The sequence below is a fragment of the Cnephaeus nilssonii genome (assembly GCF_951640355.1).
Source record: "Cnephaeus nilssonii genome assembly, chromosome: 14".
NCBI classification, from domain to species: domain Eukaryota; kingdom Metazoa; phylum Chordata; class Mammalia; order Chiroptera; family Vespertilionidae; genus Cnephaeus; species Cnephaeus nilssonii.
The window spans coordinates 60,465,521-60,753,878 of record NC_137085.1 but is presented as its reverse complement, the minus strand read 5'-3'; the positions used below and the strand labels follow the sequence as shown (position 1 = coordinate 60,753,878).

The 288,358-nt window shown below is 42.5% G+C and overlaps 1 protein-coding gene across 2 annotated transcripts; it reads left to right on the top strand.

Annotated features, from left to right (window-relative positions):
- The first annotated feature begins 51,763 nt into the window (after positions 1-51,763).
- SLC24A2 (solute carrier family 24 member 2) lies at positions 51,764-283,536 on the top strand. 2 transcript variants are annotated; one of them, XM_079790683.1, is made up of 10 exons: positions 51,764-51,922; positions 53,848-54,927; positions 130,442-130,555; positions 187,969-188,077; positions 233,692-233,790; positions 236,168-236,286; positions 254,751-254,894; positions 263,336-263,425; positions 270,199-270,365; positions 274,508-283,536. In XM_079790683.1, the coding sequence occupies exons 2-10, from the start codon at positions 53,998-54,000 to the stop codon at positions 274,755-274,757; spliced, it is 2,022 nt and encodes a 673-aa protein (XP_079646809.1). In that variant the 5' UTR covers positions 51,764-51,922; positions 53,848-53,997; the 3' UTR covers positions 274,758-283,536. The 2 variants fall into 2 exon arrangements, with proteins under 2 accessions (XP_079646809.1, XP_079646810.1); XM_079790684.1 differs by lacking the exon at positions 233,692-233,790.
- Positions 283,537-288,358: the final 4,822 nt, after the last annotated feature.

Genomic DNA, 288,358 nt, shown 5'->3' with positions numbered 1-288,358 from the left:
ACACACACACACCAGGACTAACTGAATGAATCAATGAATGGAGCTCACAGAGATGGATGCAGGACCCTCTTATCCATGTACTCTAAGGTGGTGCACCGAGCTCAACAAGGCCAGACAGTGGACTCAGAGAGAAATTCCAATCTTGGGCCATGGGGCTTCTGAGCTACATGATTTGGGAAGCAGAAATGGGAGTACCAGAGTAACATGGCATGGTAGAACATTGGCTCCAGCCCTACCCTTGTCTTTCATGGCTTTGGGGACTATCAGGCCTTCCTCTGGTATAATGTGGCAGCTGGGCATCAAGGCTTGCTCTTGGAGCTGCATGATACAGTTAGCTATGGGCTTGAACCCCAGCAAGCAAGCAGCATTCAAGACTGAAGAAGTACTAGCCCTTCCTCTGATATGATCAGAGTGCTAGGCTCTAAGCTACGGTTGAGCAGAATTGACGGCCTTAAGCAACAGGTTATCACCAATGTCCATTAAGTTTGCAGGGGAGCAACTCGTTTTCTAGAAGGCATTCTGTGGAACAGATTTCTCCCCTTCTCTCCCTTGCTTTCCCAGCCTCCTTTGCAGCAAGGTCAGAGACGTGGGAATTAGGCTCTGCCAATCAGACATACACATGTGAGATTTTGATTTAGATGAGAGTAGGGTGAGAATACGGGAGCATGAGATCCATTTCCTGGAGAGGCTGATAACAGAGGCCCTGGTTTCTGAGAACAGCAGTTATGGTGACTCTGGGGTCCAGGGCCCAGCACCAGCAGTGCCTGTTATGGTGTCTGTGCCTAGAGGAGGCCGCCACCTAGGGGGCTGTTTCTGGGACATGCTGCAGTTTGATGTTGTTTCTGTTCTGTCCATGTGCCCTCCAAGCTGATCTGGCCCTCCTGGGAATTCTCTAAGCTACCTAATAACCTGGAATAAACCTCTCCTCTCCTTCAGCCAGCTGAAGTAGGTTCTGTTGTTTGCCACTTAGAAGTAGAGTGATCGTTGATCATCTATTTTGTCCTAGGCATTGTCCCACTTATCTCACAGAATTCTCACACAAAACCAAAAAGACAAATACGATTTGCAAGAAAATGTGGTAAGGCAATAGCATGGGATGAGGCTGACAAGATAGACAAAAAAGAGATCGCAAGGGCTCTCGTTTGTCAGCTGTTGAGTTTGGGCTTTCTCCCATAAGCATGCTATGCACACCCCAAATTGTAGGTGGAATGTACACCACGACCTGGCGGGAGCAGTTGCCATGAGGCACCAGCTCCCACAGACCTTTTCACAAGCTTCTCCTTTGTAATCCCTCATTGGCAGCTGGACATGCAAATCACCTCTCAAGTTCCCCAATAATCCCTGACTTACCTCATATCTCAGTGCTTCAGAGGAAGTGGCTAGAGATTGTTCTCTGACCTGTGATTCTTTCCTCGATGCCTTCACGAAACTCCCCACAGTCATGCAAGCTCCAATTCCCACACTGAATTTGTGATTTTCAAAATACATAGCTTTCCCCTGACTGACCTGAGACTGATACAATCAGTAAAATAACAAGTGGGATAGGCAATAACGTGAAGTAAGAATAAATCTGAAGTACACAATTCTGTTCAAAGTGGCCTAGGACAATGGAAGAAACGAGGGCCTCAGGAATCATAGGGGATTGGTCTCTAATCTCAGCTTTGATGTACAGTATATCGGCATAAGAAACATCCAAACCTGTAGCGAATTTTTACGGGTTTATTTGAGCTAAACAGACAACAATTCAGGTGAAACAAAATCCCATTGGACTGAGAAAATGCTCCAGAGAATGGTAGTTTTGCAGCTTTTATTGTGCATTAGAATCAAAGGAGGAGATGTAAGGGGGGTTATGTGAAATTCATTGGTGGTAAATTAGGGAGGTGGAAGAAAGTAAAATGGGGAAATTTCGGAGACTGGATAAATAGCAAAATGGAGAGACAGATCCTTCTTTTACATTGGTGGGTACATTTGATGTGGATAGTTATGAACATTTACAGCACATAGAGATAGTATGAGGGAAACAAGATTACAAGGAGGGATTCTGTAGTCTCCTGCTCTGGTGATGCGTGTGCCCTGAAGGGTCTGGGAAATGTCAGATTACTCTGACATGCCAAAGGTAAGTTATCTTAGATACAAAGAGACAATAGGCAAGCTCACTTGACGTAAAGATTGATCTTTATCAAGGAAGCTACAGGCCCAGGACATGTCTACCTGCCATGACTAGCTTTTAGTTAGGAATTTTTATGTTCAGACCATCCTATGTGGTTACTTTCAGTCTCTGGAGTTTGTGGGGCCCACCATGCAGGCCTCCAGAGTTTGTCAGGTTTAATATGTGGCCCCTTTTCTGCCCACAAGTAAATTAACCACTCAACGTCTCTGAGCCCCAGTTGTCTCATTGTTACATGGGCTTAATACTTACCTCATGGGCTTGGTGAGAACACAGCAGACTCGAATCTCAGGCCCTTTCCATTCTGTGATCAATGTTTAGAAATCAATATAATAAGAACATATGTTTTAACTAAGAGTTCTCATTTTTAATACTTATTTATAGGACTTTTCATGTTAAAAGTGAATTCCTTTAAAATACATAATTTTAAGTAATACGAATCTACATAAAACTGTGATTGCTCTGGATTTGCTCCCTTGAATTGGTTTTTAAAAGTATTCTGTGCTATGCTTCTTTTAAACTCCTAAAAGAAGTGTAAGTTTTCATAGGCTACGGATTTTTGAATTCTGAGAAAATAAAAATCTCACTTTTCACCTTTATAAATATTAAAACATGAACATAACATAGCTGCTAAGTATTTACATAATTGCACATCCAAGCAATAAAATGAAAGCAGAAGAGTAGAGTTCATTGAACTCACATGGAAAGGCTCATCAGTAGCTTTGAAAACAGCCCTGCCAAGTGAATGGCTCTCTCAGTGTAAGACCCAAGGATGACTCGGCATTTTGGGTCTCAGTTTCCTCATCGATTACTACAAAGAAAGCTTGATGTGGAGTCTTCCAGGTTTTATGAGTCTAGGACCAGGAATGTGTTGGGAATAAACAGCATACTCACCAACTGAAAAAGGTGGGTGATAATTAGTCTTCCCAACCTTTGAATGTGATAATTTAAAAGAATAATAACAGCACTGTGTGTGTAATAAGGCATTTCACTGAATGTTTTATATCATTATATAATTCAATCTTTAGAGTCCCTATGATGCAAAACTATTTTTGTTCCCCTTTTTCAGACGAGCACAGAGAAAAGCCATATAGCTCTCACAATGGCAGCCAGTTAAGAAGGGCAAAGGCTAAGGGAGTACCAAAGTGTGATGAAGGATATTGGCTCTGGGAGTCACATTGTGGTTTGGGCGCTATTTTTGTGATTTGGGGCTAAATTACTTAATCCCTCCAACCCTCCATTTTTGTTATCTGTCAAATGGTGAAGTACCAGTTGTACTTACCTTCAAAGATTTCTGTGAAGAGTAAGTGAAATAATTTGTTTAGTGTTCAATATGTGGTAGCTATGTTGGAGATGTTAATGATTTATATTACCTCCCAAATTGTTTCTTTTTAACAATGCTCAGTCTCCTAAGCAGACTGGCCGTTAACAATCCAAGACCATGCACCAACATTCTTAGAGAAATGTTAACCTTTTCACCGATTAGAAAGACCGATGCTACATAACTAAGCTGTTTCACACAGTATACATACTCAGAGACAAAGTCCAAAAAGTTGGCTCTTTCTGACAGACTGCTGTACATCATATTTAGAAACCTGTTTCCCATCACTCATTGCACCTGGCAATCCAGAAGGAACTTTTCGGCATGCTAATTGATGCAGTTAATGAATTGTCCCTGCATTCCAAAAGGTCAGAGGAATGCATCAGGCCTCTCTGTCGTCAATTAGAAAACAATGGCATCCTCTTCTGACCTTTCCACTACCTTACCCAGCAGAACTGAGGATGCCCATCAGGAACTAATGGTAATCCTTTCCTTATAGCACAAACATCTCGATGTCTTTGAGCTCAGCTGTTCTCATTAAGTACAGAAATGCCCAGAGAAGATAACGAATGTATTTAAATTTTTGTTAGTCTGCAGTTTGATGTAATAGTGTTTTATTTTTGGCACCCGATTGCTCAGAAAAAAAAAAAAAAAAAGGAAAAAAAATTCCTTGGTTAAGCTGCTGATTTCCTCTAAATCACTGTGCGCAGGGATGGTAGCTTGATAAAGTCATTTAGTTGCTGGGTGGTTCTAGTCAAATCATGCCAACGGCTCTTGCTGGAGTGTTTCATGTGGGATGTGATGACGCTTACTTTCTTATGGAGTTGAAATAACTGTGCATTTACCCATACTACTTTGCAAGGGATTCTTAAATTTTTATTTCATCTTTAAGGCTTTGAAATAAAAAATTATATTCAGATTTTTAGTAAAGAAAATATCACAAAGAAAATAAATACGTAAACTTTGACTGAATAAAATTAGTTGCAACTTCCTCAGATACTCCTAAATTCTGAAACATTAATACATTGGTCATCAGTCTTGGCTGCGGCATACTCGGGACATTCCCTAGGCAAGTATTATGGAAGTCCATTTGGATAGAAAAATTCATGATTGGGGCATCAATTCTATCGTACATTTACACAGTGGAATACCATGCAGTTGTAAAAAGAGGGATCTCTTACCCTTTGAGACAGCATGGAGGAACCTGGAGAGTTTTATGCTAAGCAAAATAAGCCAGTCAGAGAAAGACAAGTGTCACATGATCTCACTTACATGTGGAATCTAATGAACAAAATAAACTAAGGAAATAGATCCAGAGACATGGAAGCCTGGAACAGACTGACGAATCTCAGAGGGAAGGGAGTAGGGTGGGAAGAGATTAACCAACGAAGTTATGCTTATATGCATAACTCATGGACACAGACAATAGTGTGGTGAAGGCCTGGGTGGGGATGCGGTTGGGGGGCAGGGCATCAGTGGGGGAAGAAAGGGAACATCTGTAATACTTTCAACAATAAAGATAAATTTTTTAAAGAAAGAGAGAGAGAGAAGGATGAAATAACTTGCATAAATATACCTACTTCCTTTCCTCTTTTTTCTTTTCCTGTGTATTTTTTTTAATTTGTATGTTATTTTTTCTCTTTTCTTTCTCTTCTCTAAATCCTGAAGGCAAAGAGATTAGCTGAGAATGTAGGCTGTGCTTATCCAAAATCAGGAAAAAAAAGTTGAAATAGAAAAGCTGTTGACTTTCCAGCCAGCCAGCCAGCCGTCCATCTATTCAATAAACATATATTTGTTGAACATCTGTAAAAATGCCAGACAATATGCTAGAAATACATAAACAAACAATCCTGGGTTATTCATTAATTCAGTCCTTTATATAATAAACATTACAAACTAGCCAAGGTTCGATTCGTAAAAATGGAAAACAAATAATTAAAACATATGGTATGAGTATATAAAAATAACCATAATGCTGAGGGAGCAAAGATGTGAGGAAATAACAGCTTGTGACATGTGTCAGAGGCTGAGTGAGCAGAAAACTGAGGAAAGCCAGCTTGTGGCATGTGTCAGAGGCTGAGTTTCAGAGGCGCACAGGCCACCCCAGGACACAAGGCACAGCTGTCTGGAAGCCTCGGCTGCTACGGTGCTCAGGTGGCAGAGTATGGGATGACAGAAAGGTTATGATCTTCACAACCACACTGCCCTAGACTTACATCCCTATTGTGGCTGAACACTGATTGTCCTCTAATACCCATTTCCTCTTCTTCCTCCAAAATGCAAACTCTCAATTTAGCTGGGCACATGGTCCCCCAGAATAAGTCTGTTTTCCAGTCTCTTGCAGCTGGGTAAGACTCTGAGGTTAAATTCTGGTCAATGGTTTCAAGCAGGAGTGCTGTACATTGAATGTTTATGTTCCCCTGCCCCCAAATCATATATCAAAATCCTAATCTCCAATGTGTCTCAGGGGGTGAAGCCTTGTAAAGTCCTAAGTAAAAAGACCATTATAGATTAATTTCTAGGCTGGGTGCATTGACCCTGCCTGTCTTTTTTCAGAATAAGTAGTGCCCTTTACAGGGTAGAGCTTTACCAAGGGTAATTAGTGTCTATAGTACCACGTCTTATGAAGATCTACAGTGGGAGTAGCCTTAGAGATAACATCTAAAATGAGGTAAAGATATGTCATTTTATGGGATGAGGGAACTGAGACCCCCAAAGGTGAAGCAACTTGAACAAGTTCATGTAGTTTACAGATAAATTAGGTCAAGATTCTTTGCTTATAAAATAACTCTTTGGCCCCCTGGCCAGTTTGGCTCAGTGGATAGAGCATTGGCCTGCGGACCAAAGGGTCCCAGGTTCAATTCCAGTCAAGGGCATGTACCTTGGTGGGGGCGTGCAGGAAGCAACCAACCGATTTGTTTCTCTCACATCAATGTTTCCCTCTGTCTTTCCCTCTGTCTTCCACTCTCTCTAAAAGATCAATGGAAAAATATCCTTGGGTGAGGATTAACAACAACAATCAATCAATCAATAAATAAATATAAATAACTCTATAAAAATAATAAAATAAAATAACTCATTGCTTTATAAAATAATATACTATATTTTTCATTTTAATTGATGATTACAATATAAATTTTATAACCTGTGACCATGTTACAAAAAAACTCTATTGAATTTGTAATGCTTTGATTTGCACACAAGTCAGGAAAGTATTTATTGCAGCGGTATATAAAACCAATTTGGACACACTACTTACACTACCAGAAGTTCGGAGTCTTTTCAATGAATCAGTGTTGGGATAGATAAAATGGTTTAAACAGCCAAATTTCTTGAAGAAGTAGAAACATTTGCCTAGTGAAAAGAATATTCTTGTTAAATGTTCTGGGAGTTCTTAAAGCAATAGATGAAATCCTGATTGCTGTAATTCTTGTATTAGGTACTTTTTAATCAATTCATATTCTAAGTCACAAATGTTTGACCAGTTCCTCTGAGAGCACAATTATTTTCATCAATCTTTCTGCATACCTAATGGAAATGCTAGAGCCCCGACAGAAATCACGTCAGCCACCTCCGTGAACTAGCCTTTTGGTCAGGGGAGCACAGCTCAGACTAGGAAAGTTTAAAGGGTGCCATTCTTCAAATTTTCATTTTGCTTTTTGCTTTTATTTGAATTACTGGACTTAATTCTCCAACCCATGGGTCAGCTTTTGTATATCTTTAGAATGTATTTCTGGGTGAAAGCTGTTTCTCAATATTTGCCACCTCTTATTCCCCCATCCCTGTAAATTCTCAGAAAGTCACTGTGGAGAGAACAAGTCTCCAGTGAGTTATAGCTGATGGTGAGTAATGATATATTATATATAATACTAGAGGCCCGATGCAGGAAATTCATGCAAGGGGCCTGGCCCTCGCAGCCACAGTGGCTTGCCTCAGCCCTCCCAGCCGCAGCTTCATCCAGAAGGTCATCTGGAAGGACATCCAGAAGGTTGTTCAGCTGTCCGCTCTAATTAGCATATTACTCTTTTATTAGTATAGATACTAGAGGCCCGATGCACGAAAATTCATGCAAGAGTAGGCCTTCCTTCCCCTGGCTGCCAGCACTGGCTTCCCTCTAGCACCCGGGACCTGGGCTTCCCTCCTCTGGCCGCCCACAGGCACCCGGGACCCAGGCTGCCTTCCCTCCAGCCCCAGCTTTTGTCCAGAAGGATGTCTGGAATGACGTCTGGAAGGACATCTGGTCTAATTAGCATATTACATTTTTTATTATTTTATATATATACATATATATATTTAGAACTGTAATTTCTGTATGCTTTCTTGTGCCAAATTTTTCTCCATTGCTTTTAAGAGGACTGAGAAAAGTGTGGGGGTTGATGTGGTATTAGTCTTAAAAGCTATTGGTCACAAGGAAGAGATGTCATACTTATATCTAGACAACATATAGCCATGGATACCAAAAAACAAAAAGGTATAAAAGAACAGGAACATAAAAGTGTCAGAAGAAAAAATACAATGCTTAATAGACAAACAAAAATACTGGCCTTTGGACTAAAAATTAAAACAGCAGTGAGATACCTTTTTTCACTAATAGAAACAGCAACAACTTATACATGTATGTTCAACACTGACCAGAGCATGGTGAGGTGGACACTCTATCTCTGTTGTCATATCTTATGTTAGTTTAATATTTCTGGGAAGCTATTTAGCAGCACATATCAAGAGTCTTTAAAATATTCATACTTTATATCACTTCCGAGACAACCCCCTCCCAAAGAAAATAGAGATAATGGCAAAGATTAATGTATGACAGATTACTTTGATGTTGTTTGCAACAATAAAAAAGTATAAACACTATCAATGTGCAAAAGAATAGCTAAATGAATTATGGAACAGTCATAGGTTGAATTATTAAATAGTTATTAAACATGATGTTTCTGAAAAATTTAATAACGTGGAGAAATGATCATGATTTAACACCTTGGAGAAATACAGGCACAAGACAAATGTACTGCAGAAGAGTCCATGAGGCTGAAAGTACCTGCCACTCCCCACGCTCCATTTTGAGGAAACCAGCCTGGGCAGTTACGCCTAATGTTACCTTAGCTTGTGATAAGGTAATGGTGTCACCTCATTTGACTTGTCCAAATTTAACTCTGTGGCATCATCAGAAATAATATGAGGAAAATATCTTCTAAAACAGTGCTAGCAGTGTTACCTGCCTTTCCACTCAATAAATATTTGCTCCTAAGTGCACGTTAGATGGGAATTGTGAATTTGCTGTTCCATTTCAGTTTCAATCTCGAAGGAGCTGTTATTGTGGGGGCATCTTACCAAAATGAGTGAAATTCTAGTGTATCTATAAAGATACAATTCTATAACATTAGCCTTTGCATATGGACTGTTTATTATGCTACACTTCCCATCGGGATAGCTCTTGTAAACATCCCCTAAGATCTCTAAAACTCAGTGGGTGATTTCAGGCTTCATCTAATTAATCTTGTCAATAGCACTAGATGCATTTATCCCTGCTTCCTTTTAGAAAATTTTCACTGGACTTCAGGAAACACTATTCTCTCTTCCTCCTCCTCTTATTCACTTTATAGTCTCTTCTATTGGTTCCTTTTCTTCTCCCTTCCTTTAATCTAAAGATTGTGTATCTCAGATCTCAATATTTTAGCCTCTTCTCTAGCTATAACCAGGTACTCTCATTGGGTACCATGGCTTTAAATATCAACTGTACTCACATGATAATAATAGGACTAATGGCTTATACTCTTACTTTGTGCCCCATTCTAAGTATATTATATATACTAATCAACTCTCACAATAGCACTAAGAGATAGTTCCTATTATTGTTCCCATCTTAGAAGAAACACTGAGGCACAGAAAAATTAAATAATTTGCACAGAGTTACAGCTAGCAGGGAGTGGTGCCAGACTTGAACCCAGGCATCCCAGCTTCAGCTTGTCTGCTCTTAAGAACTATACTCCTCTACACCATACCACCTTGTCTATGATTCCCAAGTTATACCTCTACCTGCCACCTTTCCCCTAAAATCCAAGTTTTGTACATTTGACACCTTTGGTTTAAAGGTGGCATTCTTCACATTTTGGTTTAAGATTAATTTCAAATTTAATATATCCAAATTTAAATTTTTATTTCCCCCAAATCTCTTCCCCCATAGGTTCCCCTTTGAGTAAATGGTACCCCTACTACTCCAGTTGCTTGAGTCACCCTTGACTTCTCTCTTTCTTTCATTTCCCACCTTCATTTCATAAGTAAATAATATTGATTCTGCCTTCTAAATAAATCAAGAACCTGGCTGCTTTTTTCACCTTTTCTATAGCTACCACCCGACAACACATCAGCTTCCCTCGCCTGCGCTCTCGCATCGACTTTCTAATCTAAATTCTACAGAAGTTGAGATTATACTATGTCCTGAGAAAAATCAGCCCCACAGGCCATGACATAGTGATCCAAGGATCAGTGTCACAACCAATGGTAACTCAGTATAAGTAGACATTAAGAAAAGTTAAACCTCTTTAGTCAGTAAGGATACTCCAAATGTGGTGGTAGATCACCTTAATCAGCTGGTAACTTTGGGGATATAATATAAACTTGTATGCCAAGCAGTGCTGAGTTACCTCCCTGGTCCTCTGGGGCCTGTTATAGAAGTCTAGTCTTAGATGCAATGGGTCCCTGTTTATAGGCTAAGAATAAAATATCTCACTCTATCTCCCATTCCATTGCTCACTTGCCATAAATACTCCTTTAAAAAAGTAATCCTACTATAGTGCTTGCTTACCATTTAAAACAGGAAAATGTGCGTGGTAAAATGCACAAGAAAATAAGTCAAAACCTAATTAGTATTTGACTTAAGGCACTCCTCATGTGGGTTTTTATTCTGTTTTGGTTTGGTTTTTGGTTTTTGACTCTCCTTTGCAGATGATATCTTGTTTTAATAATCAAGGGGGAAATTTTAAGAACCAGGTGTAAGAGAGACTGTGGCGAGGGCATTTTCATATTCAAAACGGAGGAAATCAAGGTAATTATAAAATTACCTCATTATTTATTCACTACTATCATTTTAAAAATTCACTCATTCTTTTATACAAATACTTGAATCCTCCAAGCAAACATCTCAGAACCAGCCTCATCCTGACCTCTGCTATTTTTGGCATCTTCCTTTATTCCAAACATTGGGTGATTCCACACCTGAGGCCAACTTCTAGAATATATGACTTTATTAAAGTAAAGGAAATATCACAAAGGAACTTCTCTACAGAAAAGGGAAATTTCAATTGGATATTAAAATGATCACTGCCTCTGGAATCCATAGGCCAAAACCAATACAGTTCCTCCCTTGCCAACTACCTCTCCTTTTATCCAGAATCGGCCTAGTGGCAAGCTGCAGCCTACTTCCCAGGAAGGAATTTTTACACTAATTTCCCTTCAGAAGTCCAGGACCCCAGCCTTCACTACGGTCTAATAAGAGGGGCATTAAATCACTTCTTCCTCATCCTTAGTCTCAGGCCCTTCTAGAAAACAGCATAGTAATCTGGCCAGATGTGAAAACCCTAAAGAAAGGCCATTGCACTTTAGTAGTCAGAGAAATTTATCTCCCAAATTGCCTAAATTCTCCACTCTGAAATAAAATGTTGCCTTTACCTTTGCAAAAGATAAATGAAAATATTTTTCCTACCATAGAAAATAGCCCTTCTCCCAAGTGAATCAGAAAACAGCTGGCAGCTCTAAAATAGCAGCTCAGTCTGACTTCGAGCCATCAAGATTTCAAAAATATTGACTCAATATTTTTGGTGGGCCACAAATATGGTTCTAAATCTTCTAGAAATCTCTGTAGAGGGAAACATGATTCACTTTGAAACACAAAGATAGGATAAAAATAAACTTTCCCTGTGGCTATTAGAGAGAGAGAGAGAGAGAGAGAGAGAGAGGGAGATAACTGTGCAATGTGATGGAAATATCTTTCACAATGCTCATATAGTTAACATAGCAACAAAAGCTTTATGAGGCTAGTTTTTACAGTGAGCCTCACTCTCAATTGGAGGTGTTGTCATTCACTAGAAGCAATTTTATAGAGGGCCAATTTAAAGTGAGTTAAGAACATCACTTGCTGTCGATCTCACTTAATCCAGAAGTGGATTTTAAAAAATTCAGCCAAACGTTATTGACCCAAAGTTCATAGTCCTTTATGTATAGCTTCTAAGAGTCCAATAAATTGGTACACACACACACACACACACACACACACACACACACACCATTTTTTTACTTTAATTTGTTACTATTTCACAATGGTAAAATTTATAGCTTGAGATACTGTTTAATTCTAAATAAGTCTGGGTTGTCATGGGATATTTTCTATGCTCTGGATCTTAGAGCATGTAATGAGGTCTCATGATTTCCTCTTGCACATGCTCTCACATTCATGGTTATGGTTATGGACATTCTTTATATGTTTCTGTGAGCTCTGGATTAAATTGGAAAATATTCAAAAAAAGAAAGTATAATAACACTAGAGTGTCCTCTGAGTTGGCATTCATAACCAAATTTGCTGGAGCTAAAAATGTTAAAGGAAACCTTTGCTAGCCAGATAGTGAGCTTTTTTTGTTTGTTTTTCTTCAATAAAAAAGCTTGGGATTCTAATAAATTTTGAGATTTTCCCAAACATAAAACCTTGTTGTAAAACAACCTTAATGTCATAAGGTTGCTTATGACATTACCAAGCACAACTGAAGACGTCTTGGTTAATCAATGTGCCTTGGAAATAGTCTTGCTAGTGTGTGACTTGAAACAGAGAAAGAAATCTGAAACAGCATCTTACTCCAGCGACATCATCTACCTCCAAATTCTTCTCGTGTTTTAAAGCACGTCCTACAAGAATTGGAAACCACTCATTCTTTCCTTTCAACATGCAGCTGGATGAAACCATTGCCTTTCTCACCGCATTCCCAGCTCAGCTCTAGCCTCTGGTGCAACCTCCACTTCAAAGAGGAATTCTTCTCTCCTGAGCCCTGTTTTGCAACTTCAAAGGTCTTCGCTGTTGTCAAAATAGTGACAAGTTTCTTTGCCAAGAAAATTTTCCCATGGAGATAATCTTGATATCCTTGATATTCTGGGCACAGATGGAGCCCTTGCAGGACTTGGTAACACATCTGGTTTGCTGCTTTGATGAACAAAGACAGTCCATATGTCATCATGACTCATTGCCATCCTCATCAGCATGCATTTCGCTCAGAGACTCTGCCAACGGACTTGAAAGAAGTTTTGTCATCATCTACTTAAAATAAGTCCTCAATTTCATCAGACCCAGGGCCTTGGTTCACCTCATTTTCAAAATGATATTGTTAAGAAATGAGAGCAAAAGTGAAGTGTTTTTTACTAAATGAAAGTTTACTGGTTTTCTTGAGGACAAGTCTTGGAAGGATTGATTGAAGCAACTGAGAGAAATTTCAGCTTTTTGAGAGAGAAAAGTGTAACCCAACAAGATGGTGTTCATTCATGATTTGGCCACAGGTGAGAGTAAAATCTTTCTATTCAATACTTCCCAGTCAGCATATGGATGCTGGTAAAATCAAGCAAATGAAACAAGCTATTTTTCCACCTTCTGGAAGATAAAATTTGACATAGAAAACTAAGCTGAGGGTTTTTTTTTTAATGTATTTTCATTGATTTCAGAGAGGAAGGAAGAGAGAGAAAAACATCAATGCTGAGACAGAATCATTGATTGGCTGCCTCCTTCACTCCCCGTACTGGAGATTGAGCCTGCAACCCAGGCATGTGCCCTGACAGGAATTGAATGGTGACCTCCTGGTTCATAATTCAACTCTCAATCATGGAGTCACACTGGAAGGCAAAGCTAACTTTTGAAAACTAGAGGAAGTACTTCTGTATGCAAGGGAGAGAGAATAGATAACGCTTTAGAGAATTTGCTAAAGGCAGAAATCTGAAGACATGAACATTGCAGAAAAAATACTCTGCTCAGATTATTAGCTTAAAATTCTGAAACAAGTCAGAAGAAATCCTTTCCTTGGTGAGCTAGCATCAATAATGCAGACAAAGACAAAGCTGATACTCAAGGCAAAGAAAATGATGCAATGTGAGTTCAACTGGAAGAAACTTAAAGGAATTCACATGCCCAGAAATAAATCTGTCCTTGTCTCAAAAAGGAAGATATTGATACATGTACATTTCTAAAATGTTTCATTTTTCCAGCATGAAAAGTTGGAAAGCTTTTGGGTCAAAGTCATACTATTCAAGGCCATTCCACCTTTTCCAGCTTTTTTTACAGGCCAATAACAACCTCCTTGATCCTGACATAAACCTTCAGAATTGAATTCTACTTTTAATTTTGTTTGCATTTTTTGAAGTTTTATAGCAAGTAGTCAATTACATTTATATAAACATGAGAATGAAAGATATAATTTTATGGGCAACATTTTTCTATTTTATCTATGTGAAGGAAATTAATTTCCAGTGCAATAAATAATATTGATTGAAAAATGTTGTATATACAGGTTTACAGAGTTTTTGCCTGGAGTTGGAATATGTAGCTTTTGGAAACAGTTCAAAGAAGTCCATGACTCCAACAAGTTTTAGAATTGCTGACTTAGAGAAACAGTTGCACTAGTGATCCCTAAAGCAGGCAATAAATACTGTCTGTGAGCTGGGACTTTAATGGCTATTGGGAGGTGGTGATTTGGGGTAGTAGGAAAGTACAAGGAGTCCAGTCAGACCATCTCGCAGTTTGAGTGCATTTAGAATTAAAATCCTCATAATAGAACTGAGTTGCCTCTAAGAATGTGTACCTAATAGAAGCCCATCTCTTCTCCTATCAAGTGAGGATTTTCTTCTGAATGTAATTTGGGTTAGCTGTACTGCCAAGACAAATGGATAGTTGAAGCCCTATAGTTCCATGTCACAGAATACAATAATTTCATCTGGGAACATTTTTTAACATTTTCCTTTTTTAAAAAAAATGTATTTTTATTGATTTCAGAGAGGAAGGAAGAGAAAGATAGAAACATCAATGATGAGTCATTGATTGGCTGCCTCCTGCACGCCACCTACTGGGGATCAAGCCTGCAACCTGGGCATGTGCCCTTGACTGGAATCGAACCTGGGACCCTTCAGTCCACAGGCCAAACACTCTATCTACTCAGTCAAACTGGCAAGGGCAGGACTTTCCATTTTTTAAAAAAGGGTAAGTCTCTCTCATATCAAGGAGACTGAAATGGCAAATTTAGGAACTTTTGTGGCATTAGGAAAAAGTGCGTTCTCTGGCATGTTGAGTTTGTCCACATTGAAAGTTAACACTTGGAAACTTTTAACACTGGGATGTAAAACTGTGGCCCAGTTCAAAGGGAGGAAAGTGAAATTCAGGGAAGGGTTGAGTTTTCTATTGTAAATGCACGTTCACTGTGCACATCACTCAGGTGCTAGGTGAGCCTGCTGGTGCAAGTGGGAGAAGCATAAAGGATAAGACTTAGATGGCTTACTCGGTGCTGAGAGCTGCATGTGTGTTATTTCATTGGTGCACACTTCTTCATATATAAGCCCACAGCCATCTGATTCTACCACCTAAGCCTTTCCTACTGAGACCATTATACTTCTTGAGGCTTTCTGTTTTCAAACAACTTGGTTTTTAATGATTTGCTTATCACTTGAAGCTCTGACTCCTTTCAAACCTCTGAGCTACTCATCAGCGGGATCTTCTCCCTGAACTGTAGTCTTTGGAGTGGGATCCCAGGTGTCTCCAAGGCTGAGTTTCTGCTCCCATATCCCCCAGGGCTATGATTTGTCTTCCTCTTACCAAATAATGAGACTCTCTAGTGTCCTCTGTGACCATACCTTCCCAGCCCAATCTCCAGGTTCTACAGCTGGGCCTGACTCCCAGGGAACCACATGGGCCACCACCTTAGCATTAGCCCAATAAGACTGACTTTGGACTTCTCAACCTCAGAACTGTAAGGTAATAAGTTCGGGCTATTTTAAACCACTAAGTTTGTGGCGATTTGTTACAAGAGCAATGGGAAAATAATACATTTGTTAAGATGGCAATTCCCTAACTTATTTCTAGATTCAACAAAATCCCATCATGATTTTTTTTTATTTTTTTTTATTTTTAGAAACTGGCAAGCTGATCCTAAAATTTTGTAGAAATTCAAAGACCCTGGAATACACTGGAAATGGCTGAAAGGAATTTGGGGGGATAACAGATAGGTCCTAAAACTGGGTTTTGGTGATAGCTGCCCCACTTTATAAATGGCTAAAAATTACTGATTTGTACAGGCATTTATGTAATCTCGGGAGAACATTCTTATGAAGGATTGAGAACCAGGCCCTTACTCAGAAACATAGCCCTATTTTATAACATTGATCCTATTTTTAAAAAAAAAGAAAAAGAAAAGAAAAGGAAAAAAAAAAGGGAGGTTTTATTCTTATGAGTTAGACTGTAGGCCTCCTTTCTGGGAAAATAACCTGCTGGGATGTGTTAACTTTTTTAATTTGTTCACATATATCAGATCCTTTTATTTTCTTCATATTAACCCTTTAAGAACTTTCTATAAAAATCCACTATGGAAACATTCATTTGAAATTTCCTTTATTGTTGATGAAATATCATCTCAGTGTGTTGCTCACAGTTTAGATCGGTGCCTGCTATAGTGTGTCTTCTTAGAGTCATAACATCCCAGACATAGAAGGATAAAGTTGTTTTTTTGGTGACTTGACAGAAAATCTATCACATAAAAATATATTTCTATGTGATAGCCTACACATTGGTGAGTAAATTTTATCTTCACTCATATTCACCACTATTTTATGGCAATGCATTCTATTTTTAAGAATAAATATATTTTCCCCAGGATTGTTTTATTGATTGAAACATTCTCAAACTAGGGTCCTGAATGTCATGATAGTACAATGTCTTCAAAGTTAACATCAGCAGAGTCTCTTCATATGCACACTTAACTGAATTGAATGATTCAGCCTCAGCAAAAATAATAATTGCAGAAATGAAAATACTGCCAAATATCACTTGTGCACTTACTATTCTATACTTTACATTACCAGAGACATTTCACATGTGTGCAGATGTGTATTTGTACAGGATTTATTCTATATATACTTACTAATGGGCATTTAGAGATTTTTCAAGGATAATTGGGCCCTATACCTACTTGGTCTTTTTTTGCCTTACTCACTGACTTTAATACCTAAACCCCAAACACAGAGCAAAGGAAAGGTGAAGATGCAAGGTCACACTACCAGGAAAACTCTGACACCCCTCCCCCAGGGGTCTCTGCCCTCTCTGTGTCCCCCAGTCCCCTGGACATTACTCACACATGCAACCCCCCTGGGGATGGAGCTGTGTCTCAAGGTGTCTGCCTCGCTGACTAGAGTGTGCTTCCTTTTCATGCAGAATTTATGTTTTATATATCTTTGCATTCCCAGTGCCTCGGGCATCCTTGGCTCTCAGTAAATTTAAGCTTTGAATAGCCGAGAGTCAGAATTCAGATTATTCCAGGTCATGATTTATTGAACATCTGATGTTCAATAAATGCTCGGGTCAAGTGGGGAATGAAAGAATGAGTGGATCCACTTCTATTGACTGCAAGGAACTCAAAGTGTGTCACAATTTAAATAATTAAAAATAATATTTTGTGTTTATAAGATCTTTACATTTTTTTATCACACCTACTGCCCTTTAAGTAAAATTGTATGTGACATATTTAGAAAGTAATTTTTTAAAATAGCATTTTATAATGCTTATTATACATGATTCTGCATCTATAGTTCTAAAATATTAATAATAGCTAACTCTTGCCTGGAACCATAATAAATACTTTACATACAATACTATATATCATTTACACACAGTACTTTCTTTACATATGTTACTATACATAATATATATATATATATATATACACATTTTATATGTGTGTATATATATTGTTTATACAGTAGTCTCCCCTTATCAATAAGGGATACATTTCAAGATGCCCAGTGGATGCCTGAAATTACAGATAGTACCAAACCCTAGATGATAGATGATAGATAGATACACACGTAGATAGATAGAGATAGAGATATATATAGATATACACTGAGTGGCCAGATTATTATGATCTTTGAATACATAATAATCTGGCTACTCAGTATATATCCTATATAATAAAAGGCTAATATGCAAATTGTCCCCTCGACCAGGAGTTAGACCAGCAGGCAGGCTGGCCAACCGCCCATGTCCCCTCCCCCTGGCCAGACTGGCCAGACCCCACCCATGCACAAATTCATGCACCGGGCCTCTAATATATATATATATATATATATATATATATATATATATATACACATACATACACACACACACACACACACTGAGTGGCCATATTATTATGCATTCAGAGATCATAATAATCTGGCCACTCAGGGTATATAAAATGTTCTTTTCCATACATACACACTGACGATAAAGTTTAATTTATAAATAGGCACAGTAAGAGATTAAAAACAATAACTAATAATAAAATAGAACAATTATAACAATATACTATAATAAAAGTTATGTGAATGTGCTCTCTCTCTCTCTCTGATAACCGATCTGATCATCAGAGCAGCTACTAAGTGACTAATGGGCGGGTAGCATATACAGCATAAATAGCCTGAGCAATGAGATGGTTCACATCCCAGAAAGGATGGGGCAGGGTGGCGAGAGATTTCATTCCCCTACTCAGAATGGAAAGATAGGCAATTTAAAACGTATAAATTGTTTATTTCTGGAATTTACCACTTAATAGTTTCAGAATGCTGTTGACCACAGGTAACAAACTGTGGAAAGCCAAACCACAGATGGGGGAGGGGAGCTATTATATATATAATTTATATCATATATTTACCTACACTACTGTATGTCATTTATTCTCTACACAAATACTCCCATTTTCCCCATTTATAGATGAGGGAAGAGAAACATGGGAAAGTTAAATAACATGCGCAAGTCATTTAACATAGAGCACAATAGAGCCAAAACTTTAACCCACTTGTTTTTTTCCTCTGAGTTTTAGCATAAAAATTTCAGCAAATCTACAGATTAAATTCCTCTGTACACATGGAAAGTTGAACGCTATCAAGTTAACTTACACCTAAATTCAGAAATATCCATTTGTTCTGAATAATTTAAATAACAATGCAATGGATAATCACACAGTCTGATCCACATAAGAATTGCTGTCACAAGGGAGTTGCTGATAGTGGTCAAATCTGAACTGCAGCTTCCCATTGAAAAAGAAAAGTCCTTTGACAATCAGATTCAAAACGGAGATCAAACTCTATAGCCCATCCAAGCTTCGAGCTTCTTCCATCCAAACATTAAATGACCAAATAATTAGTAGAGACCCTGTGAACTCACCATCTATTTGTTCTGAGCAAATTAGGCCACTTGTTCACTGGTGTGAAGAACAAAAGGAATTACTCAAAATAAACTCATGGGGATTATGATGGTGTGCAAATGCTGACATGGCCTAGCAAAATATGTGCTGTGCTTGCTTTCTGTGTAAGCGCCGAGTTTTCTGACCAATGTGGATAGTTCTACTTATTAGTGGTGTATTTATTATTTTACCTTCCCTACTCTCTACAAGTAATTGAGACGAGTTACCTTAAGAGCACATATATGTAAGGTCAGTCTTTAAATATCTGAAAGAAAGACTAAGAACCAGACAGAGAAGGGAGAGATTTCTATCAGCAAGCCCTGAGAAGATAGCTTAATGCAATTGAGAGTTACATTGAGTGCTGAATTCCTTGGCAGCCAAGGCTAAAAGAGAAACATTATAAATTATGTACTTCACATTATCTGATAAAAGAATGGAGTTTATTCTTTGGAACACACAATTTTTCCTAACATTAAGTTCTAAGAGAAACTTCTCCCAAGGATATATAAGTAATGGATGATATTAAATTAACAGTTGGATGGCAGTTTTGTAAAAGATGCAGAAATGTATACTATTTCTTAACTGTCTGAATCATTCTCATTTTCTCGCATATTCATTTGCAACTGTGTAGCATTAGCCCCTTCCCAAATAATCCAAAATAACAACTGTATAATGTCAAGTAATTAAGAAAGCTATTTCTCCTTCTAAAGAATGATCTCAAAATCATATGAACAGAACCCAAGTCAGATTTGCATTTCTATTCCAGCATTCAATACAAGTGGAAATTTCTGAACAAGAAGAATTTAGGATGCTAAGAACTCCTCTAGGGCAAGATTTGGTGATTAGTGAAGTCCCAAAGGAATAAGCACATCTTCACCATAATTCTCCCAAACCATTGCACTATTTTAGACTTTGGATTTATGGAGAATAATAGTCCCTCACATTTAGGGGAGAGAGACATAAACCTTCTGATTTTTAAAATTTTATCAAAGAAAAGTTTCAAAAAACCCTACCATCTATTATTACTGCAATTTCAAAGAAAAAGGAACATAGTGACACAAAGAAAGTATGAAGGGCATAACTTCAAAATAAAGAAGTTCCCTAACTTGAATATATGATCTTTTTATTATCTATCTATCATCTATCTATCTATCTATCTATCTATCTATCTATCTATCTATCTATTTATTTTGTTAGTCCTTACCCAAGGATATTTTTCCATTGTTTTTTAGAGAAATTGGAAGGGAGGGGGAGAGACAGAGAGAGAGAGAAAAACATCCATGTGAGAGAGACACGTTGATTGGTTGCCTCCCGCATGCGCCCTGACCAGCCAGGGTTGGGGATCAAGCCTTCAACTGAGGAATGTGCCCATGACCCTTCAGAGGACCGACACTCTATCCACTGAGCCAAACCAGCTAGGACAAATATCTGAGCTTTTTAAAAACCTGGCTACATGATTCTTATTTTATTCCTTTTTGCAGCAGACTGCTGACAGCAACCACAAACCTCTTCCCCAGACTTCCTGTCACCAACATTCCAGTGCTCTCTATTGACAAAGCTTCAATGTGAGCTGTCCAGTAAAAAGAAAATACTTAAAGGACCCAGACCTGAGTTCACAAAGCCGGCCAAAAAGGGTGAATTCCTAGCTAAGAGGCAATAAATCGGTAACTGACATATGATCCAACATATCAACTCTCTTCCAAATCCCTCATCTCTGACTGTTCCCTGCAAGGCTCACGTCACCGATGCACGGTGAACGGTCCAGGTGCACTCCTGCCTCGAGGGCTCTGCCTGCCCTCTCACCTGGAATGCTTGCCCCACACCTCTTTTCAGGTCTTTGCTCAAATGCCATCCTCTCCCGACGGTGTCCCTGGCTCCCTAACACCCATATTCCCCTCCTCCGCCTTGTTTTACTCCAGAGCACTTACTGACATATACCCCAACACACACAATTTTTTCACTTATTTATCTTGCTTATTTTTAGTCTCCTCTCTAGAACATGACTTTCATAAGAATAGAGATTCTGTCTGTTTGTTCACTGTTGCATGCTCAGCAATCAGAACAGGGCCTGCCTCAGAGTAGGTACATGACAAATATTTGTTTAATTAATGGCCTTTTAAATACTCAGTTATTTATGTGCATTTAAGTCAAGAATAATTAAAATATATATGGTTTAAAAAATTAAATCACTCATTCATGCATAAACTTATGTAAGAATGTTTACTGCTTTATTTACAATAGAAAAAACTGTAAACTACCTGTCTATCGACAAGAGAAATTACGTATATTCTTATAATGGAATGTTACTCATCAATAACAATGAATTAACTACTGAGACACACAGCAACATGGATAAGTCTCAAAAAACATATTGAGCAAAAGAAGCCAGTTGCCAAACGTACATACTATATGCTTCCATTTATGCGAATTTCCCTAACTGTAAGACTAATCTATGATAACAGAAATAAGAATAGTATTTGCCTAGGGAGAAGAGGAAGGAATACAAGGGTGCTTTCTGGGGTATAGTAATGTTCTATATCTCATTTGGGGTGAAGATTACACAGAAGTATGCGCTTATCAAAACTCATCAAACACACTTAAAATTAATACATTTCATCCTATTAAATTTTACCTCAACAAAAAATTCAGTTATAATTTCAATTTAAAATACAGTCACAAAAACAATTTGTAATCCCAATTTGATGATAATCTGTTAAATAAACCAGGAAAACACTCATGACTTTCTCATTCATCAACAAGACTAAAGCAAAAACATAAGTTTTGTCTTTATGGAAGGCAAGATTTGAGTTCATTCTCCAGAAGTCAAGACACAAAAGAAAGTGGCTGAGGGTCCAGGTTAAACTCATCTGTAGCTGAACAGGGTCATAGGAAATCTAATTAAATTTCCCCAAATCGCCTTTCCTTTTCCAGTGTGGTTCTTCCAGTCCTGTTATTTCTCATGATAGCTACTGCTAGTCAAGGCTGGTTACTGGTTTAATTTTTGAAAAAGTCACAATGATAAGGATTGTAAACTATCGAAAGTGGTGACCTAGGAGAATGATAAAGTTTCCTTTCATTACTTTGTCTTATCCTCACCTGAGGATATGTTTATTGATTTTAGAAAGAGAGGAAGAGGGATAGAGAGATCAAGAGAGAGACATGGACATGAGAGAGAAACATCAATCGGTCACCTCCCACACTCGCCCCGACCAGGGATCAAACCCACAACCCTTTGGTGTATGGACAATGCTCCAAACAACTGAGCCGCCTGACCAGGGCTCCCTCCAGTACCTTTACTTTTCTTATTTTTTTAATCCTCACCCAAGGACATGCTTAGAGAGAGTTAAGGGAGAAAGAAATATAAATATAGGAGAGAAACATCGATTGGTTGCCTTCTGAATGCTCCCCAACTGGGGATCAAACCCGCAACCCAGGTATGTGCCCTGACCATGAATCGAACCAGCAACCTTTTGGTGCACAGGATGGTGCTCAACCAACTGAGCCACTCCAGTAGGGCCCTCCATTACTGAAAAAAAAAAAAAAAAAAATGCTGCATGGGCAACTACTGTTACACGAATCTGGATGACCACAGTTAGTCTCTCTGTGCACATTCAGTTTTCCTTTAAGTTCCTATGATTTTATCACTTAATTGTTTTTAATTCTATTTTGCCATTTTGAAAATGATATACTCTAATTTCTTGAAATTACTGCTAGAATAAGCTGTGCTTTATAGGGCCTGATGCAAAAACGTTCACCAATTGTAGTTAAGTTCCTAAGTTGCCTCGACTTTCTCCATTAGTATCCACCACCCAGACTTTGACCCATTCTTTAAACAGCTGGACTCATTGTTCCTCTCTTGAAGTGCATGAGCACTCCACTACACAGAATTTGTCCAGTAGTTCTACAAATAAAAACAAAAAGAAAAAGAGAATCCAGACTACATTGGCCTCCTGGCATTACTGGACAGAGTAAGAATAAAGAAAGCACTTTGCCATTATACCTACTAGAAATCATCTCTGTCTCTGAGCATGTTGCTAAAAAAACAACAACACAGAAATAGCAAAAAAGGAACTGGAAGATTAATATGGCCCTCAGGTAACTGGTGATAAAGCAAACAGGTCAGGCTTTTTAAAATTAGTAAGAAATCTGTACCTGCTTGCACCACCTTTTTGGCATAAATCAATGATGGTATCTGAATATAGGCATCCATAAACCCTTCTTTCAAAAATGAAGAAAAGATTAATTAGTTATAGGCTTGGTAATCATTTAGTGTATATGTATACCAGTGTAAACATCTTACACTAAAAACCCTGTTTACCTGCATTTAATACCGTATTTCTCAAGCTTAGAGGGCCATGGAATTTTTTTAATATATATATATATATATTTTATTGATTTCAGAGAGGAAAGGAGAGGGAAAGAGAGAGATAGAAACATCAATGATGAGAGAGAATCATTGATCGGCTGTCTCCTGCATGCCTCCCACTGGGGATCGAGCCTGCAACCCAAGCATGTGCCCTTGACTAAAATCAAACCCAGGACCCTTCACTCTGCAGACCGACGCTCTATCCACCAAGCCAAACCAGCAAGGTCACCATGGAATTTTTTTTTTAAGTATCATCTTTTAATATTCTAATGAACTGGTGTTCACTGAACTCACGTTGGAAATTTCTAGTCTACAAAACATGACTTGGTTAATCATTTTGATAGAATTAGTTACTAAGCACTTCTTTAATTCACAGCTAACCTATAACATGCTTTAAGTAGGTTTGTGTATTGAATGATTACCTTCCTCTGATATAAATTGGAATAGGTAGTAGTTTAACGTAATCCAAATGATTCCAAAGATCTAGACAGTGTGGGCTCCCTGTTGAACTTCCAAGTGGTATAGATGTTTGGAGTTATGGCTGGAATATTTTGCTCAGGAGACCAAAATTTGGGATTTCCTCTCTCTCTGCACCAACTAGATTCTGCCTCTTCTGAAGCCAGTATCCCTGACCCTGCTTTGGCATTTAATCAATGAAATGTGGGAATGACTGGATAAAGACAGTGCAGACAGGCATCAGTATGACCTAAATCTATGCCACCACTTAAAAAAAAAAAAAAAAAGGAGGTCAGCCTGGCCAGTGTGCTCAGTGGTTGAGCATCAACCTATGAACCAAAAGGTCTCCAGTTCGATTCCCAGTCAGGGCACATGCCTGGATTGTAGGCTCGATCCCCAGTGGGGAGCGTGCAGGAGGCAGCCGATCCATGTCTCTCTCTCATTGATGCTTCTATTTGTCTATACCTCTCCCTCTGTCTTTAAAAAAGCAATGAAAACATATTTTTAGAAAGGTCAAATATGCAACTGATACTGAATTGGCAATCCTGTCTTTTCTATTATTCTGGAATATTTTTAATTTGATGGCTATCATGGGCAAAAGGTTTGCTTCTAGAATTGCTAATGCTTTTAATGCATACATTCTTCTAAGTTTAGCAAGAAAGAGCAACTATAATTTGAGTGGCATAGCTTGGCCCGAAGTGGTTTCCTTATTTAAAAATCAATAACTTTTGTTTCAGAAGGAAAATAAATATTTGGCAAGTTGATGGTTTGAGATTGTTTTTTCACTGCCAGAAGTCTTTGTCCCTTTTTTCTTCTTTATTTTATGAACCACAGAACAAATTTTAAGACACTATTATATTTTCTTAATTAAAAATCATTTTTAGAATTCAGTTGGGGAAATAAAAGCCTATGAATGTAATTGAGAATCTGATGACATTGGTAGCACTGTACTTGTTCAAATTTATTTGATTTCAAATTTACATAGGAACATGCTTTAAAAATGCATGCTTAAATGAAATCAAGTTTCAACATAGCTTAGAAGTGGCTTTATTTTAATGGTCTAGCAGAGAGGAGGTATTTCAGATGGGAGGGACAGTGAGAGAGTGAGAGTGGTGGAGGAATGTTAAAAGAGGCATAAAAGAATGGACTTGATTTTTTCACTCAGACTTCTAGGTGAGAGATATGACAAGGAGATCTTGAATAGTCCTCTCCCCGGGACTAAAATATATAAAGGTACTTGAGATAACTGGTGATGAGAATTCATACATTAAGCATATGTCAACCATTCAATGTCCTCTGCTTGACTCTTTGGCCCATGGGTCAATATCAAAGTCTCCAGAGTCCCCTTAATATCCTGTTAGGAGTCTGGAGTCCACTGGGTCTGGATGGCCATCACATTGCAGAGCTGCTCAGATGAAACTTTCAAGGCCTCACTGGCCCCGAGAACAGTAAACTCCTGTAGGGTCAGTCATTTCATTCCATCCTGAGAGGTCCTAACATAGTTGGGAATTAAAGTTTCAAATAGATGATTCAGGACCCCAACTCTTAGCTGTGTCCTTGTCCTGTTTTTCCTGGTATAAGTCTTCATGAAAAGCGAAAGACAACGTCACAGATATAACTCTATAAATCTAGGGTTGTGGAAAGGTGGTTGAAGTCCACATGGAAATCGTCAAAGAGCCAGAGTTCAAGGTCTTATAGGGGTTGAAGCTGTTCGAAATGAAGGTAATTTAAAAAGGGGATAATAAAGAATTGTGGAGCCAAGGAATTGGGAGGGCCATCAACTTGGATGTTGAAATACCTTACCAACTCATAAACCAGATTAAAATAATCTAGTTCCCAGAAATTAAAAGATTTTCTGGGAATTGTGCAGATGGCAGAATCAAGAATAGGGCGGTAAGAGAGAGTGGGAACTAAAGAAAAATACTGAGTGCTTGCAACATGGCAGGCTCTCTGCTAGACGCTTTTCAACAGTGAATCGGTTCGTCTTCACAACCACCCAGAATAGGCTTATAGTGGTGGAGGCCAGTGTCAAACACATTTGTGCTCCAAACTGCACTCTCTTCCCCACTTCAAGTGGGTCATGGAAGTGACCCTGTGGGCTGTCCAGAAGGAGGGTCTGGAGAGAGAGGGTAGAGCCAGAAAGGAAGCGGCATAGAGGAACAAGAACCCTGCAAACCCTCATATCCTAGGAGTTTCAGGTACACGAAGAAAGTGTGGTCTCTAAAATGAGAGTTTTATAGAGAATGTCAGATTTCAGTTTTTGCGTAGAGACCAAAAAAAGTGAGAAAGGAGTTGAAGATGAAAAGAAAAGGTATGTAAAAGAGTGGGGGGAGAGGAGAGCAGGCAGTGTGGGGATGAGCTGGGCCTGGAGGAAAGAACTGCGGGAGGTCCATTAGCGATTCAGAGGATAATTGTTGAATTTGTTAATATCACCCCACCAGGATAGCAAATAGGATGTTGGTGTAGAACCAGGGCTTCTCTGGTCCTGAGCAGCAGACCCACCTGTCTTTTTCTTTTTTTAAAAAAAAATTATTTTTATTAATTTCAGAGAGGAAAGAATAGGGAGAGATAAAAAGATCAATGATGAGAGAGAATCATTGATTGGCTGCCTCCTGCACACCCCTACTGAGGATCAAGCCCCCAACCCAGGCATGTACCCTGACCTGGAATCGAACCATGACCTATTCATTCATAGGAAGACACTCCACCAGTGAGCCACACTGGCCAGGCTCACCTGTCTTTTTTCATTCCCTCCCTGCTCCCCCCAATTCATTGAAGCAGCTGGCACTAGGTTAACCCCCAGCATCCCCTCCCCTCCACATACCCAGCCCCTCAGGCCATATGTCCTTTTATGACACCAGTTCACTTTTTCATCTGTCCAATCTGTACACTTCAACTAAATTTTATCCCATTTTTAAAACTCATGAGAAAAACTGAAGGCAAGGATATGATATCATTTGCCCAGCCCCCATGTGAATCTAGATATGAGTCCCTTTCGTTCATGAATTTGCAGTCAGAATGCTAGGAAAACTGCCTCATTTCCTATTTTTTAAAATATTTCATTCATATTCTGCATTGTAGGGGATAAATAAAGCCATCCACCAAAGTGCCTCTACTTGTAATTGTATCATCATAGGCCCATTTGTACATAAAACATAATAACCATCATAAAAAGCAGTCATGTTTTTAAAAATTAATCCTTTGCTGTTCTCTGTCGTGAAGGGCACTGAGGACAATTAGACGGCAAAAGGACATGCACACGTGGGAAATGTACTGATGAGACTTGGTTTGCAGAGGAAAGGGCATCGGCTGACAGAAATAGTCTAGACATGTCTTATACATGGGTGATTCCAGAGTTCACAGAATCCTCTGGGAAGGATGCTTAATCCTCAATAGGAAATTTTAAGGAGATGACTTTTCCTAGCTAATAAGAGACAGGCATGAGGAATAGAAAATATCATCCTATTCCCTTGATTGTAGACAGCAATTTAATAAGCGCTTTTGGCTCGTTTTTATTATTATTATTATTATTATTATTTGGGGGGGAAATGGGGGTAAGTAGAGGAATAGGAAAACAAAGAGATACCCTAGTAAACATGCATATTGAATGTGAGTCACATTCCCATTTCAGAAATGTCAAAATACATGAAGATGTGCATCTTGGGGTCAAGGAACCATGGTAATAAAGTTAATAATGCCTTTTTAAAAATAGTATTGGTAGATATTTCTCTTCCTCTGTGGTCATTTGAATGCCCTGAATAAGAAAAAACTATTAGCATAGCTTTTCAGAGTAGCCTTAGTTTGGCATTCTCAGGAAGAAAGCACTCCTATGAACTCAGAGATTCTACCATGTTCATCCAAGTTATCCTGGGTCTAGAACAGTGATACATTGGGAAGTGGAGGCAAAGAAGCTAATTTGACTAAAATACTGAACCTGATTAGAGCCTCATATACCAATCTAGCCAAGGTGCATTGTTGGGAGTAGGTAGAGGACCATTCTTCAGTTGACCTACAGCACTCGTTTACTATAGTGGTACATGAGCATCCCTTATCGTGGCGATTTGATGACAACTTAGAAATATGAAAAAGTTAGTCCCTGTACTTCAACAAAGTGGGGTGTGGGAACAAGTGCGGAGGGAAGCCTAATCATAGAACATGTCATATATATAGACATGTTCTATATATATTGATTTTTTACAGAAAGGAATAGAGAGTTAGAAACATCGATGAGAGAGAAACATTGATCAGCTGCCTCCTGCACACCTCCTACTGGGGATGTGCCTACAACCAAGATACATGCCCTTGACTGAAATCAAACCTGGGACCTTACAGTCCACAGGCCGACGCTCTATCCACTGAGCCAAACCCGTTAGGGCAGAACATGTTTCTTGATGCCAAGAGAAAAGAGCTAGAAGTGGGAGCATACGGGGAAGAGGGAACGTTAAGAGAGAGAGAGGAGGGGAAACAAATTGTTCCCAGGACTCACTCATGGAACTAGAAGATTAATGGGGACCATACTCCAAGTTGCCCCACAAACTGCCCCAAATTCTCTCTCCCCCCTCCTGCTCGCTATTCTACCACAAGTGCATCGAGTCCCAGGAGATCTTGCCAAGTGGGGCTCCCCACTCTTGGTTACACTTGAGTACCCCATTCACTCTAGTGCTTTCCAGTCTCTATGCCTTAACTATGTTGATAGACTCCCATAGAAAGTAAGTCTCCAACTATGCCCAGAAAACTTCTTTACTTCTCTCTTTTACTGACCATCTTAAATGCTACCTTTTCCATGAAATCTTTCGTGAGCATAACTCCTTGTAATCTACCTTCTTAAATCACTTCTCTCATATTTTACGTTAGGATCATTTGTGTCCTTGTCCTATTTTTCTTGGTATAAGTTCATTCAGGGCAGAGATAATCTTCCACCCTCTGAATATACAGAACAGTCATTCAGTTACATTATGTGAGTATTTGACAGAAAGTAGTTCAATAAAAAGAATGAGAGAAATAATTTAAATAATGGTGGTAATGCAGACCTCAATGGGCACATGCCCAGAGAGAGCTTGAGATAGCAAGTCCCCCAGAACCACCCTCAGAGGGTTTCTATTTTCCCATGTGCCTCTCATGGTGAGCCTCTTACCAAGGTAAGTTTTTGGGGACAATATGGTCCCCATAAGCAAAATAACTACTTCATCTCCTGTCTAATCAAAGAAATTATCTGTTCCAGTGCAGAAGACAAAATCTAGCTGCTCTGGATTTATTATAGGGCAAGATGTGAAATGGCAACTGGGAAATTTTTACCATCCATGCAGAATTTAGACCCTATACCCCATCATAGATGAGTTCTCACTGACTCTCCCCACACACCACACTGCAAGCCTCACTCCGCTAGTTACTAGTGTGTACTTCCTGGAGTAGATATGAGCTCCTTAAACAGGCCTTCTTCCCCACCTGAGTCTTATCAGTGCCTGCCTAATAAGTAGGCACTTAATAGTTATTCATACAATTACATCTCAGGCAAAGTAAAAGGGAAGGCTCTAAAGGCTGACTTATGATTTTCTATTATTCTAAAAGATATTACAGAGACAATGAGAAAGATCTGTTAGATAATAGGATTCCTGTTATGTAATAGAATTGAATAATTGTTAATTCTCTGACTGAAAACTGTGTAAGAAATTACATGTAAAAAAAAAAAAACTATGTAAGAAAATTCTTTATTTTTAGAGAAAACACGCTGAAGTATTTCAGGGTAAAGAAACATCATGCCTGCAATTTTCTCTTAAATAATTCAGAAAAAAAAATGTGTGTGTGCATGAATATTTGTGGAATCTGTGTGAAGATATTCAGAAATTCTTGGTACTATTCTTGCAACTTTTATGTAAGTCTAAAGTTATGTAAAAAGAAAAAAACTGGTGTGTGGAGAGGAGGCTCTTTTGGGCTGGCCAAGAATTTCTGAAGTCCCCTGCCCTTCCTTGCCATAACCTCAGTAGATAACAGAGATTTTTCAACAGCTCTTGGCCAAGTACAAAGGGCACAAAAACCCAACAGCAAGGAAAACCCTACCACAGGCAGCTACAACAAACTTGGATTATGATCGCCCTGGGCTTATGTGAGGTTTCTTTCCCAACTATTTTTGGGAATCCAAGACTTCTCCAAGTAAAGGTAACCTTAGCTTTCTCAACTTCCTCCTAAGCAGAGAATTCCAGAAGCACTGAAGGGTGGTAGTAATAATAATAATGCCAATTATTATTCATTGACAACTTGCCATGTGCCAAGCTCTATGCTTGGAATTTTTTCATCCATTTTCAAAATTAATTCTCATAGAACACAAAGGACTTAAATACTATTATTTTACCCCTGTTGGTGCTGAGAAAGCCCATGTTTATAAGGGTTAATCCCAGCTAATAAGTGGTATGTTAGTTCAGGTCCTCCAAGAAGCAAATGTCAAAAGGATATTAAACATGGAAGAGATTTTACTGGAAGAAACCCTCATCAAAGGTAAAGGAAAAATAAACAGGAGTGGGAAGGGTGAGCTTCAGACAGGTCTCACTCCTGGAAGGAAAGGGAGGAGAGAGGCTTACCCCATGTAAGGGTCCCAAGGCGCTCTTTTTCTCCCATTCTTGGATTAGGGTTCTTAGGTTTTTGCATGAATCAAAGTAAGCTTATGATTTTAATGTGTTAAGAAAGTAGAATGGGACAGTACCTTTCCTCTGGCTGGGAAATATTACCTCCAATCCTGCAATGTAGTTCTTGTAAATTGCAGGGTTATTTTTAAATTCTGAGTTTGTGCTCTTATTTTCCATAAGCATATACAATTACATCATTTCAGAGATAATACAAAGTGAGCTGTAGTTCAGCAGACTACCTAATTAATGATATCTTTCTGAGCCAAGTCCTTGGTGCTACACAACATCAATCTCTAATCACAACGTCATGGAGAAGAGAATCATTCCAGCAATAATAAGGCTTTAGATCCACACATCATTACCAGAGGTCACACCCAGCATCAGGAAAAGATCAGGCATCATGGGGGAAATAGGACCAGCATCAGGCATGGACCCTAAAAGACATTATTTTATTTAATGCTTTCAGGCCTTGGTCAAGAATAAATTTTCATAAAAACTTAAAAAGATGTCCATCATCAGTTCTATATTTTATTCTAAACCAGTACTTTCTGGTCTGGCCTTTTGTAGCCCTTGAAGGGTCTACAAGTTCATACGAAGGCATAAATAACATGCCCGTCAAACACAGGTCTTATTTTTTTAGCAAAACATACTAATGTGATGATTAATAACATGAGAGTATATCTTAAAAGCATGGCTAAGCTCAAGAACTGGTAATATCATTAGGTTATTTCTCAATCCATTGACACTAAAAGTACAGCTTCCAGCATGCAACAGCTTGTGATGTTTCTCTGATTAAAAGAGACCACCATTGGGCTGGCTTTAGCTCAGTGGTTCCTTCCACTACAGAAAAGAGACCACCATGTTTCTGTGAATTTCAGCAACTGGTTGCCACAAACCATACACACCATTAGAGCCATCAGAAAACAAGCAATTCTAATTAAGGCAAAAATAGGGCAAAATCTAAATGGGCAGGACTGCGGCACACCACCCACCTGCCACAGCCCGCTGGTCAGTGGCCTGGGCTTCCCTCTTTGAGGTGATCATGGGGCTATGCCCAGGCCCCTGACCAATTGCATCACACCCACATTTGCTGGCCTGGTGCCAGTGGGTGTCATAGTGTGGTCTTGGCTGGTTGTCCGGAAGGTCGTCCAGAAGGTTGTTCAGTCTAATTAGCATATTATGCTTTTATTATTATAGATTAGGGGCCCAGTGCACAAATTCATGCACCTTGAAAGAAACTGTGGGCTGTAAGGCTGAAGTGGGCACAGGGGGGGTCTCGGCCCATCCTCCACATCCCTAACCGACTCCTCCCACCACAGTCCCCGGTCTCCTGTCTGCCGGCAGCCTCGCTCCCACCATCGCCACTCCCATGTGCCCTGCTCGCACCTGCTGATAGCGCAGAATGATTGGGGCCAGCGCCAGCAGCGGGTGCAAGTGGGACCGGCACTGTCAGCAGGTGTGAGCGGCGGCTGCTGCCCCGATTGCCCCTCAGGAGCAGTGGGGAGGTGGAGAAGCCCTCGGGAGTGATCGGGACCGGCACCGGGTGCCAGTAGCAGGTGCGAGCGCTGGGCGGGACTGCGGCACATGGGAGCAAAGAATTTTCAGTAACCACCAGAGGCTCACCCCGATGACAGTGGCTGGCACCCCGACTTAGTCTGGCACCCCTGCTCACCTGCTCCACCATCCCGCCACGGCCGACGCCCACCATGTTCCGCTCGTGCCCCCTGGTAGTCAGTGAACATCATAGCAACTGGTTGTTTGGTTGTTCGGTTGTTTGGTTTTTCTGCCATTCGGTCTATTTGCATATTGGGGTTTTATATATGTAGATATTGGGAACCTGTGCTATGGAAACAATTCCCTGTACTATTAAATATATTGAACATTATATAAAATCTCCCAGTGTTCTTGGGCCAGGCCTTCTTTAAAAGTGATCTCACATCCTCAATAGATTATTTTAGATACTTGCAAATCCACCTTTTAAAGGCAAAAAGTATCTGTAAGATACTTTTACAATCTGTAAGATAAATAGCAATATGGAATATCAGTATGTTAATTAATGAAACAAAATGAAGGAATTGTGCATTTATTTGTGTATTCTAGAAGCAAAATCTAGATTATGAATTCTATGTGAGCCGATTTCATCTTGGGGATCCAATCTGATTTAGTACCAGTCTGTCCCACCTGTTCATGAATCCTCACAGTGCAGCATAAATTGGCAGCACTAGAAGGGATACAGAAGTGTGGACAGTTAAATTGGTCTTTTTCACACGTGTATGTAAAGCTCTTCGATGTTGCAATCATCCAGAAACCATCCAGTACCGAAATTTTTTTTTCAAAAATAAGCCAAAGCTATTCAGAGAGCGTTTAAGGTTTTAAAATAACTAAAAGTACTTTTCTAGAAATATAACATCTGAGGGAAAAAAGTTTAATTATTCAGTAGAGACATCTTTGTGCAAACATGAGCCTGGGGTCTAAAATGTGCCCACATTTGCATCATACTGAAGCTGCTGCTTCTCCAAACTCTGTACATCAGATATGAAATTGTTATATTGCTGCTCATCATAAACTACTTCAAACAACTGCATTTGTTCTACAAATATTTATTAGTGCCTACAAGGGTTTGCCATTGTGCTAGATGCCAGTGTACACTATGGTGTGGCAAAAATGAGTAGAAGCCATCAAAATTTCATGCTCCCTCTCCGTGTTGAGGTATACCTAGGAAGTGGCTGCCCAACCAGGAATTCCACGTCCCAAACCCCTTATACCTTAGGTGTCACCATGTGAGTAGTTCTTGACATCAGAATATGTTTGCAAATTATGTATGTCACTTCTGGGTCAAGTAATTGATTATAAGAGGGTATTTTCTGTATCCTCTCTTTCCCCTACTGGAAGCAGAGGACTCTGATATCCTAGAGGACTGGGAGCCACAACATGGAAAAAACCTGGGTCTCTGAATAGCCATGTGGAGGGAGGCCACTCACCAACCAGGTGAGAATAAGGAGGATTTAACTATGCAAAGAGGGAAAGAAAGGCAGAAGACAACGCACATATAGGATGCTCCTACTAGGAAAGTACACATGGGAGGGATTAAAAGAGACCACCATTGGGCTGGCTTTAGCTCAGTGGTTCCTTCGACTACAGAAAAGAGACCACCATGTTTCTGTGAATTTCAGCAACTGGTTGCCACAAACCATACACACCATCAGAGCCATCAGAAAACAAGCAATTCTAATTAAGGCAAAAAAATAGGGCAAAAGCTAAATGGATAAATAATATCTGTCACAATATGTAAGTCTTTAGTATTACTTGCAATCCATTGCTCATTACATTGGCTACCATTGTTTTGTATATTTCTTTACGTTTTTATTCAGTACTAAAGGCCCGGTGCGAGGGGGGCGGCGGGGGGAGGGCGGTGCGGCCCTCAGCCCTGCCTGCGCCCTCTAGAAGTCCGGGAGCCCTCGGTGGATGTCTGCCTGCTGGCTTAGGCCCGCTTACCGCTTAGTGCTGTCGCGAAGGTGGGAGAGGCTCCTGCCACTATGTGCTCGAGCCAGCCTGGCTTTTGGCTGCTTCTTAATGCTGCCATGGAGGCAGGAGAGGCTCTAACCACCACCGCTATGCTTGCCAGCCATCAGCCCAGCTTCTAGCTGAGTGGTGCTCCCCCTTTTATTATATAGGATGATCTTATGAACTTGAAAAGATGTCATAAAGTAAAATATTGAAAAGTAGGAATACAAAGGAGCCTGATTGTTTACAAAATGTTCAAAATCTTGTAAATATGCATTAGAAAAAATTTAAATGTTTTATCTCCTTAGTTTAGAAGATATAAAATTAGTTTTTGTATGGGCTCTGGGAAGTCTATGAATCTTCTGAAACTACAGGCAAAAGTCTGTGGTTTGTACATAGATGCATTTTTCTAGGGGTACATACCACAGCAAAAATCTGATTTTATGAGACTAAGGATTAAATAGATCCGTGTCTAGAAATATTTAAAAGGGGAGGAAAAAGAGAACCAAACATTCCAAATGATTTTTAAAAAACCACCGTTCATAAAATGATGAATTTTAATCGAACTAGTAATTAGGTAAGAACGGGTTTTAGAGGAATCAGCCCAGAGCCCATCCAATGAAGTCAGGATCCTTCCCGTCATTATTTCATTAGTCTGATCAGTATGTCCTCAGAGGCCAGATTTTATCTTCCGTAACAGATTGGAAAAGGAAGAAATTAGAGTTAGAAAAATTAAGTGCCTTTTTCAGAATCTGTAGGAGAATCCCAAAGATCTCTCCATTTACTATTTTTTTCTTTAATCATCTGATTATTTTCATAAAATTGAAATGGGTGCCAAGAGAGCTCTTTGCCTCAAAATTTAGGGCTCTTCTGTGTATTACAGCCTGATGTTTGGCAGCGATTAACTTATTAGGGAAGTTCTTTCACAGTAGCCAATATCTACATTCTGCTCTACCTTGGAAAAGAACAAACATTTTTTATAATCCTCAAATTGCAGACCAATCAATCTGAGGGATAATCTCTTAGAATTCTCTGTGATATTCTTTTCACCAAATTTCAGGATCACATTTTCCAGCCACGTATTTGACATAAGCAGAAAATAGTTTTCAGACGTGACCTTTCCACCGTTATGTTTCATCTCTTTATTGAAAAATTAGATATCATTTGCAAGATCATTCTAAACAGAAGATTCATCTTTTATTCCACACTCAGGAACCTACTGCTAAATTTAGAAGGTGATGCCTAATATCTAAATGTTGACAGTACTTAATCAAATTCTGGTAGGTCAAAAAACTGTCTTTTGTCATTTTATCCAAGGCAAAATGAGCTCAAGAAGACTGATGGCTCATCATGCAGATGATGACATTGTTTTTTATTATTTACCTTGAGAAGTACAACTGCCAAACTAATTGGCAGAATCATACTTGCTGATTAGCACATTCTCTTCAAGTCTCTAAGGAAAAGCCAAATCACTACCTTGTGGTTGTTTGGTGATCATGGATCCAAACATAGGGAGCCGAATGATCAAGATATGGTTGCTTTATAAGCTCACCTAAAGTCACAGGTATGTTCTGGCAACCCGTAGCCCCAATATATGGGAGGACATTCCTCATCTCACCCTGGAGCTATAACTGGCTTCCACCACCCACAGAGTGCTAGTTGTGTATCCCAACACCCATTCTTCCCATCTTTCCTAGGAAAACAACCCTGATTTTTAGTTGGGCATATTGTCACTCAGAATTTTTAAAATTACCTTTCACTGCATGGGATGTGATGAAATGGCTTACAGCAGACCAACATTCCCACTGAGAACTATTAGCAAAGTCAAATAAAATGACAGAATAAGCAAACATGATTCATGTGTAAAGCAATTAAAGGGCTGCTATAGCAACCAGGATTAGAGGGGCCAAGATCTTGGAAAGGGGAAAACAACCGAGAGGTGAGTTGATCATTTGCAACAGCTTTTTCTCTGAGGGCGCTTGCCCATTCTGAACAAGGACAAGTGGCTGAGAACCCAAGCTTTGCACACCCAGAGGGCTGCTGGGGGCTGGCAGAGGAGCCGAAAGAGATTGTGGTGGTTTCCTGGGGCCAGAGAGTTAAAATTACAAACATCCTGGGCCAAGACAGAGCATGGTGGGGGAACAAACCACTCACCAAATATAATAGTAATCATAAATTTGCAATGAACCCATTGCAAATTTAAGTGCAAAATGAAAATGAAGTGAATATCTCAAATATGTGGAAAGATACACAGCAAACTGGTAACCTAGTACCTCTTGGGAGGGAAGTGTTTGGGAGGAGATGAGGTAAAATATTTTATTTTCCAAAGTTGGTTATTGGAAACGTTCCCAATAAGCATATTTCACTTTTGAACTTAACAGAAGAGAAAGGTGATACAGTATTTTATACACCTATTTATCTAGTCAATTCTAAAAGTTTTATCCATTTATTCCTACAGACCTCACACATTTCTTGTTAAGATTATTATATGGTTGTTTTAAAATTATTATTGTGATAAGATTCCATTGTTTGTTTTGTTTTCTAAGAAGTCACTGCTTGTATATAATAGAGATATGAATTTTGCCCTGGTTTTTCTTATAACCAGCTACTTCACTCGCCTCATCAACTGAATTAGCACTTTCTGAATAGGATGCTTTATCCTCTTGGGCATGCTGTGCATCCCTCATTCCACTTGGTTATGAATGTGTGTGGTGCTGATGAACTGTTGGAACCTATTCCACCTGTGACCATTAGAGCGGATCAGTTCTTCATGTTCTTGACATGGTTCCCATTTTTTCTATGACTGCTTGACTTAATCTTAGTCTCTTGTGTTCTTTTCTGTTTACACAGATTTTTTTTAAATCATCTTTGTAAACAGATACTGTATTAATAGATTAAATAAACTGTCTACATATATGAACTTCATCCACCAGGTGCTCACGCCCAGGCACTGAGCTCCCTCTGCCTGGATAGCCCAGCTCCCTGTAGTTGCTACTTGTTCTCCTGACACTGTGACTTGCCTGGCCACAGGGTCCTAAAGGAGGTGGGACAATGCTGGGCTGGGGTGTCCAAGACAACCTCGCCTCATACCCGGAACAATCTCTCCCCATTCAGGCCTTTATTAGGATGCATTACTCACTCAGGGCTAAATTCCTCCTTGCTGCTTCCTATGGTTCCAACCAGCAATCTTTAGAACAGAGTTTCCCAAGCTGTGAAACACCCTGGAGACAATCATCTGCCAGGTGCATAAGTTTTCAAAACCTTTAAAATTCTAAAGTTTTTGTTTCTTTTCATTCTGATACATCTCAGAGTATTTCATCTGTTCCTGTATGATATAGGAAAATTCAATAGGGTTTGTTGTTGTTGTTTTTAATTGATTGTTGATAGATTTTTATAAAACATATCCTATATAATAAAAGCCTAATATGCTAAGTGTTTGGTCGTCCAGTTGGTCATTCAACCAATCAAAGAGTAATATGCTAATGATATGCTAAGGCCACTCAACTGCTTGCTATGACGTGCACTGACCACCAGGGGGCAGATGCTCTGACCAGTAGGTTAGCTTGCTGCTGGGGTCCGGCTGATTGGGAGTGAGCGAGATGGGCCGGACACACCCTGGAGCCCTCCATGGTCCCACCCCAGCTGGCCAACCTCTCATGTCCCTCCCTGGCCTCAATCATACACCGATGGGGTCTCTCAGCCTGACCTGTGCCCTCTCACAATCCAGGCTGAGGGACCCTTCCCCCCCGAGTGCACGGGCCTCTAGTATATCTATAAAGACAGAAACCAAAAACTAGCCTACCATCCTAAGCTCCAGATAACTCATATGGACATTTTTAAATATTAGAGTAATATCCTATATAATAAAGGGGTAATGCAAATCGACCAAACGGCAGAACGACAAGTCACTGTGATGCTCACTGACCACCGGGGGCAAACACTCAATGCAGGAGCTGCCCCCTGGTGGTCAGTGCGCTCCCACGGTGGGAGTGCAGCTCAGCCAGAAGCCGGGCTGATGGTTGGCGAGTGCAGAGGCCTGCCTCCATGGCAGCACTAAGGATGTCCAATGGCTCGGCTCCCAGACTGTGAAAGGGTACAGGCCGGGCTGAGGGACACCCTCCACCCCAGTGCACGAATGTCGTGCACTGGGCCTCTAGTGTGTAATAATTAGAAAGTAAATAATAGAAGAAAAGATGAAGGGTATATTCATTCACTCATTTATTTGCAAATATATAACTAGTAGCTAGGACTGGACCAGAAGTAACACTCAGATGCTGCAGTTGGGGCTTCTCCTCAGTAAGTTCTTGGGGTCTGGATGGAAAAGCCTTACTAAATAATCTTGAAATACTCATTTCCAACATTGTATTAAAACAAAAAAAAAAAAAAAAAAAAAAAAACTTGTTCTTAGACTTGTTAATCGTTATTCTGAAGACGGGCAAAACTTTGGTTCCCTTCAGGTCAAATACTCTTTAAGTAAATGTCATCCATTTCTTTCCTGGGATATAAAGAGAGTTCCAATATCATTACTCACATGCCTTTTAAAAACACAATACATTTATGTCCCTTAAACTTAGCAGAAATACGAAAGAGCATCTGTGTAGTCTGGTAATATTGACACTGTCACGGTGGTTTTATTTCAGGCACCTTCCAGCATTATCTATATTTAACTACAAGAAATGGTGGCTATTTCTTTTAGGATCCTGAAACAAGAGCTGGAAAGAACGCCAAAAGATTACTCAGTATAACTCCCCATATATAGGGAGTCCTCGGGGACCAAAACCCAACTTTATCTACCTGAGTTTCCTAGCATTTAGTATGTGCTCTATAAATGTTCTCTGAATTGACTGAAAGTCATGACCATTGACAACTTATCCCTTAAAGATTTTTCAGGGAGATCCTCATGCTCTTTATCACGGAAAAAGGGTCCCCAGGCTCTGACTCAACAAATGAAGAATCAGTCGCAATGTTGGAACTGCTGTAAAGTAGCCCTTACACAAGGGAACTCAAAGTACTTAGCAGTATTACAGGGCAATAGTTTTGTTTAAAGGATATTCCGTCCAGAAACCACAAAGTACAAGAGGAGGTGGGGGCCTGTCTGCAGTTTGAAATGGCAGACTTCCTCCAATTGCAATTAGCATTGAAATGATTTTCATAACCATCGCTATTCAAAGATACCACCTTTGTAGTCATAGTAACCCTTTTACATGTAAATTTGGTTGCAGCTACAAGTCTACTTGAGCCATTCATTGTATTCTCCTTCCCAAACCTACCAGTTTTTTTTCCCTTTGATCTAACAGAATCTACTGTTGCACCTTCTTTCTTCTGTTAGAATCTAACATATTGATGCTCCCTAAAGGATGTTAGGAAATCTAAATAAGATATCATACGAATTACCAAGTTAGGAAAGGGTTTCCTGGATTAATAGGAAAAGGTAGCCGATGTTGCTACATTCAGATATATGGCAGGTGTCAAGTTCTTACACAAATTTCAAACCTATTGTCTTCCTTTTGTTCCTTGTTACCATAAAGTTACACCATTTTACTGACTTAAATTCCTGGAATTATAAATGGTCCCATTTCGGTTATAAGATTTGAGAATAAGGCCGTGAGATTGTTTCCTAAAGAGGACAGAATCCAAATGCTGAACAGACTTTAACGGGTTTTTTGTTTTTTGTTTTTTTCTTTCTCCTTATTTATAAAGGAAAATCTCAAATGAGAGATAAGGCATTATGAAAATTAGCATTTCCCCCGGTATTTTCTCTTTTAGGATCTGTTTTGACATCTGATTTTGTGATTACAGAAATGGGTTTTCGGATCTGTTCTATTTAGAGACAGGCATCAAATTTCACAGCAGAAATAGACCTCAGACTTTTCTAGTCCGGAGTCTTTATATTGCAGGTGAGAAACTGAGGCTGCAAAGAAATGAGAAACCTACTCAAGGTCACACATCTAGCTAATGGCTCAACTCAAGCCCCCTGATTCTTGATCTGTCTGTTATTTCCGTGGTATGTCTAGTCTTCACACCATGCTGGTGCCAAAGGATTTTGGATTTCAGGATTTTCGTTTTTGCTATGGTTTTTTTTTCAGATAATTAAATTTAAAAAATAAAATCAAACAATATTCTTTAGTCTGAATTATCCTGATCCTTAATGGATAGCATGCGTGCCCTTTCTAATTTCATGTGGTTCAGCATCCAAAGCCAGAGTGAAATTGTTACCGGAAAGGGGACCTGGCCCTTGGCAGGTCTGCCTAGCGCCAGCCCGTAGGTAGTGTGTGGCTTCTTGACTTCACGCAGGAAAAATTTCACACGTGAGTCCAGATGACTATGAGGGAACATTTATTAAAGCTGGGGATGGTACAAGAAAGGGCTCGGTATAAAAGAAGCAATAGGAGAACCTAGCTGGGCTGCCATAGTTCTCTGGGAAGTCAGAGAAAAGCGGGTCTTGGGGACAGGTTCAAGGGACTAACTAGCCTGCGATGCTCTGCGGCTGCCCATTGCTCATGGGTTGTAAATCTCATGGGATCCCTTAGAGTTTGGAAAATGCATGTCTGTGGGGGAAGAAATAGGGGAAGAAGAGGGGAAGGGAATGGCTGGGGAGGGGAGGGGTGGCCGTCTGGGTGCTCCCCAGAGGGAAAGCGCGAGGGATCCTTTGTCTTGAGGCTTTTATTTCTTTCTCACAGGCAGGAATCTTAGGGGAAGTCTCAGGGGAGGGTTTCAACAGATTACTCATCCGTTTTCTATCTGTGCTCCTTCATGGTCTTCACTGATTGGTCAGTGTCAGGGCAGGGAGTCGTCCGTCATCATAGCTGGTCCTGGTGTGGCCCACCTGGTTTTGCTGCTTTTCTGGGTCTGGAGCTGAAATACAACCGAGGCCTAGATGTTATCTCTAGGGAGGTGACCTTCTGTATCTGCTGTAAATTGCTCTGCTAGTTTGTTCAGCTATCTGTTTCAGTTCCCCTGCTCCACTTGTCCTGGCTGACTGGCCTGTCTCAAAATGAGGAAATCAAAAAGGTTTGATTTAATATTTAGGAGGAAAAAATCTTGATTTGTTCATTCATTATACTAGCATTAATTCATAGTGACATTTTTAGAAAAGGCACTTTATTGGGAAGCTAATAGAGCTGAAGCCTCAGGGATCCAACTTGGCAGGCCCCTTCCAAGGCCCTATAACTAAGTTTGCTTTGTGATGGGCCCATGAAAGTGTTTGAACTTCAGGCCACACAAAACCTGGACCTAAAAGGAAAAAAATGTCGAGCTCATAATTTGGATACACCTGAAGGCATCGGTTAACCAAAAAAAAACAAACTAATTTCTTATTCTTTTTTAATTGAGTGCTAGGTTAGTACACCAAGGGATTAAATTCATTCAGTCATGTAACAAATGTTTATTAAGAGCATCCTATGTGTCAGGCGCAGTTCTGGGGTTTGGGAATAACACAGTGACACCATACCTGGTCCTCACAGAGCATAGTACAGTGGAATTCACTATATACATCTTCATTTATAGTACATATCCTAAGTTGTATTTTTGAATAAGATGAAGTAATGTGCTTTACTTGGGAGGATTTCTTGTTAAGGGAATCGCTGAGCATTAAAGTATTAATTAATGGGTTTATGTAAACTTGGACAGTATTCTCTAGAAGAATGGCATGGGGAATGTCAGTCTCTGGCATTGTCTTGTTCATTTATTTTACTAACAACCTGAAGGTAAACCACAAGCATCCTTATTAAATGTATAGCTGAAGATGGTAAGTCAATACAATGAATGACAAAGTGAAGACTTGTCAATATTTTCCATAAAACGTAGGTGGGCTTTCATGAAAGGCTGTTCCATTATTAACAACACTATACCCGTTTGTCTGTTGTGTTGACAGGTGTCAAGAGTAATATGTTAGTATGTGTTCAATCACTGTGATAGTTTTTCAAATTAATATGTCAGCTTTAGTAATTGAAGCATTTCTTTTTTGTGAAGTTAAAGTACTGACATCTGTGTTCAAGTCTCATTTATTAAAACCAAATTTCTAGCCAGCCCTGGCCAGTGTTTCTCAGTGGTTAGAGTGTCAGCCCATGCACCAAAGGGTCCTGAGTTCAATTCTGTCAAGGGCACATTCCTGGGTTGCAGGTTCAATCCCTGGCCTCTGTCAGGAGCATGTGTTGAAGGCAACCAATCGATGTGTCTCTCTCACAGTGATGTCTCTCTCTCTTCCCCCTCTTGCTCCCATTCTCTAAAAATCAATGGGAAAAATATCCTCAGGTAAGGATTAACAAACCCACACACACAAATCTCCAAACATCTGAAAATCATTCATGTAATATACCATATCAACAGAATAAAGTACAAAAATGATGTGATCATTTAATATATGCAGAAAAAGCATTTGACAAAATCCAACACCCCTTCATGATAAAATACTCAATAAGTTAGGAATACATAAGAACTTCCTCAACCTGATGGAGGCCATCTACAAAAAAAACCAAAGCCAGCATCATACTCAATGATGAAAGATTAAATGTCTTTCCCTTGAGATCAGAACAAGACAGTTCTTGCCACTTCTTTTCAACATAAATACTGTACTGGAGGTTCAAACAGGGAAATTGGGGGGGAAATAAATAAAAGGCAACAAAATTAGTAAAACTCTCTACTTAGAAATGACATGATCTTGTATACAGGATATCTGAAGGAATCCACTTAAAAAACTATTAGAATTGATAAACAAGTTAAGCAAGGTTTCAGGATATAAGATAATATAAAAAAATAATTGTATTCAGGCCTAAATTGTCCATTATTTCTAAGGATTTTCAAGTCACTTTATTTACTTTTTCAAGAATTTGATGACGAAAAATTTTTTTCTTAATGATGATTATAAATGTTGTTTAAATTACGAGGTTTAATATGATTCCTAATCTAATAAAATATTTGTGTTTAATATTTTTACCTTTTAATAATATAATTTTTAGCCCTGGCTGGGTGGCTCAGTTGGTTGGAACATATTCCCATACACTGAAAGGTCATGGGTTTGAGTCCCTGTCAGGGCACATACCTGGGTTTAGGGTTCAACCCCCAGTTGGGGCATATAAGAGAGGCAACTAATCAATGTTTCTCTTTCCCTCTCTCTTTCTCCCTTCCTCTCTGTAAAAATCAATGAACATATCCTTGGGTGAGAATTAAAAATATAATAATACTAGAAACCAGGTGCACAGATTCATGTGCCGGTGGAGTCCCTCAGCCTGGCCTGTGCCCTCTCGCAATCTGGGACCGGCGGGGATCCAGCTGAAACTGGCAGTCCGACATCCCCTGAGGGATGTAGTAGTGCACAAAGTGACAGGCATGCCACTTCCGCTCATCCCAGCCCCACTGTGCCTGCCACCACCGCTGCTTGGTAGCGCTGCTGTGGAGGCAGGAAAGGTTTGTGCCACCCCAGTTGCGCTCACCAACCATGAGCCTGGAGTCTGGTGCCCGTTGGTCAGCTGAGCGGCGTACCCACTGTGGGAGCTCACTGACCACCAGGGGTCAGCTCCTGCATTAAGCGTCTGCCCCCTAGTGGTCAGTGCACATCATAGCGAACAGTCAATCAATCATTAGGTCGTTGGGTCGCTTAGGCTTTTATATATAGAGATAATTTTTATTTCATTTCTTTTTATACTCCCACTGATCTAAATTATTCCTATTAATTATACTTAACAGAAAATTTGAGAAACATACAAATTTAGTTGTCCTTCGTTCTAGGTATTTGTATTCAACCTTTTGTTATAAATCCTTATATTTGAAAACATTTAGATGTACATTGAAATAAGAATGGCAACACAGTAACTATAAAAGACAAATGAAAAACAAACCATTTTGGATGGCAATCACAACTATAATTCCAGGATGAAAATAAACTGGTGAGCCTCCCAAAGCACAGAACGTTTTATAAAGAATACACAATCTATCTGCACTGCTTACTGGACATTGGCCAGCTGGCTGCAGAGTTACAACTATTTCTCAGATGTTGTTATGAAAGGTGGCCATTTATCAGAGTTATTGAGATATTCTACAATATTCCCTAGGATTTGTGAATTTATTATTAATAATATTATTGTGTATGTTATAAAATTCACTTTACTGCGTATCACTGTTACTGAAATAAAATTTATCAAGTAGTATAGAAGTATTTCCGTATTTAACAACCAGTCTGGCATTAACTATCTGCCCTGTCTTGAGTCTGCATGGGCCTCTCCATATAGGGAACAAGAGAATTACCCTTAAAAAAAGGGACTATCTCCATTATAGTCTGATGTGTGCCTGGGACAGGAGACTGATAAGACAGGAAGTATTTAAGGAAAAATAGTGACTCTTCCCCATTACTTTTGCTAAGAACTTTCACCAAGACAAGGCTGGAGGCCCGTTGGTCCTCCCTGTGGATTAATCACGAGGCAGAATCACCACTGGTTATGGGGGAAGTGAAGACATCCATGGAGAGAAGACTCATCCTCCCCATCCAACTCGTGAGAGAAAGATACACGTGAATTCTCAGAGTTTCCAACAGCAAGAAATGGAGTTCAAGATAAACAAGAGGGTCCTTTCACTCTGAGTCACATGTAAAATGGTGTCCATTGCAGTTATTTATCACTGGGACTCAACAGAAGAGTAATGGAGGAATTGTTCAAATAGATTATGATCTACCTATAATAAAATATTCTGGCCCTAGCCCGTTTGGCCCAGTGGATAGAGCGTCCGCCTATGGACTAAAGGGTCTCAGGTTCAATTCTGGTCAAGGGCATGTGCCCAGGTTGTGGGCTGGATCTCCAGTAGGGGGAGTGCAGGAGGCAGCCAATCAATGATTCTCTCTCTTCATTGATGTTTCTATCTCTCTTTCCCTCTTCCTTCCTCTCTGAAATCAATACAAATATATTTTTAAAAATATTCTGTAGCCTTTTTTTAAAAAAAGTAGTCTTTCAATAAGGTAGTAGTACAAGTGCACATTTTCTTCATTTGCTTCACTGAAATCTCTCTAAGACAACAATAGGCACAGACAACAGTATAGTAATTACCAGAGGAAATGGGGGTGGGGGAGATAGAATAGGGTTAAGGGGGGGATAAATGATGATGGAAGGAGACTTGACTTTGGGTGGTGAACACACAATAAAATATACAGGTGATGTATTATAGAATTTTACACCTGAAACCTATATAATTTTATTAACCAATGTCACCCCAATAAAGTCAATAAAAAATAACAAAACAAAATCAGATAGTCAAGGGAATTCCATCTACAATGAAGCCAGGATATGGCTCTGTCCCAAACTACCAATGATAAAGATTTCCATAATGATATTTGGACAAATTAAGAGAGAAATATAATGATATTTGGGCAAATTAAGGGAGAATTCCAAAAAAGTAATACATAATATTCCTTTTACTTCACTTTCATGAATTGAATAAAACTAAGCAATTTATTTCAGCATTCAAATGTACAGCAGTACATTCCTCATCCCACAGTTGAAGCTGAAGTCAAATCTCACTTCTTTGCCAATATTTTAACTATATTTTATAGTGAAATTCTGAGCCAGAGATAGATAAAGAGAGAATGCAGCAGGAGAAGGAAGCCAGCAGGGCACCACTTTTTTGAGCCTTTAGAAGTGCTTGCCCTCTGAAGGGGCTGTCCTGATGCTGGGCCTCTTTCGCAGCCTGTCTCCTTATCTCTATATCCTTGCTGACGTGGCTCTGAGAGACAGAGGAAGCACCTAGAGGTCACTCAGGATGTCTTCGCTGGAATCAGGAAGACAGACAGGGTTTTAGACTCCAAGTCCCTTGATGAAATCAATAGACTCCTCCCTCCCGCCCTCCTCCCAGCCCTGCCTCAGCACTGCTTCCATCTTGGTATTCAGGAGCCCTGAGCTGAGCTGATATTACAAAGAGAAACTCAATTTTTCTACTTCCTGAGCATTTAAGCCTAAAAAAATTCCTGTCCCTAATGTAAAAACCACAGGCATTCATCATTTCTCATCTCCTTAATAGATGGGGGGGGGGGGGGGGAGCGAGAAGAAGAAAGAGCAATAATTTGGGTGTGTTGCTTAAATGCTGCTGCTGAAACCACTGTCAACAGCAAAGTAGCTTGTACTTTTGTCCCTGAATCCCACAGAAATTTCTTTCTGCTTTTATGATTCTCATTGAACTGGAATGGGAGTTCATAAATAAATAAAAAAATAAATAAGAGCCAAATTCAAACAAAAGGAAAACAGAGTCAACCCAAGGTTGGGGGCCTGAGGAGGACATTTTTTTAGAGAACCTAAGGGTTTTCTTTTGATATTTACACCTGTGATTTTTAAATAAGCAAAATGGGTCCTCTTAGGAAGTAGATAATTATCCTAGATTGTAAAGCAGCTGGTGGTAGAAAAAAAAAATCCACAGGAATCACCTAAACTTGTAATCCCAACAGGAAAAAATGCAACTAACTTGATTAGGCAGCAACTAAAAACTTCAGTCATATACAATGAGGATTAATAGAAAGAACTTGGCCTTTGGAGCCAGTATTGGGCACAAATGAGAGCTGCTTGATATTAGACAAGCCCCTTGACCTAACTGAGCCTCAGTTTTTTCATTTGTAATATGGGAATAATAATAGTGAGATTGAAGAGATAAAGTTAAAACTTCTAGTTCATGGTAGGTACTTAACATGTTAGTTTCCCTTTTTCCCCCCTAATCTTTTCATTCTTCTCCCAAGCATACAACAACTGCACTTTCTTCCTCCTTGAAGATAAATATGGCTATGTGATTTGCTTTAGCAAATGAAACTTGAGCAGCTTTAAAAGCAAGTATAAGATTTGCCATGCATTTTTTCTCTCTAGAAAGCAACTGCAATGTTGCAGATAGTGACCAGCTCGGGGTCAGGAGTGAGGATGACACAGCAAAATTCACAAAGGATGGGTATTGTGAGTGAGAAACAAAAACTTTTGTTGTTTTATGCCACTGTGATTTTTGAGCTCTTTGTTACTGCAGCATAACCTGCACCTTCCTATTAACTCACCAGCCTTTAAATATGGTAACTTCCTTTGCCAGTAACTCATTAATTCATTCCACAGATATGTGTTGAACAAGCACTGTGCTACATGCTGGAAAATGCATGATTCTGATTCTTGCCCTCAAAGAGCCCATGGTAAGGGGGAAAAAAGAGTGTCATTCTCGGAAATCTTTTTTTTAAAAAATCTCCTGTTGATTCTAATGATTAACAAGAGTCAAGGTTGGGACATATATCAAATCCTTCATATATGTCCTGACTGCCTGCAGAAATTGGTCACATAGAAGCTGGAGATTATAATACAAGGGTAGTAATGTGGAGGGAGAATAATAATAAAAAAAAGATGGTTAAACTGACAAAGTAAAAACTGAATCTTGTCCCTTGGTTGCCTGAAATTTAACCTGCCAGGAACTCTCTCTGACTATTTTAGTACCATGGGACTTATGAACAAAAGTCCCCGGGGTGATCAAGGGGCATCCCCTGGGCGGGGCATGGGAAGTAAAAACCAAGGGACCAGAGCCCAGAGCCCAGCCGGGTGTAGCTCAGCGGTTGAGCATCAACCCAGGAACCAAGAGGTCACCAGTTTGATTCCCGGTCAGGGCATACGCCCAGATTTCGGGCTCGATCCCCAGTGGAGGGTGTGCAGGAGGCAGCCAATCAATGATTATCTCTCATCATTGATGTTTCTATCTCTCTCTCCCTCTCCCTTCCTTTCTGAAATCAATAAAAATATATTTGAAAAAAAACAAAAACCCGAGGGACCAGAGACATGTAAGAGCTGCCTTGGGGAGATACTGGCTCTGGGCAGAAGCAGAGGGAGAGAGTGGAAATGGGGCTCACCACCTGGAGCAAGGCCCACAGTGAGTGCAGAAAAAGCACCTGGAAGGAAAAAAAGGGAGGAAGGGAGGAAGGGAGGGAGGGAGAAAGGTAATATTGGAGGGTTAGAGGGAGGGAAGGAGAGAGGAAGGGAGGAAAAAGAAAGAAGGGGAGGAGCCTCGAGTTTTTAAAAAAACGTAGTGCTCATTGGCTAGAGCCGTGGTTGGCAAACTGCGGCTCGCGAGCCACATGCGGCTCTTTGGCCCCTTGAGTGTGGCTCTTCCACAAAATACCACGGCCTGGGCAAGTCTATTTTGAAGAAGTGGCGTTAGAAGAAGTTTAAGTTTTGGCTCAGTGGATAGAGCGTCGGCCTGCGGACTGAAAGGTCCCAGGTTCGATTCTGGTCGAGGGCATGTACATTGGTTGTGGGCACATCCCCGGTAGGGGGCGTGCAGGAGGCAGCTGGTCGATGTTTCTCTCTCATCGATGTTTCTAGCTCTCTATCCCTCTCCCTTCCTCTCTGTGAAAAACCAATAAAATATATTTTTTTAAAAAAAAAAGAAGTTTAAGTTTGAAAAATTTGGCTCTCAAAAGAAATTTCAGTCGTTGTACTGTTGATATTTGGCTCTGTTGACTAATGAGTTTGCCGACCACTGCAAACTCTAGAGCAAGGCCAAGGGAGAGCCCAAAGCTGGCACCAACCAGTTTCTGTCCCTGAGAGCATTCCAGCAGGCCCTCACCTGTGTGTCAGTCAGATGCCTGCCCCCCTCGGGCAAAGCTCCAAGATCAGCAAAGCGTCTGCTCTGCACAAACTCTGAGCCTCCACGGGCACCTCTGCTGGGCCCTGAGGAGGCTGAGTGCAAAGCGAGTGCCTGGAGAGCTGTTTCTCAGGTTGTTGTCGCTTGTAGGTCTTATGGATGGGAGCCCCGTTGGTTCTCAAAGCTAGTAAGGAGGCCTTCTGCCTTTCACCCTCCAATTCCTTCCCTTCTTCCTGCCTGGAACACAGATGTAATGCCTGAAAGAGGCAACCACTTTGTGGCTGTGAGGATAAAAACCATACGTTAAGGAAGACGGATCAAAGGATTTAGGCTTTGTGATGGCATCATTGATCTATCATACAAATCCTAGAAAGTCTGCTTTCAGACTTCTTTTTACATGGGACAAACTCTTATTTGGTTGGAAACCTACAGGTGAGTTTCTATTATACGCAGCCAAGTACAAACCCTAACCAATACCACCTGCACACTGATTAGTCCTTCCACTGGACCTCATCTGGGCCTCATTCCCTTCCCATCAGTGGGGACTCTGGATATTTCTGGGCTGCATGAGGAAGTAGCTGGATAACATGTATAAAGATCCTAGGAGAACATTACATGGTTATAGGAATACTAGTGGCCCGGTGCATAAAATTTGTGCTCAGGAGAGGGGTGTTCCTCAGCCTGGCCTGCACCCTCTCCAATCTAGGACCCCTCAAAGGATGTTCTACTGCTGGTTTATAGGGATCGGGCCTAAACCGGCAGTCAGACATCCTTCTCACAATCAGGGACTGCTGGCTCCAGCCGCTCACCTGCCTGCCTGCCTGTTTGATTGCCCCTAACCACTCTGCCTGCCGGCCTGCTTGCCCCCAAATGCCCCCCCCCCCCCCGCCAGCCTGCTCACCCCCACCTGCCCCCCTACTGGCCTGCTCACTCCAAACTGCCTCCCCCCGTTGTCCTGATCATTTCCAACTGAGCCCCACTGATGGCCTGCTCACCCCCAACTGGCCCCCCTGCTGGTCTGCTTACCCCCAACGGCCCCTGCCGTCCCATCCTGACCTGATCACCCCCCCGGCGACCCAAGGTCCCAGCCCCTCCTTTTTTTTTTTTCTTTTTTTTTTTTCAGCGCCTCCTTGAGCAGAGGCCAGGGCCGGGTGGAAGCAAGTATCTAGGATTTATTTATCTTCTATAATTGAAACTTTGTAGCCTTGAGCGGAGGCCAGGGCCGGCCAGGGTGGGTGGGAAGCTTAGCTTCCTCAATCGCCGGGGCAACCCAAGCCTCCTGCTTGCTCCAGCTCCATGGCCAGCCGCCATCTTGGTTGGGTTAATTTGCATACTCACTCCTGATTGGCTGGTGGGCATGGCTTGTGGGTGTATCAGAGTGACAGTTAATTTGCATGTTTCTCGTTTATTAGTGTAGATATTTTTAAAATCTATTACAATCTTTTTCTTTTAAGCAGAACCCTATATACATAGCTTCTCTCCTCCCCACCCTACCCCTATGTAGCCAGAGACACCCGTTGCAGGAGGGAAGATTAGAATTGTTAGACCAGGAAAGCAAAGACAAAGGCAAGGTAAGGTAAAGCCTAATTGATCACCTTGAAGTCCAGTTTGTATAGAAAAGGCAGAATAAATGCATGATTATTTCTTTTTTTAAAAAAAAATTTCTAAATAATGAGTTCGTCCCCTTACCCATGACAGTAACCAATCAATTGAGTTGCTTTAGAATTATTTTGAACTTGTAGATATAATCCTATTTGATGTGTTTGCAACAATTGTAATTACCAAATTTTCGTGCTCAAATTGACCCATCCTTGCCTAATGGGCACCTATTTGAATTGGTTCTTAGTCTTTTTGACACAGTCCTAGTGGTTGATACTTTCCTTGCTTTCTGTAATTATTTTAAATTAAAATGATCTGATGTCTGGGATTTGCTTTAAAATGATGGCACGAGAAAAAGATGAAACAATTGGCCATGAGCTGATAACTGTTCAGGCTGGGTGGTGGCCCCATGGAGGTTCATTATTCTATTCTCTTACATTTGTATATGTCTGAAATATTCCAAAATAAAAACTGAAGATAAAAAATAAAATCTTCAGCTTATGAGTTCCAAGAGGACCTCGAAGTCCTAAGCAAGACAATGCCTGACTTTGATGGGAGAAAGAGATTTCTAGGGCTTTTCTTGATGTATCAAGAGTAAGTGTAGATAGAGGTCTGAGTATTGAACTGTATTCAAATTCATAAGTAGTGAGCTATCCGGATATGACCCACATTCCCCCCAGTCCCAGGAAGGCAATAAAAAATAAAAATAAAAATAAATAAATAAAGCCTGGGCTGGCTTAGCTCAGCTGTTCCTTCTTCCTGTCAAATCTTCGCTTGCCAACCACTCTTGCTTGCCAGGGTGGTTCCAGACCAGGGGCACCTTCCAGCCCTTTAAAAAACAAACAACCCCCCGCCCCCCCCCCCCCCCCAAAAAAAAAAAGAAACACCTCTAAGTGGAAAACAGTAGGAGGGTGAAGGGTAAGGAGAGTGGGGAAAAGTCCCACGGGTTTCTCGTGGGTACCTCTTGGCAGTTTTGGTGGTGGTCACAGGTGGGTAAAAGGGGGGTCCCTCATGAACTGGCTTGTTTCAGGTGCTCCCACTCTTGGGCCCATTTCTTCCCTCTAATCTCCGACAAGCCTGACTCATTTTCTCGTGGTCAAGAGGCTCTTGCTTTCCAGACAGGGCAGGAAGGAGCACTGAGCTGGGAGCCCAGATGCCAGCGTATGAGCCCTGTCTGTAACTCAAGATGCCGCTATTTTAGATCTCAGCTTCATCACCCATGAAATGACCCTTCCTTGTTCCCACCATGCGAAGCTGGGACTCCAGGAGCAGGCGGCCCTGTAGGCCTTCATGCCTTATCCTTTCCACCTTTCCACATTACATCACCTCCCAAAGAAATAGTAACTGTTGTCACTTTTTGCCAACAACTGGGGAGGAGGTGCCGGCGTAGATGACACCAAAGTTGGCAGCACGCTCAGGCTTTGGGAATCCGGTGCGACCCGACCTGTGTGATTTCTCCTCTCTGTCCTTGCTCGCCCGCAAATCCTGGCCCCGGCTCCCACTGCGGAGAAATCTCCGAAGAGACGGCTGCCGGCGTCGCCTCTGCTCCCGGGAGGCGTGGAGCCCAGCGCGCGGGAGCCGAGCGCGCCGCGGCCACGCTCCCCGCGCAGAGCCGGGAGGGAGGGGCCGGAGGGGCCGGGCCGCACCGGAGGCGGCGCGCGGGGCTCGCTGCGCTCAGTCTCCTTCCGAACGCAGCCCGGCCGGCGGGAGCGGCGGCGAGTGCGAGCCGGAGCCGGAGCCGGAGCCAGGGCCTCGGAGCAGAGAGGTGGAGGGCCGGGGAAGGGCTGGAGAAGCGGTGGGCTGGAGCGCAGACCGCGCCTGGACCCCCGCCGTGTGCGCGTCTCCCTGGCGATTCCGGTGAGTGCCCGCGACCGAGCCTCTGCCAGCCGCCAGGCTGGGTGGCTGCCTCGGTCACTGGTCGCGGTGCCCAGTCCCGGTGGTGCGCACCCCGTTGCTGCGCCGCCGCAGGCTCACAGGTGGCTCCGCGGTGGACGTGGCTGCCCCAGGCCCCGCCAGGAGTTAGCCAACTCTCTCCGCTCCGGGCGCGGCTTCCGAGCCTCCAAGGCTCCCACCTCCCTCCCTTGCTTCCGGCTTGGGGTGGGGAGCGCACCGAGGGGTGCTCCTCCCCCCCCCCCACCTTCCCCCCCTTCCCCCCCCCCCCACCTTCCCCACCATCACCACCACCACCACTAACGATTCGGGGAGATGTGGGCCAGGCGCCTCCCCAAGCTGCAGCTCAGCTCCTGGCTCGCTAATGGGACAGCCTGGCCTTTAGTTTTATTCTCCTGTTAACCCACCAGGGAAAGTTCGGGACCACACCAGGCAAAGTTGGGGCGTGGCTCGGGGCACACTTCGCCGGCGGAGGCCGCTCTCCTGGAGCGGGGCTGTGGGTTTGCAGGTCGAGCCCGCCTCTAGCTGGGGCCGACAGTGCACCCTGGGAGTGGGGTTGGTCCCTGCCGGTCGCCGGGCTCAGCGCCGCCTGCGACAGTCCCCGGAGAGCTGTGAGTCGCTCCATCGTTCCTGCTAAGAGTATGGACTAGGCATCCGCCAGCCGCCGGGGAGCTGTGACGGGCTTGGTTTATCTCAGAAAGAAGCAGCATCTCCGCCTGGTTTGACTTGTGCTCTTGCTCTGCAGACCTGAGCTCCAGCTAATCTCAGTGTTTAACTGGCGTGCGTTTAATTAGCTTATTTTACCCCTGAGATGATCTCTGAGAATGTCCTTAAAGTGAAATCTTTGATGTGGGGGACGCGGGGGGGGGGGGGGGTGAGGGGGGGAAGGGGAGACTGTTTTTAAAGAAAGTTAGAGAGAGGAACCTTCAGAATATCAGCGGCGGTGTCTGGCTGTTTTACCCAGCTCCTCTGTGGGCTAGAGCGTGAGAGCTGCTTGGATGTCTAACTGACTAGATGAGTCGGTGCTGGGGCTATTTTGGGCAGCTTTTGTGGATGGAGGTATTGCTGCAACTTGCATATTGTTGATGAACTACACATTTGGTCTCTTGAAATAGCCTTCTTGTTAAGAGTTGTTTGATTTACTAAGTTGTCTATTTCAAATACGACTCGAGAGTGGTTTTTAAAGTGAGCTTTAGCTGACAACAATGTCTAGATGTTGAGGGAAGACAATTTGTTCGTGTGGCTAGAACATTCTTTTGTAAACTTAAATTTTTCAAGGTCTAGCTTGCTGCATCTGATATAGGAGAAGCTTTTCATGAAGAATCAAATCCTGAGATCTTTGTGTGTTCAGGAAAAGATTGCTACCTCCGCCAACACGCATCCCTTTCCAAATGGCAGGTTAGATCAGAAAGGTGTGCCTGCGTCTGGAATTACATAACTGGGCTAACAGAAAAGAGGGAGCAGTTGTTGGCTGTCCAGTACATAGGTAGTTCTAAAAGAAGTGGTATCTTTGTAGCACTGGGAGGTTGTTACGTGATTTAGGGTGGGACAGATTTTCATCTAGAAAATTTTTATGCTTAACACACATCTACATAGTCTATACCTAGTATTGGATTTACCAAAATGCTTGTGTTTGTATGTACATTATTGTAAGTGCCTACTATGTGCCACATCCTGTTCTTAGTGCTTCATGTGCTTTTAACGCATCCTCAAAGCAGTCCTTGGTAGTAGGCGCTGTCATTGTCCTAGCTTTTGAAATGGGGTAACTGAGGCACAGAGGAGTTAAGTAACTCACACAGCTATAGGATAGGACTGTCTTAAATCTACAACGTTGGTTTTGTAAAAAAGACATAGTTATGATATACTTACCCTTGTTTTTTTGTTTTTTAAAGCATAAATGTCGAAAGTATTTCCTGTGAAGCATAAGAACCCCTGACTGTGGAAGTGCCGCACAAGCCACCGTTGACTCTAAAGTGAGGCAGAGTATGAAAGAGCCGTCTGGTTGAGGTTACGATTGGAACACCACCACCAGGAGACCCGGGATGGATCTGCACCAGAGCACCACCCTCACCTTCCCTGAGAAGCGGTGTCCGGAGACGTCACCTTCTGGCTGCAGGAAACATTATGCTGTCAGGAAAAAACTGAAGTTCCTTCGAATCTTAGGCCTTTTCATGGGCCTGGTCGCCATCAGCGCGGTCCCGTTTTCAATTGGCGTCTTTTCTGAGACAGAGACACGGAGCACGGGAGAGGCCAGTGGTGCAAAGGGCCCTGGGGTGGCACACGGTTACCGGCAGAGAACGCTCTTAGATTTAAATGACAAGATTCCGGATTACACGTCACAGCCACCTCTCTCTGAGGAAGGCACACCTGAGAATAGTACAGATGAGGACCAAGGGAACTATCCAAGAGACGTCTTTTCCCTCGAGGAGCGAAGAAAAGGCGCCATCCTCCTCCACGTCATTGGCATGATCTACATGTTCATAGCCTTAGCCATTGTCTGCGATGAGTTCTTTGTTCCTTCTTTGACTGTCATCACTGAAAAACTGGCCATCTCTGATGATGTTGCCGGAGCCACCTTTATGGCCGCTGGGGGCTCAGCCCCAGAACTTTTCACGTCTCTCATCGGGGTGTTCATTGCTCATAGCAATGTGGGCATAGGCACGATTGTGGGCTCAGCGGTGTTCAATATCCTCTTCGTTATTGGCATGTGTGCTCTGTTTTCCAGAGAAATCTTGAACCTGACATGGTGGCCACTCTTCCGGGATGTGTCCTTCTACATCATTGACTTGATCATGCTGATCATATTTTTCCTGGACAACATCATCATGTGGTGGGAAAGCTTGCTTCTCCTAACAGCTTACTTTGTCTATGTGATCTTCATGAAGTTCAACGTCCAGGTAGAAAGATGGGTGAAGCAAATGATAAGCCGCAATAAAGTCGTCAAGGTGGCAGCACCAGAGGCCCAAGCAAAGGTTGGTGGTGGTGGCTTGTTTATTGAATGTTCAGAATTATTATGTTTTTGAGATCTGCCATTTTTTTTAATGTGATGGTGTTTGGGGCTGCAGTGGATAATAGGTTGCTTTCTACAGTTCTCTGCTAGCCAGACTAACATGGCAGTGAGAAAAAATATGGGGAAATGTCCTTGTGACTCTTTACTAAGTTCTCAAGCTGTTTGCTTCAGAGTAAAACACTCATAAATATAGGTTACATAAGTACCCCAGAGCAGACTCAGCAAACAAAATAATCTGTCTCTTGTTTCCTGCAAGTAGGTATAATGGTTCTGTGAACAATTTAATTTTCATGGGGAAGTTCATGATGATTAAGAAAGAAAATTTGTGTCACCAAAGCTATCTCTTTAAGTCAACAGCCTGTCAACTAGCAGGACTGGTCATCAGAGTGGGTCATGTCTATTCTCGATCACACAGTAATGCTCCAGATCACTTGGTCAGGGACTGATTGGGATCCATTACAGAGAGTCACTGGCAGGCCCTGCTGTCTGCCTCTGTAGCTCGATGGCACATTTGGCACACCGTGATAACAGGCCCCCAGATATTTTCATAGTAAACTTTGAGGGGTTTCTAATGACAGTAGTGGCCGTCCTACCACTTAGCTGGTGAGCAAATTGGTAAAGAGCTTAGAAGAAATTGATCTGCAAAAATGAAAATCCTCATATTGGAATGTTGTCTCTGAATGTGATTTTAAACAGAAAACCAAAATACATATGCAGACTTCATACTAGCATCTGGGAAAATTCTCATATGTGCAAAAAACAGATGTTGAGTAGAGGGTGAGATATTTTGTTCAGCATGAAAAGAAAAAAATTATATCAATTTAGTATAACTCCTTTATGGTCAAGTTTGTGACCTATCCTTTTTTTTTTTTTTTGGTAGCAGTCATGAAATGGGAGTAGAGTGCAGAAAAACATACCAGTAATATTTCTATTTGTTATATGCAAAAGAGAACTATATTTTTTTAATATTTCACTCAGTGTATGGTTGTTTGTTAGAAACTGCAGTAAAAATAATCACTTCACACTATACATGCAAATAAGCATTCAGATGTGATACATGAGTATATATCCTTGTGGGCGTAGGACAGGGTCATTACTGAAGCCCCTTTTCCTGCTCTAATTTTATAGCCAAAGGGATGACCCCTCAAGCCCTCTCCTTGACTCTGATTGCTAGTTTGAGCAGTTTGCGTTAATAGTCTTACGTGTTTATGGCAACTAGAGTACTGAAGGAAAAGCATATATATTAGAGGCAAGGAAATGATTTGGTGTCTTATAAATATCCTTGGCACATCAAGGGTAAAATGTCTTTTTGAGAACTCAGCATTTTTTTTCCTGTTACCCCATAATGGAACTTCATTAATTTAAATACAGACTTGGCTAAAGGTTATGTTGGCGACATTCATGAAAAAGGAATTTGTAGGGCAATGCAGTAGTGTATTGAAGATTGCAGGGGGTTTTGTATTCTGATGGGGGCAGGATGCTGGTCTCATGCATTTGCGAATAACTTTTAAAATACCGTTTATAGACAGTGTTTAATCAGTCAGAAGCCATTCATTAAAGTAGCTCTAGCAGGATTTTTACCTTCTATATTAGATGACTGTCATGTCATTTTTATGGTCATTTAAAAGTCAGAAACTTAGGCTCACATTCCTTAATGGTTGTTACTCAATTCCATAATTTTGCGCTATGCTTAATAGTGCGCATATTTTAATTTGGAGATTGCAGATTTATCTAATTAAAATAGGAAGAAGATTACTACATTTATGACTATTATTCCTGTTTCTGATCCCCCCCCCCCCACAAGTGTGTTCATGTGTTATTTTCCTTTTAGCACCAAATACCTTTAATTTATTCCTTTTAATTAGTGTTATTTCTTTTGGTATTCAAAAACTAAGTCGAACTATAAATATAATGGAAACGTAATTTTTAACATAGTTATGCCTTGTTCGGTAAGCAAAATGTTTGTTTGGTGAATCAAAAATGCTAGAACACAGTTATACATTTTTAGGTAAAATGGTGCATAATGGTGTGTGATTTCCTTCAGGAAATTTTGCCTTGTCAATTTCACTTTTGAGTGAATGCTGAAAAATTTTGTTCTCAGCAGTTAGTCTTTATCAAGCACCTGATTTCAGAATCTTATGGAGATTTTGCTCCCGAGGCCTAAACATAAGGTGTCCCAAAGGCAGACGAGTCCTTGGGTGTGGCCATACAATCCTCTGATGGGCAAAGTTGATTTCTGGCTGTGCACCCCACCATTCCTACAGAAGCCAGTGCTTCTAGCATCATCAGAACACTCAAAAGGAAGATCTTAAGCCAAAATCCGGCCCTCATTGGAGTCTTCATACAGAGGAATGAGCTGTATGTAAACTTAGGAAGCAAAATACTAAGCATGCCTTCATGCATCGCCGCTGTATTATCTTATTGCACAATTATGGGGCATAGGAATTTGGGGAAGTAGAGGAAACATTTTATATATTCTTGTACAAATCATTAAAGGTTCTGGCTTAAAAATCATCAGTTCTGCTGGACTCTAGTCAGTGAAATATCTTTGGAATGACTTGCTTCATAGACAAGTTGAAAGTCTTAATTTGGTTCCATTATTGGTGATGTATGTCATGGGGCAACTGTGAAGCATGGGAAAATGTGAACTGCCATATTTTTCATAGTTAAAGTAATAGTTTATCATCTCAATTGCTCCACCCTGTGTGGTTTTTATTTGTAATTATTTATTTTAGTGATAATATTATCCTTTTTTAAAAGTTGTGTAGTGTCACAACATGGTAAAGGTACCCCAGGCTTTGACTTCCTGGAAAAAAAGGGGGGGTTTAACCCCATGCATGTAATAAGCCCTGTGATCTCAGAGAAGTCACGTAAACTCACTGAACCTCCTAATGAAAATAATAGTACCTACTTGATAAAGTTTGGAAAATTAATAAATGAAGAATGGTAAGCAGCTACTATAGTCCTTGGCAAATGTGTGTTGTTCAGTAAATATTCGTTCTCTTCCTTTGATCTTTCGTTCTTAAATGGAAAGAGAATCAGAACAAATTATTTCAAATTTGAGAATTCTGAAACATTTCTTGAAGGTTGGAATTCACCCCAGTGAATCACTGAGTTAAGCAGGCCATTGTTTAGAGGCAAATACTGTTTGTCGTATTATAATATTTATAAGCCCTAGTTCATATACAGTGAATATATATATGCAGGCCACATATTATCATAAACTCCAAGGAGACCTCCAAATGCCTTTGTTATCCTAAAATTTTATTGTGTAGAATTTTGCTTGAAATAAGTAGGCCATTAGCTGGGGTTTAGAAAGATCTATGCTAAGCAGAGATTTTTGTTTTAAGGGCATTTTTATTTATAAATGATTGAGACTCTCATCTAAAAAACTCTCTACAGCTGGTTAGGAGTAAGTCTGAGTCCTGAAGGATGCAGCGCAGTGGAGTTCCAGGGTTTTAGAAGCAGTTTGCTGCGCCTGGCTGGCTGCTGAGGTCTGTTGATCTGCTCTGGTGCTAGGCTGTCATTGGCCTAGAAAGCAGCTGTCCATGGTATTTAACTTCTTCTTAGACTTGGCACTGTAATCTGACAGCAAGTCAGCCCAGTTGTAATGAAGGGAATGGTCTAAATAAAGGTGCTTAAAGCTGATGGTTGAGAAACAGGCTACTTAGCAATTTAGGTGTGCCTTGCTTTATTCAGATTGTGTGTTCCTGAAAAGTTGTTTGTAAGCAGAATTTTTGCAATTCAAATTGTTACTAATGTTCATGGGAAAATCAGAAATGAAATGTTATACATATTTCTCATACAGTGAAGTATTTCTTATAAACCATAAATAATATTATGAATACAAATTTATAGTCCCGAGTTTGCTTATTGCACAGAATATATTATAAAACTCAACCTTTGCATCCCCTCCAAGCCTAGTAAACAAATTAGTAAAATAATTGTACAGATTCCAAGGAAGGGAAGGGAAGATCGTCCTTATAATAGGTAAAAAGATAGTATTACTTCACAAACTTGGAAACTGTCCTTCTCAAAAGAAAATGTGGGCATTAAAATTCTTAACAGACTAGATGCCTATGAATGTACTGCTTATCTAGGGGTCAGAGTGGCATCATTCTCCTTGTGTTGTTTTCCCCTACTTATATCAAAAGTAAGCCCTTCAGTTACTGTATGTGATTCAAAGAATGAACAAGGCATTTTGAGGGACCCACAAAGCCCAGTGGTCTTTAATACACTGCCCCCCCTTGCTACTCTGGTGTTACCCTTGCTACTCTGGTTTCTTCAGCAAGAGACTACCTCAACTTTGTGAATCTTCCTGACAATGTTCAGAGGAGACGTTACCCCCTAACCTCCCTTTCTCCCTTCCTCTTCTTCCTCTCTCCTTTGTCCCTTTATCTCCCATCTCCTCTTTAACCTCCCTTTCTTTACTTTCCCTTTTTTTTTTTGGTAGAATCAGATAATTTGTATTTTAACTTTAACAAGGTTGTTATGTTAAGCTGCTCTCTGGCTATTGAGGAGGCAAGTACATCTACAGTGTGGATTTGATTGGTTTTGTTTTTCATTCTTTTTCTATCAACCTTCTTTTGTTTTAGGTAAGTCCCTACTGAACAGAATATACTGGCATTTTGTTTAATTCAGTTTCATAATCCTTATCTTTTAACTGGAAAGTTTAGTTTATTTACATCACTGTGATTACTTTTACATTTAGATTACTTTCTACATGGTATTTTATACTTTGTATTTGTTCTGATCTTTCTGTTTTATTTTATAATTTTTCCTTGCCTTTTGTTTTGGATTGACTTTTTTCTATATCTTTTTTTACCATTAATAGTTTGGAATTTATATACCCTATTTCTATTTTTTAGTGTTTACCCTGAGTTTTAACATGTATATTTAGTTCAATATAATGTAATGTAAAGATCTTTATATTCCTGCTAAACAGCCTAAGATCTTAGAACATTTTAATCCAATCACCTCTCCCCATTATATAATCACTTGCATGATTTAAGTTCTATCTTGATATTTTATAGTAGTTTTATTGAGGTATAATCTTCACTTTTAAATTTACAAATTAGACATTGTCTTTATGCCATCAATGTTTTTAGACTTACCCACATTTTTACTAGCTTTCCCCTCCTCATTCCTTTTCTCATGTCAGACTATTCTCCTATGAGTTTTTTTCCTCTACCAACTTACATCCTTTATAAATTCCTTTAGCACGAATCTGTTAAGGTGAATGCTCCTGATTTTTATTGCTTATAGATGTATTTTATTTTTGTTCTTGAAAGATAGTTTTGATGGGTAGAAAATTATTTTTTCAGCCCATTTTAAAAATAATATATCACTGATTTCCAATTTTGCTGTTCAAAAGACTGCTGTTGGTGTAAGAAATCTGTCTTTTCTCTTTGACTGCTTTTAAGATTTCTTCTTTGTTTTCGGTGTTCATAATTTTCCTTATGCCAGGACAGTTGTGTTTTTTCTCACTTATTTATCCCGTTTGTGATTCATTAGACTTGTTGAATTTTAGGATTAGTATCTTTCACCAATTTTGCCTCTGCCTCTTCTTGTAATCTAGAATTCTGATTAGATATACCATCTCTACCGATGTTTTTTAACTACTCATCTTTTTCTTTTAAATCTGTGTTCCTCACTGTGGTCATCCTATCTAATAAAAGAATAATATGCAAATTGACTGTCACTCCAACACACAAGATGGCGGCCCCCATGTGGTCAAAGATGGCTGCCTCCATGTGGACACAAGATGGCCACCACAAGATGGCCATCAGGGGAGGGCAGTTGGGAGGGACCAGGCTTGCAAGGGAGGGCAGTAGTGGGCAATCAGGCCAGCAGGAGAGGGAAGTTGGGGGCGACTGGGCCTGCAGGGAAGGGCAGTTGGGGGGGGGGGACCCAGGCCTGCGGGGAGGGCAGTTAGGGGTGACCAGGCCTGCAGGGGAGGGCAGTTAGAGGCAATCAGGTTGGCAGGGGAGTGGTTAAGGGGTGATCAGGCTGGCAGGCAGAAGCAGTTAGGGGCAATCAGGAAGGCAGGCAGGTGAGCAGTTGGGAGCCAGCAGTCCTGGATTGTGAGAGGGATGCCAGATTGGAGAGGGTGCAGGCTGGGCTGAGGGACACACACCCTCATGCATGAATTTCATGCACTGGGCCTCTAGTTTCTTCATAACTGCCTTCTAGTTTCTAATTTTCTCTTCAATTTTGTCTAATCTGTTCTAAAGCTCATTGTTTAGTTTCTATGATTAATTATTATATTTCTCATTTCTAGAAGTTTTTATAGCTCTTTTTCAATCAGTCTGGTTGATTTTCATTGTTTCTTCTTCTTTCATGCCTTCTTTTATTTGTCTACCCATGTTAAATATATTTCTGTTTCGTCAATTATATTTCTAATGTCAATATCATTGCAGGTCTAGTTTTGTTATTTATTGATTCTCAATTTGTAAGGCTGCGTTCTTATTTAGTGATTCTTTTATGAAATTTTGAATGCATCCTCCTTGGAACTTTACCTGTGAGAAGTCGTTGAGGCCTGAGTTTTAAGTGTATTCATCTAGAGAGGACTGTATTTTTCTTTCCTCAAGCATCTTGGAGTACAACAAACCTGGAAACATTCTAACTTAAATGTATTACTTTTTTCTATCCAGGTAGTGTGAATTGAGTCTCTCTCTCTCTCTCTCTCTCTCTCTCTCTCTCTCTCTCTCTCTCTCTCTCTCACACACACACACACACACACACACACACACACACTAGAAATTCATAAAGGAGACTTTTTTTTCAGTGCCACTCAAAACCAACACCAAACTAGGCACATCTTGCTATCTTCCTTTGGTAGGCATTATTTTTCTTTGTTCACCTCAAAAAGTGTCATCCCTTCAGGACTTCCAGCTAATTAGGAAGGAATGTGGCTGTTTGGGCCTTATGTTTATAGCTTCTAAAACCTAGATTACAGGCAACTGTGGAATGGCAAACACCTTGAAGGCAAAGCAGTGCTTGTGATAACTTGGTGAACAGGGTTCTATTCTAAGAAATTCCTCATTCCTCATTAAAATATTTGGTTAATTTAACAACATATATAAAATATAATGTCCAGCATGTTTAGATATAAAGGTTTCCCTGAATATTTAATCCCTCATATTTCCAGAAATGTATGTTTTAGACTAGATTTATGAAAAGATAATGCATATAACAAGGAAACTGATAGGGAATTTTAATTGTATTCTTTCAGAATGTTTAACATCACCTGACCATAATAATATAGCTCCTGCCAACAACAAATTTTGAGTCAAATCAAGTCTAATAGGAAATTCTAATAGTAAGTTACACGGGTCCACTTTAAAGTTGCCTTTTAAATAACATTTTTTACCAAGTACTAATATATCTATTATACAAGATTACAAAAATACACCAGTATAAAATATAAAAAGAACATTTAAAATAATATATAATCTCTCCATTGTACCATCCAAAAGTAACCCTGCACATTTTTGCATGTAGTCTTCCAGATTTTGCTTTTTCTTACACACACACATATATACACACACACACGCGCACGCATTTCCATATATCCCTGTATATTTAAATAAATTGAAATGATATTGGATATCCAAAACTTTAAACTTATGGATAATAACATTTTAATAGTGTTTTTAACTCAGCTTATTATGAGCATTTCCTCATGTCGTTAAATGTTCTAAAATGTTATTCACTGTTTAGCGTTATCATAAGCTAGAAAGTCATTTTCATGTTATAAATTACTGTGACATATAAGTACTATAAAAATGCCTCAACTATTAGCCTTACACATGAATTGATGATTTTAGAGAAGCAGAAATTCTGAATCAGTTTATGAGTTTTTTTAAGTTTGTGCTACATTGCAACATTTTATAGGTGAAATAGCATTTCATTGTTTTAACTTGGATTTCTTTGATTAATTGGGAAATTAAGTATGGAGATTCAAATTTATCTTATGTAGATTGTCAATTTCCCATGTTTCCTTTGTGTCAACTTAAAAGTTTGCCGTGATGGCTCAGATCTCTTACAAATATGTACTGAGAGTCACTAACCTTAGCTGTCACCCTCCCCACATTTCCATGTCTAACTAAAGCCAGGAGGTTTTGCAGTTTATGTTTTAAAGGATGAATTATTCTGAAGGAGGAGGACTTGTGACGCAGTAGTTGGGAAACGAGGTTCAAGGGACTGGTTGTGTCCCACAGCATGTGACCTTGGAGGATCCTGTACCTACTAGGCCTCTGTTTTCTCATCTGAAAAATGGGAGATTTGACCTGGATGACCTGAAAGATTGCTTTCAGCTTGTCATTTCTGTCCTGAGAAGTTCTAATCCTTACTATGTCAAAGTAATAACCTAATATATTCACCTAAAACAAAAGGCCAGATTCTAACCATACTCCTATCACTGAACTCTTTTTCTAAACTGGCTTACATGGAATGTTTTCATGCAAATGATTTACTGGCTTGGCCAAGCAATCATTCTGGCTTAAGCATGCTGTGGGAGTAGCTCTTCCAGACAGACAGAACAACTTGCATGGGAGAAAGCCATTTAAAGTTTACTGCAGGCCACTGGGCCTCCTCAGCATCTGTGGCTTCGGGCAGTGAAAACCCCACTTGGCAGCTGCAGGTTCTTCCCTGGGCTGCGAGAAGAAAGGGATCTGCAAACCATGCATGTGATTAACACCAGGTCCTTCCACACCACACTCTGAATTATATATCACACCAGGAATCTGAGCATAAGGAAACAAGTGATTTTCTACGGTCCAAATTTAGTCATGTTACACTCCATTTGAACTTGGGTCGGTCTGACTCCTAAATGCATGCTTGTTCCCTCAGTGCTTCTCACTGGACAATGGGGACAACACAAACCTCCAAATTAGATTGACATTTCATGTTGGCTCTGTTAAGTCAGTGGCTTTCAAATATGTTTTTACCATGACCCCCACTAAGAAATATATTTTACATCCCAACCCAGTATATACATGCACATGCATGCACACAGATATGCACTTGTTTACATATCCGTATAAAAACAAAGTCTAATTCTTATGTCTTATATTTTCTATTCTATTAAGAAAACTAGTTTCACCCTGGCCGGGTGGCTCAGTTGGTTGGAGTGTCATCCCGTAATCTAAAAGGTGCAGGGTTTGATTCCTGCTCATGGCATATACTTAGGTTGAAGGTTGGATCCCCAGTTTAGGCATGTGCGGGAGGCAACTGAAAGATGTTTCTCTCTCTCTTTCCCTTCCTCTCTCTCTAAGAAGAAATAAAAACATGTTGCTGGGTGAGGATTAAAAAAAGAATACTAGTTTCAACCCTCTAAAGTAATTTCTTGACCCACCAATGAATTGTGACCTGAGATACATTTTTTAATATCATGTTGAGATTTCTTTTTTCTCTTCTTCCTCTTACCAGAGCTGTCCTGTAAGCCTGTGCTTGTTTATTAGTTGTTTGTCTGATCAAGGGATGAATAGGGTCAGAAACGCAGGCATTACTCTGCTGGACAAGCTGTGTGGTTTTGGGGGGGGACTGTGGCTGCCCAGGGGAAGGGGTGCCTCTTCTTCATTCAGCAGAGGTGCCCTTTGGGCTGGTGGTGGCCTTCTTCTTACCCTCCCCTTCTCCCTTTTATACCGGACTATTCAGACTTCCTCCCCAAGAGCTCACTACATCTAAGACCAGTTAGGTAGCCGGCCAGTGTCTATTTCTGCGGAGTCCTCAGATGCCAACACCTTCCAAGCCGTGTCTTGCTCTCTGGCTGTGACACAGATTGATTGCAGGGTAAGGAAGGTGCAGATCGAAGCATGATATGCTCCCTGAACCTCATCCTTGGTTCCTGATAAGCTTGTCATCAGGTGGAAAAGAAATGTAGATGAAACAGGGAGGTATGAAATCAGAGAGAAGCAGAACCTTGGCAAGAAGACCGAAGCTGCATTTCAATTACGTTGGTTTTCTTTTTATGACGGATTGGATTTGTAAACCAAGGGATGCACACACGGTTCTTGTGCTAGAAAAGCTGGTGTGTTTGGAGAGGGTCTGGGCACCAGCCATGTGAATGCCATGTCTACAGCTCTAAAGGATGCCCTTGGAGCCCTGCATTGCAGGAACCAGGCCTGAGGAGATGAGTCCCTTTCATCCCCCACACTGGCTGTCTAAGCCTGGTCCAAACACTTTGCCCAAAGTGTCCTCTCTTTATAAATGAAGGGGCTAGTTTAGCTTCAGGATATCCCCCCTCCAGCTCCAATAACTCTGTGCTTCTCTGTTAATGGGAAGGAAACAAGTGTGTGTCTGTAATTATGGACTAGGCCCGTGGTCAGCAAACTGTGGTTCGCGAGCCACATGCGGCTCTTTGGCCCCTTGAGTGTGGCTCTTCCACAAAATACCACAGCCTGGGCGAGTCTATTTTGAAGAAGTGGCATTAGAAGAAGTTTAAGTTTAAAAAATTTGGCTCTCAAAAGAAATTTCAATCGTTGTACTGTTGATATTTGGCTCTGTTGACTAATGAGTTTGCTGACCACTGGGCTAGGCAATAAAAGAGGTGGTCAGGTAATAAGGCCCGGAACTTGCCTCCTTCAGAGTTCTTTTCCAGTTAAAGGGATAGTTTCTTTGGAGGGGCTCTGAGGGCTTCTTACCCATCTGTAGGACCTTCTTGGAAAGGGCCAAGTGAGTTTCTGGTGCTCTGTAACCTGCGTTCTCTTTTACTGCTTGATGGACACTGAGCTGGGCAAGCAGGTAGAAATACAGGTTTTACCCCAAGCAGCTCTATTCCTCCCACTTAACCTGTCACCTGTTGCCCTAACCACTCACGTAGGCTGAGTCCACTTCATTTTACCTGCTACCTGATAGCAATCAAATAGATGCTGATAGGCTCTGAGCACTGGTACGTTCCAAGAACCTGTGATTTAACTTTCTAAGGAGGAGTCTGGTGGCTCAGATGTAACACAATGGAATTGTTATTTAAGCCTGGGCTAGAGTGTGACCCTCCTCGCTATGTGATCTTGGGCAAGTTACTCAACCTCTCTGGGCTTATGTTTGCTTGTTTATAAATTGAGAAAAATAATAGAATTTCCCTCATAGAGAGGCTGTGAATTTTAATGAGATTGCTCAAGACAAGTGCTTAACAGAGGATGAGCCCAGCCACCCACCCAAAGTTGCTCTACTCCTGGTCGCTTGTCCTCTGAGTCCCTTGCCTGTGCCACTAGCCCGCTCTCCCTGGTCCTGGATCTCCTCTGGCTTGTTTTTCTCCTGCCTCACTGCCTGTCTATGCCTCCCATACAGCCATAGGAAGGTACAGTTTCCCCACTAATCCCTAACTAACAGACTAATCCTCAGTGTTCGGACTTGAACCTGCTTTCCGCTGTTCTTATACAGGATGAAGAGAGAAGCAATTTCCCTATCTATGAAACTGAACCTCACTCAACCATGAAATTCCCTGGGGCCCCCTGTCACTGCCCTATAAACGTACTTACTCTTTTCTTACATACATCATCAATATTTAACCTTAGTTTGTCATGCCTCCATTCACTCGTGGTTGTGCCTTAACGTTGGTTTGCAAGCTTCTGTGTTTCCTGCCTTGGGTTCTGTCATACCCTTGACTCAGGGACTAACCAGTCCCATTTGCAGTGTTTGGTGCTTGGTTCATGGGTAAAAGGGCAAAGGGACTTCAAGATGTTGATAATGGCCCTAGCCTGTGTGGCTCAGTTGGTTGGAGCATTGTCCTGTGCACTAGAAGGTGGGGAGTTCGATTCTCAGTCAGAGCACATACCTATGTTGTGGGTTTAATCCCTGGTCGGGGTGCGTACGAGGCAACCAGTTGATGTATCTCTTTCACATCAATGTCTGTCTATCTGTCCACATTGATGTCTGTCTGTCTCTCTCTCCCCCTTCTCCCCGCTTTTCTCTCTCCCTCTCCTTTTCCCTCCCATTCTCCTTTCTTCCTCCCCTCTCTAAAATCAAATTTTTCTTTAAAAAAGATGTTGATAATGGTGGTAATGAGTGTTCACAATAAAAAGTCTGGGCCTGAATCAATCATAACATGTATGGCTTATGTATTCAAGTCAAATGGCAGGCAACACATTTCTGATTAAAGAAATAGGAGTCATTAGAAATCCTCTAATCCTCTCAGGTTGTAAGTATGGGGGTCAGGACAGCTAAGGGCTCTCCATAATAGAAGCCAGATGCCTTCCAGATGTGAACTTTGCCCATTTTGCTGCCTGGACCTTGGCACTTAGCTTTACACATCTTGGTTGTGGGCCACTCCTGCCCACCCACCTCTCTCCCTCAGTGTAGCTGCTCCCACGCCAGGCCCTGAGAACATTTGCATCCATCTTGAACAAAGCTTCGTAAGTGGAGCTACATACAGTAAATAATAATACCAGTAATGATCTACTTCGTCATTGTCTAGCGTGAACAGTCATTCGCGCACCCCTGATTAATGAGCACACTCCCGGGGTAAAGAGAACTTTTCCAAGCAATCATGCTTTGTACAAAAAATGCACAATTGATTCAAGCTCCAGTGGTTTCCAGGGCACTCAGGAAATATCCTCTCCCGCGCTTCTAGCTTGCTTCAGCTGCGCAGTCACGGGTGGCATGGTGGAGGCAGCGCTGTGGCCCTGGACAAGAGGCTGATTTATTTAAAATGGTTCAGATGTGCCAGGCTGCTCTTTTGATGCTTCCTTTGAAGGGCCATGACAAATCGGCTGTTTTCTGGGGCCTTTTATTTTAAGACCAATTAAGTGGGTAGCCACAAATAGCGCTGACCTTGAAAGTCCTAAGTGAAGGTGAGATGTGATAACAGGCTTAGGAAACATATGTTTTGGCACATTAGTGCTCTGCAAGTCACACACACTTACGGGAAATAAATAGAACAGGACAAGATAGTGCTGTGCTTCAGGAGGGAAAACGTGGATGTCCTGGAAATATCTCCACATGCTTCACTGGTGGGTAATCATAAACGGTGCTAAAAATTAATCCAGCTCTATCTCACTTCGCTGTGGCCCCGGGAACGTGGTATTGCCAGTGACGTTCAGTGCATAGTCACCTTGGATCGGCATCTCCGCTGCACGCCACCACTGAGCGATGCTTCCTTCTTCCCAGCAGCCCCAGTACGTCCTTGCCGTTCGTTATTCTTAGTAAAACAGTGCTTAGAGCACCAGACCACCATTTCAGTTCAGTTTCTTGCAAATGTGGATCACAGGACGAACCTTCTGTAGTTGAATATGTTGTTTTAAAAATATTATCAGCATGGGGCTTCCCATTAAAATGTTTAGAGTTCTAGAGTTGGGTTATAGAGGTTTAAAGAGACTTTTAACCATCTTAAAAAAATATATATTAAGTATTTTGTGATCTGCTGTGAGTTGCTTTCTTCTCCTTCTAACCTAAACCTAACTAGTCCAGAGGAGGGGTGGGGAATTGCTTGTCCAAGAATCTTATGGATTCACTGGATGGTCATTGTTACATTTTAGTTTCTACACACCTATTTAAAAACGTTTTTAGGTTCCTACTGCCTCATTAAATGCTCCAGTATCTCATGAGTTATATATGTGTTTATCTGTCCCCAATTTTCTACATCAAGAAATGGGAGCAGATGGCTTTTCCCTCATCTCGTGGGATAGTGTGATAATTAATGAGGTGATAGGAATGGATCACTATCTGAGCCCACGTTAGAATGAAACTGCAGACACTAAGTAAGAGACAGTGGCAAAGGCTGAATGAGAATATTAGGAAATAGGATTAGAATGATTTCAAACACATTTTTATCGCAGGGTTTAAGTAAATTGCCTTTACAGAAATCATTGCTCTAATGTAAATATCCTGAAAAAATATTCATGTAGTCATCGTAAGAGATTAATAGAGCACTTTCTGGTAATCTGTACTTGTATATGATTGTAATCGCACCAACATACATTTGTCTGGAAGTACTGTACCCAGATGTCCAGAACAGAACCAAGATCCAAAGCCACAAGGACTTTGGAGCAGCCAAATAGATACTAGAAGATTAATGTTCTAAATCGCAGGCACTTAATCATACAACAGCGTTTTGAGAGTCTTTATGGAACTCTGTTTACTTTTACCATGTACAAAATTCAAATAAGTTAGGTTGCCTGGTTTCTAAGCTCACAAAGAAACTAGAAGCAGCCCACATGGTGTTATGGGGAGGAGGATGGTAAACTCCTAACTCAGGGCGGATTCCTATGTGCACACTTACAGCCAGACCCGCTCTTGGCCTACTCACTGTCTTTAGGCAGATTTTTGAAAGGCTTCCTGGTTTGAGCAGATCAATTAGAAGAGGCACACACCTTCCAAGTGTAGAGAACCCAATTCGTGCAAAACATGATGAGCAGAAGACATATTTGTGCAAAGAGAAAGGTGCCATCTCCTCTGGGTAAGCAAACAGAGTGCCTCCAGGAGTCACAGCGTGGCGTGGAACACCCGTAGTCTTACACCTCTGGACAGTGCAGACATGCAAGGCATACGTTGCTGCCCTGCAGATTACATCAATAAGACAACCAAAGGCAATGAGAACCCGAACTATAAAACCACGTGTAAATATATCTGTCTGGGGTAACTGTAGGTTCCAAACAGAGTACTTTGCCTTCTCCTGGCACCCATGAGCATGAAAGTGGTAGAGTAATTAATGATGATAATATCCATAGAAATGTTGAGAAAGTCTGAATCATGTCCACTGTGCCTTGTGCTAGAGCTAATGGAGCTGTTGAGACAGAATGTAGGGTGGAAGAGGAGTGACCTACATGTTCACGTCACTGGTGCCAAGATTCAGGTGAGTGATGATGGTGGCCTGGCCAGGAAGCAGTGAGAAAGGATCAAATTCTGGACAGATCTTTAAAGTAGAGCATTAACACCATTGGCTTATACATTAGATTCAGGGTGAGAAAAAAGAGAGAGAAATCAAGAATGATACCAAGATTTTTGGCCTGAATAACTGAATGAGTGGAATTGCCATTAATTGAGATGGAGAAGACATCAAAAGGAGAATTTTTCAAGGGGAAGTTCAATTTTGGGTTTAAGTTTAAGGTTCGAAAGCAGCCGATATACCCATCAGTAGGTGAGTGGTACATTTATATAATGGAATACTACTCAGCCATAAAAAGAATGTAATCATTCCTTTTGTGATAGCATGGATGGACCTAGAGAATATTTTGTTAAGTGAAGAAAGCCAGTGATCGAAAGACAAGTACCATATGATTTCACGTATATGTGGAATCTAATGAACAAAATAAACTAACAAACAAAATAGGAACCAACTCATAGATACAGAGAACAGACTGACAGCTGTCAGAGGGTAGGGGGTTGGGGGCTGAATGAAAAAGGTAAAGGTATTAAGAAAAAACACTCGGACACAGACAACAGTATTACCAAAGGAATGGGAGTGTGGGGCGGGGTAGAAGAAGGTAAAGGGGGAATAAATGGTGACGAAGGAGATTTGACTTGGGGTGATGAACACACAATACAATATACAGATGATGTGTTGTAGAAACCTGTATAATTGTATTAACCAATGTTATCCCAATATATTTAATTGACTGAATGAATGAATTAATGAAGCAATGAGAAGGTCATTGATGACAAGACCTGTAGTGGTGGAGTGGATGGGGTGGAAACCTGGGTAAAATGGGTAAAGAAATGGGAAGATGAGAATTAGAGATATATATAAAGGGGAGCAAACAAATGTGTGCAAGTCAGCAGAAAATGTGGGATCAACAGACCTTTGTTAAGTGTGGGGGGGGGAAGGAATTATAGCACCTTTATGCAGTAATGCGAATGACACAGCAAAGTGGGAAGATTCGTTGATGATACTAGGGGAGAATTGCTGGAGCGATGTCCTTGAACAGGTGGGAAGGGGAGGAAGATCCTGGCACAAATGAAAGACTTGTCTTGGAAAAGTGCTACTTAGTAAGGGGTGAATGCAGCCCTGCGGGTAATGGGTGAATTGTCGGAGGGACTTGTGGCAGTTCTCTTTTGGTTTCTGTTTTCTCAATAAAATAGATTTCCAAAATTTTATTGAAAAATGCTTTGATGAGTAATATATTCATCTGTTGATCACACCGACATTCAACAAAATAGAGTTTTGTGGCTTAGATTGAATTCCAAAAATCTGTGTTGCTTGGGAAGCCAAAAATAGAGTGATAAACATCAACCCAACTCATTGTAAAAGACCACATTATTTTTTTGATAACAGGATGTAAGAGGGTATTTATTTATCTGAGTTCATTGGGCCTAACCGGTGGCTTTCTCACTCCTGTAGGAACCCAGTTATGCAGTTATGGTTTACGGTAGAAACATAGAAGTCAGAGAAATATAAGCTTCATTAGGGCAGGAATTTATTTTGTGCACACATGAATTCCTCATGCCTAGAAAAGTGCTTGGCAGATAATAGGGGCTCCGTAAACAATTATTGAATGAATGATTGATGCCAAACCTAGGGTAACAGGAGTATTTTTCACTTGAAAGGATGGTTATCAATAATTTTAAGTGGTGTGTTTCTGCATTCTCAATTTCAACTGACAATGTCCATACGGCTACTTTCCTCCGAACGCTTTATGCTTCGAAACTGACTGAAGAATATTGCTTATGGCTCTACAATTATGGTATAATTTCAGAGTCTTTTCATCCATAAATTCACTTTGCAGTTGAAAAGCTGGCAGAATGAAAATCTGCTCCCTGATCTTATCTGGTCCAATCTCATTATTAAGTGGTTATGGAGATCATAAAGTTTAATGGGTAAAATGCGGGGTACCATCTGTTGGTGAGTTGGACACCTACACTGAGAAACCAGATATGGCGAAACTTCAAAACAAGGCCTTTGGTATTTAAGTTATGCCAACTTGCTACCATATGGCAGGCATAGTAGAACCAGAAGTGAAAGAGAAGCATCATGCTTTGTTTTACAAGTCTAGGTGCCTGCTTGTAGTTGTCTTTGCTCTTCTTTGTAAACAGTAGGATCTCAAAATAAGCTAATTGTTCTTTATTCCCCTTTGCTCGGCAAGATGAGTGTCTTTGCATAAATCAATAGGTACATACTGATTGCTGTGCAGTCTTGACACAAAAGAGCTGTGCAAGCAGTCTCTCCCAGAAGCCCCAGCGGAAAGGTGTGCTGCAGTGTGGGGTAAGCTATTGAGTCAAGGAGAACAGATCATCTTACCTTAGTAGAGAGAGAAGATGTATTTTAGCTCCAACTGGCCTGGTTAGCAGGAATTATTGACAGATATTAATGATTAGTAGGAAGTAAAAGAACTTTCTTGAGGCATTGGATTGTGGTACCTTTAGAGGAATCGTCATTCTTATTAAGAACAAACCAAAACCTGACAAGGGTCTCCCTTCTTCTTGGGCCCCCTCATGTGCACAGTCCAATGGAAAGAACTTTCCGATGAACACTATTCCCATGGGACTTTCTAGTTCCATGGACCAACAGAAGAAACCATGCTCTCTTGTTCCTTTTTAACACAGAGAATTTATTTTCCAAATAATGTTACATTCTCTAACTTTTAGGCCTGTTTGTTTTTAATCAAAGGCACAGAAAGGGAAGGTGAGAGTTTCATATGAAATAGTCCCACTTGCAAAGTACAGTACAAGTTCATGAACCTGCCAACAGGTTATTTATCATTTATCCCTTCCCTCCTCCTTCAGAGGAGGGCTTGGGTTGTACTCATGTGGACCAGCAAATGGTAATGGGAACTGGGGCTGATGGGCCCTTCCTGTGTCTAACTTCTTTAACAATTTAGTTCAGGCCAAAAACTGGACTTATGTCTATTGGTAGGTCATAGATTATTTTCCTTCATGCTATGTAAACTAGTTCTTCCTATGACATTGAAATTACCCTACCATAGACTCAGCATGAAATCTCTTAAGTTTCCCTGTTGGTATGTCTAGATCTTTGTCAAAATCTTTACTAGGTCAAATTACAGCGGGAAGGCTGGGGAGTGTTGGGGAGAGGGGGAAAGATATCAACCAAAGGACTTGTATGCATGCATATAAGCACAACCAATGGACACAAGACACTGGGGGGGGTGGGATGAGGGCATGTGACAGGGGATAGGGGAAGCTGGGGGAAGTTTTATGGGAAGGGGGAAAGAGATATATATACTACTATATGTAATACTTTAAACAATAAAATTAAATTTAAAAAATCTTTACTAGGTTTTATGTTATTTTAAAAGACTAGGTAAAATAAACACTAGGAAATCCCATTGGCTAGTTGGGGTATTTGGGATGTTTCTTTATTTAAATCCTGAGCTTCGCCTTTCCTCAAGCTGTTTTTTAGCTATCAAAGAGATATTTCAGTTTGGCATCTATTTGCTAACCAAGAAAAAAAAAATAATAATCTAGGATTTTAAGTGAGCATTATTTTAAAGCAAAAAGAAGAGGAGAAAGTGCAGAAGGAAAAGAAGTTGCGTTAGAATTTTTTCCATCTTCTTTGCAACTAAATTATGAATCAGTGAAATTTTCTAAGTATTGGTCATTTTTTATGCAGCCATGTATTTTGTGACTATGTTAATCTTTTTAAAAAACTCTCAACTTATCAAGCATACAGTGTGCTAAATGTAGGACAGACTCCATGCCTGGCCCTGAGGGTAGAGAGATAAATGAGACAGCCTCGCCTTCAAGGAATTTATAATCTATCACCATTTGGCCAGTTGTTTCCGTTGTGAGTTGGCAAATTGAGTAGGTTGACCCTAGAGTTTTGAGGTAAGCATTTCTGTTTTTAAGGGGCTTCAGTGGAAGCCTAGAGCATGGATCCCAAGCCTTAGATTTATCCATTACTGGTACCCTCACCCACTGTCCCCCAAATCTCCCTGAAACTTTAGTATTTGCTAGAAGGACTACAGAAACATGTTCTTTTTTTGAGTGAGCAGACGCCAGACCCCTTTCAAAGAACCTAGTGTGAAATAGAACCATACAAAATCTGATGTTCTAGTTCCATAATCATCTAGGTCTCTAGTATAATCTTCAGTGTATCCCGAAAGTGAATTATTTGTGACATAAGGACATGTTTGCCCAAGCAAAGAACCCAACTGAGCCTCACCCCCACCCCCTCAAGACTTCTGACCTATGGAAAGTGCAAGATAATAGATGGTTGCTGTTTTAAACCTCAACGTCTGTGGTAATTTGTTAGACAGCAATAGAAAAGTAATATGAGCACCCATGATATGAACATTATATAAAACACTATCCAGAAATGTTGGACTATTAATAGCTAAGCTTTGAGTATTTTCGAAGCATCACCATAGAATATTTCATCCCATGATTCTCCTCTTCTTGGAGTGTCTGTGGGATTGTTTTCTTTTTCTCTGTGTTTATATAGTTTTTTAAAAAAAACTCCTCTACAGAAGGACACATCTATTTGTTTATGGATTTATAATCAAATATTTATTACTTATCAAGTACTTATCAATTACTTATCAAGTGGTATGTATGTGCCTGGCATTCAGCTGGGCAGTTGGAGGTGAAATCTGACTAAGGCCTGGCCATTGCACACCATGAGTTCACAGACATGAAAGCAGATTATTTCATACAGTTTCGATGCTCAAGTTTGAATGTTATAGCTGGTTACACAGGGCACTGGAAGCAGTTAGCATTTAGCTTGGTGAATTTGCCGTGATCAGGAGCCTGGCTCTCAGCCCAGCGGACTCATAAACCGGATTGTGATGGCCCTTTGCAAAGGGATTGTCTCCCAGAGGTGGACTTGAATTGCCCGAGCTCATTATGACTCCTGTCTATTAATACAAACCCAATTAGAGCCCATGAAAATACAATGAGGGCTACATCTCTAAAACCAAATGGAAAGCTCAAATCAGCAAATCAGTGCCTTATTATCCTCCAGTAGGCAAGTACATGGAAAACAAAATTATAATAATCAGGGTGACAATCTATTAATTTACGATGAGGAATTAAACTGTCAAGTTGACTGGTCTGACCAGCACATTGGATCTGTATAGATAACAAAATGAGAAACCAGATTATGGCATCAGGATGGACTTCAGAAGTGTTGCTTTGCCTACATGCTTGATAGACTCTCACCGCAGCAGGGATGACCTTACACTTGCTCAGCCAAGATTTTCCTCCCCTTGAGAGCCCATGGACAGGCCTGGCGAACTTCTGCTCTTTGCTTTACTTCACACCTGACCACTTGTTCACACTGCATCTCTATATCAGAGTACAATATTTCCACTTAATTACAGTCACTTTTAAGTTCTCCTTCTTTAAGGGTTACTCCCGAGTCACCTTGATTGAAATTTGGGATATTCCTATACTCTTTATTCCCACATTATAGACTGTTCCCTAGGTTTGTGTTCACAGAGGGCTAATCAATACAATATGATAAGTGCTTAAATAAAAGTGTACAGAGGGTCCTAATGGAACTTGGGGCAAAAAGAAACTAATACTTATTGGATTTCTAGTAGGGACGAGGGACTATGGAAAGCATTCTACACGAATTACTCATATAATCCATAATAACCCCATCATGTAGGAACTGGAGATTAAGGAATTTTCCATTATCACAAAGTGAGTAAGAGGCAGGACCAGTGTTTAAGCCCAAGGCTTATGTTCTTAACTGCTGTGCTCAGCTGCCTTCCCTTCATCATTTAGTCCTCACACCCACTCTGAAAGATGGAGAGGTATATCAGTCTGAGCTCAACTGCAGAAAATAGAAACCATTCTATTATTTAAAAGAGAGAGCGGGTTTTAATGTAGGAACTGGGTGCTTACAAAGTCATTGGGAGGGCTGGAGGAGCAGGCTGGGTCTCCAGGAAAGATTCCCAGGCTACACAGTAAGACTGACCTGTCTCAATCAAGAAAATGGGGAATCAAGAAGCTGCCACTGGAACTGTTGCATTCTGGGATAAGCACCCAGTGCCCTGCCTCTCAACATTATAATCCTAGTCACTAAATACTATAGGTTCTTTTTTTTTTTTTTAATCCTTCAGTGATTGCTAGGAGAAAAGGCAGAAAAATCAGAAGCATAGCCTCCACTTTGACCTGCTAAATCTAATTTGAGAATCTCTGATTAGCTATACGTAAATGATGCCTTATACCATAGCTGCAAGGGAGGCAGGAAAATGTCATTGTTAGAATTTCCAACCCCAGTAGTTCAGGAAGGCTTGCTAGACGGAAGGTGGAACAGATGCTAAGTACCAGTTCCCATGTCCCTGGGGAGGAGTCCCAGGCTGAGGTTACACAATGTGCCTAAGGTCACACAACGTGAGATAGGCTGGCCAGGCTCTAATGAATTTGTCACACTCTAAGCTTTGTGGTCATGGTCCTCACCATCACCTACCATTCCCTAACTCAGCCTAGTTGGGGAAGGAGTGTTTACAAGAACATCTTCATGGAGAAACTGGATCTTGAAGGAGTGCTCTGTGGTCATGGGAAAGCAGGGAGTGGGTCAGGGCCTGTGATGGCAGGTGGATCCTTTCTTTTACTCTGCCACTGAGAGTGTGGCTCCTTTTTCAGGATCTCTGAGGAACCAATTAGTGGCTAACCTTGATGAAATCTACATAATAGATTTCTCACCTCTATAATGTAGTTTAAATTATTAATGTCATGGAAAGGGTTAGGGTCCAGCTTTTCCCTTTTTTAGTTTTTTAAAGTGTATCTTTCTTGCATGCATGTTTAAATATATGATTTAATCAATCATTTCCACACCTTTGCTGCTAGAAAGACTACTGGTTCTCTCAAAGAAGCTTAGTGGTTGATGTAGATGGGAGATACTGGCAGACGCTGATTATTGGAGTCAAAACAGGATCGTAGGGAGCATCTCCTGCGCCTTCAGTGACAGAGAGACTTCTGGGGAGACTGACTCACTCTCCCCATCTAATCTCCTTTTAGATGCCAAAGGATGCCCATGCGGTCCTCAGTGTGGTTTTCTCACTAGTAAATACCTTTGTTGGGACAGTAGATTTGAAGGAATATTTTATTCCTTAAAGAGGTGACTGAATAGGCAAATACTAGGCCTGGTGGAAAACAATGAGGAACTATTAAAGCAAAGACGTATAAAAGGATACTTGAAATGTGAAGGTTCAGATATCATTGTTCACAATAATGTAATTTAATTCATTCCTTAAAAATAGGGGTGAAGATAACATTGTAGGAAGATGGCAGTTTAAAAACAAAGGCTGGTCTTGTGCCAGTCTGGCTGAAGCACCCAATTGCATAAGATATGGACAAACTCTGGGAGATATTAGTAGTTTAAAGACATTAATTTCCCCCCATGTTTCAGCTCTGCTCACCAGCACTTAGAACTCTCCAGAATAAGAGCTATTCTCTATTCTTAAAAGCTTTATTGATTGTCAACCCAGATAAAATTCAGGGTTTCAAAACTGCTGGGGCTTGGGAATCTGAGAAATCAGGTGAGTTGCCCTTGGGAAGCCCCAATTGAGTAGAGAGACATGGTTAGATGAGAAATGATACCGCTGTGTGTTCCTGTCCTCTCTGCCTGCTGAGTCAGGGGAACACTGGTGGTCTAGAGACATCAAAATGGGTTTTCTGTGTCTGTCTTCTCCATCTAGCCAGAGTGTGCACAGAAAAGGAGAGGATGTGATAAAAAGTAAGTATAAGTCAAATCCCACTTCTGCCACCTGATGGATCAGGGGACCCCTCCTTTGAAAGCTGTAACTTAGGGATTCTGCAATTTCCATTTATCTTGCAACTGAAATTTGTCCTCTTTTTGTCTGATATCCCATATAGAGAATTTTGAGCATAGAACAGTGGTTGGGAGCTTAGACTGGTGCCAGATTGCCTTGGTTCAAAATCTGACTTGACAGCTTATTACCTGTATGACCTTAAAGAAGTCACTTAATTTCTCTGCTCTTCAGTTTTCTCACCTATAAAATGGACATGATAATAGTCCCTACTTACAAGGATTGTTGTGAGGATTAAATTAATAGATTACGCCCTCCCCCCCCCCACACACACACATATCTTCTATAAGTGTTTGCTATTATTTATGTTAATTTGAGTCCCTTATTTCTTCTTCCCCACAACCATATGAGGAAACCATAGTTATTAAGACTATTTTACATCCGAGGAAATGGAAGCTCAGTGAGTTTGAGTTTTCCCAAGTTGACAGGGCTCCTAAGGGTCTGAGCCAGGATCTCATGACCGCACAGCCTGTATTAAATGGCATCTTCATTCACGTGATGACCACCTTGACAGACTTAACCCTTAAAGAAACAAGCATGGTTTTTATTCAGCCATAGGGAATCCTTGTCTCTTCTCATTGGGATCCAGTGGTAACCCCTCATTTTCTGGGTCAGACTTGATCTCTCCTTCACTTTATGAACCCCCATCATTGCCCCACATTTGATTTCTGCTAATACACAGTAACTCACCTTTCCAGGTTTGTATATCTGCCGAGAAAAATCCCCTGCCTTCTTATTCCTATGTTGGATCAAGTCCTCACTCTTTCTGCACCTAATTTTTCTGGTTTCTGTTCTTTCTTATTTCTTTCCTGGCAAGCAGCTAGCACTGATGTCACATAAACGAATGCTTGTCAGGCACTCATCAAATGAACGTTTTTAAGGTCGAATTCTGCCTCTGACAACTTTTTACCTACAGAGAAAGTGGTTACTGCACTGCACACTCTAATTTTGGCCAAGGATGGCTCCTTTGCAGAGAAGCAGCTGGTGCACAGAGAGGAGCAGGACCGGTTCTGCCTTTGGAGATTAGATGGAATCAAAGTGCATGTGCTCAGAACTGTCTAATCCAGCCAGGGCCCCCCTCTTAGTGCCTAGCGGAGTGCATTCCCAGGTTGGCACCACCCTTCTCCTGATCTCAAGCCATAGACATGCGAAGGAAACAACCCTGGGCCTATCCTCGATGCTCAGGAAGGTGGGCCTGGCACACGGCTCATCTGCGTGAGTCTAATACTTGATGGGAAACTCGGGGGCATAGCTGTAGAGTTACGGAACTCTGAGCTGCCGGAGTCTGAGTTCCTTTTTTTCTCCCCAAATTCTCTGGCTTGTCTCCCTTCCCCCCAACACTGGTTGAAGTTTCGTAGGATGAAGCAAGTAGATCAGTGATTCCCAAAGCTGGCTGCACATTTGAATCATCTGGGAAGTTTTAATGAGATCCTTCAGGCTCCAGCCCACCGAAGAGTCTGATGCAGTGGTTCTTGAGTGGGTGTGAGCATCGGTATTTTTAGAAGGTTTCTCAGGTATGTCTGCTTTGCAGGTGACTTGAAACCACCAGTTTACTAGCCATGGTGCTTTGGCCAGCCCTTCATATCTTTGCCTCAGTTTCCTCTTCTGTCAAATGGAGATAATAAGACTGGTCTCATAGGGTTGCTGTCCCGATTAGAACTAGAGTAGATAAAGGGCCTAGGAAGTTTCCTAGCACATGAACTCTTGGCCCACCATAATAATTATTACTGTTATAATTATTCTAGTCAGTGCTTGTGCAGAGTCTCAGGGATTCACAGGTGACTAAAGCAAGTCCCTGTGCCCAGGCTCATCATCCTCTGAAGGAGACAAACAGGTCACTGCCACACGCAGGACAAAGTCGCAAGCCCCACAGTGAAGGCAGGTACAACGTGCTCTGGGCAAAGGAGAAGCAAGCAGTTTACGGGAAGCAGGCCCACCCCTTGAGCAGGGTCTAGAGCAGGGCTGGGGAATGTCCGGCCCGCCCTATAAAGCCAAGAAATCATTTGGTCTGGCCCTGCCAAGTCATTAGGGCTTTGACCAAATATAGCAGGCTACTTTTTAAGTTGATAATTTTGTATGGCCTGTGAATGATGGTATAAATATCCAAATGGCCCTTGGCAGAAAAAAAAGAGTCCCCACTAAAAACTTATACTAAAAATGGTCTAGAACCGTGGTCTGCAAACTGCGGCTCGCGAGCCACATGCGGCTCTTTGGCCCCTTGAGTGTGGCTCTTCCACAGAATACCACGGCCTGGGCGAGTCTATTTTGAAGAAGTGGCGTTAGAAGAAGTTTAAGTTTAAAAAATTTGGCTCTCGAAAGAGATTCCAATCGTTGTACTGTTGATATTTGGCTCTGTTGACTAATGAGTTTGCCGACCACTGGTCTAGAAGGACAAACTTGCCAGATAAAAGCAGGGTAGACAGGACATTCCAGGTAAAGGAACAGTCTGTGCAAAGTCCTCTTGATGGGGAAGAGAGAGCATCAGATGGCAGACAACCAGCCAGTAAGTAGTGTGGCGCCATCTGTCGCTGGGGAAAGTGACTGTCGGTTGAGAGGCTGGAGACCATGACCAGTGCCCCAAACCTTGAAGGACCCGTGTGCCTGCCCAGAGGCCATGTGGATTTTATCCTCTAGGCTTGGAAAGCTGCTTAGGGTTTTAGGAACTGGAGACGTGCCCTCAAAATTGCATTTTAGCCCGGCCGGCTTGGCTCAGTGGTTGAGCATCAACCTGTGAACCAGGAGGTCACAGTTTGATTCCCCGTCAGGGCACATGCCTGGGTTGCGGGCTCGATCCCCAGTGTGGGGCGTGCAGGAGGCAGCCAATCAATGATTCTCTCTCATCATGGATGTTTCTATCTCTCTCCCTCTCCCTTCCTCTCTGAAATCAATAAAAATATATTTTAAAATATAATTGCATTTTAGAAAGCTGTCTCCTATAACAACGAGAAGAGGAAATAAAAAGGAACTAGCTGGTTGGATGGGGGAGGGAGGGAATGGCTCATGATGACAACTTGAACTAAGGAAGAGGCAGGGGCTGGGACCTAAGGGGCAGCCTCAGCAGGCTGTGGCATATGACTGATGGAGGGAATGGTGGTTTGGGGATGCTGGAGGCTGCCAGCCTGGCCTGTTGGCGTCTGTGGTCTGTAATTGAGGCAGGACTTAATGGAGGACAGGCCTTAGGAAAAGGGAATGAATTAAGTGTTGAGCATGTTGCGTGTGAGACCTTCGGGTATTCAGGGAAGGATGTTTAGGTGGAGGTGTTCTTCAGACTGCTGAGGAGGAAGAGAGGGGTTGTTTTGCCCCTTGGGCCTTTTCCATCTTCCCAGTCAATCTTCCTGCATTCTGGACCTCTGTGAAAACATTATCCTCCAACCAGCTTCGCAAAGTAGAAATCAGAGTCATCTTCAAAGGCTCCCTTTCCCTGATCCGCCTTCCCAACACCAGTCTACACCGGCAGCATCCAAGGATGGATCCTCCTGGTCCGGAGGCCCTGGTGACCATGATTCCTCTTGGCTTGAGCTCCTACAGGGTCTAGCAGCCGCATGCACCGTCCCCCAGCTTGGCATATTACACTGGGCTGGATCACAAAGCGTGATCCCAGATGGAAGAATTTGGGTCCTGGTGCACTGCAGTTCAACATGGACTTCACACTGTTAAAGAAAAAGGTTCTTCAGTCCATGTGAGGTGGGCGTGCGAACTAACCGCTGCTGCAGGACGCTGAGCCCCGCAGCGTCTCACCTAATGGGGATTGCTAGATTAAATATAGGACAGCTAGTTAAGTTTGAATTTTAGGGAGCCAGTGAATCATTTCTTAGTGTAAGCATGTCCCACATATTGCCTGGGATAAACTTAAACTAAAAATGATGCCTTATTTATCTGCAATACAAATTTAACTGGGCACCTTGGGTTTTTATTTGCTAAGTCTGGCTATCCTAAACCCAGTCTTCTTTGGACATTTCTTATAATGCAAGAATCTCTTCAAATAAGAAATAAATGGCCCCCTTTGCCTTTAGCACAGAGAGAACAGCTGAACTCGATTATTGAGTGACCTAGCTCTGGTTCTCCCTCATTTCACACCCAATAATCATCTTTGTTTCTTTTTTGTTGTTTGTTTTTGAATATCTAGTGATCTTTGTTTTAGCCTATGAACACATACATCTAAAAAAAAAGATGTGAAAATAGAGCCAAAAGATATTATGATTGGTTTTATAGAATTCAAACAGGAACACAAGCCAAAGGAAATAAACTATATGCTGTTTCTCTGTCTCCGTTAAACAGAGATAGTGAATACCTGTGTTTTGCTGAGAATTCTGTGGGTCTGAATTGTGTGCCTTTTTGTTATTGATTTTAACCTATCTCCACTAAGTAACCTGAACTGAGGGCAAGGCAGAGAGGTGACTTGGGTCAGTATCTGAAATGCACACACTGGTCTTGCTGGTTCACCATGCTCTTGGAGGCTCATCGGTGGCATCTGGGAATAACTCTGGAATGTCACTGTGCCGATCAGATGTGCCTCTTCCTGCACCGGAAGGTCTCCAGGAAGAGGGAGACTGCACAATCTGGTGCAGCAACCTGCTCGAGAGAGGAGGAGGTTCTTCTTGTTCCTCGTTTAACATAAACCCACTTCCTCTTGCACTCTCTCCATCTGAAATGAGGAGAGGCGCTCGGCATCCTCCCTGCGATTGGACTTAACCTTGTGATTTCTTCCTTCTGCACCTGGAGGTGCTTTTTCCCTTCCGGTGAGGTCAGTGCCATCAGGAAGCTGAGAATATGTTTTCTGACTGTGTTGTTAAAAAAACAACAGCAAAGTACAATTGGACCTCGCCTGCCTAGATAAAAGACCGACGAATATTGCTGAAAACTTAAGGTTAAATTACGAAGATCATACTCCCTATGAGTATTCATCCTTTGGGTACATAATAAAACTAGTGTCTCACACAACACTGGGAGAGAAATAAATTTACAATAAAAATTACGAAGATCATCGTTTTCGTTCAACCAGCCAAATCCTCACTGCTCAGCCGTGACTCCACAGAAGTTCAATTAAACATTCTCACAAAGACACCTCGACGATTTTTTCTACCACTTACCCCACTGCATCAATGGAAAATCCTTCTTAAAAAAAAACAAAAAACAACCCTGTCATTTATCGATGTAATTTCCAAGGGAAGACAATAATGTTTTGTTACTTTGTTGGGCATAAAGAAACCAGTGTCTCAGGGTAAACAGGAAAGTCTGTCTGCTGTTTGTGAGCCTGGTGGGAGCCAGGGAACCGAAACCTCGGACCCGCTTTCCTACACCCCATGTTTACAGCTGCCTCTGCTGAGCTGAGTGTGAGCTGCTGTCAAATGCTAATGACTGGATTATTTTTTTTGTTCTTGTAAATAATTCAGTAAATACCCTGGGATGCACTCATGATGTTCACTAATGCATATCTCTTTTGTGAATGTGTAGCTTTTGTAAAACCAGAAACTAGAGAAATCTGTATAGGCTAAGAGGTCAAGAAGCAGCCGAGCGTCAGCCCCGGGCACAGGCTCAGGAGCAAGACTGTTTGCACTTCTGTTTGCACTTCTCGTCCTGTGGTGGTACCACTCACCAGCTTTGGGATATCTGGAAATTTATCACCCTCTTGTGCCTCAGTTTCCTCCCCTGTGAAATGCAGAGAGTCGCGTGGGTGAAATGGATTCAAACAGAGCAGCTGTGTCAGTTCCTAGCACGCAGCCTTCCTGCGTATGGTATGTGCATATGTATGTGTGTGTGCTACCATGAGTGTGTTCTAGCAGTCTATGATGCTAAGCTCATTTGATCTGTACTTGGGCCATTTCTACCTGAAGCAGGTAGGAATCCATGAGTTTATAAAAGATATTCATAGTAAAAGTTAATTTTCACCTAAGGCATGAAGAATTTGGCTGATCTCGTGAAAGGCAGTGTGGCATGTCAGATAATAGTAATTTTTATAAGTACCTTCTATCAAATGCCTATTGCATGTTGGACACTGTGCTAAACACTTTCCCAGCATCACTTAGTCCTCGTGTAGGTAGGGTTATTATCCCTGTTCGGCAGATGAGGACTTGAGACTTAAAGAGGTTAAGTATTTTTGTACCTACTTGTATAATACAACATAAGGCCAGAAAAAGCAAGTTGCAGAAGTGTTTATAGATCTATAGGTCTTTTATAGAAGTGTTTTAGAGATCTACACATGCTTATAATGGAAGAGATAGAAAGGAAAGGTATAAAATGTGTATGGGGGTGATAAATGGCAAATCCGGAGTGAGGAAAGGGAGAGAGGAGAATGGGAGGGGGGAGGAGTACAGAGAGGCTTCGACTTTATATTTTCTTTCAAACAAATGTCAATGTGGCAAAATGTTCAAACCTGAATGCCAGGCAGTGGGTTCAGAAGTGACTAGTATATTCTCTATGCCTGTTCGAATGTTTAAAACATTCCTATTTGTAGGAAGAGGTTCTATCATAGTGATCTGGAGAGTGCCAGCACAGCGCTGGCCCACGGCAGACCATCAACAAATGGGGTTTTTCTTGACAGCAGGCTGTTGGCCCCAATACACACTGATATGAAATAAAACTATTGATTCTGTTGTTGGGATTACATTGTGAAGCGAAAATCCAGCAGGTTTGGAGCTCTGACAAGAATCCCCAAAAGGAACTCAGAACACCTTTTGCAAATGTTCTTGCTAGCGGTCACATAAACCAGCAAGATAGACAAGTGTGACTAAAAATACTAGTATAAGTGTGACTAAAAATAAGCATCCACAAGTGTATTTAAAAAAATGTTCTCTATCAGAAATAGCACTTAGCCTGCCTCCCCATGAATCTGCTGTAGGCTTTTGACCTTCACTTTTTAAATATGTGAATTAAAGAAGTGAGGAAGGGAATACTGGATTTAGAGTAATACCAGAATCAGGGAAACTTTCTTTCTTTTTTTTTTTTTTTGAAACTTTATTTTCTTAGTCAATAAAAATTTAAAAACTTCCCATTGGGTACATTTTATAATTTTTGGCGTATTGCAGAAGCAGTATCAATTTTATTGATGCACTACTCTGTTATAGTAGTGTTTTTATTATTAAATTCCATTACAGTTAGAGTGAACCCACACACATCATCTGCAGTTGGAGTTGCCTCAGGCACCCCTAGCAGCACAAAGGTATTGAATATTTTCATATCAGGATTAGCAATTTCCCGTCTGTTATGGCTACTCAAAGAATCAGCAATGCGGATTTTTTTTCATTTAGGTTTTGCATCCACTTTCAGAGCTACTTATAACTTTGGTGAACAAAAGATAAATAAAATATTTCAATTTTTCATTGATGGTCCCATTGGAAAGTTGCCACAGGCTCTGAAAACGCAGGCGTTACTTATCTCCTGATAAGACTGTGCAATGGAAGAGAGGATTGCACTTGCACAGGCATGCGCGAGTTCATTTAAGTGTGGCTCAGTTGGTTGAGCATTGTCCTGTCCACCAGCAGGTCTCCGATTTGGTTTCTGGTCAGGGCACTTACCCAGGTTGCAGGCACCATCCCCGGTAGGGATGTTTGTGGGAGGCAACTGATGGATGTTTCTCTCTCTCTCCCTCTCCCTTTCTCTCTCTCTAAAAATCAACAAAAACATATTGAAAAAAAAATTTAATAAGTAAAATAAAAATGACAATGCACTATAATGGATGGTGGGACTTTGGGTGATGTTTGTACTTTTCTGTAGTCTTTTCTGTACTTTCCAGCTTTTCTGCAACTGATACACTTGACTCTTACAAGTAGAGGGAAATGCTATTTCTAAAACACAGAAAGAAAGAAAAGGCTGGAATTTGTAATATTTTGTGTGTATTTCCTTCCAATACTTTTAATATGGATAAAAATTTCTCTACAAAATTGAAAAAAAGAAAAAGAAAAGAAAAGGCTGGGATTTATGTTAGGAAACCAGGCTAATATCCTTAACTCTGACACTTTATAACTACAGTTTAAGAAGGTTAAAACTTTTTATTGCTAGTTTTCACATTTATGAGATGGCTAAATGGGGATAATATGCTTATTTGGCTTGCTTTGCCTAACATGTAGGCAAATCACAAAATTATATGATACTAGTGACCCAGTGCATGAAATTCGTGCACATTAAAAGGGAATTAGAAGAAATATTTTAATATTGCTATTTGCCCTTTCTCTATAATAGAAGTGTCAGAGATGAAAGAAAATTGGTAAAATATATATGAAAATCTTCCTCCTGTCAGAGTCTGGGGCACACCACGGGAACCAGAGTCAAGTCCCTGCCTACCCACGTGTGCCTCAAAATCATGCGAGACCCAGACCTGGCTGGCCCCACCCCCATTGGGCTAGATCCAGACCTGGCTGGCCCCACCTCCATCAAGCCCCACGCTGGGGCGGGGTGCACGGCATCAGGTCCCCTGGCCCGGGCCAGGGTGGGGGGCATGGCCTGAGGTCCCCTGTCAAGCCCCACCAGGTGGGAGGCACGGCCTGAGGTCCCATGGCCCTGAGCCAGGGCGTGGGGCATGGCCTCAGGTCCCCTGGCCCAGTGCTGGGGCGGGGTGGTGGCCTGAGGTCCCCCATCAAGCTCTGCTGGGTGGGGGACGCGGCCTGAGGTCCCCTGTCAAGTCCCACTGGCCGGGGGGTACGGCCTGAGGTCTCACGGCCCTGAGCCGGGGCGTGAGGCACAGCCTGAGGTCCCCCAGCCTGGTGCCAGGGCAGGAGGCGTGGCCTGAGGTCCCCTGTCAAGCCCCACCAGGCTTGGGGCACAGCCTCAGGTCTTCTGCCCCGGCCCAGCACCACACAGCCTCAGGTCCCTGCTGATTGCTCATTAAGGATCATTATGGGAACTTGGCCTCCACTGTGGGCGCAGCCATCTTGTGTTACGGAATCCCTGCCTCCACTGTGGGCGTAGCCATCTTTGTTATAGTGTGACGGTCAATTTGCATATTCCCTCTTTATTTAGATAGGATGTGAAAACCCTTTAATAAAAAGCGCTTCGTTAATGCAAGGGCTTTCTCAGCATGTAGAGGAGAAATTGAAGTTGTAAGGTGAGATACAACGAGGTAAATTAACTCCCTTCCAGCAGAATTTCTTCCCCTCATGGACTCACAGGCAGGTATATTTTAGGGCAGTGGTTTTCAAACTGCACCGGGAGGGCTCATTGACCTATAGGTGCTGGATCCAGCCCCAGAGCTTCTGATTTAACAGGTCTTGGGAGGGGCTTGAGATTCTGCATTTCTTGAAGGTTCCCGGATGATTCTGATATTGTTTCTACTGGGATCACCTTGAGAACCACTGTTTTAGAATATATAAAGGTATATACATGCACACAAACATTCCAGGTAGTTCAGTGACTAGAAGCTTCCTGGTGACCTTCAGGAGTATACTTCCTGGTGACCTTCAGAGTGAAATTGTATTCAAGTTGGCTGAGGAAAGAGTCACGGGTGTGGAAAAGAAGTCAACTCTTAGAAACTAGATGTTTGGGAAATTTTGAGAGTGACATAGCATTTGAATGGGAAGCAGAGTCAAATGAATATTTAAACAAGAGATGAGACTTATGGTTGGGGCCCATGAAGTATTTGGGTGACCAACTCACAGTGTTGTGCAGTGTTTTAAATTAGTGGCCAATATTGAAAAGTTATCAGACTTCAGATGGAAATCCAGATTTCTGCCTCTTTTAAAAAAATGATATGTGGCAAATTGAGGTCAGCATTCCCACATGACAGCAGTTGGCTGGAGCCAAGCCATGACTCTTGCCCTTACCTGAGGCATATGCGGTTAACTCATTTACTTAGAACATTTTATCTGATGCCAGCAAGAATAGATTAGGGATTGCAAAGTCCCTCTATCTTTGTTGGATATAACACAAATTTCCCAAAAAATGTCTTCATAGCAACTGCTTTGGGCTACATACAGCTCCCACCCGCACCCATTCTGTGTTGTGTTCTGCTCTGGGACAATGGTAAAGTCTGAGAAATACCGCCCAAGGAAAACACTTGAGTCTTCAAAGTTCAACTTAGCGTAGCATAGGAAGTTATCATTGTTTTTAAAATGTAGAAAATCAGTGTCGCCTGTGTTTCAAATACTGTTTCTGTAAAAAGCAATTGATTAAAATGTTGTATTATTTATAAGGTGAGTTACAAATGAATGTGTGGTCAACTTCCCATGAAGTGATGGACCAACCCTATGACATAACCTGAGGTGAAATTATCACATTTAGCTCTAACTGCTTTCTTAGCCCAAGACTGATTTTGACTTTTTGATCTTTTTATGTGCTGTTGTTTTGTGAGAGAAACTAAACACAGATTTTTTCTGTTTTTAAAATAACAAGTTTTGCTCAGACTTATGAAAAAATTCAGAGACATTTCAATTTTTGTCTTTCATTGAAACACAAAGGAGTTCTTTGGTTTTCGTTGGAAAGACCCATGTCCCGTTGGGATTTCTGTCTGTTGATAAGGTCCTCGTTGTTCCACTCGAAATGCAGCGAGATAGTCCGGGAAGCTGTCATCCATTCCAAAGGCAGTGCTGCTTTCTCACCATCAGAAATGCATTTGTGGCCCATAGAAACCAACAGACTCAACGTCCTGTGAGGCTTTCCTGAGGACAGGCATGTGTGTTAGAAGGGGTGGAGGGTGAAGTTCATTGATTCCTTTCACAGGTCACTTTTTAGTTTGCCTTGTTCTTTTTTCCCCCATTTTTTTTATTAAGGTATTATATGTGTACATATCTTACCATTGCCCCCCCCCACCCCACTCCCATACATGCCCTCACCCCCCAGAGTTTTGCGTCCATTGGTTATGCTTATATGCATGCATACAAGTCCTTCGGTTGATCTCTTATCTCCCCCACCTCTCCCTAACCTTCCCGCTGTAATTTGACAGTCTGTTTGATGCTTTACTGCCTTTGTATCTATCTTTTTGTTCAACAGTTTATAATTTTCTTTATTATCCATAAATGAGTGAGATCATGTGGTATTTTTCTTTCATTGACTGGCTTATTTCACTTAGCATGATGTTCTCCAATTCCATCCAGATTGTTCTTAAAAGAAGAAATGTTCTAATGCTCTTTAGAGTGCCTTCATGAAATGAGGACAGCTTTATTTCTTCCTTTCCAAACTTTATACCTTTCTTAAAAAATATTTTTTTAGTGATTTCAGAGAGGAAGGGAGAGGGAGAGAGAGATAGAAACATCAATGATGAGAATCTTTGATCGGCTGCCTCCTGCATGCCCCACACTGGGCCTGCAACCCGGGCATGTGCCCTTGACGGGAATCGAACCTGGGACCCTTCAGTCCACAGGCCGTTGCTCTATCCACTAAGCCAGACCAACCAGGGCTATACTTTTCTTTTTTCCTTGCTTTATTGCACTGGTTAAGACCAATACTACTTTTACACCAGCATATCACAAACACAGTAAATTTATTTTAAAATGCATGGACTCCTCTCTCAGTTGGAATCTGTTACCCTTGACGGTTCACTATTACTCTAACACCATCTAGCTTAGCGGTTCCCAGGGGAGCGCAATTTGATTTTTAAGGGGGGCAATTTGAGAATTGAGTTATTAACAGTGAATTTTTTGCATTTATTATGATTCTAGGGGCCTCGTATACAGTACATAAACATATATTATGACATATTTATGCATTTTAGTTCTCTATTATATGCTCAGAAACTTCATTTGCTATTTTTTCATATCACTTCATATCGTTATTATTTTTTAAAAACAGTTTCTTAGTGATTTCTTCCTCAGTACTTCAACTGTCCTTTCGTTCTTTTCTTGTCCTCTTTCATGGAAGCCATGTTCTTTGGAACCTTGTTTAGACCAAGTTAACGGCCTTTTAGGCTTCCTCCACGTGAATTGGAGTTCACTTTTTGAATAATAAGAACTGTATGTCATAAGGGGGGCATCAGGATTTTAGAGATGCTTAGGTGGGGCATGGCCAAAAAAAGGTTGGGAACCACTGATCAAGCCCCTAGAAAACGTATTCTCCGCATCTCTTGCATTATCTTTGAAGCACAGGTGATGGCATCTAGATTCCGTGCTCACGTTGGTGCTAAAGACAAACACTGCTTGGCAGTGGAGGGAGGTTGGAGTGGCAGAAACACTTAGAGAAAAAGGCAACTTAACTAACTTGACAAACCTACTCTCTGAGATAGCGTGAATGCATAGATCCCTGGATAAAGAAGTATTGTTTACTTCTCTTTGTGTTCTTCTTTGTAGTTCTGGGGATCAGGAAGTTAGGCATAAATTAGCAACATTGTTGTGCAGTAGTGGTACAACCCAGCTACGGAATTTTACAATCAGATACAATTTATATTACTCTTCAGAGTAAAAGTTAGAAAATTCCACACAAAAATTAAACAAAAGACGGCTGTTGTAGCCATATTAAAGTTGTTATTACACTTTGTTTCCTTCATCTATTTTATTATTCTATTAAAAATGTAGCAACTACATCACGCATGCTTATCTTACTGAAACCCAATATAAATGAGTATTTTTATCACTTTCTGTACATCGTGTAGTAAGAAACTTAGAATATTTTAATTGCACATAACCTCCTCCCATTTTTGTGTTACTATTTTCATTCTAAAGATATGTTTGCATAGCTCGATCTATTTTGTCCAGTTTCTGCTCACTTCCTTAGAGAGCTTTGCCTGTATCATCATAATTAAAATAACTTCACCACCTGGGCTTAGTAGCTCAGTTGGTTGGAGCATCTTCCCATATACCAAAACGGCTGCAGGTTCCATTCCCAGTCAGGGCACATACCTAGGTTGCAAATTTGATCCATGGTCGGGGTGCATATGGGAGGCAACCAATTGGTGTTTCTCTTTCACATCATGTTTCTCTCTCTCTCTCTCTCTCTCTCTCTCTCTCTCTCTCTCTCTCTCCCTCTCCCCCCCCCCCTTCCTTCTCTCCCTTTCTCCCTCTCCTTTCTTCTCTCTCTAAAATCAATAAGAATATATCTTCGGGTGAAGATTAAAAAAAAAATAATAGCCCAGCCGCTGTGGCTCAGTTGTTGAGCATCCACCCATGAACCAGGAGATCATGGTTCAATTCTCAGTCAGGGCACATGCCTGGTTGCGGGCTCGATCCCCAGTAGAGGGCATGCAGGAGGCAGCCGATCAATGATTCTCTCTCATAATTGATGTTTCCATCTCTCTCTCCCATCTCTCTCTCCCTCTCCCTTCCTCTGTATGAAATCAGTAAAAACATATCAAAATAATTTTAAAACAGAAAGAAAATAACCTCACCCCACCCGTTTCTTCTCTATTCCTTATTTTCTTTTGTTTTTCTTCAAGGAATTATAACCTGAAATAAGATACGTCTTTTTCCTGTCTCTTTCATTAGAATGTAAGCTTCATAAAGGCAGGGCTATCTTTATGAATGCAGGTACTTCTCATCAGGACTTGGCCCAATAAATATATTGGTCATAGTTGCTCAATAGGGACCATAGGCACTAACTCTCAGGAATCAGGAATTCAGGGGCCCATATAGCACTGGAGAGCGGTTGCAAACCACAAGGCAGAGGATTTTATATCAAGAAAACGTGGGAGGGACACTAGGACCACCCCAGAAATGGCTAAGTGGGCAGATTTCCTCTCTTCATGTTTTTCCTTCATTCAACATTTCCTGAACACCTGTTCTAATCTGGTCGCCAGGCTAGGTGCTGAGTACTGGGCTAGCCTCCGTGCTGTGTGCGATAAGCAGCATCCTCCCTACCATTCTTTCATAGATCATCATTGGAAACAAGACCCGCCTAAAGGTGAAAGGGAGTAATGGACCAGTTGACTGAAGAGAATGTTGTAACAAAAAGGAATGGTGATTGTTCTGCTGCTGAGGCATTCCTGGGCTGAAGGGAATCAAGAGCTTTGATCCTGGTACCCTTAGGTCAGCAATGTTAAGATGTGATTTTGCCCTTAACCGGTTTGGCTCAGTGGCTAGAGCGTCAGCCTGTGTTCTGAAGGGTCCCCGATTCAATTCCAGTCAAGGGCACATGCCTGGGTTGTGGGCTCGATCCTCAGTGGGGTGTGCAGGAGGCAGCCAATCAATGATCCTCTCTCATCATTGATATTTCTATTTCTCTCTCCCTCTCCCTTCCTCTCTGAAATCAATAAAAAATATTTTTTTTAAAAAAGATGTGATGCAAAAGGGCATTCACACATAAAGATGCTGAGAACTGGTCCAAGAAAATTCTAAATCCAGAGCCCCTGGATTGATGGTGCCCTATTTCCCTCATTGTTGAGACTCAGGGGCCAAAGGCCATCAGACCTGGAGACTTGGACGAGGGTATCATCTGGAGAGCAGCCATATCAGCCTTTTGTATGTTTATTTTTGAAGCACCAGTCAAATCTTAAGACTTTAAAACAATAGTGTGATGTGGAGAGGGTCATGCGGGGGGGGGGGGGGGGGGGGGGGGAGTGGCGGGGGGGGCGGGGGGAGCGGGACATCTCTAATACTTTCAACAATAAAGATAAATTTTTAAAAATAAAATAAATGTCCCATCCTTATGTGACCTTACAGTCACTGTTTTTCTTCCCTCATAGCAGTTGGGCCTGATGGTGTAAGGGATACTTCCCTCTGCCTTTTGCCCATTTCTGAAATTCAAAAAAACAAAAAGGTCACAGGTTAATTCCTAGGTTTTACTCACAGAATGGCAGCTGGGAAAAAGTCAGGGTTTTTCTTTATAGTTAGAGCCGTATTATTTTCACAGTTTCAGCTCCTGGCCTTCTCTCCAGCCTGACAGGCAGATGGGAGGGCGGCTGGGCCTGCCATAAAAAGTGCCCCGAGCAGCCCGTCCCTCGGCGTCGTGGTCAGCCCTGAAATAGAAGAGACCAGGTTCTGTGTGTGAAAAGCGATTGGCATTTGCAGGCAGAGTAATTGCATGGGAAGAGGCCACCGCGTGTGGGGAAGAGCTCGACCTCGGGCTGTGACCTTAGGATGCCATCCTAACGCATGCCCAGCATTGCTGGGGCCTCCTTCAGAGACTGCCAGCCTGGAAGCAGTTGCAGGGACCGATGTGCCCAGGCTTTTTAACAGCCAATATTTCCAGTGTGTCTGCAAGTGCTGGTCTCAAGGTGCCCTCTCAGTTCAAGCTACTGTTCAGGGTGTTTTCTGAAAGCTCGTTGGACTGTGGAGACGGACCCCACACCTCTGCCTCTTCAAGGCCAGCCAGTGGGGCTAAGCCACTTGGAATGTTTGTTGGGGCAGCAGACATAACTGGGCGGTCACTGGGGGTGAGGCACTGGGCTGAATATAATAGGCAGGTATCTGCACCTGTCCTTTTTTGGATATGTCCAATCATTCATCAGGACGAGAACTTTTTCTTTTTAACCCAGCAAGCAACCCTTTAACCCTTTGCACTCGCTTGCTTTTTTCTCGATTCCTTTATTCTACTCGGGATTTAGTTTTTTAAATACCCCAGATTTTACAAAGCGCGGCAGTAGAATAAAAAACTGGAGTTTCTTTTCATACAAACTTATTTATTTGGATTTTTTTATATTTCAAATTATTGATACATTCAAAGAGTAATTTTAATCTCTATAATTTTTCATGGTGTGATATTTTTTGAAACATTCACCCACATGAAGACCTGGTTTACATTCACATGTTTCGCAAATATAAATCATCTCTCTTCTTCCTCCTTTGATTTTTCTGTTAGAACAAACAACACAATCTTTGTGTTTTTTGTTAGGGTGAGGTGTGATTATATGGAGCTTTCCATCTAAACGTTGCTCTAAGTTAGTGGATAATAATCTACCCCTGGAATTTAGTGTACCATCTCTGAATTCTCCAACAAGATCATGTACTAGTTTTCTAATAAATTTCACATGCGTTATCGGTTTTTCATTTTTTCTTTTTTGGCATCAGTTGAGACGGCATTTAAATTTTACTTGTCCTTTCATGCTAATGAAAACAAGAAAAGATACTGAAAAAATAGACAAAAATCCCCCTTCCCCACGCGGTGAAACTATGTGTCGAGTGTGGCTCGACATACGAGCTGCTACCGATGCTAACCGTGTCGAGTCACACTTGACATCCGAGTGCAAAAGGTTAAAGTTTTATAGTGGGCATCCACAAAAAACATGGCAATCGGTATCATTTTTGAGCACCAGCAGTGTGCCAACATTATCTCAGTGCTTTCCTCCGTGTTCTCAAATGCTCACAACCCTGCAGAGTAGATACTGTTATCCCCATTTCTCAGATCAGGGCTTCCATCTCTCTAGTCCAGCTTAGGTTGCAACCTCTGTAAAGGGGTCACACCCCCGGCACAAGTTTATCCTTTTTGTAAGTTATCACTCAAGCAATGTTGAGGTGCAGTCAGTTTCCTTCTCTATAACATTCTTCTTCTCTTCAGGCAAAAAATATAAAATGCTAAGATAATTCAGCTAAGGGGTGAATTTTCAATTCTTGAATTCTTCCCTTTAATATGCATAGTGGCCAGTGATTATGGTATTCATTTACATCAAATTTTCATTTGAATGGAGTGATGACAACAATCTGTATCTTTTTTTATGACTTATCATCATCATTTGATAACAATTTTGTTACTAACCATTGTATATCCTCCTATAAGTATATGTTAAATACACATATATGTAATTGCAATAAATGATCATTGTAATAAATATCTATACTAAAAAAAAAAAAGGGTAATTGCTAATTAGACCCAACGTCTTCCGGACAACCTTCTGGACGTCCTTCCTGACAAAGCCGGACCCAGGCGAAGCCACCCGTGGTCCCGGGTGCCTGTGGCTGCATCCGGCCTGGGTGAAGCCGGCCCAGGTCCCAGGTGCCTGCGGCCGGCCAGTGGGAGAGAAGCCTGGGTTCTGGGTGCAAGGGCTGAGGTATAGGTGGTTAGGGGTGATCAGGCCGGCAGGGGAGCAGTTAGGGGCGATCAGGCTGGCAGGGAACAGTTAAGGGTAATCAGGCTGGCAGGGGAGCAGTTAGGGGCAATCAGGCTGGCAGGGGAACAGTTAGGGGTGATCAGGCAGACAGGCAGAGGTGGTTAGGGGCGATCAGGCAGGCAGAGGGGTTAGGGGAGATCAGGCAGGCAGGTAGGCAGGCGAGCAGTTAGGAGCCAGCAGTCCTAGGTTGTGAGAGGGATGTCCGACTGCCAGCAGTCGGACATCCCCCAAGGGGTCCCGGATTAGAGAGGGTGCAGGCTGGGCTGAGGGACCTCCCCATGCACAAATTTCATGCACTGGGCCTCTAGTTCTATATAATAAAAGGTTAATATGCAAATAGACCAAACAGTGGAACAACCAAACAACCTGTTGCTATGACATGCACTGACCACCAGGGGGCACACGCAGAACATGGCAGGCGTCAGCTGCAGCGGGATGTGGAACAGGTGAGCAGGGGGCACCAGACCAAGGTGGGGCGTCGGTCGCTGTCATTGGGGCGAGCCTCTGGTGGTTACAGAAAATTCTTTGCTCCCGCACACCGCTATCCTGGCCGGTGCTTGCACCTGCTGCTGGCGCCAGCCCCGCTCGCACCCACTGCCAGTGCCCGGCGCCATCTGCTGTTGCAAGCAGTGTCTGCAGGCCCTGATCGCCCCTCAGTGCTTCTCCACCTTCCCCTGCTCCTGAGGGGCGATCAGGTCCGGCAGCCACCACTTGCACCCACTGCCAGTGACGCCCCCAGTCGCACCCACAGCCGGAGCCGGAGCCACTGCTTGCACCCACTGCCAGCACTGGCCCCGCTCGCACCCACAGCTGGCGCCAGAGCCATCGGTCGCACCCGCTGCCGGTGCCCAGCGCCAGTCCTGATCACTCAGCGCCATCAGCAGGTGCGAGCGGCAGCTCCTGGCCCCGATTGCCCCTGAGAGCCTCTCCACCTCCCCATGCTCCTGAGGGCCACTCGCACCCGCTGATGGTGCCGGCCCCACTCGCACCTGCTGCTGGCGCCGGCCCCAGTCACTCCGCGCCATCAGTGGGTGCGAGTGGGGCTGGCGTCATCAGCACGTGGGAGTGGTGGCAGGAGCAGGGCTGCCGGCAGACAGGGGACCAGGGACCGTAGCAGGAGGGGCTGGGCGGGGGCACAGAGAGGAAGGGCAGAGACCCGCCCCTGTGCCCACCACAGCCTCTCGGCCTACAGGTCCTTTCAAGGTGCACGAATTCGTGCACTGAGCCCCTAGTATTAATTATAAGCATACAGGCAGTCCCTACTCTTCACGTTTCTAGTGCAGCTGCCATGCAAAGTGAGAACACAATTCCAATATGCACAAGCGTTCCCTAACAGGTTTCTGTGCAAGTGAGAACTACCTGTCGGCATTATTTATTCAGTGTAGGCTCTGCACCTGGTACTGTATTTGACGTATTACCCATGTTGTAGATATTAGTCAGCTCTAGCTGCTATAACAACATACCACAGACTGGGGGGCTTAAACAACAAACCTTTATTTTCTTAGAGTTCTGGAGACTAGAAGTCCAAGATCGAGGTTCCAGTCCATTCAGTTTCTAGTGAGGGCTCTTCCCTGGCGTGCAGGCTGCAGCCTTTTTACTGTGTCCTCACATGGCAGGAAGAGAGAGAAAGTGAGGTCTTTGGTGTCTCCTTTAACCTTAGTGACTTCCTTATAGGCCCTATCTCCAAATACAGCAGGTCCTTGAATAACATCGTTTCATTTGGTTTGATTTCGTTATAGCATTGATGAGATGCTGTAAGAACTTAAATCTTAAAAAAAAAAAAAAGAACCTTTATTGATATCAATTAGCCCATGGTAAAATTGGTTTCTTTTCTTTTTTTTTTTTTTTTTTATTGATTTCAGAGAGGAAGAGAGAGGGGAGAGAGAGATAGAAACATCAACAATGAAAGAGAATCATTGATTGGCTGCCTTCTGCACGCCCCCCACTGGGGATTGAGCTGGCAACCCTGGGCATGTGCCCTTGGCCGGAATCGAACCTGGGACCCTTCAGTCCATAGGCTGACGCTCTATCCACTGAGCCAAACCAGCTAGGGCAAAATTGGTTTCTTTATATGTTGTTTCACTTACAAGTTGCAGAACCTATGAGTGATGTTAAGTGAGGACTTACTGTACAGCCACATTGGGAATTCAGGCTTCAACATATGTATTGGGGAGGTAGGGGACACAAACATTTAGTCCATAACACTATGTGTATAATCCTCACAAGAAACACATTTTACAGATGGAGAAACTGAGGCACAAAGAAAATAAATCATAGTGGCAGCTCATGGCAGAGACAGTATTCACACTGAGATCGGATTCTAAAATTCATACCTTTTACACCAGCTAGACCACTTCCTGCACTTTATTCAGTTGCTCAGTATTCAGACAACATATAAGTAGGAAGAGTAGCTAAACTTGATTTATCAGCTGCCTTGTGTACTATGCAGGTTTGTTTGGTGCTGCCTTGTTTTAAAAGATGTACTTCAAGACAAGTCAGTATTATTTAGCATTTAAACAAATAGATTATAAAGCAAAATGAACTGAAAAGTGTGGCAGTTTTCATTATGTTCACGTGCTTGAAAGATGAGCATCTTTTTTCACATTCCAGAAACTTTTATTACCACTGGTAAAAAATAACCCAAGAGTTTTGGGTTTTAAGTGTAGAAAGGAGTAGGCGTAATGGTTTGAAATACTATTAAAGGTGAATTTCAATGCACTCATGTATGCTTAGAGAAGATATGCATCAAATAATATTTTAAATGTGTGTAAAACTTAATGCAAAAGTAATATATCCATATTTTAAGCAATTCAAGCAATAGGAAATGTATAAAAACCCACATAAATATACTTGTGTATGTTTTAAACAAAAATGACTCACACTAGACCTCACATTGTATAACTTACTCTTTTCATTTAATATTTAAATTGGATCTATTTTCACATTGTTACATATAAATTTACCTTATTCTATGTAACAATGGCCTAGCATTCCATAGTAAGATTGCAACATCATTTGTTAAAAATATTCCCCTATTATTGGACATTTAGGTTGTTTTCTACAATCACAAATATGTAGCATTGAACATTTTAACACTGCTATCTTTATACACCTGGGCAGATAGATAAATTATGTAATTTACCTGTAGAATAAATGCAATTACTACATCAAAAGCATGCACAGTAAAGATGTTGATAAACATTGCCAAATTGTCTTCAAGATAAATTTTCCAAAGATTCATTCTCAGTCAAGTAGAATGAAAGAAACATTGTCATTGTTTTCCATGTATTGCATAGCTTTCCTTTTGGTGACTTTTGATCAGAGGTTTGAAGGAAGTGAGATAGCTATGCCACTATGGTATATGCCAGCAAAAACACCGTCTGAACATCCACCAAGCTTACCTGTGGACTTGTGTGAGGTGAACGGACATACATTGACTGGAATGGTAGTTTCATATATATATATATATATATATATATATATATATATATATATATATATCTCCTATCTAATAAAAGAGTAATATGCAAATTGACCATCACTCCAACACACAAGATGGCTGCCCCCATGTGGACACAAGATGGCTGCCACAAGATGGCAGCAGGGGAGGGCAGTTGGGAAGGCCCAGGCCTGCAAGGGAGGGCAGTTGGGGGCGATCAAACCTGCAGGGGAGGGCAGTTAGGGGTGACCAGGCTGGCAGAGGAGGGAAGTTGGGGGTGTCCGGGCCTGCAGGGAAGGACAGTTGGGGGGGGGGACCCAGGCCTGCAGGGGAGAGCAGTTGTGAGGGACCAGGCCTGCAGGGGAGGGCAGTTAGGGGTGACCAGGCCTGCAGGGGAGGGCAGTTAGGGGCAAACAGGCTGGCAGGGGAGCAGTTAGGCATCAATCAGGCTGTCAGGGGAGTGGTTATGGGGCAATCAGGAAGGCAGGCAGGTGAGCAGTTGGGAGCCAGCAGTTCCTGGATTGTGAGAGGGATGTCCGACTGCCCGTTTAGGCCCAATCCTACCAGAATTGGGCCTAAACGGGCAGTCGGACATCCCTCGAGGGGTTCCAGATTGGAGAGGGTGCAGGCTGGGCTGAGGAACACACACCCCCGTGCATGAATTTCATGCACCGGGTCTCTAGTGCAGGCGTCCTCAAACTACGGCCCCGTGGGCCACATGCGGGTGTTTTTGCCGTTTTGTTTTTTTACTTCAAAATAAGATATGTTAAGTGTGCATAGGAATTTGTTCATAGTTTTTTTTAAACTATAGTCCAGCCCTCCAATGGTCTGAGGGACAGTGAACTGGCCCCCTGTTTAAAAAGTTTGAGGACCCCTGCTCTAGTGTATATATATATTTCAGAGAGGAAGGGAGAGAGATAGAAACAGCAATGATGAGAGAGAATCATTGATTGGCTGCCTCCTGCACATCCCCTACTGAGGGGAGATCGAGCCTGCAACCCGGGCATGTGCCCTTGGCCAGAATCGAACCTGGGACCCTTTAGTCCGCAGGCCGATGCTCTATCCACTGAGCCAAACCTGCTAGGGCTGGAATGGTAGTCTTTATCCTCACTTTTCCAGTTCATGCAGCAAACACTTATTGAGTGTCTACTGTGTGGAAGGCAAGGTGGTAGGCACTAGGATTGTTGGCAGAGGTGAGTAAGACAAATATGGCCAACTCTAAACTCATGTGCTTTGCTTTTATCCATTATTTTATTGTTATTCATTTACATACAGTAAAATTCATTCATTTTTGTGGACTGCTTTGTTTTGAATCCAAACCTCAACTCAGATGAATAAAAGCAACAAATGTTTTGCTATTGAATATGCCCTTTGCTATGACTTTAATGTTTGCGTCCCCCTAAAACTCCTATGTTGAAAACTGTGCTTAGGTCATGAGGGTGGATTCTCCAGGAATGGGAATAGTGCTGTCACGAAAGAGACTCCACACAGCCCTTTAGTCTCTTCTGTCACGTGAGGATTCAAGGATGGCCCCCCACTCTCAGTCTCCCAGCCTCCAGAACTGTGAGAAATGCATTTCTGTTAAGCCAACCAGTCTACGGTATTTGGTTGTAGCAGCCCAAACAGACGGAGACACCTTTTATCCTGTTAGTGCATGACATCAGCTAGCTTCGAGTTCTTTGGGCCTCTGTGCAAACATGGAGTTTCCTAAATCAGCAGTCTGTGCCGTTAAATTTATTTTTGATGTAAAATGTTGGTTGCAGTTGTTTTGGTTTGGTTTGGCTTTGAGGTGAGCAGTATGTGGCCTTTGGAAAGTGTGCCTGCCTTCTCTGTCTTTCTCCCCCCAGAACTGAGGACCTTCTGTAATCATTACATGTGACAGCGTAAGGCTTTTTCATTGTAACAAAGCAGAGTGGATAAGAGAGCTTTAATGAAAGGAACAGTCTTCTGGGCTAAAACTGCATGCCCACCCTGGAGCCCTGGGAAATGCTAATACTCCGTGTATTAAAAGGACAGCCAGCTTAGCCCCCTTAAGGGCCATTTGCCTGAATTTATGAGATATCATTCTTTTCGGTTTGGCATTTTAAAAAAACGTTATCCAGCTGGGAGTGAGTCAAAAACTTTTTTCTGTCACTAATTCACTAAAAATGCCAGTGGCACAACACAACTCAAGGGAGACCATCTCCTGTCCAAAACTTTCAATGCCCCGAGCTCAAGAGGGGTGTGCTCTTTGGACCTGAGCTGGGACTGACACCCTGAGGAGGGCCCAGCCTCCACGCTCAGGCCACCTGGCCCTGCTCCAGCTCCCCACATTTTTGCCTGAGGACCAGTGGATCCTACCTGAGCGGCTGCTATTTCCCGGGGAAAGGGCTAATGACACGGAGCTCCCATGGCTGGTCAGGCCCTTAGGTTTAACCCACTTTCTCTCCCTTTTGTGAACTTCCAGAGGTGTGCTGGGAAGACCGGAAGCAGCCCCTTTACCTAGTGACAAAGAACGGGGAATGATCTTGGTTCATGATTTCTGACTTTTAATAATAAATGACCATGTTTTCAAATGAAGGTAAAACTGATCAGGTCTTTGTTTAGAGGGATGTAGTATAATAAGGTTGTTTTTCAGATAGTCTTCCTTTAAATACTTAGGATAAATGAATTTTCAAAAATGATTTCTTCTAGCTCTGGCCAGATGGCTCAGTTGGTTGGAGCAGCCATCTTTTACTCCAAAAGGTTGCGGGGTTCAATCCCTGGTTGGGGCACATACAGGCGGTAACTTACCAATGTTTCTCTCTCATACTGATGTTTCTCTCTCTCTCTTTCTCTCTCTCTCTCTCTCTCTCTCTCTCTCTCTCTCTCTCTCTCCCTCTCCCTCTCCCTCTCCCTCTCCCTCTCCCTCTCCCTCTCCCTCTCCCTCCCTCCCTCCCTCCCTCCTTCCCTCCTTCCCTCCCTCCCTCCTTCCCTCCCTCCCTCTCTCTCTTTACCTCTTTCTCTAAAATCAATAAAAATATCCTCAATAAGGATTAAAAATGATTTCTCCTGGAAAAAGTCAAAATTACCTGAAAACCTAAAACAGTTGTTGAAGAAAGAGTGAAATATGTGGTGTTCATTCTTCTGACAAATAGGTACAAGTGTCTGCTACATGCTAGCCCATGTTATACATGCTTAGGTTTCTGCAGGACCAAAACTGGCCCAAACCCCTGCCCTCTTGGAGCTTACCTCCCCATAGGGTACAGAATGAGTAGATGATATAGTGTTGGGATGATGCAGAGTGCTGTAAACAAAAGAAAAAATTAGGAAGAAAGGTTGGGAAATTATAAAGTCAAACTCTAATGCAGGGTGGGGAACCTTTATTCTGCCAAAGGCCATTTGGATACTTATAACATCATTTGTGGGCCATACCAGCTTAAAAAGTAGCCTGCTGTATTTAGTCAAACATTTCATTAACTCACCCTAATGCCTTGGCAAGGCCAGACCAAATGATTTCACAGGCCTTATACAGTCTGCGGGCTGGATGTTCCCCATCCCTGTTCTAATGCCAAAAAGAAGTGCTGGTTATGAGCTAAACATGTAAAGCGAGTTATTTAAGGCCACCTTTCAAAATCTGGATTGAAGCATTCTTTTTTTGTTTCCTGGGGGAATGGCAGAAATATCACTGTATAAAGATCTCCCTCTTCTTTGCTTCTATCCACCTAAAAATGTGTTATTTTTATCAACTTAAGTTAGAACTGTACAGCATTAAATCAAAGCACACTTACCTGATATGAACAAGTCAGGAGCAATACTCCTGCAGACACAGAATTGCTGTTTTTACTTTCCGTATCCATAAGGTGACACAGTCCTTGCTTTCTTGATGGTGAAAGAGTTTTATCCCAAATTACTCAGGTGCCTGAATGAAATGGGAACAAGTAATAAGTCTAGGGTTGACCTCACAGAGGCATCTGGCAGAACGCTGACCTGCCGTGTACCGCCATCATATGCTCTTTCTGACATGACGAAAACGCCCGAGATGTATCCAGAGCACTCTGTGTAACTTGAAAGCTAATCAGAAAAAACACACCCTGTTCTTGCTTTAAAAGAAAGGTTGTCTGCAAACAGATCAATTCCACAGGGTGCAAAAATATTCTATAGAACAGTTGATGAACCGCAGATGAATTGAACTAAGTGAACCATATGTGGATCACTCTGTCCTGTAATGATTTTAAGTGAGTCAGCTGCCTGACAGCTAGAGGATCTTTTGTGCCAAATGGTCTGTTTGCCAACGGGAATTTGGTGATCGCGAAGAGAGCACAAGCCCAGTTCACACTCGGTTCCATTTGGAGAAGGTGGCCGAGGTCTCCCCGCTCCAATCACAGCCTTCGTATCTGTCTCTTCCTGTTGTAAGAGCAGTGGCAGTGCTGGGCCTTCTGGTTGGAAACAATAGGCACCTTTCAATTTTATTTGCTTTCACACTAAAACAAAACAAAACGAACAAACAGGATAGAATAGTATGGGCTCATCCTAATACACCAGTGATTGCCCTGTTGTTTATGGAACCTGATTTTGCCGTCTCCTTTTACCTTTGTTGGTTGAAGTAAGATATTCTTTTTTTTTTTAATTTAAATTCTTTATTGTTTAAAGTATTGAAGTAAGATACTCTTGAAGTTCTATTGTCATCCAGGAGAGTAGAAGGTTGTTATTGCAGCAAGGAGCCTGTTGAGAGAAAGTATAATCCTTTGCCATGGTTAGTGTGGAATGCCCGTCAGAATAATGAAAGGTCTTGCCAAGAAGTGACTCTGGGGAGACTGGTTTGGGGGTGTTGTAAAGCTAAGGAAGAAACCTTGATCTGCGCACACAGGCCTGGACGCGGCTTCCTCCCCTCAGTGAGCCTGTGGATTCCCCAGAGCTGGATTGGCTTCAAGAATCAAGTGATCACAGTGTTTGTAAATATTCCTTATTACGCAGAAGCCCATACATTAAGAAAATAAGGTTATTTCTCCCAATACCGTGTGAGTTTGAGTATAAAAGGGCCAGGACGTAGCATGAATTGGACTTTTGTTTCAAACCTGACATTCCTCTAACCCAGAGAACTTTGGTGGTGGTTGTGTATCCCGGGAGTAAGGGGAGAGCTGCCCTAAGATGTGCTACATCTAACGCGGACCTGTGGACCCACAGCCGTCCAGTGCTGTGTCTACGAACACGGAAAAGGAGTACAAGGAGCTACTGCCCCCAAGCTCTCGCTCCTGAAATACCACACTAACAGTGGCCTTCATGTATCTTTTTAAAGCTGCAATCCTTACTCATGCACCATCTCACCATATTCTTGTGTATATTTCCTTTAAGATGGCAAAAACAAATGTGCGCCTTACATAAAACACATCAAAAACAAAAATGAAGCCCTGGGAAGATAGCTTCTCTGGTAGACAGTTTACCTCCAAATCTGAGAGATTTTATCAAAACATTCATCGGAGTTTACACACATTCCATCCTAAGCCGAAAGAGTAAAAATAAAATGTTGAGCCAAATTCCCTTACCTAAATTATTCATTTACTCTGGAAGAGGCATGTTTGGATTGGCATTAGCTCTTTAAATACTAAAGAAACAGCTGATTGAATTGTATGTGATTACATGTGATTACAGTGTACAATCTGAACCTAACCACTTCTCAGACGTATATTGTGCAAGGAACTAGTATACTCCAGGGTGCTGTTGACATTTGGGGCTGGATCCTTCTTTGTTGGGAGGCACTGCCCTGGGCACTGTAGGATGTTTAGCACCATCCCTGGTGTCTGATCGAGGGGCCCCTGACCCTCCAGTTGAGACAACCAAATGTGTCTCCAGACGTTGCATTTCCATTTTTAAACTAAGACTGAATCCTTTCTGCACTTAATAATGTGGCTCTTTTGGAATCAGAGCATATGGAGGTAATTAGATTGGGCATAAACTCGCTGTTCTCCATTTATAAATGCTACTGAGAAGCCACTTGGCATTGTTTTACTGAAATGGAAGCAATATATCAGACCTTGTATTAATAATATTACCTTCTGGCAGGGCCTCCTCCTAAACTACCCTCTCCAAAAAAAGCAAAGTGCATTTAGAAATTTTATTCTGTTCCCAACTCATCTTTTTCAGATCCGAATTATGCAGTGTTTTTGCAAAATATTTGTAGAATCTTCAACGTAGGTTTAACTTTGGAGGCATCACCTTTTTCACAGGAAATGACTTGTTCAAATCGTGTCATGCTTGAAAAACAGATATGATCAGTGCTGCTGCATCAGTGTCATTCCCTTCCTCCTTGCATTCCTCACTAAGACCGACTGAGCAACAATCAGCCACGCACTTAACCGCGTATATGAGATTCACCCAACCTTGTGGCTCCGGGTTACCCAAAAAAGAAGTCTTCTGGGCAGACTTGCTCTTAAATTCTTCTTCAAATGAATTACCGTTCTCTCCCAGTTACAATAATTGTCTTGGTATCAATATCACTGCATAGCAAATTAAATTATAAGATTATGGCAGAAGTAGAAGTTATGTTTGGATATTAATCTTATATGGATGTGCTACAAATCATATTATACCATAAGTTAGATTACTTCATAAATTAAAGGCATATAAATTAAAGGCATTTAACCAATATAAAATTATGAATTGCAGTTACTCAATATGGCAAAATACTTCATCAAAGAAATTTACCTTGTGTAGAACCCAGTACCTGATAAGTTCTCAATAAATGTTGTTGAATTAAGCTCTTTATGATAATCTCTGTATTAAAGTATGATATATATAGAAGACTTTATAAACTGTGAATTTTGCTTTAATAGTTTGTTCTCACTTTGACTCTGGCCCTGCACTTCTTTTTATTAATCATTAACAGAAATTCTCTTAAAATTAGTTTCAAGGAGAATTTCATGAATAGGACAGTAAATGATCTGTCTCGATCTGGCTCAGCTATATTGGAAGGAAAGTTAATAGCCCTAATATTTTTTAGGGTCCCTTCCAGTTCTATAATCAATCCTAATGTCATACGGCAAAAAAATTACTTATTTCAGAGAGTATTTATTAAAATCAATATAAGAAGATGAAAGATTCAGTTTATGACCTTAGACGGAGTTTAAGGGGAGACAACTTTGACTGTAAGTGAAATGGAAGGTGATAGAATGTTTGGAATGTAAAGCACTTGTATTAAATATGATTTTTTAAATGGGGAAGGAGTAACAGATGTTCTGTTGGGTTGTTCTTTTCTGGTGCATCTCATTTTTCTTTGTTGTTACCAAAAATATGAAATAAATTAAAACTTCTCATTCACGCAACTAAAATAGAAAAAGGGAGAAAATGACAGCAGCACCTAAAATAATTGCCATACACTATTTGGAGATTTATATGAATTAAATTGTAGGAATGTTCATGATAAAAGCAGCATCTTTCATTTAAAAACAATACAATTTATCTAAAAATGGATACATGTGCACTGCTTAGATTGACAGGTTTTTAAATTTTGATGATAATTTTATCACCAAGCTCCAGTTTTTATGTGCCATTTGCTTTGGGATTTTCCTTGAATTAAAAATTGAACAATCTTACTGTGGTGCAGAGACGATTTCATTACTTTCAGAGGTGACCTTCTGGATTCTATTAGGACAAGAAAAATAGCCTTTAATACCGTCACTCAAAACCTATCTTCTCATACTGGCTTCACTTTGTTCTAGCCCCTCCAAATAATCTAGAAACTCTTTCTTTGACATTTCTCCTTCACCGTGTCCTTCCCAACCAGAATCAGTAAGATGTGCGTATGGTTGTTTGGTAGTCTTTGTTTGTTTGATTCTGCTACTTGTGTTTTTGGTTCCTCTGCTCTTTAAGATCTTGAATAGCCTATTCCTTTGTAACTTTGCAGAGTCTAAGTCATATCTTGTACTTAATGGGTATCTGGTAATATTATTAACTGGTCCTTTCTGATGAAATACCTCTTTAAAGACTGTCTGGATTTATGATGAATGTTCAGCTACACTGTGAATATTTTAATCAACTATTTTCAACTTTCCTGTTGAAGATATAATAGCATCAAAGGAGACAAGGCTTTTAAGAATGTTACTGTGTAACAAGTCATAATATTTTTTATTTTAAAGTGATACTAAAATATGTGTCCAACCTAGCATTCTCAGCTCAGCCCAAGTAACTTCTGTAAGGGGTCATGTTTTTAATTTCTTCAATAGAATTCCTAATCTCATAAACTTTCCCAGGTAACATTCTTGAAGATGGTGTCTTATTTCACCTGCTTTAGGATGCCTTAATCCAATTTTTTCACCTAAATAAACTATTTACACCGACCTCCTACTATACATGAAACTACTTAAATACTGTTCTCTGTAATTTCCATTTAAATGTAAACAAGGTCATGGAAATAGCATGTACAAAAAATAGAATAGCAATTGGCAGGTAGTTTCTGGAATGCTTTGTCCTCTAGAAGGGATTGTATAACCAATGGGATGTGAGTAATTTGGTAAAGTATCATGGAAAATAACCTTATATTAGAAAATTAAGAGGAAAGGTGAACAAAGTGAAGTTGAAGAAGTGAAGTCTATTTATCTGAAAAAGAGCAACAAACCTTATTAATTCAGTGACTATTTTCAGGTATATGAAGAATAACGGCCAGTGTTTTCTCCATGAATATGCAGTGAGTAAGACTTTTTTCAAAAGGAAATAAGAATTAGGTGGCAAAGATTAAGGCTAGATAGGATAGAAATATCTCCCAAATGAAGACGATTGTGTGTTAGAGTGATTTATTTAGGGGGACTGTGGAATTATCTCATTAGAAAGTCATAAGAAAGTGGAAGATACATAAGTGTCTGAAATGATGGAGACTAAATGACATCTTAAAGAGCCTCCTATTTTAATGGTTTTTAAGATTTCTTTCCATTTATTATTTAATTTCTTTATTAACTTCCACAATTCCATCAAATTTATCATCATCTTGTGATTAAAGCTTTTTAAACCTTTATTCTGAAAGAAAGAAGACTTTAATGTTTTATTATTTCATAAGAACAGATATTTTTGTCCCTTTTTCTCTATGTTTTTCTCCTTTTTATTGTTGTCACTCCAATCAATAAAAATCACTAGCTCCAAAATAAAAAGTAATTCCAGATTTGCACAAAAACCCTCTGGCCAGGCTCAACAGAGGGTAGACATTTTAGAATATTTATAATGGAAAAGGCTGACTATAACTGAAATTTAGCTGAGATCATTTTGATCTGTGTCTTTATGAATAAAAGAATAGATGTTTTGATTTCAAAATAAACCAGGTGAATTGTATTTTAAAAGTTGGATTTCAGAGTGGAAAATATTCTGGATTAGATTATTTAGATGCTGTTTTCCAGCTTACTGTGTGTGTGTGTGTGTGTGTGTGTGTTGTGAAGAATTTAAATTCCCATCTCATTGGGACAGCAGTGATTTTTCTTAAATCTGTAAACGAAAATAGTTACTATGAACTGAAACTTATAGAAAAATTGGCATTGTTATAGTTCAGAACTACACACTCCAGAGCAAAATTACTGGGTCTTAAATAGTCTCTTTTATCAAACACTGTACTTTGGAAACCTAGAGAAGCAAGTCAGGATAATGTTAACATCAGGGAAATATGTGATACTGGCAGAACCTTTACAAACTATAACACACACACACACACACACACACACACACACACACACACACACCACCCTACACACACAAATTATTTCAGAACTACAGAAAGGAAATTGAGGGCATGAGTTTCTATTTAAGTGTCATAGAAGGGCAAATACTATGTGATTTCATTTATATGTGGAATCTAATGAACAAAATAAACTAACAAAGTGGAGACAGATTCATGGATATGGAGAACAGACTGACAGCTGTCAGAGGGGAGGGGGTTAGGGGCTGGGTGAGGAGGGTGAAGGGATTAAGCAAAGAAAAAAAGAAAGACTCATGGTCACAGACAACACTGTGATGATTGTCAGAAGGAAGAGGGTAAAGGGGGATAAATGGTGATGAAAGGAGACGACTTGGGGGTGAAACACACAATACAATATACAGATGATATATTGTAGAATTATATACTTGGACCTATTCAGTATAATTTTATTAACCAATGTCACCCCAATAAATTCAATTTAAAAAGGAAAAAAGAATACATTATGTGCTCTTGGGCTATACCAAATGATTTTTTAAAATACTTTCAGATTAAAGTATCCCCATACTACACACTCTCAGAAGCGTCAGCTTTATGGAGAATTCTTAAGCACCATGGACAGCTGCCATTTTCTTTCTGCCCTTTTGTAGCTGAGCAGCATTTGGAACCAGTTAAGAACAAATTCAGGGCTCATATGGTTCACATGTTCACTGTGAAATTCTACCCTGCATTTTCTCACAAAGCTGTCTCAGATGAGCACTTCCATCTTCAAAGGGGCCCTTCCCCCTTCATTGTGTGCACCATCTTATGCAAGTCCTTTTGCAGCATCTAGTATATTATTGTAGACTAGAGGCCCGATGCACGAAATTCATGCAAGAGTAGGCCTTCCTTACCCCGGCTGCCGGCACTTGCTTCCCTCTGGCACCCGGGACCCGGGCTTCCCTCGCAGCCCCAGCTTCGTCTGGAAGACATGTCTGGTCTAATTAGCATATTATGCATTTATTATTATAGGTTCTCAGAGAGAATCATATTAATGATCCAAAAGCCCTAAATCAGCCTCACTCAGTTTTGGTTGGCACACTCAGAGGTTCTTAAGATACAATATAGCAAGGCAGAAATTGCTTGTATTGGTTCATTATGATATTAGTAACACAGCGTCAGCAGGTTTATCTCAAGCCAGCTTTCCCCATTTTTGTTACCTCCCTGGCCACCATAGGGATTTGTGTGAACCTTATCATAGAGCTCCAATAGAATCTGGAGGGACATTAGAGTTATCTCAAATAAAAACTAAGACCCCGAAAGATGATGTGGCTTGCCTGTGTTGCTAAACATGGTTTCTAGGTGTGATCAACTATTATGTGCACTAACCAAAACCAAAAAAAACATAATTAAGAAAGGAGGATAATAACATGAGACAAAACATTCTGAGTCATTGAAGTGGTTATATGAAGTTTGCTTAGGTTGGAAATGCATTTTGCTTAATCAGTGAACTTGCTGATGTTCTTGTAAGTACTCAAGATTTTATCTTAATCAGAAATGAAACTTTATGTAAATCCCTACACTCAACCCAGACTGGTTCCTGTCTTTCTCTGCTCTGTTTCTTACCTTCTGGATTCTTTCTCTTCTGCCATTGGTGGGGAGTTAGGTGCAAATCCACAAGAAGTCCAATTCCTCCCAGTTGTCAGCCTCAGCTCTTACCCTTTACAAAAAGGTCTAGGAACCAAGATGTAAAGGCATCTTGAGAGCACTGAGCATCATCTGAGATCATTGCAAAGAACTCAGATTAAACAAAAAATTATGGCCCTGGCTGGTGTGGCTCACTTGGTTGGAGCGTTGTCCCATACATCAAAAGGTCACTGGTTCGATTCCCAGTCAGGACACATACCCAGGTTTGGGGTTTGATCCTAGGTTGGGGTTCATATGGGAGGCAACTGATTGATGTTCCTCTCTCACATCAATGTTTCTCTCCCTCTCCCTTTCCCGCTCCCTTCCTCTTTCTCTAAAGTCAATTTTTTTAAAAAAACAACAATATATAACAATATATTTTTTAAAATATTTAAACAAAAAACAATGTGAAGTAATGTAGGTTAGAGGTGAAACAGAATAACAGTGCCAAAGAAATTAGTACTGAGTAATGAATCATCTACAGGTTTTTCAGATGTACTTCCTCTCCCAATAATTTGATGACAAGAGTATTGTGAGGGATAGTCAGACTCTTCTGACCTGAAGCTCAGTGCTGGTAACCAAGGAAAAGAATGTCTGGCAACTCTGAGCACCAAGATAACAAACTGCCTCAGAAAACTCCTTAAACAATAAAACCCTAGCCGTCCGTGCCCAGAAGGGAAATGTGGATCATATATGAAGTGCAGGTGGAAAGGAGCTGGTGGAACTCCCTTTGTGGGAGGCTTGATTGCTTTCTGCCAATATTCCATTTGACAGCTTGTTGCAGATGGGTTCCTCTTCCTCATACAGCTTGAAACATGTCAGGGGAAATGTGTCCCACTTTCCTCCGACCAGCTCTAACATTTCCAAAGGCAAGACACCGGTATAAATTCAGAGAGAGTCATGAGGGAAATAAGTTGACACCACACTTGAAAGCTCCAGAAGTTAAAGAGGAGTGAAAGTGGGTCATCTTTTAATGAACTAATAGGAAGGCATTGCCACAGTGGGAACTGATGATCCAACTGTTTGAACATGCATGAGATTCATCTCAGTCCTTGGCATTCAGTGTTCCTGACACATGTCCCCTTAAGCCTGGCTGGCAGTAAGAGACTCAGGTGCCAGTCTCAGTAACACAGTGATGCTGTCACAGCATCGTCATCCAGTTGTCATCGTTGTCGTCATGTATCCCAACCCAATTAGATCTTAACACATGTATGCATTGTCTTTTTGTAACTAAAATTTTGAGTAAAATTTTCATGTGGTTGAGTCATTGAAAAATGAATTTTTTGACCCCTTTAAAGAAAACCTTATCCAGTATAATAACTGCAAGAGGCTTCAGATAACATTAGTCAAAGAAAAGAAGAAAATCTGTAGAGAACAACTAAGAAAATAATTTTAAAACCAGGTTAAAAAAATTAGAATATCAAGCATTATATTGGGCCCAGATCAGGTAAACTGGTATTGTATGACTTTATTGTTCATTAGTTTAACTTTTAACTTTAGATGACTTTGTATAGACTTCAATTTTTCTAAAATTCTAAAAAAAAAAATCAAATAAATAGGCTTTGTTGTTGTTGTTACAATGTTCTTAATGACCTATGAAGCAAATATTTTAGCAGTATCTTTTTAATTGATAAATGCATTTTATCCTCATCCTTTGAATATTAGGAATCCATATATATTGCATATGCCAATTCCTGTTTAATCAAAATCTTAAATTGACCTAACCATTTCATTCTACCAGTTTCAGATAAACTGGAGTGTACTGGGCTGTTTATGAGGCACCTTTCTCCCATAGAACCTTAGTGTGGGTCTCTTTCTGGTCTAACATTCCTCTTTTCTTTTCTGAAAACTTGAGAACCAGTGAGTCAGCACAGCATGTTCAATGTTGCAGGGAAATATCCTGCAAAGCTTAGAGCCCTTTGGCCTGTTCTCCAGGCTGCTATTCATGAGCTCTTACCTTCTGATTCCGCCTCTGTATTTTGTCAAGTGATGTGACTGTACTTGGTGTTTCAGGAGGAATTCTCATAGTCTTTGGCAAAGTGAGCTGCAGTAGTTCATCCATTATCCAGAACTCAGATGTCAGATTACAAACAACTTCAAACATCTGGAATAGCACAAAGCCAGGTTTAATGGGTGAGAGGGGAAGTGTTGAGAACATATAAATGTGTGTTTTAAAGGATTTTTTTTGTGGGGGGTCTGGACTTGGAGCAGATAAAAATAACAATAGTAACCAGAGGTTCTAATCCTGAAACTCTGAGACTATTCCTGCTTGTGTTTATGCACAGCCTCACAAAAGGACTCCTGTGCATAAGGATGACCATAGGTCATTAACACACACACACACACACACACACACACTCAGTGTTACAGATATTTTGTTATAAAAGAGAGGGAAGAATTGTGTGTTTTGAAAGATTTCAATCAGTGAAAACTTGAAAAATGGGAGAGTAAAATTACTTAATTTTTTAAAGTTCTACTTCATATATTCACAAGTTATTCCCTGGAGATTCCTGGGAGCTCAGGTGTGGAACTTCATTTAATAGGTGGCTAGATTCAAGTTTTAATGAGAGTTCTCCAAGTAGGAGATATCTGTACCCCTTCTCCAAAAATGTGCTGTTTTCTTAGCACTTGTAATTTCTCTTTAATGCTCACAATTCATTCCAGAAGAAAGCATCTTAGAAGTTATTCTCATAGGTCTTAAGGAATTGGGGAAGAATATAACAAGTTTTAGGTGGAAAAACATTCAATCTTAATGCTAAATAAGGACTTCAGAACATGACTAAATTTACTAGGGTTGGAGTCAGGGTAATATGCCCTGAATTGATAGGCCTAACGAGCAATGCTAATAAAAGCCTCTTAGAAACACATTTGGTTTTGAAGGACAAATGTAGGTCTTTAATCAAGCGCTTTTCTAATTATGAGAATGCTTTTTGTTCAATGGCAAGCTGATATCAATGTTTACAATGGGTGAGAACATTGTTTCTTGATTATATGAAATGACTAATGTTTTTGTCTCAAAAGTACATACTATTCATAAATGTGGCTGACAAATACATTTAAAATGTTTTATTTCTGCATTTAAAGCATCCTTTTAGACATGGCGAGCAAAAGTGTGGCTGTCATTGTTGTATATAACAACCAATACAGATTTTAATAGCCAATAGGTTTGAAGCCTTTCTTCTGGTGACATGTCTCCATTGCCCCCAAATGAGAACATGCTGTCTTCTTCCAGCTTTCCAGTGGTACCTACTTCCTTCCTTCATCTATTCAGCAAATATTTATAAATCATCTACCAATTGTCTAGATACTAGGTGCCAGGGTTACAGCAATGAACAAAACAGGTGAAGAAAGAAAAAAAGAACTATCTGATATAATATTAATCAGTGGTAAATACTGTGAGGAAAAAATAAGACAGGGAAAGGTGACAGAGCAAGACAGGTATCTGTTTTAGACTTGGTTTTGAAAAAGGTTCCCTAGAGATGATTTTTGAGTACAGACCTAAATTAAGTAAGGGAGCGAATCATACCAATATCTAGGACAGTGCTTCTTAACTGGGGGTGATTTTGCCTCTCGAGGGACTTTTTGGTTGTCACAACCTGGTCAGCGTGGGAGCAGGGGGTGGGAGCAGGGGGTGAGATGGGAACATGTTTGACACATTGGAGGAAGGCCTTGTGACTGGAGCACAGTGACAGGGATACTTACCCAGGAAAATAATTCAAAGGATAGCCTAGGACCAGGTCGTGTGGGATAATGGTCAGGAACTCTACTTCTCCATTCTTCACTGCTGCCTCCCACTCTGCTAAGCTCCTATTCCACAAATCCCCTAGGACAGTGGTCGGCAAACTGCGGCTCGCGAGCCACATGCAGCTCACGAGCCGCGGTTTGCCACTCTGTTGACTAATGAGTTTGCCGACCACTGCCCTAGGAGATGTCCAGGGAAGTGACTCTGGGTCTTTGTAGGAGAAAAGGATTTCACATACTTGTTTAGCTGAAGAGTAAGTTCTCCACACCCATCTTGCACAGTGATTGGGAGATCTTAGCATTTGCTTTCCAATGATTGAAATCAGTTCACTGAAGTCTTAGAATGGAGCTCTCCAAAATGGTAGTTACTAGTTTCATGTAACTATTTGAATTTAAATTAGTGAAAATGAAATAAAATTTAAAAGTCAGTTCTTTAGATGTACTAACAACATTTTAAGTGCTCAATGGCCACATGGCTGGCATTTGGGACAGCTTAGATATAGAGCATTTTCCTCATTGTTTTATTGGGAAATACTGTGGTCAAGTAATCCTAATATATAAAAACCCAGGGTCCCTAATGACCAACCAAAGGCTTGACCGAACACCAGAAGTCAGTCCTGCAGTCAGTGCTGGGTTTCCATGGCGACGCAGCACTGACTGCCGCCGGTGCAGGTGTGGTGACCCAGCACTGACTGCCAAGGGGCCTGCAGATCAGGCCTGGAGAGAGGCCCAAAGAGAGAGTCAGGGTCTGATCCGCAGCCTCCGTGGCAGCTGTTGATCAGCTGTTGCCTCTCTCTTTCTCTCCAGGCTTCGCCAGCAGCCACGACTCTGTTTCTCTCTGAGCCTCCATGGGGGTTGCTAATCAGCCCCACCTCTCTGATCAGGCCCGGAGATAGGCCCAGAGATGCTGACTGGCATAGAAACCGACAAATCAGAACCAAATCTGGGTGAACTGTAAGGAGCCAATGGCTGCCTAGGAGGCAGAGTTTTTGACACTGACTGGCATAGAAACTGACCAATCAGAACCAAATTGGCCAGCAGGGGAGGGCAGTTGGTGGTGAGATCAGGCCTGCAGGGGAGAGCAGTTGGGGGAGAGATCAGGCTGGCAAGGGAGGGCAGTTAGGGGTGATCAGGCAGGCAGAAGCAGTTAGGGGTTATCAGGCTGGCAGGGGAGAGCAGTTGGGGCAAGATCAGGCTGGCAGGGGAGGGCAGTTGGGGGCGAGATCAGGCTGGCAGGAGAGGGCCATTGGGGGCAAGATCAGGCTGGCAGGGGAGGGCAGTTGGGGGCAACCAGGCCAGCAGGGGAGGGCAGTTGGGGGCAAGATCAGGCCGGCTGGGGAGGTCAGGTAGGGGCTATCAGGCAGGCAGGCAGAGAGGTTAGGGGCAATCGGGCAGGCAGGCAGAGGCAGGGGCAATTAGGCAGGCAGGCAGGTGAGCGGTTAGGAGCCAGCAGTCCCAGATTGTGAGAGGGATGTCTGACTGCTGGTTTAGGCCCGATCCCACCTAAACCAGCAGCCAGACATACCCCAAGGGGTCCCCGATTGGAGAGTGTACAGGCTGGGCTGAGGGAACCCCCCCCCCTTCGTGCACAATTTTCGTGCACCAGGCCACTAGTTAATGATATAAGGAACCTTTGAATTGAGCACTTATTATTTCCATTTGTGAGAGATAAGGAAACTAGAAGCAAGAAAGATCACCTGAGATGCCCAGGTAACTGTATCAGATTTTGTCCCATAAGAAAACACCCCAAAACTTAGTAGCTCAAAACAGAAATCATTTATTTAGATTACAGTTCTGTGGGTCATCAATTTGGGCTGGACTCACCATGGCAGTTCTTCTGGTTTCAGCTGGCTTAACACATGTGACTGCCAGGTCAACTGCTGAGTTAGTTGGGAGTGGTTGGCCTAGAGTAGCCTCTGCCATGATGGCTCATTATCTACTCTTCATGTCTGTCATCTCTAGGAGATTGCTCGGGGCTAGTTCAGACGGTAGTGGTGGCAAGGATCTCAGAACAAGAGCCAAAGTCCAGGTTTGGGACACCCACATCATTTCTAATTCATTGCATTGGTGAAAGGAAGTCATAACACAAGTCCTGATTCACAGGGTAGAAAAATGGACTCTTGCTGGGAGGAGCTGCAAAGAATTGTGACCATTTTTAAATGTGCTATCATCCCCTACCTAAGAAGTTGAAAATCGGACCTCAAACTCAAGTCTGTTATGTCTAGTGGTGTTACTACTCTAAATTTCTCAGAGCTTTTCCTGTCCTCTTTCTCTGCTGTCTTCCGAGTCCTATTTCATTAAAACTTATGTGTTTGCTTTCCAGGCCATTTATAAATTTTCAAAACAAGACAAGAACCTCGGATTCTGGCAAATGGTGTATATTCAATTAGTATTCAACTCATTCTCCTATATTATCCTACCCAGGAAAATGACAGATCCTTTTAAGTAAATAAGCAAAAAACAAACTTCATTTTATAAAATATATAAGAAGAATTTTGAGAAAATATTTTTAACCATTGATGCAAATGGTAGCCCCCCAAAAAATGACCATCTAAAGAACAAGCTTAATTTTGAAAAGAAGGGACTCTTCAGATGATGAGCAGGTGACTGCCAGATTTATGCTTAATTAACCAGCCCGTTTTCCTCAGTTATTTCAAAGAATGGTCCCAAAGTCCTTTCAAGGGTGGAAACATGATTTTGGAGCTCCGGTTCTGAGTCCAGTTCGCATCTTTCCTCCTCACTGTGCAATTTTCCACCTGCCCACACTGCAGCTTCTGCTTTGCTTTCCGGCCCACACACCCGAGATCTTGTTCTAAGTTCTGAGTATTACTCAGCGACTCTGTTTTCTAACTTTAAAAACAAGTTTAAAGGACAAAGTCTCTACCAAATCGCAGATGTAGATTTCTTATTTCTTCTTAGTACATTGTATGTTATATGCTTTGGTTTCTTTAGTTAGATGCCACGCTTAATGTCTTAGTTAGATGTACAAGCAACATAGCTCCAGTTTAAAGGATGAAAACCCAGATGGCAATTAGGCTCCTCAGTCAGTAGAGTTTACCCTTACTCATAATTTTGCTGAGATCTTGCTAGTGGGTGCCTTTAAAATCTTCTCTAAGTGCTTATGGCAGTAGCTTTCAAATTTTGTGGTGTCAGGTCGCCTTTACACACTTAGAAATTATTGAGAACCCTAAAGAGCTTTTGTTTATGTGGGTTATATTTTTCCCTGTTTACCATATTTGAAATTAAAAGTGAGGGGGAAAAAACAAAAGAAAAATCCGTGTGCGTATGACATTAGCCATCAGAGCAATTGCATCATTATCAACATGTAGTCTCTGGAAAGTGCCAGAATATGCTTTGAAGGAATGAGAGCAGAAAAGGCAAATACTGTCTTCGTATTATTGTGAAAACAGTGTTGAGCTCACAACACCCTGAACGGAAATGCACTGACCCTCAAGGATCCCTAGACTTCACTTTGAGGACTGCTAGCCTCTTATACACGTTTGAAACAGTTGCTTTGCAAGGAGAGCCAGGTATTTTGTGTCCAGAAATACTTTTTTCACTGCCACTTAGTTAATCGTGGCCTGACGTGACTGACCTTAGATCTCCGTGCGGAGGATAAGAAGGAAATAAGCATTTATTACGTATATTCTCAGTGTCTCTCCCATCATCCCGCACTTTCAGCTTATCACCAATCTCACTCCATTTGCAATCATCCGTTTGCACGGACATTGGCCTAGTTCAGCTGGGATTACCTCTCTCCTGCGTTAATGCCGCCGCCTCTAGTTGGTCTCCAGGCCTCCTGTCTTACTTCCATGCCTTCCTCCACGCTGTGGCCAGAGCATTCTTCCTAAAACTCCAGGCAGCCCATACCGAGCCTGACAATTCACATTGCCCTTTGGGCAAGTTAGGCTTCCTCCACACAAGGCTTTCAGGGCCCATTCAGGACTGGGCTCTGCTGACCTCGCCAGTGTCACTTCCGTTCTTTCCACTGCCCGCACCCTCCACCCCAAATTCATATCCTAACTATTTTCGTTTCCAATCACCTGAATATGCATGCTCTTTAAATGTGGTGTTCCCACCATCTGAAACCTTATTACACTGATTCAATTCCTGTGGGTTGTTTTCTTCCAATTCAGCCTGTTGGCTCATGTTTATTTTTCTGGAAAGAACTCAGTGAAAGCATAAAAGGAATGAAGAATATAGTTTTATTGCTTTTTTTTTTTTTAAGAGTCATGGTTACAGCAGAAAATACAGGTAAGCAAACACAGAAAAAGTTAATCTCCTTTAACTCCACCATGGTTGGGATTTTGGTATATAATGTTATCTGTCTGTCTTACTGTCTTGCTGTCTCTCTCTTTCTCTCTATATCTGCCTCTCTCATTCTTTCATATGTATGAATTTATACATATTTTTAAATCTTTACCAATGTAATATCATACAGAAAAAAAATGCTTGTGAAATCAGCCTGTTTAATTGCCATTTAATTGCAAATCTCTTCTTTTTTGTGTGGGGGAAGGAGTGGGGGAAGAAGAGGGGAAAGGGAATGGTGGGGCTCCTTGCCAGAGGGAGAGTGCGCCTACAAATACCTTCCCATGCCGCTCATCACCCACCTGGGTGCCTCTCAGCTTTACCGCCTGTGAATCACTGGGGAACTTGTTAGAAATGCCGAATCTCAGACCTGGCTCCAGAGCTACTGAATCAGATACCGCATTTTAACAAGTCTCAGGTGAAGGTGATGGACCATATCTCAGTTGCAGAGGTTGACATACTTTCTGAAGACTGCCGTGTCCCCAGGGTCAAGGCACCGAAGTTTATGTAATTAAGCCCCATGTTGTCAAACATCAGTGTTATTTCCAATTTCCTGTAAGTATGAGGCACATCTGAATAAATATTAGCACACATCCATCATTACTTCCTTAGGAAAAAAATACCCTGTAAGTACTTTGCTGGAGCATACATCCTTTTAAGGAAAATCATTTCTTTTTAAAGAATCCAAAACAGTCATGAATTCCACCTCAGGAAACATAAGACTAAAATGTAGGCGTGGCACTTCCTGTCCGCATTTCCCCGTTGGCAGTGAACCAGGACACAGCTTTCTTTGATATCTTTGGTCATTGTGATCACACTGTTCTTATTATTTGAAATGCCTTCCTTCTATCTTCTCTTCCTGTCATTTTGCCCACCCTTAATATGCAGTTCTAAAGTCACTCCAAAAAGTCTTCCCTAACTGTCCAACTTAAAGTGGGCTTATTTGCTCAATATTTTCACCATTATCCTCTGGGCCAAATATCTCTAAGCATACTTATTTACTTTCTCTTGATGCCATTTAAATGTATCACTTGGCACTGCTCGAGGGAATGGATCTTCAGTGCACTGCATCCGGGTCCCCTGCAGCACCTCTCATGGCCGTTTACACCAGAGAGGGATTTGGTGTGGTGGAAGGAACACGTGACTTGCAATGAGAAGGCCTGTGTTTGAGGCCCAGCTCTGTCCTTTACCATCTGTGTAATCAAAGAGCGAGCCATGTAACCTCTCTGAGCCCTAGTTTTGTCATCTGTAAAATGGGAATAATACCTATGGTGCTTACCTACCAAATCACTTAACAAGGTTGTTGTGCAAATTAAAATTATAAACCATAATTTCTCCCCCAACATCTAAGTAATTCACTAAAGAGTTTCAATTTAGGGATTATCTGTCTCTATAAACTCTGTCTCATCAATGCAAGTCACATTCTTTCACGCAACCTACCCCTCACAAGAAAGAGCGTATCTGCCTGGCCAACATGGCTCAGTGGTTGAGCATGGACCTATGAACCTGGAGGTCACAGTGCGATTCCTCATCAGGATACAGCCCAGGTTTCAGGCTCGATCCCCAGTAGAGGGTGTGCAAGAGGCAACCAATCGATGATTATCTCTCATCATTGATGTTTCTATCTCTCTTTCCCTCTCCCTTCCTCTCTGAAATCAACAAAAATATTTTAACATTCAAAAAAGAAAAAAGAAAGAGCATACCTGGAGCTCAAGGACCTTTACCGGACAGTAGCATCTGACAGGAATTAAACAGTGTTAGTTTGTTCTTATCGCATTTATTCTATTTATGTCCAGCAATGTTGGTTCTCTAGTTATAGGAATAATATCAAGCTCACCTTTTAAGTAATGTTTAAGTTTTAAAAAAAAAAAAAGGCAAGTCAATTTAAAGTCAAATGGTTGGTGAATAATAGAGCATAAGTCATGAAAATATGACAAAATATCATGCTGATGTTATAAAAATGACTGAAGGTTGGGCAATTTCTACCTATGGAAAGCCCCCTTCCAACTGCAGAGCAATATATGGAGAGCTGTTGTTATGTTAGCTATTGCGTGGGTTGTTCTCCAACAGAGCCCTAGACGTAATAGATTCTTAGGAGACATCACACAACTGTGATTTAAAACTGACCAAAAAGTCAACGTTCTGTTTACCTGACAAACAACTATCCATTGTTTCAGCTTACACATACAAAGGGCACAAAGAAGAGAGTTTGTTTCTGATAAGAAGTTAGATATAATGGTAGTAAGGGAATTGACCAAAGTAACTGGGATGGCTCAACATACACCAGTTACACCTGGGTGCAAATAGACAGTGTGTTACTTGGCAACAAGACCTTTCTCTTTATTATCAAAACAGTATTTGAAAAAACAAAACAAAACCACAGTATTTGAGGAGTAGCAATTGTACAGAGGATACTTTGCTTGGAAAGATTTGACAAAATTCTGCATTTGTGGAAAAACAAAAGGTTGACTATGTTCTGAATTAACATAATTACTACTATTGTATTAGAACTCACAAAAAAAAAGTCACATCAAATTTTTCAATTAACTGCTATGACATCTCTCAAAGAGGGGGCAGGTATTATTAATTCTACCTCTATCAGGGCTGGGGATGTCTGGCCCATGGTCCATATAAGGCCCGCAAAATCATTGGGTCTGGCCCTGCCAAGGCATTAGGGGTGAGTTAATTAAATGCTTGACCAAATGTAGCAGGCTAATTTTTAAGTTGATAGTTTTGTATGGCCCGTGAATGATGTTATAAATATCTAAATGGCCCTTGGCAGAAAATAGGTTTCCCCACCTCTGCTGTAGATAAGGACTTATAATCAGTCACAGAGAACTTAATGATTCGACTAAGACCATAGGGTTATTTATTGCCAAAATGAAAAACAAAAGGTGCTCACTCTGTAGACGTCTCATAATTTTGTCATTGATACCCATCCAGGACAGGCTTCTGGGACACTACATCTTCTTGTTGGTCTGGGTATTAAATGGTTTGACTCAGCGGTTCTAGACTTGGATTGTGCAATAGCTGCATTAAATTAGGTGAGATTAAATTAAATAGTGGCATTTAATTAAGTTAGATGATATTAAGATGAGGCCTGATGTGTTTGGTTTCAAGAGAGCAAAGAGGAATGAGTCTTTGATTAGAAGGATGCTGACCAATTCACTTCTCTTTTTTAAGAATTTCAATTTTTAATGAACAGAATATCTTAGTGGCTCCTTTTAAGCCATAACATATTTACATATTTGAGTCCTGTTAAATTTTACTATTACAATTGCTTATGGACTAAAAGCCTGATAAAAATGAATGGAATACACTCTTTTAAAGTATTTTTTTTATTCTCCATTTGCATCTCTCCCCTACACTCAGTACACTTTCTGTTCTTCTCTGTCCCTGAGGATGTTGAACCTTGTAGAGTAAGTAATCGGGGCTCTTTGCCTTCTGGCTTCCAGTTGAATTGGGCCCATGACAGAAGGCAGGCAGATGGGAGGAGAGAGGTTGGGCATCACTGCAGCTCCTGGTGAGCAGCCCCTCTTGCATGGCTACAGCTCCTATTAGGCTCTTGTAACATCATTTCTCCCTTTACTCTTCAGGTGGTGGCTTGCTGCTGTTGCTAGCTGCTGGGTACTCACTCCTCTGTAAACCACTTCTTGAATTCCTCTTCTCTTTATAATCAAAACCAAAGCAGGAGAATGAGGTGATTAAAATCTAAGGCCCTGGAGTTGAACCAGTTTAGTTCCAAATCCTGATTCTACCATTATCCATAGGATCTTGGGTAGTTATTTAATGTCTCTGATCTTTGGTCCAGTTATAAAATGGGAAGAATAACAGGCCTTATACTATATAATAAATAGGTAATATGCAAATTGACCATCACACCCTCACATAAGATGGACACCCCATGTGGTCACAAGATGGCCACCACAAGATGGCCAGCAGGGGTGGGCAATTGTGGGCGATCAGGCCAGCAGGGGAGGGCAGTTAGGGGTGACTAGGCCAGCAGGGGAGGGCAGTTGGGGGCGACCAGGCTGGCAGGGGAGGGCAGTTGGGGGGGACCAGGCCTACAGGGGAGGGCAGTTGGGGGGGACCAGGCCTACAGGGAAGGGCAGTTAGGGGTGACTAGGCCAGCAGGGGAGGGCAGTTGGGGGTGACCAGGCTGTCAGGGGAGGGCAGTTGGGGGGACCAGGCCTACAGGGGAGGGCAGTTAGAGGCGACCAAGCCGGCAGGGGAGGGAAGTTAGGGGGGGGGGGGACCAGGCCTGCAGGGGAGGGCAGTTAGGGGCAACCAAGCTATCAGGGGAGGAAAGTTGAGGGTGACCAGGCCGGCAGGGGAGGGCAGTTGGGGGCGACCAGGCCTGCATGGGAGGGCAGTTAGGGGCGACCAAGCCGTCAGGGAAGGGAAGTTGGGGGGGACCAGGCCTGCAGGGGAGGACAGTTAGGGGCGACCAAGCCGGCAGGGGAGGAAAGTTGGAGGTGACCAGGCCGGCAGGGGAGGGCAGTTGGGAGTGACCAGGTCGGCAGGGGAGGGCAGTTAGGGGCAACCGGGCCAGCAGGGGAGGGCAGTTGGGGGTGATCAGGCTGGCAGGGAGGGCAGTTGGGGGTAATCGGGCTGGCAGGGGAGCAGTTAGGCATCGATCAGGCTGGCAGGGGAGTAATTAGGGGGTGATCAGGCTGGCAGGCAGGCTAGCAGTTGGGAGCCAGCAGTCCCGGATTGTGAGAGGGATGTCCGACTGTAGGATAAGGCCTAAACCGGCAGACAGACATCCCCCGAGGGGTCCCAGATTGGAAAGGGTGCAGGCTGGGCTGAGGGACACCCTTACTCCCCTCCCCCAGTGCATGAATTTCATGCACCGGGCCTCTAGTATACTTATAACAAGAATTTCATGCGTTTGTTTTTAAAGAATGTGTTTAGAATAGTGCCTGCTTGTGGTACAGAAGTACTACAAGGTGAAAAACATTTCTGAAAGGGAAAGTGTGAGCTCATGTTTAGACATTTCAGGCCCTTCTGGGATTTACAGTCCTCCTCTGGAGTGGAAGTTATTCTCTTACCTCAAATGATAGCAAATGCCCTTTGGATCTCTTGTTTCTTTCATTGACAGATTGTTATTATCAAAAAAGTTCTATGCACAACCTTTTCCATGTTGTCTCAAAGCTTTTGACTCATAGGAGACATTCCACTCCTTTACTAACATTGTCACTTTGTTGTCCTAATGTCACCTCTACTAAAACAGAACTCAGTATCACCTCCTCAAACTCAGATCCCCTTCTGACTCTCCATGGCTGTCATCCTCCCCTAGTGGCCTCATTCCTTAGAACTCTAGGAGATGGTGTAAAACACACATGTGGTAGCCTGAATAATGGCAACCCCTCCCCCAAAAATAGCCATGTCCTAATCCACAGAACCTGTGAATGTGTTGGTAAATGTGGTGGCTTTACAGATATGACTACATTAAGGGTCTTGAGTTGGGACGACATCCTGGATTATCCAAGGGACCCAAAGTAAACCCTCTCCAGAGGGAGGCAGCAGGGTCAGAGTCAGAGAGAGATCTGAAGGTGCTAAACTGCTGACTTTGAAGATGGAGGAAGGAACCAAGAGCCAAGAATGGGAGGAGCATCGAGAAGATGGAAAGGCAAGGAAATAGATTCTCTCCTAGAATCTCCAGAAATAACATGGCTCTAATAACACCTCGATAATATCCATTTTGGAGTCCTGACTTCCGGAACTGTTAGATAAATTTATGTGCTTTAAGCCTTTAAGCTTTTTTTATAGCAGCATTAGGGAATGAATAAAGCACACCTCAGAGTTCCTCCACCCAAAGGGCAAGCGAGCTGGGGTGTTTATGTATTGACTCCTATGAGTCATTGGCTGAGGGCTGCTGGGTGTGGGCTGTCGGTTCTTCAGCTGTCAGATGAAGGGAGGTAGATGCTAGCAGTCAGAAGTCAGCCAGAACGAAGACTTCAGGGAAATGGACAGGGCACCAACAGAACCTGCCACAATGTGCCCTTCATCTGCTCTTCCTGTCTGATCTGCCTCCACTGTCACCTCCCCTTTGGACCAGCCCTGCCAATCAACCTCCCGGCACCTTACAGAGTAATCTTCCCAGAACAGGGAGAGCCTGAAGTGAGTTGCTCCCTTTCTCAAACATCTTCAATGCTTCCATAAGGAAAGACCTTTACAAAAGGGAACCCAGAGGTCAAATAATAAAACCTGAGGCTGGATCCCCTGATACTTTAATCTTGATCCTTAAACTTTTAAATGTGGGCCTGCAGGAGGGATAGCAGATGTGCTTAGGTATCTATTTGTTTACAGAGTTCCAGGCTTGGCATGTGAATCTTTGGATCCTTGAAATATAGATCCCTGAGGTCTGCATTTCTTAGAATAGCAGCAACACCACGAGGAAGTGAGAAAATTGATTTGAAAATGGAGAAGGTTAATTAAAGGAAACATTTAAGATGTGAGATTGTCAATTGACAGGAGCCTGAGAAACTCTGAGTTCTGCACATTTGCGGAATGTCACACGTATATTTAGATGAACCCAGAGTCTCAGGAGACCGAATAGCGGAAATAACTTCAGTGCACCAAAGCAAAGACGTGTCCTCACTTCCTGCTCTGCCCGCCCTAGTGGGAAGTGCGAAAGCTTCGGAGTTTTTGTATGGCAGACTGTGGGATCCAATGATTCCCTTAAAATTTGTCCACAATCCTCACACTGATGTTCCCAAGTTATGCTGACTTTGTGCTAGCTATGGGTCCAAACCAGAAAGGGTAGAGAAATGCAAAAAAAGTGTTATACATCTTAAACATATCAAAAATAAATAGGCTTTTAACTGAGAACAGGAAGTGCTGCTGCTGGAGTATTTTTATCCTTGTTTCAAAGTAAGGGCAGGGCAGAGCTAAGAAAGGAAGGAAACTAACCTACACTGAGCACTGCGCAGGTGCTTGGTTCCCATTGATGCTCTGAAGAAGGTGTTAGTATCTGCACTTTGTAATCGATGAGGCTGGGGTTCAAAGAGGTTACATAATTTGATTGGTATGATAAAATTAAGAAGTGTTCATTTGGGATTTGAGCCTCAATCTGATTCTAGCATCTGTATTCTATCTTATTTATCTATGTAAGACATAACTTACATTTATATAGTGCTTTTCAAAGCATTTTTCTTCTACCCTCTCTAAACTTCATCTGTGAGGCATATTTTATGGGTAAAATTGCGAAGGCTCAGACCTGTTTGTACTAAAGAGATTTAGCCAGTAAGCAGTGAAGCAGGTCTGAATCATGAGGCTCTGGTCTCGTGGCCTTTCTAGTCTGTTGTGTCTAGACCAGAAGAGGCTGAGTCATGGGGCCTGAAACCAGTTGGTAGCAGGCAATTCGTTTCAGAGACTCAATCTCATCAGAAAAAAATTAAGACATTGTGTTTTCCCTTAATTATTAAAGTAATGGAATCAGCTTAATGAACATTTGGACAACACAGAAAAGAAGAAAATAAAAATCACCTGTAATATCACCACCCCCAAAATAATGACAGGTATTATTTTGATGCATGTAATAGAGATATATATGTATATTTTATTTTTAGAAAAGTAGGCTCATGTTGGTTATAGCTTAATATTCTATTTTCTCATTAGCATTTGATGGTGAGTAGTTCCCCAGGTCATTAAGTAATCTTTAAAATCTGCCTTATATAACCTAATATTGCATGAACATAACCTTAATTTAGTTATACATTCACTTACTGTTGAACATAGATATCATTCCTGGTTGTAAACTATTACACATCATGCTGCAATTTGGGAATCTAAACATAAAATCTACATATCCAAAAGCAGTACATGAAAGGGCCAATTTCTCCACCTGGAGTGTTGTTATTTTAAAACTTTTGCAAGATTGATAGCTGCAAAAAATGTCTTTTAGTTTGCGTTTTACAGATGGCAGCCAAGTTGAACTTGCTTCCCCCTGTGTACTTGATCAGATGTTCTGATCCACACACAGTACCAGGTTTGTTTCTGTTCTGCCACAGTCCTCAGAGACCCGGCAGGAGGTAAAAGATGATCAAATATTAAAATAATTCCCCAAACTCCTACCTCAAGCCATTGCCAGCATGAGAGTGTCAGCACCTCCAGACAGGAATGGAGTATTATTCATCTTTCTTATTCCCAGTTCCAGGCTCTGAGCCAAATGCCTGGCAGATTCTCAGTGCATTAGCTTAAACCATTGCAATAGAACAGGTTCCATTTTAAGATGTCTAACTTGCTCTGTGACTTTCAACAAGTTAGGTCACCTCTCTGTGCCTCCATATCTTCAACTATAAATGAATGGAAACGTGTTGTCACATGCTGAGTGAACTAAGTGCTAGAGAAAGGCTGCAGCTTCCATACAAAAGGTCTCTATGTGCGTGAGTGCATGTCACCCAGGCGGACTCCTTTACTGCTCCACAGAAGCTGGCCAATTCCATGTGTATTAGAGACTCGGGCGTATAGTTGCCTCCCGCTTTTCGTGCTGATGGACTGTGGTTGGAGTCCATTTCATTTTGCTCCTCTGCCTATTCTCAGAGTCTAGCAGAGTGGATGGCCCATAGGAACTATCTATGAGGAATGAAGGAAGGAAGGAAATCATTAATGATCAAGGGATGGGTGAATGGAAAATTAGAGCTGGAGGAGATCACCTGAGAGGTCCTCTTCTTGGTTACTGCTTTATTTTTGCAAACAAATCTGTGTTAGCATCCTCACCTTAGATGCACTTGCTAGAATAAATTTAAACAACTAGCCAGGTAAATTTAATTTGATGAAAATTTTCCATATTAAAACGTTTTTATTCCTCTATGCTTTGCTTTGTTGTATTATTGGTCATGGCCTTCGTGTTTATTAACCAAGAAGGATAGAGTTTTCACTTTTAGAAGTACACCAAGTATGAAATTGTGATTAGATTACAAATTTATTTTTCAGATGAACTTTGTAACCATATCAAAAGAATGGAGTTATTGTTTCCACTTCCAAAGCTAATTTATTTTTTAATTTTAAATTTAAGTATAGTTGGTGTTCAGTATTTTATTAGTTATATTAGTTTCAGGTATACAATATAGTGATTTGATATTTTTATACCTTACAATGTAGTGAGTACTTATGAAGCCAATGAAAACTGGAAAGCATAAATTGTATTCTTTGAAGACCTTTTTTCCCCTAAAAAAATGAACATGTTTATTTCAACCTACTATATATGCATATTTTTAAAGTTTCACTACTTGGTATACAACATTTCTAAATATACAGTATTTCTAAAATTTAAGGAAATTAAACAAATCCACTCATAACTTTTCGTGTATCATTTACTTATGCAATTAAAATGACATACTTCTCATGCTTTTCTCAATTTCCAACTGATTTGTCTAGTTAGAAGAAATTAGTGCCAAAGAAATATGGCATATATAATTGCAGAAGTTATTACAATTTTAAAAGCCTTTGATACAGCCACTTATCTGAGGGACTTAATTCACTGATGAGACCTTAAAACATTGATAAACGTGTTTTTAAATTTCTTAGCATTTCTATTTTGGACTACAATTGCAAAATGCCCTAAATATGCTCATTTTCTCATCTTAGCAATTCATAGTTTTCCCCAGTATGTAGCCTACATAGCATTTAGTATAAAATAGCTGGACATGGCATATCATTTATTGGGACCTGTTATAAAAGTTTTGACGTTTCAGGTTTTATCCCTGGCTCGGGGAGGGAATGGGGGGCAACTGATTGATGTTTCTCTCACATTGATGTTTCTCTCTCCCTCTCCCTTCCTCTCTCTAAAAAGCAATCAAAACATATCCTTGGTGAGGATTAAGAATAAAAAAGAAAAGCCAATATGGTGGCTTCAGTTTCCTCAGGCAGTATTGCAGCTTACCATCAAATAGCATCTAAATTACAGTCCGACTTTTTCAAGCATGACTCAAAGAAAATCTAGTCAGGCCATTGTTAGTGTCTGTCAAGTTCAGATGGGAAAAAAAAAAAAAACATTCTTGAAATCTGCCTTTGAAAGTCTATTTTCAAGGTTCAGGTTTCAACTCTTCTATGACGTTTTAGAGATAAGTGACTTGTTTCTGATTAATAGAATTTTCCATGAAGCCTGGAAAGAATTTTATAATTATACTTTTAATTGTGTATACATAATTACCATTCATTTATGACCTAAGTTTGTCCTCAGGTAGCCACTGCTTTTAGAGATGGGAAAATGCAATGAACTCCTTGGTCATTTTTCATTCCTTTCTGGAGCCAGGAGGTAATAATAGTGCATGTACCTCTTGCAACAGGCCCACAGTTGACTGTTTTACTCAGCTTCCTAATTCCAGTAGTTGCCTGCAAACCCACCGTCCCTCGGAGTGTCAAGCTAAGACTTTGGTCTGAGCAGAGGGGAGGGGCACAGGAGGGGGCGTGGAAACAGCCCTAAGCGCGGGCTCCCTGGGTAATTCTCAGGGGAGGAACTTTTATCCTCACATGTGGGGTTTTTGACTTGACGTCCAGTAGTTGTTCTGTATCCTGGTATTTTGCAGTGAGTGGCATAAATACCACCGTGGCACTTGAAAAGATTTTAGGTGGTACAACAAACATTTTTAATGATTATATGCTGACTTTGACATATGCCGGGGTTCTTGTTCCAGCATTAAGAAGGGTTCAGCAATCTGGAGAAAGGCTGTGTGTAGATTAAATAAGAGTCCAGAGACGTAAGACAATTTTGAAAGGCATTGGGGGTCAGAGGAGCTTCAGCTAAAGGAGCTAAAGTTCTAAGTTCTCTCAGGACCCTTGCTTTTTATAACACAATTTGTCCTAAGGCAAGGTGGAGATAATACACTTCAAAGGGTAGGGTACACAAGCATTGTCAGATTGGGGAATAGCCTACGGCTGTTCAGGTGTTTGGCCAACAGGAGGCAATAACATGTAGACTGAGATACCCTGAGCTGTCTGGCAGCAAACAATGATCCTATTCATATTTGGGGGAAGTGCCTTTCAGCCATTCCAACAGGTGATTACATATGTGACTCAGCCCTTGTTGAGTCCCAAGTTTCATCAACCTTTTGATGAAACTCTTGTAATTAGGACATGCTGGAATTGGCTTCTGGCAGACATATACTATTAAAAGTATATAACTTGTATACTTAACCCATGATTTCTCTAAATTTATTACCTCGAACCATCAATGAGGTATTTTAGGTGAAGGAAAAGTGAATCTACTTTTAAAAAATATTAGGTTAGTAATAATATAGGTAGTCCAACCGAGCCACACTGGTGAGGGCTTCTTTTTTATTCTCTTAATTACATGGTTTAGTTTCTCTATAGTTAAAATAGCCAGTAGTGAAAGATAAGACATAGTTTCCTTTCTGAATTGTAAGGAAAAATATGCTTTATGGATTTTGTGACTTCAATGGAGTAATTGCTTCTCGTCCTTCTAATTATTCTATTGGCTCAACCTGCTTTATTTTTCTTCTTAGCACTTGCCATTGTATGTCACTATCATACTTGCTATATTTATTGTCTCTTGCCTCCACTAGGCTATAAGCTGTATGAAGTAGAACTTTGTAGTCTCCCAAGTTCCTAGCACAATGCCCAGCACATAGAAGGTGCTCAGTAAAACATTGTTAAATGAATGAAGGTTGATTAGTGACTAAACTTGACAATTACCAAATCCTCTCATTTTTCAAGCTCTCCCCATCAGTTATCAGATCTGAAAAATACATACTTGTCAGCCATTTGACTTTTAGCCTGGTCACTTAACCACATACGCTCTTACAGTGTATGTCTCTGTGTATAAAATGGAGATACCATCAACTCTTAAGGCATTTATGAAAGTAAATGCGGTGACATTCATGAAAGTGTTGATCTCTCATTGTAAGCATCTGTGTATCTATCCATGCATCTGTCTATGTTTGAATTAAACCCTGTGGCACAGGATCTGACCCATAGTAAGTGAACCATAACTATTTACTAGCTTATTCATTTTTTATTAATCAATTTTACTACAAATGTGATTATTTCCTTTCTGGTCATTGGTGGCCCTATCCAAAACCAAGGACAAGTAATCAATAGATGAAAGCATTGCCTTTAAATACCTTAACTCTTACCTTTTTTATATCTACAAATGAAGAGGTTTAAAAACATGGTGTTCTCCCAATGAAGTACATTTAGAGGCCAAAAATAGAACAGTACATTGAGAGACTGATAAGCACTAAAGTTGTCTTTTCTGTTCCTCCTAAAAAGTCAGTTTTGTTTTTCAGATGCTTCTCATATACAGAAAACAGTGTTAGGAAAAGGAAGAATTTGAGTTTTAAAAATATGATTTCTAAGGCACTCTTTCTTTTCCCTCCCTCCCTCTCTCCCTCCTTCCTTACCTCCCTCTTCTCCTTCCTTCTTTCTTTCCTAACTCTCCTCCCTTTTTCTCTCCCTCCCTCCCATTCTACTTGCAATCACTTTTAGATTATCTTTCAAGTTCAGATTTAACAGAAATGCATCGGCCTGCCTTAGGGACCCAGCATCTTATCAGCAACATTTTTGTATGTTCCCTCATTTTGGTTCTGCCACAATACAACAAAAGGTGGACATGATTCCCTCATTATGCAGTAAAAGAGACTGAGCTCTGAGAGCAGTTATATGACAATGCCTGAAGCCACATAGGTGGTAAACCAGAAAGCCAGGGTGATCACACCTGGGTTTTCCCCACTCTAAATTCAAGGCTGTTTTCATAGAGTATTAGTTCCATACTCTAGACTAAAATGGAATTTTTTATTTTGCACATTAAACAGCACCTTTCTTCATTAAGATTTCTACAAGCTGAACAAATTGATTTGCAAGTTATTTATAGGCATCATTTCACCCATCACTGAAAACTGTCTTTACAGAGCTTTTTAAAAATGCACAAAAATATTGCATGGCAGTTTAATGAAATAGAAAAAAAGAGAAAGAATGATTGGAAACTACTGAGTGTTTATGCATAAACACAGGAAGACATACGTGGGGGCATAGAGACGACTCCCCACTGCACTGCCGGGGCTAACATTTAAGTAGCTCGGGCTTTTTTCATCATTTTTCGGGTCCTCTCAAGGCCAGGGCTCCTGACTAGAGCGTTTGTCACTCAAATTACAGGGCTCCAAAACTGTCCTGGAACTGGGGTGCTCAGCAAGACAGCTGAAAGTAGCAACTGGTGGGGACCTGAGTCAGACTCAAAGAAGAGAGCAACAGTCGAAGCCAGAGAATACGGTAAGTCTTCAAGTCACGTGAAAAGGTCAAGGGAACCCCAAATAGGAAGTGAGCCAGGGGATGAAAACCTTGGAAGCTCCAAGGTAAGTTGAAGAATGTGTGACCAGTGTGAGGAAGTCAGAAGCTATTGCCTGATGTGGCTACCCTAATGGATTTCACCTTCCACATGAATCCCTACAGTTTCCTAATGGCTTATAAAATCTAAGTAAAATCTATGTACAGATGGCAAGTACCATCCCATTTTACTCATCCCACACTCAAAGCACAGTGAGCTGGTTAAACCACCCAGACTACCATGACAGAGTCCATGTGGAACCAGGGTAGAACTCAGCTCTGCAGTGCTGTCCTCTTGTTGTCTTCAGGGATGGATTGTTTCCAGGTTTCTTATTACCTGCTCCCCTAACCATTTGGCTTCCCTAATGGGAGGGCCCATGTTCAACAAGTCAGCACCCTGGAGCCCAGATGTGTATGGTCGCCTCCACCTGTCAGATCGACCCAGGGTTTCACCTTCCTTGGTTTTTCAGTGCTGACGTGCTCAGTAACAGCATGGGTCTGTAAAGGGCTGCTTCCCCCGGCTACTTGCACTCACTGTATGAGGAAATGTGGACCATCTCACCCTGATCATCACAGAAACTGGTTTTGATCATCTTGGCCAAAAGGCATCATCAGGACTTCCCGAATGGAGGTTTGCTCGAAGGATGTCACCCTGGTTCCAGAGGGAGACCCCACTGGGAGGGGTTCCTCTACCCTTGGGTGCAGCATCCTGATTTCCATGGGGCAGATCTCCGTTTCTTTTAGTACAAACCAGCCAGTTGATTCAGTTTCTCTCCTCGGCTTTGGAAACTTGAGTAAATGACACAGAAACTGAAGGAAAAATCCTTGAATCTGATTTGGCCCCACAGGGCGACTGCCCATCAGTTTCTGCTTCCCAGAACCCCAAAAGAACCAGTGCCTATTGTTTCTAAACATGAGTCTTGATTTTCTCTTAATCCAGTGAGTTCCCCCATTTCTTTCCAATCAATTTCCATCTTCACATTAGCCAGAAAGTTTCTTTTCTTTGTAACCATAGAATCCTAAGGACTACCCTCCAAGGGGAGATGGTGAGTAGTCAGACACAGGAAAGAACTGCCAGGAAATAGGAGAGAACACATAGGTGTGAGGAGCCCATATTGCCCTGGTGTCTTAGGCATCAGATTATAAACAGCTTTCTTAAGTGTGCTTCCCCAAAATGTCCCTAAATGCCCCCATTTAACCTCAGGACAGCTTCCCTGTCTGTATAAATTCCAGTTCTGCTTGCTCTCAGCTACATTTCCATCTCCCTGTGTTGTGGTCCTTGCTACTCAGAGGCTCTAATTGGAAGCCTCCAATTAATAAAAGTGGGAAAATGAATTAAGCATTCTTTAATTAATGAACTTTGGTTGGCCACATCTTTCATGAAAAAATAAAGAGCATTTCTTGCAGATTTAGCAAAACATCCAGAGCACAATTTACAGGCAGGACCCTGGCTGCTGAATGTGTAATGCAGGTAACTTGATCAGAATGGCTGCATGTGGCCAGACCAAATGGCCATCACCCTTCCATTTCCAAAAGAACAGTGAGCTCAGCTCCTCTGCACCCTTCAAAATACAGCTCAACATCCATGCCATCTCCCTGGAGCCCTCTCAATTTCAGGAGCCGAGCCAATCACGCCTCGCCCTTTCCTCCAGTCACACTCTATGAATGGACACCTGTGTTTCTCACTCACTGGTTTTGTAATGGTTCACGTCCATCCATCTTTCCCACTAACCTGTAAACTCTTTTCTCTCGGTGTTTTTCACCGCAGTGCTTACTATGGTGTCTGGCATACAGTAGACACTCAGTAGTTAATTTATTGTTCTTTAAAGTGGTTTGCTCTCCTCCCTATGGCAAATGCCCTGCACTAGAATTTATATCAGCCTTACACTAAAAAAGAGGGTTGTGAAGCTGAATATTCATTGTGGGCTCCTTGCTTTACTGCAACCTTAGCTCATCTGCATTTTTTTTTTTAGAAACAGCTGTTTTCGGTTTGGTTCGGTTTTGTTTTTTAATCCATTTCACTCCAAGACAGTACAGCCAATCAATACAGATATACACTGAGTGGCCAGATTATTATGATCTCTGAACGCATAATAATCTGGCCACTCAGTGTGTGTGTGTGTGTGTGTGTATATATATATATATTAATTATAGGCCCAGTGCATGTGTGTGTGTGTGTGTGTGTGTGTGTGTATGTATATATATTAATTATAGGCCCAGTGCATGAATTCATTCATGGGTGGGGTCCAGCCAGCCTTGCTAGGGGGAGGTAACATGGGCAGTTGGCCGGCCTGCCTGCTGGTCGAACTCCTGGTCGAGGGGACAATTTGCATATTAGCCTTTTATTATATAGGATATACACTGAGTGGCCAGATTATTATGATCTCTGAACGCATAATAATCTGGCCACTCAGTGTAAAGTAGAAAGAATGGAAAATGGATGTAAGCCATTACTTTTTCTGGGGTTTCTCTTTTGGCCCTATTTTCAAAAACCTTTCGTATCTTCCACCACTTGCTTAGAATAAGTACAAATTCGTTTAAACAGTTACATATTTTAAGATCAATTAAATGAATCTCTTTGATCCCAATTAAGATGCCAGGCTCATTCTTACGGTGCATTTGTGTGTATTTCTGCTGTGTGTGTCCTGCTCCCTGCACTAGGGCCGTGCCACACCAGATAATATGCCGGTGTGACATGGAAGTAGGTCTGTCCACAGGGAAAGCTGTTCCACTTGTGGGGTGTGATATTAAAGTGTGTTTCCCTTTGGCATTTTAGTTAAAACTTATAGGAAGGATAGCAGCTATAAAGAGATGGTTGCTATTAGAGGAAACTGGTATCTTTCTTCCTTCTAGTATTCATTCGCAATTTAATTTAATCCATTCTGTCCCGTTTGGGTTTACAGAATGGCCCAGGTGTTTGCACTGGGCTACCTAAATTTTGTGTGCAGCTGTCTGCTACCAGTACGGAGAAGAACGCTGAGTGACACTTCATGAGTGCTACTTTAGACACTGAGAAGCTTACTCCGGGCCCAGCAAACATTTCAGGATAAATATTTATCACTACAAGTCAGCATTGTTAAAATTAGAATCTCACCTCACATAAAGCACATCCATGATGCAGGATAATGAGCTTTGGAGGCCCTATCTAAGGTCCCAGTTCCAATTAGTGTGTGCCAGAGAGAACTGCATGAGAAATGTCAACAGTAAAATAAAGCTGGCGGATTGGGCAGGAGAAATGATGATAAATCACCCTAGCAGAACCCATCAATCAGGGCCTATTTCTGTTGCGTGAAGGAGTTGTTTTGGCAAACTAATATTTGTCATTCCCTCTGAAATATTCTGCAAGCATAATGTACTATTTCCCAGTAGAAGGTTGACTGAATGAGTCTCTGGAGAATACAACTAAGTAATCTCCCCACTCAATAATCTGTAGATCATCAATATGTGTTTGTGATGTTTGTGCTGAGAACAAAGATACTAGCCAAACGTGCTATTGTTATATTAGGGGGCTCAATTATTGCCCACCCCCTTTTTTTAATGGTTGTGCTACATAGAGAGTGTCTTGCCTCCAAAACTTTTATTAGCTAAGCAATATGAACCAGGGACAAAGGAAAAATGGAGACACCAAAATCCCAGTGAGACCCAGTTTCTCCTCTGGACCACGGATGGTTTTCTGCACTGTGTCCCAGACTCCACCTGGGTCAAACAATAATAATTGCTGCCCTCTTGAGATTACCTTCTAGAGGAGGAGCTCAGAAAGTAAACAATATAAAATGAGTAAATTAGATAGTATGCTAGCAGGTGAGAGGGCTATAGGTGCACAGTATCTCAGCACAGAACAGGTACTGAGATCCATTGGCTATCTGGGGTAAAAAGCATTCTAGAGAGGAAGATCAGGGTCAAGACCCTGAAGTGTAGTGGAAGAAACATGAGAAAGGACAGATGAGATCAGAGAGGAAAGGTGGGGGGTAGATGGCCCTTATAGATCTGGAGTGTCTCACATTTGCAGGAACCTGTGGTAATAAGAATGACACCATTTATTATGACACTAGTGGCCCAGTGCACGAAATTCGTGCACAGGGGGTTGGGGGGGTGGTGTCCCTCAGCCCGGCCTGCACCCTCTCCAATCTGGGACCCCTCGGACATCCCTCTCGCAATCTGGGACTGCTGGCTCCTAACCGCTCACCTGCCTGCCTGCCTGATTGCCCCTAACCACTCTGCCTGCTGGCCTGCTCGCCCCCAACTGCCCCCCCCCCCACCGGCCTGATCACCCCCAACTGCCCACCCCCGCCAGCCTGATAACTCCCAACTGCCCCCCCTGCCATCCTGCTTGCCCCCAACTGCCCCCCTGACAGCCTGATCACCCCCAACGCCCCCCCCCACCAGCCTGATCACCCACAACTGCCGTCCCATCCTGGCCTGATCACCCACAACTGCCATCCCCTCTTGGCCCCAACCGCCTCTACCTCGGCCCCGCCACCATGGCTTTGTCCAAAAGAACATCCGGAAGGTCTCCTGGAAGGTCTCCCAATTTAATTAGCATATTACCCTTTTATTAATATAGATAGAAGCCTGGTGCACTGGTGGGGGCCGGCTGGTTTTCCCTAAAGGGTGTCCCGGATCAGGGTGGGGGTTCCCTTGGGGGGTGGGGTGGCCTGGGCGAGGGGCCTGTGGTGCTTTGCAGGCCGGCCATGCCCCCATTGGGGTGGGAGTCCCCACTAGGGACGGTGCCAGCCTGGGCAAGGGGCTGGGGCAGTTTGCAGGCCAGCCACACCCCCATGGAGTGAGGGTCCCTGCTGGGAGGGTGTGGCCAGCCTGGGTGAGGGGCTGAGGGCTGTTTTCAGGCTGGCCACACCCCTTCAGGGTGGGGGTTCCCGCTGGCGTGCCTGGCCAGTCTGGGTAAGGGGCTGATTGCCGTTTGCAGGCTGGCCATGCCCCCCAGTGGGGACACTCACCCCATGGGGGTGTGGCCAGCCTGGGTAAGGGGCTGAGGGCTGTTTTCAGGCTGGCCACACCTCCTTCAGGGTGGGGTCCCCACTGGGGGGCCTGGCCAGCCTGGGGGAGGGGCTGATGATTGTTTGCAGGCTGGCCACGCCCCCCAGCGGGGACCCTCACCCTGATGGTGGTATGGCCAGCCTGGGTGAGGGGCTGAGGGCCGTTTGCAGGCCCCTCCCTCGCGGCAGGCCCGGGCAACCCAAGCCTCCTGTGCACTCAGACTGGCTTCATGGCTGTCACCCACAGGCCCCTCCTTCAGTGGCTGGCCTGCTCCATGGCCACTGCCCACAGGCCCCTCCTTCAGCGGCCAGCCCAGGCGGCTGTGAAGCTTGGCTTCCTCCATCGCCGGGGGCAACCCAAGCCTCCCACCCACTGTGGCTGCCGCCATCTTTGTCCTGCTAATTTGCATATTCCCTCCTGATTGGCTGTGGGCATCATGGAGTGATGGTCAATTGCCATATTTCTCTCTTATTAGTATAGATGCCATGTCCCCAATGGGCTAGGCACCTTGCAAACATATCTCAGGCTTCCAGCAACCCTATGAGGAAGGCATTTTTATTTCTATTTTATAGATAAGGCTGTTATGGAAGTTCAAAAACACTTGGTCCAAGACGTAAACTTGGGGATGGGGAGAAGGAAACAGGTGAAACAATGATCTGGGAGATGGAATTGCCAGAATTCAGTGCCTCTTCAGACCTGGGCAGTGAGCATGAGGCTCTCAGCATGACTCCAGGCCTCGGCTGGATGCTGGAATAATTAACCAAAAAAGGAAATGTGGGGGAAAGAATGGGTCTGGATGGAGGAGTAGAAAGGATAAATCACAGTGTGTTTCAGTTTTTAATACTTTTGAGACACTTGAGGAAAATACAGAGGGTAGTAAACAGGTTGGATAAGGAATGGCTTTTGCAAGATCTCTGTCCTTATTTTTGTTCTTAGCAATTTCTTCCCTTCATTATGATTCTTAAGATTTTAGTTTCTTGCCCTAGCTGGTTTGGCTCAATGGATACAGCATCAGCCTGCAGACCAAAGGGTCAAGGGCACATTCCCGGGGTTGCAGGCTCAATCCCCTGTAGTGGGCGAGCAGGAGGCAGCCAATCAATGATTCTCATCACTGATGTTTCCGTCTCTCTCTCCTTCTCCCTTCCTCTCTGAAATCAATAAAAATACATTTTTTAAAAAAAATATTTTAGTTTCTCTTTATATAATAACTCATTTAGGTTGTTTTTAAATAGCAGGCAAATTGAGTTACTTCTCACTAGTAAAGGCATCTAGATTTATTAGTATCTCAGCTGAAAGAACAGATCCCAATTCTACAAGTGTAAAAGCACCTGATCTTTATTAATTTGTACAAAGTGTTTTATTTTATATATTCTAAGAAAAGAATGAAGTTATTGTTTGAGTAGCTCTGAGAATGTGCACATAAATAGCACCTGTCGTGGTGGACACACTGTACTCCCTAATAGATAAAGTGTCCTGGACAAAGAACAGAGCCCCACTTAGGAGCCGTTCACTGTCTGAAACCATGAAAGGGCCCACGTGATGTAACCTCGGGGGGAAAGGACGAGGTGTCCTGCATTGAACAAAACTGAATGGTTTCCTTTGCCCTTTAGAAGGGAAAAAAAAATCTGTTAGGGAAGAGCAAGTGCTTATTTTATTACTGGTACATGCTGTTCCCATGAATTGCTGGAAATAAATATATACTCTCTACACTGCTGGGCTTTAATTCATTTACATTCCCTTTTTAATCAAAAATTTTAAATCTCTGCACTAAAAATGATGTATCCTGTATTGTTGCATGAATGCAGCTAAACCATTTGTTTTGAGACTTGGACCTACGCTGGTCCTTAACCACTGTAGACCGCAGTTTCCTCACATTTTTTTTTGTTTGTTTGTTTGTTTTTACATTTAATTGAGGAAACAAAACAAGGTTCCCTCTACCTGATTTGGAAATAATGGGACTTCATAAGATGTGCCATTGAAGGGTTGTGGGGAGAAAGCATTCTAGTAATTATAAAATATTTTATAAAAACTAACCATTTATCATTTGCTTACCGTTGTTTGCATATAAGTCATATCATTATCCTCACATTTTACAGGTGAGGAAACAAGCCTGTGAGGTTAAATGGTTTGCCCAGCGTCTCATAGCTGGTGCGTTTGCGTATCAGGCTCATGCCTACTTTTGCCTGAGGACCTTAGAGAACTCTGCAACCAGTTCATTGCAATTTGAGTCTGTCAAGGCTACATAGCTCACAGCAGACTGTTTCCTTCTCACAATGACACCGACACAACCCAGGCCAGAAACCTGGCTTCACAGATGACAGCCCCTCGTGCTAATCCCAAATCCAGTGGGTTGGCAGTCATTGATTTCTTCTCATCCCCACAGCCTCCACATGAGTCCGAGCCACCTCACTTCATCCTGGACAATAGCAGCACTTCTAAACAAACTCCCTGCATCTGTTCTTGTGCCTCTCCAATCCCCTTTACCCACGTTTTGATAGATTATGTCATTCCCCTGCCAGTGCCTCGCCCTGGCTTTCCTCAAGCGCAGGCGGGTCAGATACCAGCAAGAGCGAGAGCCTGCAGTGTCAAAAGCCACACACCAGGCAGCCCCCATGTTCTGGGAGGAGGATGGTGTATCTTTAAATCGGAGAACTTGGTGGTTGAGTCCCAGGTGTGTTGGTTTCCTAGGGCTGCCATAACAGTACCACAACTGGGTGGCCTAAAACCACAGAATTTATTCTCTCACATTCTGGAGCCTAGAGGTCTGAAATCAAGGTGTCAGCAGGACCGTGCTCCCTCCGTAGGCTCTGGGGAAGAATCCTTCCTTGCCTCTTCCTACCTCCTGATGGATGTCAGCAGCCCTTGGATTCCTTGGCTTACAGCTGCATCACTCCAACCCCTGCCTTTGTCTCCATCTGGCCTTCTGTGTGTGTGTCCTCTGCATCACAATCTCTCTCTCTCTCCTTATAAGAATCCAGTCTCTGGATTTAGGGCCCACCCTAATCCAGGATGACCTCATCATCACCTAATGACATCTGCAAAGTCTCTATTCCAAATAAGGTTACGTTTCACAGGTACCAGGGATTAGGACTTCAGCGTATCTTTTGTGGGGACACAATTCAGTCCACCATAGCAGGTTTTCCCCGTGACTTTGCACTTCTTTGAACTTTGGATTTCTCACTTATACAACGGGAATACCAATATCTAATTTGGGGGGTTAGTGTGAACAATCATAGAGACAACACATGTAAAGTACTTAATCACAGTACCTGTCTCAGAGAGACCACTCAGTAAGTGGCAGCTATATTTATTCCAGACTTCTTCCTTTAAAAATTACCTGTCAGCTAATCTCTAAGGGTACCAAGGAAACATGCCATTTAAAGAACCCCCACATCAGATCCCTTGTAAAACAAAGCAAATGAGTGTCCCTAATTTATGTTTTTATTCTGACTTCTGTATGTTAAATCTCCTTGTGCTAGGAAACTTGGGCTTTCAAACAACAATACAAATTGCAAACTCAAAAGGTTGGTTTACCTGGGGAGGCTAAGCTTGCAGAGAAACCGAACGAGGAAACCCGTCCAACCTCCCTACCCGGTCACAAGCCTTCAAGGGGAGGGGCCACAGTGCTCAGGATGGCAGATGCTTCTGAGATCAGCCCGGACAGTCTGTTGCTTTTATCTGTCCAGCTGCTTCTTAGAAGGAGAGACAAGAGGTTGGAGGGGAAATCTGCCCCTGTTTGCAAATCCATATTCACACCCCAGCGCTCTGCCCACTGCCAGGTGTGTGGCCAGCAGATTTAGTGTCTTGAGGCTGGTCTCCACAGCCCTGGGATTCCCCGTGACAGCACCGACCAGCCTGGCAGACATGTACTAGTATGTGCAACTGGGTGAAGTCCAGGCAGACTCCAGGACAGAGGGCTGCAGAAATGCTTAATAAGAGAGAAGACAAGAGCCTCAGTGGAAAAGCAGGAGGTGCATAGGAAAGCTGTGTTTTGCACTCAAAAGCTGGAGTTGACCCCTGGCCTCTGACAGCCTGGCTGCCTGTGCAATGTAGACCCGGGGCCTTCCCTGCAGTTCTGAGCCAGCCCTGTGTCCCCGGGAGCCTATTCTGTTGCTGGGTCAGGACGCATCTCCTGTTACTACCCTTTATGTTTGACAAGGTAGGGAGGAGGCAGATTATCCTGGTGGGGGAAGGGAGAGAGAAGAGATGCCTGGCTGTGTGTTGTGCTTTCCTCCACCATCTGTAAAAAGAGCACAGCTGAGCTAGGCCTTTTGTGAAGCCATCAGAAGGCCATTACTCTAGACCTTTGTTGTGAGTGCAGCACCAGCGCAAATATCAGCTTTGGGGACGGACCTGGACTCACATCTCTCCCCGGGCCCTCACTAGCTGTGTGGCCTTGAACAAGTCTCTTGGCCTCTTTGAGCCTCTTGTTAATTTCTCTGTGAAATGAAGGTGATGATATTTCCCTTACAGGGTTGTCATGAGGGTTAAATGCGATGGCATAAGGAAGTAAAAAGTGCTCAGTGAATGTTGGATTCCATCTTTCCCATTCCCCTTCCCCTTCCCAGGGTATGGGCCAATATATTGAACACTTAGCCATTGACCTGCTTTGCAGGTGATACATTCCGAGTATATCTTAAGTCAGAAGCCCTGCTTTCTTTCAAAATTATAAAGATAAATTGACATTTTATTTAACACACTAGGGGCCCAGTGCACGAATTCATGAACCTTGAAAGGAACTGTGGGCCAAGAGGCTGTGGTAGGCACAGGGGCGGGTCTCAGCCCATCCTCTGCGCCCCTGCCCAACCCTTCCCACTGTGGCCCCCCGCCCCCCCATGCCCTGTCTGCCGGCAGCCCTACTCCTGCCGCCGCTGCTCCCACACGCTGATGGCGTGGAGTGATTAGGGCCGGCGCCAGCATCAGGTGTGAGCAGGGCCGGCGCTGGCAGTGGGTGTGAGCAGTGGCTTCAGCACCAGCAGCGGGTGTGAGCGGCAGGTGGGACCGTGGCATACAGGAGCAAAGAATTTTCGGTAACCATCAGAGGCTCACCCTGATGATAGCGACTGATGCCCCACCTTGGTCTGGCGCCCCCGCTCACCTGCTCCACCATCCCGCCACAGCCAACGCCCGCCATGTTCCACACATGCCCCCTGGTGGTCAGCGCATGTCATAGCGACCGGTTGTTCGGCTCCAGTTATTCCACCATTCAGTCTATTTGCATATTAGCTTTTTATTATATAGGATATTATGTACTGTTCCTGCATTGATTTTCTAGGTCTGGGTAAAACCAGTAAGACATGTAATACACACACACACACACAATAATTCATAGAGCAGTGACTGAGACCAATGAGCAAATTAATTGTGAGAGTGCAACATAAATCCTGATAAAAAGTGTTCAGAAAGTAGGCATTAAATTTAATTGAGAAGTGGCAGGGGACGGGTGCTTTTTGAGAACAGGTGTTACTTTTTAAAGGAGAAGTGGAAGGAACATTCCGGCAGAAGTAAGCATGTATCAGGACGAGATGTGGACTGGAATTCCAGGCTTAGGGACTGCCTGTAGCTCAGTGTGCTCTGTGGGAGAGTCAAAGTGTAGCCGTTGGTCTTTGCTGAGTGCTTGTGATTAGCTGAGGGGCTTATGGAGGAGAGGTTACTAACACCGATTCTAGTGACCATTCAAACCGAACAGAACAGACATGAGTGTGTGACTCAAGGAGAGAGGACTTCAACAACAAGCCTTTGATTCCTACCTCAAGCCAGTCCCTAAGCTTGTCCTCAAGAATCACACAGCCTAGTGCTGCCCTGAGCCCTGGAAATGTGGCTAGTCCAAGGGAGATGTGCTGCTGTAAGTATAAAATATACTCTAGTTTTTGAAGCCTTGATACAAAAAAAATGTCAATTGCTCATATCTCATTACTAATTTTATATCAATTATATGTTCAGATAATACTAATGTGGATTTATTGGGTTAGGTAAAATATATGATTAAAACTTATTTTACCTGTTTCTTGTTACTTTGTTTTTCTGATTATATTTTATTTATATATCTTCTGATAAAAATTATACATATTGAATACATACAACTTGATGATTTGATATATGTATGCATCGTGAAATGATTGCTACAATCAGCTAATTAACATATCTCATAGTTAACCTTTTTCTAGTGCGATGAGTGCACCTGAAATCTACTCTCTTGGCATATTTCTGGTGTTTGATACAGGATTAAGTAAGTCATCATGCCTGTTCTTGTTACTTTGTTAATGTGGCGACTAGAAAATTTGCAATTACATGTGTGGCTCATATTATATTTCTGTTGGTCTTGAGATTAGAAGGTCTTGGTGTGGGGCGGCAGAAAGGACATGGAGCTATAACCCTGCTGTGGGGAATGAGCAGGGCTCAGGTGCACATAAGGAAAGAGAAGGATTTTCCAGGAGAACGATGGGTGTGCAGGCACCAAGGTGCAATGTGCAAGGTGCATTTAGGGAATAATGAATAGACTGTCTGGATGGAGCAGGTGAAAGACAATGGTATTTTAATAAAATGACATGTTGTCTAACTCTGATGTGTTGGTAGGCTTCATCTTATATAATAAAAGGGTAATATGCAAATTTACCCTAATAGCAGAATGACTTGGGACCAGTCGCTATGACACGCACTGACCACCAGGGGGCAGATGCTCAATGCAGGAGCTGCTCCCTGATGGTCAGTGCGCTCCCACAGGGGGAGCGCCACTCAGCCGGCTCATGGCTGGCCAGGGCAGCGGTGGTGGTGGGAGCCTCTCCCACCTCCACGGCAGTGCTAAGGTTGTCCCAACTAATGGCTTAAGCCCACTGCCCTGGGGAATTGGGCCTACACCTTCAGTGGGACATACCCCAAATGGTCCTGGACTGCGAGAGGGCACAGGCCGGGCTGAGGGATCCCCCCAGTGCATGAATTTTCATGCACTGGGCCTCTAGTATGGATAATAAACAGGAACAAGTGTCCATCACTGTCAGTAATAATGGAAAATTACAAAAAGAGGTTCCGTGATTTTCCATTTTGGATGGTTTTGTAGTCCAGGATTGCCCTAGAGAACATTAAAATGCTATCTCATGATTACAATGTTGGAAAAAAATGAAAAAGTTGATTATTCTTGTCATGCCTTTTATTTGAACTTTCTCAGCCTAATGACTTCTTGGCGCTATAAATAGAAATGTGTTCAAGGAAGATATGGGTGAAGGCACAGGTGACAGATCCCTACATGAGGCTCTTAGGATAATTAAGAAATGCTCTAATCTCTCCCGATGGTGTCCTGTGAGACAACTAGAGAGGGCCCTCTGTGACAAGAAATATTCAGCTGAATTGATCCAACGTGGTATTTTTTTTATTCTTGTGTTTAAACTACTTAGAAAAACTATATCCCTGGACATGATAATTTGACAATTGCTGACTTTTCCTTAATCATCCGAACGATGATAAAACAAGATCCTGCCTTGATACTGTGTTGAGTACTTTATCTGTAGTTTATACAGGAATCTCTATGGTATTTAGGGATCCATACACTATAAGAGGCAATGTGGTAGGACTGGTCATTAGGGGGAATGTCAGTTGAATAATAAATACATGGATATGAAAGTATATGTCAAGGATAAGTTACTTTGTTGTATTAAATGAGGAGAAATTACAAGAGAGGTTGTTTAAACCAAAGTGCTCACAATGGCAAGATTTTTACCCTGTCTCTCTTGCCTAGCAAACCCATAGCATCACATAGATGGAGTTTCTCATGGCAGAGGAAGGCAATTAATCCCATATGGAAAGTTCTGCCAAAATGTTCTTGGGCAGGATCATTAGCTGATGGGCTCTCATGTACTAGCCACATCCCAGGGGGCCAGAATTACTGCATGTCTCTGCTTAGACCTGAGTCCCACACCTCAGGGACTCAGGGGTCACCATTTCTCAGTATGTTCCCCTTTAGGGAAATACAAAACCTCTCTAAGCCTTAACTCCCTTACCTATAAAATGGGGTAGTAACAAAACCTGTCTCACAAGTGTGTCATGAGGACTACATGAGCCCTCTGTGTAAAGTGCCCAGAGCCCAGGGCTTGTTATCTTGATGGCGGTGTTGGCTGTGCAGGGGGTTCTAGTATAAGCTTTCCTTGTATAAGAGGAATCAGGAAGAGTTTTTTTCAGATGAAGTACTTTAAACCCAAGGTTTCCAAATATTCCAGTTCCTAACACAGTGGTTTCCCTGCTGCTCCATCGTAAAGCATGACTCATTCTGAAAGAGGATGCCTTTCGCCTGCCTTTCCACCTCTTAGCAACTCCCTCACCTGAGCTTCTCAGGAAGACTTGGAGCCGCTTCCCCTTTCTCGCTTCCCCTCCTGGCTGGAGAGATTTTTTTAGGACTCTCTCACTTCTGGTGGAGAACATTTTAAATTATTTCAAGGGAGAATTGATGTGTTTTCATTGGTGCCCAAAGCAAAATTCACTTGCATTGATCATCAAGAGAAGGAACAATGCAAGCATGAGGATAAATATAAACACACCGAGATGTAAGGGTTAAGTCATCACTAAGAACATTCTCCTCCCACCCCCACCCCCACCCCCAGTGTACCTGCTTATATGAATGAGTCACTTCTACTAAAAATAGAGACATCCTTAAGAAATGGCAGAGCAGTAATTACTCAGACAGCAGCTTCCTCCACCTGCTTCCCTGGGGCTGGAACTAGGATGCATGAAGACAGAGGCTCTGAGATGGTTCGGAGGGTAGAACAGTGAGAGAGATATTCTGTGACAAAGGAAAACTTTCAGACCTATACCTTTCATCTGTTTGATTTTTTTATTTCTTTTTTTATCTGGAAGAATTGCAGCTTGCAGAGTAGCCAGCCTATTTGCATTTAAAAGGGACTTGGTCCCCTCACACGTTCCTGCCTGTTCACCTTAAAAATGGAGATAGTGTCCTGTAGCTTTAAGCTTTGATAGTAATGAAGGCCAGGACCTGAGCCTCTGCCTGGCTGTCCTCTGATGGTGTTCATGAGAAGTAATGAGCATATTTGAAAATCCTGAACCCCTACGGACACTGGCTTCCACTTGTCCCATCCTGGGTATATTTGTGCCTCTTCAGGAAATCAGTTTACTCTTCATCATAGCTCAGTCACTTAACACAGACCCAGCTAGTCTAATAGCAAAAAATCAGCCATGCCATCAACACTGAAAGCAGTCTGAAATACTGTGTTCAGACCAAATGGCATAAAGGGAGATAATATAGGCATTGTATTTTACCTTCGGAAAGTCAGGGTCCCAGCAGAAAACATGCTTTATACCCAAAATAAGTAATTGAGAATTTAATGAAGTGTCTGTTTCCAAAGTATTAGATAGGTATCATGGTTTCCTAGGGATGCCAGAACATAGTACCACAAACTGAATGGCTTAAAACAACAGAAACCTATTGTCCTATAGTTTGGGAGCCTGAAAGTCTGAAATCAAGGTGTCAGCAGGCTATGTTCCCTATGAAACCTAAGGAATTCTTCCTTGCCTCTCCCTAGCTTCTGGTGGTGGCCAGCAATCTCTGGTGTCCTTTTGCTTGCAGCTGTGTAAATCTAACCTCTGCCTTCATTCTCCCTGCCTCTCTGTCTTAACATGGCCTCCTTCTTATAAGAACACCAGTCATATTAGATTAGGGACCACCCTACTCCTTAACTAATGACACTCGCAGTAACCCTGCTTCCAAATAAAATCACATTCAGAGGTCCTGGGGGTTAGAATTGCAACATATCTTTTGAGGAGGAACACAATTAAGATTCCAGGAGACAGTCAGATTCAAAGAAGCACCTGGGTCCATCTCTTGCCTTAAGGTACAAGGGACAGGGGGTCCCTGGAACTCTCTGATACCGTGGCTGTAGAAGAGGACTACCTGATAGGAGCTGTGGCCTTAGGGAGAGCATTGCAGCCACTGGCAGTGGACAGCCAGACAGGGAGGGAGCAGGGGAAATAAACATTCTGATCTCTGTCTGTCTCATCTCAACCTCTGATCTCCTGGATCTGCTGTTGGTACCTCACGTTGATTGAGTTCAAGAGGAAGCCCAAGGGCAGAAGCCCATTGATGCATTCCCTAAAGGTTGGCCTCCTATAGCATGCAGCTGTGTGACGAAGGTGAAGACTGGATATTGGAGGGGCAATTAGCATAGCCTGTTAACTTCTCCAAGCCTCAGTTTACCTCTCTGTAAATTAGGGATAATAGTGCCTACCTCACAGGCTTGCTAGCTTGGTGCCCAGTACATAGTAATCACAAATGTTAGCAATTATTATTTTATGAGTTCTGGTTATATTCAAATGACCCAACTTCCATGCAACTACCTTATGAGCCTGATAAATATGAGCAGTATAGGGGTCATGTGTATAATGGACACAAATATTCACACAAGTCTTTTTCCCCCACAATGTTCTATGATTTTTTTGAGTCATAAACCCAGATGAATGTTGTTCAACACCTGGGACCAGTATTGGCCAGAAGGCAGCTTGGACAAAGGTTGGGATAATTTCCATAATGGAGGTATGGCCAGTAGAGTGCCTGATGTACAATGTTTTGGTAGAGCTATGATTGGTACCTTTAGGAGCTCACAGTCTAGCAAGACACAGGTAACTCTCACTGCAAGTAGAAATCAATGAGGATTTAAGACTGATAAGAAAACTGATAGTTCTGCAGTAGGACATCTGAGAGGATTTTGTGGAAGGGTTAATATTTGGGCTTAACCTTGAAAAAAAGTAGGATTTGGGCACCTGGAGACTGGGGAGCAGGGGAAGTAACAGACTAAGCAAAGTCAAAGAAATGGGACTGCACAGAGTCTACATAGAGCATGAATAGATCTGGTGGCCTACATGGGAGTGTGGATGGAAAGATACAAGACATCAGAGGATTATAGGGGATACGGGATTGAAAACAGTAATGATAGTAAAGAATCTAGACTGCCCGACTGAGTTTCCACCGAGAGCATAGCACTAAAGACGTGACAGACATTACGGCTCTCTAGGTCATAGCAGTCCTTCCCTCATGTTCTGACTGTCCACTGACTCTCTTCCCTCCTCAGGACAGCCCTATTTAATAGGTAGTTGTTTCAAGATCCTTCTGAGATTGACCTGAGACTGCATCCTGGAGAAGAGAGGCAACTCTTTGAAGCCAGCAGTGGCTCCAACCACTGCAAAGGGAGGAAACCCAGTGCCACCGGCCAACAAACTGTTTGCACACAAAAGACAGGTGTCCAGGACTGGCAGGAGCACCAGAGAGAGAGAGTCACCCTGGTGGAGGGTAGCCCCAGAAACAGAGAGGCCCCATAAATCAGTGTTGGGGAGATGCCAATCCCTGAGGAGGCGGGAGAGGATGGATGGTGGACACCAGGGAAGGGACTCGGCTTCACCAGGTGGGTGACAAGTTCTAATGGAGTGCACCCAAAGAAGTTGAGGGGAGGGAGCAGGTGAACAAAGAGAAACCGAGGCATTTCAACTACCACAGTTGCAAAGAAGTGGGAGGAGAAGAGGGTGGGAAGTGCAAAGAGACCCCAACTATACATGGGATTTGAAGAGGCAAAGGAGGTGGAAAGAAAATGCAGTGATAAAAAGAAGGAACATAGGAGCTTTGTGACTGCTCTGAGGGCTCTGAAGGTGGGAAGAAAATATGGGAATCTTCCAAACAGAAAAAGCGAGAATCTGGGAAAAGACTGAAGGCATATCAATACATGAGGATGGAAGATAGGAAAAGCATTTTAGAGAGGGTATTTGGAATCAAGTGGTAAGAAGAGAGTTGAATGAAAAAAAAAAGAGAGAGACTTGAGATAGAAAGTGAGGCTCCACAATATAGATTTTTAGACTGACCAAAAACAAGAGAAGATCATCCTAGGGATCTGAAGGCCAAAATACATAGGATAGGTCGTGGTAGGTGCAAATAGGGGATAAAATTAGACCAGTGTAAGGTCAACAGAACTAACCACACAGAGCAATATAGACTTCCCAGGTATAAGTTTTTACTTTTTCTATTTTCCTTTTTTATATTGGTTGTAGTCTTGGTAACCGCAAAGACTCTGTATTCTGTTCATTATGGTATCTTACATAGCAATTTGACTTAAATGGAAGCCCTCTCTATGGAAATGATCCATTCCCCAGTTTCAGAGAGAAATACAATCCAGTTCACAGCATTGAAGCTGACAATCTGAGGCCTTGCACAAACAGTTCTGAAAGAGCCCACTTTTCATAATTACAGACCCAGCTTCCGAAATCCAGCGGGAGAAAGTGATTCAGGCTCTGCAGGTGCAGATAGAACTTGTGGCCACCGTGATCTTTTTTCATAATCAACTATAGCTCCTTCAGATTCACTGTTAAACATGTGGTTTTCAAGCCACTGTGTCCCCCTCCCATGTCCACAGAAGACATCACTGGACAGTCTCAGTGAGCCCAGCCTCTCCCAATGAGCCCAGCCAGGTGTGAAGGAGCTCAAATTGTTCTCAGCACAGCACTCCAGGTCACTTCCACCTACCAACTGTAATCGCCGAAGGAGTTGAGACCCACTTGCCAACAGCCTTTGGAGCGTCTTTACTGTGCTTCTTAGAAGAAGTTTGTATGACTGGAATTAGTATCACTGGGAAACTCTGTAAATCTGTAGTGAAGAAAATCCTTCACTAATTGATGCAGTAACTTGAGGTCATGTTACAGATGTGTGACGCCCTCGGCTTCATCCAGCCACATCACTGAACAGGAGTTATGAACAACTGTGTTTTCCAGATAACTGAAACCTGTTCACTTCAAGTGCCATTTCTGATGGAAATCTTTCTAAGGAACACTCATTACACACTCCCTGGCTTGGGAAGCAGAGCACATTAGATACCATTTAACCTTTCCATTTTTTGAACATATTTTAAAATATTTTGTCCACTTCTACAGGTGTCTCAGAAGACATCTTCCTCTCTTCCTATTAACTTTTATATCTGTAGAATGCCCCCTAGGTCAGCTTCTGATGGTTGCAATCTTTCGTGGTTCTATATAAATTTTTGGACTATTTTTTCTGTTAAATACAGCATTGGTCTTGATAGGAATTGTGTTGAATCTATAAATTGCTTTGGGTAGTATGAGCATTTTAATGATTTTATTCTTCTTATCCATGAACATGGTATATGCTTTCACTTATTTGTATATTTTTAAATTTCTTCACTGTCTTATAATTTTCCAACTACAGGTATTTTACATCCTTGGTTAAATTCATTCCTAGTATTTTTTTGGATTACTGATACTTTACTGAATTCATTTATCTGTTCTAGTAGTTTTTTGGTGGAATCTAAGGGTTCTCTATATACAGTATCGTGTCATCTGCAGATAATGACAGTTTTACTTCCTCCTTTCCAATTTAGATACCTTTTATTTCTCCTTGTCTGATTGCTATGGGTAGAACTTCCAGTACTGTGTTGAATAACAGCGGTGAAAGCGGACATCCCTGTCTTATTCCTGGTCTTAAGGGAAACACTTGTAGTTTTTGTCCATTGAATATGATGTTGGCGATGGGTTTGTCATATATGGCCTTTATTACATTGAAGTATGTTACCTATATTTACACTTTGCTGAGAATCTTCATCATAAATGGTTGCTATATTTTATCAAATGCTTTTTCTGCTTCTATCGATATGATCATGTGCTTTTTAGCCTTCATTTTGTTTATGTGGTGTATCACATTAATTGATTTGCAAATATTATACCGACCTTGCTTCCCCAAAATAAATCCCCCTTGATCATGGTGTATGATCTTTTTAATGTATTGCTGTATCCGGTTTGCTAATATGCTGTTGAGGATTTTAGCATTTATGTTCCTCAGGGATATTGGCCTATAGTTTTCATTCTTTGCAGTATGTCTGTCAGGTTTTGGAATTCCGGTAATGCAGGCCTCATAAAATGTGTTTGGGAGTCTTTCCTCTTCTTGGAGTTTTTGGAATAGTTTAAGAAGGATAGGTGTTAGTTTTCTTTCAATGTTTGGTAAAAATCATCTGTGAAACCATCTGGTCCAGAACTTTGGTTTGTTGGGAATTTATTTATTTATAAATTTATTTTAGTCTTTTTTGAGAGTATTATAGATGTTCCCCTTTTTCCACCCATTGCCCCCTTCCACCTGGTTCCCGCCCTGCCCCAGGCCTTCACCATCCTATTGTCTGTGGCCATAGGGAATGTATATATGCATACTAGTATAAATTCTTTGGTTAATCTCTTCCTCCCCTCCTCCCCTCTTCCCTCTGAGATTCATCAGTCTGTTCCATGTTTCCAAGCCTCTGGTTCTATTTTATTCATTGGTATATTTTGTTCATTAGATTTCTTGTTCATTTATGTTGATTTTTAGATTCAATTGTTGATAGATTTGCATTTATTGCCTTTTTATTGTTCATATTTTTAATCTTTTTCTTCTTCTTCTTCTTCCTCTTCTAAAAGAATACCCTTCAACATTTCATGCAATACTGGTTTGGTAGTGATGGACTCCTTTAGCTTTTTCTTGTCTGTAAAGCTCTTTATCTGACCTTTAATTCTAAATGATAGCATTGCTGGGTAGAGTAATCTTAGTTGTAGGTCCTTGCTATTATTCATCACTTTGAATATTTCTTGCCACTCCCTTCTGGCCTACAAAGTTTCTGTTGAGAAATCAACTGACAGTAATATGGGTACTCCCTGTAGGTAATTAACTGCTTTTCTCTTGCTACTTTTAAGATTATCTCTTTGTCTTTAACCCTTGGCATTTTAATTATGATGTGTCTTGGTGTGGGCCTCTTTGGGTTCCTCTTGTTTGGGACTCTCTGCACTTCCTGGACTTTCAAGTCTACGTCTTTCACCAGGTAAAAGAAGTTTAGCTTTTTCTTATCTGGGAAGCTCTTTATTTCTCCTTCAATTTTAAATCATAGCCTTGCTGGGTAAATAGTCTTAGTTGTAAGTCCTGCTTTTCATCACTTTGAATATTTCATGCCAATTCCTTCTGGCTTGAAATATTTCTGTTATAAATCAGCTGACAGTCTTAACTGGGAGCTCTCTTTTAGGTAACTAAATGTATTTCTCTTGCTGCTTTTAAAATTATCTTTGTTTTTAACCTTTGCCATTTTAATATGCTATATCTTGGTGTGGGCCTCTTCGCTTCATCTTATTTGGGACTCTCTGTGCTTCCTGAACTTGTGTATCTTTTTCCTTCGCCAAGTTAAAGAAATTTTCAATCATTATTTCAACCAAAGCTGAACTAAAGCCAGCTTTGTTCAGCACTATGAGCTGCCCCATAGTGCTAGTTGCATTTTACTGGTCAGATATTGGTACAGGGCAAAAAAGATGGAAATAATGGCATGAACAAAAGCAGAAAAGAATAGGCCATGGCAGGTCATCTTGCTCACTGTGCCTTTTGCATAGTAGAGGCTCAGTAAATATTAGTTAAAGACTTGAATGGATGAATGAATCATTGAAACTGGTGTTATAAGTAATAAAGAGGAAAGACTGAAGTCAAGGACACTAGTTTTGTTTTGTTTTTTTTTCTTTCCAATTTTTTTATTAAGGTATTATATGTGTACATATCTTACCATTGCCCCCCCACCCCACTCCCATATATGCCCTCACCCCCCAGAGTTTTGCGTCCATTGGTTATGCTTATATGCATGCATACAAGTCCTTTGATTGATCTCTTATCTCCCCTATCTCTCCCTAACCTTCCCCCTGTAATTTGACAGTCTGTTTGATGCTTTACTGTCTCTGTATCTATCTTTTTGTTCAATTTTATAATGTTCTTTATTATCCATAAATGAGTGAGATCATGTGGTATTTTTCTTTCATTGACTGACTTATTTCACTTAACATAATGTTCTCCAATTCCATCCAGGTTGCTGCAAATGATGAGAATTCCTTCTTTTTTATGGCAGCATAGTATTCCATTGTGTAGATGTACCACAGTTTTCTGATCCAGTCATCTGCTGACGGGCACCTAGGCTGTTTCCAAATCTTAGCTATGGTGAATTGTGCTGCTATAAACATAGGGGTGCATATGTCCTTTCTGATTGGTGTTTCTAGTTTCTTCGGATATATTCCCAGGAGTGGAATTACTGGGTCAAATGGGAGTTCCATTTTCAGTTTTTTGAGGAAACTCCATACTGTTCTCCACAGTGGCTGCACCAATCTGCATTCCCACCAGCAGTGCACGAGGGTTCCTTTTTCTCCGCATCCTCGCCAACACTTGTCGTTTGTTGATTTGTTGATGATAGCCATTCTGACAGGTGTGAGATGGTACCGCATTGTTGTTTTGATTTGCATCTCTCGGATAATTAGTGACGTTGAGCATGTTTTCATGTGTCTCTTGGCCTTCCTTCTGTCTTCTTTTGAAAAGATTCTATTTAGGTCTGTTGCCCATTTTTTTATTGGATCATTTATCTTCCTTTTATTAAGTTGCATAAGCTGCCTGTAGATGTTGGAGATTAAACCTTTATCAGTGATGCCATTTGCAAATATGTTCTCCCATGTAGTGGGCCTTCTTGTTGTTTTGTTGATGGTTTCTTTTGCTGTGAAAAAGCTTTTTATTTTTATGTAGTCCCATTTGTTAATTTTCTCTTTAGCTTCCATTGCCCTAGGAGCAGAAGGACACTAGTTTTGAACAGGCATAAGGATTTGAACAAGGGTGATTGTATTAGATTCCTATAACTGCTGTAACAAATTACCATAAATTTTATGACTTAAAACAACACATGTTTATTACATTAAAATTCTGAAGGTCAGAAGTCTAAAATCAGGATGTTGGCAGGGGTGTGTTCTTTCTGGAGGCTGTAGAGGAGACTTCATTTCTTTGCTTTTTTTAAGTTTCTAGGGGCTGAACTGCATTTTTTAGCTGTGGCCCCTTTGCCCATCTTCAAAACTCATCACTCTAACCTCTGGTTCTGTAGTCACACCTTTTTTTGTTGTTATTAAGCTAATTCTATTACCTTCCTCTTATTAGGACCCTTGTGATTACATTGGACCTGACAGATAATCATGATAATCTTCATGTGTCAAGATTTTTAATTTAATTACATTCACAAAAGTCCTTTTGCCATATAAGGTAATAGATTGCTGAGGTTGGAAAGATCATGGACATCTTGGGGACCGTTATTCAACCTACCATGGTAATGTCAAATTCCAACTTTTTTTTCTTTCATCAAACAAAAAGCCAGAAACTAGAGGAAGTACCCTATCATCAAAACAAATAAAAGTGAGAATATAATCATATGCATATTAAATATAAGGTACTATTAATTAGCTTTAGATTTAGAGATTCAAAAGATCTGGAATTCCTCTCTAGGCACAAGGATATTTTGAGAGTAATCTTAAGGAACAAAGTACAATTATGCCACAATGGGTTAAGGGGCATTTTTATGTTAACCTATACAGAACATATAACTTCATGAATTGACTTTGAAAATTAATTTTAAAAAAAAGAGTTCTTTGCAACTGAAAAAAAAGGGGGGGGGGACAAAGTAATGTGGGTATCTCTTGCAATCAAGCAGTTTACTTGAGGAAGGATTCACTGGCATCTGCTCACAAAGGACTGCCCAAATGGGAGAAGGCAACAAAGACTTATAAGGAGAGGAAACCTGATTACTCTTTGAGAAATAACTATGGCCAGAGATTAAAACTAAGTTATAAGAATAAGCTGAGGGCCCTGAATTGCTTCATAGGAACACCTGTAAGAATTAGGAAAAGGCAGGCACGTCCCAACACACACTGTCATCAGTTCAGTGATCTCAGTAATTTTTTAGGGCTCATTAGCTTGATGCCTCACTCTTCTCATTTGCAAAATAAAGGTGCTGGTTAGATAAGAAACTCCAGATTTTTTAAAATCTAATTTACAAAATAGTGATAGTTTACTTACACTCATAACAAAACACTCTGGGTAAGGCTGGAGTAGGGAGAATGAGGGGAGGAGAAGGGAGGAGAAGGGGAAAGGAGAGGGAAGCCTAAGAGAGGAGGGAGGATTTCCCATTGGCAAACTTGTAAGTTCCTTAGTGCCTTGATGTCATCTCTTATTCTTCCCAGGAGCACTCATTGCTTTCAGTGGGTAGTGGTGCTAAGATCATGGCTTCTAGGTTAGACTCTACTCACCATATGACCTTGGACAAGTGCCCTCATTTCTCTCTGCTATATATTTTTGTCTATAAAATAGGAATAATAATAGCACCTTTGCCACTGGGTTGTTGCAAGAATTAAACCAGGCACTATATGTAAGGTACTTAAAACAGTACCACCTAGTAAGTACTATTGTAAATATTGGCATCATTATTATTAGATGCTATTAGTGCTGACATTGCTACTAGTTGGAGTGTTGTAGCATTACTAAGAAAGTTTATTTCATACCGTATTGTAAAAGCAAATGAGGTAATCAAGGCTTCAGATCTGTGCTGTACTGTTGGTCCAGATCTGAGCTTGATTCTATAAAGGTGCTTATTTTTTAGTTTTCAATTTTTGAAAAACAGCACATAATTTATCTTTGAGTCATGTAGACATCCTATCAATGCAAGTTGACCACTTAGCTAAGATTTCTCTTCAAATGTAAGCTACAGTATAGAGTTCTCCATTTCAGTCTTGCAACTTGAATTGGCTATTAATACTGGCACCAGAAAAAAATAGAAGACAATTTTGTTTAAAAAAAGAAAGAACAAACACTGTGAATTAAATTCTATTTTAGTTGTAAATCTTTGTTTCTTGTTTTTGTATTTTTATTTGTGTGTGTACACATGCCATGTTTTGTTTTGTCTGCAGATGGCTTGGCGGTTTGTAAAAAAAAAAAAACTGGTCTACTCAAGGACATAGCTGACTATTTTAATGAGGCCAAGGTCACAGTTTCAGTTCCCATTTGGCCAGTTAGTTTTGCTCTCTGCTCCCTTACATAGCTAAAGGCTGCTCCCTCATTATCACATCCAAGCCTGTGTCCCATGGGATGGGAGAATGAGGGGAAAGGCAGATTACCAGGGCTGGTCCACAACCACTGGTCAAGCTTATGGTACGAGAGTCCTCTGGAAATGTTAGCTATAATCACTCATCAGGTTGTTCTTCTTTGTTTTTATGTGATCACCACTTCATACTTTTCCCTACAGAAATCTATTTTGGGCTCTGTTCCTCTTAACCGGTAGACTAGATCATTTCAGCATCCATCCTCATTACCGCCAGAGTAGTCTCCTGGGACCCAATTAGTACCACTATTTTTTTGTCTTCTGGAGGCATTACATCTTTGGTTTCTTAAATTTTCAGCTCTAGGGTTTGTTACAAAAAAAAAAAAAATCTGCTAATAACAGCTAACATTTATTGAGCACTTACCCTGTGTCAAGACCTTCTACATGAGTTATCTCCTTTAATCCTCAAAGTAGCCTATGAGGTAGAACCTGATTTTCCTTTTGTCCAATGAGCACTGAGGTTGAGAGCAGCATAGTCAGTCAGGAATTAAATTCCTTCAGTTGCTTCTAGATCCTGCACCCTTTAGCCACTGTGCCATGACACTTCCCTAGAGACCTGACACTCTGGGCAGAATAATTAGCAACTGGGTGATTACTGCAGATTCACACGGCTCTGAATTGGTACCTAATTTGGGTGGATGCCATTATATTGTGTCACCCTTTTTTTGGAACTATATCCAAGACGGCCACCTGGCAAACTGTGCTAATTGGACAAGCTCTTCCTGTGCCGGCAATTGAATCTTATTCCTATGCAATGTCCACATTCTTAGCTGAATCACATGCCACTGGGGATAAGTAGGCGATTGCCTGGACCTCAGAAATACTTCACTGTACAGAGATGTTTGAACATGCTGGTTCTTGTGACCAAAGAAAACCTATATTTGAGGAAGTCTTTGATCCAGATGTACTCACTCCAAATGTCAGTATGTACTAGACGCTATTTTTGGAAGTGATTTTCAAATGCTAAAAGAAACCCCACATTGAATTTCAAACACAGTTGTTCTTACCAACCTCCCAGCCCATAAATGAAGATATGGTTCTAGTGGCTTAAGAATTGGAATGGTATAACATCAGTGCTTTTTTTTAAATGCACTAGTATTTCAGATCTTCCTATAGATTTTGAAATAGCCAACACAATTCAAGATGCTGATTAACAAGTTTTCCCTTTTTTTTTTTTTTAATATCCCAAGGATATTTTCCCATTGATTTTTAGAGAGAGTAGAAGCAAGAGGGAAAGACAGAGAGAAATATCGATGTGTGAGAAAGACATTGATTGGTTGGCTCCTGTACAAGCCCTGACCAGGGCCCGGGCTGGGAAGGAGCCTGCAACTGAGGTACATGCCCTTGACCAGAATTGAACCCAGAAGCCTTCGGTCCGCAGGCTGCCGCTCTATCCACTGAGCCAAACAAGTATTACCTTCTTCAAAAGCAAAGATAACTTAATACATCTCAATGCTTATCATAAAAGCAAATACAAAATGTCTACAGCCCCAACTTCAAGAAACAAAGTTTTATGTACCTTGATTCTCAAAACTACTTAGCTATAGCTTCAGATCTCTAAATATTTACAGTGTTTACAAGTTGGGTAATATTTGTCACTGATTCATTTCTAGCATTTAAATGGGTCGGACTGATCCCTGATCTTGAACTTTTCTAGATGAGTTCACCATTTCCCATCATCCACTTCTTCTGAACAATTGCTGGGGTGGTGTGGAGGGGGGTGGTGTGGAGGGGGGTGGTGTGGAGGGGGGCAGTTTGTTTTTAATTGACAATGATCATATTTACTAAGCCCTCTTATTTTGGAATGAATATCAGCAGGCCTAGGCAGTCTGAGTAAAACCGGTTTCATAGATTGTTTTATATAAAAGCCAATAACCAACCCTAGCCCTTTAATCGTAAAAGTGTCCCTTTTTATTAGATGCCCCTCCTTACCATTGAATCAGTATCTACCCAGTACTCCTTGGCCCAACAGAATTGAATAATGGTTTCCCTGTTACAAATAATGCTCTTACAAATTGTCTCCTCATTGGGGCTTTCTTCCTCCCGGTGAATTTTTTTCACTTCTAAAGTGGTTTAATTTTCTAGTTTTGTAGCATTCTGTTATATTGGTGCAGGTTCTAGTCTTAGCCAATTTGATTATTTTTCTTATCTTCACTTTTTCTCTTTCTCTGTTCTGAAATTCTTTCCATAAGCGGCATCCAACACTTTGGGGTTTTTTTTTGTTGTTGTTGTTTTTTGTTTGTTTCTCAATTTCCCCACCTCATCTTCTGCTACTTCTCTGAATTCTTTAAATCTAACATTGTGAAATGTGTTATCCTTGTTTGGCAGATTTTCCTTCTTTATTAGAATCAGACAGGTGTGGCAATACCACTTATTAATTGGATGGCCTTAAAGCAAGTTGTTTAGCCTTGCTGCCCGTCTGGACGAGGAAGATAATGAGTCTACTGTACAGGGTTGATGTCTCTCTTATATGAACTAATGACTGCCTGCTGCCTAGTACAGTTTATGACACTTCAGTTAATGTTAGCACCATTTTTATTTTTGAGAACTAGGTAATAGTGCTGTCTTGGAAAATGGCTTTTCATCTTTTATCTTTCTTTCTTGCTTTGCACAAATACTCCTTGCCTCTACCACCAATAAGAGGAGGAAGGAGGTTCAAACTCAGGGTTCACAATGCTTATATGAATGTAAAGAGCTGTTGTTTAATTCAAGTGGGACACCCAGTAACCTTGTTTATCACAAGCATTTTCTTTATGCTGATTGTGAAGTCAACCATTGATAGGAACTATAATTCTATGTAATAAAAGGCTAATATGCAAATTGACCGAACAGCAAACCGATCGGTTGCTATGATGCATACTGACCACCAGGGGCAGACACTCAATGCAGGAGCTTCCCCCTGGTGGTCAGTGTGCTCCACAGGGGGAGCGCCTCTCAGCCAGAAGCTGGGCTCACGGCTGGCGAGCACAGTGGCGGTGGTGGGAGCCTCTCCCACCTCCGCAGCAGTGCTAAGGATGTCTGACTGATGGCTCACTCCAAGGGCAGGCCTAAGCCCTCAGTCGCACATCCCCCAAGGGCTCCTGGACTGTAAGAGGGCACAGGCCTGGCTGAGGGACCACACACACACACACACACACACACACACACACACACAGTGCACAAATTTCGTGCACCGGGCCTCTAGTGATTCTTATAAAGAGGGAAGAACCTATATTCACTTAAAGGAGTGGGTTTAATAATAGAGATATAAATGATACCCAACTGATTAATTTCCTAAGCACTCTTTCCTGCTGCTAATAAATCTTGTTTATTTCCTCCTCTCATCTTAATCCAGAAATGTTCTTCTTCTGTTTATGTTTACATTGTCCTACCTTGAAAGTACCTCTAATGCCCCATTTCCCTGTTTCTTCCATGGTGATCCTTGATCAAGGTGCTGTTCTGAGCAGTGCTTGCCCCACCTCATCTCAGGGATATAGTCACATGAAAACACAGCCATGAACATCCACATCTTTTTCATCCTCCCCACATGCTCCTTACTTTTCTCATTTTAGAGACCTATTTGTGTCTTGTTTTCTTTAGCCAAATTTTCAATAAAAGATATTTAGGAAATGCCAACACAGACCATCTGTAAGTTCCCTCAGATAAAAAGGATGACTTGAAAGAGTTTTGACAGCTAAGTGCTCCTGTAAATACCTTTACTAAGTCCTTAGGTCCTATGGGAGAGATATAGATGACTGTGGCTTATTTTTTTGTGGAGGAAGAGTTCACAATATTAGAGGAAAAATAAATAAAAATAAACTGCTAAATCAAGGAAGACTGTGAATACTGCTATAATAGAGGAGTCCCCATGATAAGAAGGAAAAGGAAATTAATTTTATCTTGGAAGGCTTCATGGAAGAGGTGAGAGTTAAAGGATGGAAGGAAGTTCAACAGTCATCTACAGAGGAATTGGCCAAAGATAAAATTCTAGACAAGTGATACAACTAAACAACTAGCAACTTCTTTTGCTCAGTATGTGTGTGTATGCATGCACCTTTGTGTGCAGATGTGTGTATACACATATGTGTCTGAGGATGGGGGAAGAAATTGTGCGAAATGCATGTCTACAAAGATTGTTTGCAGCCATATTTTTAAGGCTATAAAAGCCACAGAAACTTATGTTCACTGCAGACATGCTCAAAGAGAAAATATCAGGGAGGGAGAGAGGGAGAAAATCGGGAAACAGTGTTTACATCTTGTTCCTGTCTGATGAGCACATCCTTGAAAAGGAGAGCTTGTCATTATCTATCAAAACCTTCCTGATGGAACTGCGTGTCTGTCTATCTTATCCCACCCAATTTGAGGCCCCGCACGCTGATCCATTCCTCCCAGCAGTGACCTTTCTTTTAAAGGCAAACCTGTCCTGACATCATTGATGTTTTTGATTCAGCACTCAGCACTTTAGAATCCTTTCTGAAGGAAAGAAAGTGTGTCAGCCCTAGAGTGACATCCCCCGCCCCCAGCCCCTCGCTTGCTGCTGAGAAGGATATGGTGTGTGTTTTGTGATAATCGGTGGCAAGGGCAATTTCAAAGAAGAGAAACGATCTATTGGGTGAAAGCACAATTTCTCTTCCAATCTTCAAGGGGAGTCTGAGAACAAGCAAGAAATTCAAATGGTTTCTGTTTTACTTTGTGAGAAAAGAAACATATAAGAAGATGTATATGCACCAGAACATATCTGTTTGACGCTTAGTTGTACAAAATAGCTAGAATTCCTTGCCTTCTGGCTAAAGCTCAGATCCTGCTGAACTGTTGAGCCTATCAATGATTGTATTGTTTTAACATCATTTCCAAGGTGATTTCACTTACATCATCCCATTTCCTCTTCCTCGCATTCCCAGAAAGAATTCTCATAGTGTTATAGCTAAGGAGGGTGTGGCCAGAGAGGCTGAGAGCTTTCCCAAGATCACTCAGGTGGGAAGATTGGGAAGGAGACTCCAAAGGGGTCCTCTGACCCAGGTCCAGTGCCCTTTGCATTTCAAGCGCAGCTGCTTCTCTAGGGGGTCAGTGCCTTTATTTATTTTATTTTTTTCCTTTATTTTTACTGTTGACACTGTTACTGATGTCCCTATTTCCTCCTCCTTTGCCCATCTCCTCCCAGCCCCCAAACCCTCTTCCCTCCGGCCATCACCACACTGCTGTCTGTGTGCTTCAGCTAATCTCACCTTCTTCCATCCAGTCCCTCCCACTTTCCCTCTGACAGCTGTCCGTCTATTCCATGTATCCACGCCTCTGGTTCTATTTTGTTCGTCAGTTTCTTTTGTTCATTAGATTCCACACTGACTGGACAAGGACAGTTCCTCCGAGATCCTTTACAAATTGAAAAGTTCGTATTTGTGCTTCATAGTGAACAATTAGAGCAAAGTCTTCTTTCCTGCAGAACTAATGTGGGGAACCCAACATGGAGGCGTGGAGTTGGCCAGAGGCCTGGGTGCCAGGGCCCCTAGAGATGCCCCTCCTCACCCGACCCTGTGCTGCTCTTGAGCCCAGACCCAGTGTCATTGGGACCCACCCAGAAAACGCCCATCCTTTCCCCCTTCTGTGCTGAGCCCCACCTCTTCCACACCCTTCTTTGCATCATGTTTTTGTTCTGTTTTTTAACTTATCTTTATTGTTGAAAGTATTACAGATGTCTCCCTTTTTTCCCCATTGACCCCCTCCACCATGCTCCTGCCCCTCCCCAGGCCTTCCTTCACCACACTATTGTCTGCCCATAGGTTTTAAAAACAGATTTATTTTTTGTTACTGTGCTTATTGTTATATGTGGAGAATTCACTCTGAAGTACAAAATATGTCCTTATTTTTCTCTTACAGCCATAAACTCACAAACTAAAATCTTACCTAATAATAGACAAACATGTAAATTGACCATACCTCCGCTACGCCACCAGCCAATCAGGAGTGGTATGCAAATTAACCCTACAAAGATGGCAGTTAATTTGCATACACAGGTGATGAGTGACGGGGGTGGGACGCTTGCGTCATCATGGCGACGACGCAGTTGTGCTGCCCCACCCCCAGTCTCTCAGGGCCTCTGGGCAGCGTGGGAAGGCGGGGCCAGAGCGGAAAGAGGCACCTCTGGGGCCTGAGCGGAAAGGGGCTGGGCCAGAGTGGAAAGGCGGTGCCGGCAGCCAGGGAAAGGAAAGCCCATTGTAGCACGAATCTTCGTGCACTGGGCCTCTAGTGTGCTAAATAATAGTCTGAAAAAATCTATTGTAACAATGCAGCATACTCATTGGGAGAAGAAAAAATTTAAGTTTAAAAAGTGTCCATTTACAGTTAACCACCAATATTCCTAAGATGGTAGAAATTCCAGAAATATTGGTCTTTACAAGTGAATATGAATAGAAATTATGTTAATACAGTAGCTGATGTAATGAGGAGCAGGCAAGGTGTTTTTTTATGTCCTTGGTCTATGTCTTTGCTGATATAGCTTGAATATTAAGATTATTTCTTTCATTGGTGGGGGTGAGGAGATCTGAAGAAGCTAAACAAAACAGAATGTAATAACATAGGATGTTATTTTCTCACCTTTATGTATTGTATGTGTCTTTTTCTCCTTGTTTAGTTTCATGCCTGTTCAAATTTTGTACTGAAATTTTCATGGTTAATTCATGAAAAAGACCCCATTTGGGTAAATGTACCTATCGACTTAGAGATCAGAGAGCGAGAACACTAATAGAGTCATTCACCTTCAAAACTTTCAGAGCAGACAAGTAACCTTAATGGTGACAAATATTCCTGATGAAGAATGCTATTTTCAGATATTTGTAAGTATTCATTAATCAAAGTATGAAAAATGGCATGGTTAGTTTTTTAAAAAATATACAATCAACATGAGCATTTTATGTTTCAAGCATATTTCTTATGTAAAAAAAAATAGAAAAATATGCATGAGCTACAGACAAGAGAGGGAAGCAGGATTGCAGTTTAAAATTTTTAAGCCAGAATTGATGACTAACAGTACAGACCTTGGGCCTAGACTACCTGGGTTTGGATCTCAGCTCCTTTACTTATAATGCACTTTGGACAAATGATTTATTTTCTGCTTCCTCAGTTTTCTCAGCTTCTCCAGTCTGTAACATGGGGATGGGAATAGAACTTACAAGCTGTTATAAGGATTCAGTGAGTGAATCTATGTTAAGTACATAGACCTTTCCTGGCCTCATAAGCACTCACGGTCACCTTAAAAAATTATAAGCATATCAGTTTAGTCTGAATGCTCTTTTACTTGAGAATCCAATCTCCCGCCTATATTCATTTGAACCTGAATGTCCTCATACCTTTATTTATTTATTTCCAGAAGAGCAGAAATCAACAATTCTAAGCACCACCTCTCCCCACCACCCATAATACCAATACTTCTGCCATCAGCATTTCCAACTCTGCACCTTCTTCTCACTTTACGTAAACCTTTGCTCTTCAGATGAGAGATGCCATTCCTCACTCTCCTCCAAGTTCACAACTGCAGTGTTGAGATGGACTAGTGTGTCTTCTGGTGTGAGGCAGTGTGTGTCATAGGCAATTTATTATTATTCACAATGATGAGCGTGCCCAAGTTTATAAATTTGCTTTTACCAATGAGAGTAGTTTCAGGTAATCTCAGTTACTTCCTCCTCAATAATTGAGTTCCCATAAGCTTCCACAAATAGAGAGGAGGCAAAGATGTAAAAGTCTGGTGAATCCTACACTCTGTGCACTAAGCAGATCACTGGCCCATAGCTGTGCAAGTATCGCACGTGTCACCTTCATGGGTTTCAGAAAAAAACAAGTTGAGAAGTGCTGTCCTAAGCAACACGTTGATAGTGATGCGTTGCAAGTGCTTTGCAAACTGGAAAGGCATACACAGATGTTCATAGTTATTCTTGGCAAATACATGTGACAGAGAGAAGGCTCAGACATGACAAGTCTGCCCCTTCCAAAGGATGGAAGAGTGTTTGGGGCAGTTGTTCCGGGGCACAGTATCCATGGCAATAAGGCTCTCTCATCCATCCTCTGGAGCATATCTGGATTAGACCCACTTACTGGCACATCAGTAGCAAACACTCCAAATACACAGAAATATATCCCAAAGGTTCTATGCTCCATTTGCTGCCATTTTAAGGACATTTCCGCCAGTTATTCAAATTTAATAATGATAGCAAATTGTGAAGTAGCTGGGGCATATCAAAGAATAATAAGCTGGCGATTCTTCCTACAAACAAGATTAATGAAAAACGTAACATCTGGCCTGAATAACGGCTCCTTTGATTTCTACAAACAGACAATTCAGTAGGAAAGAAATATTAAATCTAGTATTTTTATACTCTAGAGTCCATTGAATTTTGTAAAATGCAGGCCTAAGTAAAGCAAGTATTTATAATTGTTAAATATTTAGAATTAAGATACAAGTTCCTTATCTTAACAGGGTCAGGACAGCTTACATTTGATATGCAAAGAGCATTCAAAATCAGCAATTACTAAATTAAATCTGCTGAGTTTTTGTAAGTGGCCAGAGGATTTATGAATTCATTCAGACCTGTAAAAAAAATTAATAGCATCTCTAGACCAGGGTCTCATGATCATGAAGCATGAAAAGTCATAGCAGCACAAGCACATACCTCCCTCAAAGCCAAACTGCACACCAAAGCCAGCAGATTCCATGTGATCTATGTGAGCGGGACTCCTGGGCATGGCTGTATGTTAGGTGGCCTCTGCATTAGCGAGCTTGCCTCCAAGTGTACACTTAGCTTAGAAGACTGACCTTGTGGTTTCAGTACACTGCCACCTGGTGTCAACACTGTGCCAGCCATGGCTTCTGAGCCGTACATATTGAACTCCCCTAAGCATTGTCACCAACCCACTCTGTCCAGGCCACCTCCCAGATGATGACTAGACACATTGTCACTAAAGTCACCCTGCTCCCTCCAAGATCGACCAGGGCCCCCTGGAGGGTTCCTCCCTCTGGTCCCAGATCCTGGTGTGTGGACCCAGCGCAGGATGTGAGAGAGAGAGTGTGGTAGGCCAAAGGCGAGGACACCTTCTAGCCTCTGTCGAGGTGCATGAGGAACCTTTCTTTCCACCTGCATCTTCCCCTCCCCAAAAGCCAAGCCAGTCTGCCTCCCAGCAACCTGTCCTGGGAACTCTTCAGTCTCAAGGACTCTGTCCTCTCCCCCTTCCCCTCCCACCAGCTCCTTCCCTCTGAGGCAGATTCCACTCTAGATTATGTGGGAGCTATGTCCTCTCTAGGCCTACTGAGGTTGGTGCTGATTTTACTGAAAGAAAAATGGAGACAGATTTTTGCTTTAGAATTGATGGGATTTGCTGGTGGATTGGATGTAGGAGAGAGGAGGAGGAGAAAAATGAAGCTGGACTCCTAATTTTGGGGCTTGATCAGTAAGGTAGATGGTAGTGCCATCCTCTATTAAAGGGTGCATGGAAGATTAACAGGTTCGTGAAGTAGAAATAAATATTTCCAGTGAACATGTGTTGCTTTTATAGTCCAAACATATACGTGTTATGTTAAGTGTTAAAAAATGTTTAAACAACCTAAAATAAACCAAAGAAATATGAAGATGTTTTGTAACATCTAAATTTGTGATTGGACTGATCCCAGCAGCACAGAGAGAAAGGCACCCGCTAGTCTTCTAGATTCTATATTTGACCCCCCTCCCATCCACATAGCAACAAAAGCCATCTTTTTGTTTGTTATATAATTTATTTAATTTTTTTTAGAGAGAGAGAAAGGGGAAGGGAGAGAGATAGAGAAACATCAATGTATGAGGGAAACATTGTTCGGCTGCCTTTCACACGCACCCGCACCTTAACATCTATGAAAGTGCACTTCCGCCTTTGAAATCTGTCATGCCCGCTAGACATCGAATGGAGATGGCAAATTGCCAGGTGGATGTGAGGGTTTAGAGGTGTCTGTTAGTGGTATTTAAGGCTAAGGGATTGTTTGAGAGCAGAAGAGGACAGAGTCCTTGAGACTGAAGAGAAGTCAGTGAGGTAGAAGGAAACCCTGAGAGAATGAGAAGAGTAAGACAGATGCTGAGATGGCCAGTGAGATGTGGGGACAGGGAAGTAGTCACTGTCTTTGTATCACAGTGGCCCTTGGTGACTTGGACAAGAATAGTATCACTAGACTAGTGCATCAGCCTCCTGACTAGTCTCCCACATTCCATATTTGAGCTCCTATTTACATAGCAGCAAAAGTCATCTTTTTTTATATTATTTATTTAATTTTTTTTTTTTTTTGAGAGAGAGAGAGGGGAAGGAAGAGAGATACAGAAACATCAATGTATGAGAGAAACATTGATCAGCTGCCTTTCACATGCACCCACACTGGGGAATCAAACCCACAACCCAGAAACCTGCCCTAACCAGGAATCTGACCAGCAACCTTTTGGTGCACAGATTGACCCTCCAACCCACTGAGCCACACCGGCCAGGGCTGAAAGCCATCATTTTAAGACAAATCTCATCAGCCACTTGCTTGAAAACCTTCATTGGCTTACTTACCATTTGGACTTAGAATAAAATCCAAACTCCCAGGGCTAGACATAGGGTGAGGTGAGTGAGGTACAAAATTTAAGAGGCCACCCGAAATCTCAATAATCAAGATAAATAATATTTAAATGCAAGAGCTTTTTAAAAAAATCAAATAGACAAACTACAGGCAAGGGGCCAGCCCCTTGTTTTTATAAAGTTTTATTGCAACCAGGGCCGAGATTAGGGTGATGTGTGTGAGAAAGGGTCATGGGAGTGCTGGGTCAAAATGTTTAAAATCTTTATTTAGAATCTTGAACTTTGGGCTCAATTACGGAATTTTTGTTAATGTTGACTTTTGAAATATTGCATTTATATCACTTATATTACTGAGTAGGAATGAGGCTTAAGGAGCCCCCCCAACAACTAGCTGGAGGCCACAATATTAGTCATTGGCAGAACCAGGGCTCTTTGAAACACCCCGTTCTGCAGTGTCTCTCCAGGGCTTCATCCTCCTGACTCATACCCTGTTTGTTTTCAGTGACCATGTGTTGTTTTTATGGTCAAAACATAAACTTACAAATACAAGTTTAAGTCTTTAAAAATGTTTAAAGCAACCTAAAATAAATCCCAAGCTCACGAAGATGTTTTGCCCAGCAGTACAGAGAGAATGGCACCCAACTTGAACATCTCCAAAGGTGAAGATTCAACTTATTTTCCAAATCGATCTGATCTCATGCAGTGAGTGCCCAGCGAGGCACATGGGTAAATGACAGCAGGAGAGTCGTTTTAGATAAAACTGATGAAGCTTTTATGGAAAGGTCCCAGGCAGGTTCACATTGTATATGCCATAATGCTTTTTTAATACTGAAATATCCTATGAAAATAATTTTGTTTTGTGACGTCTTAAACAGAGAGAAAAGGGTTTTCTTGTTTACCAGACTACCAACCGAAAGAACCAGGCAGCTTTAATTTTCTTATTCATCTAATAAATCTATATTATACTGAAGCACGAAGGACCTCAGAAATCTGTTAACAAACATTTTTAAGAGTGCATATGGTTTGAGGTTTGATTCACGGAATAAGTATTTGTAGGCTTTCCAAATACCTTGTTTCTCTTATCTTCTCTCTCCTTTTCTCTCATCTCTGTGCCTTATGTTTTCAAGGTTGGCCTGCTTCCTCTGTGAATAACTGGGTAAATGGATTCAGCAGGGCCTAAAAGCTATTGACTCTCATCTTAGTTAAGCTCTTATGTTACAGGAAATGTGTCTATCTCAGTTTCCATATTTGAGGTTTAAGAATTCCCTAATGCACCATGCTGTCATCATTACAACTGGAAGTCCAAACAAGATCGTTGGTGAGAAAGACCTGGGTGTGTTCCATGCACATAAATGTCTCCAAAGCATTTGCCTCACTCTCAGTTGCACTAGTAACTTCTAGCATCTGACTAAACGATGGTTGGCATGACTTGTAGGTAGTATGCTGTCCCTTGTCATGGTGGCTGGGCAGAATTCTGAGGGAACAACTAGATGCATGCAAGGCCCCTTGAGGCCTAGGCTGGGGACTTCTACCACATTCTGTTGGCCAAAGCAAGTCACAAGATGAGCCCAGATCAAGGGGAAGGGAAATAACGTCTGCCTCCCGATGAAGGGGAAGGTGTGGGGGTGGGGAGCCCTACAAAGTCACTGTTGCAAAGATACATGGATAGGGGGAGGAGAAGCCATTTGCAAACAAACTACCTCAATTAATAAAGTGGGAAACCCCATTCAATTACCTATAACATAGTAGCTTTACCTGGTGAGTTTTTAACAAGGTTATATGGGGGAGGGGATGAACTATGAAAGAGAATCTTTGTGTTGGTAAAGCCACTTGCAAATGCAAAAATGGCCACTGTTTGATAAGAAACTAGAAAAACTGAAGGTTACATTCTCATCTGGGATGACTAATGACTGACGTGCCCAGTTCTCCATTGTTATATGAAGTTTAAGTTCTTGGCCAGAGCTTCTGAAAGAGACTGAGTTTGTTCAGGGGTAGGAATTTCAACCTGACTATCTGCCATGTCTGAGTTTAGGTATCTAACTGTTCTAGTTAGAGATTTTTTATTCTCATATATGGTTTATTAAGTGCTTGTAGGGATCCAGGAATTTTGCATATGCCATCGTATTTAATTTGATAACCAAACAGCCCTCTGAGATGGCTGTCATCTACATGTTACATGTGTAGGAACTGAGGCTTAGGGAGGCCTCCAACTAGCTGGAGGCCACAGTACTTGTCCTTGGCAGAGCCAGGGCGCTTTGAAACACCCCGTTCTGCAGTGTCACTCCAGGCTGTAGCCTCCTGATTCATACCCTGTTTGTTTTTAATACTTAATGTTAGGAATAAATGTCAAGATCTAACTCATTGGAATATAATTAAGTCTTTACCAAAACAAGCAAAATAGGGATTCCCTTAGATATTTTAGGATGTTTAAAATGCTTATTTGTGAATCTCTAATTTGATAGAGGGCACAGGTAAAAAGAATGTATTAGAATCATCTGCCTAATGAATATCCATTGGCAATAAAGATAAATTCCATTTACTAAAACTTGATTTCCTACAAAACTTCTTAAGAATGCATGTATTGCCCTAGCTGGTTTGGTTTGGTGGATAGAGCGTTGGCCTGCGGACTGAAAGGTTCTGGGTTTGATTCCGGTCAAGGGCACATGCCCAGGTTGCGGGTTTGATCCCCAGTAGGGGGCCATGCAGGAGGCAGCCGATCGATGATTCTCTCTCATCATTGATGTTTCTACTGGTATCTCTCTCTCCCTCTCCCTTCCTCTCTGAAATCAATAAAAATATATATTTTTTAAAAAAGAATGCATGTATTAGATGAAAAGGGGGTCTGATTAGGAGAAAAAAAACACCTTTTCTCCTTCAACTATGTGCTGTCTAGTGCCCTGAGAGTCTATGCCGTCCCAGGTTTTAACACACTTATGGCTCCCCCTGGTCTGTAACCTCAAGCCTGCAGAGAGGAACAGGTTCAGACAGTCCTGAGCATGAACCCCAACTTTCTCCAGTACTGCATCTGTGGCCTTGGGCTATTTTCTGAGCCTCAGCAGAGCCTCACTTTTTCCAGCAGTAAAATGGGATTGATGATGCTTGTGGAGCTATAAATAATAAATTAGATAATGCATTTAAATCAAGTTGTGCAAATGCTAAGTGATATTGATTTGTCTCTCACCTGCATTTGTCCACAGAAGCTAGCACAAAGCAGAGCACAGCAAGCAAGACCCCACAATGTACACAGCTAACTTCACTTCACCGTCATTTATTGTTCTTTTACATTTGTGTATTCCACACCTATCCTCCCACACGGAGTATTTATAAAACGAGAAGTGATGGGAAATGGCATTCAGCAGACAAGTTCTAACCCCAGCCCCTGCCTGCTGAGGACTAGCTATCCTTACCCCATCCACTTGCTTCATCCCTTTGAGCTTCACTTCCAGCTGCAAAACAAAGGCGATACTCATGCTTCTGCTAACGCCATGAGACAGCCATGTGAGAACACCCAGCACAGTGCCTGGCACTTCTTCACCCCCTTGTTTTATTCCCTTTGGCATTTACAAGGACATGCACCCATTTCCAAAAGGTCATGGCAGGTGAAAGGGAGACTTTTCTCCTTTTTCGCACTCATTTATTTTAGGTTTTTTTTTGTTTGTTTTTTGCTTCCCTGTCCTGTGTTTCTTCAAGGTGAGCACAAACACAGGTGTAAACCACCCGAAGGACTCCCAAAGCCTTGGAACGAACAGTCGGGTGTGATGAGAGCCTGTCTCCAGAGTGGCCCTTTGGCACTCTGCCCACTGAGTAGAATTGGACCATCTGCAGTGACAGTCAGATCTTTTTCCCGAAGAGTTGGAACTAATTGGGAATGTGTCAGAGTGTGTAACATGCTTTGTGCCGCCTTCTGCTCCAGCTGGCCTCTGCCTGCACCCACTTCGGTGGCATCAGGCTTTTGATGGGTAGACGAGATGGTCCTTTAGGAATTCCTCCTTTCTGTCAGTTAGTAGTTGATTATTTGTGTCCTTTGTAATAACATCTTTCAGCTTCCAAAGGGCATTTTGAAGGCATTAAATCAGTGATTCTTAACCTTTTAAGGGTCATAGTACCTTCGAGAATCTGATGAAAATTATGGGTACTCTTCCTCCTGAAAATTCATATACTTATGCAATTGTACGCATCATTTCAGATATTTCACAAGCTCCTTCCCCAGTCCAGAATGTGGGCCCCAAATTTCAGCACTAAATAGTATTTATAAATGTGTGGTCCCTATTGTCTACCAATAAGCTGATACCAAAAAGCAGTCAGGAAATGTGTACTTCCGTCTAAAGCAACTTTTTTTTTAATGAAACAAATGATTTGTATTGATCTGCCCTCATGAGTTGATGGGATAGGTAGGGAACAGAGGAGGTGTTAGCAAATAAAACAGGTACTTTGTTTTGCACATATTAATAACCAGCCTGGGGACAAAATTATAAATACAAACATAATTGATCATATTTTTAAAAACACCATTGGGGGGTATTAATCTGTTAAGGCAACATGTCACCTATTACATATGAAATATAAACACACAGTATTATGATTATTCTAGAAACCCAGTGCATGAAATTCGTGCACAGGTAGGGTCCCTAATGGCTTCCAGCTGCCGGCTTCCAGCTGGGGCCTCCCTTACCCCGGCCAGGATCTCCCTTCGCACCTGCCTTGGCCTGGCACTGCCCACTTACCTGCTCCACCATCCTGCTGCAGTCCCGCTCTCGTTGGGGCCCATCAGGGCCGGCAGCACCTCCACTGCCACTTGCTGCCAGCGCTGTGTCACCGACACCCGCCATGTTCCGTGTCGCCCCCTGGTGGTCATTGCATATCTAACTCCTGGTCTGTTGAACTCCCGTCCATAGGGCCAATTTGCATATTAGCCTTTTATTACATAGGATAGCGGAGTGCCCATATCCCTAGACCAGGCATCCTCAGACTATGGCCCGCGGGCCACATGCGGGTGTTTTTGCCGTTTTGTTTTTTTACTTCAAAATAAGATATGTGCAGTGTGCATAGGAATTTGTTCATCGTTTTTTTTAAACTATAGTCCGGCCCTCCAACGGTCTGAGGGACAGTGAACTGGCCCCCTGTTTAAAAAGTTTGAGGACCCCTGCCCTAGACGATAACATGTGAATGTTTAGGGGTGAAGATAGCATAACATCTGCATCTTACATTAAAGTGATTTAGAAAAATTATAAATATATACATATATTGATAAAGCAAATATAGAAAATGTTAACAGTTACTGAATCTAAGTGGTGGGAATATGGCTACCCATTGTACTACTCTTTAAATGTCTGTGTTTAAAATTTTTCATTATAAAAATTTAGAGAATGAACATACACACATTATTTTGAGGAAAATTTTAACATAAGCACAATATTTCACTCTTAGACTGGATTTCTTCAATCAGTTGGCAAGCATCATTTTCCCATTGGTCCAGTGTATTTTTCATTGTATTAGAATCCTGCCCAAAAATGTCCAATGCTACTATAATTTAGTAAGTAGTAAACTTTCAGTGATGACATTATGTAACATTACATGATTATTATCAGCATCTGTGATGCTTTCTGGGCAATAAGCTTGTGTGGTAGGACCCATGACAAAACGATGGGTCTAGAAACCATCTTCAGAAGTTCTCAAATGGCTAAGCCAAGGCTTCAGAGCCAGCAGTAACCAGGAAGAAAGCTTTTTTAACAGGATATTCCACATGTCATTGTCTCCTAATTCTGCAGCAGATTTTTAATTCCAACACTGAAAATCGTGTTGACTATTTAGCCAAGAACATGGTGCTGACTATCACATTGTACTTCCTGGCTCGGTTTGACAGTGATGCAGTTAGGATTCCCAGAGCATATCTCTTTCATTTCTGTTACTGCAAGGCTACATCTGTTTTTAGCAGTACACAATTTCCGTTATGCTATTGACAGATAACAGACAAGATATGCCCTGGGAGACCACAGCCACTGTCTGGAACCAGAAATGTTATTTTAAGATCCAAAACTTCCAACGTCATCAGTTCATTACTCCTTCATCAGCAAAAATAGAGCACTGTCCTCACTTAATGGCAGATCTCGACTTCATCTCTAGTTTTCTGTTTTACGCTTTGTCTTTTACGACTATAAGAATGCAAGACATTGGAAATTATATAGTTTATTTTAAAAATAAAGTCATGTCCATTTTGTTCAAAGTGAGGCTGATGATTTCCTTAAATAGTTATATGAATAAATTTCCTCTGCCCTTCATGAAGGTGAATTCAGAGTGTTTTTGTTTACTTGGGGAATGCAGGGAGAGTGGTGCCTTGGACCCAGGGAAGTCTAGTCATGAGGAATGTGGTATTTCAGTCCCACTGCCTCCACTTACTACCTGTATGGTTTGGGGCAAGTCAGTTCACCTCAGTAGACCTACCACTCCTGAACTTTAAATGGATATAGTAGAGGCCCAGCCAGCATGGCTCAGTGATTGAGTGTCAACCTATGAACCAGGAGGTCACGGTTTAATTCCCAGTCAGGGCACATGCCCGGGTTGCGGGCTCGTTCCCCAGTGTGGGGCGTGCAGGAGGCAACTGATCAATGATTCTCTCTCATCATTGATGTTTCTGTCTCTCTCCCTTCCTCCCTGAAATCAATAAAAATATGTTTTTTAAAATAAATAAAATGGATATAGTAGCAATTGGACATCCATTGTAAAAAAAAAAGAGAGATCATAACCAAATCTCACATATTATACAAAAATTAACTCAAAATGGATTATGGGCTTAAGTATAAACCATATAACTAAAAATTTCTAGAAAAAGCATAGGATAAAATCTTCAGGACCTAGCATTGGCAAAGAATTCTTAGATGTACTATTAAAAACCAGTGCATCAAAGGAAAAATTTACAAATTAAAAACTTTTGCTCTGTGAAAGACCATTAGGAGACCATTAAGAGGATGAAAGGGCAAATTATAGTTAGGGAGAAAATATTTGCAAACCACATATCTGACAACGGAGTTGTATCTGATTTCACTTATTTATTATTAAACATGCATTTATTGGGCATCTAACACCACTCTGCTAGGTACTATGGAATAAAACAAAATGAAAAAAAAGCATGGTCTCTAAAAGGGTGCTCAGTAATGGGAAAGAGATGAGACAAGTAATACAAAAGAATGAATTGGGGAGCAGATGGGGGTACATACAGTGCAAATGGAATATGGAAGTAGCCAGGCAGTATTAGAAATAAAGGTCTCTGTCCCCTTTTTAAAACCCATCTCCATGGCATGAGCAATCTTGGCTTCCTCCTGGCCTCTCTTGGGAACAGGAGAGCAGATCAAGGAATGGAACTGATTCTCAATCTTGGTACATTTGATATATTATTCGATGCATGTATTTGATATATCAGTACATGTGTTATTTTCCGAAAGTTTAATTACATTTTCATTTAAATTATTAAATATTTAAATTGGGTTTACATGATATTCATCTGCTTCCTGAGAGTTCCAAAACTTAAGTTCAGCAAGTTTGGCATCCCTATTTTTCTGCATGCGTGGAAATTGTGTCAGAGTTCTTTAGGAATTAGGTGCTGGCATGGTGCCAATGAAATGTTTAGGATCACATGTTAAAATGTGGTGGAAAATTAATATGATTTGCTAATGAGGTTGAATATTATCTAGTAAAAAAATACATGTATCAAAACCACAAAGTTACATTATATTACATTACATTTAAATTGTAGGCTTTTGTTCTCCTCGGAGTTCAGGACTTCTTTTTGTCCTTAATCTTAAATCTGTACAATTTTTTTAAAGAAACATTGGCAAGAAACTTTGTTGCCAATAAGATTGTCAAATATTAAATTGCATCTTTAATTTTATCAGTTTTAAGATGTACTTTAAATATCTAGTGCCCTTTCCTATATGTTATTTATAACTTTATAGAAGTTATGTTCTTTATAGTCTTTGCTAGCTTCTGCCCAAACCAGAATGCATACTAAATCCAGCATTAATAAATTAATCATAAGGCTTAATTACAAAATTGATGGTTAGGCCATAGTTAATTCACTTAAGTGTATCCCTAAATATATCTTAATATCACTTAAAAATATTAATATATCAATATTAATATCACTTAATATTTTTAATTTATCTTTATTGTTGAAAGTATTATAGATGTCCCTTCCCCCCCATTAACCCCTTCCACCCCACTCTCGCTTCCTCCTCCCACTCTCACCCCCTCCCCAAGCCTTCCCCCCACTATTGTCTGTCCATGGGCTATGCACATAGGCATATAAATTCTTTGGTTAATCTCTTAATATTAATACTTAATATTAAGTGATCTAAATACTACCTATTCTGTCTAGTTCATTTTATGATAATAACATTCTGGAATGTTACTCTATAAATATAGATATTTTTGTCCATTTGGGTCACATATTTATCCCTAGAACCTAGAATAATACCTGGTATATAGTAAGAGTCCAGTAAATATTATAAAATAAATATTAAGTGACTGAATGAATTGACTTTATTCAAAACTTGCTATTCAACCTTCCTATTGATGCTTCAGACACAATAAATGTGATTATTTCATGTTTTGAGTTGTTCTCTCCTTGAAACAAAGAAACAGCCTTAGTCCTTCAAGTGACAGAAATAAATTGAAGACTGTGCACATGTGCTTCCAATAAACTAAATATAGACCAGGATCACATGACACCATGATAAATGGGACCACCAGAGGGCCCCACTCTTCCGAACTACTGCTGAGCTATAAACTCCTTAATATAAGTCAATTTGTTATATGAATAAACTAGTTTGCAGGGTTACTTGAACCTATGCCATTGTGAAGATCATAAAAAGTGCCTCCTTAACCTTCAAGAGACAAAAATAATAATGAAAATTCGTGACAATTGTAGATGAGTCTAAATAATAATCCTAGAAGAGACAAAAGACAAGAAAATAACTATGCTTTCTCTATTCCCCGACCAACTTTTTGTACCATATGAACACAAATGAAATCTGTCATTCTTCATTCACAGCACTCGTTTGGCAACTATTATGTGGCCTCGAATGAAAGTCAGAACTCATAAATAGTTCTTAATATACACAAACTGTTTCTACTGTGTTTGCAGTTCTAACGTCTTCAGTCTCTTTCACGCAGTCCACTGCAAGGCAATTCCATGTCCTTGCTTCCCCGCCTATGAAACAGGCTCTGGGGCCCAGCTGTCTGAGTTTCTATCCCAGCTCGGCCACTTACTGGCTATGAGGCCTTGGACAAATTGTCCAACCTCCATCAGCCTCAGGGTCCTCATGTATTAAAGGAGGTCGAGATGGTTATAATACCTACTGTTGAGAGAACTCAATAAAATATTATATGTGAAACACTTGGTACATACCAGGTACTGAACTTTTAATAAATATTATCCATTATTACTGGAACCTACTTTATTTGTGGCAAATGATTCTGTGGTGTGTCCACAGACCACAGAATTATAAGCAACATATAGCAAAGGGCACTAGGTATTTGAATAAAGGCAATTCATTCTTCACTTAACAATATTTATTTGATAATATTTATCCAACATTTGTTGGACTTTTTAAAAAAAATTTCAGATCATCTTAGACATTTTTCTTTTTTTAATATATTTTTATTGATTTCAGAGAGGTAGAGAAAGGGAGAGATAGAAACACCAATGATGAGAGAGAATCATTGATTGGCTGTCTCCTGCGTGCCCCACACTGGGGATTGAGCCTGCAACCCGGGCATATGCCCTAACCGGGAATCAAACCATGATCTCCTGGTTCATAAGTCAATGCTCAACCACTGAGCTATGCCGGCCAGGCTTAGACACTTATCTTAAAAAAAATAAAAAAAGTAAGGCAATTAAAAAAATTAAAAAATCACATCTAATCACAGTGAATTTAGACACATCTCACATTTATTAATCCAGAATTAATATGTGAATGCATCTGGGGTTCTTTACTGGTCACAGGAAATTTGGGTGACTGACACCAGAACACCACTAACAGATTGTATTTGATTGGCATATCAAAATGGTTCATTGGCAATTGTGAGAATTGCTCAACCAGTACCACAAAGTATATTAGCAACATCTGGACTATTCAGGCGGTGAGAGATGCCAGTGGTAGTTGAGTTTTTAATTCCTAAATTAAGTGACTTAACCAGGTGCTTAGTATCCTGAGTACGGAAACAGCCGGAGGCACTTCCTGCCTTCTCTCCCTCCATTTATAAAGTGGGGATTCCTGTCTTCTGTGTACCTATTTCATAAGAAAGATTAAAATACGGGTCCTCAGGGGGTGGGTCTAAATAATCATCATGACCGTCAATTCAGCCAGTGGAGCAAGCATCAGAAGAGCTTTGGTTACTGGCACAGGAACGCACAGTCGCCATTCTGTCTGAGTGGCCTCTCTTCCATGCCACCTGGTTGCATTTTAAGTGGCCACATTAGGGTCCATAGAGGCACGAGCTGGATGCTGTTCTCGAGGCTCTTCCACTATTTGAAAGGCTAGCTGGGAGAACTGGGTGTGGTGTACACCCAATACAGCTTACCAACTCTGTGAGAAACATTTAAAACTCCTTTTTATTTTTTCCATCTTTATTGATGTAATTTACATATAGCATCCTGTAAGTTGGAGTTATACAATGTGTTGGTTTGATACATTTCTGTATTGCAAAATGGTTACCACCATAGGGTTAGCTAACACCTTCATCATGTCATACATAATTACCATTTCCTTTTTGGGTGAGGACCCCTGGTAAACAGCGTTCTGTAAAACTTTTTAAAGGTCTGTGCTGATGCTCCAGTGGTGTGTACTAGGAAATCATTTAAGATGTAAGGGAAAAAAAATACTAGTATTCTTTATGTATTTTTATTTTTAAAGAAGAAATTAGCCCATGTTTATTTAATGGTTGAGAGTAGCACATAAACTAGATAGATAGATAAATAAGAGATCGATAGGTGATAGACCTTCGCATTAAATATACACTAGAGGCCTGGTGCACGAAATTCATGCATGGTGGGGGGGGATTCCTCAGCCTGGCCTACACTCTCTCACAATCTGGGACCCCTCAGGGGATGTCTGACTGCTGGTTTAGGCCCCATCCTAAACCAGCAGTCGGACATCCCTCTCACAATCCAGGACTGCTGGCTCCTAACTGCTGGCCTGCCTGCATGCCTGATCGCCCCTAACCATTCGCTTGCCTTCCTGATCGCCCCTAACCGCCTCTGCCTCAGCCAACACAGCTTCGTCCAGAATGACGTCCAGAAGGTCGTTCGGCTGTCTGGTCTAATTAGCATATTACGCTTTTATTATTATGGATATGTTTCTTGTTCAGAATGTTTTTGATAATAGCATGTGACCAATCAAGTTTGGAGACACTAATTATATGCAGTTGGATAGATGGAAACTCATCAGTCATAGTCCAGTTCTGCATCTGGAAGTCACCCTGGCCTCTTGCCTTACTGAGTATTCCCACATCATATTTCCTAACAATTTTAGAGGGGATCACATCAGATGCCTCATCTCATCTGTTAGAGTAGCTGCCCTCTTATGGGATCAACTTTTTTCCAAGTTTTGAGGGGACCATACTTTACTATTTATCCAAATCATGACTTTCAACAATGACCCAACACACCCAGGTGCTCACACTGGACAATTCACAAACCACCCTGCACAGCCTGGCTTCCTGGAGTCAGAGAACTCCTAGCCCACAATGCCAGCCAGCAGAAGCTGAACTTGAGACCAAGCCTGTGGCCCTTTCTGATCCTGATCTTTTTCTGCTCACAAGCAACATCCTACCAAGTGAAAAGTGTTAACCAGAAACCTCCAGAATTCCATGGGGGATGAGATCCTTTGGGTTCAGGTATAGGTTCTGTCTTCTCTGAGTCTCCCAGCCTCCAGAGCTTCCTGATCAAAACCAGGCCCACTGAGGGATATGAGATGCTGACCTAGCATTTCTAATCCTATCTGCTGACAATGCTGATTCATGGGACAAGGACAGCGTCAGAAGCCAAGGCAGGAAATGTAATCTGTTGTATATCCCCTCCTCCCTCAGTGGCCAACCTAGGACCGTCCTCTAGTGTTCTATACAAATCACCATTCCTCGTCCTAACCAGTGGAATGTTCCTACTTCCCATTCAAAACAGTGTGCTCTCTTTAGTCCAGCTCATAACCTTGAACCTACTTTTGTCATATAATTTGACATTATTCTCCCTTGTGGCTCCTAATAGTAAAAGTAATGATAATAGAGCTAATACATATGCTTACTAAGTAGGAAACATTGGTCTAAGCACTTTATATGTGTTAACTTTTTTGATCCTCACAACAACACTCTGAATTAGTTACAATTATCATCACCATTTTACACATGAGAAAAAATAAAGCATGGAGAGATTAAGTAACTTGTCAGAAAAGTCACATAGCTAATAAGTGACAAAAATAAGAAAATGAACCCAAGCAGTCTGGGCCTGAATTCTATGTTCTTAATAACTATATGGCATCACTTCTCATCCTACATTACTTCTTCTCTTGTAAAACTATTTAGAAGGCAAAATGTTGTTTATTAACTCTCTCTAGGTAATTTCACTGCCATTCCCTCCATTGAGGGGCATATCTATTATTCTGAAATTTCTTTCTATATTTCAAGGTCCTTGGAATTATTCAAATAAATCATCAAAATGCATTGCTTCCAAAATGTGATCTTCCATTACCACACTTTTTACTTAAAAAGGATTTGACAAAATCCAGCATTCATATATGATAAAAGCTCTCAGCAAAGTGGGAATAGAGGGAACATACCTCAACATAATAAAGGCCATATATGACAAACCCATAGCTAACATCATGATCAAAGGGGGAAAACTAATAGTGTTTCCCTTAAGATAAGGAACAAGACAGGTATGTACACTTTCACCACTGTTATTCCACATAATATTGGAAGTTCTAGCCACAGCACTCAGACAAGAAGAAGAAATAAAAGGCATCCAAATTGGAAAGGGGGAAGTAAAACTGTCATTATTTGCAGATGACACGATACTGTATATAGAGAATCCTAAAATTCCACCAAAAAACTACTAGAACAGATAAATGAATTCAGTAATGTATCAGAATCCTATATAATAAAAGCCTAATATGCTAAGTGACCAGTCGTCTGGTCATCTGTTCAATCAATCAAAGTATAATATGCTAATGATATACTAAGGCCGCTCAACCACTCGCTATGATGTGCACTGACCACCAGGGGGCAGACAGTCGACTGGCCGACCAATCACTATGACGTGCACTTGCCATCAGGGGGCAGACACTCCAACCAATAGGTTAGCTTGCTGCTGGGGTCCGGCCGATTGGGACTTAGCGAGATGGGCTAAACACACCCTGGAGCCCTCCTGCGGTCCCTCCCCAGCTGGCCAATCTCCTGCATCCCTCCCCAGCCCCAATCATGCACTGGTGGGGTCCCTTGGTCTGGCCTGTGCCCTCTCACAATCGGGTACCCCTTGGGGAATGTCGGAGAGCTGGTTTCAGCCTGATCCCACAGGCCAGGCCAAGGGATCCCTCTAGTACAAAATACTAATTAATATCCAGAAATCAGTTGCATTTTTATACATCAATAATGAACTATCAGAAAGGAAAACTAAGAAAACAATCCCATTTACAGTTGCCACAAAATCTACACTAATAAAAGAAATATGCAATTCGACTGTACCTCCGTGGTGCCCATCAGCCAATCAGGAGTGAGTATGCAAATTAACCCAACAAATTGTCGGGTTAATTTGCATATGCAGGCACAGAGCAAAGACTGAAGGCTCCTCCCTAGTGAAGACTGAAGACTGAAGACTGAAGGCTCCGCTGCGGCCGGAGCCAAGCCTGAAGGCTGAAGGTTTGGCTCTGCTGTGGCCCGGGTCCCGGGTGCCAGAGGAAAACCGGTGCCGGCAGGCAGGGGAGGGAAGGCCTATTGCACGAATCTTCGTGCAATGGGCCTCTAGTATAACAATAAAATGCCTAGGTATCAATGTAAGCATGCTAATGTGTCTATTTAAGCCATTCTGGGCTGCCAGCTTCAGCACCTCATGAATGTCTGAGCTCCTTACTTTCCTCCAGGACAGTGATATTGGGGTAATTACCCAGCAACCAGTGGTAAAGGTAAACGTAATTTGAATTTAAATCTCAGTATTGTTTTTCTTGAGGAATTTATTTAATCCCACCCCCCTTAATATTTCATGGATTATGTTAAGACACAGTAAAGAGAGAGGGAGATGAGTTTTGTGTCTGGTTAAGAGGTCCTAGAGTTTCTTTCCTTTTAGATTCCAGATTTCAGCCTTTTATCTCGTCTTCCCATAGGCTTTAAGGTCTATTGATCTTTAACCAGGAGAGCGATGTCGAATGATTTTGCTTATTACAGGTAAATGTATTGAAAGAAAAAGGAGACATTATTTCATACTTCCTTGCTAATTTTTGAAATAGAAGTCCGTGACTCAAATCATTCCTCACCCACCCTTTCTAAATTCTAAGACATTAACATGAATGTCAATTAAATAATGGATTAATATTTCTAATCACTGGCATCTATGTTTTGGATCACAATTATGACAAAATAGTTATACTTTTAAATTTGTTTTTTACAGGCCTTATATGCTCCTGGGTCCTTGGCACAGTGAATTTAGACACATCTCACAGGGCTTAGTGAGCGGCTATGGTAGGGGACGGTTATGGTTGTTACTTGACTGTTGAGCCAAACTACTTGTCTGTTTCTATCTGCTGCCAAGCCACTGGCCAGAAAAGCCACCCCTTACTTTACACACTGGTATCGGCCTGTGAAATCTTCCCAGTGACCCGTTTGATTATGTGATTTGCAGGTGGGCCATTACCAGCCAGAGTAAACCAGGGGCCATGTGGCTATGATGCAGCTAGATGGTGCAGTATTTGCTCAATGTTTACTAGTATGTGTGAGAAGTGAGAGAGGAAGCCTGTATGAGGGGTAAGGCTCTGTACTAATTCACATCAAAGCTATACTTAGTAGTCAAGGAAACTATTTCTCAATCAGTGGCTTTCGAGGGTCAAAGGAAGTGAGACGATTTAATAATTTGTGAATGATTTATGGCATTAAAAATGCTGTCTAAATGGGCTGTATGTTTTATTACATGAGAGGTGAGGCATTTTCAAAACATAGCAAATAGATAGCAAAATTCACATATAGAATTGGGGTTTCCACCAGGGAGAACAACAGATATTTATGGCAACATCAGTTAATAATTATTGATCAATTAATCAATGATTTGCAGTAATTATGGAAGGACATTATTATAGAAGAACAGTTTAAATTATATGAAGAGCTGAATTACACAATTCTTTTTTATGCAAAAACATCTCTCTCTTATGCCCTGGCCTGGTGAATGTCCTGCTTTCATGATGAAGAGGAGGTCTGTGTTGCACACCAGAGCCCCCACTTGAGACCCTTCAGGATGCGTTTTATTAATTCTTTTAAATATTCCTGCCCTAACCGGTTTGGCTCAGTGGATAGAGCGTCAGCCTGCGTACTGAAAGGTCCCAGGTTCGATTCCGGTCAAGGGCATGTACCTTGGTTGCGGGCACATCCCCAGTAGGAAATGTTCAGGAGGCAGCTGATGGATGTTTCTCCCTCATCAATGTTTTTAACTCTCTATCCCTCTCCCTTCCTCTCTGTAAAAAATCAATTAAAATATATTAAATATTCCTTTTAATCTTAACAGATCTTTCCTATGGCTAGCACAGTTTTGAACTGACCACCGCGAATTGGGTTTCCAAATGTATGATGTGTTGGGTTGGTGTGTTTAAAATTAAGGGGGCTACAAAGCAAAATGCATGATAAGAATGCCAAGATCAAGCCTTAAAGTCACATTGGTGTTTTTTTAAGAGACTGTCTTCAGTAACTCCCGAGGGGTTAGATTAAACTTGCCAGATGTTCAATGGCCCTGAAAATAAATTCATAGCACCAAGGCCAACCCAAACCCAGATAATTAGCTAAATAATCTAGTGGTTAGAAACTGTACAGGCTACAGACAGTTGAATTGTTTCTTTGTCACCTTCACTAGTTTATATTCCAATGTAATTAAACCCCATTAAAATTGAATTCCTAACATAATCAGCAGCCCATTAGTGAGGCTAAGTCAGGTGAGGGTCAGGAATTATCAGTAGATGTGGGTAAGCCCCTGAAAATGAGCCAGCATATGTCACATTTCTCATCTCTTACAACAGGGCTACATGAAAGGCAAGTGGAGGGGTGTTTTAATGGCCTCAGCTGCCATTTGTGTACCTAAATGTATGTTGTAACCTGATGCGTATTCATGTCTGCAAATTACACTTGAAAGAAAAATAACCATGTCAACTTCTGCTGACATTAAACAGTGGGAGATTTTGTCAAGGTTTTCAGACTTTTCTCTGCACTCAGATTTTTCTTGGTGGCGTCTATGTACAAGGCATTTCTTTTCATTTATTGTATCTCATGACCCTCCTTGCTTGTGAGAGAAAAAGGAAGTCAATGGGGTAGATATTTTTTCATCCTTTCAATCCAAAAGGCAGGCTTGGATTTTTTTTCTTTCTTTCTAATATTTTCTTTAAATATGTTTTTTAAACGAAACTCTTAGCTGGTGATAGTTTGCTCTTATAAAGACCACCACCCTTTTCATCCTGTTTCTTCGTGTTCCGTGGTATCACTCCCAGCTCATAATTATTTGTCTCCCATTTAGCCGCAAGTTGTAAATTTGCTAACTGAAAAGGCGTGCTCTAACAGTTCACCTCAACATGTGTCTAAAGGCTGAGCTGGCCGCACTGGATAATTTCCCTGGGGGATGGTTCTGTGTGATGTGGGGCCATTTGTTGAGCTGTCTGATGTGGAAGAAGAGAAAATGAAAGGGCCTGCCAGACAGAAGCAGGCTCATACAGTGCCTTTGAGAGCAAAGAGGGAAATCAAAGGGCAATTTCAGGTCCACTCCAGTTCCCCAAGCATGTGCCTGGGAACTAGAGAATCGGGATTTTTTTTATATTAGTGCTGTTAGAAAAGTCACCAAGTGAAAGCCCCAAACCAGGAGGCAATGGCAAATTTAGTAATGCTCATGGGCTGTGCTCGGAAATTACCACCAAGTCAGAATACTTCTGTAGGTGCCTGGGAGTTACTAATTCTTCAAGGGTCTACAAAAATGTTTGGAGCTAGAAGAAAAAATATACATTGATATTGACTATAAACTCCAAAAAAGTATCTAGAAGGTAATTAAATGTTTAATTGAATGTCTACAAAATGTTCATTATCAACTTAAGTATTAAACTTAGTCTTCTTAAAAATGACATGGGAAAACAAGCTGTGAATTCATCTTTCTTACTTTTCAAGGTTTTGAACATGCCAATCACAAATTCAATGAATTGCACGTAGCCAATAATTTGAAATGCAAAAGTATAAAAATCCCTTTCATTTTTTTTACACAAAAATGTATATTTTAGATGGAATGTGGGGGCCACTTAATGTTCTTTGTATGATGTGTGTGGTAGGACTGAAAAAGAGAGCCTAGAGCCTTTTAGAACAGCTCTGCGCCTGTCTGCTGGTCTCCAGGTGTGTGATTATTCTTGAAGATGCAGATCAGCAAAGACTGGAGTGGGGAGGACCGGCAGGCAGGGCAGGGGGAAAGGCTGCAGGTTTTTCTTGCTGTGTGCATTCACAGTTGAGGTGGAGCGACCACAGTAGTGGTCTGAGCATGAGGAAACTCACAAGACACCTGCCTCCACATCACTGGAAAGATCACAGGAAGGTGCCCAGTTCTTTTGAAGAAGAAGGAGTGTTCATATGAAGTTGGGGCATGTTGGTAGAACTCCAGTGTCACCTTATCTGAATTGTCTTCTCTCCCAACAAATGCATAGGTCCTCACATTCTACTGTGTCTTCGTCACCTTTCCTCAACCTGACAGATATGTCCACTTTTAGCGTGAACAACTTGAAGTAGTAGGGGTAGGAAAGAAGATTTGGATTATCTGAATTCCATGTGGGATGAGCCTAGTCTAATTCAGTGACCTTACTTCTTCAGGCGTTATTTATTCTTGTTGACCACACGTGGGGCAGTGAATGGCTCCCTCCAAGAGACCTGGGAAATGACACTTCCTTGTAATCTTATTCCCAGCAATAACACTTTGGAATAATCCTTGCAGAGTTTTTTTTTCTTTACATATACTAAAGTATCATTATTTGTTATCAAAATGAGATAGAAGTAAGCTTTACTTTTTTTTACTTAATATAGCTTAGATTTCTTTTCTTTTTTTTTCATGTCAATACATGTATACTCACTCCATTTGTTTTAATGTCCATGGCATTCCACTTTGTGGCTGGGCCCTAATTGACTTCACTGCCTTCTATTGCTGGGCAGTTAGATTGCCCATTCAATTTTGACCTTTCAGGAGCATGCACCATATGCCTGAACAAACCATTATATTGGCTAGAAATATACACGCTTAGCCCCTTGTGTTGGCATAATCCTTCCCAAAGGAGCAGAAAAAAAAACACACCCACAAATATTTCCCTATACTGATGATTGTTATTAAGTGTGAAACCTGTATGTGCGTCATCGTTCGTTTACTTGTCTCTGTTTTTGTCTTTTTTCTCTTGCACAGTCATCTACAGTCAGGGACAAGGATGAACCGACTCTGCCGGTAGGAAGCAGTGGCCCTGTCTGTATGTGCCTGTGGAAGGGGGTGGGGGTGTGAAGAAGGGGCTCATGTGCTCAACAAATCACCCTCTCCCTTGGAATACTGAGTGGTTTGATCTGCTGCTGTGTGTGTGCGCTCTGGCCTACAATTAGTGTCAACTGAATTCTGGCATTCATTGACCAATTATCTCTGGGACTGTTTCAAAAAGTCTGAGTTCTCTCTTTCATTTGGCATGAACTTTTTTATAGGAGTTGAAAGAGTGAGATAATCCCATATTACATTCCAAGGGATGTTGAGCTGATATTTGGGGACATTGCGGGGAGGCATCTAATGCTTGATATCTGTTTTCTTTATGTATCTGCATGCACCTAATTTTTGGTTGGAAATTTCTTTTGGTTCCATAAAAAGAAATACTGCATGAGATCTATATATCCAGTGTGTGCATAATGCCCAAGAGAATGCTTCCAGTTCTTTTATAGCTATAATCCTTTGCTAATGAAGATCTTCACAGCAGAGTTCTGCCAGTTTCTCAGAATAAGAACCGTAGTCATAGTGTTCATGACCGATTATTAACAACAAGCACATGTTTCAGTTCCTGTCCAATTAGCACATCACATCTTGTGTGTGAAGCATGACAAGGAAATGACCTTCAGAGTTTTTGTCTTCAGCCATTAAACAGTGATTACATTTCAAATCTATTCAAATCTCTTAACCTTGCCTCTAAAATATTTTGAACCTTAACCATCTGAATCAAATAACACAATGCATTAAAAAATGTTTCAGATTTTTTAAGGCAGAAGGGCATAGGAATGAAGATACATACCGCTCCATCCTTCCTCCTCTAATGCTCAACGCCAAGTATGACACTCACTGAGAGCCCACAGTATATGCCAGATCCAGTGTTGGGCTACCGGTATAGACCCAGTCTCTTCCCTTGAGGAGCCCATGATCTGGCTCATCACTGAGACACCAGTAATCCCCTCTGATTCTTCTCCAAACACTGTAGATCTGGGAACATGATTTCTAGTAGAATATCATTTATAATAAAATCAGACTAAGAAATCCAGACATTTCTATGTACTGCATACTGACATTTTACCCATACTTCAAGCTTACTATAGGTTTAATGTTTGTCTCCAAACATACAGACTGTGATTGTTAATAATTATTCTTCAGAGTAAGGCTCCATGGGCAATAGTTCAGAAACTGTCTAAGTTTACCAAGTTAACCTGATTTTTTTTTTAAAAAAAACTTAGTGGTCTAGTGTGTATCTTAAAACTCGAAAGGTGCTTTGGTCCAGGGGTATAGCACTTCCCGAAGTATTTGACCATGGAGTCTCTTATGGGACTTTTCTTTGGAAGCACTGTGTGGATCCGGAGTACGATGGAACATTTTGGAAAACCCTGCATTATAGAGGATTGGGAAAGCATATTTTATTTTAACCAGACCCCAGGAAAACCTCATGTCAAGAATTTGGATCAAAAGTTCAATAAGAAATTCATTTCTGCACATTGTGTTGCCCTCTCTTAAATCTCTGTCTGTGAAGCTTGGCCTCTGGAGCATCGTCCCCTGTGTTAACCAACACAAAATCAATCCAAGAAGGAGAGGACAGTTCCTAATCAGGATAAAAGCCGGTTGCAATCCACTGTTTGGATATTTTTTTAGATTGTTTGTTTTTGGAGATTTTAAAAAAGAGTTTGTTGGTAATCTCACCTCTAGAGGTTCATTGTTCCTCTCTTACCTGCCAGTTTCATTTATTTGCCCAAAGGTTCACTCTAGCAGGAGTTTATACAAAAGAAATCCTCCCTTTGAAGTTAGGAAGCTTCTCTGTAGATTCATAAGTGGTTCTCTCTCTTTAAATCTCACTTAACACAGACCATTGGGTTTCATGGACTAAAACTGTGGTCCAGGGCATAGAAGAGGAACCCTAGGAGATGTGGGAGATGTCCTTTTGGGGAGGATGGGGAAATATTAATACCTCTATCATTTACTTTCTATATTATTATTCATAATTTCCACTTTTTCAAGTGTTTTATAATATACTAGTGGCCCGGTGCACGAAATTCATGCACTGGTGGGGGGGTCCCTCAGCCCAGCCTGCCCCCTCTCACATACTGGGAGCCCTCAGGGGATGTCCTACTGATGGCTTAGGCCCTCTCCCTTTTGTGGGAGGCGACCAGGCTGATCAGGGGAAGGCACCAGCCCCATCACCCTGCTGCTGCAGCCACTGCCAGTCACCGCAACCACCAAGGTGTTTTCATCAACACGGACTCCAGTCCCTTCACCATGAAAAAATGACAACTTTCTTTAGGCATTTTCAAGATGTGTCTTTCATAGGATATGACATTTCTTTCTTTCTTTATTTTTTTTAATCCTCACCTGAGGATATGTTTCCATTGATGTTTAGAGAATGTGGAAGAGAAAGAAAGAGACAGAGAGAAACATCAAAGTGAGTGGAACACTTTGATTGGTTGCCTCCTGCATGAGCCCTGACCCGGGCCCCGGCCAGGGAGGAGCCTGCAACCTAGGTACATGCCCTTGATCAGAATTGAACCCAGACCCTGCGGTCAGCAGGCCGAGGCATTATCCACAGAGCCAAACCGGCTAGGGCAAGATATGACATTTCTTAGCCCTCCAGCAGCGGACCTTCATTTTTTTCTCCAGGAGTGTGGTGGAAAAACCCTAGATCACCTTTTTAGATTCTTATTACCCACGTTACTAAGAATATTACCAGTGGCTTACAGGGAGCTTAGCCAATGAGCAGTCAGAAAAGGTGTTTCCTATAGTTCACACCAATCGCCAGCTCTGCCTCTGCCCAGGCCTAAAGCCTCTGGGCCTGGGCAGGGGCCCCCCAGCTCCCTCTGATGGCTGGCTCCCTTTCCCTCCAATGGCTGGCTCCCTCTCCCTCTCCCTCTCCCTCCGATGGCTGGCTCCCTCTCCCTTCGATCACTGGCTCCCTCTCCCTCCAATCGCTAGCTCCCTCTGATCGCTGGCCTCGGGGCCTGGGGCTTGGGCCCCCCAGCTCCCTCTGATCGCTGGATCCGCCCCTGCCCAGGTCTAAATCCTCTGGCCGAGGCTTTAGGCCTGGGCAGGGGCTCCCTCAGCTCCAATTGCAGGCTCGGCCCTGCCCAGGAGCCCCCTGGCTCAGGCCCTTCCCAGGCTGCTCAGGGCCCATGCGGGGCCTACCTTGGAGTGACCTGGGTGCCGAGGATGTTCCTGGACAGAGGCCGCTGGGCACCCATGTATGCAAATTAACCTCCATCTTTGTTGGGTTAATTTGCATACTCACTCGGATTGGCTGTGGGCATAGCGGAGGTATGGTCAATTTACATGTTTGTCTATTATTAGGTAAGATATGCTCATTTTTTAATATAGGTATGGATATAGATAGATACAGATACAAATGGATGCATACACATACATATACATACTCAAACATTTTATTGATAGGATGCACAATCCAAACATTGAAGAGATCTCCCACTGGTTCAGGTAACAAATTCTGAGTGAAGCAAACTTGAGATTCATTCCTCTACCCTCCATTTCCTGTCTGTGTGAATTGGACACTTCATTTCACTTCTCTATAAGTTTCCTCATCTGTCTAAAGGAAATAATAGCCCGACTGGTGTGGCTCAGTGGTTGAACATCGACCTATGAACCTGGAGGTCACCATTTGATTCCTGGTCAAGACACATGCCTGGATTGCAGGCTCGATTTCCAGTAGGGGGTGTGCAGGAAGCAGCTGATCAATGATTCTCTTTCATCATTAATGTTTCTCTCTCTCTCTCTCTCTCTCTCTCTCTCTCTCTCTCTCTCTCTCTCCCTCCCCCCCCCCCCCGTGCCTCTCTTTCTCTCTGAAATCAATTTAAAAATATTTTAAAGGGAATAATAACAGCATCTAGTTCATTTAGTTCATTTTGTGAATGAAGGATATAGCACATTGACTAGCATTTACTAAGCTCTAAAAATGGTAGCAAATTAATTTGTTTAGTAGAAAAGGCTGTGAGAAAGCCATTCCTTTGGGGGATTTGAAATGTACCTTGGGAATGTTTGGTCAACAGTGTGTGATCATGTGACAGAAACAAGTGACCACCAGACAAGGGGAGGATCTTATCTGTAATGCACTTGCCTTTGGTTTCTGAGAACTAACAGCATCTTTGTCTGGTTTCTCTGTTCAGGCCAAGCCACGTCTCCAGCGAGGTGGAAGCTCTGCCTCCCTCCACAACAGTCTCATGAGGAATAGCATCTTCCAGCTCATGATACACACCCTCGACCCACTCGCTGAAGGTAAACACCCGGCTTTAGTTTGGAAGCTTGTTTGGGGGGAAAGAGGACGTACTTCATGTTGATGCTTCCGTCACACAAGCCTGCCAATGTCCTCATGCTTAGCATCTTCCAGAGGAAGCCCTGGTCCTCTGGTGTGCTTTATCTGCAACAGCTCCGTTCATAATCGGAGATGTTTGTACCAGTAGTAGAAATGGACATCCATGTGCCTTTTGATTCTGTCTTTTGATTCCTCCAGCATAAATACACTTTGTTCTGAGACAGAGAAGACAAAGAGGTTTTTCTCCCTTCCTGCTAGAGTGACAGTTCCCTTTCTCATCCTTCCTAAGTGCCATAATGAAGTCGTATGCTAAGATAAATTGTGCCTCTTTTAAAAAGAAGAGTGAGAAGAGAACTCATGACTTAGGAGGGCCAGGAGTAGTTTGGGGAACCATGTTCACTGCTGCACATCGATATTGTAATGATTCTTTGGCAATTGGAGGGTGGGAGCCCTCTTTAAAGTTAAGTGCTTAGGATTAGTCACTGGAGCCCCAAAAGGCCTGATTCACCGCATCGGGAAATCAAAGACTCCACTATTGAGTTCTTTCAGTTTTACTCATTCGCAATGAAGGCAGATACATCAAGTTTCTTAAATTGCATAACTGTCCTAAAAAAATAATTTTTCAGGTAGGTGGATATCTTATGTGTCAAATAAAGATCCTAGTTAGGCCACTAGCGAGGGGGTCACATATAACCAAGTCTGTTCTCCCTTCGCCCATGGACTTTATAATTGGGCCTGATATTACACAGGGACTACTAACCTGGGGAAACGGTCTCTGCCACTGAATAAACATGTGGGATGAGATTGACAAATAATGTCGCATAAATCAGAGCTCAGACCCAATATGAAGCTTTGCTAAGTAATGTCCAGGGTACAGGCAATCGGAGATTCAGATGAAGTAAAGAAAACTCGGACCTCAGGAGCAGCTCCCCAGGTCCTAGCTCCCCTCATTGACACATACCACGCCCCCAAAATAATAGGGGAGGACCAAGGGGTCACCATTCACTGTGGAGTTTTTCAATGATGAAAATTTTTTCATTTTGTACCCCAGAGAGTTGTAGAGCTAACATGATGTTCTCCAAGGAGCCCTGCTTCATAGACCCTGAGTTCTATATACTAGCCAGACACATCCTAAATATTATTACTCTGTTTACCCTGAGGCCCATTTGACAAGGAAATTAGACCTGGTCACTAGCCTTTGTCTCCTTCTCCTGGGCACACCCCAGAGAAGGGAGTGAAGGGATCACAGGTCAACTTCCTCCCAGCCACTAAGCCCTTGTGTGGCTTTGGGCAGGTTAGAGTCCCACCAGCATGTACTTGGTTTCTTCATCTATAGTAATAGTCAGTGACCTCTGTTTAGCATTTCATAGTTGACAAAGCATTTTCACACCTACATTATGCTTTATAATAACAGTTCATAGCTAACATTATTATTCTAATTTTATAAAATATCATACCATTAAAACATCTCAAATTTATCTACTGCTCTCTCTGCCAGCACTTTATTCCAAGCCATCTCCATTGCTTTCCTGGATTCTTACAGTAGCTTCCTAGCTGGTCTTCTTCTTTCTCCATTGCCGCCTTCTTTGTATATTTTCCACACGGCGGCCCAAGTAATCTTAAAAAGTGTTCGATTCCGGTCAAGGGCACATACCTCAGTTGCAGGCCTGGTCGTGGCCCGTGCGGGAGGCAACCAATTGATGTGTCTTTCTCACATCGATGTTTTTCTCTCTGTCTCTCCCTCTCCCTTCCGTTCCCTCTAAAAAAAAAAAAATCAATGGAAAAATATCCCTGGGTGAGAATTAACAACAACAAAGAAGTGAATGCAATTATGTCCATCCCACCTTATAACCTGTAGTGGCTTTCCATGGCTCTTAGGAAAATTGTGAAATACTTACCATGGTCCACATGATCTGCCTCTTTCTCCAAACTCAGTTTGACTCACCTGGCTTTAGCACGAAGGCCTTTCTGTCCTGAAACAGGTACCGTATTTTCTGGCGTATAAGACGACTTTTTAACCCAGGAAAATCTTCTCAAAAGTCGGGGGTCTTATACGCCGGAAAATATGGTATTTGGGTTTTAAGCAATCTGATATACATTGTCAGAGATTTTTCTAACCTACCGTATTTTCTGGCGTATAAGACCCCCAACTTTTGAGAAGATTTTCCTGCGTTAAAAAGTCGTCTTATACGCCGAAAAGTACGGTACTTCTTTCCAGCCACAGGGCCTTTGCACCCAGAATGCTTTCCTCCCCTCCCCCCCGCCCCACCCACCTCCTCTGTTTTCCTGCTTTACCCCTGCCCATTCTACAGCACTCTGTCTAAATGACACTTCCTGACCACCTAGGATAAATGGACCCCCAATCCTCATCTCTCCATGCACCCTTTAATTTCTCTTTATTGCTCACATTATGGTTGTGTGATTATTGGTTTACTGCCTATCCCCTCCCCCCGCCCCCCAGGATACAGTAAGTTTCTCAAGAGCAGGAACTCTACTTTATTCACTACTTGTCCCCGAGATTTAGCAGAGCGACTGGCATAGAACAGCTGCTGAGGCTCAGAAGGATTAAGCAACTTGGCAAATTCATGCTTTTAACCTATAATCACACAATTTCAAAGCCCTCTAAACCCCCACAGGTTTAAGATTGTATCTTGGTTATTTTCAGCCACTATCTTCTTCACCCCATCTTTGTGGAGGGCCACATGAGAAAAGTAAAGAACTATTTTATCTAATTCAACTCTCTTACAAGCAGGCAACTGAAAATATTTATTTTTGGCAAGCCAGTTTTATGTTGTAATTAAGAGGACAGACTCCAGAGCTAGCCTCTCTGGGTCCAGATCCCAGCTCTGCATTTACTAGCTGTGTGACCTTGAACAAGTTACTTACCTTCTCTGTACTTCAGTTTCCTCATCTGTAAAATCAGTATGATACAGAGTCATGTCTAATTACAAGGTTATTATAAGTATTAAAGGAGTGAATATACAGAAAGCATTGAACACAGTGCCTAGCAGGCCATAAGTACCACATACAGGTTTAAAATTATTCTGTTTCATTATTTTGAAAAGTAATACAGCATATGATTTTTTAAAAAATCAAAATATTCAAAAGGCTATGGTATAAAAAAAAAAAGTCTTTCTCATTCATTAACCTCCCAGTTTTCTTCAGCCCTTCAGTACTCCCCAGAAAAAACTACAGCTACCAATTTCTTGGGATTCTTTCCAGAGATGTTCTGTGCCAGTGGTCGGCAAACCGCAGCTTGCGAGCCACATGTGGCTCTTTGGCCCCTTGAGTGTGGCTCTTCCACAAAATACCACGTGCGAGCGCGCACGTCCAGTGCTATTGAAACTTCGTGGCCCATGCGCAGAAGTCGGTTTTCGGCCTGGGCAAGTCTATTTTGAAGAAGTGGCGTTAGAACACTCAAGGGGCCAAAGAGCCGCATGTGGCTCGCGAGCTGTGGTTTGCCGACCACTGTTCTATGCATATAAAACTCGTGTGTGTGTGTGTGTGTGTGTGTGTGTGTGTGTGTGTGTGTGAGAGAGAGAGAGAGAGAGAGTCACCTTGCCCACAGGTCTCAACAATCTAAATTTCTCTGGGTTTTTTTGTTTTTGTTGTTGTTTGAGGGAGTGCAGTTTCTGGTAGGGCCTTTTTTTGTTTTGCTTTCTTCTGAGGGAGGTTGTTTTGTTCCTGTGAGAAACGAGAAAGTGAATCAATCCGGGTTGTCTCGGAGCTGGGCCATCAGTGACTTCTGAAACACCTGGCCGTGGTGGGTCGCGCTGCAGTTAAATGTTTCCTCCTGCTGTATCCATATGTGCCTCTGGATGCAGGCGCCCACTTTCAAGGTGAACCCGCTCCCTGAAGGACATGGAGTGCTCCGATGGTGCGAATCCGAGAGGATGCTGAGAGCCATAATCAGTTCTGGACTTGAGTGATTAGAAAATATGGAAAGCACTTCAGTGCTTTAAAATTGCTCCACAGCACGCAGCCAAGGAAACAGATTGCTCTGGTATTTATCCCCCAAATTCACAATCATTTTCCATTTCAAGAACCGCCGAAAAATTAACCCACAGCTCTCAGAAATCGTCATCTCTCTTTTAGTTTGCATCTGATCATTTGAATTCACATGTCCGTGTGCCAAAGTGTCACTCCCCTTTAACAGTGTAGAGGCTGCTGATTACATCACCACGTTGACGGCATAAGCACTGCAGTAGCTCCCCTGTGGCAACAGGGACAGTTCGCCGGTGTTCCCGGCGTCCACCCACCTGAGTAGTGCGTTGGCACCGCGGGGCGTACAGTCAGTGTTCTTCAGAGGGAAGTTTGCAACTTCATTTGAAAACATCGTCTAGGACAAATGGACTAGAGCAGGGGTGAGGAACATCCGGCCTGAGAGCTGTATAAGGCCCAAGAAGTCATTCGGTCTGGCCCTGCGAAGACAACGTAGGCGGGACTCGAAATTCAATAAATATAGGAGCTTTTTTCATAGCAACATAAATTTATATTATATTAAGCGAATGATGTTATAAATATTCAAATGGCCCTTGGCAGAAAAAAGGTTCCCCACCCCTGGACTAGAGAAAGACACTTCGCTCAGTCTCATCTGTGCTCCTCAGGGGGTTTTTGTCTTCTCTACCCCAGTGTTGAGCCCTTGCCAGAAGCTTTAATTGGTGGTAGTTTTGGCCTCTGAGCCTGAGTCACAAGACCTAGCAGCATTTGTGTTTCGGTTCGCTATTGATAAGTAACAAAGCACCCAACACTTGGTGGCTTAAAACCACCACCATACTGTTCATTGCTCATGATTTCATGGGTCAGACGTTTGGGCAGGGATCAGTGTGGTGATTCTTCTGTTCCATGTGGTATCAATCGAGGTCCTTTGGTGTGATCAGCTAGTAGATGGGCAGGTTAGACGGTCCCAAAGGGCCTCACTGATGTGTCTGGCACCTTCGTAGGCACAGCTAGAAGGCTGGGCTCAGCTGCTCCCTTCTGACTCTCCAGGTTGTCTCGGGTCTTTCCACATGGTTGGACTTCTTACATGGCAGCTAAGGGTTCCAAGAGCAAACCCTCCGAGCTCAGGGGGAGCTGCAAGGCTTGCAATGACCTAGCCTGGAAAGTCCCAGAATGGCTCTTCAGTGCATTCGTCAGTCATGAAGGCCAACCCAGACTGAAGGAGAGGAGACTCCACCTCTCCATGGGAAGATACCATAGAATTTGAAATCACCTTTAATATAACCCAGTCTGTCTCAGGGACACACACCGCTGGTTGGTTCACCTGCTCATATTCATTGGTGTGCTCTGGGCAGACCACATTGTGTGGAAGGGACAAAGCCACGGTCACCCTGCCTCAGGTGAAGGTTTAGTCTAAACAAGGCTGAGCAATGGTTTTCTGGGGCTACAAGATTCTGAACAGGACATTGTTCATGAAAAGGAGGAATCTGCTGAAGATTCATGTAAATGGTTGGAATAAAGATTTTGTTCTTTTTATAAGAAAGCCCTGGAGAACTAGAATCATCAGTCTTTGAGATCACAGCATGGCTATCTGAACTGATCTTTCTAATAAATTGACTGCCCCATATTGATTTTAACATTTTCTCTAAACAAGCCATTATATTCACCCAGGTGTACATCTTTATGAACCTAAAACAAGGACACTGGATGTAGCACTTTGGGCGTGAGAAGTAGCTTCTACCATCAATTTGTCTCATAACAATAGCACCAAGTAACATTTGCAGAAGCTTATAGCCCAGGCACTACGCTGAGTGCTCTGCGTAAACCTTCTCATTTAATCCTTACACTAGCCCTACTACTCCATTTTTCAGCGAAGGATGTTGATGTAGAAAGAGGATGTGTCTTGCCTCACACACATGCATATCCTCCCATTTACAAGAAGTAAATGGCAGAGCCAAGAATGTGAACCTGTATCTTTCTGATTCAAGGTCTGGGTTTATAGTTCTCATGTTACTCTGGTGCCTTGTGTAACCTCACGCCCAACTCAGTGTTCCTTGTTCTCCTGGTGTAGGTACCAGCATAAATACCAGGAGCCTGGACCTATCCCTAAACCAGTCATTCATTCCGTCTGTAACATGTGAATTTCCCATACATAAGCCTTTGCAGCAAAACCTGTGGTAGCCTTAGCTCTCCCCTCACTTCCCCCGCACCCAGCACTGCAACCCCCGCTCATGAGTCCCCCGTGCACCTTGCTCTCATCACTTGGCCTTTGCTCAAGCACATGCAATTACTGTTGACCTACCTGGCCTGGATGTCATGGGTACTAACCTACACAGGAAAAGGAATCCCATAGGCAACTCTGCAACTCTGGCAGAGCCCAGTGACTGGGTGATGACAGTGGAGACATTGATATGGGAACAGGACAGATAGAATAGCATTAGAATTTGGCCATGTAGCCTGTGTGGTCAGCATGTGGTTCAAGAGTCAGACTGCCTTGCTCAGCCACTTGCTATGAGACCTGGAGCAAGTTTCTCAACCTCATTGGGCCTCAGTTTTTCCACTTGTAAAATGGGATATTGATAGCACCACCAGTGAAAGTTCATGATTACTATTACTCAGCCTTTTAGAGCCTTAGTTTCTTCATCTGTAAAAGGGAATAATGATAGTTCTACTATCAGAAGCTTGTGGTGAGTGTTCAATACAATAATACCCCAAAAGTATATAATTACTTCTCAGTGGCTATTGGCAATGATTTTTCAGTTAAAATTGCATTCAGTTCATGCAATAAAATTTAATTGTAGTGGTTCAACTTAATAAATTTTTTAAGACTTTGTTTTTAGAGCACTTTTAGGTTTACAACAGTGAGAGGAAGGTATAGAGATTTCTCATATACTCTCTGCCCATACACATGCATATCCTCCCATGTACATCACACACCAGAACGGTACATTTTTCAACAAGGATGAACCTACATTGACACATCATAATCACTCAACGACCATAGTTTATTTTAGGGTTCATTCTTGGTGTCATACATTCCATGGGTTTGGAAAAATGCATCATTATCCTATATCCATCATTGTAATGTTACACAGAGCATTTTCTCTGCCCTAAAAATTCTCTGTGCTCTGCCTATTCATCTCTCCCCCACAACCTCCCAAACCACTAATCATTTTACTATCTCCATAGTTTGGCCTTTTCTAGAATGTCATATATTTGGAATCATACAGTAGAAAGCCTTTTTAAATTGGCCTCAGTCACTTTTTAGGATATTATTTTTCTTATTTAACAGGAAGCCCAACAGTGAACAGTTGTCCTTAGGGACCAGCCTCCTGTTTCTTCATCCTTTCATCCAGAGAGTGTTTTTCTCATTCTCATCCTCATTCTCATCCTCATAGGATGGCAGCTGCTCCCGCTTCCGTATCTGTATTCTGGAAGGAGAAGACAGTGCAGCGGTCTTTTTTATCAGGAAAAGCTTAGTGTCCCCAGAGGCAGACTTTGCCTCTATCACATGGGCCAAAGTGGGGCTAAGTAACCCCCCTGACTTCCAAAGGAGCCAGCACTGGGCGCTCTGCCTCTGCAAACGTGGAACTCCATGGTAGACCCAGTGCAGGTCAGATGTGTCCCCCTTCTTCTTCCCATCCCTAGGAACCTTCCTCCTGACTCTTCCGACTCCTGATTTACAGAGAAGAGATGTGATGTGCCCCTTCTTCCTCTCTTTTAAAGGGCTCTCTCCTGGCCCATGGATCCAACTTTTACACAGTGCCCCTGAATCCTCCCCAGAAAAGACATGCCCTAAAACCTGTCATCTGAGAATCCCAAACACAAGTGAATTATGGCCCATCTCTGCTCAAAACCATCTCACCAACAGGAAAAGGCCTAGTATTTACATTGGCCCTCAGGCCTCCTATGACCTGCCTCTCCACCTTCCTCTCTGTGCCTCTCCCCTCTTCCCTTCTTCTCTGCCTTACTCTGCCCTCCCCCACTCCTTTCCTCCTCTCTCTCAGCCCTACTCTCCTTCTCTCCTGTGTCTTTCCCTTTGCTTCACTTCTCTGGCTGCCCCTCCTCACAAACTACAAACACACTCCTGCCCCAGGGTCTTTGCATATGTTCCTTCTCCCCCCAGACAATCAAATGGCTTCTACCCTCCCTTCCTTCAACTCAGCCTTCAAACGTCACCTGATCAAAGAGACCTTACTCAGTCAACATTTGGAAAATAGCAACACCAAAATAGTGACAATAAAACAGGTTTCTGGGTTTCCCTTGCCCTGCTCTGTATTTCTCCATAACACTTATCATCATGAATGGATTTAGTTGTTTTTTGCTGCCTATCTCCACCCTTATATCTCCAGCATGGCATGACAAGGGGCAGGTTCTAACCTATCTCCAGGGCCCAGCACATATGGGCCCAAATAAGTATTTGTGGAATGGATTAATTGAATGCTTGCTTTTATAATTTTTTCTGCTGGAAAACTGAATGTCTCTAGCCATGTAGATTGTCTTAACCCATGTCCTGTCAAAGGCTCTTTGGTTGTGACCACCAAAGTCCCATTCACGCGATAGTTGTCTGTGTAGTGGTAAATAACAATCGTGTCTGCTGTGGTCACCATAGTATCCCCAGCCTCTGGGAAGGCACTGACATTAATTAAGTAGATGCCCAGTCAATATTTGCTAGATGATTGGATAAATCTCCCTCTAGTTCTGAAATTGCTGCTGCAGTGAGAAATGTTTGCTCTGTGCCTCCCATCTTCTTGAGTTCTCCTGTTCACTTCTTCCTCTTTCCTTTCCAACTTTTTGTTCTTCTTTTCTTTCCTTTCCTTTTCTTCCCTTTGATATACTGTTGGATCTTTTTGTTGTATCCCATGGACCTAATTTTATATATTCAAAAAATTACAAGATTCTAAGAAGTTCGTTGTTTTAACCATTTCTTTATTTTACAAATTCAAACACCTGGAAAATAGCGCCTACCACATAATTTGGCATTAAGCTGTGTTTAAGAAGGAAACTGCAAAAGAAGCTCTTCATTCAGTTTCTATGGATTCTTGCATTCTCTCTACAATTCTAGTAATTTCTCCTTCCTTTTAGATTTTCAAATTTTGATTTACATTTTTTTCCATTATAACAATAGTTTTATTAGTAATAGCAAAATTTAACAAATAAGTGAACTTGATACCTTAAGAAACACAAGAGTAGGAATAATTGTTGCTTCGTGGGCCTGTAATTGAACTGAAAGATTATTTAACTACGGGGCTTCAGATGGTTTGGAACAGCAGGTCCCCATTCCTGTTCTGTAATTCCTTTGAGGCTGTTTTTTCTTTTTCTTTTTTAATTTTTAAAAAAATATATTTTATTGATGTTTTACAGAGAGGAAGGGAGAGGGATAGAGAGTTAGAAACATCGATGAGAGAGAAACATCAATCAGCTGCCTCCTGCACACCCCCTACTGGGGATGTGCCTGCAACCAAGGTACAAGCCCTTCACTGGAATCGAACCTGAGACCCTTCAGTCCGCAGGCTGACACTCTATCCACTGAGCCAAACCAGCTAGGGCAAGGCTGTTTTTTCATGACACAACCATCAGAATCCTGTAATGAGGTGTCTGAAAATGACATCATACTCACTGCCTTATTTGCTATTATAAAGACGGGGAAATTTCCCCATGGTAAATTCACGTCATGTTATCAGCTGGTCTCTGCTGTTTTCACTTTATATCCAACATATTCCTGCTACATCCAGATCGGTCAGGGGTGTCCTGAGAGCATGGCTCCGGCCTTTCTGAAGGACAGTGTTGCTCGCTCATTTCCCTCTTCAGCAGCTACTTGGCATCCTGATACTATCTCTGCCGGTCCTTTATCAATCTGGCTCAGGCCGTGGGATATGAACAAGCAACTTTGGTGACCTGAATTTCAGGACATTTTGAAGGGAAAAGCCTCACAAATGAGTAGCAAATACCTATTTTTTATCATCCTTCCTGTACCCTAGACCATGGGTTTTCAAAAAAATATTTTTATTAACAGCAGAACCCCACTGATAAAGGAACTCCCACAGGGAAGAGTAAATCGTTCTTTTTTAACTGTTAGAACTATTAAGAGTTCACTCACCAATAAATTTAATTTTTTTAAAAGAGTTCACTCATGTCAGATCCTTTATCGGTGTGCCGGGTTCAATCACCTTTCTCTAGACCAGCAATAACATAAAAGAAATAAATACCCCACTCACAAATGTGACAAAACCATGAAGTACCAAGGATTTGCCCAAAGGAAATGTTTAAGAACGTTAAGGCAAAACAATAAATAATCATTTCTGGAGAACATAGAGGACTATCTAAATAATTGTTGATATAAAATTCTGATCATCATCTCATAATTCTCTCTCAGCAGTGGCTGTGGGAATTGCTCTGTTTTACCTCGGAGGAAACTGGGGTTCAGAGAGTGACATTACTTGCTCAGTCACCAGCCCCTCAGTTTGCCTTTGGAGCCTGAATGTTATCCACCCACAGTCGCCCACACAGGACTCTCACCATAGCCACAACTCGCCCATCCTCTGTGCACAGAGCCATACATGTCTCCATTTTTTTAAAATCTTCCCAGTTCTTTAGCATATACACTGAGTGGCCAGATTATTATGATCTCTGAACGCATAATAATCTGGCCACTCAGTGTGTGTGTGTGTGTGTGTGTGTGTGTGTGTGTGTGTGTAATATATATATATATATATATATATATATATATATATATATTAGAGGCCCAGTGCATGAATTCGTGCATGGGTGGGGTCCAGCCAGCCTGGCCAAGGGGAGGGGACATGGGCAGTTGGCCAGCCTGCCTGCTGATCTAACTCCTGGTCGAGGGGACAATTTGCATATTAGCCTTTTATTATATAGGATATACACTGAGTGACCAGATTATTATACATTCAAAGATCATAATAATCTGGCCAATCAGTGTACATTGAGTGTAAACCTGATGCTGACACCAGGATCAAACTTTCACTTGCTTGCTGGCGTTTCTTTTCTTCTCACCAAACAGCAGAACTTATTTCCCCAGCTTCTTCTTTTTTTTTTCTTTCATGTAATGTAGTTTTGTTTCATAGTATGCTATATGAGGCATGATCAGAACCCTGCTTGTTATTTGCCTGGAAGGAAGCCAGGACTATGAAAAAGATCCCTGCTATTTTCCTGGCAAAACTTTCCACCAGGAGCCCGTAGGGCATGGGCCTCCTTCTCCTCTGTCTCCCGATGGCTTCATTGTCCGTGTAAATATCCAGCCCTTGCCCGTCGATGTGGAGGTATTTTTGTGAGATTATCTGCATTACTTTTCCACTCCACAGGCTTTTTATTTCTTTCAGATGCTTCTATTTTTAAAAACAGCTTCGATATGAGCTTTCTTAAATTGCCATTTGATCCCAGAGGAAAGTCATTTTCATGCCTATTTTATTCAAAATATGGAGAAGTTGTCCCTGACAGACAGTGTTGTGCCTTTTCTTTCTACCCCAAATCGTAGATCAGTTTAAATTAGCAAGAAAGATGTTGCATGCAGCCTCAGCTGGTAAGCAAATAGGCAACAGGAGTGAAAATCTTCTCTTGGAGAAGAAGAAAATCCGATCTACTGGCCGTGTTTTTAATAAGATGACAGTAGCTTAAATGCCTGGGTAGAGGAAAGAAGGCTATTGATGCCTCTCATAGAGCAAACGCAGGGACAAGTTAAAGAGCTCCTCTCTTTGGGGAATAGTAAAGCATCACGCTCAGATTTGAACGTCAGAGATGGTTGAAATTGAATCTGTCTTGTGTGTTGTACACATTGTAAATAAATTTCACTTGGGGCATGAAGAGAATGTGAATGGCTTTACTAAAATAAATGTTTCTGAGTATGGGAATGGGTTCTCTCTTTCTCCCTTCCTCCCTTCCTCCTTCCCTCCCTCCAGTTTGTTTTCAAGTAAAGGACACAAAGACATGTGACTGAAAAATTGATTTTGATGGCATTTGAGTATAAACGTAGACAAAGATGGAAAAGGACAAAGGAGCATCCATACATTTGCAGCTCCGTCTTGAACTTATCACATGCTCAAAGATGCAGTTAGAACTGCTTCAGAGGGAGGACTCGGCGTTCCCAGAGATAGAAAGCAGCTGTCACAGGCACCAAAGGATGGAGGCGATCATTGAAGCTGAAAAAGCACTTTCATTCTCCCAGGGCCCCCGATACATCAGTTATCAGTGGAGTGTGGACCAGTCCTGGCACCTCATTAGTGCGATGTAGGTGTTTGCCAAATAAATCAAGTTTTTTGGTTTTAAAGCCATTACATTTTTAGGCAGTTTACAGTGGTTCCGTAGTAAATCAGTGAAATATCTTTTCTATATTTTTTCTTTAAAAGAGGCCTATTCACAATGTGCCCAAGTTTTTTAAATCCTGCTAACCCTGTCTTTTTGGCAATCTGGATTTCAGTTGAGCAAAGGTTAACCTGAAGCTGTATTCTTATAGTTCCTGTATTTAAAAAGTATTCGCGTCCTTTGTGCAAAGGAAGGAAATCAAGGTGACATGGTACTCAACTCATTTCCTTCCCCAAAGTCTCAACTTCATCTGGATCCATAGTTGGGCAGACTAAAAATATATATATATATTCCCAACATATTGATAAAAATCTAGAAAAGCAGTTACTGTACTAATTTTTTTCCATCCTGCCAAAACATTTGTACACATGTGGGTTATGAGGCCCTGCATCCTCCTACATCATCAGGTCTCTGGTTCACTGGCAGACATTTGCTAGTTAATCTGAGGTGCACTCTGGACTTTCTGTGAAACATACCTTCATCTTCTGCCCTATCTTTGCATCCTGGATTTTAAACTCACTTGTATAGTCCCACTTTATACAATATGGTATTTAAGTGGGAATACTGGTAGATGGACTTACACTTCAAACCCATGAAATTTAGAGGATTGCATGAACATTCACTCTACTTTCGATTTGCTCCTTTAAGTTCTTTGTGAGTTTGAGTGATTGTTCCCATTGTGGTAGGGACCCATGTATTCAGTAAAGTGACATCCTGGACAACACTCCAGTGTAGAATAATACATAGTGTGAGGATAGCTTTTCATTTGAATCATTTCCACATCAGTGGCATTAATTTCCTTTCTGTGTTCCAGTCTTTTTTCCCTCCGTTTCATTCTGTTCTCAGATTCTCTTGCTTTCTCATTCTCTCTTCACCCCTTGCCCTTTTTCCCCGGTTGGAAGGTTGGGGTTGTTTTTTTGTTTGTTTTCTTTTTTTCTCTCTTTTTTCACTTTATTGCTTTTTCCTCCTCCCCTTAGAACACTTTTCCTGTATGCCTTTCTGATATTGTTAAGTGCCCGGTGCAGCAGACGGTGAGGCTCAGCTGTGCTCACCCCACAGCTGGGTATAATCTAGTACTGGTTCCCTGTGTCAGGCAGAAGCCACTAAATCCCGCCAGGCTGCAGGAAGGGATTCGGGAGAACATCCAAGTTCTCTGGCCAGCAAGCGGCATCCGTTCTGGGCACCAGTGTTCCCGTCTCTGGTTCTAGGACCGGACCGCCCTGCCATGCTATCACTGCTGGTGGCGCTGGGGTGATGTCAGTTCTCCTGCTTCACAGAAGCACTGAAGGTGATCCCAGGAGTTGAGGCCGCACCCATGTTCCTTTCACAGGCTCCCTCCCCACAGGGATACTGAAGGCAGAATATTCGAGACTGCAGCATGAGAACCCTAAAATGGGAGGAAGCATAGGCCTCAGTACGGAAGGCAACTAAGCTGAAGAGATTAGCACAGCACTATTAAATACAGATTTAATTCAGTCCAGCAGCACTTAATCACCTGCCTGTGCCAGGAACTCTGCTGGGTGCCCGCATTAACAAAATGACTTCTTGATCCCTTGCCCGAAAGGGCAGAGAGCAAACAGGTGGAGGTACTTGACGAGCACACAACCCACAACCGGAGGAAGTGACTTACACCAGGGACCGGGCCATTCCAGAATGCTGTGCACAGGAAGGAACCTCAAAACTGGCTTCCAAGTAGCAGACCTAATAAAATCCCTTACACATAAAGACAGTATATGTGGGATTTTGAGCTGTATTTTCAGTTTGCATTTTGAAAGGCTTACCCTTGTAACAATGTGAAAGTTTGGTGACAAGTGCTGGGAGACAGTAGGTGGTAAGAAAGATGAGGAAACGAGTTCAAATGAGACTATTGCAGAAGCCTCGGCAATGCCTCTGAGTAAGGTGGGGAAGTGGGAATGCTACGGAAAAGACAGCATTGAGGCTATTTGGGGGCAGAATTGATAGGGCTTTTTGACAAGTTGGGTTGTGGGTGAGGCTTATAGAAACACTAGAGGTGGCTCAGTGGATAGAGCATCGGCCTGCGGACTGAAGGGTCCCAGGTTCGATTCCAGTCAAGGGCATGTACCTCGGTTGCGGGCACATCCCCAGTGTGGTTGTGCATGAGGCAGCTGATTGATGGTTGCGGGCACATCCCCAGTGTGGTTGTGCATGAGGCAGCTGATCCATGTTTCTCTCATCGATGTTTCTAACTATCCCTCTCCCTTCCTCTCTGTTAAAAAAAAAAAAAGAAACACTAGAGGCCTGGTGCCTGAAATTTGTGCACTGGGGGGGAGGGGCGGGTCCCTCAGCCCGGACTGCACCCTCTCGCAGTCTGGGAGCCCTCAGGGGATGTCCAACAGATGGCTTAGGCCTGCTCCAGGCCTAAGCCATCCGTCGGACATCCTTAGCACTGCCGTGGAGGCGGGAGAGGCTCCCACCACTGCTGCTGCGCTAGCCAGCCATGAGCCCAGCTTCTGGCTGAGCGGCATTCCCCCTGTGGGAGCACACTGACCACCAGGGGACAGCTCCTGCGTTGAGCATCTGCCCCCTGGTGGTCAGTGCGTGTCATAGCAACCAGTCGTTCTACTGTTCGGTAATTTGCATATTAGCCTTTTATTATATAGGATAATGTGTTATTATGGGCAAGGCCTCTAATTCAATTTTTTTTAGGTAGTTAAAGGGAGGGACAGAATTTTTACTTGGGCCTGAAACTAAAATTGCCCTTAGCTCAAAATTCTGCGTACCACTGAGACACATCTTGGTGAGGCTCATTCTGAACCCCCACACTGTTCTATTATGTGTGTAAGTATTGAGAACCATCTTATCTCTTTAGTGAAAGGAACCTTTTGTTATGTTACAATGACTAACTTTATCTCATGAGTTGTGTTTTGGCTTCAAGCCTGTATCCAGTATTCATGCAGCAACTTCAGCTCTTCTGTTCAATATTTACCTGGCATATCTTTTATTTTCTCTAAATCTTTCTAGATTTTTATGTATTAGATAGGAATAGCCCATGGACACAGACAGTAGTCTGGCGAAGGCCTGGAAGGGGCGGGTGCAGAGTGGAGGAGATCAATGGGGTCGGGGGGGACTGAAACAAAGGAACATCTGTAATACTTTCAACAATAAAGATACATTTTAAATAAAGGAAAATATCTTAGTTGAAAAGAGTTTTATGTGAAATAATATAAGTAATTGCTCTACACTGTACTTTATATTCTCAACTCCTCTCAAAGAGATATTAATTGACCCTATGTTCACTTAATGTTAATTGACCCTATGTTCATTGACTGCAGGACTGACTTCTGCCATACTGACCCAGCACTGACTGCTACAGGGGCTGCGATCAGACCCTGCTTTTCTCTCCTGGCCTCTGTCCGGGCCTGATCGTAGCCCCCTTGGCAGTCAGTGATGGGTTGCCTCGGCTGAGGCGCCCACAGCCTGGCAGTCAGTGCTGGGTCGCCATGGCGACCCAGGGCTGACTGCAGGACTGTCTTATGGTTGGCTGAGCCTCCAGTCGTTGTGGACCCAGGGTTTTTATATATTAGGATGAGTATTACTTTAGGCCCAGTCCTGTGTATCTTAGTCACGTGTACTATAACCAAACTCATATTTCTATGAAAGATGTTGGGCCTATCTGTATGCACCACCTCCTAAGTTCTTTTTTTAAAAGGGGCAGGGGAAGAGAATAAAATATTTTGCCATTTTTAAGACTTAGCAATAAATATGCTGTGTTCCCCAACCCAGATTTGATAAGACTTATTAGTAATATGTTTTAGAAACTTGCTATTAGAAGAACTAGAACAGATTTTCTGAAATAAGAAATAAATTCCAAATGTTACATGGATGGTATCTATCTATGTTCTTTGCCATTCAAACAATATTCTTTCACCATGTTCAATATCATTTTCTCACTTGAAACTCCAGCTGAAAAAGAAGATACCAGAAAAACTATTGTATATTCATCTAGGACTCTGAGTTCATGGTCATGGAGGAAATGATAATGACAACTGGAGTAACTACCATTGATTGAATACTTCTCTGTGCCAGACACTGTGATGAGCATTTCATATACACTGATTGGCCAGATTATTATGATCTCTGAACGCATAATAATCTGGCCACTCAGTGTACTTCTCTTGAGTACCTCCTTTATTTGATATCAAAGATATTATAAATCGTGCACCTGATCAGTTTTCCCCTTTGCACTGGCTGATAGAAAGCTCAGGGCAAATAGGTGGTTGATCTCCAGCAAAAGTCTAGAATACTTTTGATACCCATTTGAGATACAAATACACTGAGTGGCCAGAATATTATGCGTTCAGAGATCATAATAATCTGGCTACTCAGTGTAGAGTAACTCATTCAGTTTTCCCACGATTATATCATATTATAACCTGATTATATTATAACCTCTTCTATGATACCATTTTACAGACAGGGACACTGAAAGTTAGAGTAGTTAGATAATTTTCCCAAGGACACAAGGGAAGTAAGATGGAGTCAGGTTCCAATCCAGATTTGTTGGACCCCAGCACTCACTCTCTTAACCAGTAGACATCATCACTTTTCCAAACAGGATCCCCTTTGAGCTTTCCTTTTGAAAATAAAAACTTAAAGATCTTCATATTACCTTTTTCCCTGTTTTGTACTTTCTTTTAAATAATGCCAATAGTCTTTGTGTGCCTGAAATCAGATAATACAATAGACTATGACAGTGATGGCGAACCTATGACACGCGTGTCAGCACTGACACGCGTAGCCATTTCTGATGACACGCGGCCGCTGAGGCGGCCACATGCCGAGGATGAAACATTTGCTGCTCCTGAGGATGAAACATTTGCGAAATAATGTTTTTTCCTCAAAGTGACACACTACCCGAGTTATGCTCAGTTTTTTGGTGAAGTTTGACACACCAAGCTCAAAAGGTTGCCCATCACTGGACTATGACATTCATAGATTTCCTTTGGCATAACATAATGAGTCATTATTTTGTCATTCTTCTTTAACGTGTTTCTCCTATAATAAACGCATGAAAAGAATGCTAGAACAAGGTTCTAATTCTAGTGCTTACTTGTTGTGACTTATGTTAGCCTGGATACTCATTACTCACTGGGCTATGGCCCAGTCATAGAATGATGGCTGACATATATTGAGGACTTCCAGTGTTCCAGGCATTGTATAAAGCCCCTTACAACAACACGGTAAGGGAATACTATAATTAACCCCATTTTACAGATGAGGAAACTAAGGCTGAGAAGCTTACTACAAAGTCACACAGCTCGTAAGTAAAATCTGGATTAGAACTCGCATCTGTTGGCCCCCAAACTTATGCTGTGCTATAAGATCTCCTTATTCAGCGTCATGGTGATAAGGTCTCCTAAACCCAGGTTCACTCCAGTTTTGTGACAATTAGAAGAACACTATCTATGGGCACACCATGATTTATTTGAAGGAAAACCAATAGATGCCTTAAAGCCATTAATAATACCTACCATATGTTCAATGCATATTATGTGCCAATTATGTAAGTACCTGTAATTCTCACCACAACCCTACAAGGCAACTATTATTGTTTCCATGTTACATATGTGTGGGCACTGTGTGTCAAGAAGTTGAGTAACTTGGCCCATGGTCTCAGTGGCAGTCCCAGTTGTCAAGTGAAGGTCTGTAAGGCTCCAAACTATAGATGATGGCACTGTCATGATATTCTGTCATTTGCCTTCTTCCATCCCCTTTCGGGGGGAAAAACATTGTGACAAAGCATGAGTGTTAAAATTACCTTAAGGTTGTTACTGAGGTTTGTAATCGCATAATTAAAAGGATACTCATAAAAGCCAGGAAATCTTTTTTTTTTTTTTTTTAGCCACAGTTTGGGGTTGATTCTCTTGCTTAGTTGCTCCTTGTTTTCTTTAAAAAGTCCTTTACAGAAACCTGCTTGCTCTATCCTGGACTCTCCCTCACCCCTACCCCAACCCACCTCAAACGGAAGGCAGCAGAACAGCACACCCAGGTTCCATTTTTCTTGCTTGATCATCCGGAGCATGTAAATTGCAGTGAAATATGGCCTGAGTCAGCTCCTCACAGGACAGAAATCAGTAACCATTGATATTGCTAAGCAACGCCACAGAGGAGCAAGGCTGCAAATTAGGTGACAAGTTTCTAAGAGTCAGAGTATCTGGGGACTCACTTGGGCATTTCATTATGAGCCATCTGGATGATCCACAGTAATGACCAGACATTATTGTTCACTGTTCGAGGATGATAATTCCCATATAATTATATGGTACCTCCCTCTGTGATCCTAACCTACTTTACAGAACCTTCCACTGTATTTTCCATAATCCAGATATTTCCCTACAAGATAATTGGGAACAGTTACACCTACTAGGCAACTTTCATTACTCCCCAAAATAAGATTTAGGACAAACAAACAAACACCACTCTAATTACTTGTCTGATGGCACAACTAGCTGGGCAAGGACATGCATTAAGGAGGAAGTTAGTCATGGGATCATAGCAGCTCCATCAGCCCGACATGGGCTCCACCTTCATGGAGCCTGAGGTGATGAGGCTCAGCCCTTTCCAAAGCCAGAGGTGAGCAGATTGTGTACCTACACCAGATAAGCTTTGAACGTGACAAGAAGGTGAGCCAGAGTCCTTGACCTTCTTGGAGAAAGGTTACCTAGCAAGGACCCCTCCCAGTTCCAACAGCCTAGCTGGTCTCACTTGTTCATTCATTCATTCATTCATTCAGTTAATATTTACAAGAAAATTGGATTAATTAACCTGGTTTTAAACCAAAGGTTACAAATTGATGAGCCAAACATGACCCAACATGTGTTGTTGTTTTTTAATTTGGAATTAGTTGCCAACATTTAAAAATAAGGATTTTTTACATAAAAATCCAAATATCTGGCTTCCCTTGAATAATTACAGAAGATCTATCAATACTATGTCTGCATTCGCTCATGAAGCTAGAGCTGTGTGACTGCGGCTCCTTTTTAGGCAGTGCTGTCCAATTTTCCAAAATCACCACCCTTCTCTAATGTTGTCCCAGCCCACTTTGCTCTTCTGCATACCTGTTCCCTGTGGATCATTGCTGCTTTGTCAGAATGCCTACTGTGTTCTAGGCACTTGGGCCAGATGCTAATGATCACGCTGACTCCTGATTTGACCACTGATGTTGCATCAATATTTCCTTGGGGCTGGGGCCTTGAATGATATCAGCAGATGGAAATAAACAAGGAAATGCATGTGGAGAGTGGAGGAGACAATAACAAACCACTGTGTCTGGGTTTGCAGGAAACTTGTTTCATGAAGGGGCTAGATTTGGAAGGCATGGAAATGAGGTGGTCGATTTCTAAGAGGTAGCTGTGTGTATATGTTCCTAAATCCTGCTTGAAACTTAGTAGCTGATAGATACATGATTAACCACAAGTTCAACCCTTCATTTTCATTTTTGCAAAGTTCTCGCCTTGCTTCCAAAAGCCCAAGTGAGAGATTTTAATCTCACAGAAGAAACAGAAGTACTCATTAGCATAGATTTGGAAGAGCTGGATGTGAAAAGAACTCCGTAGGGCAGAATCATCTCTGTTGACACCTTGAGTGTGACATACATGTGTTACCACATGTTGAGTACAGCTGTCCCTGGGCAAATGTGTACACAGTTAGGAGCCTCTTAGGGAAGTTTAACATATGAACATCAATCCCCCACAGAATGTTAAGCAGAGCTGTTGCAATGAGTCAGTACTTTCAAAGCTTTTTTTGAGTGAAATTTTTGAATTTGAAGGTTAATATATTCCTTTCCTTCTGACTTGAGTAAGAAGTGAGGATTTGTGGTTGTTCCCTCACTTAGCCTCAATCTCTTAATGTTTCTTATTAGTTAAAAAAAAAATTAGTTGACTTGGCATGAACATTTGATATAAAAGGATAATGAACAAAAAAAGCCTTTTAATGGAAAGCAATTAATTTTGGTGGCCCATGCATTTTTTGACATGAAATCAAACAAAAAGTTGAAAATTGGGCTGCATTAGAAAATATTGAACTCATAATTCATGTTTAATTTGGTGAAAATTTTTCACATGAGGAAACAAGTGAAAAATATGTTTAATACAGATAGCCTGTAAGAAACTTAAATAGGGTATAGATCTACAAATATAAATGCCGTGTTTGTAGGAAGTGGGATGGGAAATTACAAGTACTCAACTCTCATACTACCCATTCACAAAACATTAAAACAAACACTTACACCCGATAATAAAAAGAAACACAAATTTAAATATCACCTTAAGGCTAAAATGTAAATACTGCGAAACATGGTTCTAGAAGAGCCAGGCAGCCTTTCACTAAATCAGAAGTTCTTCTTTTGATAGTCTTCCTTGCATTTAAGAGAAGAAGTCTAGGGGGTTTTGTTGACTTGCACATGTCAAGAATAGACATTGACATTGGTACCCACACACAGAAATAATTAGAGTTTGGATAGGATTTAACTACACTGGACTGAGTTAGATGTTCATGTTGGGCCTGTGGCAGAAAATGAAGAGGGATACCAATTATTAAAGATGTCTTTGGCACCCCAATGCAAAGTGCTTAATAGACATGCTCTCACCTGATCATCAAAAAAAAAAAAAAAATGCCCTAAGAATAGGTATGTATTGCTCTTGTCCCCATTTGACAAAAGAAAGAACTGAGGCTCAAAGAGGACCACCCAACTTGTCAGCAGTAGAGCCACGCTGTGGATTGACTGTCTTGTCTGTCTCACTCAGGAGCACTCTTAACCTTGATAGTGATGATGTGGTGTCAACAGTCAAGAAGCTTCAGACTCTGTGTCTGTGTTCCTGACTTCAGTAAGTCCAGGGAAGTTCAGCAAACCAAAGCACCCTAAACCTCACTCATTTGAGACTGTGCATTTGTATACTTCATTAAAGGTATAGGGGAGCACATAATGTGAGGAGAGCACTATCCTAGGCTCTGTTGGGAGGGACCTAGGGAGGAATAGGGTCTCTGCCGCCAAAATATGGACAATGCAGTTCAAGAGACAGGCTTGTGTGTAAATATGAGAAGGTCCAGCGCTGGGTAAGTGGTGGTCAGATGCATGAAGAGTCCACTTGTCACATCCTGCTCCCATGGTTGTGCTCTTGGTTTAATATTCCCCATAGATCTGAGAGTAGAAGAGCAGGACTGATGGAGAAATTTCCTTTAAGCATCTTTCCCGACATGGCAGATATATTTTGTTGCTGAACAACAGTGATCTACTTAAAACCTCTATAAGAAGCCCTAACCGGTTTGGCTCAGTGGATAGAGCATTGGCCTGCGGACTCAAGAGTCCCAGGTTCAATTCTGGTCAAGGGCATGTACCTTGGTTGCGGGCACATACCTAGTAGGGAGTGTGCAGGAGGCAGCTGATTGATGTTTCTCTCTCATTGATGTTTCTAACTCTCTATCCCTCTCCCTTCCTCTCTGTTAAAAAAAAATCAATAAAATATATTTTAAAAAACCCTCTATAAGTAGTATAGAATTTGTTTTATCAAACCTGTGTAACATACCAAGTTGTCTAAATGCTCTGCTCCATGGCCCATGGGTTCTCCCTTACTCTTCTTCGTGGCGCTTACAATAAAAAGCTGCCCATTATTGATTGTTTGGTGGGTGTCGTTATCTCATCTACTCTCCACCACGACTTTCTGGGGGTCATACAATTATGTCCCTTTATAGCTGAGGACCTGAAGGCTCAGAAAGGTCAAACCAATTTGCTCAAAGTCACACAGCTAATAAGTAGCAGACTTGGGGTTCAAAAGTACACCTTGGCTTCAAAGTCCATATTTTCAACTTCCACTCACTACTGAAAATAATCCTTCCATGGGTGTGATACAATCTAGTAGCTATAAAAACTTCTTTGATAGGTATTAGTCATTACCAAGCAACTACTGTCTGCATTGAGAAAGCCTTAATTTTTAGGTATTCACGTTCAGTTCAAACCAATGAAAAATGAAGCAATTCTTTTATTTTATTTTTAAAAAAACACACAAGTTAATCATATTTTTCCATCAGCCACTTAAGTAAGAAATACTTATTCTCATTGATTTCTCTACACCTACTTTCCATTCTACTTAAATGGAAAGCATAGATGCTTCTACTGACTTTCTGTGGGTTTTTTGTTTTGCTTTGTTTTTTTGGTCAGAATTTTGAGGCCTGAAATGTGAAAAGTTATTTTTCTGCTACTCCTATCTGGGAGATTTCCTGAAAAGAGGTTGAGAATGCAATAGACTTCAGAAGTGGAGCTGAGAAAGTCAGTGTTGGAAGGAGGAATCTGTGCCCAGGCTCTCATTCAGAAAGGAAAATTAGGAGCCACAAAAACTAGTTCTTACTCACAGATTCTTTGAGACTAAAGACAAGACCCTTCCCTTGACTCATCAACTATGAAGTATGGACAAGAACTCAGAGGAATCTTAAAGCCTGCTAGTGATGTTGCTAACAATACCTGGAAGGAAGTGGACTGAGGAATGACAAAGGTTCCACCCTTCCTAGGGAGCTGGGAGCTTGGATGCCTGTGGCCCCGGGCTGTCCACATGGCATGGAAGCAAGTGTGGTCGCCGTGATAGGCAGCATTCATGATCAGCTTACAGCTCATCCCAAACCGCTGGGTTCTGGAATGCTTTCTTAGGCTGCGTGGGCTTCTTAGAGAAATGTTATAGAGAAGGGGCACCATGTGGTACCCTGGATGAAACTGCCTGGTGATTCATCCCTCTTCTGATCCTGGCTGCCTCTTAGTTGATACAATAGACGTTGCTAGGTAGTATTCAACGGCACTCTCTTGAACTCCCTCACTTCTCTCCTCCTGTCCCAAAGAAACTCAGCTTGGATTAGGACCAGTTTGAACCCTGATCCAGTGATGCTACAGGTGCCTCGGTTATTCTCCACGGGGAGTGTGCTCACTGGAGGTCACAGTGGCTGAGACCACTTTCCATGAGGTGTCCATGGGCCGTAGGTGCACCGTGTGCTCTGACAGACATGTGCATGTTGTGTTCGTCCTAGTCGCCTGTCACACCTCTCTTCTTGCGCCCCCTGAAGCCCTGGTTCAGGGGAGAGCGTCTGGGCTCTTGGAGATACTGCCCTGTTCCCTTGAAAACACGGAGCGATGAGTTCACTGTCTCACCATCCCATTGCTGTCGGGGTGAACCTCCCCACCCCCTGCCCCGTTCTAGCAGGCTGGTTCTCTTCACACTCTTCTCTGCCTCCTCCTCAGTGGGCAGCAAACACAGTTCCCTTCACTTGGGCAGGTATTGTCCCCTTGCCCTCCTTCCTCACGGTGCTTTGCGTTGCTACGTCGCCTATTGTTATTCAGCTTTTCACTACTCTTATTCCTTCTCTTCCACCATTTTTAGCCCATTTTGATATGCTCTGTTCAGTTCTTGTCCCTGCCCCATTCACCATCCAAGGAAGCAACTCAGAAACAATCTAGACATTGTCACAGCAGTAAGAATGTGTGAGCTATGCCAGGCACAAACAGTTCCACTTTCGACGACATAAAAGTAAAATAATTAAAGAATACAATTGTATTTATTTATACCTGGTTCCACAAGAGACAAGGTAAAGCATAATCATTTCTGCCACAAGCGGATGTGTGACAGTTTGGAAACAGGTGTGTGAGTACAGAGAGGTTGCATCGAAAAAGGTTCATAAAATGCAACAGTGCATCTTCACTGTAGGATATGCTTTACGCCCGATTTTGCAAACACAGAGCTGCCCATATTCTGCTTCCTGAACAAATAATAGATTATGCCAGCTGCTTATTCTGCTGTTTTACCTCAGGGAAGGAGTAGAGGTTAAAAAATTAGTTGGCTGATATAATCCATCCAATTATTGCAAGACCACACACACACACACACACACACACACACACACACACACACACAATGTGTAAAGCCATTATGAGCATGTTTAATATTTATGAAGCTATTTAGATCATTTACCAATTCTAAACTTGTGGAATGTCATGCATGTAACAGACTTCTGTTCTTAAAATCCAAAAAATTATACATTTCACTGAAGGCAATCCCCAGAATCATTAAAAGACTTCCTTGTTATTTTCACAAAATTCAATTTTTTATTGAAGCATTTGCATCCTTTATCATGCATCTTACAAAATCCAGAATAGGCTGCTTTTTGTAGAAACATAAAGATGAGGTGATTTTTCTTCCCAAAGCATAATTTTGTATTGGTGTGTTAAAACAGCATTAGGTAAAATTTGAGGCACGTGGCAAAAGGATATATAAAGAATGTCTAATATAAATATAAACTAGAAGAATATTATTGTGTTTTAAGCTGGAGCTTTCATCTCAAACACAAAACCCATCCATTATTAGATGATTCATATGTGGGTTTTCCATGGCTGCCCAAGTTAATGAGCCATGGAAGCTTTCTGCAGAACCACAGGGATGTCTCTTGAGTCTAATTAATTGCTTGAAGTGTATTGGGAGAGTGTTGTCACAACAAGAAAAATTTTATTTTTTTAACCTGTTTACAAATGTTGCTTTAGAAATCTGGAATTTTCAGATAAAGTTTCTATTTTAGAACAAGTAAAAAAAAAAAGAAAGGAAAAAGAAACGATACATTCCCATCTCTTCCCCCACCCAAGCTGCCACTCCCACCAGCTGACGCGGAACAGCTGGCTTTCTGCCAGTGGTTTCCATCACAGCCAGGCCTTTGGGGATCTGCACACAGAGGCTGCTGGTCGCCTCCTGCCGCCTGCGGTCCACCAGCAGCAGGCGATGCCTTGGTCTGGGAGCTGTGGCCGCTCTTTCACCTGCCTGAGCCAGGTGCTCTTCCCTGGAAATACGCTTCTCTCTTCCTCCCAGAGCACTCTGCACTTCTCACAGCTCCTCCCAGTACGCTGCACCATTCGTATTCAGTGTTTTCTGTCTAAAATGCTAGGTGAGAGTGTAAAGGGAAGTTTAGAACCTGGTTTTTCACTTTTGGTTTCCCCGGGTAGCCGTCCTCAATCTCTAGGAAGTCGTTCTGTTGCAGCAGGACTGTGACATCAAGGTCTGGGACTTGCTGCTCCACGGCAAGGCCTCAGGGGGCCCGGGCCTTGTTCTCATTCAGCCCCTCTCTTAGTGTCAGCCCACTTTGGCGCTTAGTGGGATTGGCTTGAGAAGCCAGAGCTGGGACTCACTGACTTTTACACCTCTATAAAAATTATAGGGCTAGGGTCAACGTGGTACGGGGTTATCTTTGCCGAGTATTTTGTTTCATCAGATGTGAAAATCACTGTGCCCTGTTCTGTAATGCAGACATGCTACCCGTAGTGGAATAGTATGTTTCCAGTGATTTCTGAAGATGGGCGTGAGAACTGTCTGCCACATGACCCGTGTTTGCACATCTCTGTATAGTTACGATTGAGGAGTTTGACAGTAACTCTGAATCTGATTAACTAAGAATGTGTAAAAACAAAGTTCTTGCATTACAGCTCGTTCCTTATCTTTGTGTCTTTTACTGTGATGTTGTAGAACTTGGATCATATGGAAAACTAAAATATTATGACACAATGACTGAAGAAGGTAAGAATGATTTTAGAATTGTATGCATTGGCTTTCTTTTATTTATAGTGTCTGTTGCTTGCCCATTTTTTTTGAAAGTCATTTTCTTCCACTTTGCATGACTTCCGTGACATTGTGTGAGTTATTCTTCTTTCTGAGTTTTCGTATAGTTTTTGCCATCGTGCTCATTTGGAATTGGAGACGTGCAATACCATGGGGTAATCATGTTATTCCATTCAGAAGATCCAAACCATTGTGCTTGTGTAACCCACTCAGAGAAATGGTGTCGGCAGCGTGAACACAGGCACACACCCATTGTGTCAGCATTGGTTCCTCCACATGCTCACGACAGCGTAGAGAAACACACCCAGCCAACACTCCTCTGACAGTGTGCCCTTCATTTCAGAGAGAGGTCTATGTTCGGGTGATAGTCTGATTTATGCAAAGGAATAAGTGACCTAAAGCCACTCCTGGACCCCAAACCAGCTACAGACCTGTTTCTGATTCGGGGTGGCTGTCGGCTCAGGTCCTCAGCTCCCACAGTTCCTGCTGACTCAGCAAAGTCATGACTCTGAGAGACCAGGGTCACCATTCCAGCCAGTAGACTTGGACATATTGAGATTCACCCCCTGCAAACCTGGGCATATCATTTTAACCATTTCCCCGGGACAAACGCAGTCTGACAGAGATTTATTTTTAAATGCATTTCCTAATGAATTCCAGGCACTATCCCAGGGCACAACTTTGCCCCAGTTGGTCATTGTTCTGGGCTTAGTTCACCATGGAACAGCAATTTGGAAAGTTCGCATTCTTATAAAGGCAGTTGTCCTATTGCCCTCTCCCTCATCTCACTGAATAATAAACAACACGTGAAAGTTATGAAAACATTTGCGGTTTTTACATGACTTTTACACTGATATTGACAAGATATCTGAAGGTACCCCCAGAAGGGGAATTTTTATACTTCATTGTGAGAGATACTCCCAAATGGGTTGCATATCTTGTTTTCAGCCTCTAGCATTGCCAAGTTGCCTTGGCTTGCCCAAGATTTCCCAGTGGCTCTGCATGCCAGAAGCAGAACATCTGACAGCACGCAGAAGCCCCCTCACAGCCCCTCCCCGCCCTGGCTTCTGCACTACCCATGGTCCTTTCCTGCTACCCCTGTGCTTTCAGAACCACTATGATGTTTCCTAAAGCAGCAGGATTAGGATCTCAGCCTGGGCCCACTTGTAGTCACCCCAGGACTCTCCCCACAACTTGGGGAAATGCAGACCCTTGGGGCAGTGAGGGCCCCAACAGCAGAAACTACCTACGGGAGGCAAGAAAGACAACCTGAAACCTTAAAGGCGGGCACCTGTCCCAGCTCTTTCTATTCCATGTCTTCAGCCCACTTTGGCTCTTAGTGGGATTGGCTTGAGAAGCCAGAGCTGGGACTCACTGACTTTATCATTTGATCGCTCTCCCTCGTCTCCCCAGCCCAAAGCCTTGGTTTCATGGCTCAGGTAGCAGGTAGGTTTGGTAGTTCCTACCTGACCTGTCACGACCCTTCACTTTCTACTCCCCCCTGTCCTTTGCCTTCCACCCTTAGGTTCCCATGGCCAGAGCTTCTGCCTCCCTGTTGCCTCAGTTGCCCCGTTTCTCTCCTACCTGGTTTCTTTCCTCTTTCCACATCCATTTGAACAAGGGTTGCTGCCCAAACGCCCCTTTCTCTTCCTCTCTACCCCAGATCACATGAAGATGCAAAACTGCTACTTCCAGTCCGATGACTGCCCTTGCTAATGGCTGGGCTTTCTAGGCAGGAAAACCAAGTCAAAGTAATGTCTGCAGTGATGGCCACGACTGGCCCTGGCCCGGGCCCTGGCACGACTGTGACATTGTGTTCGGGGGCCTCAATGGTCACCTTAAACACTTCCTATTCTTCTCTTGACTTTCCTCTCCCTTCATGCATGTCCCTTTGTGTCCTGTTCTTAACTGAACATTTATTCCCATCACAGAGATAGCTGATCGTAATGAAGGCAGCATTTTTAAAGTGTGCTCTATGAAATACTATTTTCATGTGATGTCAATAGGAATCTTGTAACAACCCAGAATAAAAACAAGAAAGCAAGATTGATTTCATAGTTAAGTAAGTGGGAGAGCTTCTAAGTTAAACAGGTTCTTCACCAGGGGAGTCAGAGCCTCAGAGGTACCGTGCACTGCAGCACAGAATGCGTTGTCAAAAGGAACCGAGTTTGCAGCATTTCGCAGACTTCGTTGGCTATAGAGCCCCTTCTTCCATGAAGCCTGTTGTGAGGCTGCTGTGGAAATGCCGGTGAAGGTGTTATCTTTCCCCTGGGATGGGAACCTCTGAAAGATGAGTCTTCTGAACTCAGCGCAGTCCCCCTCAGGCAGGCCTAGAAAGGATGCTTGGAACAGGAGGTCTCCATCTAGACACTTCAAACCACACCCTCTGGCAGCTGCCTCCGTGACAAGCCAGGCTTACACCTGATTCTGGGATTCCATCTAACATTCGGGGTTGCTGTCGGCTCAGGTCAGCTAGCTAGCCTTCAGGAAATACCACCCTCTGTTTAAGCATTTCTTTTCACAGTCTTAGAATGTGACTACCCCTTGAGCAGAGCTTTACCGTAAATGCCCATGGGACTAGTCATTATTTGTACAAATAAACTATTTTCAGGGAATTCTCTGGATGTTGGGTGATGTCAGCTACTTGCAATCAGGCCTGAGGGTTTTTCCCCACTAAAGTGGATAAAATGGAAAGATGGATTATATATGCCACCCCACCCTAAGGGAAATTGAGTGATGAGGTCCTAAATATAGAAAACTGTTCTGCACATATTCAGTTCATTAATTTAGCGCCTACTGTATGCAAGTTACTCTGCTGGGTGCTTTGGGGAAACACAAGATTAAAAGGTAGACAGGTGGCCTTCATGGGACTTGTAGACAGGCGAAGAGCTAAAACACAGCAGTCACTTAGCCACCAGGAAGGAAGTGTTAAATAGGTAAATACCATAGATATTCAGAAGAAGATGGCACACTACGGGAGGAGGAAAGATGGCTTTCAGCTGGGGAGAAGATTTTGTGGAGAAAGTGATCTTTGAACTGGGCCTCAAACGATCAGTAGATCTGAGTTAATTGGGGAAGGACGAGTGGTAAGTTCTGACCTCCCAGGCAGAGAGAGGGATAAAAGGATGGGGGCACACCCACCTTTACTGGGTGCCTCCCACGTGCCAGGAGCAGTGCTGTGGGCTTTATGTCATTTAATCCTTACCATGATCCCACAAGGTAGATTTCATTGAAAATGAGAAAACCAAAGCTCAAAGAAGTAGTTTATTAAGATAAGGAAACTAAAACTCAGAGAAGCGAAGTATAATTTGTTCTGGAACTCAGAGGTGGTAAGTCATGATGTATGACCTGAACTCAGGACTGGGTTGACCCAGTCCTGCCCTCCCGGCCCCTCTGTGGTTAGCTGTACAAGATGGAGTGAGGACAGGTTAGATTGGCTGCAGTATAGGGAGTGGGTAAAAAGGCTTGAAGCTCGACCACATGAAGGGAAAGGTTTGAACCACAAACTAAGGGCATCATGGAATGGACAACAGGGAGCTATTGAATAAAACATAAACCCCTACTTGAACACTTCACCATAAAAAGTTCATTTTAATAAAAACAATATACTCACTCTTAGGCACTGAACAAAATCATGACATTTTTGCAAAATTTGTTCTTGCCCTTTAGGGCACTTTCCCTCCATTTCTAGAACCTAAACTGGAGCAGCTCGCTGGGCCACACCCAACCGCCTCTCCCACCCCAAGCCAATCAGAATTGTATCCACGCATTCATTCATTCCCTAATGCACGGTTAGTGCCGTGTCCGGCAACACAGTAAGTCCCAGGCCCAAGACTGGGTGCAGGGCCTGTGGAGATTAAAGGCAGCCCTTCCCCTGAAGAACTCGCACCCTAATGGGGGACACAGGCAGAGAGGTGAGTAGTGAGATGCACAGACCCGAGGTGCTGGGGGAGCCCAGCAGAAGGCATCTCCACTGCCTCAGTCCTGCTTCCCAAGATGACAACTACCTCACCAGCCACCTGATACTAATGTGCTCGCACATGCTCTGTACGAGACATTGTATTAGACTTGCTGGGTTAGTGAGCGTCACGCTTCCCAATGACTATGTTTTTCTTCTGCAGCAAGATGTTTCCAGAGATGCAAACCAATTACTCTAGAAATAGTCTTTTGTTGACCTCAGATCCCTCTAACTGAGCAGCCATCCTTCTATCTCCTCATGGGGTGATACTCCCTATTCTTAGAAGACCAATCTCCAATTTTACCTAAAGTTAATAACCCATAGTTTACTTCTCATCTGCAGATACACAAATGTCATACCATTGTCACTCTGGACAATTCTCAATACATTGAACTTTTCTCCCTTACTAAAATTACTCTAGATAGAAATATAAAAAGCTAGTTAAAAAGACAACAAACTTTTATGCACTGGAACAAGATAAATTAAAAGGAGAAAAGATCTTTTCACCAATGGCATTATAAAGAACCATTAATGTTTGTTCTTTAGAGATAAATGTTCATAAAAACATACAGGTAGGTAGATAAACAGAAATCCTGACTAATATCTTGCAAAGAAGTGATGTATGGGGAAAGCTGCTTGCAATGCATTATCCTAAACTTATTGACACTTAACAGAAGCCATTCCAGAAAAATAATTTCTCCACTATTTTAAAAAGTTCATTTTTGTTCATTTGTAAAAGGAAAAAAAAGATATAAAAAGTTGTAATATCAGAGGCAAAAGTTATAATTATCTCTCCCTTAATGAAATTAACACTTCTGTTTCATGAACACTAATAGCCTCTTTACCAAGCTGAGAAACTAATAGTCTTACACAAATGAATCATGGGGTCCTAAATTAGGCTGAGTTTTGAAAACCCCCATTGTCTCAAAGAAGCAAAAGCATATTCAAATCACCTAGTCTAGCCAGTCATTTGATATTCTTAATTGCAGTGAAATAGTCCAGTACTTTTTCAAAGAAAAATTTAAGTTTGGAATACCACTTAATAGTGCTTTTATTGCTCAAGACATTTTCTCTGAAAATGTAGTCCTAAAACAGTTATCTGTGGCTTTCACATGTTTTGATCTGTGCTTGAATGGATGATATTTTGTTATATATACTGATCTATGAGGTAGGATAGGTTCAGCTATATATAGCAGAAAATAGAGATTAAAAGTGGCTAAGTCAAATAGAAGTTTATTTCTCTCTCAAGTAAAAGAGGTCCAGAGGCAAGCTATACATGGCAGAGGTGGAAGCTCCACAATAACCCAAGACCCAGGCTCCTTCCATCCTTCTGCTTCACCATCCTTGTATTTGACTTTCAACCTCAAGGTCACCTCATGGTCCCAGATGGCTGCTGGAATAGCTCCAGCCATCACATTTGCATTCCTGGAAGGAGGACAAGCCAAAATGATTTTCCCCAGCTGGTTTGACTCATTTTTAAGGAGCCCTCCTTTTAGATCCTCCCAGTAAAATTGACCAAAACTCAGTTCCATCACTACATCTAATTTCAAGGAAACTTGAAAATATAGTTTGTTACAGTGGATTATTTGCTGTCCTTAATAACTTAAGTATTATGTCATTAGGAAATGAAAAGGGAATATATAATAGATAAGCAGCATGCAATGTCTCCACAAAAGAGAAATACCACGTTTGTATAACTATATGTTGATGGGGAAGACTAAGAACAGATCAAGCTCTGTGAGGGATATTGAGAGCTAGTGTTAAGTTTGAGATACCTATGAGATACCCAAATGGAGATGTGGGAAAAGAAGTGGATCTAGAGTCTGGAGCTTGGGAGAGAGGTCAGGGCTCTGGATATAAATTTGTGAGTCACACAACATAGGTTTTACTTAATGCTACAGAACTGGATAAGAATACCTAGCTAATGAATAGGGCAGGGGAGTCCAAGGATTGACCCTAGATACTCCAAAATTTAGAGTTTGGGAAGAAGTAGGAGTCCCAGCAAAAGAGACTGGGGTGGGCAGAAATCCAGGAGAAAAGGGCATCCCAGAAGCCAAGAGAAGAACTGTTCCAAAAGAGGGCAGGGAACAGGTGATGGCATCAATTAATTGACCAGTGAGGTTGAAGAATTGTTGTAGTAGACAGATAAAAAGTGATGGACAGAAAGCGAGATGCTTCCCATCAGGAGTTTGGGAGTGGTGGTGCATTTGTTGCTAATGAAGAGGTCCGGGGCCTGGCTGCAGGAGTGGGTGGATAAGGTAAGCTGGAGGAAAGGGTAGCTGGAAGCGAGTAGCTTAGGACGGTGAGGAACCAAGTGCTGCAGGGCCCACCCGTGTAAAATTACCAAGGATGGTGACAGGAGTCATGGTGGAAAGGAAAATAGTGAACTGGGTTCCCATAGCCTCAGGAACATAGGAAGAGTGACCAGGAAGTCAGCTGGAGCAGAGGTGGTAGAGGTGATTGGCTTGTACTTGAAAGGAGGGAGGAAAATGGCCTAGATCTGTGGTCGGCAAACTGCGGCTCGCGAGCCACATGCGGCTCTTTGGCTCCTTGAGTGTGGCTCTTCCACAAAATACCACAGCCTGGGCGAGTCTATTTTGAAGAAGTGGCGTTAGAAGAAGTTTAAGTTTAAAAAATTTGGCTCTCAAAAGAAATTTCAATCGTTGTACTGTTGATATTTGGCTCTGTTGACTAATGAGTTTGCCGACCACTGGCCTACATGTACTGAGGAAGGGATAGGATGCGGGCATTTGGAGAAACAGGAAGCTGTAACTAAAAGGAAGATAGCTTTTTTTTTAAAGGTCTATTTCACAAGAACTATCTAATGGATTAGTTGTTATAAATGACTATATTAATAAAAGTTTGTTTATGAATTGGATCAAATAGTTTATCAGTATATTTTGGAGATGTTCTATATGAGCACTTTTAGAATCTCCTCATTCCTTTTAGCAGCTGCATAGTATTCTGCTGTGTAGGTTCCATCCGTACCTGTTAGTATTCCTGCCATGGTAGGTTCCATCCGTACCCTGTTGATGAACATTTAGGGTGTTTCCATTTTTGTTTATTTATCTAGTTAATACAACAATGTTACATGAGCATCTTCTTTACCCACATAGTAAACTCTACTGAGTAGATGATATATATAACAAATTCCTAGACACACCAGTGTATTGAGGGAAGGGGGCGGGAGGAGGAAATACCAGACCAATAGATATACACATTTCAAATTTTGAAAGATATTGCCAAAGTGCCCTCCAAAGTATTGTACCAACTTACACTTCCCTCAAACAAATTTAAATAAGCCCTTTGAACAGAGATTCAAAGTGGCTTTATTACAAAGCAGATAAGCCTTTGTAATGGAACTACCTTCTAATTTACTTGTTTTAGAAACCTGACTTTTTACCAGAGTTAATTTAAAGCCAGGGTGCAGCTAGGGTGGAAGTCTTTGTCCTCTCTAAATTGGATGACAAGGCGATTCCTCCTTCACAGAATATCCAATTCCCACCACAGCGTGAGCGCTCCTACCTCCAGACCACTCCCCGCAGAAAGTCTGAGCGGTGCACTGCAAGTTAACCTGCCACCTTCCAATTACCAGCGCGGAGCCCCGTTGTGCACAGACACCATTTCCAACGCCATGTTGTGTTTCATTCACTCCAGGCTTATGGTTTCTCTCATTCAGTCCAGCTTTCCATAACCAGAGGATTTTTCTGGGCTCTTGGGAACAGATACTCTTTGTAAGGCTGGGCCTTATAAAAATAAATAAATAAATATATATATATATATATATATATATATATATATATATATATATATATATATATATATGTATTTAACTCACCAGCTATTGACCACATTACTTTTTTAGAGATGTATTCTTAAAAGTATCTCCCTGGAGCTGGGTCTTAGGAAGACAGCAACCTATCAAATGTGCATAATCAGACTAACCAGCTAGTAACCAGCATCAAATCTGTCAGAAAGAACAAACCAGCTGTGTGGGTAAATCCACGGTCTTCCTGAAAACCAGGACCAAGGAAGTCTCCTTCTTAGAATACATCCAGCTTTTCAGACTCATTGCATCTTACTCTCATGATCTAAACTGGTGGCAGTAAAAGCAGAAAGATTGGACCTGGCAGATAAAGGCAGTGTTGGCCACATTGCATATGTAGAAGGTGTTAAGTGGCAGCAGAAGGCACATTGTGGATGCTTCTTTTTGTCTATTTCTGACACCCCTAGAGCTGAAAATGTTAAGTTGCCTTCATCAGTCATACTTGAATACTGTTATAATATATTGACTAGAGGCCCAATGCACGAAATTAGTGCAAGGGGCTCGGCCCTTACAGCCCTGGCTGCCTCGACCGGCCCTCACAGCCCCAGCTTGGTCCGGAAGGTCATTCTGCTGTTTGGTCTAATCAGCATATTAGCTCTTTATTATCCTACCTAATAAGAGAGTAATATGCAAATTGACCACACTTTCGCTATGCCCAAGCCACGCCCACCAGCTAATCAGGGCGAGTATGCAAATTAACCCAACCAAGATGGTGGTTAATTTGCATATCAAGACATTGTAGAAAGAAGCCAAGCGCTGCAGAAGGGAGCGAAGCTGTGGAGAAGCAAGCAAGCAGGGTGGCGGAGAAGGAAGGGAAGCAGGTGGGGCGGGGGAGAAGGAAGGGAAGCAGGCTGGGGGAGAAGGAAGGGAAGCAGGCAGGGCGGGGAGAAGGAAGGGAAGCAGGCGGGGGAGAAGGAAGGGAAGCAGGCTGGGGGAGAAGGAAGGGAAGCAGGCTGGGGGAGAAGGAAGGGAAGCAGGCGGGGCGGGGAGAAGGAAGGGAAGCAGGTGGGGCAGGGGAGAAGGAAGGGAAGCAGGCGGGGCAGGGAGAAGGAAGGGAAGCAGGCGGCGGGGCAGGGAGAAGGAAGGGGAGAAGGAAGGGAAGCAGGTGGGGCGGGGGAGAAGGAAGGGAAGCAGGTGGGGCGGGGGAGAAGGAAGGGAAGCAGGCGGGGCGGGGAGAAGGAAGGGAAGCAGGCGGGGGAGAAGGAAGGGAAGCAGGCTGGGGGAGAAGGAAGGGAAGCAGGCTGGGGGAGAAGGAAGGGAAGCAGGTGGGGGGGGAGAAGGAAGGGAAGCAGGCGGGGCGGGGAGAAGGAAGGGAAGCAGGCTGGGGGAGAAGGAAGGGAAGCAGGCGGGGCGAGGAGAAGGAAGGGAAGCAGGCGGGGCAGGGGAGAAGGAAGGGAAGCAGGCAGGACGGGGAGAAGGAAGGGAAGCAGGCGGGACGGGGAGAAGGAAGGGAAGCAGGCGGGGCGGGGAGAAGGAAGGGAAGCAGGCTGGGGGAGAAGGAAGGGAAGCAGGCGGGGGAGAGCACAGCAGGAAGCCCTATTGCAGGAATCTTCCTGCAATGGGCCACTAGTATAGAATAATATAACTCCCCCTCCCCCCCCCGCCCCCATGAAGCTTTCTCTTTTTTTAAAAAAGTGGGGATATGTTTTACCAGGAGGCTGGCATGTTCCGTTAAGCATGGTAAGTTTCTCTTCTGATTAAATCTGAACTGAACCAAATCATCTCATTTTAGTCAGGGGCCTAAGCCTTCAGTCATTTAGTTAAGAACTCTCAGCACGTGTTCACAATTCTGTCACAAGCCCACATTTCAAGTGAGATATACAGTCATCTGTTTGCAATGTAAAGTTGAGGATTCAAAAAAATGGAATATAGAAAGTCAGATTAACTGACAATTTTCAGACATGTGACAGCCAGGTGACAGTAGTTGATGCATGTACATGAAGTATGGCTGCTACTGAATAACTGTTAGCCAAATCTAAAACCTTCCACTTTGCATCACGATAAACAATTGGGTAATAGATCGACTCATCGTAAGAAAACTGTGGGGTTTTTTAAGTTTCTTTTTTTTACATATAAGCCAACGTAACCATTCAACACATATTTACTGAGCACCTACTATTTGCCAGGTGCTGTGAACAAATCAAAACTCTGCCCAACTGAGTAGATTAATATCACAATGCATTTTCAGAGACATGCCCAAGAAATGGGCTTGGACAAACTGACTCAGAAGAGATCTTTACACCCAGTAGGTGGTATGGGAGCTCGATGTTGGCAAATCTTGGGATCTGAGACCTGCCTTAGTGAAGTGAGTCTTTATTCATTTCCCTCAGGGTGCAGGGGACGGGAACAAGGGGAAGACGTCCATTCAAACCTTTTATCTGGCAGCCCCTGCCTGGCTCCGAGCTCCTAAGCTGAGATCAAACGAACCCCTTTGAGAATTTCTGTGTGAGAGCCATTTGTATCTGTGTATATGAGATAGAATTGTTCAGAAAATTAAGTTCCCAAAATAGCAAAGCAGGTGACCTAAAATGATAAAGAGCACTAGCTCTCCAGCAGTGCCGGCCTCAGGTAAGGTCAGTGAATTGGCCCTGTTGCTGAAGCAGTGTATGCTACATCTGACACCTGCTGGGAGGATTTTTGGTTCGTAAAATTCCAGTTTTGCCTGATCTTGATTAAGTTACCTATTTTTTAAAAAAATCAGGGTCTCAAAAAAGACAAACATTAACTGTAGACGCTGTTAGACTTTGGAAACTGAGTCACAGCATTAACCGAGCAGGGGATCTGGTGAGTCTCCTGCAGCGTGCTTCTGGCCCTTCCTTCTCCCTCTGCCCCTGAAGGGAAAGTAAACTGAATAGCTTTTCACGCAACAGGCACTCCAGGCAACACACACACACACACACACACTTTCTTCTTTGCTGTGTGTTTATGTTGTTATGTTCATAAACACTTTCTACGGGCCAGCCTAAGAAGGAAGCACTGGGATGGATGGATGGATGGATGGATGGATGGATGGATGGATGGATGGATGGATGGATGAATGGATGAAGAACAGCATCCCTGTCCATGAGGGGCCCACAGACTAGCTGGGGAGATGCAAGTAAAATGCCTCTGAGGCTCTATGATAGGCGAGGGATACGGGCGCTGTAAGAAACAGGCCCGGGTGCTCTCCTAGCCCAGAAATGGGACTGAGGGAAGCTTCCTGAAAGATAAGATGCCTAAAGCAGAGTCTAAAAGGAGTAAGACAAGCAAATAAGAAGTGTGAGGCATTCCAAGCCTGTGAAGGATACATTGGAGGAATGTCTGCAGTGCAGTTAAAAACTGGGAGACCAACTGAGAGGCTATAACCCACATCCAGGCTGGAAAGGTTGGATCTAAAGTGTTCAGAGGTAGAGTCAAAAGGAACATGGTGACTATTGGATGTGGGTGAGTGTTGGCTGAAAAATAAAAATCCCAACAGCAGAGCCAGTTTCTAGGAAGAAAGATGACAGGTAGCGTTTGAGGCACGTTGAGTTTAACCATCAGAGGGACTTCCAAGTATAGATGTTCAGAAGTTCATTGGCTTAGAGGACCTGGGCCAGAGATCTGGATTTGGGGATCATTGGTGTACAGGTAATGGTCCACTAGGTGCTTTGAGAGAATGTGAGGAATGAGGAAAAGAGAGCAAGGAGGGTGCCTGGAGGAATAGTGACATGGAAGGCGCATTCTCGGGTGACCTTGAAAATCACAGAGGATTTCAAACAAGAGGGGTGAGGAATATCAGATGCCACTGAGACATCCAATCACATGGACACAGAGGTGGCCGAGGGAAGGTTTAGTGGAGTTGTGCTGACAAATGCCAGATGCAGAGATAAGTAGCGAAAAAAATGAACCATAGGACAGAGCCTGACTGTGAAGGGACAGTGAGAGGGCAGCATCAGCAGGAAATCTGCAGACAAGAGAAAGTTGAGAGAGACTTGACCATGAGTCTATGCGGAGGGGAAAGGGAAGGAGTGAAGATAGAAGATGGATTAGGCAAAGGCCCTGGAGAGGAAAGAAATTGGAAGGAAGGACAAAATATTGATCTTTAAGATGTCAGCTTTTAAAAAGCTTTGGAAATCTTCCAAAATATTTATGAAAAAACTCTGTTTCCAGTGATAAAGTGAGAGAGACCTTAGAGCCAATTCACGTGTCCACAGATCTGTTCTTTACATGGGATTCCGAAGGCCATTATGGAAAATTATTTTTAAAATCATTAGTAGGGAAATGTGGCTGCTTCATTTCATTATATGATGTGTTTGGGCACCACTTGAGATACAGTTATGTATATATTCTCATTAATTACAGGGACTAGTCCTTTGATTATGTCTATAAATATAACTGCAATTATTTTATGTTAATCATTTTTATTAGGTGGCACATTCACAAAACATTTACTGAAGACAGTTTATAAAATGCTTCATGCCAGCACTAGTTTCATTTCCATTAATATCACTGTAGTCTTCTAAGAAATGGTTTCCCATGATGCTTCACAAAAATTTGAAAAAATAATTTAGAGGTTGCACTTCAAAAATAGATGTAAGAATAAATGAACTCCGTGTTCTTGGAGTTTATTGTTTAGGATGAAATTATTATTTTTAATGTTTAGCTCGTTAGAATAAAAATCAGACCTGATTCCATTAGGTGAATCTGCTGCCCTATGTGGACAGTTTATAGAATGGAAAGAGAGTTTATTCCTTCAAGCTGCAAGGTAGCATCTTGATTTCACTGTTCTCTGATACCCTGTGGGAGGGCCCCACCATCAGAGCATGAATCTTAAGTCCTTGTCTCTTGTCTGGCTCTGGCTCTAGGCTGTTAACTCTACAAGGGCACCCCCCGGATCTACCTTACTCACCACACGCTGCCTGGTGCATAGCACAGGCTTGGTTAATATTTGCAGAGTGGCAGCTTGTTCGTCATTTGAACTGACTTGAAAGGAAAGCTCGGACTCCCTAGGGCAGTGGTCGGCAATCTCATTAGTCAACAGAGCCAAATATCAACAGCACAACGATTGAAATTTCTTTTGAGAGCCGAAAACCGACTTCTGCGCATGGGCCATGAAGTTTCAATCGCACTGTACGTGCGCGCCTGCACGTGGTATTTTGTGGAAGAGCCACACTCAAGGGGCCAAAGAGCCGCATGTGGCTCGCGAGCCGCAGTTTGCCGACCACTGCCCTAGGGAGCTTCACTGCAGTTCAGTGAGTGCATGTGATGGGCCAGTCATTATTCTAAGACACTCCTTTAGGGAATCAAAGAGGGCAGAGAGGTCCCTTCCCCAGAGAAGCCTGCCCTCTGGATGGGAACTTGGACCTGTGGGCAGTAAACTGAGATAAGGGCTGTGACAGGGGTACGGTCAACGTGCCATGAGAACGAAGGGTTTCCACTTGGGAAGGAGGGGTGTGGGAATCGGTGGAGAAAGCTGCAGGTTGGGCCTTAGTCAGGCCTTGACAATGAGGAGCGGATTGCTAAAGGAGGAGGAGCCCAAGCCCAGCTCCCTGCTCTGCTCCCTGCCCTGCTCACCGCGCCGCCTCCTCTAACACTGAGGCTCCTTTCGGCCCTCACCTTGGAGGCCCTGGCGTGTGCAGACGGGGACGATGGTGTGCCCCTGTCTTCCGCCTCTGGAATGTGAATGTCTAGTCCACCCCATTTTCTCCTGTTTACCTCCAGAAAGTGCCTGGGGTCCTGTGGACTCTCAGCCCCGCTGGACTCATGGACTTGGGTCGACCTGAAAGGATTTACTTTGGGTCATTAGCCAACAAGAAGCATGTTAAAGAGTTACCACCTCATCTGTTTGCCTGGAAACCACAAACAGGATTTATTGAGCCCTACTGGGTGCTGCGGATAGGATGGTAAACAAAACTGACAGACACCCTGCCCTCCTGGGGCGTGGCTACTGACGGGAAGCAACAAATAATGAAGAGTGATAAAGATACAGTCCATTAGATGATGATATATGTGGATAGGAAATGCTGAGAGGGAAGCTGCGAGTGTAAATGGGCTGCTCGGAGAAGCCTCGAGGAGAGGGTGACGTTTGAACAAATACTTGTAGGAGTTGAGAGGGAGCCCAGTGGATCTCTGGAGGAAGAACATTCCAGGTAGAGGGACCAGCAAATGCCAGGGCCCTGCAGTGCACAGCGTTTCCCAGAAATAGCACAGCAGGGGAGCTAGGCGAGGGGGAGAGGGAGGCAGGGTGGTCTCAATGCGTCTCCCTGGGTAGATCTTACAGGTCATTGTGAAGACTTTGGCCTTCACTCTGACCTGGGGAGCCACTGCCGGATTTTGCACAGAGAAATGAGTGGCATGATCTGATTGACTGATTACTAAGGATGCCGGGATGAGGTCAGCCTGGGGATGGAGAGGTAAAGGGGGGAGGGGAGATGAGCTAGGAGACTAGCAGAATTATCCCTGCCAGACCTGATGCTGGGCAAGGGCCGGGGGGGGGGGGGGGGGGCAGTTTCAGAAATATTTTAAAATAGAGACAACAGACTTGCTAATGGATTGCATATGAGGTGTGGAGGAGGAGCCCAGGATGACCCCAAGGTCCGAGTTTGCTGTTGCCACATCAGTTCTGTTGCCTGGCTTCCCGGGTTGATGATGGGAGGTCTGCCTGGCTAGCCTCTGTGCTTCCAGAAAGAAAGAAAAAAGGCCAGGAACAAACAGAAGGAAAGTTCAGGCGCACTTTTGCTCTTCAAGCTACAAAGAGAGGCAGGAAAGGCAGAACTGAAAACACAAAAATAGATTCAAATACGCTATGCTCAAGTTTCCCCTTCTGTTTCACTTTTTTCTTTTCTTCTCCCAAACGGAGGTCTGCTCATCACGGTGCCTGTGGGTGCCCCCTTTGCTGCTGTAGATCCCTGTCGGCCCATCTCCCGGTGTGGCTGGTGCCTGGGTGGTTCTGCGTCAGCAGGAGCTAATCTGGTCGCCAGCCCGGAGGAGGCCGCCTTTGTTACACCGCCCATCCCAGGCGTGGTGGGGACGACGTCAGGAACTTCCAGGGGCCCGTTTAATTAATTATCGGCAGAACAGAAGCAAAATCCATCTCCTCTGAGTGAACAGGCCCTCCTGCGTTTATTTTATGAGGCAGCTTGCTGCTTCTGTTTTCCATCAGAGTGATTGAGTCAAAGATTTCAATTCCGGTTGTTTCGCAGAATTTGTTCTTATTCACATTAGGCCCTTATGTTGGATCCTTTCCTCGGCACTTTCCTACCACCCCCTGAGCACTGCTCTCCGGGGGACACGCAGCTGGGATTCTTCTGCAAATTGCAGACCAAAGTGAACTGTATTCAAATTGCCACTAGGCCCTGGTGGCATGGCTCAGTGGTTGAGCATCGACCTGTGAACGAGTTCCTGGTCAGGGCACCTGCCCAGGTTGCAGGCTCCATCCCCGGGTGTGTATGTGGGGGCACCCAATCAATGATTCTCTCTCATCATTGATATTTCTCTCTCTCTCTCTTCCTTCATTTCTGAAATCAATTTTAAAAAATTTTTAATTGCCACTAGGTTTTGACGGCAGTGCCTCACCATTTAAACAAAACTTGCTATTTTGAGGTTTTATGTGTACAAATATCTGTTACTCGTTAACAATACAATACTTTCAGGGTTTACACTGAAACAAAGTATATTTTTAAGGTTGCCTTAAAACATGTTTTTAAAATCACTCCTTCACTCACTTTGGAAAGTACTCAGAAAGGTCTGGATTCTTTATCCTCAGGCACAAAACTAACTTGCCCCTTAGCTCTCTCCTCTCTGCCTCTGTGTGGGCATCAAACTTTATGCCAATGTGGAATCCGGGCCTAAATAGTTTGTGGAAGCAATCCCTTATCACCTAGGTGTCCTGCCCCTGAGGCTGCTTAGCGTCAATTCAGTTTTGAATGTCAGTCTTTTTATTTTCAGTAACTTATGGGAAGAATGTCCTGTCACTCACTTCCACAATAATAACGCTTTCTGAGTAAAGTCCTGATCACTTTCTGTGTCAGCAGCCATCTAAACCCATGATGTGTATTAACGCATTAGAGCCTTCCAACAACTGTCTGAGATGGGTGTGCTTATGATCCCCACTTTAAAATTCAGAGCCTGAGACGCAGAGGAGTTAAAACTCTGGAAGGTAAAAATCAGTAAGTTCTTTGGAGCCTACCCGAATCCATTGTGCGGCCGCAGTGGTTTCTTGCCTGTTCTCTGCCTGCACAGGAGATGGGGAAAAGCTGATCACATCTTTCCTTTGTAAGATTGCGAAGTGTCAATGTTTAAAACACCAAAGGCCAGCTCCATCACCTTGACCTTCTCAGTTTCAGGAAGAAAGGGATCCTTTTCCTAATCAGTTTTGGAACTGACTTTGGAGGACACACTGAAACCTGAACCCCAATCCGACACGGTCCCCAGGATGCTTAAACTGCCAGGTCAGGATGTGGCTTATTCCCTAATCCTGCCAGTGTGGCCTGAGAGAGGGAAGATGCCAAGGATTCTCCTAGAGCAACTCAAGGCCATGTCACCCTTGCCCCTGAGCTTTGTGTTCATTTTTCTTCTTCCTTTTACTTACAGGTTTCTTTCCATGCCAGGCATGTGAGAAGCCCCTTACACAGGTTCTCACTTAAACCGTGCATTTGACTCATGAGCCAATGCCATCGGAAGCCCTATTTAATAGGAAAACTGAAACTTAGAAATATTCAGGAACTCACCAAAACTTAGCCAGCAGAGCAAGGAAGAGAGGCGAAGCTTAAACTCAGATCTACCTGCTTTTAAGTCACATTCACTCAGTCACAATATTGTGCTGTCCCCATCACACACACACACACACACACACACGCGCGCGCGCGCACACACACACACACACCCTGTTTGATGTTCTCCCCAGCTTGTGGCTGCAGGCTGAGCAGGTCCTAAAGGTGTGTGTGCCTTCTGACCCCAAGGGTCCCTTTGAGAATCACAGGTCCTGTGATGGCTTCTGCCCCTGCTCACTCTTGTCCTATCAGCCTCTTCCTCACAACATCTCTCCAAAGGTGCCCTGTGGTGACCCCAGGGGTGTCTGCTGGTCCGGAATGAGCACACCTTGCTTTGTCAGGCGCTGCCCCACCACCCTCAAGGAGCACCCCTGCGTGCTACATTCTGAAGCTGGACCTGCAACCGCTGCTGATTTAGAAACTGGTCTTTTAGGCTAAGTCCTACTCGGCTGTGGAGCAGCCACTGTCAGCACTCAGAATGCAGCATGGTGATCAGTGAGGCTCAGGGAGACAAAGGTTGAATTAAGCAGCTGAAGAAGCGGGTGGAGAAGCTAGCTCTCCCGCCAGCCTCTGCAGCTTTGCCTCAGGCACGTCCCTTCCACCTTTCAGTAGCATCGAGTGCGTGGGAAAAGTGGTGACACTCTAGAAAACCCCAGATGACCTGTTAAAATGTGTGAGAACCTACGAAATCCCAATTCTGCAATCATTTCCTACCCTATTCTCCCAAACCTCCTTTAGAAATTTTGGGGAAACCATCCCATGCGTGATGGTGACCATCGCCAATCGCTGTGACATTTTCTGGCACAAAGAGTGGCCAACCCCTTCCAGGCTTTGGGTGTCTCTTATAATCATTTCTCGCTGAGAAGGTTCCGGTAACCACAAGCAATATGGCAAATAGCTGGTTTCTGTCAACAGCCTCTCTGCCAGGATTCATGGCTTCGGGGCATTACTTGGATTGGGTAATTTCAGGTTTTATTTCCATAGGCTTGTTTGTTTCCTCTTTTGAAAGCTTTTCTTGCTTTGTTATTATTTTATATATAAGTTTTAAATAGCAATTATTGATCATCTTTATGTCATAACGCTGCTGACTGTTCCAAGTTCAAAGAAGGAACCTGAGACCACAGAATGGTTTTATTAGTAGAAGCTTCGTCTCCTATAATGTTTCAGAACTTCCTTTTTCTCTTCCGGGCTTTTCTTTTCTTTTTTTTTCTTTTTTTAATTGATTAAGGTATTACATATGTGTCCTTATCCCCCCATTGACTCCCCCACCCCCACTCATGCCCTCACCCCCTGGTGTCTGTGTCCATTGGTTAGGCTTATATGCATGCATACAAGTCCTTTGGTTGATCTCTCCCCCTTCCCTCCTCCCTCTCCTACCTTCCCTCTGAGGTTTGAGCATCTGATGATGCTCTGTCTTCCGGACTTTTCGGTAGATGACCTGAGGACTCCTTGGGAGTTTCTTCTACAAGAAGCCCCCTGTTTAGACTGAAGTCAGGAAAGGATCCTGCATCCATGCTTCCTGGGCAACCTCCAGCACAGCCCCCAGCCCACCTCCTCCGTCTTTGAATTCTTTATCTTTCTCTCCTTTTTCTTTCCTTTCTTGTTCCCTTTTTACCTCCCCCTTTTCCTAGGCCTCAGGCTTTCTTTGGTTTCCATTTTTTCTTCCCAGAGTTTTCCCTTGGAGATGAAATAGAAACAACTAAATTCAGAAAACTTTTCAGCATGGTGAACCGAATGCCAGCCTTCAGCCTCCAACATCATGCCCATCAGCAAATCCATCCTCCTCATGCCTCACGAAGCCCCAGCCACGGGCGGGCCTCTTCCCCACGCAGTGTTGCCCTCCTGCTTCCTGTGACTGCTCTTCTGGAGCACATTCACTGCCGAGCCTCAGGTGCTTCCACCCTAGAGGCTGCCTCTGTGGTAGCAAGGCCTCGAGGATTGTGACTAGTGGAGCGTGTGAGCAGAAAGGGCTCTGTCCTGTGTCACTTTCACCACTGGAAGCAACCGATCTCACTCTCCTTTACAGCGTCGGCCACTCCCAACCAATCACACAAGTCCCCACTATGACCACACCCCATGATTTCCTCCCACAGTGGGGGGAGGGGTGGATGCCAACCTGCCATGCCCCATCCTGGGAGACTCTCAAAGAGAAACACTTTGGGTTGGGTTTGGTTAGATGTTGGTATACCTGGAAAAGTAGAATGAGGTCCCCTGTTAATACGCTGCTAAAGAACCCAACCACCAAACCAGAGAGCAATAATCAGTTTAAAATAAGGTTCCTTTGTACCTTGAATGTTCAGGGGGGAGAGGGGGGAGGACAGCAAAGGGAAATCAAGGTTTAGAGAAGAAAGAAAAATGTATTATGGTTCACTAATCTCTACACTTTTGCATGCTTTTTTTTTTCTCTGCTTGTTGCATGCACTTACCCATTAATTATGTCAGTAATGGAAAAGAAATGAAGCATTGTGCTTGTGGTACAGCTGTTTAAAATGATTACTTTGAGACTGGTATGTTTTCCAGCACCTTTCTCTATGCATCTCATCACCAGCAGACATCACTTGCTGTGCTCAGTTGGTCATTCCTCGCCCCAAACCCCCCCCCCCCCCAGATGGAATCAGTTGCCTCCCTGATGCTTTAACTGAAGCTGACTCAGCTAATTTGGAAAGCTCCGATGCTTGCTCCCAACTTGTTCAGATCCCGCAGTGTTCATTATGATACATATCTGAAAACCAAATTCAAAATCCAAGGATCCCTGGGCATGACTTCCCATTGTCAACGCCATTTCTGGGATGAGCATTTAATCCCAGAGATGTGGCTGTGCCCCCAGAGCCACTCTGTGTCTTTGGAGTTGTTTTGGATCTCGCAGCGGGGGGTGGGGGTGGGGGGAGTTTGGGGAGGATCGGTGCTTTGGAAGCAATTGGGAGGGAGAGAAGAGATCCAAGTGAAACCTTTCGTCTGTGGTCTGGCAGCTTGAGATTCTCAAATAGAGAAGTGAGCTGAAGCATCCACACAGGTAAGAAAGCGCCCTTCCCGCAGGCCACGGGCATTGGGGTTGGACAGGAAGGCGAGGGCGCTGCTACAATGCGGCGTACCTGAAGAAGCCGCGGGCCTGCTTTGCCACTGCTTCGCCATCTGCCACAGGCCTCTCTTCATTTTCCTCCTCATCCTCTTTCCTTCCCACCACTTTCTCTTGCTTCAGGGAGGTTCAGAGAAAAGGCTTCCATTCTCCACAAGATTGCCAAGAAGAAGTGCCAGGTGGATGAGAACGAGAGGCAGAATGGGGCTGCCAATCACGTGGGTGAGTGCAGGGAGACTTGGTCCAGTGCCCTTCCAGGAGTGCGTGGAGGGGAGCGGAGAGCAGGACCCAGTGCGCCCCTGACTCCGCACCGACGCGGACGCCTGCAGCTCAGCCCTGTCCTGAGCGTCGGGCGGGCGAAGTCCAGGGCCCCTGGTGGGTACAGGCCATGGGTAGACACTCTGTCTCCTGCCCTAGGGGGACTCCAAGAAGAAGAAAAGGAGTCTATGAGGAACCTGAAATAAAGCCAGCTCCTAAACCAGGCATCTCTCTTGAAGACTAGAAAATCACTTCACTTTAGGGACGCCACATACAGAGGACACACACACACACACACACACACACATCATTGGCTATTTAACAAGAAGTGAGAGAGCACCTCTTCTGAAATTCTTGCCTGGTAACCAAATTTTATACGTATGACATCGCATACAGCACACCCACTGGATTGCCAGCTGGTTTACTTGGTGACTCCTAACCGAGTGGCAGGGTCCCTGCCAGGTGCCTCAGCCACCCCTTTCTTGGGAATTCAGCAATACCACTAGCCCAGGTCTTTTCTGCTGACTTTTTCTGAGCTCCTGTGTGGCTAGATCAGGACATTCAGGCATCTTATCTTAACTTGGAACATGTTCCTCCTCTCCTTTCTGTAACTGTAATAGAGCTCTCCAATTCTAAATTCAAACTAAATTTAACCTAATCTGGATCTCTGCTATAAATGATGCCATTGCCCAAGATACTAAAATTATCTGCAGACAAAATTCAACAGTGTTGCATTCAAAATAATGTGACTCCTTAGAAGAATTTCTGTCTCTCCTGTTACCTGACTTACAGCTCAGGGGAAATCTTTGGCCAAGAAACAGTCAAGATGCTATTGGGTATGAAGAAGAAAAAAAAAGCTGGAAGGACATACACTAAAATATGAATAATAGCTACTTCTTGGGGTTGGGATTATGAACTATACCTTTTTTCCCCCTCTGCTTGTTTATGCTTCTGTGAACTTGGACTAATTGTTTGGAATTAACCTATCTTGCTTTTGTATTCTAAAAATGCAAAGCCACGACACAAAAGTCTAATTGCATAGGCTGAGTTTTGCTTCTGATATTTAAGTTCGATTATACAAGCTATTTTCCTGCACCACTTGTTGATTTTTGTGGAATGAGGCAGCTTGCAGTACAAGACTTAGATGCCTGGGTTCAGTCCCAGTCCTTCTCCTAATGACTGGCTGACCTTAGACTTGGGTTTAACCCTTCATGAGAAGGTAGGACACATAACTCCAAGGATGCTTCCTGTGCAGACTGGGTCTCTGAACAACTTTGTAACTAAAAAAATAAATAGTTACAAAGTGTATTCCAAAATTTTTTCGAAGTGAGTCCAAGTTTTTTTCACACGTCCTTTGGTGCTGAGACCCCAGCCTGCCATGTAAAAGCACGGCGTTAGCTAAGACGCTCTGGGTTAGGTATCGTGCCTGAGAGGTTGTTTCTTCTCATCTGTTCATGTCTTTTCTTGGGCATCTTAACTCCATTTTGGTACCCAGCACCCTGCATTGGTAGGGTCAAGTTTGACCATTGCAGGCCTATCCTAAAGTTGTATTACTTCAGCCAATAGACTCCAAAGCAGAGTTTTTCTATTCCGCCATGCTTAGTATTTTTTAGTTTACTAGTAAATAACTGGGCCAAGCTTCTGGGATAAACTGGCGTAGCCACACCCCGCAGATCATCCCACGCATGTCACTGTCACTACCAAAAACATGGGAAGATAAAATAAATTTGAATTTCTGTGGCTTTTCATATATAAATATTTATGCCTCTATATTTCACAAGTAAATACATAAATGAACAAACATTTCCCTATGATTTCCAAAATTTGGCCATTTCAAATCCAACAATTTTTGTGTAACTCTCAAATTATTTTGTGTGCTGTTTTACCAGTGAGAGAAATTGTTGGTTCTTCTGAAGTTGCCAGAAAAACAAGCATTTGATCCTCTGTGAGCAGCCTGCCACTCTCGTGTCTGATACTGATGGGTATTCTGGTTCTCCCGGCGACCCTGACACTGAACCACACAGCTCCGTGGGCTCCCAAAGTCCGAGACTCTACCCAGCACGGCCAGAGGGTCTGGGAAGCTTTTAACCTCCTCCCACTGAAGGCAGGCAGACCTGGCTGGTGCCTGCACTGCTGGCCTGGCGCAGGAGGGCTGGGTCTGCTAGGAAGCCCGGGGAGGAATGGTACAAACCTTCACCGCGTGGTGCAACCCCAGCCTTATCTCCCCCCAGAAACCACCCTCGGTCGTCTCCCTGGGCCAGTAATTTAGGTGTTCTTTCCAGTAAGGTCCTTACCCCATTGACGCCATTTGCTTTCTTTGTGTGTCCCAATCATGTCACAGAAAAAATCGAGCTCCCCAACAGCACCAGCACGGAGGTTGAAATGACGACATCCAGCGATGCTTCAGAGCCCGTGCAAAACGGCAACCTCTCCCACGGCATTGAAGCTGCGGAGGCCCAGGTACGGCTTCTTGTCGTGGCCTTGCTGGGCCGCTGGGGTTTGTTTTGTTTGTGATGTCCCAGTCGAGCAGCACGGAGCCCGCATTCTCCCTGGAGCCCAGCTCCCAGCGGGGAGGACCCAGGCCAGGTCCCATTTGTTCCTGTGTGTGCTTCCCAGCACCAGCCCAGGACCCTCTCCAGGTACTGAATAAATACACATATTCTCTAAACCAGCGTTTCTCGGGGTGAGGTTGGAGGACTCATGCATCAAATCATAAAAATATAGATCTCGCCCTCTCCGGTGTGTCCAGTGGTTAGAGCTTCAGCCCATGTGTCAAATGATCGCGGGATGGATTCTCGGTCCATGGCATGTGCCTGGGTTGCAGGTTCAATCCCCAGCCCCGCTTGGGGAGGCAATCGATGCGTGTCTCTCACATTGATATCTCTCTCTCTCTCTCTCCCTCTCTCTCTCTCTCCCTCTCTCTCTCTCTCCCCCTCTCTCCCTCCCTTCCACTCTCTCTAAAAATCCATGGGAAAAAATATCCTCAGGTGAGGATTAAGAACAACAACAACAAAATGGAGGTCCCTGTACCTGATGAAACAGGACCCCTGAGAAGCAGCATTTTTGAACTTGCTTCCCAGGTGACTCATAATGCATGATAAAGTTTGACAGCTGCTGTGGTCTGATCCTTTCTCTGTCTTTAAGGTCAGGATTACGTAACAGAGAAACCACAGGTACCACACCTCAGTGAGCCCTGTTTGGGCTCCTGCAGCTGAAAGTAATCAGTATTGTGTGCCCCGAACTATCATTCGGCGGTTCAGCCAGGGGACAGCTATTTGGCCTTGTGGGTATACCCTGTGCCACAGATTTGGTGCTGGGCACTTTATATGTGTTCTCACCTTTAAAGCCCACAGCCGAACCCTAGCCCTAGTTTGGCTCAATGGATAGAGCGTCGGCCTGTGGACTGAAAGGTCCCAGGCTCAAATCTGGTCAAGGGCACATGCCCAGGTTGCAGGCTTGATCCCCAGTGGGGGGCATGCAGGAGGCAGCCAATCCGTGATTCTCTGTCATCATTGATGTTTCTATCTCTCTCTCCCTTCCTCTCTGAAATCAGTAAAAATATATTTTTTTAAATATATTTTATTGATTTTTTACAGAGAGGAAGAGAGAGGGACAGAGAGTTAGAAACATCGATGAGAGAGAAACATCGATTAGCTGCCTCTTGCACACCCCCCACTGGGGATGTGCCCGCAACCAAGGTACATGCCCCTGACCGGAATCGAACCTGGGACCCTTGAGTCCACAGGCCGACGCTCTATCCACTGAGCCAAACCAGTCTCGGCAAAAATATATTTTAAAAAATAAAAATAAAAGCCCACAGCCGAAGCTAAAGTCATTTAGCATCTCCATGTTAGATGTATTTGAGAAAGCTAAAGCTTCGCAGGATGAAGTAGTTACCCAGGATTACCTAGCTTGTAGGTGGCAGAGCTGAGATCTGATCTCAGGACTGTCCAAATATAGCACCTGCACTGCTTCCACCACGCAGCTCTGCCTCTGTACCGCAGTGGCTCAAAAAAAAACAGGCAGAAAGAAAAAGTAGGTGGTACCTGTTAGATCTCTGGATCTCATCCTGATCAAGTGAATCGGAATTTCTAAGACATGGAGTCCCAAGCTCACATTTTAATCAGGCACCTAGGTGGGTGTTTCTCAAACTTTAATATGGTTATGCATTTCCTGGGGGATGGTGTTAAAATTCAAATCTGCAGTTCTAAGGAGCTCCCCGCGATTCTGATGTTGCTGGCCCAAGAACCACACTGTGAGTAGCACTACCCTAACATCTGAGACCCACTTCTCTAGACAGAACTTTCCCAGTGAGCTAAAAAGTTGACCGTGCCCTCGGAGGAGCCCGGCTGTGGTGATGAAGCCTAGCACGCTCTTCCCCTGCATCCCAGGATACACTGCGGCAGAGGGGCCTGCACTTAGGGAACATGCTAATGCAAGGAAGGTCTCTTTGCATAAAGGAGAGTAAAGATGTGGAGCATATGTCATATACCTACTGGTCATTTGTATGTCTTCTATTTAAGATACCTATTTACGTCCTTTGTCTATTTTTTAACCAGGATTTATGTTTAATTTTTTCTACTGAGTTGTAAGGGTTCCTTATATATTTTGGATATTAACCCCTTAAAAATATACATCTTGCAAACATTTTCTCCCATTCCATAGGTTGCCTTTTTATTTGGGTAATTGTCTCCTTTGCTCTGCGTTTCACAATATATACTTAAATCTTCACATCGTACATGTTACATATATAGGATTTATTTGTCGGTGATGCCTCATGAAGCTGGGAAAATCAATAACTAAAGGAAAGGATAAGGAAGCAGCAGCTCTTTCTGCCCTTGTCTCCCTCTGCCTCTGGGCTCTCACCCTCCTGCCCAGAGCCCTGTGGTCCCTCCGCATTAGCTCAGGGGTGAGCTGGCAGAGCGGCTTATGTCCACATGGATAAGCAGCATGTGGCAGCAGGAGCAAGGCCCCAAGGACATCTGGTTGCCCTTGGTGACGGCACAGTCACAGGTGTGTGGAGGGCAGCCTGGTCGCTGTGCCTCTCCATCTGGCTGGCAGAGGGACATCTGTGCCCCCCACAAGGGAGCACCTTGCAACAGGGAAGTGAGAGAGTCCCAGCTGATCCCTCTCTGAGCAAAGCTACGGTCCCCAGGTCTCACACAGGGAAACAAGACAGATCTGTTTCCCCTGACATGCTGAGAGCTCAAGGACAAAGAGCCACTGCCAACTAGCTGCCGAGTGACCTGGTAGTGAATTCCAGATCCACCAGGACAAGTTACCTAACCTCACGTTAGTCCTCATCTGCAAAGTACAGATAATACTAGTACCTGCCTCGTTAGGGTTATTAGGAGAGTTACAGAGCTAAGTGCTTCTGTTTATATTATATGTTCACACTTACCATATAAATCTATATATATAAAAGGCTAATATGCTAAGTGTTCATCCAACCGGTCGCTATGATGCGCACTAACCATCAGGGGGCAGGCACTCTAACACAGGAGCTGCCGAGCTGCAATGACTTGGCAGCAGTGGTTCTCAGGTGATGCACCCCAAAACCAGAGAGGAGGGAGCCCGATTCCTCGCGGGGCTGCGAGATTCCACCTTCTGCCGTGGGTTATGTTGTTACTGGGGCACTGTCAGCCCCGAATCTGGTTTACTGCACACTTGTGTTTGTGTTCCACAACCTGTACAACAGCAACTTTGCAGAGGGCCCTCTCGCACTCCGGGACCCCTCAGGGAATGTCGGAGAGCCAGTTTTGGCCCGATCCCCACAGGCCAGGCTGAGGGACCCCACCTGCCAGAGGGACCCTGCTCACTCCACAGACCCCCTTTGAACCACAGTGCCATCCCAGGTGTGGCTGGCCAGGAGGGACCGTGGGAGGTTGGCTCCAGGGCATGTCTGGCCCATCTTGTCCAATCCTGCCCTGCTGGCCACCTTCTAATTAATTTTCTTTCAGTGTGCATGAATCCATGTACCAGGTCACTAGTATATATATAAAATGCTTGGGATAATCAGGGTGTAAAAGTAAATAAGTAAACATTTGTGGTAGGTAAATCATTATGGCCCAGTGTCCGTACAAATGCTCTGGGAGGAAAGTATAAAAGCTTCCTAGAAGAGGTAACATTTGAGCTGGGTATTGATGGGTGAGTAGGAGTTTGTCTCTCAGAGAAGGAGGAGATGACCAAGAGGACAATATGTGCAAAGGTGTAAAACTTTAAGAGGGTAATTCATGGTTAGCGATTGGTGAGAAGGTCAACGGAACTATAAGGTGAAGAGTGAGGAGAGATCCACCAGGAAAGGTGCACTGGGCTGAAATTCTTCCGCTGTTTAATCAAAAAGTTTGTAGTGTCAGGGATGTGCGAGGCACTGGAGATGCTCACCTGCTCTAGCAGAGCGGAGAGACTGCGACGACAAACCAAGATATAATTCTAGGTGGCCATAGGCCATGAAGAAAGTAGAGCATGATGATGCAAGAGAGGACAGCGGAGCGGCCCTTTCGGTTGGGAGATGAAGGAAGGCCACACCAAGGAGGTGGTGTTTGAACCGGGGCTGCACTCCAAGGAGTCAGCCAAGCGAACAGCACCCACAGAGGCAGAAATGAGCTTGGCTTGTTTGCAGAACAGAAAAGTCAGCGTGGCAGCTATATACAGGCGGAGGGAGTGAGGCGCGTGGCAATGAGCTTGGACAAGAGGGCCACGCGGAACTGGCCCACCTTGTAGACGATGATAAGGAAGGTCACTTCCATATAGGGCAGCAACAAGCCATTGGAGGTTCCCAGATGTGATCTGCGTGGGAAAAGACCCCTGGGGCTGTGGAGTGGGATTGGATTTGGGGGCAAGAGGTTTTGTAACAAGAGTAGAGCAAAGAAGGCGCTGCAGGAGTTGAGCTGATGATGGCGCAGACCAGTGCAGTAGTAAGAAGTGCATGGAGCCCTAACCGGTTTGGCTCAGTGGATAGAGCGTCAGCCTGCGGACTCAGGGGTCCCAGGTTCGATTCCGGTCAAGGGCATGTACCTTGGTTGCGGGCACATCCCCAGTGGGGAGTGTGCAGGAGGCAGCTGATCGATGTTTATGTTTCTAACTCTCTATCCCTCTCCCTTCCTCTCTGTAAAAAATCGATAAAATATATTTTTTAAAAAAAGAAGTGCCTGGATTGGGAAGGCCCTGTAGGCACCACCAGGCAGTCTGAACTCCCCCTGTTGGAAGAGGTGGGCAGTGGCAGCATGAGGTTTGTAGGGTGGGAAGCTAGCTCTTTCAGAATGGTTAGGAGGCCAGCGTGGGAGAAGGCTAGATACAGGGCAGCCAGGGAAAAGCCCGTGGGTTTAAGGATCAGCAAACTATGGTCCGTGGCCAAATGTGGCCTGTACAAGCCATGAGATAAGAATGTTTTTACATCTTTAAATGTTTTTCTTTAAAAGAAAAAAAAAAGCAGCAGCATATATGACAGAGACCATATGGATTACAAGGCCTAAAATATTTACTATCTGGACCTTTACAGAAAAAGTTTGCCCACCCCTAGTTTAGACCATCTGCAGTCTTTAAAAAAAAAAAAAGGAAAAAAAGGCTGAAGATGCTCTTCATGTACTGATGGAATTATCTTCAATATAGGCTGTTAAGTGAAAAAGGCAGCATGCCAAATTGCATGCAGCATACTCTATTTGTGTGAGAGGGAGATGACATAAGCACTTGCTTGGGATGCTGCTAACGAAACTGGGCATGCTGACCACCTTCACAACAGGGGCCTGGTGATGAGGGACTGGTGTGGGAGGGAGTCTGTTCAGTATGCAGCCTCTGTAGCTTTTGAGTTTTGAACCACTTACCTGTATTACCTATTCCCCAAAAATGTGACAACAGAAACAACAGTGGGCTAAATTAAAAGAGCAATAGGCTTTAGTGGTTTAAGAGCAGAGACTCTGGGGACAGACTACATGAACTCAAAGTCCAGATCTGCTGCTTACCAGCTGTGTGACTCTGGAGACATTACTGAACCTCTCTGTTCTCCACGTCCCCTTTCTGTGAAACAGGAATGAAAAACAGCACCTACTTCATATCATCGTTGTGAGAATGAAATGCTCTTAACAGTTCTTGGCACACAGTAAGCGTTGGATAGGCATTGGCTATTATTAGAAGCACTTAGGAAAACGTTTTTTAAATGGCTACGGAGGCCCATGTGACAATGGCTATGGCATGGATGGCAGTGGCTAGATTTAGGTCTGTTTCTGAGGCCGGACTGAGAAGATTTGATAATAAATCAGTCATAGAGCATGAACAAGAAAAGGAGGTTGTAGATGATGCTGAGGTTCCTGAGCTGGAAGAGTGGGTGACAGGGTAAATTAGGGCTACGACTCCAGGGTTAGAAAAAGCCTGTGATGTTGGAGTGCTCAGGCCACAGTTTCACAGAAATGACTCAGGGCATTCCTGTTGTGTAGTTTTCTTTCTTTCCCAGCTGTGTTTTTATCAAAATGCGTGAATAATAAGGTGTACATCGTCTTTATTAATGGGTGTGATGAGCCCATGCACCATGTGCTCATTGCTGGGATTCTCCTGAGAGTCTAGTTCCATGTAATTAACGTGCTGTTTTAAAAACCCTATTTACAAGTGAACTAATTTTACATTGACACCTCATCCCATCCCTGAGAGCTTTCTTCCGTACAGACTTTCTGCCGGCAGCGAAGAGCATTTTAAAATATCCTCTCCCAGGGAAGCCCCTTTGCAGGAGGTTTTTGCTTCATCTGTATCTTCTGTGGAATCAAGAAAATAATGCAATTTCTTAAACGGCTTATTACTCATTATCTATTCCCATTGACTGCTGGCTCAGTATTATTGATTCTAACGTAGAGGGAGCTGATTTGAGCTGCTACTGAGAACTGACCAACCTTCAAATTTTCAGTGTTGAGAGTTTATCCAGGTTTGAAAGGCAGTTCAAAGGAATACTCTCTCCCACCCAAGAACCCAGCATTTTCTTACATTTCAATTCTGCCCGTCTAACCAGGAACCAGGTGATGGCACGTGGCTGGCTTGCTGCATGAGGCTGCCTGCCCTGCTGGGTCTCGGCCCCGGTGCCGTGTCACTGTCCTTCATGCCGCGTCACGGTCCTCCATGCAGCATCACGGTCCTCGATGCCGCCCCCTCCAGCCCTTTGAGCACACACTCACAGGGAGAGGGTAGAAGGGGAAATGCCTTGCAAATTTCGTAGATTCTGAAATCTGAAAATCTAACTTGTTTTTTTACTGTGTCCTACATTTTCCTGTATTGTGAGATGGCCTTTTATATGTTGCAGCTTTTATTTCATCTAGTCTCCAAAATGTCTCCCTGTCCTCAGGGAGATCAGAATTGTCCTGACCTTGCTTAGAGTTGCTCAGATGCACCAGTGGGCAAACGGATTTATACAAGAAAAGCATATTCCTAGGAAAAAGAGAAAAGTAGATATGTGCATGTATACAAACATAGATAGATAGATAGATAGATAGATAGATAGATAGATAGATAGATGATAGATAGGTGAATAGATAGATAGATACAGAGATATGTGTAAAATGCAGGCTGTTTCTTATTTCCTTACTTTACAACTTAAATAGTACCTTACCATGTTCAGCGCTTCCTGTGTCCTGTCGGGAACGCATCCCTGGCTTATTTCTCCTCAGTCCAGCATTGGTCTTCATGCGACCTCCATGGAGTGTTTGCCATGAAGCCTCAGAGCGCTGGTCAAATGGTGGATGGAACGCTAGTGACTGAGTAAAGGATGAGCAGGGAAAGACGATGGGAGGGATTGTGATTTTAGATTTCTCTAAAAAATGAGTAAAGAGACCTCTCTTCTGTTCAATTTGGATCGCTGGGGGTAGTAAAAAAGCATCCTTAGCAAGGACTGGATTGTTGTTGTTTAAAGTTACAGACTTCATAATCAGCATTGGTCAAAACCGTCAGCTCTGATGGGGATTTCCCTGATTGTCTAAGCAGGTGGTACCTACAATCCATATGATTCTTCCTTTCTAAAATAGCACTCTTTGTTAGGAAATGTTTGCGATACTACCAGAGGTGAGGTTTAACAGAGAGACTGTGAACCTCAAACCCTCCTATTATTCAAAGAGCAAGTATCTGTTCTAACTGATCAATGTGTAATAACCAGGTCCACCATTTTGAAAGTTTAAAAACAGCCAAGGACCACATATCCCAATCTCTTGAAACATAAGAGATTCTGGCCCCTAAGGGATGGAGGCTCTGGTGGAAGTGGGGCTGTGTCTGTGTATCTGACACTACCAGGGCCCAGGGGCAGTGTGGGGGGAGAGGCCAGGCCTAACAGTGAAAGAAAAGAATATCCAAAGATTCTCCATCGCTCTTAATTTTCCAAGGCCGAGGCCATGTTAGATCTATTATTGCCTTTGAAAAGAAACTCATTAGTATCAGAGAAAACCCAACACTAACGATAAAATAAACAAAAACAGAGATTCCTGCCAAACCATAGCACATGCATTCCATTTTGGGGGGAGATAACACTCAAAAGGCCTTGTGAACATATTTAAAAATAAATAGCTATGGTCCGACTCGAGTTTCTGCCTAAATTTGAATATTGACAAAGAATTATATCTTCACTAAGAATCTTACTGTTAATTATACCATTTGTCATTGTGCTTTCTGAACGTTTGAAAAATGTCTATTAATCATTCATCTAAGATACATTAAGGGCTGACTGACTATTAATAAAAAGGGGGGAAAAAACCTCCATTACCACCCTGAGAAAAATACTGACATTAATTCTACTGTTCCTGTGAGTAATTCTAATCCAATTGATAATAAAATGATGAGAATGATTTTTGAATTATTTTTTATGGTCCTCCCGTTGCTTTTATGTTGGCTGATCATTTATGATTTGTATCAGCAGGATTTACGAAGCCCATGAAAACTATGAGAAAACCAATTTACAACAGCAATACAGAAAGAAATCTATCTTGTCAGTAGGTTGCACCTCAGAATTATTTGGGAAAAATGCAAAGTGAAGGAAAGCAATTGCATTTCACCAGACTCTCCAAATGCCAGTTTACATTATAATAAATGGTTTTGGGGCTTCTGGGAAAACTGAAGTCCAGACAGCTTCATCACTCACAGCAGAATATTTCAAGACCTTGATTTCCATTCAAAGTCACGTAGAAGCAAATTAAGTTTTTTCAGGTTGCCAATACTTAGTGAAACCTTATCATTTTGTGTTTAATATGCTAAATTCTTGATGTTAGATTTTTTTTTCCATCTGTATGTAAAACGAACCATAGGATAGTAACAGAAGAGGAGTGAATTATTTCTTACGACGAGGCGAGCAGAAATGTGTCACTTTTTTTTTTTTAATTCTGTTTGCTGCTTAAATGTTAGCCCTGTTGGTTTAGCTTGTCCACACGGAAGGCAAGACAAATGTCTCGGATGGTGCTCCCTTCCAAAAAGAGATGCATTTTGTACTTATCTCTTAGAAAAACGTAAGTGACAGAAACATAGGAGATAAGAATAGAGTGCAGAGAATGAGGGATATTAGTAAAAAATACAAATGCAAAGACGTTGAGAAACTAAGAAAACAAACGAAGAGATTTTTCTTAAGACTCAATAAAGAATGAGTGGGTTGAAAGGCATTTAAAAATAAATTCCAGCAAGAAAGAAAATCCAATGATCTATTTCAAAGTCAAAAAGTTTATTCAAAAATGAGATCTTTAAAAGAGATAAATACGGTATTTTGTTATGGTGGCCAAGCAGACGAATACACTGACCATATGGATTTTTCTCTTTTTAGCTGATTTCCTTTGTATGAAAGCACTGGTGTCGCTTAAGGTTACAAAGTGGAAAGCACTCTGGAACGTGTCTTGGGAGGCACTTTCCACTTGCCAAATAGTTGTCCATTTCAGAGCCTCTCACTCTATCAAAGTGTGACTGTGCATTTCTGGTGATTTTACCTTTGAGAGTTCCCGCTCTGCCGTTGCTTTTCACTCTGCACAAAACACAGAATCAAGGTGTCACAATATTTTGAGTCTCACCATCTGTTTGGGAGCTTTGTTTCTGATAGAAAGTCTACTTACAGCCTACCTCCAGAAATAAAATAGCATTTTCTCCGTAGGGCTGCGAAATTTTCCCTTTCATGTTATTTATTCATCTGACCTAGGAAGAAAATAAATTAGATTGTTGATATCACTACAGTCAGTGGATGCTCCGTAAATGTTGTATGACTGGTTAGATGAAGGAACAAAATTATTACAGTTTCCACGTTCACATCAAATAATTGAATTATAGGATGGTATTGCTGGAAGTATCATAATTCACTTAGTCAAACCACTTTCTCATGGGAAATTATTTCTCTGAATATTTATTAAACCTAATAACAATAACCAACCTTTATTGAGTGTTTACTGTGTGCCGAACGGTGCTCTAAGTGCTCTTTATGGATTATCTCAGATAATTTTGTCAGAGCGATAATGTTGTAAAAGAACAATCTGGAACAGAAGTGGGTGTGTGTCTGTAAATCCTTCCCCAGCAGTCCCCTCATTAGGTCAGGCACTGTCAGGGTATCTTCTCTCCCTGGGAACCTCCCACACACGCGCTAGACCAGCATATAGACCGTTTCACCAGTTCCCCAGGAAACCTAATTGGAAAAGTAAAACACACCACCTCTGTCAAAGACAGTATTCTTTATGCTTCCATAACGAAAGAGAACAGAGGTAGGAGGAGAAGCGGAGAGTCCTTGTTGAAAGACGATGCTGTTTTGTGGTGCATCTTCTTCGGCTGAGGTTCTGTTGGCCTTTGAACACTGAATGCCGGCGACTGGAAATAACGCACCTTCTATTCCAGTTCTCGCTAACGTTAGCCTCTGGAAAGTTTATTGTTGGAAAGGGTGTGATCCATCTCCTACAGTGTCCCCTTGAGGTTCATCTGAGAGGTAGCTGGTGCAGGATTACCCGCAGTTATGGGAGTCCAGAGAGACATCAAGCAATGCAATACCCATAACATGTCCCAGCCTCATTTTGGCCATTGGTATACTCAGCTGTCACCTCTTTCTTCATCAAGCCAGGGCTAAATTCCTGCATTTTTTTTCTTGGACAGCGATGCTACAGAACAAGACTTTCTTCTTTTTCTATATTTGAAGACATTCGTTGATATCTTAGCACTCACACTTCATTTTTTTTTTAATTTGTACCATAGAGATATCACCCAAGGAGAAAGAAGAGGAAAGAGAACATCACAATGCCCCCTCCTATCCACACACCCCGAAATCTGCTTTCTGTTTCCCCTTCAAAGCTGCCCGGGGTGTTCTAACAAAAATGCCATAGACTGCAGAGCTTATAAACAACAGAGGTTTATTTCTCCCAAGAGAGATCCGCGAGCATGTGTCAGGTGACGGCCGGCTTCCTGGTTCAAAACGGCAGTATTTTCACTGTGCCCTCACTTGGCAGAAGGGCCAGCTAAGAACCAGATGTTTCCATCCGCGTTTTTATGAAATGTGCACCACTCAAACCACCAGAATTAGCCTAGGCTCAAGAAAATGATGTCAATTAACTGCTTCGTATTTGCTCTAGCTAGCATTTTTTGTTTAATTGGTCAAATTTATTACCAAATAAAGCTGGGAGGCCTGGTGTGATTGGGCATAAAGCACGTCTATACCTGTTTTTTAGGATTGAGGAATGGAGGCATGGTAGAGCGGGGAAAGAGCCTTGGGCTGAAGGGAGGTCGCTCAGGCCCCGCCTCGCGCTGTGAACTTCCTGTGGCTTGTCACTTCATCTCAGGGTCCTCATCTGTCAAATGAGGGGGTGGCCTCAATGAATCAGGGCTCTTCAACTCTGAAATTCCTGTTCTAAAGGTTCTGCAGAAGTCTGTGGTTGCAGCTTGTCTTTCCTGATCTACCAGAGTCCATACAGTGAATTGAATGACAAGTTCTTGGACACCAGGGTCGTCCCGCATTAAAGCAGTCCAGGGACAAAGAAGTTCTGCCTCACCATGGCCTGGTTTTTAATGACTCCTGGAGCCTAAAGGGCAGTGAGATACACCAAGACCATATATCTACAGACCACACGGGGTACATGTTCTTTGGCTAGTCCAGCATTTCCACTGATTTGCCTAAGGTCACACAGCCAGTTAGTCAGAGAGATGAGACTAATGGCAGGAGGGACGATAACTAACATTTATTGATCCCCTGATGTCTACCAGGCACTGTGCATCCTTCAACTGCCTGAGTTACTACCCCCAGTCTATAGAGATGAATGCCTCACACATAGTCTAGACATTTCACGTGTTTTATTGGTGCCTTTTCAAAAACTTTGTGGAGTGTGACATTATTAATATTCTTGGTGCACCTACCCAACCTCACTTGTTTTGCTCAGCGGATGTGTTTATGGCTCTCTATTCCACTCTTAGCCCCTGGGGCCCTGTGGGTGATTCCCAGCATGCACAAGACTCTGGGAGCTTTGCTGCATTTGGGCATTGGTGTGGGCATCTTTATTGAACAACGTGGAGATATAAAATGATTTTTTTTCTGCAGATATAAATTACAGAAATAGCAACAACAAACATGTTAAGGACCATTCTCTTTAAGTCGAAATAAAAATCACTTAAAACCTTCACCTTCACTTTCACCCAACTTGACCATAGCCCAGTGCTTTAGCGTAAGTGAATTATATTTTTACAGGGCTGTTTAAGTGCTGGCATTTTACTTTATTCAGCATCATGCCAAACTGAAGGGCTTCCCCGTGAGAAGAGGTGGCTCTCCTAAGTGCTGAGGCGTGTGGTCCTTCTGTGGAGGGATAGAGAAGTGAGAACGTCCCTTCCAGCCTGAGTGCAACCCCATCTGAGCTAAGATCTAGGCAGGGCCAGGCTCTCCTCTGAGGTTGCTCCTTGTTGACTGGAGAGGAGCTGTTATTACCAATGAAGAAAGCTGAACTTGAAGATGGCCTATTTTCAGAGGCCTCTGGGTTTTCATTTTCATTCTCTGATGGAAAAGATTGCATTAAAGCGAGCTCACCTTCCCATGGAAATCTTGCACAATGACCTTCACAGACAAGAATAAGTAATTGGGTTGCTTCTAAGAAATGTTTTTCTGGCTGTAAAGGTAACCTCTGGACTGGTGAGTCCAGCTCAGTCCCCTCCCCTGGAGATTATATATTTATTCTGGGTCACACCATCCATGCCAGGCACCAGTAGGAACAGTGTAAGGTGCACCTACAGAAAAGCTGGACAGGCTCATGGTAGCAGGATACAGACAGGCGGGGGCTCCTCCTCCCATTTATAGGTAAATAAAAATTAAAATAAGTTGATTGCTTCAGAGACCTCCCAGTAGATGCTGACTGGCTCCTGGAACTGCTCTCTCCTATCTGTAGATGTTCTGTGGCCAGACCTCCAGATACCAACCTCCAGTATCAATAAGTGAATCCTAGCGGTGGTTGTCCACTTACCGGCAAGTTGTCGCTTAGAATGACGTCGCCTCCTGCTAAAGTTATCCCCAAAATTCCATTACTGAGGCGTTTTAGTTGTAGGTCTGCCCCCCCCCCTTTGTTTCACAGAGATTAGAGGCTGCTTGCCAAGAGACATCTGATGAAAAAGGATAAAAGGAACCGTTTTGAGAGAATTCAGCAAAGGACGTACAAGAAAGGGCAAGCATAAGATGCGAGTGAGGTGAGCATGGATACCACTGCTGTGACTGCCGGACGTGGGTTACAGATTTGGCTGTGAAGTCCCCACTGCAAAGCAAAGGAGAAAAATAGTGTCATCGACCTGACTCACAGTATTTCTAAGATTCATTTCCAAGTTTCTCCAAAGAAGCATGACTTTTTCTAGTGCTGAGATACGAAGGCTGTTTCTCCCTCGATTCCTCATAAACAGGAGCCTGGACCAGCCCCGGTGAGGTTCCATTGTGAGCAACCAAAACCCAAAAATGACTGTGGCTGATTAAACAGAATGTTCGCGGAGGCCGTGTCAGCAGCCCAGGGCAGAATGGCTCTGGCTGGGCGTCAGGCGCCCAGATCCTTGAATATTGTTTCTCCACTTCCTGGTCCAGGATGGCTGTCCACCCTCTGACTAAAATGCCCCCACTCCACCCGCAGGAACGGGGCAGGAGCAATGACAGACACACCTCCGCCCTTTAGAATGCGTCCCGGAAGCTGCCGAGAGACCTGTGATTACGTCCCAGTCGACCTGAGCCTAATCACATGGCCACACCTCGTTGCAAGAGAGGCTGAAGTGGAGTCTTTATTCCAGGCCTAAGTAAAGTGGGCTTCTGTCACTAGCGTCCGTGGGCAGAATATTAATTTGCTAGGGCTGCTATAAGAAAATAACTCAGCCTGGGTGGCTTAAATGACAGAAATGGATTTCCTCATAGTTCTGGAGGCTGGAAGTCCAAAATCAAGGTGCTGTCATGGTTGTTTTCCTCTGAGGCCTCGCTCCTTGACTTACAGATGGCCGTCATGCTGTGTCCTCACGTGGCCTTTCCTCTCTGCATGCAAACCCTTGAAGTGTCTCTGTGTGTCCTGATCTCCTCTGCTTATTAGGCACCATTCCTATTGCCTTAGGACACACCCTAATGGCTTCATTTTAGCATCATCATCATCTCTTTAAAGGGGCCCTACCTCCAAAGACAGTCCATCCTGAGGTGCTGGGGAGGAGGGCTGCAACATAGGGACTGGGGGGAGACACAATTCAGTCCATTACAGGCAGAGGGGGTATTGGAGAACAAGCCCCTCCCCCTTCTGCCAGCGCCCTGGAACTGGGTAAATACGTTTTTTGGAGCTGTTTGTTCTGTCTCCCCTTTCAAATTCAAGTCTCCTCGAAACCCAGAGTCCCAGGACACAGCACACTGCTCTGCACCTAAAGGCGGTCCGTGACTACCTGCCGTGGTGGTGGCTACAGCTGGAACCACAGCTGGAGCAGAGACTGGCGGCCAGGATTCGGATTCTGCCATCTCCTCCCGCCATGCTGCTCGGATTCCTTCAGGGTCTGGCGGCCAGCAGGCCACCATGTGGGAACTGAGAGCCGTGTGTTTTAGCCTCGGATTTTCCCTATCAGAGGTTGCAGAGCCCTAACGTAGTAATTGCTGGCCCTGGTTTGGCACAGTTCTAGGGTTTCCACAGAGACCCCAGTAAGTACCAGGCTATTTGAAACCTTTCTATGAAAAGTCGTTCGAATTTTTTCTGGGTCACTTTGCATTGTTTTGTTTTCTATGGTCACCACAGAAATTCAGGAGGTAAGGCTAGGTTGTTTCACCCAGCCGGTGTGGCTCAGTGGTTGAGCATCGACCCAGGAGGTCACGGTTCCATTCCCAGTCAGGGAACATGCCTGGGTTTCAGGCTCGATGCCCAGTGTGGGGCATGCAAGAGGTAGCTGATTAATGATTCTCTTTCATCATGGATGTTTCTATCTCTCCCTCTCCCTTTCTCTCTGAAATCAATAAAAATATATAGTTGGTTTTTTTTAAAGAATAGGTTGTTGCAAGGTCAAAGCCAGCATGCCCCAACTCCAGGAAAAGTTGGGAAACCAGTGCCTGAACCTCAGCAGGCTCTCCCCAGTGCTAAGACTAATGAAATGCCAGCAGCCCCAGTTTGGGCAAAGGCAAATGGGCCCCAGACTTGGAACGGTATTTTTTTTTTTTCACTTTCTAACCATTTTGCAAGCTGTCGCCCATTGAGCCAGAGTGAGACTGCACTTGGAAAAAAGACAAGGAGAATTTCCCCTGAACTATGTTGACAGCCTTGCTCCCTAGACACCTCTCGAATCCACCCAGGGTTTTGGGCTTTGGACTTCTCTGTAGCAGGACTGGTCCTGCATGAGGCTATGAAGTCCCCACGAAGAACACTGTTTGTACAGCCTAAGACACAGTCTCTCCTGGTCCGTTTCTGCCCTAGCAACAACCACCCCAAGTGCAACTTTTGGAAGCTGTACAATATAGCTAATTGTTTGCATTGGACAGTAGTATGTTTAGAGCTTATGCCTCTAAACAGACAATTATTTTCTGCCATTTGCTGGTGGCACTGCCTGCCTGGTGGCTTTGGCAGATGGGGAAAGGAGCTAATCTGTAGGTTATGAGCAGAAGGGCTATTGATGAAATGTCACCATCTGTTGGTGTCATTAAAATGATCTGAGTCATAAAGAGTTGCTTATGTTTTTTTGTCACAAAAAGGTTAGCTTAGAGTGTAGAAGAAGTTGCTAGATTGCAGACGGTAGTGGTAGACCAGACGGAGTGTCCACCCTGGAAGGGGGAGGAGTCTGATGAACTCATCCGATCAGCTTGGTGAGTCTTCAGGGAAGCGCTGAGATCCCCTGACAATAAAACCACCCATCTCCTGTGAGACCGGGGACCTATTCGGAATGATGCAATGCCTCACCTCTCCCATGGTCCTCCCCATTTTGAGGCATCTATCGGGCGGGCAGGGCAAGTCAGTTATTTTGGTTAAACAGAAAAGAGATCATATGTGGGAGGGAACAGTTAAAATGCACCTGTCTCCTTAATCTTCTCTGGCCTCATTAACAGAGATTATTCAGGTAGCCAGCTGACACCTTGAGAGGCTGGGATCTCAACTGAGGACGATGTGCTCTCTATCTGCTGCATCTCCCGGGAGGAGATGGGGGTGGCTCAGAAGGGGAACCAGGGACAGCACGCCTATGCCTCCCTCATGGGTGGGAGCCCTCAGGATGAGGAAAGAAAGCAGTAAGTGGACCACATCACATTGCATAGCAAAGAAACCAGCTTTTGGTTTTGTTGAGTGTATTGATTTTTCTGGTTTCAATTTCATTGATTTCTGCTCAAATATTTTAAAAACTTTTCCTTTGCTTACTTTGGGCTTAATTTGCTCTTTTTCATTCTGGTTTCCTAAGGTAGGAAGGTAGATTATTCATTTTCGATCTTTCATTTCTCCCAACGTATCGCATAGCAAAGGGATGGAAAACATGAGGACCATATTTAATGAGGATCTGGACAACCAAATTAAACTGCGCCAACTTCCTAATTCTTCCTTATTACCTAATCCTCTTCATTCCAGCCTATTTGCTGTTTATAAACTATTTTACCCACTGCCAAGGACATATGCCCAACGAGAAAGAGCCTGTTAATACCAGCCCCGTGTAGTATGACTTAAGATTCCTTTTTAATTATTGTTATTATTTTTAACTTTAACTCCTGGAGAGAGAGTGTGGGGGATTGGGTAAACCAATGCAGATCTTCTTGGCAGCACTCAGATTTAAATTATAAGTAAACATAACACTGCAATGAGTCGGGCCTCACACGCAGCCTGGCCTCTCGTTGAGCCATTATCCCCTATCCCTGTGGCCGGCAAACCGCGGCTCTCGAGCCACATGCGGCTCTTTGGCCCCTTGAGTGTGGCTCTTCCACAAAATACCATGGCCTGGGCGAGTCTATTTTGAAGAAGTGGCGTTAGAAGAAGTTTAAGTTTAAAAAAATTTGCTCTCAAAAGAAATTTCAATTGTTGTACTGTTGATATTTGGCTCTGTTGACTAATGAGTTTGCCGACCACTGCCCTGTCCCACCGGCCTGCACCTGCCCCACTTGCCGGCTCCTTCAGGGGAAGGGTGCTGGGGAGTCAGTGCTGCTGCTGGAAATAGTGTGCGACGCTAGAAGGAAGAGCCACGGGCAGGCGCTGCGTGAAGCCTGTGCGGGTTATTTATATGGTCTCCAAAGGAAGCATCCTGGAAAAGTTCCTGGTGATATTTTTAGATCAGATGCTTGGTCCTGCTGCCGCACTTTCATTTTTAAACAAGCAGGGCTGGAAGTGATGGATGCTGTCTGCAGGGCTGTTTCGGAGGCTCGGGGGGCCCATCTGACAGGCTAATGGTCATCCCGCCAGGACCCAGATCCGCCGTCTGTCTGTTCTGGCTCTGGGACTTCAGGAGCTGCTGACGTCAGCAGGTGATGGATCAAACCCTGGCTGCCTGCTGCCACGTCCGAACGTCTGCCGTTCTCCCAGCTCTGGGGCCCTGTGCAGGTGACAGTCCCAGGCTCCATGCCCTGCTTGACTTCCCAACCCTGTGTCCGAGGATGGATGGGACACATGTTTGCATAATAAGCCTTTGGCTGGAAGTAAAATGGTTTAGAATTGAATGAGATGATCAAACTGGTTAAAACTCACAACCTCACAGTAATCCATGGGCCAGTGAAGAGAGTTGAGTATTGTTACTGAATTATTGCTGTGGTTACATTTATTTGCCCACTCAAAATCAGTGCTGTCAATAAATAAATAAATATTTAATAAAAAAAATTAATAGCCCTAGCCGGTTTGGATCAGTGGATAGAGTGTCGGCCCGAGGACTGAAGGGTCCCAGATTCGATTCTGGTCAAGGGCACGTACCTAAGGTTGCAGACTCAATCCCCGGCTCTGGTCAAGGCACATGGAGAGGCAACCAAATTGATGTGTCTCTCTCACATCAATGTTTCTCTCTCGGTATCTCTCCCCCTCCTTTCCACTCTCTCTAAGAATCAATGAGAAATATCCTCGGGTGAGGAGGATTAACAAAAAAAAACACTTAATGTTCTTCCCAAGGATTTCCATGATGAATCCTTTGGCTTTGTCCTCAAGGAGAAGGGAGGAGGAGGAGAAGGAGGGTGCCGGGTCTTTTGCTCTGCAGATACGATTTCTTGTGAAACGCTCCTGGGTCATAGCTGTAGCCCACTCCAGGTGAATGGCCAGCTCCATCTGAGGCGCTAAAGAGTGTTCAGGCAGGGAAGAGAAAGTTCTGAAGTCCTCCTGGCTGGCCATGGTATTGTCTGTCCCTCGGATTCAGACTGTGGCAGGTGGGGCTCTCTTACAAACCTAAGAAATGCATGGAGGAGGCTGCTGGCATGAGCCAGGAAAACTCCTGAAGTAGCGCAGCGCCTCCACCCTGCTCTGTGCTCGGGCTCCTGCGGCCTGTGGGCACGATCGTCATTCAGTTTGGTGTGTTTTTCTCTCCCTCCACAGCAGACCACAGAAACGGGTGACGATGAGGAGGACCAGCCTCTCAGCCTGGCCTGGCCTTCCAACCCCCGCAAGCAAGTCACGTTCCTGATTGTCCTCCCCATAGTGTTTCCTCTCTGGCTTACCTTGCCCGACGTCCGCAAACCTGTGAGTAAAGCATTTTTGAATCGATTCCCTGTTTGAAAGCACAGAATATAACAGGTTGCCTCGTCAGCTTCTATTTGTCTTAAATGGAAACGGGGGTAACATATATACATGCGCATGCTTATATGCGCCTGAGGTTTATCTGGACTGTTTGCATTATTGGTTCCACATGAGAAACCACCCCAAAACTTAGTCGTGTGAAACAACCACCGTGTGTTCCAGGAATTTGAATAGGGCACATTGGGGATGGCTTGCCTCCGCTCTGCCATGTCTGTGGCCTCAGCTAGGAAGAGTGACATGGCTGGAGGCTGGAGGCTTCTCCAACTGAGCAGAGACGGTTCAAAGGCTGGACGCAGCCGGAATCGTCTACTGGAAAGCCTAGGCATGTCCTCTCCGTGTGACTGGGGCTTCCTCAGGCATGGTGGCCTCAAGATAGGCCGGTGTCTTACATACCGATCAGGCTTTGAGAGTCGGTGTTCCAGCGGCACAAGGCAGGAGCTGCACGGTGAGCCATGTCTGGTAAAGTTCAGGCCAGGAAAGGACCCCTGGTGTAAGGACTCAGTGGAGCTGCACGTTCCTGGTCCAGGCAGTCATAGTTTGTCCTGATTAAAGGTGAGGAGACAAAAGGTCTACCTAAACCATATCAGGGTCCTAGAGTGTATGACACTCTGGATAGGAAGAGTGTCAAAGCATTTGCACACATGTTTTAACACCACCACAGTGTTGTCCCTGATCAGGAGGGGGACTCACATTTTGTTGAATATTTATGTCCAGGGATTACTCATTTGATTCAAAAAGTAATTTAAAGAAATGCATTCATGTAGTGCAAATGTCTACATGTATGATCTCCTTCCTGAATTGTTATCATTACTGTAATCAATATTCTTTTCTGCTGTTAGTAATGTACTGGGTGCTGTGAACATAATACCATCTTATGATCAGCGAAGTACAATCTGAATGTAGATGAAGCCAAAAGAACACCCCCCTCCCAGTGTTGTTAAACTGGGTTCTAAGGCCATTGCCCCAAAGGGTAAAGGAACTCATGAAAGATAAGAAGGAAAAGCTCTACTTGTTATTACAGCCTTATAGACACATACTCATTCCACAAAAGTATGTATCTATCATGTATCAGCTTCTACCCTAGGTATTTTCAATAAAGCATATTGTGGAATCTTAGGAAACAACTGGTATGAGAAAAATACATATTCTCTATAATAAAAGGCTAATATGCAAATTGTTCCCTCAAGAGTTCTACCGACCAGGAGTTTGACCACTCACTATGACGTGCACTGACCACCAGGGGGTGGCGCGGAACAAAGGAAGACCCCAGCCAGCAGCCAGCAGCTGGGGGGAAGGAAGGCCCCGATTGGCCCTGATCGCTGGCCAGGCCTAGGGACACTACCCGTGCACAAATTTTGTGCACTGGGCCTCTAGTGTGTAAATAATTGGCATAAGTAGAAAGAAACTTAGGTACAAAGTGATTACATGCCTAATAACTTCCCAGGGGATGGAGCTGAGATTCATTGTCAGGCCCCTGTGACCACACAGCATGAGCTTCTCCTCATATTTCAGGATGCCAGAAGGTGGACATCTGAGAGCATTATTTCTGAAAGCATTTGGAATAGACTACTGTGGTGACATCCAACATAATTTAGCATAACTCTTGAGTCTTATGATGATCCCACTTTCCTCACTTGAAAAAGACCAAAGAAAAACGCTGCCCCATTAGCCTGACCGATAAAAAATCCAGCCTGCTGGAGAGCCATGGCTTGTAAAGTTCAGGCCAGGAAAGGACCCCCTGGTGTAAGGACTCCCGACAGAAGTTTCCTAGTAAACTTAAAGCAACAAGGAACAGAGCACCTGCTCTCTGCAAAGGCCTGACCTCCTGGAAACCCGCCGCCAGCAGCTGGGATATGTGCAGCTTCTCCCTGGCTCACATCACATGGCATTTCCGAGATGGGCATGCTCACGTGTGCGCCCACTCACTCACTTGCGTCCTCTCTGTATTACCATTGCTCCATTTAGCCCAGTGCTTTTGCTCAGCCCCAGGGAGGAAAATCAGGGAGAGAGACATGTTTTTGTAAATCCCCACAGCAGGCCTAACTGTGGCACAACCCAGAGGAGAGAGTGATTGACTAATAAGAGGGTGTCAGCACACAACCGGGAAAAGTGCAGGAATGGGAAAAACATGTAAATAGCTGACGGCTCTGGGCTCTCAGGGTCGGGTGGGACTCCTAGAGAAAAGGCTGACAAGGTGCTCATCCTCTGCATCATCTGAGCTGGAGGGACAAGGAAGCTGTTCGAGACGATCCAGCTCTCAACCAGCAACTCCTGGACAACAGTCAAGACTGTGCTGTGGCAATAGTTACCTGGAGCAGCACAACAATGCTGGCTGATTGCTACAGTTCCCAGGGGCGCAGAGCAAGAAAATGCAGCTATACATATCCCTCTCCTCTGCAGGACCATTGGAGGGTCGCTCCCCTGCAGCCTGGGCCACGTTAGCCAGTGGGGCTTCAGCTCATTGCAGCCCCAAGTGCCATCCCTGGGGTGGACTAGATGTGTCCTGCCTGTTTCTGAGTATACTACGTGCTCTCCCGAGCAGAAATGAGACCCCCAGAACATTTGGTTGATTTTAGAGTTCCTCAGCAAATATTTATTGAGCCCCTATTTCATGCCAAGTATCAGACTTGTGCCCTAAAAGAGATCTGAAGACAGAATTCACAGTTCCTACCTTTAAGGAACGCTAAACTGAGTAGAGGGAACAAAGCATGTCCACATGTAACTACAGAGCAAGGCTGCACAGCTGTGTCAGTCAGAGGAGCCAGACTCAACCCCGAGTCTGCTGACGCCACGGCATTCTCATTCTACCACGGTGACGGCGGTGGTTTACCCAGGCAACTCCTGAGCAGAGCAGCCTTGAGAAAGTCACTTCTCACCGCTAGACCTCACGTTTTCTCTTCTGCGAAAGACAGGGTAGAAGACTTCCAGATTCCCGGGCAGCCGTGACCTTCTGTGATTAAGGAAAGCATAGAGAGATAGCCATCAGCACGATGTGTAAGGCGACCGCACAGCCCAGTTTGCCCAGGGCAGTCCTCGTTGACTGTGGGTACAGGTTTGGACGATGAACTGCGTGGTTACCCTTTACATGTGGGAAATGCCAAATGAAAGGAAGCATGCTACTTCCTCATGTACTGCCCCAGGGCCTCTTGAAAAATTACCCAGGAAGAGGGGAGAACAAGTCAAAAAATTATTAATTAGTAGACATTTGCTACTCCTCAGGGCCTGGCAACTCTGCAGCCTCAGTGTAGTGTTTTGTTTTGTTTTGTTTTGTTTTGTTTTGTTTTGTTTTCCATCACCATTTAGCCCCTCCATCCTCCTCAGTAGTTTTTGAATTACCCATGGAGATGAACATCCAAACCTTGACAATAATTACAAAGAAAACATGATTTTTTTTTAAACGTATACATCTACTTCCAGAGTAAATGGCACTCCTGCTTGTTTTTATTTCCACTTCATTTATATGCAAATGATGCAACAGTGTTTGTTGTATTATACACGCTTCCAGCTCCGATAATTAGTCTGGGCTTCACTTTTATCGTTTCCGTAAATTAATGGCTTTGTTTTGAAAGTTAAAAAAGAAAACTGAAATGTAAACCTTAATGAGGAACATGTCTTTGATGAAAATTGAAAATAAGGAAGGAAATAAAGACCCAAAAAGATAGATCCTTTCATGGCCTAGGGTGGGTGTTCTTGTAAATCAGGAACACATCCAATGAGATATCAAAACATGACTCATCAGAGCTAGGAAGGTTCCTGAGAACCCAGCAAGGTTTTTGCTATTTTTATCACACATTGATTCACCAAGTAGATTTATTATGTCTACTCTGTGCCCAGCACAGTTCTAGCAAGGAGTAAGTGACCACTGAACCCAGAGAGCTTAGTGATTTGTCCAAGCACACCCAGCTAATAAGAGGTAAAGCCAAGACTCCAGGCCAGGTCTCTACAGTCACTTGCTCCTCCCTGAGTTTCAATTTCCTAATCTCTTTTTTAAAAAAAACAATATGAGGATAATACTGTCAAATAATAATGGCCATTGTTTTCTGTGCACTTAGTGTGTGCCTGGCACTTTGCTGGACACTTTATGTGCTTGAGATCCTCAGACTGACTAGATATTGCTATTCCCCCATTTTACAGATGAAGAAATTGAGGTGTAGAGAGATTAAATAATTTGTCTCAGGACACATCACTGGTAATTGGTGAGCAAGAATTTTTTTAATTTGTTTTTATTGGGGTTTTTTAAGAGAGACAGGAAGGGAGAGGGATATAGAGATAGAAACATCAATCAGAGAACACTGATCAGCTGCCTCCTGCACGCCCCCTACTAGGGATCAAGCTGACAACCCCGGGCATGTGCCTTGACTGGGAATTGAATGGTGACCTCCTGGTTCATGGGTTGACGTTCAACCACTGAGCCACACTGGCCGGGCATCAGCAAGGATTTTAATGCCTGTCCTATTAATCTAGAAACCGTACTTTTAATCTTTAATAGGATTGTTTTGGAGAACTTTGTTAAATATGTACGCCCCAGAATCTTCCACAGAGTAGATGCTCAGTGAGTATTTGTTGAGTTTAAATTAGTAAGGATATGGCTAATTTGTGCAATGAGCTAATGTTCAGCAATGTTTTTGCAAGCCAAGAAAATATCACTCTGATGTACTAAAAGCTTCTAATGAGAACATTAGCTGTCAATTATACAAGGAAGCCATTACATTGGGAACAAAATGGCCGGCACACGGACACAATTTGCTTTTTTGCTAATTAGCGTTAGGCCCATCCCAGCAGATGTCAGGATGAGCCCCCATTACTAACCATAAATTGACATGGCAGCCCTTGTCTGCAAGGGCTATTTTCTTCCCGCCATGGAGACAGTAACTAAATAACTGCCCAGGTGCTGCTGGGCACTGATGTCTGGAATGAGGCCATAGAGTCCAAATGAGGGGAATCGTTCAGGAAAAAAATGAAAGAAGAAGGAATAACCTGGGCTGTGAGTCTGGAAATGGTAAGGTAGTTTGACAGTTGGGAAGCGCTAAGCCAAACTGCTGATGCTCGAAGGGAGATGCTTCCAAAGCAGGCACAACAGGGAGGCTGGGTGCGGCAGATGGCCACACAGCTGGGATGCTAGTCTACACTTCCCCGATGCTCTTTATACTTTCTGGCTTTCAGAGCATAGGCTAGTGTCATGATGATGGTGATGATTATGTGTCTGTGGCTGGGTATATTTTGAGTGTTACTGGCCCTGTTTTTCTTTTGGAAAGCGTCGGTATAACCTAGATGTTAGGAACACCTGCTGTATAGTCAGACAGACCTAGCTTTGAATTTTATGTCTCGTTCAAGATCTGGGTACAGAGTAGGTGCCAGGTTTACCTACCCCTAGTTAATGATGAAGACCTGAAAAGTTACCCAAAAAAGTTATTTTTAACCCTTTTTTAATGAGCCCCAAATAGTACACTAGATCAAGGTACATCTCGGTGCTCATTCATTACTGATGGGCTTCTTGATTAAGAATCATAAGCATCAAGTTTTGAATTAGAGAGGTTTTCACTAGTACTGATTTGAACTTCATTGTTTTAAATCCTTAGTCTGATTCCTGACTTTCTACCTTTTGACTGGGAATGTTTTATGGTTCAGGGATATTTCTTAGATGAGAAATATATTCAAATGATTTGATTCTGAGTTGTGACATATCAATGAACAGACATGCAAAGGTACAAAAATTAAAATAATAACTACATGCTTAGTAAATGAGCTAAGCTGGAAAGGGAGCGATCTATGAAATGAGGACTCTCCCGGCATACCCAGTACACGTGCCATTCCATCAAGTATGGAGATGATGCTCCATTCCCCTCAACAGGATGCTCAGAATCAAGCTCACTGACTGCTGTTCAACCACATGTGTGGCCCCGCCCTTCTCTTCCCTGTGACAGAGCGCGGCCGTAGGAGATGAAACCCTCATCGCACTTAGGACCCTGGAACAGTGACCGTGACCAGAGGAAAGGGATGAGGACTGGAATCAGCTAATTGCTTTGCAGGGAAAACTTGATTTCTTAGCAGTGGCAATCCCACGGCTCAGGGAATCTGGTCTCCAGGATCCAGCTGAACTCCCAGTTTTAAAGGAATTTGCTTTCTAAAGTGAATTATCTCCAATGATCCCACTTCTGGGAATATATCCTAAAAACCCCAAAACACCAACCAGAAAGGATATGTGCACCCCTCTGTTCATAGCAGCGTCATTTACAATAGCTAAGATTTGGAAACAGCACACGTGCCCATCAGTAAATGAGGGGATAAAAAAAGCTGTGGGACACTTACACTATGGAATACTATGCAGCTGTAAAAAAGAGGGAGGAATCTCTTACCCTTTGGGACAGCATGGATGGACCTGGAAAATACTACACTAAGTGAAATAAGCCAATCTGAGAAAGACAAATATCACATGATCTTACTTATTTGTGGAATCTAATGAAGAAAATGAATTGACCAACAAAATAAGACCCGAAGCATGGAGGCATGGAATAGACTGACATACCTCGATGTGGGGTTGGGGACAGGAGAAGAGATAAACCAAAGAACGTATATACTTATATGCATAGCCCACAGACACGGGCAATTGAGTAGTGAAGACCTGGAGGGTGGGTAGGAGCTAGAAGGACAGGGATAAGTGGGAAGGGAGGGAATGGGAGATATCTCAATCTCCACTTTGAAAAATTGATTACTTTTTCCCATAACCTGTTAAACTGCTCACATCCGCAAAGGGGTCTGAATCTTTGGCCAAAATATTTGAGAGATGGTAGAGGTGGGGGGCAGTATTTGAGAATAAGGTTGTGGCTACTCACTGTGGCCTACGTCTTCCCAGTTTCATCAAGCCCACTGGTCTGCCAGATAGCCCAGCTAACGAATGACCCCAAAAAAGCCACAATCATTCAAAGAGAGACATGATTATTGTGAAATTTAACAGACCTATGTGAATGACAATAAAAACATATTGAAAACTTGAAATTAGTAAAGAGAACATAAGCCTGGTTTGGAGCGATAGAGACTGTGTTCATCTTATGGATATTCAAAAGATTGCTGTGCACAAGTTTATCTTTTCCTTTTAATGGATTTCTCAGAAGCCATAGCAAAAAGTGTTCTACGTGATTGCCCAAGGTCAGCCCTTCAGACAGCTGAAATAGCTTTCATCCCAGTCAACTCCGGGATTCATTTCTCTGGACAAAATTGGATGGCATTATCAAAGCAAAAAATAGATTGTTTCTCAAAGTGGAACGCTTTGAAATAAAAAGTGTTTGGCAATAATAGGTGATAGGCTCTTAGAACATTTTGCAAAAAGGGCCTCCACAGAAAACCACCAATGATAGTGCAAGCCTGGGTTTCCCTATGGTGGGGTCAGGTAAGAAACACTGCATTTTGAGTGTCTGATTCCAGCTGATGTTTGAAGGAAATTTTAAAAGTGCTCGTACTTACAGAATCATCGAACAGACCGTCAAACCTCAGAGGGAAGGCAGGGGAGGGTGGGCGGGGGGAGAGGGAGGTAAGAGGTCAACCAAAGAATTTGTATGCATATAAGTATAACCAATGGACACAGACAATGGGGGTGGGGTGAAGGCCAAGGCTGGGGGGCAGGGGCAAACTGGGAGAGGACAATGGGAGAAAAAGAGGACCTGTGTAATACTTTCAACAATAAAGCATTTTTTTAAGTGCTTGTACTGTAAGCCTGAGATGGCACAAAGTCCAGAGGTAGACAGAATTGGACATAATTAAGGATGGAGAACATCCCAGAAGTGTCCACTCCGCCACCTCCAAGGAGAGCCATACAGTTGGGCATGTATGTTCCTGTCCCTACGAGCGGTTCCAATGTCCCGGACTGGCCATCATCAGGGATCTATAGAAACCGTGGTGATGGCTTTTTCTGTGTGGCTTTTCCTGACCACCCATGGGACTGTAAGATGAGCCACTCTGTTTCTGAATTCTTCCTGTTCTTGTAAAATGTAATTAATCCCATAGGTTTTGTGGCATGTGGATTATGATGATGCATGGGTCGAAGTAATAGAAACTGATGCTGAGGAACTTGAGCAGAAGAAAGAAAAGGGAGCAGGAGAGGGAGGGAGGAACCAGGCCTTGGGAAGGGCATCTGAGCATCCAGCAGCAGGAGGAGACATTCTCTTCAGGAGAGTTCCATCTCAGGCACTAGCTTTGCAATGATTTGGCTCTAACCAAGTTCACATTCCCGAGACTCTTACTGTCCCAGCTTGACCGGGGGTGGTCAGGGCCTTTTGATTGCCAATCCTACCAAGACGGCCAGCTGCATCACTGGATTTAGCTTTAGCCTGTCAGATCCACTCCGTTGATAGAACTGACGCTCTCGCCTCTCCCTGGTTCTCTTTCAGTCAGCGAGGAAGTTTTTCCTCATCACGTTCTTCGGCGCCATCACCTGGATCGCAATATTCTCTTACTTAATGGTCTGGTGGGCACACCAGGTAAGACCTTGACTGTGACACCATCTGCCTGGTGTTGCTAAGTTGTTAATGAGTGTGTTTGCTTTCTGAGACCGTCACAACCGTATTGCGTCTGACGAGACAAGTTAAATATTCCAGGACTAAAGGAATTTACCCCACTTCACTTTCCCGCATCTCCTGGCCTTTCCCTGGAGCGTGAAGTCAGAAAGCCCCGCTCGGGCCTGTGGAGGAAGGAACGCAAACCTAGCTGCTGCTTGCCCCCTGCAGCCTGAAACCAAGGCAGCTCAGGCCTGGGGGGGATGATGAGGTTCTGCCTGACTCGGTAGCACTTACTTTCTCTTCGGGAGTTAACCGGCCTTTTTTTCTGTTTTCTTTTTTTACTAATCCTCACCCATTGATTTTATTATTATTACTATTATTATTATTATTATTATTTTAATTTTATTGGAGTGACATTAGTCTACATGAACATATAGGTTACATGTGTGGATTACTAATTTACAAAATCTGTATATAGGACCATGTGCCCACCACCCAAAGTCAAATCCTCTCCTGTCACCTTTTATTAGGACCCCTTTCTTCCCCCACCCCCCTCCCTCTGGCAGCCACCACACTGCTGTTTGTGTACATACGTTTCAGTTTTATATTCCACATATGAGTTAAATCATATCATTCTTGGCTTTCTCTGTTTGACTTATTTCACTTCCCATAATGTTCTCAAGGTCCATCCATGTTGTTGTAAGTGACGCTTTTTCACTCTTTCTTATGGCCGTGTAGTACTCCATTGGGATGTCGAGGTTTTGCCTGACTCGGTAGCACTTACTTTTTCTTCAGGAGTTAACCAGCCTTCTTTTTTTTTTTTCTTTTTTCTTTTTTTGTTAATCCTCACCCATTGATATTTAGAGAGAGTAGAAGGGAGGGGGAGAGACAGAGAGTGAACCATCGATGTGAGAGAGACACATTGATTGGTTGCCTCTCACTCATGCCCTGACCAGGGCCAGGGCCATGCCCTGGACCAGAATCAAACCCAGGACCCTTCAGTCTGTGGGCCAACACTCTATCCACTGAGCTAAACTGGCTAGGGCCAGCCTTTCTTTTTTCCAATTACAGCTGACATTCAATATCATTTTGTATTAGTTTCAGGTGTACAGTATAATGGTTAGACAATCATATACTTCACAAAGTGTTCCCCATCATATTTCTAGTACTCACCTGGCACTGTACACAATTATTACAATATTATTTGCTATATTCCCATGCTGTACTTTACATCCCATGACTATTTTGTAACTACCAATTTGTACTTCTTAATCCCTTCACCTTTTTCACCAGGCCTCCAAAACCCTCTTGCCTCTTGCAACCATCAGTCTGTTCTTTGTACCTCTGAGTCTGTTTCTGTTTTGTTTGCTCATTTATATTGTTCTTTAGATTCCATATATAAGTGAAATCATATGATGTTTGTCTTTTTCTGACTTATTTCACTTAGCATAATACCCTCTAGGTCCATCCATGTTATCACAAATTATAAGATTTCTTTTTTATTTTTTTATGTCCAAGTAATGTTCCATTGTATATATGTACTACAGCTTTTTATCCACTCTTCTATTGATGGGCTCTTGGGTTGCTTCCATATCTTGGCTATTGTAAATAATGCTGCAATGAACATAGGGGTACATATATTCTTTCGAATTAGTATTTCGGGTTCCGTTGGATATAGACCCAGAAGTGGAATCGCTGGGTCATAAGGCAGTTCCATTGGCTCTTAGAAAGAGACCAGTCATAATGCCTATCACAATAATAAACTCTCAGGAAGTGTTTGTTGTAACACATGAATGAAAGAATGAGATGCGAAAGAAGAGAAAATAGTGGTAACCATTATTGATTGTGTACTGTGTGCCTGGCAACTCACATCCCTTTGTCCTTATAATCTTAACAATAATCCTTGACAGACCTGTCCATAAGTACAAATTTGTCCATAAGTACAAATCCTTTGAGGGAGGAACTATTATTATTCACAGTTTACAGATAAAAGTGTTAAGCTTAGAGCTCATAAGAAAATTGCCCAGGATCATACAGGTAGTAAATAGCAGACCTGAGATTCTAACCCAGGATTCTGAAACTCCAGAACTTATGCTTTTAATCTCACTTATAAATTACAAACTGTCCACTTGGATCCTTTGTTTCATTATTATATTAGCCTTCACATTATTATACTTTTAAACATAAGTAAAACATAGCAATTTGAAATAAGGAAATACATTCCAAGAACATATATGGAAAGATACCTCAACAAATGGTGCTTGAATAACTGGATTTCCATATGGCAAAATAAATAAATTTAGGTTAGAACCTATTTTCAAACCTATATACCTGATAAAGCACTGTATCCAGGATATATAAAAATCCCCTGAAGCTCAATAATAAGAAGGCAAGCGTACAGCACCCTAATTTTAAAGATGGATGAAAGATTTGAATAGCTATGTCACCAAAGAAGATATGCAAATGGCTAATAAGCACAAGAAAAGATGCTCAACATCATTATTCATCAGAGAACTGCAAATCGAAACCACAACGAGATACCACTTCACAGTCACTAGACTGTGTAGAAATTGGAACCCTTTTATATTGCTGGTAAGAATGTAAAATAGTGCAGTCACCTTAAAAAGCAGTTTGGCAGCTCCACAAAATTTTTAAGTATAGAGTTACCATATGATCCAGGGATTCCACTCTTGATGTATACCCAAGAGAAAAGAGAACATCGACACAAAAATTTGTGCACACATATCCATAGCAGTATTATTCATAGTAGCCAAAACTGTAAACAACCCAAATGTCCATCAACTGATGAATAGATAAGTAAAATGTGGTCTTCTATATGATGGGATAGTATTCCACAGTAAAAAGGAATGAAATATTGATACATGTTACAATGTGAATGAACCTCTAAATTTTATGCTAAGTGAAGAAAAGCCAGTCACCAAAGACCATGTGTTATGTGACTCCATTTATATGAAATGTAAAAAAAAAATAGTCAAATCTATAGAGACAGAAAGTAGGTTAATGGATGCCTTGGTTTGGGGAAGGAGAAGGGGAAATGGGGAGAGACTGATAATAGGTATAGAGTTTCTTCTTGGGAATGAAAAGGAATTATGCCCTGAGCAGTGGTTAGAGCAATGGCCCACACAGAGAAGGGTCTCGGGTTCGAGTCCTCATCAAGGGCACGTACCTGTGTTGCAGGTTTGATCCCTGGCCCTGATTGGGGCACGTGCAGGAGGCAATCAATCGCTCACATCTGTTTCTCTCTCTCTCCCCCGCCCCTCCTTCGCTCCCTCCTTCCCTGCCTTCCTCTCTCTCTCCCTCTCTCCCTTTCTCTCCCCCTCCCTTCCATTTTCTCTAAAAATCAATGGAAAAAATATCCTCAGGTGAGGATTTTTTTTAAAAAAAGGAATTTAGGGAATCACTAACAACATTTACTGAAAATATTGGCTGATATACCCAAAGTTATTCCTACAAGATATTTTATATTATTACTATTGTAGTTATTTTAATGACATTTGACTTCAGCTTATTCTTCTCAAAATCACTGGTCCCCTGAAGAAATTCTTTTTGCCCCAAAGTCATTATTTTCCATATTCATTGAGAGACACTTGCTACCAATACCTGGCAAAAAATTACTGCAGAGGTGGGCTGCTTCTCAGCCTTCAGATTTCCAAGCTAAAATGATGGCTTTTCCTAATACTCATTTTTATTCTTTCATGCACTGATAATGAAAAAGTGGGGGTTTTCAATTGCTGAAATATGTTGTTTTATATCTACTTCTCTTTGCCATCCCAGAAAACATTATTGTACAGGCTTTCACCATTTTCTTTTCAATGCTCATCTTTACTCCACAATCTTCTTTCCTTTTCATTCTCTTGTAGAAAAACACAAACAAAATGCCTGGAACAATAATAATTACAGAAAGGCCCAGATATATAAAGAGAAGTCTTGCTTTCCAATAATAGATAAGAAGTTTCTCTTTCTTTCCTCCCATAGAAATGTGTTTCTCTTTCAAAACATCCACACAACTGATCACAATAGCAGACTCTGTTCTGAGAAGTGTAGCTCTAATTCTACTGTTTGTACTTTTGAACTCTAAAAGCTATAAAAAGAGCAAGAATACTACTTAGTGCTCAACTATATTGGTACCCACAGTGTTACCAATAATGAATTTAATTAATTAACTAAATTAAATATGCATCCTATTTGATTCACTTATTTGACTACTATTATGCTTTATGCATATTTCCCTTTATATTTGTTCTTTTTATATAGTTTTTGCATCGTGTATCTTTTTCTTAGTAGATTTCATGGGTGATGAAAACCTGTGGTTAAAATCTATACTGCATCTCGTATGAAAAGTTAATTCTAAAAGTCAACAAGGACCCTATGTCTCATTTAGCCAATATGATGTTCTTGTAAATCTTTCTTAAACCAAGGCAGGGAACTGCATCACAGAATATTAGGAACAGCACGGGCTTTGGATTCTGAGTGCTTCTATCATTTGCTTTTATTAAAAATCAAGGAACCACCCCCCCCCCCCCCCCCGAGGCTCCTGGTGTCCTTTTTAGCTCTAACTTTCTCTGATGCTCCCCAAAGTGATCTGGATGCAGTCCCATCCATGCACCCAGCGCCTTGCTTCTGGGTAGCCAGCAGTCCCTTCAGTGAAATTCACTCAAAATGAGCTTACTAGTAAGTAGGAATTCTCCTTCAGTGAAAGTGTTTCTAGAGCCACACAGATTGATTCATCAAGCCACGACCCTGCGTGCATGGAGCTTCCGGTCTAATGGGAGCCGGGAATCCGTGCACCATGAGGACAGGGCAGACTAGTGCAGCTCACCGGTCTCTGGAGCAGGCATGACCAGCAAAATAAAAATAACTCCCAACTCTGCTTTTAAGCTAGTGAGAACTAAGCTATCACTTATAAATCAAAAGAGGGATTTAGAAATGTGTTTATTCTATTTCCTGAAAACCTTTAAACTTACATCCTACTTCGGCCCTTTCAGTTTTTTCCAAAACTTACGGACATCATCAGGTAGGCTGTTGGAAACCACGTTGAAAGCATTATCTTAAAGGTTTTCAGTTTACCAACTTCAGAAGATATATAAAGTTTTTTAAAGTTCCCAAAAGACAAACAAGTTGCTCAAGAGAATGGAGGAGCTTCCATGTGAGGCTCGACCAAGCATGTCAAACTCAAAGGCTAACACGAGCCAAATAAACAAGGTTTAAGTTTAAGTGGGCTGCAAAAACCAAAAGCTTCAATTTTCATAGAAACGTAGGTTTATTTCGATAGAGACATGCTGAATACAAAGGGCTGAAATAAATGAGTAAGTTAACATAAAGTAATAGAACATTTTAATAAAAATTAATTTTTTGAACATTAACTACCAGACACTGAATAACTGCACAAATTAATAAGTGTAACGCAAATAAACCTATTTTTCTTGTTCTCCAAAAGCGAAATATTTCCTGTTGTGCACAGCAAACAAGTCAGTACAAGATTAATGACGTGGCAATCGGCTGCTAAATTATTCGCTGCTGGTATTAGTGGAGAGAAATGATGCGCCTGCACATAAGGCGCATAAGGGAAATGAATGCAACACAATTACAGTAATCAGTCATTAGCAAATGTTGTAGTTCGTTATTAATAATTATGTATAACAGGGTATTGTAAAAATTAAGTTACAGAATTTTTATTAAAATGTTTCTTACATACCGTTATATTGCCTAGGCCGCAAAAATATTCGTTGTGGGCCTCAAGTTTGACATGCGTGGGCTAGAATGATGCATGATCAAACTCATCAGTCTGTAAAAGTCAAGACCAAAAGAAAATATAATTGTTCCCCTGGCCTTTCAATAATGTGTGCCATTTACTTTTCCACAAATTACCACTTAGTCCTCACCACCACCTTGAAGCACCGCTCTATAGACAAGAAAGGGAGGGTCAAACACATGGCACAGTACATTCAGTTAGCAATAGGTCAAGTGCTTAATGAATGCCACAGCCAGCCCTTGGACCAGGTCCTCTAATTCCCTAAACGACGGTTTCTTCATCGCTGCCTTGCTGATTTACAGTTCTGTATTATCAAAGCAAAACCAGCCCGGATCAAGTCTCCTGTGGAAAATGGTAGTTTTAAGTGTTTGGGAGGAGGTTATGGACACTAGGATCTGTTCAGGAAACATGGGGATGCTGGGTGTAACTCTTTAACCTTCAATGGTAAATCCAAGGACATCTGCCACAGAATCTGGAGCCATTGCCAGGCACTCACTGACCAGTTTTGTTTTGTTTTAAACTAATTTTCTGCTTCCTCTGCCCAGTCTTAGCAAACACCATACAGAGGGTGCCCTGTGTAGCCTTTTTGAGATTATCTGTCTAAACCTTATGTGAACATTCCCAATCTCTTGGGTCTGAGTATCATTAACGTATAAACTCTATGGCAATGATTGTAGCTTATTCCTCTTTATCATTTCAGTGCTCAGCATAACCCAGAGAAGGAACTCATTAAAAGAGTGTTGCGTTCCAAAGGACTTGTATGCATGCATATTAGCATAATCGATGGACACAGACACTGGGGCGGTGGGGGCTTGCCCGGGATGGGAATGGCGGGAGGGGGGATCAATTGGGGTAAAAGAAGACATATGTAAAACTTTAGAAATAAATAAAATAAAATAAAAGGGTGTTGCATTGAAATGTTTGTGGTTTGAGTGGTTTTGTGACTACAAACTCTCACGTTTGTCCCTGTCATCACTTTTAGGTTGGAGAGACAATTGGCATTAGTGAAGAGATTATGGGTCTGACCATCTTGGCCGCTGGGACCTCCATCCCTGACCTTATCACCAGTGTCATAGTGGCCCGGAAGGGGCTTGGGGACATGGCTGTATCCAGCTCTGTTGGAAGCAACATTTTTGACATCACCGTAGGGTAAGTAGAGACAGTTCTATAAAGATGCACATCAGCTTCATTGCTGTCTTTGAAACTGTGAAGACATGACCAGACCAGGATCTCTGAGCCCAATACTAACCGATGTCAATAGCAAGTAAAGACTGGGAGTACCATTCAGTGTCACCAATTCCATTTTTCATTTTCAGAAAACTTAATGAGGAATAAGTTATCCCTAGACAGGCAAAAACACATACCTGCATACGGAGTGAATGTTGTAGGAAGTATTTTAAGAAAATTTCACTTCTGTGATTGCATGGGCTACATGTTATGATTATTCAATAGTCAGGCTTATCTGAGATGATCTAGTAGTTTCACTATATGTTTTTTCATATTCTAATTCTAAATAAAGTCCCTACCAATCTCAGGTGAGATTTGGATTCTAAAGCAGACTGGAACAAACATAGACCCGGCAAAAATATCTCAGCTTCTTCCTTGGAAAGGGCTAGCAGGTTCGCATTATCATTTGTTTATCTGTGCTGGTGAAGATGTGCTAGGTGTTTTGAAAGTCGGAAGATGAGATCTGTTCTTACAGTTAAGCAGACTGGAATTCTCAATGTGAATAAGCTCTAAAGTGGCTTACACTGGGGAGGGGTGCCATTTCATTAACAGTCAAAAAGTAAAGTTAGTCTGATAAATAACCTTCAATGGCAGCCCCCTGAGAAAGTAAAGCATGGGGTGTTATCCTGTATTCCCAGGAGAACGGGGCTCTGGACACTTGAATTTGGAAACTCACTAAAATGGATCTGCTCTCTCGTTGAACATTTTGGATATTGTTCTCTCTTATACCTCTCCATTACCTAATATATATGATAGTAATTTTTCATTCAGTGTCTGCGATGTGCATTGTACATACATTTTTACTCATTTAAACCACACAGAGATTCATAAGGTATTTTATGATCCTCATTTTTCAGATAAGGAAACTGAAGGGTGCAGAGTTCATAGTAAAAGACGTAGCTGGAATTTGAAGAGTCTGTGCTTTCACATGTAGCACTATCTGTGCATAAAGCCTGCTTTGAGCGCTACTCTCTAAACCACCTTTAAGTTCCAAAGGTGCCCTCTCCTGCCATACTTTCTTTCTTGACTGGCCCCTGTCACTCAACAGCCCTCCCTGCCTGGAAAACTCCAACTTACTTTCCAATGTCAACTAAAATGAGGGCTTCTCTGATTCTCTTGGGCCTATCCTCTTGTCATGGTCATGTACATCAGTCTGCCTGCTAAACTGAACTCCCCGAGAGCAAAAACTCACCAAAGCCTAATACATTGCCTAATGCTTAGTAGTAGCTGGACAAATGTTTGCAGGATGGATGGATGGATGGATGGATGGATGGATGGATGGATGGACAGGTGCCTTAAAAGGTGTATATTTCAAAGGAAGGGTATCCCTAATATAAATAATATTTCTCAGCTCCGCTGCCTACACTAGAGTAGTTTTCTTGGCCAATCTCTTGTAAAAAGGAAAACAAAATGTTCAAAAGTATAAAAAAGAAAATCCTAAAAACTGGGGGAAATTACAAGTGTTCTAAGTCATATTTGTCATGTTTATTTTAAATAAATATTCTAGGAAATTGCAAAATGTTTTTTGTTCATAGTTCTTAAATTGTATATTAAGTAACAAATGAAAGTTGAAAGAAAAATCACCCCTAATCCTACTACCCAAGAACAACATTAGCTTTTGTGTGTTTTCTTCCAAATATTTCACAGTTGTCTTAGGGAATATTCAGTTTTATCTTTTTAGAGGGCTTTTCTTTTTCCATTTTAAAGGCATTTATGCCTGGCATGGGGTAGGCATCTGTTAGCAAATTAGTAAGTCAACCATTTTTCTAAGCTTCTTCATAGCTCTCATAATTAACATTTTTATGGCTTTAAAATATCCCATGCTGTTGCTTTTCAGTTTAACCATTATCCTTTAGTAAGTCCTTTCTATATTTTCTAATTTCCTGCTATTTTGAGTGTTTCTATGAACAGTTTTATGCAGAAAAAAATACTTCTCTTTTAATCATTTTAAATAGGATAAATTCTTTCAAGAAATATTGATGAGTTAAATATTATGAGCATCTTAATGGCTATTGATGTATATTTTTCCAAAAGTCTTTCCCAAGAGTTTATACCAATTCACAAAGTTTTGGCAATATATTGAGTGTAAAAGTTCATAGTCTTACCTTCATTTTCTTTTTACTTAAGATTATTATATATTCACAATAAAGGATTTAAATAATACATATAAAGCATAAATACAAATCACTGATAATTCATCACTACTTAACAAGTTCCCTATTATTAGAGATTAAGATATACCCAATTTTTCACTACTCAAAATAACACAAATTATCACTTTTCTGGATAAAGTTACATCTGCATTTTGAATTATTCACTATGCTCCATCCCTGACAATAGAACTGATATCTCAAAGGTCTGAAAAATGTCATTTTTCCAAAAGGGTTTTTGCCTATTTGTGGTGCCACTAACCACCTCTTTACCAGAACTACTCTGAGTGTGTGTGTGTGTGTGTGTGTGTGTGTGTGGCTCAACAAGCTATGGGAAGTGTGTAAACAGAATTGCCCAGGGCAAGTCCCAGGAGAGGTTTTGTATCATCAATACCAGCACTCCCCTCCCCTTTGCTGACGGCAGGGTGCCGGGGTGCCCCCTCCTGCCGAGAGCTGGAATTGCACCCATTCCCTGCAGTGGCCGTGTGGAACCCTCCCCTCCTGACAACTCCACTGAAGTAAGCGCCTCCCAGTCAGGTTCTTGTGAGCAAAGTGCCTGTAAAGGATCACCGTGAGGCAGTTATCAATCACTGCAGCTTGGCCCAGGTTAACACATGCTCCTGGATGGGGGGCCCGCATGCACCAGGCGCTGGGAGTTCAAAGACGTACGTATGGGCTCTACCTTCACATGCACTCTCTCCAGCAGAGGAGACAGGGGTGTAAACTCACGGTCCCTTTGCTCATTGTTTCTCTCAAGCCCCGTGCTTTTCCATTGGAGAGCGCTGTGTTTGGAAAGGGTGCCTCCTCTTCCATACAGCGGAGGCTAGGGCCCAGTGATGGGCTGCCTTTTGAGCTTGGTGTGTCAAACTTCGCCAAAAAACTGAGCATAACTCGGGTAGTGTGTCACTTTGAGGAAAAAAACATTATTTCGCCAATGTTTCATCCTCAGGAGCAGCAAATGTTTCATCCTCGGCATGCGGCCGCCTCAGAATTGAACCTGGGACCTTTCAGTGCTGACACGCGTGTCATAGGTTCGCCATCAGTGGCGCTAGGCCGAAAGGGAATCTCCCTTCGCCCTGGGCTGTGCAGAGGGCTCAGCCCCTGGTGGCAGGGTTCAGTTTTCCCCCGTTTTCAGCCATGTCCCTTCCAGAGGGGCCTCGCCCACTCTCATGGTGCGCCTGGCAGCTAGCTCCTCTGCTGTCTTCAGAGTCGCCATTCTGGTTAGGAAACAAAAGATGTCATATTTTAAGTCAAATGCAAAGGGAGAGAACAGGTATAAAAATCCATAATAAAGTTTTTTAAAATCACATCACGAATGTAAGATACTGTCTTCCTCAGATCTCTCAGAAAGGTCGTTTTTAGTGAAAAGGATGTGCCATCTTTTCCAACATAAACTTCAGGCAGCTACGTGGCACTGGCCCCGCCATCAGCATGTATTTTCACTAGCTTTTCAGGTTGTTAACTAAGCCATTGCCATTTCTCTCTCCATTTAAAAAGAATAACTTCTCCATGTTCATGGCTGATTTCCATATATTTTCTCCATTTGTCTTCTCCTCCTCTCACCCAAATGCTCAAGGTCACCCCTGGAGGTCTGAGAGGGACATTTTCATCTCAACTAGGGATAATTATTTCAAAACCAATTCAGAAATCACCTGCCGCAGTCATGTCTTTGATGGGATCCAACTGGAGAACACATTCTCTCCCCGCTCCCTCATTCGGAGGGGAAATAGATAACGGTTTTTAAAACTCGCCTGACTCCCTTTGTGACTTCCAGGCCAGCCATGCCCAAGTCACAGTGAGCCTAACAACACACCCCTTTCCCACTATAGATTCCAAGAAGCTAAGGTTGCCTCACCTGCCTCCTTCACCCTGTCTGCCTGCCCCCTGCCAACCCTGTCCTCTCCCCGCCCGCAGGCTCCCGCTGCCCTGGCTCCTGTTCACCATGATCCACAGGTTCCGGCCCGTGGCCGTGAGCAGCAATGGCCTCTTCTGCGCCATCGTCCTGCTCTTCATCATGCTGCTCTTCGTCATCCTCTCCATCGCCCTCTGCAAGTGGCGGATGAACAAAGTGCTGGGCTTCACCATGTTCGGCCTCTACTTCGTGTTCCTCGTGCTCAGCGTCCTCCTCGAAGACCGGATTCTCGTGTGCCCCATCTCCATCTAGAGGGAAAGCCATATCTTGAACCAACAGCCCAGGTGGGACCCCCCGCTCTGGGTTCTAGACTCCCTGATGTCCGGAGAAGAGGCAGCGGGCACCCAGCCCGGGCGTGTGGCGTGGCCCTCCTTGGTGGACGTGAGGAGGGGTGGACCCACAGGGACCCGCCCGCTTCACAGACTGCTGCCACCCTTGCCTGCTGAAACGGCTTCAAGCGAGAGGCAGAGAGAACTGTCCATCCGAGGCTTCTCTGCACTCACCACTGACGGGTACTCCTCGCTGGTCGGAGGTACATTCTCTGTAATGATGCAAACAGTGACAGAGCTGCGTATACACCTATAAGATATTCAGAGTATAAATAGATGCACATGAACACACCGCCTGTTCCTGTACTATACCTCTCCTTCCACACCTATAGAGTCATACACACCTGTACACAAACACAAAGAAACACCATATATATAAAATTATATATATATATGTATGTATATATAAATACACATGCATCTTTTCAGGGATAGCTCTAATATATTTATAATATCTGTTTGAAGAGGGGCATCAACCTTCTGTGTGAGCTTTACCTCTTTAGGGCAAGAGGTACACCAATGGAATCATTGCTGTGACCTTCTGCCTAACCTTGGACTTCCTGGGATCCTGCCGGGTGAGGTGGATGCTTCAGGGACGTAGGTTTCGGGAGAGAGGGCTGGGTGGAGAGGGTCTGTCGTGGTCCTGGGTTGAGCCCTCCAAACATTTCCACAAGCCAAACAGGGGAGACTCTCTGCCCACCCCACAGGGTTACCTGGGACAGAAGGAGGTCAAACCCGGACTTGGTCCACACTGGTTTGGGGGCAGAGGGACGGTAACCAGGGTTGTTGTTTTTGGTTTGTTTTAAATATATATATAATGCCCCAGCATGCGAGTAGAAACTATGATTGCAAACCAAATTAGCATTCTTCTAGGACAGCGAGACTATATAAAATGAAAATGAACCTCTGCTGTTCCCATGCATGTCCCATTGCCATCAAAAGAAGGGAGGCAAGTATAGATGCAGTTGTCATTTAGACACATTTTGATGCTAAGGGCTCTCATATAATCCAAATGCTGCCCAAAGAGCCTGGATATGCTAGTACAATAAGAAATTCCATCCAGTAGAGGCACATAGTGAGACTTGCCACCTAATGGGAATGGAAGGCATAGTTCTTCAAAGCATCTTCCAGTGTGATCATAAAGGGCTTCGGTGTCTGAAGAAATCATTGCTCCTTAAATAGAGCTCAGTGGACTCTGACCAATACTGCTTGGGTTGAGGCAGCGTAGAGATGTTTAGGAAGGCATTTGCACACGAGGAATGTTTCTGAGTCCTCTGTGGAGTGGTGCCAAGACCAGGATTTAAAGTTCATGCACCATCCATGTTTCTCCTGCCATCAGGACCCCACCTGGGACTCTCTCTAGCTTACAGAGCACACAGAAGGCTATACTCGACAGCTTCTTCACACTGGCCTCCAGCCTGCCCCGCCAAGGTGTTGATTTCCTGATTTTGCTCAGCATTCATGGGATAGTTTCATTCCATTCATGCAGTGCCCCCAGGTTCTGTTTGACACCGTGTATGATTTCTCAGATCTATGTGAATAGAAAATAAAACCAGCAGGGGAAAAGTATGGCCTACTAAATTGATGGAAAATACACAGTCTTTCATTTCCCCGAGTTACCCTTTTCCTAAAATCAGTTGAAAAAGTCCATTGAGGATGGCTCATTATTCCATACTCATCCTACACCCAAGCTGGCACACACCTCATCCGGGGGCTCTACCACTCATGTTCTCGTCTCCAGTCTATTGTGTCACTGACACGGCTGTGATTTAGTTGTGAGTACAGACCTCCTAACATAGGGAGACAGGATGCAGACAGAACTCACCGCTGAGAAAAAGAGGAAGTGGACATGGCAGCTCCAGATCAAGTTCAGTATTCCTTCCACAAAACCTCAGCTCCCTGCACAGAGCCTGGCAGTAACAGCCAGTGCCCATCATTGCTCCTCACCCGCATGCAAAAAGCACTTCTAACGGAGGCCCCCTGGGAAACAAGCCGGCGCCGCCCAGGAGGCGGGCTCTTGGGTCTCCCCAGCGCTGCAGAGTCTGGCTTTTGGTTGTGTGAGAGAAACCCGCATCTCATTCCACAAGGGCAACCTTTTGTTTTGAGGCAAGAATTGGTGCTGGTTCCTTAGAGTGAACGAGAATAAGTGAACTTTTAGTTAAAAACTCTGCTTGTCTTCCCTGTGCGTGACTCGAAGGGGCGCAGAGTTGGTTACTGCATGGATGTGTGTTATCGACTGGTTTGTTATTTGAAAGAAGGTTTGCATAGGTGACTCTGACTCCACCACAGATAGACTGTAAACCGGAAAGGATGAGGGAAGAACCGGTGCAGCCCTGTTCTTCCTCCGGCACTCCCCCCAACCCCCCACCCCACCTCCTCGCTTCTTCCCAATAGCTCCCAGATCACAGTGAAGACTCATCCGAGCAGCCAAGGAGCATTCTGCTTGCCTGGGAGCTCCTTTTCACAGGGACCCTTGTGCTCATTCACGAATATCTGTACTTGAGAAGACCCTCTCTCAAGGCCCAGTCCCCACCCCCGTGACGCACACTGCAGTGTGGTATCCAGGCTCCATCTCCCTGCCCCTGCGGGCCCCTCACCATGTGCCTGTGAGGTTAAGTGTTGGGCTACCGTGAATCCAGAGAGAAGTGTATGGAATACAGCAGATCTTTAAAAGCATAAAGGTCATTCCCATAAGGAAGTGTCTTTCCTAAGTAGGTCATCTCTACTGCCTCTTCTGCATGCCTGTGTATATGCATATATAAATATATATCTTTATAGCAAATCTATATGTGTACACACAATACTACCACTTACATCCTCACCCTCTGACCCAATCACATTGAGGATTCAAAAGCAGGGAGCACAAGTTTGCCAAAGTGAAGAAAAGAGAGTCCTGCTCACCAGCAACTCAAGGGAACATTTCCTCCTGACCTCCCAGGGTTTGTTCTGTGCACAGGCACATCTCGACATATACATATGTTCCCAACCCATGTACTTTCCCACCCCGAGAGTATAGATTCACAGCCTTACAGCCATGTCCCTAGTGCTGATGGGGAGACAAAAATACACAACAGAAAAGTACAAGGGGGGAAATAATTTGGACTGCAGATACTCTCTTTGCTTCCCTGGAGCAGGGTATAAAATAATACCAAAAATTCAAGAGCCAACTTCTTACTGCTCAATCTAAAATAAAGGAGCTGCACCAAATGGTTCCATTTACCCACGGTGAAGGGCACAGGTTTTGCTGTCACCTCCCCGCCTCCCTAGGCAGCCTCAGGACGGGAGAGCAACTTGGCTCAAACTGAGAATGCCCAAACAGAACCTTCTAAATTGCACCTGGGGATTGCCACGCTGAGTCCAGCTGCCCTCTGAGCCCGACGAGCTCCTGAAGAACTGAAGCTGGGGATTAGATGGTGTTCCGCTCAGGCCATGGGCAGAGCCGAGCAATGACAGATCCGGAAAGCACAGGCCCTGTGCAGGGAAGAGAGGGAGGGTGGCTTATCAATTTGGCGGATGTGGAAGAATATCCTAAACCTAAAGCCTTTTCAGATGGTTTTTAAAAAAAGAGGCAGGGACTGTTTCATATTCGGGGGAAATGCTTTGTAAGGCTTTTAACAAGTGTCACCTGACAAGGGCCATTATTATTTACTTTCTAAGGAAGACACGAATCAGGTGGTTTAGAGCCTTTTCAGCAAAACACAGCTGCCTCGCTGATGAGACATTTGTAATATTAAAGTACATCCATTCCTGGGCAGGGAGAGAGTTGGCAAACTCCCCACCATTGCTCACAGCTCTTAAACCGACTCTTCTGTAAAGGGAGATAGGAGGTGAGCTCTGACAGAAAGCTGACCAAGGAAATGACAGCAGACAGAGCTGCTGGCCAGGCAGAAAGATGGAGGAGATGGAACTTCTGTTAAGTGCTTCGCTGAAATGATTAGCTTGGAATATCTGACATGGGTCCTATGACCTATCTGCATACAAGCATTTCAAAAAACTCCAGTAAGCTTTATTCTTTACATCTACCAACACACACACACACACACACACACACACACACACACACCCGAAATTATGAGGATGCCATACTTCCTTGCACCTAGACAGATTGCTACTCCATTAATTAAGTGGCTATATTATAAGCGGCAGTCCTGTTCCAAAAGAAATAAAGGGAAAATATCCTCAGGATGATTTCTAGAGAAGTCAGCTATCTCCTGAAACCTCATTATAGGAGCTAATGCTCATCCTTGCTAAGCCAGATCTCACATAACCACTGGATTAATATTTTTAAAGACACACACTCAACTCTTATAGTTTCCCCAGCAATACTGTCTTCAATTAGGGCTTATCATTAAGAGGGAGTTAATGGGGGAAGAAGGGGAGAATAAAGAAAGGAGAAATCAACTTATTTTTACTGGATTCCCAAGAAAGTAGGTGTCACACTGATATATATACCCCCAGGTAGTTTAAAATAATTACAACATTCAGGCTTTTTTAAACCACTTACAAGAGTCCCAGATATAAAATGTTTCCCTTCTCAAGGAGGCCTTGGGGAAGGTACGTAATAAGCCCCTGGTTCGCTGTCTCTTTAACTTTAGCTTCTTGCCTCTGGATCTTTGTGTTTCTCTTTTAATCTCACTTCTTCATATTCTCTGAAATGTATACAAGAAAAGCAATAAAGGGCACTCACAACCAACTAAACCCATTTCTTATCATTACATCATCACAATGTTTGTTTCACTTCACTGGGCTGTGGCGGATGGAGAATGTAGGCATCTGTGGCAGTCACAGGCACACTCATGTTTGCTCTGGAAGTAATACGAGCTTTCCACCGAGACCCTGCCCACACACACACAATGTGTGCACTGTCATTTCACACCCCTTTCACGCACAGGGCATCAATCATGCCCAGAACCACCTGAATTTCACAGTCGTCTTTACTCTGACTAGCAACAATTGTCTTTCAAAAGAGAGAGAAAGCGCTACGCAGGACAAACCAATCCACCATTTTAGAGACAAAAATGACCCTGTAGTTATGACTGGATAGACAACTGTGTTCAAATGTGTGAGAGACTCTGCAACATCAGATGATCTAAACCAAGACACTTCCGCCAATGATTGATGGACAGACTGGAAAACAGATAAATACCGAAGTTTGGAAAAGGGTCATGGGATTTGCATGGAGTTTGCTAAAGGCTTTTGTTAAGAGAATTTGTCCAACTTATTACCTTACTCTAAAGGATCCCCTCTTGTGGGGGAGGGGTCCCAGTGCAGATGTGCCTGGTGTAACCCAGTTCCATCAACTACTAACATTAACAGCCATCGGCATCAGAAAAGTTTCCTTCCAGGTGAAACCTTGCCCTTCAAATCGATGACTTCACCTATGATTTTCTTTTTGGCAGAAAAGAACGGCAGGTGGGCACTCTTTCTACTTACCCTTGACACAGTTAGGTGTCACCACTATGTAACCCTTTATTTTCATCAAAACTACCTTTAGATTAGTATTTTTGCATCATTTTTCCTAACCTTCTTCATAATTTTTACAATTCCTCTCTACTAAGCCTAATTTCTAAATCCTTGATGTTGCCCTTAAATTATGGAACCTTATGACTAATCATGACGCAATATGATGTCTGACCACACCTGAATTACAGCCGCGAACCTAACCTTCTGCTCCCTCTTTATGCACCCATCTGTTGCCCTTTCAGGAAATCATACTTCATTACTCACTCCCATTCATCTTGGTTCCCTATGACTCCTGCATCTTTCTCTATTTCTCAGTTTGCCCAATGCATTTGAATAGGTGTCTTACCTACTATGAGCCACTCTCCACTTGGCCTTATGGAACCTCCGTCTGTTTAATCTAACCCCATGTCCAGTTTTCAAGTCCAGGTTGGACCCAGTGCTTAGTCCCCTTCAAAGTTCTCACCACCAACAGCCCCAATTTACTCGCACTTGGCCAGTTTAATGAGCATTTCTCCATCTCCTGAATGTGAATATTCAAAAACACTAGACTCCTGCCCCCAGCAACTTAGGCTTTGCATAACTGACTACTACTTGGGGTGGTGGGGAGAGAGAATTTCTCCTAATTGCTACCAAACTGTGAACAGAATTCACAGTCACAAGACAGCAGAGTCACAGAAATGCCCTGAGCACACCCACAGGCATTTATCCTCCTGTGAAAAGTGTGAACAATGGGTGCAGCATTATTCACACTTTTCACAGGCCCTGGGAAGGTCAAGTTCCTGAGCTTCGGTTTAAGGTTACAATCCCACACTCACAGGGAACTCAGAATGGGGGAGGCACCACTGGAGATCGTTCAGAAACTCTGGACCTGCATTGGCTTACCCAAAAGCAATTTATATTTTCAGTTTAAATAGGAAACAGGGGCAATGGTTAGACCTCCTCTTACCACTCAGTATTGCAGCGCATTTCCTTCCTTGTGTGGTGGGTTGGGTGGGAATTGTAAGGTTGTTGATTGGGGTCCTGGCCCAGGAAAATGGGCGCCAGCCACCAACAGGATGGGCACATGCTCCTGCATGCTCACACACCGGGCAGCCCAGTCCTTCATAATAGACCTGTAGGTAACTAAGGCCTTGGGACCGACAGGGTTCAAACTCAACTAACCAAAAGAGATGATATTTTTAAAATCATGTCATACACACAAAAAGAATGAATGAAGTCTGAATCCCTGAATAAAATTACTTTAAGGATGAAATTACATGCATGAATTAAGGGTAGATAATTCCTTGCCATTTAATTAAACACATCTTCAATTCTCATCAAGATAAAACTGAAGGACATGGGATGCCCTTTGGGTTTTTAATTTTTTAATATTGCACTTTATAGTACTTCACAAGAGACAATTGTCTTAATTAAAGCCATAAAGTACCAATAATGCATATATTCAGGGCTTCTGAATATAGTCAGTTAATAAGCAGTCCATGAGTGATTCCTGTTTTGTATAGTTTGTTGTAAATTGGAGTCCTATTTTTTATTGCATAACATTATTGTCCTAGACAACTCTAATCTACATAAGTTTTAGATGTGTACTTTAACAAAACTCTGAAGATCAAAGAAAGTATTCATTTCACAAAAGCATTCTTCATTTTCAAAATAGCTTGTTACACGGATCCTTTAAGTAGCAAGTTCTGTTACTGTATTAAAAATCTTCCTTTTTTAAAATTATAGATGTACTACTTTTCAGGAATCCATTTGTTATGTAAAGCAAGGTTCACCCACCTGGAGAGTGAAATGGATAATTAGCAAGTATATTCCTGGGAAATTTAAAGTTTGTTCCCGTGTTTGTATAAATATAGGATGGGTCTAAGAAGTTCCCTTATAAAAATGGCAAAGAGACATACACAACTTATCAATAATTGCTTAATTTTAAAACCTTCCATGGGAGGGCATATAGAACTGCACACTTCAGGATGCATTAGGTTTTCCTCCCCTTTCTTCTAAAATACACAATTTCTGGCCTAATGTGATAGACTTACATGTACACAAAGGTGTCCCCACAACTAAAAACTCTGGTGTTTCACTTTATCATGACTGTGTATGTAATTTGAAAGTGAAAAGAATGACTACAAGCCAATTAATAGCCTAGAAATATTCACCACAACCGGGTAACTAAATTACTGATATAGAGTAAGTATGTATATTAAATTGGACGACCCCTTTTATTTTCTGCATAAATGGCCATTCTCCCTGAAGAAAGACTGTCTGGACCCAGTGCAAGTGATGTTCCTGTTAGGACTGTGTTGTGGTCTGAAGGGTTTCTCCAAAGAAACTCTCCCATCTAGAAGAGGTAGCCTCTGTCAGCATACTGCCCTGCTAAACCCTGCATACAAGTCCATATGTGCCCTGCAGCTAGCCTGGATGTTTCTAGCTCGAGTTTTAGTGTGGCTCAGTGGTTGAGTGTTGAGTGTGGCTCAGTGGTTGAGTGTTGACCTATGAATCAGGAGGTCACGGTTTCCCAGCGTGGGCGTGCAGGAGGCAGCTGATCAATGATTATCTCTCATCATTGATGTTTCTCTCTCTCCCTCTCCCTTTCAATCTGAAATCAATAAAAATATTTAAAAAAAAAAACTCTAGAAGCAACAGCTTCCAACTCCATGCAATCTGCATTCTCAAAGAGCCATCAAAAAAAGAGCAAAAGCTACCTTCCTGCCATCATGAAGTTGCTGCTAGCCCTAAGGAAAGCTAAACTTTACATTTGTTCTTTGCATATTTTTAAAACAGACATGTCAACGTTGACCCCAACATAGATATTTGCCCTAGATCGCGTAAACTGTTTTTTGGACAGGTGACATTAAAAATCTCAGAATGCCATTTTTGTAAAGGATCTTTTTAGGGATAGATGTCATCTGATGCTTCTTCCCTTGCTTGCCTTCATTTTCAAGAAGCATTTGAGCACCTATCTTTATCCCTACAGGAATCCACTTGATGTACTTCCAAATTATTTTTGTCATTGTGTGTTTTGTTTATTATGAACTGTTTTCACGGGATGACGAGTTGTATGGAGATTCTACGTCTGTTAATTCTTGTGAATATGTCTGTACATAGACTGAGCACTGTATTTATTTGTACATAGGCTGTTTGGGATAATGTGTTTCTGTCACATGGTCTTCACTCTGATAAAGGGTGTTTCTTCACTGTGTTCATGTTACACTTTCCACACTCTTGTGCTTCTACTACTAGTAATCAACATAGAATATCACTCTATGTAACTAAGTCTCCTCAGTGTGAAATATAACAGTAATAAAATTGACTCCAAAAAGTGTTGTTGTTGTGTGTTTTGGGTTTTTTGTTGTTGATGTTTTTTAATAATCCTTGCCTTCAGCTAATCAGAGCTCCCATGAACTCAAGATATTGACACACAGTTATGGACGCTTCACTGTGAGAATTTAAAGGAACAAAAGGGCAAACAGGGGTCACCGTTAGTTATAGCCACCATTTATTCCCTGCATGCTTACTCGTGTCATTTGAGCTTTTAAATGTTTGAGGGAACCTTCTGCACTAAAAGGACTTCTCTAACAATTGGATTTTAATTCATTAAATATATTGAAATTGTAAGTTCAAAAGCCTAGTGTTCCCTAAGCCTTTAAGTTCATTTTAGAAGTCTTATTATAAATCTAATACTTTTATGCAAAAATAAGAATTCATAGCCACTTCTTTGATTATATTCAACTCACTGGTAAGTTTAAAATATTAAATTCTAAATAACCCAAATTATGAATTAAATTTTCCCAGGCACTTCTTACATTTTACACATTTAACATACCTAATTCTCTCAACCACTCCAAAAGCCTGGCAGACAAACCAAAAAACAAAATCTTCCTATGCACTTAACCAATTCCTATTAATATGGTAAATAAAATACAGTAAATCAGGTTACCTTAAATGATATTTAAGTATCATTTACAAACTTAATAAAAGTCACTATGCCTTTAAAACTAATGTTATGAGTCTAATATAAATTTCAAATTAGATTATCCAGTAAGCCAGATTTATTTCAAACACCTTAAACTGCAAATACAACATATCCCAGTGATTATAAAACATACCTGAACCACATCAAAGTATTCATACTATAATTTGATTGACTTCATTACCTCTATCTTTCTATAATGTCTTCCTCAGCTTTGAAAAGTCACTCAACTAATGAGCAGATTTACCATCTCTGACAGGATAAGATGATGGAGTCTAAGCCGCAATATCATTATTTATCATTTAAAGAATCAACAGCAGAACATGGCGCGTGGTCCCTACACACTACCAAAATGAGTCTACTGGAGCCAAAGAAGTCACGTAGCCCTCAGGCTTTACGTCAGATCTATCTCCTGCCCAAGCCTTTCAGCTGGAGTCTTGTGCAATCCAATGGGCATCATGACAGTTACTTTTTTTTTTTTTTACTGACATCTCTTTCAACGTGTTGTCTCCTTGTTTGAGGAGGTGAATTCTGTAGCCCCGCCTGGGTTACATCCAGTTGTTCTATACCACCAGAGTATGCAACTAATCTCTTCAGTGCTTGATTGTATTCTTCATCCTGTTTATAGTTTTCTTGTCTATTCTGACCACAGTTCCAAACATTTTGTTAATGCTAAGTGTTTTGCATGCATCATTTCATTTAATCTTCACAAAAACTCACGGGGTTGGGTACCATTCTTAGTTTCCATTTTATAGATAGGAATATGAGGCCCGAAGTGGTTAAGTGACATGCCTGAGGTCATGCAGTAAGTGTCAGAATTTTAAATTAAACCTGAGCCTTTCTGTTAACCAAATTTGAGGACACATAGTCAAGTTTTTTAAAAGTTTGAAAGCCACACTCCTCTCATCTTCGTTCCAAAATGAATCTCACTTCTCAGAGAAATAGGTTTATGAACTATTGAGTGACTTTATATTTAGGGGAAAGGTACAAGACATTTTGACCCTGCATTCAACCCAAAGATACAAAAACTCTGGAGTTTGCCCCTAATGGTGTTTTCAATGTTTGAGAATGTCGACATTTTCCTCAGAATGATATTAATGCTTATTTCAGGCCATATTCATTAGGTTGATCAAAATCCTTGATTAATTATCTATAGAGAACATTATTTTTCTCTCTTTATTTTATTGACATTTTCATGGAAACATTACTCTTTGTGTGAATTTTAAAACAGGAACTCTCATTTTTCCAGAATGCCTGCATCTTTTATGGAGGACTGGTTTTTAAGCTTGACCACAGTGAAGATTTATGGCAGTGATAACACCTAGGTTTCTAGAGCACATCAGCCTTGTTTATTTTTTTCCTACTCCCTTTCGAATTCCATTTTCTAAAGTTACTTCTGATTTTAGTCTCAGCTTAAAGTTGTATGTTACTAAAATCATGAGAAGTCTCTACTGAAACAGCAAACCAAAAAAATCAATTGTGATATGATTGACTTACAAAATGTTAAAGGAAAACATTTCACCTGAGTAATTTTTACTACATGTTATCATGGTATAATTTGTAAAAATAAAAATGAACAACAAAAGAAAAACATTCACACAACTATTTATGTTAGCAATTGGCCTGCAAATATCTGTATACTTAATGGTTTTTTAAAAACACTCTCCAGTGTCACAAATACCAAGATACTGGAATACAAATGCATTGATAGTTTCAAACATACAGAAGTCTTGATATAAAGTGTGCTATTATCAGAGTCCAGTACTGTTGGGAAGAATGACCTTGGTCCACCTCTTCTATGCAGCTATGGGCAAGTTACTCAATGACTCTGCATCAGCAGTCCCTTGTCTATAAAATAAGACTGCGGTATTACTGCCCCACCATGGGTTGTTGGAAAGAGTAAGTGAATAATACCTCCATAGAGTGCCTGGCTCATAGTAGGCTTTTAGTATATGTCAGTTCCCTACTCCCAACCTTATGTGATCTTAACAAGTTATATAAGCTCTCTAAGACTGAGAAAATCTCTTAAATGGGTCCTTTATTGGGATAGCTGAACACTTTATAAGCTTAAAGATTACAAGAATAGTAATGTTGGTCTCAGGATTCTAATACTACACACTTGAGAAAACTAGGCATATCTTCCTGGGATGCCACTGTTCTTGGTCCCCCACATACCCTTACCCAGCAGTGTGCCAGGTGACCTGGGGATCTAAAAGCCCAGCCTGGTTAGTAACAACACACCAGAAAGGACTGACTCCCTTTGAGCCCAGGTGTCCGGCTCATCCAGAGCATAACAAATTCTAGGCTGCACCAAAGCCCCCAGGTTTCCCACACCTTTTGGAGGCTTTGGTGATCTATACCTTTGAATAACATACTGAAATACTAAACTTTTGCTTGGTCAATCTTGCCTCATGGGCTAGCTCACACATTAAGCATATCCTGTATATTTCTAGGACAGACCTAAAGCATTTCAAAACCCAGAGTTGGCAAACACTTGGTAAATTATTCCCCTGTTGCTCCCTCACCCATGGCAGACAGCAACAATCAATCACAGCACCATTCATTTTCCTATACTTTTTCAGCCTCGCATTCCAGGCAGCCACTACTGATCAGTCCCGCTGGGATGCAAGAGAAACCTAATAAATGAGGAAACTGAGGAATACTTAGGCAGTGTTACTTTTCTGAGGTCACACTAAGCAGTTGAACCGGATATTAGGGTCTGGTTTTTGTTTTGTGTATAGTCTTTGCTGCAATAGCCAAAATGCATCTGGGGGGTTTCCCATGTTGCCATGGGTGTTTTGCATATCCAGCCCTGATGCACAAGGTCATGACGCGCAAGGTCACGGGGTTGAGGGTTTACCGCTAGCGAACTGCGATAAACCTTCTCATTTAAAAGACTTAAATTGGGTCATTAGTTACATTATAACCAGACAGTGAATAATTAGCTTCTAATTAGTGAGAATGGTGTAGAAAAAAAAGAGAGGTCTTTGCGGCTAGGATTTAGTAATAGAATTTTCAGTAAATAACAACAATCACCTAAGGGACAAAAACAAGTAGAGTTATGCCCAAATTTGGTCCCGAGCAGTGGGAAGGCAGGCATACTATCTGCTGCCAGGAGCTAATGACCCAAGACCTGGAAATAGAATCAGGTCAGGCAAGGTTGTAAACATTCGCGCTTTCCTGTCCCCTCTGAGTTCCCTCAAATGTGCGATCAATTTCAGCAGCAATCCACCAGATAGGGAAAAAGAAGAAGAAAAATGTTCTCCACAAGGAAAGTAATGCTGTTGGTTCTCAGTGGCCTGCTTCAGGGACAGCTTTTAGGAGAGCCTGGAAGGAGGGGGAAGACCCTGTCTCCAGTGTCCCCAAACTCCCAGTTCATCCAGACCATTGCCTGGAATTTCAACCGAGGGCTCCAGCTCAGTGATTCTCAACCAAGAGGCTGCATCGGAAGGGCTTTTTCAAAACCACACGTGCGAAACCCACCCCACCTCTAGGTGCCCTCTAACGTCTCAGAAGTGTGCTCTCCCGGGTGGGAGCCCAAGAGCAAGGGAGTGCCCGTAACCCGCAGCAGTTGTTAGGTGGAAAAAAGAGTGAGAATCCTACTCCGGCTGGTGTGGCTCAGTGAATAGTGTGTTGGACCACTGACCCAAGGGTCTCAGGTTCGATTCCCAGTCAAGGGCACATACCTGGATTGCAGGTTCAATTCCTGGCCCTGTGTGGGAGGCAACCAATGGATCTCTCTCTCTCTCTCTCTCTCTCTCTCTCTCTCTCTCTCTCTCTCTCATCAATGGAGGGGGGGGGATATCATTGGATGAGAATTAACAAAAAACAACAACAAAAGATTGAGAATCCTGTTTAGCCAAGGCCCTGATCTCCGTGAAAATTACAACTGGCTCTAGGAGGAGCCTGTGGCTTTCAGTTTCTCCAAATGACCAGGAGGAGTCCCCTGTATGTATTCAACGACAGGTGCTCAGGACCTGCCCTGTGCCAGACACAGGCATCAGCAGGGCCCACGGAGAGCAAGCTCAGCCTCCGATCCCAAAGGCTCGGTGGTCTGAGAGGACCCACGTGTGACAAAGGCAGGCCCTGAGCTG

What these genes read in the sequence shown, in the direction of transcription:
- SLC24A2 (XM_079790683.1), top strand. Translation starts at nt 53,998, where the DNA reads ATGGATCTGCACCAGAGCACCACCCTCACCTTCCCTGAGAAGCGGTGT. An exon ending in TGGTCTGGTGGGCACACCAG is followed by an intron (nt 263,426 to 270,198) that starts GTAAGACCTTGA and finishes CATCACTTTTAG; the next exon opens with GTTGGAGAGACAATTGGCAT. An exon ending in ATTTTTGACATCACCGTAGG is followed by an intron (nt 270,366 to 274,507) that starts GTAAGTAGAGAC and finishes CCCCGCCCGCAG; the next exon opens with GCTCCCGCTGCCCTGGCTCC.